The sequence below is a fragment of the Pseudorasbora parva genome, chromosome 19, assembly GCF_024679245.1.
Source record: "Pseudorasbora parva isolate DD20220531a chromosome 19, ASM2467924v1, whole genome shotgun sequence".
NCBI classification, from domain to species: domain Eukaryota; kingdom Metazoa; phylum Chordata; class Actinopteri; order Cypriniformes; family Gobionidae; genus Pseudorasbora; species Pseudorasbora parva.
The window spans coordinates 35,584,068-35,842,101 of NC_090190.1; the positions used below are offsets into that span (position 1 = coordinate 35,584,068).

The following is a 258,034-nucleotide window of genomic DNA, read 5'->3' on the forward strand; positions in this document are numbered from 1 at the left end:
AAACTAAAAACTGTTTTATGACTCCTATCTTATCCGTGATTTATGGAATTGGTAGTGTTACAACTATACATGGTCTCCCCTATCAAATATGAGACCTATTCAAATTGTTGTAAAGCAGCTCTACAAAGACAACGGACCCTTTTCACAGACTGTGATGATGAGTTTTAAAGGGATAGTTCACCCAAAAAGGAAAATAACCCCATATTTTACTCACCCTCAAGCCATTCCAGATGTATATAACATTCTTCTTTTAGTCCAAACAAATCTGAGATATATATATATCTCTTTTAAAATGTCCTGGCTCTTCCAAGCTTTATAATGGCAGTGAATGGGATTTGAGATTTTGAAGCCCAAAAAAGTACATCCATCCATTATAAAAGTAATCCATACGACTCCAGGGGGTTAATAAAGGCCTTCTGAAACGAAGAGATGTTTGTGTAAAAAAAAAAAAATCCATATTTAAAACTTTATAATCTAAAATATCTAGCTTCCGACACAGATTGGATTTTTTTAAATTATCGCTTTACACCCAATTTTAACCAAAAAAATTTAATTTTGGATAGAAAAGTGTGTTGAGATCGTATTATATTTTTCTTTAAGGGGTGCCTTTAACCCTGTTGAATTTTACATATTTAACTGAGACTATTTATAAGGCTTGGAAACATTTCCTTTTGGCACTGAATCCCAGTTCAAGGCTAATGCATGACTTTTCCTCCCACTTAAAATATTCTGAGCCATTTGAAAGAGAAAGTCAGGTGTCTGGGAGAAAAATCTTACATCTTAGCTTTGATGGAATTAAACATTCACGATAAAATCCCAATCCTTTGTACGACATGCATGATGAAATTCTGTAATACTGCATTTGTGCAATGGAAGTTTAGTTAGTCAGCCTAACTAAGTCAAGGTGCACGAGGAGCCATTTGTTGAAAGTGGAGGTGGAAAGTGTTTTGTGAGAGCATTCTTTCATAATAAAGGGGATCCTTTGTATTTGTTATTCGGAGAAGTAAGAAAATGACTTTTGCGAGCCGTGTGGGAGTGAGCCATTAATTAACTTTCAGCAGTCTAATGAAAGACCTCTAAGGAAAGAAACACACTAATGAGATTAACAGCGGTGTAAATAAATTAACTTCAGTACAGGCCTATCAGTCACCATTGCGGCTGACACCAATTGCTGTTGTTTAGCAAAAGCACTTCATGTCAGTCTGGTTCTCTATGGTCTGTTATCATTGCCCTTCTATTGACCTTTTCTGTCTTTTAATAGAGATTTCAAATATGAGCAAAAGCACTCTCTTGTAAGGTTTATGAGTGCACAGCTGTTCACTGAATAGATCTTAAAATGACTTGTGTACCATCTCTGTCATATCACTATACCTGTTTGTACTTACAAAGCTGTCAAATAATGGCCAAATATAAGATTGAAAGGTGCACTATGTAATATTTTTGCAGTAAAATATCCAAAAACCACTAGGCCAGTGTTATATTTTTGTTCAGTTCTTACAATACCCCAAATTTTTCCAACTATTTGTAAATTGTAAGAAAATCGATATTTTAACCAAGGAGCCTGTCTGCGGGAGTCGCCTGTCAAGTGCGTCATATCTGCGTTACCCTCGGTTTCCGCTTTTATTCTGCAGAAGCGCTTTACTCTTAGCAGTGTACAACAAGTGTCACAGCAACTGCTGAGCGAACGCACAGAGTAACGTCATAACATCATTTTAAACACGCTTAAATGTAACTAAAATGATAAATAATATGATATGATGAACAGTGCTGCGGTGCCCAGAAAAGCGAATGGTGCCGGTGACCCTTTCCCTTCATAATAAAATAATAAAAGTCCCGCTGCTACAATCGCTCCTGCGGCCTTGCTCAGCTCCTCAACACTCTGCCGTGCTCTGCTTCACACTACAATAACCTTAATAATCACATTCATGAACCAGATTTCTGCCCGAGTCCTATCCCGATTCTTTTCTACTGGTTATGAGGTGAAAACCACATGTCCCAAGATTCTGCGCTCAAACTCATCAAACTACGCCTTCATTTTAAATTGGCGCCCTCTAGCGGACGGAAAAGTTACATAGCGTAGCTTTAAATTAGGCCAAATGAACACAGAGGCTTTGTGTTGATTGTTGAAATGAAGGAAAGGCTAAAAAGCAGAAAACTAGACTGCAATTACATCTTTAAATTGTTCTCCTTGTCAACAGCGACCACAATTTCATCTTCATTCCCACACCTTTTACCCCATAAATAATATTATGGAAATGATAGGACAGAAAAAGTAAATAAACAATACAGTTTGTAACAATTTGTAAAACTTGCACATCAGACCTCAAGAAAACAGATATTCAGGTGAGCTCATCAACCAATGCTTTGGTTTTAGTTTTTTTATTAGCTAATTTTTAAAGATGACTTGTAGTCACATACGAAAGGATAAAAAATACTTGCTGTTTGCCTTACAGGTAAACTGATTTACAGGTGTATAACACATTTGTCCCCAAATGTGGTAGGGTACAATGGGGCTAAAGGTGCACCAGGGTAAAAAGAGCATTCGCTTTATTCTCTTTTAAACCACTAGATGGCACACAAGCTCATATTTGGTCTAATATTTAACAATAATTTACATGATGATAAACAGCTGGCGGACTCTTCCATTTGTTGACATGATTAGATTCATTCATGATTAGATCCGAAAATAGGTTTAATTTTTCTTAAAGGTACAATATGTAAGATTTTAGGATTAAAATATCCAAAAACCACTACAACAGTTAGTTATTTAGTTGACTTGTGTACTTTATCATTATCCCAAGTTTTTCCAACTATGTTTAAATCCAGAGAAATAAGTAATTTTAACCAGGGCAGAGTCCCGCCCGTACCCGCAAGGCTTAGCACCAGATCCGACCCGTGAAAATATCCAAATTAAATCCGCACCCGCCCAGACCCGTTAATATTTGGCCCGTTACCCAACCGGTGCCCGCGATAAATCACACACGCTAAAACATTCCAATTAAAATGCTTTATTTTTTATCCTGCACCTCTCTCAACATAACAGCGTCATGAGTGGGCTAATGAAACAGGCAAAACTGCCTTTAAAGACTCGTCAACAATTTCATATAGCGACTCCACTCACCAACTTTACTTTTACGTCAGCCATTGCTACTCCTGCAACGCTCGCTCCTTCTGGGTTACGAGAGGCATCAACAAAAGTGGGTCAACTGGCATATCGTTGTTGCGTGTATGTGTAATGGTAATTTGGACATAGAAATTGTAATAGCCTACAATATGTTTGATGGGGGAAGAAGGAGGCGGGAACCGGCGAACATTTAAAGGACTTTACCAAACAAAACGAAAGTAACGTGGGCAGCCCCTCATGGACATCTGCCAAGCGCACACACATAACAAAACGCACACACATAATACAACTCTCTCTGGTTCACTTTTTTTTCATCCGCCAATTCGCGCTACTACCCGCCCGCACAGAGTTAATTATCCGCCCGCATCCCCGCCCGTGAATTTTATAAATGTCACAATCCACCCGTTTTAGCCACTTTTATACGGGTACCCGCGGATACCCGACCTGTTGCAGGGCACTGACCTTGTCCGTGCGTCTCCTATCAATGACATCATACCCACGTTACCCTCGATTTCTGGGTTTATTTTGTAGAAACCGTGGAAACACCAAATACGCTTTAATGTGTATAGTCTTATTGTTTAAATCTCATTCTTGATTTACCATGAGTACCATGTTTTACCATGACTAATATCAATCTAGCTTACTGCAGTGTGAACAAATGTATCATAGTCGCCGCTGAGCAAAAAAAACAAAAGTAGCATTATAACTTTCAACGCATTCAAATGTATCTAATATGATAAATCAGCGCTGCGTTACCACACATACGCATGTTTTGAACAAGCAAGCTCTTGTGGTGAAAATTGCATATTGTGAAAATGGCTTTAAGTGTGCCTTTAGCCTCATCGTACACAGTGTACCACTGTACATTTAAAAAGGTCAAAGGTGCTTGGATGGCATACCATATTCAGGTAGATTATACTGTACTTCCAAGCATACAAAATCTGCGCAGAATGTACTCTCCATACTTTGTAGAAGTATGCAAATTGGTCTGTTTGAGAAGACTGCAATACAGTCTTTGATTCATGAGTTCAGATTTGAATGAGTTAATCAGCACCTCTCTCAGTCATTAATGGTGTAATTCATGTGGACTCTTGGCTCTTCCTAATAAAAATGCCATGCGTGGTTGTATGTCGTTTTTAAACTCTGCACAATTTCATTCAGAGTAACATTCTGATCGTGACCCCAGATCGCACCTCGACAATCTGTTCTTGATGAATGAATTTATTGTAGCTGATGCAGCTCTCGCCCATCAGTATCTTATCCTCAAACCACTGAACTCCAGACAGAGAAATTGATATGCATTTGCTATCATAGCACGCTTCAGAGAATATCTTTCAAACATTTCTTTGAAAAAGAATAGCATGAATATATTTTGAAGATAATGTTGTTTATAACACTACATTATTTTAGAGCAAATCGGGTAAATTATAAAGACATTGCAGAGGAATGTCATTTTGATGGTTTTTGAGTGAACACAATTATAGGTTGTAAATGACAGATATATAATGGAGATGTATCAGAATGATTTTGAGTTATAAATTATGTTTTCTAGGATGAATGTTCATCTTATAAGTGTTGTAATTGCATCTTGCTTCACTCCGAGGACTGGGTTCTGGTGAAAACAGACTGTCTGCAGGATTTCAAGTAACACTCACTTAAAATGAAGTAAAGATGTGCCAGAAAAGAATGAAAGATCATGATTATTTGTTGTTCCTGTTGAATCATTTAATACAGTGGTGCTCAACCTTTTAAATTCATCATTTAAAACATCAAGCCCTGTGATTTTTGCAGTCGTTCATGAATTTCTGGATGAGAATGTTTTGCTCACAAGTATTTTACAAATAATTATAATATACAATAACAAACAGTTAGTTTGTCATAATTAAAATGTATAGTAAATTCATAAAATGTATTTAAAAAAAAGTCATGTAGATTTTATTAATCTACTTGACACTTAAAATTAGGCTATTTTTGTTGGAGTGAATATAAGCTCTTGATTTTTTAAAGTTATTTTTTATTTTAAAGCTTATTTTAAAGGGGTCCTCTAATGCTCCTTTGTACAAGATATAAAATAAGTCTCTGATGTCCCCGGAGTGTATGTGAAGTTTTAGCTGAAAATACCCCACTCTTATTTTTTTATAACGTTATAAAAAGTGTTGCAAATGAGCTGCTGCATCCTTTCAAGAACAGGGCGGAGCTTCAAGGGCTTGTGTTATCAGCTCCTATTACGTCACACAGACATGCGCTGAAAAGGTCTGAAACTGTTTGTTCAGCCTGTTTAAACCGGAGTTGGGACGATGGAGAGACTCGAGAAGAAGTGACATGTAGAATGCCACAGGACAATCTGAATGTGTAGTTAATAATAACAGTTAACTCTACATCAGCTACATAAATTCAAGTCATTGATTAGCATGTTCTGTCATGATAATCGATAAATCTCTCATGTTGGAACTGTTGTAAAATGCCTTCAGAGTCAGAGAATATATGCTGCATGAAGATAGAACGGGTATAGTTTCATCGTGCTTTTATGACATGCTGTTGAATTTGTGTTACGTACTGAATAGACTCCTAAATGTGCTCTACTACAACAACTCTTCCTCTTCTCAACATGGCATTGGTTGCTTGTTCCAGGGGCAGGGTTTATGTCAATTTTAGTGTTAGTGATGTGTTGTTGAATCACTGACAGGTCCAGATATTTAGCATGCCAAATATCTTGCGCGCGTCGGAGACTCTCTCTGATCGCGTCTTTGATCATTCACACTGCGTGATTGTCACTCACATGCACAGATTTGCCTATGATTTCAAGCATTTGTCTGCGATTTCGCAAAACCTGTTGGCGAGTCAAAATCGGGGCTAAAATCGGGCAGTGTGAACGCGGCCTTAGCCAACAATGGTGTCGTTAACAGGTTCTCAACATCGTTTCGATTTTTGTCTTTTCACAAAACCATAGTTCCAGCCAACATTAGCAAACAGCATCGTAAGCTTACGTGGTTAGACTTGGAACCAACATATTGATTAAACATACACCTCATTTTAAAAAACATCTTAAGACACATCTCTTCCAATTGCACCTGACCAATAAAGAAAAGCACTTAACTATCTATTAATTTTTGTTTGTTTTTTCAAAAATAAATAAAAATAAACTGTGTACTGTGCTAATTAACTGAGACTTCTTACAGCTCTTACAGGTTGTTGGCCTTGTTTGTTTCGTTGCTTCTATTGCTCTCCCCTTTTTTGTAAGTCGCTTTGGATAAAAGCGTCTGCTAAATGATTAAATGTAAATGTAAACCACAACTCACAAGATGAAGCATAGTTTCTTTTTAAATCGCCTGGAGTTAAATAGATTGGGCACAATAAGCAAGCCAAACTTCAGTATATTATATATCCTTCATTCTATTTAAATATATATACAATTTATCTATTCATAGTTTTCACATGTTGTCACACACACTAGGAACGGCCACCTGCAGGGCAAAACGAGGCTTTCCTCCATTTACGGCCAGTCATTTTTCCAGGTTTGTAGTCAGTAATGCAGTAAGAGAGTGATATTAAAATACCAAATTCAATATACACCTTATTGATGTGTCATACTTTGTACAGGAAAGCAGGTGAACACAGAATATTAGTGCAACACAAGGTTTCTCGTGAAGTTTTTTCACCCCAATATAAAGAAAACACGTTGCGTTCAAATTCTTGGCACAATCTACTCGCTTGTTCATAGTATGGGTTATCAAATAGGTGTAAACTGAATTTGATATTTTAATATCACTGTTATAATACATTAAGGCACTTTAAGGGTGGGTTGCACTAATGCAGATTCTTTAGCCTGTTGTCGGTTCACCCTCCGTCTGCTGCTTGATCAGCTCGATAACGGTTTTACTGTGTAATTAATCTGTGTTTAAAATGAAGTGGTACAACACCGTGATTTAAAATAAAACCCATATCAACATGTCCTAGATTTAGTTCAACTTTGTTTAATTTAATCCTTATTGGTGCAACTCAACATCTCACCCTATAGCGTTTTCATCTTTAAGCGTTTTAAAAACGTCCGACAGTTTTTTGTGATTGAAATGCTGCAGCAGGTGCTCTATATTGATCATAAGTGCCCAAAATGTGCATCTTGTCCACATATTTTTGTTTTAAGGTGGACATTTGATTGGCTTCTGCTGCAGTTCAATGGAGTTCTATGGCAGTTTTGCCCTCCAAGGCTCTGCGACTGAAAACTTTGATTGTTGACAAGCTAAAACACATATCCAGTGTTGTTCTTTTAAGCATGCACCACGTGTGTATATGTGCAAGAGAACTCTGGAGTATGATGCACTGCACTTGCATTACAAAAATGAAGACATTAATATCAACATTTAATATTGAATACACCAAACACTACTTATTCCAATGCTAAAGAAAGTAAATACGTTTTTAAATAAGACTTGATAGTGGCAATTGAAGGAGCTGTCCTCACATGGAGTGGGAGACTATTCCAGATTTTTGGATCTACCTCGGTAAAAGCAAGATGATCTCTCGATTTTAAAATTACAATAAGGGAACTTTAGAAGCCGTTGATCTAACTTAAGAACTCTAGAAGGAGAGTAGGGAATAGGAAGATCATTAATGTACTGGGGGCAAGGCAGTCTGGGGGAGACCAATATATAAAGAATTACAGTAGTCTAACTTAGATGAGATAAAGGAATGAACCACAATTTTCAAATTTGCTTTGAATTGATGTTTTAAATTGAGGTTAAAAAAGCTACCTTTAACAGTGGCACCAATCTGTTTCTTGAAGTTTAAAGATGAGTCCATAACTACCTCTAAATTCTTTACGTGATCTTTCAGCTTCAAGGACAGGGCACCTGACCAGCAAAGACCGCAGTTTTGCTCTTATTTATTTGGATAAAGTTGATAGAAAGTCAAAGTTCACCCAAACATGAAAATTCTTTCATTAGTTCCTCTCCCTTATGCCATTCGGCACCTGTAAGACCTCCGTTCATCTTCGGAACACAAATGAAGACATTTTTGTTGAAATCCGATGGCTCAGAAAGGCCTTAATTGACACCAATGTCATTTCCTTTCTCGATCCCCATAAAAGGCGCTAAAGACGTCGTTACAAAGCCAATCATACTACAGTGGCTCAACAATCATTTAATGAAGCGTAAGAATAGTTTTTGTGTGCAAACAAAACCTAAATAATGACTTATAGTGATGGGCTGATTTCAAAACACCGCTTTGTGAAGCTTCGGAGCTTCATTAATCAGTGTTTTGAATCTGCGGTTTGGATTGCCAGTGTCACATGATTTCAGCAGTTTCAATCGTGAATCCAATCCGACACCAATCCAACAGTCCAGTTGGTTGAGTCAACAATACAAGTCATTAGTGACCTTAAGCAAAGCAGATTCTGTGCAGTAACCGGTCCTGAAGCCTGACTGGAATGTGTCTAAAGTATTATAAGTATTCAAATTGAGCTGAGCTTTGAGTAGACTACTTTCTCTAAAATCTTGGAGATAAAAGGGAGTTTAGAAATAGGTCTATAGTTATTGTACAGTCTTGTTCAAAATAATAGCAGTACAATGTGACTAACCAGAATAATCAAGGTTTTTAGTATATTTTTTTATTGCTACGTGGCAAACAAGTTACCAGTAGGTTCAGTAGATTCTCAGAAAACAAACAAGACCCAGCATTCATGATATGCACGCTCTTAAGGCTGTGCAATTGGGCAATTAGTTGAAAGGGGTGTGTTCAAAAAAATAGCAGTGTCTACCTTTGACTGTACAAACTCAAAACTATTTTGTACAAACATTTTTTTTTCTGGGATTTAGCAATCCTGTGAATCACTAAACTAATATTTAGTTGTATGACCACAGTTTTTTAAAACTGCTTTACATCTGTGTGGCATGGAGTCAACCAACTTGTGGCACCTCTCAGCTGTTATTCCACTCCATGATTCTTTAACAACATCCCACAATTCATTCACATTTCTTGGTTTTGCTTCAGAAACAGCATTTTTGATATCACCCCACAAGTTCTCAATTGGATTAAGGTCTGGAGATTGGGCTGGCCACTCCATAACATTAATTTTGTTGGTTTGGAACCAAGACTTTGCCCGTTTACTAGTGTGTTTTGGGTCATTGTCTTGTTGAAACAACCGTTTCAAGGGCATGTCCTCTTCAGCATAGGGCAACATGACCTCTTCAAGTATTTTAACATATGCAAACTGATCCATGATCCCTGGTATGCAATAAATAGGCCCAACACCATAGTAGGAGAAACATGCCCATATCATGATGCTTGCACCTCCATGCTTCACTGTCTTCACTGTGTACTGTGGCTTGAATTCAGAGTTTGGGGGTCGTCTCACAAACTGCCTGTGGCCCTTGGACCCAAAAAGAACAATTTTACTCTCATCAGTCCACAAAATGTTCCTCCATTTCTCTTTAGGCCAGTTGATGTGTTCTTTGGCAAATTGTAACCTCTTCTGCACATGCCTTTTTTTTAACAGAGGGACTTTGCGGGGGATTCTTGAAAATAGATTAGCTTCACACAGACGTCTTCTAACTGTCACAGTACTTACAGGTAACTCCAGACTGTCTTTGATCATCCTGGAGGTGATCATTGCCTGAGCCTTTGCCATTCTGGTTATTCTTCTATCCATTTTGATGGTTGTCTTCCATTTTCTTCCACGTCTCTCTGGTTTTGCTCTCCATTTTAAGGCATTGGAGATCATTTTAGCTGAACAGCCTATCATTTGTTTTCCCCTCTCTAATCAACTTTTTAATCAAAGTACGCTGTTCTTCTGAACAATGTCTTGAACGACCCATTTTCCTCAGCTTTCAAATGCATGCTCAACAAGTGTTGGATACATCCTTAAATAGGGGCCACCTGATTCACACCTGTTTCTTCACAAAATTGATGACCTCAGTGATTGAATGCCACACTGCTATTTTTTTGAACACACCCCTTTCAATTAATTCAACTAATTGCCCAATTGCACAGCCTTAAGAGCGTGCATATCATGAATGCTGGGTCTCATTTGTTTTCTGAGAATCTACTGAACCTACTGGTAACTTGTTTGCCACGTAGCAATAAAAAAATATACGAAAAACCTTGATTATTCTGGTTAGTCACATTGTACTGCTATTATTTTGAACAAGACTGTATACTGTATGATCGTTTTTTTTAAATAGGGGATAAAGAATTGCATGTTTGAAACTGTTTGGTACTACTCCACTCATCTAGGAGCTGTTGATTATAGCTTTTAGGCTAGAACTCACAGAATGAAAAACATCTGTTAAAAAGATGATGAGAGAGAATATCCAGTCTACAGCTACCTCCATTCATTTTAGAGACCATGGCAACCAGCTGCGCTGATGAGACTGGGTCAAAGTTAGTCAAACGGTTAGACCGTGCCAGATTATTATGAAAGGGAATGTGAAGGTTCTGATCTCTGGAATTTTTTTTTTTTTTTTGGAGTGAAAAACATTTAACTCTTCCCAATTCTCATGTGTAGCATCTCTCATAACATTTCTTGATAGGGTTAAAACAGATTCTGTTGTATCATACATTTTTCACCAATTTGCATTATCAGAAATTAATTCTGAGCAGAATTACTTTTTAGCCTCATTTACTGCCTTATGAAAGTTAGACAGCAAGAGTACACAACTTATTAAAAGCTTCAACCAGCATTTCCGTGTCAAGCCCACTTGAGACATTGTCTGTAAAATGTGATAAATAAAATTCAGTAAATTAGTTAGCATGATATAAATATAAACTAGCATAATATAAAGGCTGAGAAGAGGTTGGAGGGACAGAAGAACAAAACCGCAGCGAATCCCACTGAATAATGGTCAGAGATGCCTACATCTGAAACCAACAAATTAGATACAGAAATATATGATAACCCAAGATCTAGTGTATGACCTTTCTTGTGAGTGGAACCAGTGACGTGTATGAAATTAAAAGTTTCAATAAGGTTAAAATTCAAGGTTAAAAACTGCATCATCTTCACATGCGCTATAGCCTATTTCCTGTGGAAAGCTACCAGTACCACTCAAATTATAATACATTATTACAAGCATATTGTTGTGATTTGGGCTAAGGTAGGAAGATCAATTTGAACACTTGCTGGTTATGTACTTGCTCAAATGGATTGTGGGTCATTTTTAACCAAATAGGTTATGGACTGCAGCTTTATTCAACAACGTACAATGTTTTAAGGAAATGCTCACCTGGCTGAGAACCACTGGCTCATGCTTACACAACGCTTAAAATATTTGATGTAGCTGGAGTACAGGCTTTTGTAAGCCTTCAGTGATATGTTTAATTGGTTGTCTTGTGTTTTTCTGTGATGATTTTGTTTACCAATCAACAACAAACCTTTGGGGTTTATCAAGCATTGCGACTAAAAGAAAAGTACCATGGTAACTACATTTCTGCCAAAATTCCATAGTTACTGCATTATTTTTTTATTATTAGAACAGCAGGGCTTAATTTTTTTTCATTTAAGTTTTACTAAGATAAATGATGGATGCTTTGTGGTATTTTTAATATATTCTGGTTGGTTTAGGTGGTTGTTTACTGGCCAAAGCCCTCCCTAAAGTCCGTAGATATAGATCAAGCTCATCTTTCAATACAAGCCCAGAAACATTTATTAACTTACTCCAAGATTCTCCTCAAGCTATTGTTTTTGACACATTCATTTGACCTGACAGTGAAAGCTTACCATTAAAGACAGGTTATTGAAATACCTACTAGAACACTGAGCCTGCACCATGCCCTTGAATTTGATTATGAAACACATTTAACCTGCACACATCGAGTCCCTGCATTCATGTACTTGAGTTTACTTGTACTTAAGTTTTTGGGCCACAGTGTTTTACTGTCACTAGGTGAAAATTCAAACACCTAACCCTGACTATGAGCAATAGTAGTGGAGATGCTTGCCTTAGCAAATGCCAATAAGACAGTAATATGCAATCTCAGTGTAAAAAAGATTATTAAAAGAATATTTCATTTAATTTAGTTTTAGGTGATAGTGCTGTGTATTACCAAGTTAATAATAACTAGTCACTGTGAAGGTAAAAAAAAAAAAATACTGGTAAAATGTCCCAATTGTTATGTTATGGCAACCTGAGAAAGGAGAAGATTAAATGTACTTTCTTTCTCATTCCCTAGAGATGACAGAGGCTGACAGCAGAACGAGAAGAAGGTGGGTTATCATAGGTTATCAGTCGATTTCTAAGAACATGCTCCGGTAGTTAAAAATCCATTGTTGTTGAAATCAACAAAGCAGCGTCTCAGATATATTTAACTGATATGAGATTCGAATGCGGAGCTGTGGATCACAGTGGAAGAGCGTTCACAAAAGAACTCATATCGAAGATCTCTCATATACCCTTCGGGATGTTTGTCTTTTGTACGTCGTTCATTAATTTCATTCGCATTGACTGCGGAAATTACACCTGTATCGGTGACCGTGAGGCCTTTCATTTTAAGCTGGTGTTTTCGGTGCGACGGTCGATACGGGGCGATATCATCGGCTTAACTTGATCTGTTCATTCAATACGAAAGGATTCACAAAGTGAGACTGACAGAAGAGCACACATATTTCTTTGTTTTTATTTTCATTTTGTGTCTCATTGTCTTCGCTGTACATATGCTAGCGGGGGTGGCTAGCGACGTCCAACGCCAGTGTGTTGCAAAAATGGCCATCTGTCTGAAATGGCTGTCAATACACACAATCCAATAAGAAAGGCAATATAATTCACAGGAGGCCGTTCACACCTCTAGACTCCAAAAGGAGCGCTGACACGCCGCAGGTTTGGATAGTGTCACTAAGCCGCCATTCATCCTCTCTGAACGTGTGCGCGGCATGATAGCGGGTATTTAACACTCATAAAGCCAATCCTATTATGTGGATGTGTGTTGTTCTGATTCATTCTCATTATCTCTCTCATGCATTACTTTCATGTTCACTGTACTTGGTTGATTGTTTGAGTGTGTGTGCTTTTCCAGGTCTGTTGGGACGGATGGTAATTCCACCCCGCTCATGTTCCTCACCCTTTCGTCAGCTGTTTGGATCCCTGGAGGAGGTTCACCTGTAACTCCTGTTATACAGCATCGAATAGTACTCTACAACATCTGCTCAGCCACTGAAACACTTCTGACAATAGTGATTTTAAAGTGATTTTTAGATTGAGATGCTGCATTAAAATTATTTTATAGTTATGAAGTATTGTTAAGCCTAAGTCGTGAAAAAATTGCTTATTGTGTTCACAAAATAGTGGTCACAGCAGCAGTATAATAAATAACATTACATATTTACATAATTATAGTCAACATTATTTTTATAGCATAGTAATTGATCGTTAGCTGAATGCATTTTTTACACATCAATAAAAAAAAATTAGGAATAATTTTTTTTTTCATTGACTAAAACTGCATGCCATTTTAGTAAAATGAATTTGACGACAAAATACTGACTTAATTTAAAGGACTTAAATCTATGCCTGAAAAATGTTTAAAAATAACTGGACAATGTTTAGCAACTTGGCACATTTAAGTCACCAGGAAATTAAGTTTTTTAGCTTTTAGTATGAATATGTTTGCCTCACTGTTATTAGTTGTCACTGTTATTTATATGCTGAAGCTGCAGTTTTCACACACGGTGAATGGCACTTTATGCACTATATAGGAGGCAGGGAACGATTCAGATAGCACAGAGCGGATCATATGCGAAAGTCGGCGCACACCACAAAATGTATCGGACCCCTTCGAATTCTGATTGCTCACAAAATGCTATATTTTAAAGCAATATGGAGATTAGGAGGAGAAACTAATTTAGGGGGTTTTCACACTTGGTTCGATTGCCCGGACCGAACCCGAGTTCGATTGCTCCCCCCTCCCCCTGCTGGACTATGTTCATATTATATTATGTGGGTCCTAACTGGGGTTTGTTTGCATCATCAAAGCAGCAGCTGTTTACTCGGTTGCTTAGTAAAGACAGTGAGCGTGAAGGCGGCGAAATGCATAGCGTTTCTCCCGTCACTTTTATAATTTTGTTTTTGAACTGTTGGTTTTGTTACTGAAGATTCAGTACGTAATGGCACTTCCGTCTATCTGTCGCAAATGTACTGCAAATGCTCTAAAGAACGCCAAAGACGAGCAGAAATGAGATCTACAGCTCTCTGCTCGCAGTATGTCAGTGACATACTGAGTGGAACACATTTCTATCAACTCGTATCTCATTAATAGTGGTTCATTTCCTCGATTTAGTACGATTGCGTTCACATCAGCAACAAACCATACCAGAGTTTACATTAACCGAACCCCAAACTACCTTTTAAAACGGACTCGGGTACGGTTCGCGGGTGCGCACCCGAGTTCGGAAGACCGTGTTCACATCATCCAAACGAACCGACCTCTGACGTCAATCGAACCCGGGTGCGCACCAAAAGAGCTAGTGTGAAAGCAACCTAAGTAGCCTAGAAATCTAGGCACACCCTAGCGACTCTCCGTTAGCTTGTGAAGCTTGAAAAATCAATCTCTAGTCAGGCCAATCACATTGTGTATAGAGTCAGTGGGCGGGCTTAACATTATGACGGCAGTGTTGCGAATGTTCCGTGTGAATTCCCTGTCCTGCCAGTGGTGTGTTCCCAGACCCAACATCTCGATGTGGCTAGAGATATAGGCCCTGTCCCAAATGGCACCCTAAACCCTCACGTTATTACGTATTACCCATCAGCGGCATTACGTTGTGAAAGTGCAGACTCAGAAGAACTGCTTTCACGACGTAATGCCGCTTTGACTGCCGGGTAGAAGTCCTCTGTGTAGCTTGTGAACTTGTGGGCTCAGCTGAAGTTTGCCTCGAGGGCGCACAGCAGCCGCAAAGGGGGCACTCACGAGCACCCTTCTTTAATCTTAAATGAGGAATGGGACATCCTACGATCTTGTGGACTTAACGCACATGCGCACGCCATTGTCAGTCTGCAAGACCGAAAGTGTACATGAAGTGTGCCATTTGGGACAGGGCCTAAGAGGAAACTGTGGCTTTACAGAGCTCAACTGCCCTGGCCGAGCTGTAATATAAAAACTATTGGCTATTTTTTTTAAAAGGGAGGACTGGTTCGATATGTCCCACCCTGTCTTCCTGTTTTAGTATAATTTACGCTAACACATTAACTAATAATTCTCATTTCATGGCACTTCAGTGGGGCTTTAATATTAAATTGAACTGTTAATTAAACAATCATATTTGGTGTATAGGTTGGTTAGTTGCACTCAGGTAATGCAAACGGCTAACAAACTTGGCTACTTTTAGTACTTTAAAATAAATGGGTATCAAGCATGCTAGGTCATTTGCCAGACTTGCTTTATATTCATAGCAAAGTGGTTTACTTCGTTTAGAAGTAATTGTGGGATTACTGGTAAGGTTCTCTGTTTCTCTCTTATGCCATGATCTGGGCAATAAGAGCATTTTTTCCTCACTTAAAGCAGCTGATTACTCGTCTCTTTACCCACTCGGGCTTTATGTGTGGGAGCATCTGGCTGTCATGTTGTCCTGTCACAATAACCTTCTGAATTTTCCTCTAATTAGGGGTTAGACTGCATGCTCATAATTTAGCATAAAGTGCAATTTCCAGTGTTTATTACTATGGGTATATATTTTTTAAATAGAGTGTCAAATGAAAGGTGTGGACACAAACGTCTACACTGTTAAAGCTGCTTTTACCAGCCATTTATATTAAACAGACAAAATCATGTCACTTTTCATATGTAGTGTTATAATAACGTGACCCCCAGCTAATGTGTTATGTCAAAGTGTTTTAACACAATGTTAATTTCTGTCTTTCATTTGTTGCAGGTATAGCTCTGACTGTAGTATAAAGATCCATTTCATCAGAAGTGGACAGCACGACCACTGAATCCACCACTGAAACCACATGAGGTAGCTGAAAACTGTACACACTGTACACTTGTCACAGGAGATGCATTTAAGATGCATGTTACCATCAGGTGTAAAGAGAAATCTGTCTCGCATGAACACATACGATCAGATCACCCGAGACGGATTTTAATCCCAGGTGCAAACAGCCGCACAGTTTATCTCTAACACATCCTCTCATCCGTTACCAGTGGCAGAATGTGCAGGACTCTGTTTGTCTCTTTCCAAGCCTGTTAGAGCAAGCATGCTGCAGTTCTTCACAAAAGCCATTGCAGGATGTAGGAGAGAGCTGAGAAAATGCTGTGACACAATCAGCCAATCGGAACATAATTGATGTTTAAGCCGCATTCGCGTCATGCCAGAATTACAGACATGAATAACAGCAGTTAGTCTCTGCTGGTAGATGCCAAAAGTGCCCTGTTGTACATGCATGTTTCATTAACGATGACCAAGTAGGTGTGTACTGACAAAATACAAAGGAATACATCTCTCATGCTCACCAAGGCTGCATTTATTTGATTAGAAATACAGTAATACTGTAGTATGTGAAATGTTATTATACATTTTAATCAGTGGTGTAAATTATTTGAGCAAATGTATTTATTTACTATCTTTTTGGCTACTTCAGTTGTTTTGAGTATCAAAGATACAGTATTAGCAGCTTTTGCTCTATATAAATGTAATTACTCAAGTAAATGTAGTGTTTACTCCAATATATTTGTGTTGAGTAATGCAATTACACATTACCTTTTGCATGGCAACTTTTTCTGCAGCAGTTTTCTTTCTTCTATAAAGAAGCGCTAACGCCATCTAAATGGCATTGAAGGTACTTTATCTTGTGCGTTTTGCCTTTCCTCACCCAAACATGTCAACGAGGCTGCTTTACATGAACACGAGTGCTTTAGCCGAGAGTTGATGAATCGCAGGTGTTTGATTTATGAGATGAGGACATGACTGCAGCCGGTGATGAGACTCAAACCAGAACATCCAGTGCCAGAAGGCTTTGGCTATTTCATTTTACTTAACATTATTTTATTTATCCGCTTTATTGACGAGACCTTTTTGAAGGATTTTGTCTTACTTATGGCCTTACAGTTTACATTTGTGCACTTGAGCTTAACTGAGACTGATGTTTAAGAGGCTGTTGTGTCAAACGTGATTTATTCCAATATTGAGATGTTCAGTTTTATTTTGTAAGATAAAACTTCTCATTTTACAAATCATTTTTATCTTATTTTCACTGGTGTGTCTCTCAGGTGTCGAGGACTAGTGCATCGTTGAGCCTATATTTAGAATGACTTAAGTACTGTTCTAATCAGATACTTTTTAAGACTTTCACTCAAGTTGTATTGGAAATGGTGACAAATTGTAATGGAGTCATTTTCACTTTAAAGAATCTGTACTTTTACAGGTACTTTACATCTCTGATTTTAATATTTAATTAATATAATTATGGGCTAAATTTTCAGTATCATTACTCTTCAAAGTCAATGATCCTTCAGAAATCATCTTGCTGCTCAAAAAACATTTACTATTATGTTGATGTTCAATATTTTTTTAATTTTAAATTCTTTGATAGATAGAACGTTTAAAAGAACATCATTTCAAATCATTGATTTAATGTGTCCTTGCTGAATAAAACTATACATTTGTCATAAAGAATTCAAATCTTACTGACCTCAAACTTTTAAATGATAAAATAATAGAAGCCTTATTTCTTTGGAGGGATTTAACCGTGTAAAACAGATTAGCATTTTTCACTGTCTGTAGCAAGGAGCCACATACAGAATGATATTTTACATGACATTTATGGCTTTGCAAGAGAAAAGGCAGCCAAAATAATTGTTTCTGGAACAGAGTGCAGCTTCCAGACCGTGCACTTTCATGGCCGACCAAGTAATTGCTATGAATGTGATGAATGGAAATGCTTAATGGATGTTACTTTCCAGGTATATTAGAGCTCCTCAGAAGAGAGGCTACCTGTCAGAAGTCCAAACAGAAGCCATGTTCGAGGGTCCCACAAAAAGACCACAGAAAAGGTCAGACCTCCATCTTTGTATTGCCTCAAGCTTCCTTACAGTATCTATTCCAGCCTACAGCCATCTCTTCATCAAGGTCAACATGCAGGCAGGTTTCCATGCAGCACTACGAGCTGTGCCACAGGTCATTTCCTGTAATTTGAGATACGGACTGTCACTTCCATACACAGCAAACACGCTTCACAGTCAGGCACCGACAGATACGGATGATGAGGATTGTGGAGAAAATACAGGAGTGGACTGAAGGAACAACACTGGCCCATAAGTAAGTGTCCACTCAACATTTAGTTGCCATGGCAGCAGTAATTAAACTAATCACTGGGAGTGTAATAAGAGGTTATGATTGAGGTCACTTCATAACAATATGACAGCAGCCTCATTTACAGGCCACAGTGAAATTGTTGGCAGAATTGCTTACAGAGAGTGATAGCATTGAATGTCATTACACATGTATGGGGTCAGTCAGTAATGTCAATGATAGTCTTGTGTCAGTCACATTATTAATTATACTAATGATAATGCCATTTCTAATGATTACAGTTGCTGTGACACAAGCATTGTGCAGTCAACTGAGCAGATTCTTGCAGTATACACAGTGGTGGACAAAATACACACATCATGTGGTTGATGTAAAGTTCAGATACCCTGATTTCAAAAACAGAGTATCTATTTACAATAAGTGCAAAATAGCTAGCCTTGTTGGCAAATGCTATTTGCATTAACTCCGCCCACTGATGTCTGAAGGGAGCAGAATCTCATTGAGCCTCATCCCTAGTGGCCAGTCGATCAATTGCAGTTTACATTACTTTCGTATTGGCTTCAAGAGAGATCGCGGGAGGTTGCCGCTTGGCGATGATGCGTTGCCTCGTCTTTACCAAGCGGCAACCTCCCACGATCTCTCTTGAAGCCAATACTGCAATTCCTCAACTGGCCGCTGGAGACAGGCTCAGAAGGGAGCAGAATCTCATTGAGCCCCATGTTAAATTCCCAACTTTACAGCAGAAAAAAAAACATGTTTACAGCCTGGTATAAATTGTGTTTTTGTTCTATATGGCTAATTAAAAAAAAATACTGCTATTTTTACTTAGTGTAAATAGCATCTATTGTGAATAGCGCTGCCTTTTAAAAAGAGCATTTAAAGTGCTTATTTCAAATTTCTACCTGTAAGCATACACAAGTTTGAGTGTACACTACCGTTCAAAAGTTCGGGGTCTGTATCTATTAAAATAAGTTTCTTAATGCTAACCAATGTTGCATTTATTTGATTAAAAAACAAGTGAAAATAGTAATATTGTGAAGTATTAATAACTGCATTCTATTTTAATATTTAAAATGTAATTTATTCTTGTGATGACAGCTGAATTTTCAGCGGTCCAATTATTCTAATATGCTGATTTGCTGTTATGAAATATTTATTATTAATGTTGAAAACCGTTGTGCTGCCTAATATTTTTGTGAAAACCATGATTTATTTCCCAGGATTCTTTGATGAATAGAACGTTCAAAAGAACAGCATTTATTTAAAATAGAGGTCTTTTGTAACATCTACCAAGTGTGCCACACGAGTCCTGGAAGTGAAGCTAAAGTGTCTCGGCCCCGGGTGACCACTGCAGGGGTATGTCATAAAGCCTGCCCTCTCCATGACATGTAATGGGACGAATGGGACATACCGATAGACAAACCATCACACTGATGTTAGTTCAAGTGTTCTTTCTTTACATAAGTTTGGTTTTAGTTGGTTATTTGATGCTATAAAACGGGGGTTGTGACGTTATGATTGGCCGTTTCTCTAAATGAAGTTATCACTCATATCACTCATGACATTTTCGGGAACTTCGGGGGGAGATTGGAGCTTTAACTTTAATTTCTACATTTCCATAACTGATTTTTTCACTCAAAAAAGTAGCTGGTTAGGTGGGAGTGTGGGTGGGACCATACCTGTCAACACGTATAGCTATCAACATTGAAAATAAGGAAGATTTCCCAGAATCCATCCTCAAAATAAGGGATTTTTTTTTTACACAATTCTTACCTACAAACTTTAAAAAAAATAAAAAGCACTAATCATAACAGTCTAAAGAGTTTATAACTACACAATATATATTATAGAAGGACAGACCAATGGATATGTTTAAAGTTCTTTATGAACAAAGTAAACATTCCTTTGTAATTTTGTAATCCGTTTAACATTTTAATCATCGGTACTGTTACCCAACGGTACCATTTTTCGGTACTTAAGAGATACATCAATAACTGTAAAGAAACTGTAAGTCATTTCTAGAAGTATTATTGACATGCAAGAGCTGCCTTGGTAAGCCATTGTCTGTGATGTTTGTTTACTGTAATATTTATCAGTAAAGAATAGGCTATAGCTACTTAGCTAATTAATTGAATTCATAAAAACAACCATATTATTTTTTTTCTTTTAAATTCAATTTCTATGAAAATATTTCCCACAAAAATATATGTTGCGTATTTTCTGGTAATTAAATGAAGACATACAATATTAATTTATATTTAATGAAACTTTTGAAACTGAGCTTTCTAATATTAAAATTAAAACATGGAATACAATTTGATAGGCTACTTAAAAAAACTTTTGATAGTTTATAATTATTACATTAGTGTAAGTATTATTATTATTATTACACTGAGACGTCTTTAACTCTACTGTAGCTACAACAGTGATATATATTCCTCAAGTAAAACCGAACTTTTCTTTTGACGGGTTGCCGTGAATAGGCCTACCTTTGAGTTTCTGTGTGAAACGTGATTGTCACGCGCGCAATTCTATGTAACGTTATGTGAGGTAAACTGCGGGTCAGCGCCATTCATTCACACACACGCAGGACACTCAGGATTCGTAGCCTAAATAGTCTTTTTTGCTGTTTAATTTTCACATACACTAGTCTATATCACCAGATGCATTGGTCTAGCAGCCCAAATGCAAGCCACTTCACAGACACAGATAGTTGTGTGTTGTGAGCATAGACCTTAAAAAAATAGAGTTATGAGTTAACACAATCAGAGCGTAAAAATACGGGATATTTCACGGGAAAATACTAAAACGGGAAGACAGCGGGAAAAGAGTGAGAACCCCGCCCCCTCCCGTTTTGTTATTAATTACCCAAATCTCCTTTTATAAATAATCAAATTAATATATTATTCCAAGATTGATTAGTTGCCATATCTTGTAAGAAACGCCTGCTCGACACATTTAATGGACTGTAAAAAAGTACACATTAAAAAAATTCAAACAATTTGTGACGTCGACCTGGCAACCTTCAACTAGTTGCTGTTGATCTGAGCAGGAAGTTGAATCAATCATCGCTGGTAGCAACGGAGAACACTCGGCTGGTAAATATCTAACGTATCATCTGTTTTTTCTGTCATCCTCTGGCTACAGTTACATTATATGATAACTTTTAAACCATTCAAGAGCGACAAGGCAAATAGAACTGCTGTCTGTGACACGACATGACGGATAGAAATAACGTTACTCACGGCAGTATCGCGCGCAGATTTAGCGCGCCAGATTCGAGTTATCTTGCACTTAAAATGGATTTATCCATATATAATTTGAAACTGAACATTTCAATTTCTTTATATTTACAGGTAGGAAGGGCACAGCCAGGTGGCCTACATATTAAAGCTACTGTCCGTAACTTTTTTGGGTTAAAAATGATATATATATATATATATATAATGTTTTTAATTCCAGTGGTAGGCTACTGGTGGATTTCTGCGGGAAATTCAAGTATTACGCCAAGTTTGCTAATAAAACATTTAATTTCTTTAAATAAAAACTTACAGACCCCAAACTTTTGAACAGTCATGAACTTAAATATCAAAAGTCACAAGTTCTCATTTATAAGGACATTGTTCTTTTGTCTATATCATGGTTTTCTGGATTTCTTCACTACTGCAATTTTTCTATTATGTTTTGAAATGTAGTAAAAATAAACATTTTATGAAATAAAAGTATGGAATATTTTAATTTATCTTTCTTAAAAATCTTTTTTGGGGTTTTTACAGTCATCACCTCCTTTGCGTCCCATGGAAGAAAGGAGCTGTACCATTTTGTTACAACAAGGGTGAGTAAACAATGACAATTATTGACATTTTTGTTTAAACGAACTATCCCTTTAAGAGTTTTGCTTAAGACCATGTTTGCAATAGCACGTAGCTTGCAGGGTTTGCCACCTTTTGGTTTCCAACTCAGTATAAAAATGCAGTTTATCACTCGACCAGCATGACTCAAAACTCCTTTGGCCTAGTTACACGGCACCAATAACCTGCAACAGATTTGAGGTCTAATCGAGTTTAAACTTGCTGCTCACCCCACAGTGCATCTCCTTCAGCCACCCACACAAACTTCCACTCATACACACTCAGTTGGCCACTGCAGATAAACATTGGCAGGGCTAGCTTAACCAGGCCAGCCATGCAGACAGGACTGCAACAGGCCAGGCAAGCACCCATAAATTAGGGCGTGCAAGCGGAAGTAATAGCGCAAGCAAAACGACTCATTAACTTTGATAGCAGGGGGTTTCTGATTGCACCAGTGCAGTTCTGCAGCCCGGCGCTGGGTGTGCACGTGCCACTGACACCGTGTCCTCTAGCGGACGTGTTTTGAAGGGCAATAAGAGAAGAAAAAAGATGAGTGCTGTAATAGAGCCTGCATCTATGAAATGATGGCAAGCTGGAGGATCGGTCAGGCTGCTCAATGAGAAATAATCCTAACTGGTTTATAGGCAATTTCTTAAGTCACATTAATTGAGAGAGCCGTAATGAACTTGTGATTAGCTATTAAAAAAGTCAGCCGCATTATTTTCCGAGTCAAAGCCGCTGAATTAGACTGTAAAAGTCCTTTTGCAGTTTTTCCCTAAGATGGCTGTGCCAGAATAATTGCTATGGCACAAACCACATCTTTGTTGTGCTGATGCAAGAGTTTGCAAAAAAGATTTGTTTAATTATTTACTTTCGCTTCAAGCATTATATATAGCGAGCTGAAAATGACTGCTGACACGCTGTGTACGGTGCAAATTTAAGCAATGTCCTCTCTGTTGGTATGTTTCTATGCTCGCTTTGCTCTCGTTCAGTCGGCCTTAAGGGATTTTAAGAGTTTCAAATGCAATTTTAACATTTCTACTAAAGATTCATTGGTTTGGTGAGTTGTACAGCATTGTTCATTCTGGTTCAGTCTGTTATAAATCCTTCCCTTGCTACAAGCATCTACTGCTTCACTCCCTCTTACGTCAAGGTCAGAAGGAGCATGTTAGTCTGAGGGAGAGATTGAAAGAGAGAATTAAAAAAAAAATAGTTTGGCCTGATGTCTTAGTAATGAGTCATATACCTTAAAGTGATCGTTCACCCACAAATGAAAATGGTGTTTGATTTGATTTCTGCAGTGGACCAAAAAAAAGTAAACCTTTTGAAGGCTTGTTTTCATGCAATTACAGTGAACAGAAATGATCACTCACATTTTAAAGCTACAGTCCATTTTTATGATCATTTTAATGTGCTTTTGAGATTTGAAAACTTCAGTGAACATTCATTGTAATTGCATGGAAAGCAGTCTTTAATACTGTATGTCTGCTTTTGTGTGCCGCAGAAGAATAATGACAACAACATTTAAAACATGTTTAGGGAGAAATATTCCTTTAGCTGTGGATTTAAAAAGCTTCACCTGGAGGCTGAGATGATTCACTTCCTATGAATGTATTTTTGTTTATTTTGTTTTTATTCATTTGGGATACAGCACACATGCTGTGGTATAAGTTTAAATCTGCTTTGTGTGTGTGTGTGTGCCGGTGAGCCAAACTGAATTAATTTGATACTGTTTATGCTACTGTTTCATCACGTGTGTGTGTTTTTTCTAAGCCCTTTCTTTCCACCTCCGTGCACATGTTCGTAAAGATTCCCTATCTTTTTTTTACCTGTCTTTGTGTATTTGTCACATCAACTTTACATTCACACTGAGCTGCTTTTGTCCACATTTGCACCTCAGCTGCTTTTGGCAGAATTGTGTTAATAAACTCCGATCTCCTCCTCCTCCTGCTCATCCAAAAACGATGAACACACAGCAGTAGTGGCAGAGAGAGAGATGAAGAAGAGATGTAGCGGAGCGTAACGCATCCAGTCGTCCTGTGGCCCGCAGCAACACTCGTCACACTACCCAATGCCAAAGCACACGATGGCTCATAAAAACAGCTCCACTGCCTCTCCCGCTCATCCTGTTAGCTGCTGCTGTACATCGTCTCTGTCCTGCTTTGTTAATGTTATTAAGAAACTTTGTGTAGGGTGCAGCGTTGTTGGGTGTCAAGGAAGTTACTGAGTGTTATGACATGATCCTGGAGTTAGTATTTTGTGGTTATCTTATGTAAGTAATTTGGAAAGTAATATATTATTATTAATAATAATATTTTATAGCCTCGGGAAGGCCAATCACTAAATTGATTGAGGTGGAACAACGACAAGCTGACAAAGTATATTAAAGTCCATGGACCCAGCATACTCGAAAAGTTAAAGTGACATGCAAAGGCCAATTTAATGGAGGTAATGGAGGGAACGCAAGGTTGCAACTCATTGCCTCTGAATTTACTAACCCCATTTAACCCGTCTAAGTTAGTGCACACACATTAGGAGTAGTGAGTAGTAAACACACACACCTGGCACAATGGTCAGCCCAGGGAGTGATTGGGGGTTAGGCGCCTTGCTCAAGGTAATGTACCCAAGTAATTTCCTGCCGGTATTGAGAATCGAACCTAAAACCTTCGGGTTACCAGTCTAACTCTCTGACCATTAGGCCATGACTGCCCTAAAAAAACTCAGCACTTCCAGGTAGGGATGGGCATTTGATCATTTTCTTAGTTGATTGTCAAGAGAATTAACTATCAATTAATGATTAATATTTTTATAATAAAATTATTTAACTTTTTTAATTAAAAAATGCGATGAATACAAAAATACAGCGTTTTTCCTCGATGAGACCTTTATTAAACCTGTCTCCAGCGCGACGACGATAATATTCATATTCTTGTGTAATCGACGCGCCACCCTCAATAAACCCGTCTCTTGCGTGATAAATTTAGAATATTCCAAACTAATATGATTTCTGACCTATAAGGTTGCCAGAATAATAATCATACACTGTGTGTGAATAGGCCAGAGGAGAACTGGCATCCCGACTAATTCTGGTCCCACGCCACACTTCGCCGTGGCCTCTTTATGAGTATTCTTTTGAAATCAAAACGGAAGATCACCGATAACAGCGCATGGTGTCAAATATTGCACCCTGATGGTAAAATGTTTAATTGCTGCCACACAGTCAAATTCTTTTAATTGCTTCAAGACTCACTACGCAACGCAACCTGCATTGGATAAAAAAATGCATTCGATTAATCAATAACAAGTGAATGTGATCGACAAAATTCTTATCGTCGATTAATCACGCCCAATCCCTACTTCCAGGCAGTCTGGGCTATGAACCTGGGACCTCCTGACAAGAAAGTAAAATAAACGCCTTTTAAACTGCTGCCATTGCCTGGCAGGATAAGATCCTCAATTGCACCATCCTTGAGGGAGCAGGGATCTCTTCTGTTTACCTTTCTCAAGCAGAGATGCATGCGATGGCTGGGTCATGCTGTCCGAATGGAAGATGGCCGCATTCCGAAGGATCCTCCCCTCCTGTATGGCGAGCCGTCATGAGGAATGCGCTCAATAGGCAGACCCCACCTGAGGTACAAAGATGTTTGCAAAAGAGATCTCAAGGCCCTTGGAATCGAATCAAACTCTTGAGAAGCTACCGCCTTAGACCTCAATGGAGACATGCTGTGCTGAAAGACCTCTCCAACTTCGAGGAGACCTTTAATCAGCAGTCTGAGGCAAAGCGGCTATGGAAGGAGGCCAAGAGCCAAACTATCCAACCTGCCTCAGAGTTCACCTACAGCTTCTGTTGCAGAAACTGCCACTCCCAATTTGTACTTTGGAATCACAACTAACACCTTACAAATGACATCTTATTCATAGTGTTTTTAAGGTTCTCAAAGACGCATATTATTTATTAGTGACGCTTACGATGCGATTTTAAACAACGTCTAATCCTGAAGCATTTGTGCTATGAACATAAATGATGCCTCAAATCATAACTAGATTAAACATAACTATAGTAGCATCCACACCAAATAGGCAATATCTTTCTGTTTATTAAGATCTACAGCTTTATTATTATTTTTTTAGGTCGGGTGGATTCTGATTGGCTGTTAATGTTTTTCTCAGTCATAAGCTGAAAGAATCATTCTGAGTGTGATTTTAACAATATTTCCTCTGATCCTCTGTGATATTTCCTCCATTCCTCTGTTTTCATTACGGTTGTGGTTTGGACTTCCCTATTTTCATAGAATTAAAACGTTATAGTTATCATTCTTGGTGTGAATGGCCATGGACAATTGTTAAGATATTATATAATTAAAACTATTTTCTAATTTTCACACCACAACTTTCATAGCCTCAGAATATTTTGTAAGGATATCTGAACGTGTAATATAGCAAAAGAAAGAACAGTCTCTGCTTTAAAAAACACAAAACACCTTTATTCATTCTTTTTATGTCAAAACTTGAATCTTGGTTAAGTTTTATAAAAAGAGCTATATTTTTAAAGGCAATCTGAGAAAATTGTGTATTTTCAAAGACTATTAAGTGCAAAACCAATGCTTCTGTCACTTGTTTCTGCTGCTTTTTCCCCTGTGTTTTGATCCGGAGATTCTGTTCTCTTTCAGAAGATGTGTAATAGTCCCCCCTAATGTTTAACAGTGTAAACACAAAAAGAAGTGTTGTCTCATAAATTATGGAAATTTCCCTCAATGGGAAAAGAGTTAAAACTCTTTATAGCTGTTATTTGAAACAGTCTTTTATTGAAAAGCCTTCATTTCTGATTTAAAAGTCTTTATTTCTGAGTATTCATGGAAGGACAGCTAGAAAAGGCAGGGCCAAAGCAGGATAAAAACTCAACCATCTTGGCAATGGGATGGAGGGTTGGTGGTATTTGCTGAATAGTAAGTTCGTGTTGTGACCTATGTGGTCATCGCTGTGTGACTCAAAAAGGAGCTTGACCTTCATTGGCGCTCTCACTCCAGGCTGAAACCTCTGTTCTCTGTGTTGCGTATGCCGTGCACATAATGCTTTGCTTCAAAATCTGCCCTTCAGCAGCACCTACTCACCAAGACCCATCATCCTCCACAACCATTGGCATAAACGAATGTGCAAAGCCACATCTAGACCACTGCCGTTACTGTACAATATTTCCTCACTCAATAGTGTTGAGGACTAATGTAACCGTGGTTAACAGATAAACCCAGGATTAGTTAAATTAAGACATTTAGCTTTAATAAACAGGCCTTAAAGGGGTGGTTGCATGCAATTTAACTTTTTTAACTTTAGTTAGTGTGTAATTTTGCTGCTTGAGCATAAACATTATCTGCAAAGTTACAACGCTGAAAGTTAAATGCAAACGGAGACATTGTTTTTTTAAAGTTATGGCAGTTTATTGCCTACAAAAACGTCCGGTTTGGAATACAACGATCTTCTTCCTGGGTTGGTGACATCATAAACCCTTGCTATTAACATAAACACTGCCCCAGATGTGACTTCTGCCCGTAATGGTAAGGGATGTGGCGTTTCCGGACAACCTGTGCTTGGCACTTCAGCCAATAAAAATACTGGAAACTACATTTGGTCATCTAACCAATCTAAGACCATTGCGTTTTTCAGAGGGATGGGCTTCACAGAAGCAGGAAGCAAACAAGCCGTTCAAAGGACAGTGAAGACAGCGTTGTGGAATAAAGGTAAAATATAAGAAAAATAAGGCATTTAAAAAAGAAGAAGTATTCAGGCATGTTAAACTGCGCCCAATAAACACAACCAAGCCTAAAAAAAACACGGAACCACCCCTTTAAAAAAAAAAAAAAACAATGCTGGTGTAGATCAATGGCACTAATATATGCCAGTGCAAGTTGCTTTCAGTTAAAACCGCTCAAACATGCATTTTTCTTCTAGGACTTGGTTTAAGCCTAATGTGACGATAGCAAATCTATTTTAAGTACCGCGGTAGCTTAAGAAAACGCTACATGATGGAAACTGACCAACATAAGTTGTTGCTATGCAAATTTCTACTTGCAATTCACTCTTACAGTAACCTACTGTATTTTGCGCTTGCTTTTCTTTCTTCATCTGTTTTAGTGGTTAGAGTGGGAAGCATTTCCAGCAGAACTTTTTCCTGTGGAAGTGCAAGCCTTCTGGCCTTCTGAATGTAACGTGCGCTCACAGGCTGAGTGAACATTCATGCCCACACAATGGAAGGAAAGCCCTCCAATGGCACCTGTGCTTTCTGGCTTTCCAGTCAGTGTCCATCCCTGGCAAACACAACACAACAGTTGCTGCTGCTTGTGTTGTGATGCCCACTATGCTGGAAAAGGAAGGTCTAGAGTGGTCATCCTGAAGCATTTGTGCTCTGAACATGAATGATACCTCAAATCATAACTATTTTATATTAAAGAGATAGTTCACCCAAAACCAACCAACCTAACCTACCCTACTTACCTACCGACCGCCTGCCCTACCTACCACGCCGGTATTTTGACCTTCTTCAGTGGAAGTAATGCCGTTGGGAATACTAGATGACATTTGTCTGCTATGAGGTAAAAAAATAACAAATACTGTTGGGGTTCTTGCAGAAACCGGTCGTTTCGTGTCTTAAGACATTAATGTGTCATCACCAGCCACAGGGTTTAATATGAATTCATATGTCTCTGTGTTTTTTTACTCATAGAAATACACCCCCTTGACATGCATTATATGAGCAACGATTGGAGTTAAAAATCTTCATTTGTGTTCTACTGAAGAAACAAACACATCTACATCTTGGATGCCCTGGGGGTAAGCAAATAAACAACGCATTTTCATTTTTTTGGTGAACTATCCCTTTAAAGATAACTATATTAGCATCCACACCAAATAGGCGTTAACGTTCTGTTAAGCTCTACAACTGCTTTAAAGCTGCAGTCTGTAATTTCATGCGCTCCAGCGGTTAATAAACAGAACTGTGTGTGTTTTGCGGAAGAACATTGCAGCCGGAGCTACTTTTCTCTATTTATGTATATGGCGAGTCATTTAACATAACTGTTCTGATATTTCTGACTAATTTAATTTTATACACTGAATTTTTAGCACCATCACTTCAGTCTTCAGTCACATAATCCTTCAGAAATATGCTGATTTGCTGCTCAAGAAAGATTTCTCGTCTAAGCGACGCACACACACCCATTCTTCCATTGCTTCGTGGCCCACCCCTTTATTTGCTGCTTGGTATTGACAATAATTAGTTTAACTTTGGTCAGAAAGTTCCCTGATATTTAACCAATAATTATGTTTTATTTCGGAGTTTATATCTCAACAAGGCCATTTACCAAAAACAAGTAATAGAACAAACATATAAGTAACATCCTGCTTAACCGTCTTAGCATATCAGTAGGACTATTGGGTGAACATTACATCACATAATTAATATTCAAGATCCAGTCTTAGAAGCTCTATAATTTGCCCCTCCCTCTTTGCAAACTGCTTATATGCCCCCATCTCTGAACCAATAGTGGAACCACTATAGATATGTGTGGTGGGATTAGTATTATGGGATGGCTTAGACAATGGATGTGGACAGTTGGCAGCTGCCCGGGAACGCCGGCCAAACTCTAATGGTGTCAGTCTTCCAGGATTGTCCTCTTCCTAATGCCCAGCTCACTGACCTCACAGTGTCGTGATACTGGCTCCGGCCTGCCTCCACCACTTAGGCTTGGGTCTGCAATGCAGGGGAAGAAAAGGTGGGAGGGCGAAAGGGACATAAAAAAAGAAGCATGCGAGTTTCCGTGCACACAAATGACACTATCATGATGCCCAAAGGGTCCTTCGACATTTATTGCTGCCTCCACTTTGCAGGCAAATAGTATTATCCTATCATTAAGGACAACCAGCCAAATTACACTTGCAAAATGACACTCTCGAAACTGATCTGAGATCTGTCCTCAGGGGGGAGAGGTAGGCAGTCACCCTTTGCTTCAATCAGCATTTATCAAGAGCAACATTATATTAGGTGCTAACTCCTCAGCAGCGCATGTTCTCACGGAAAGCTGATTCTAGCAAATCGCTGACTCGATGTGAGGGTGCGTTTTAATGCCCATTTCACCGTAATTCATCATTCCTTGAACCTCATGTGTCTGTTTGCAAATCTCTTAGGTGCCTGGGGCATTGTGATAACCTTTGGTTGGGTGGAGTGGGTGCAGGTTCAAAATTGATCTAACATGGGGAACATAGTTTTTTTTATTGCTGAAATAAAGAGTGTTGAACTTCTGTTCTTCTGCAATCCAGAATGGCAGCACAGCTGAAAGGTTTGTTTGAGTTGTGTCCTCTACTGTACAGTCATGAATTTGCCTGAGGCTTATTTATTTCACTTTTGGCCTGTTTGGTGATGTAATGCATCACTTTGCAGAAAAAGTAACTTGATTAGTTACCTTTTGGGGAGTAATGCAATATTTGAACGCATTGCTTTTAAAAGTAACTTAAACTAACACTGCTGTTAACTTATGCAGGACTTCATTTAGTCTACTTTAACCCAGCCTTTGCAAGCTCATCTGCCTTCATTCACCAACTGAAAAACATAGAAACGAGTCCTCAGCCAACATTTTCCTTTTGTTTCCTTTTACATTGTTCATGTCTTTACTTCCATTTCATCATTACCAGCCAAAAAATGGAAACGAAAGCAGAATACAGTATAATGGTCAGCAAAATGGTCTCTCTGCTTTGGAATAAACAAATAGCCTTCCAAAGTCATTTTGTGTGGGTACAAAATGAAATTTAAGGGCCAGATTTACTTACAGCTTGCGCCAGCACAAACCCTCTTTTGGGTTAACTCTTTCCCATGCAGCCCAACATTGAATTTGATGGGTTTCTGTGTTTGACACATCTTCTGAAAGATTACGGAATCTCCTGATCAAAGCACACGCGAAGAAGCAGCAGAAACATGCAATATCATATGTAATCATTGTAACATTAAACTGCAAATAAATCAAAACTGCTTAATGTTGCCGAGTGGAATGTTGACCCAGGACGAGCTGTAGGACTGTGAAGCTTTGGAGGTTGACAAACTTGATTTATTCCATCTGTTTTGATCATCGTTTTGAATCTTATCCATATGTGGTGTGACAAAAAATGGGATTTTTCTCAGCTTTTTGCCCAAAATGTCGCTTTTTTTAATGAAATTTACCCACATTTGTGTTGATAAAAAAAAACAAAAAAACATGAAGCTAGAATAAGACAAGTTTATTGTTTAAAAGCATATCTGTCATTTCTATCGATATTTTGCATGATATCATACAACAAAATACTTTTTTTGTAAAAATGATCGAAAACGCTTGCAGTGGCTGGCAACCTTTTTTTTTTTAAAAAAAGCTGGCACGGAAAGAGTAAAAAAAAGTAATAAAAATCTAATGTCAGGATTTACTGAAGACACTGAAAAAAAAGGCGTGGACAGTTATTTTTGCAGCTGGCTGACCTTTTTGCATATGTTTGTAAGAGTTTCCCTTTCAGATGCAGAGTGTTTAAATTAATCATGTGATTTAGTAGGGTTTGCTCTAGTCAGTTTACAGGTATTTATGCAATTATTTAACGCCCCAAAACACGTCTTAAACCAGACACTTGTTAGTTTGCGTTGGTCATTATGGGAATGATCCGGCTACATCTGTGTTCTTTAATGTATGTGTTGTCAGTAGCTCACGTGCAAAGCTTTCCATTCACATGAGTGCTTTTTTGGAATTGCTCTCTAGCGCTAATTTGCCCTGTTTAGTAAATCACTGATTACTGAAAGTTCTCCTAGATCTCCTCGTCAAATTCCTATGGAAGCCCTGAACGGCCATGGGTAAAATATTTTTTTCTGTTTTATCTCGTGATCTCGAGATAACAAAAGTTGTCCTCTCAAGATCACGACTTAATTTTCTCATGATGAACACAACTTTCATGCGCATCTAATCAACGGATAATAAACCGTGCGCTGGATCTTTCAGCAAAATCTTTGCTTCGCTTAATAAAGATTTTATTTGTGTATTTAACATGTTTAAATTATCAAAAGAGCAGGGGGAGAGCAGATTATTCTGTAACTATTCTAAAAATCGTTTAGTTTCAATTCAGCCCATGTAATTGTCCTCATTCGTTTGAAATAACATTACATCATTTGTTTGTTATTGTAGTATCCTGTAGGATAGGCTGTGACTTTTATCATGTGCGTTTCTTTTTAGCCATGCTATTCCATTAAAAAGAGGTGCAGTAGGCTACTCCATATTTCTAAAAATAAACAAACATTTTATCCAGTTGATTTAATACAACTTTGGGATGCTTTTTGAGAAGTTATGTGTATGTGTGTGGTTTGCTACAAAGAAATGTACAAAATACAATAGTTAATTACACAGTATCACTGAATTAAATTATACGCTGCTACACATCTTTACATAGGCTATACATCACATTTCTTATCAATAGGCTGTATACAGTACAGTGAGTGACACAATGTGGCAAACTAACAGTTATTTAGGCTGCTGATTCAAATGGCATCTTAAATATACACAATAAGGTGCAAACAGAATACAGTGACATCATTAAATTATGTCAAACTAATCCCATTAAACAATTTAACATTAGTTAAATTAATTACTTAATGCACACAGTACTGCACAAATTATAGCAATCACGAAAGATCTTCAACGCGTTCAAACTGTACCAATATAACACAGTAAGGTGGATAGGCTAAACCACACCCCATCAGTTAGTTTGTTCTATACTGCCACCTGTTAGCGCACTTGTGTAACTTAGAGAATATTAAAGGGTTAGTTCACCCAAAAATGAAATTTATGTAATTAATGACTCAACCTAATGTTGTTCCTCACCCGTAAGGCCTCCGTTCATCTTCGGAACACAGTTTAAGATATTTTGTATTTAGTCCAAGAGCATATCCAAGTGTATACACACTATACTGTCGACTGAATCAGTGTATTGATTCATGATTTGGAACGCGTGTCAAACTGCTGAAATCACGTGACGTGGTGATCCGAATCATGGATAAATTCGCTGATTCATAACCGTTTGAATCTTTATTTGAGGATTGAAAACAAACGCGGAAGAGAAGACAAGGCTGAATAAAGTCGCTATGTTGCAATTTTTGGACCAAAATGATGATGTTCCTGATGATGTTTTTATCCCCTTTCTGGACATGGACAGTATAGTGTGCCTACACTTAGATACGCTGTCGGACTAAATATAAAATATCTTAAACTGTGTCTTGAGGTCTTACGGGTGAGGAACGACATTAGGGTGAGTCATTAATGACATCAGTTTTATTTTTGGGTGAACTAACCCTTAATGTTGTTATCGCGACACAACTACTTTTGTTATCAAGAGAAAATTAACTCGTGATCATGACATAAGACAGAAAACAAATATTATCCATGGCCGTTCAGGGCTTCCATATATTCCTGAGAAAAGTAAAGAATAATTTATGGATTTATTTTTTATTTTTAGTCATGTAATTTCACTAATCTTTTGACCTAGTTCAAAAAAACGAGTCTAAATGATTTATTCATAAATTGAACCAATTCAAATCTTGAATGGCTTGGTGTGGTTGACAGTGAAAGGGGGATGTTTTTTCTCCATGCAAAGCTATCATTAAGCTATCAAATTAAGCCATCATTTAGAATAATGGTCTGTCATTTATAGGTAACTATGCAGGACTAATGAGAAAAATGAGCTCAAATAATCAGTAAGTAATATCGAATTTAGGACTAAGAGTTCCTTAAGTAATCAATAATTAATGAAGTAGATTGGCATCACTAAGAATAGGTAACTATAAAAAAATATTAAAAATAATTGCTAATTAATTACAAATCACAACATTAACATGTCTGAGATGTGAACAATTGTCTTTTTTTTATTCTCAATGCGGTCATAAAATGCATTACTAATTACTCAAGTGTTACCTATGCAGGAACTACTAGTGATCTGGACCATCACTAGTATTTTGAAGCTAAAAGTTAATTATTTTGCATAATTACTTATTAATGAGGACCATTTTTTAAAGTGCTACCGCCTTCAGAATACTTGGACTATAGCTCACAACTTGTACATATTTGTATTGTAATATATACATTTCTAATTAATTGTAACTGAAAACATATGAACATTTTCCTTTTTTTGTTCCATAGATGAAAAAAAAAAGTCTTGTGGGTTTGGAATGACATGAGAGGGTGAGTAAATGACAGGATTTTTTCTTTTGGGTGAACTACTACTTAGATAAAAAGGTTAATTTCTGACAGTGGTGTGGAGACGTTGAAGGTTAACAGGAGAGACAGGGCACTTAACCTCGTATAGCCCCAGAGGGCCCAGGTGTCTTGTGGTACATGGACTACAGTTCAAGTGTCAGGTTAGATGTAGTGACCTTCTGTGTCGACAGCGCGTGGGAGTCTTGAATGACAGGAGTGCAATTATTTCCAAGTCATTTTATTTTTTTTGTCTCAGAAATGGCTACTTTCTCTGTGCGGTACTGCTTCTGGTGGTCACTGTCATTTTTCAGCTACTTTCCCTAAAAGCAAAAACGGCTACCCACAAAAAAGCCTTTATATTCCATTGAAGGTTAACAGTTGTGGGCTATTCCACCACTGACAGTGAAAAGTGTTGCAGCATTAAAAATGTGATCACCGTAGACAAATACCAAGAAGCAAGAAGGAGAAGTGAGAAACAAACAAATGGCAAAGCTAATCAAGTCTCTGCCTGGGGCACAAGGCTAACAGACAAACTCATAAAGAGTCCTAAAAGCTCTCGAAAATGCACTTCTCCTTAATGGCTTCCATCTTAAATTTTGCCCTTCGCGCTGCTAAAACCTGCATTGAGCATTAGATTGCTTCTATCTGATGTATTATTCACATTATTCTGAGAGAAGGAATACTATACGAGTTATGTTGATGTGCACCCTTATTATTTGTGTTCAAACCTCAATTTCACACTGTGTGGGACAGGCATATTGTTGAACGGATGGATTTTAAATTGACTGGAGATTTTGTGACCGTATTTATTTGAAGACAAGGAAGATTTCAGTTAGAGTTTATAATACTGAAACACTGTGTGCTTTGAGCAACCCATGTTTTTACATTTTCTGCAATTCAACTTTGGAAATTGCCTATAGTAACCTTTGAGTGCTGCGTATTTCGTGATTTGGTTATGGTTTTAAAGACCTAGTTTGAAAAAGTTTAATTTTATTTTCATTATTTGTTATAATAACATGTATTATTGCTAATAAGAAGAATAATGTATAATTACCAAATACAGTACTGTGACAGTACCATGGAATAGTGACGTATCCAGATGCGTTTTGGCGATCGGATCACAAGGGAATGACGGTGTTAAACGTTTTAAGCTTGTCCACTTCCATCCGCTTCCAGAGAGTTGAAAACATTCGACCGAATTGCTTTCCTAGTGTAAACGCTTGTGGTCGAATATGTTCAAACAGTCACAAAAGACTGACCTAACATGTCAAATCTGGTTTGAAGACGTAAAACACCAAGCACAATATTCTCACCCCATTGGGGCTTTCGCAAAGGAGTAATGTTTTCATTGCTCCTAGAACTATTGGTGGAAGTACCCAGGTTTTGGCATGTTCGCACAGCAGGAACTAGGAATGATTTTAGCTCTTTTGGGGGAACTAAATTGCCTTCTACTTCTAGAGTAGGGTCTAACTACCAGTGAAGGAAGTGTTCACTGATTGGCTAAACGCACACGATACACCAGCACCCGCCATTTTTTACACATAGAACACATGGAAATTATACCCAATATAGTTACTCTACACACATGAAAAACAGTGATTAGATCTCAAACTTTACACTAAACAGAAAATCCAACGCAACAGAGTTCCTACTGGCGATGGGAGTACAACTAGGGGAACTTTAAGTTCACGGGGAACCATCCTGGTGGCTAGTTCCTAGGACTAAGTTCCTAGATTTACCTGGTGTGAAAGCCCCTCATTCCTGATTTCTACCGCACAATCACTGTGTTTAGTGTAGTCTTGCAGCAGAAAAAAAAAATCCATACATTTACCCACCCGTAGACCATCCCTTAAAGAAATCAGGACAGAAGTGATTGAAAGTGTTCTTGTCTGTGCAAACCGTTCTTGTCTGTGCCTCACATAATGCAGGTCTATGGTCACCACCTCAAAGAGCATACACAGAGAAGTCCAAATGAAACAATCCCCCATCGTAAGTACACACTGATGGCCTAAGACACAAAACGAGCTGTTTGTGTGAGAAAACGAACAGTATTTATATTGTTTTTACCTCTTGTACACCACTACGTCTGACTGATCCGAGGGTGCGCGCGTTTCCTGTTGTGACATTCGCGCGTTCTGGCTTAAGTCTGCGCAAGCGTGGAAAGCGGCGGAAGTGGATCTCTCGCGCGTGCCGTGTACGTCTCTCATTGTTTACACAGAAATTTGGGAAGTGTTACCTTTCATTGTGAAGATCTATTTATAGAAATGCAAGTAACGTCCCCTGAAAATTGGTTTTAATAACTTACATCAAAACTACATTTTATTGCTCATTCATGTAATGCCAGCTTTACAAATAGAAATAACACATACGACGTTGTTCACATACCTCCGTTGGATGTGAAAGCACCATAGGCACAGCGGATGATGTCAGTACTATGCGATCCACTCCTTGCTTTGTAAAATCATCAGGGGAAAAATGATCGCTGCAGACCCTCCACAACTTTAGTACGTTTATGGGTGTGTTGATATCCAGCCGAAGAGCAATAAACCATAACTCCAAGAGACCACGCTCATAAATTGGGAATTTGTGTAAACTCACCACTCCCGGATGAGTTTGCGTAAGCATATGTAATTGTTTACTTTTACGTCGGTTTAAACATCCAGGATAAGTGCAAATTAGTACCATTTCTATTAGCCGTTTCACCTATAATCTCTGTTTTGTGTAAACAATGAGAGACGTACACGTGCGAGAGATCCACTTCCGGCGCTTTCCGCGCTTGCGCAGACTAAAGCCAGAACGCGCGAATGTCACAACAGGAAACACGCACGCACGCCCTCGGATCAGTCAGACGTAGTGGTGTACAAGAGGTAAAAACAATATAAATACTCGTTTCGTGTCTTGGCCATCAGTGTGTACTTACGATGGGGGATTGTTTAATTTGGACTTCTCTGTGTATGCTCTTTGAGGTGGTGACCATAGACCTGCATTATGTGAGGCACAGACAAGAACGGTTTGACCTAAAATGATCAAAATTAAAACTACTGGGGAAACAAATACTCCTACATCTCGGATGCCCATGAGGTAAGCTAAAAGATTTATTTCAAAGTGAACTATCTCTTTAATGCCAGATGTAAACCTGGTCAGAGGGTAATACCACGATACATGACAAAAACAGTCAGTAGTACAGTCATTTTTGGTTTCATGGAATATCACTGTTTAATTAAGAATGACAAAGCTCTGGCGCTTAGCTGGATTTTGCTGGATAATGGGAACATGTGGCCGACCATATTGAAGGATGTTATCTCCCCTATGCTTGTTGCACAAATTCCATATGTCCAAAGTGGTATGGCATTGAATTATGTGCTGGAGACTCACCTTCCCCCACACCATCCCACAAATCACAGCGTGCTTTTGAAGTGAAAGACATTACATAATTGCAGATGGGTGTCCAGATGGTGATTATGCTCACCTTGAAGATGACCACATGTTTTGGCAAAGCTCACATTGGGCTGCTCTTGTCTCGGTTCACCCTTTCAAAAGTCATTGAGAAGATTTCGCACGCAAGCCCGTGTAGATTCTACCATTACATCGAGCCTGAACCGCACTGAACTTTTGTACCGTGTCGGGTTGAACAACGGAGCTGCACGCTTCATTAATCGCAGTGAGCCTCTGGTGCTGTTGGACTGCAGTGCTGCTTCAGTGCTGTGAGTTCAGTCTCCGCTCTGATCATTTTTCCTCCCTCTGATTCGTATCATCACATTGATCACTGCGTGTACCACATATACGGCAAATGATGGATCCCCACTGCACACGCCCTCTGTGAAAGATGATTCCCCTTCTCTCATCCCTCTCTTTCTTCCTCTGTCGATTCCTCCTTTTCATCTCATCCCTTTTTCGCCATCTTTTTCTCTCAGTTGTCTCGTCTTCATCTCATCCCTCTTTTTCTTCCATCTCTTCTTTTTCATGCCATCTCTTTTCTCTGTTGTTTTTGTCACCCTTATTCATCTCCTTGTTCAGCCCCATCTCTTTTCCTCCATTTTTGTTCTCTTTTGTCTTTCATCTCCTCCTTTTCATTATCTTTTCTGTGACCTTTATCTTCATCTCATCCCTTTATCATTCATATTTTTGTCATCTTGTCCTTCTCTTTCGGTCTCATCTGTTATCCAATCCCCATCTTTAGCTGTTTCATTCAACTTTTTTCTCTTTCTGTTGTCTCATTGTCATCTCATCTACATTTTTTTCTCTCATTCTCATTACATCTGACTCTCTCTTTTTCATCTCATCCTCCTTTCTCTGTTGTTTTATCTCAAATCTTTTACCATATTGCTTTTTCTCTGTTATACAGTATTTATCACCTCTTTCCTTTCTTTCATCTCTTCTCTTCTTCATTCCCATCTCTTTTCTTTATTTCATCCCCATTTTGCTTTAATTTCTGTTCTCTCTCTCTTTCATCTCATCTTTCATTCCATCCTCTTTCTCTGTGATCTCTTCTTCTCATCCCTCTTTATCATTCTTTTCTTTTTGCCATCTTGTTATTCTCTTTCTCAGGTCATGAAATCCCCATCTTTCACCATTTCATTCAACTTTTTTATTTCTCTGTTGTCTCATTTTCATCTCATCCAGCTTTCTTTCCCTGCTTACATTTTTTGTTCTTTCTTTTGTCTTTCATCTCATCCTTTTCATGATCTTTTCCATTACCTTTTTTCTTTCTGAGATCTCTTCATCTGTTGCCTCTTTATCAATCATCTTTTTGTCATTTCGTCATTCTCTTTTTCTTATATTTCATAGAATTTCTTCCTCATCTTTAAAACATTTTTCATTCAACTTTTCCTCTTTCTGGTCTCCTTTTCATGGTCTCCCTTTCTCTCTCATTCTTTCATATGACCATTTTCTCTCTCTCTCTCTTTTAACTCATCCTACTTTCTCTGTCATGTATTTATCTCAAATCTTTTTCACCATATTGCCCTTTTCTCTCTGTGCGTCAGATTTTTATCCCTCTTTTTGTCTTTAACCCCCCATAGGAAATAAAAATGAATCTCTTTAATACCTCCGGAGTTTCAACACACACTAGAGAGCAAATGGAGAAATGTTTGCTGCTTTTCAGATTTTTCCTCCTGAGAATAAGACCTCAGTAATCTCTTTATATCGTTTTCTTTTCTTTACCTTTCTCCTATGTGTTCCACCTCTAGCACACACACAGTCCTTCATATCCTAATATCTGTATCTCAGTGGCCTTGCTAAGGTGACTCTACCTGCAGTGACTCTGCCAGAGAGTGTATGAGAGAGGAAGTGACTGCACATTCATCCTGTGGCCACATCTGCACATGCGTGTGAACTTGTCGGTCCATGCCTTACTCGCCCTCCTGCCTTCTGTGAGTCTGTATGAGCCAACATGGTGAATGTTCATGCATTTACATGTGTGAAGCCTCACAGGCGTCCTGCAGTGTGTGGCATTATCTGTGATGGAGTGTGTGCGCGCATGTGCGCTCACCATACATCTTCATCAGTCATGCCTAATGCTTCATCTCCGGATTTGTCAGTACTTTGCATCAACATTCCCAAGCTTCCCTTCCACCCTCCTCCTCGCGCTCTTCCCTCCCACTCTCCATCGAACCTGCAGCCCACCCTTTTCCACCTTGTCTCTCTCTCTCTGCATGGCTCACTATCTCTCGCTCTGTCTCACTCACTCATTGATAGTGGAGCTCATGTGACCGGAATGCTGATTGGCTAATCACTATTCCATGGATGAGGTTGTGTTGTGGGATGGAATGGCAATCTGTCTCTCTTTCTATGAACAGAGGGACCACACAGTCAACTCTGGGAGAACAGAATGAGTGTCTCTCTGTCGTCTTCTCTTTCAATCCAGCTGACATATATAAGAGGCAGATAGTGGTGAGCTTGATTACGTTTAATTTAACCTGGATTACTTTTCTTCTTTGGCATGGAGGAGAGTGTAGTAAGCTGTGCCACTTTTCAAGTTCTCCTCGTCATGAAGAAATGGGACATTAACAAAAACTAACTCGAAATATATATGTTAAAAAGTTGGTTAAAAGTGGTCCATTGAGACAACTTGCCCCACATTAGGATTAAAGTGAACCCTTGGGCAATATGTCAATGATTTGCATTCCAAATAATTTTGTGAACAAAAGTAATTTGTTAATGCACAATCACATGCCAAAGTCTTTGCTCCACATTAATCACATTTACATTTACTATTGCTCAAGGCATATACAGACTATGGATACTCATCAAGATGGACATGTTGACATACTTTGTGTGGGTTTGTCCATTCAAGCGCAAGACTTGAAAGATAACTCAATATTTGCACACTGAGATGTTTGCGCGCTTTGAGATGAGTGCACAGAGAGACAAATCTTCTCACAGTGTGCACATTTACAAACCATCCAATTTAATGTGAGTAGGGTTGTGTTATCAGATCACTACACTATTGTTATGGCCAAAATAATTGACTTTAACAAATTTGCGATAGCTACTGAAATCATCTATGCTGCACAAATTCATTTTTAACTTGCTCAACTTTGTATTTAATCTTTTTTGATCAATAAATTACACGCGAAATACAAGTGTACGCAGGTGGATCGAGCGTTTGTAACCATAAGAAAAAAAACACTTCCTGGGGTGTCTAAAACCCCTTATTTTTATGAAAACCAAAAAACTCCCACATTGGCGAGCTAACTTTATTTCACTGCATTGTCGTCGGTGGCAAACAGCCTTAGAGGTCCACCCAAAAATGAAAATTCTGTCATTAATTACTCACCCTTAAGTCGTTCATCCGTATGTGAGGGTGAGTAATTAATGACAGAATTTACCATTTTTGGGTTAACCTACCCTTTAAGGTATAAATTCACCACATACGTATGTTGGAGCATCCATAGTTACTGGTGCTGAATTATTTAGGATAATATCATATAATAATAATACATTTTATTTATAATGCACTTTATATTAAACAAAATCTCAAAGTGCTACAGAATTAAAAAAAAAACAATCAACAACAATAAATAAATAAGTAAATAAAATAAATAAAACTGAAAAATTAAGAAGTAACAAATCAATTAAAAGCTCTGCTAAAAAGGTGGGTTTTAAGACCACACTTAAAAGCATTTACAGTCTGTGGGGTCCGCAGGTGGTCAGGGAGAGTATTCCACAGACTAGGGGATGCTGAGCAGAAGACCTGATCTCCCATAATACAGAGTCTTATCGAGGGAGTTCCAAGAAGATACAGAGAAACAGAGCAGAGGTTATGTGGGGAAGTTTGTGTGGTGAGGAGTTCCTTGAGATAGGAGGGTGCGTCACCATGGATTCACTGGTGGGTAAGGAAAGAGAGATCTTATACTCGATCCTGAACGACACAGGAAGCCAGTGGAATGATTTTAGAATGGGGGTGATGTGGTCGTATTTGTGCACCCTCATGAGGATCCTAGCAGCGCTGTTCTGAATACACTGCATCCTCTGGAGATTTTTGCTAGGGATGCCGATGATGAGCGCATTGCAGTAGTCCAGCCTGGAGGAGACAAAGGCGTAGACAAGCTTCTCCGTATCTGCCAATGCTAGAATGGGACGAAGTTTGGCAATGTTTCTGAGGTGGAAGAAGGAGGTCTTACACAGGTGTTTAATATGAGCTTTAAAAGTAAGCTGTGATTCCATTCTGACCCCCAGATTGGTGACTGAAGTGGAAAGTGGAATGACCTGATCAGAGAAAGCAATGCTGGTGATAACAGATTTCTGGACCTGAAGTGGAGTGCCGAGTCAGAGAGACCGATGGTGGAATGTAAACGGTGAAGGAGGATGTTATGATTAACAGTATCGAAAGCTGCAGTCTAAGTCCAGGAGAATGAGACGGAATGGGGAACCAGCATCTGTTGCCATCAATAGATCGTTTTTGACCCTGACCAAAGCTGTTTCTGTGCTGTGTCCCGAGCGGAAACCAGACTCATAAATATTGTTTTGCTCTAAATGGACCTGAAGTTGTGCAGCAACAACTTTTTCCAGCACCTTAGAGAGGTATGGGAGGTTGGAGATGGGCCTGTAGTTATCAATGACATCTGGGTCTAAAGTGTTTTTTTTTTTTAGAAGTGGTATGATAGTAGTTTTTAGAGATGAAGGAGCATGGCCAGCCTGGAGGGAATTATTAATAATCTTGGTTATAAAGGGACTTAAGAGACAGAAGTTAGATTTTACCAAAGCTGCAGGAAAAGGATCCAGTGCACAGGTGGATGGTTTCATTTCATTGAGCTGTGTAAAAAGGGATGTGGATCAACAGATGGGACAGGCAAGGCGGAGGTGCTAGATAGGAGCAAGTGGATGTTGTCTACTTGGTTCCTAAAAAAGGTCATGAACTTATTGCACCTCTCTTCTGTGGCTTCCGAAAAAGTGAGATTGCGGTTTGAGGATGTGATTAGTAGTGGAGAAAAGCTTCTGGGAGTTTCTAGGGTTGTTATTGATGATGCAAGAGTAGAACTGAGACTGAGCATCTCTCAAGGACCTTGCATAGGCCTTCTGATGATCTCTATAGGCTTGCCTATGAACAGTGAGTCCTGAGAGCTTGAGACGCCTCTCAAGTACACGCCCAACCGTCGTCATCTTCCGCAGTTCGCTGGTGTACCAGGGGGCTGAGCGCAAGAAGGTGACCATTCTAGTTTTGACAGGTGCGTGAAGATCTAGAAGTTGGCATTGATGAATTTTATAAATCTAGATTTCTAGATTAAAATGGCTCTTCTGAATTTTGCCGAAGGCTTTCAGAATGTGTGTTCTACCCTCTCACATACGTTACGCTAGGGGTGTAACGGTACCGATTGCTCACGGTTCGGTTTGTATCATGGTTTCGGTACGGTTCTGTATTTACTGTGTTCAGGGAAAAAAGGACAACTGTCAAATAAAAATAAAGAAAATAAGAACAAATAACTTAAATACAAGCAGCACACAAATAAATACTAGTGAGCAAGGATACTAATAAAATAAACAATGCTTTTCCATTTTTTCAGGTGGGTCTAACATTAGTTTTGAGGTAAAGAAATTGAATAAAGTAATCAAATGTAAATTAATTGCATATTTCACTGTTTAAATTAAAGAATAATCCTTATTAAACTTACACAAGCTATTCAATCAAGAGCAGTGAGTGATCTTTTGTTTGTCAGACAGCAGTAAAGCAGTAAAGGCTACTGCCCCTAATGCAGGAATGCGTCCTCTTTCTCGACCCTATTTTTTTTACAGTCTATGATCTCGACTCTATACAGTTCACTTAAGGCATATGTCTGCTTGGATACTCATCAAGATGGACATGTTGACATACTTTGTGTGGGTTTGTCCATTCAAGCGCAAGACTTGAAAGATAACTCAATATTTGCGCACTGAGACGTTTGCGCACTTTGAGACGAGTGCACAGAGAGACAAATCTTCTCATAGTGCGCGTTCTCATTCTCAAGTTCTCATTCGTGTCTTCTGGTGAATATACCCTGGTGATGACTGGTTATATTTGGACATACGGCAGCACTCGCATACATTGAACGGTTTACAAAGAGAGGCCGTTTTGCCCATGATTTTCTTTTATAATTGCTGTTGTAATGTATCACTGAGAAGCCAGCACGTGTATCCAGCAACAGAAACATACATAAAGGATTATTTTCAAGTTACAACCCATATTAAATATGCGTCATCAGATGTGAGATGAACCGCGGCACAAGTGCACCTTTTGCACGGCACCCCTGCTCTTGGCACCCCTGCTCTCGTCAGATGGCTGGGTTAATGGGACAAACAACTATGACATATTATCAACAGATTCAAGGCAGGATTATAGCAGCACGTACCTTGAACTGGTCATAAATAGAAACCTTCATTTTATAATTTTAGACAGGATTATTCATGTCTTTTGTGTTAATTTTCAGCTTTCATTTACAGTATTGGTAGAAATTGATACGGGAGAAATGAATCGGCACAACCCAGAAAAAGCATATTTACAATTTATTGAAAAATGTTAGCTAAATGGCAAAGGTCACACCCAATCTGTGAGCACTTAATTTTTTGGGCTTTTCATAGATCTCTAAGGCTCTTTGGAAATTGAATGATATTGTGAGGGGGCCATTAATGCGGACACACATGCATGTGACCAGGTGCTGCCCTTGTAGCCTATTTCTCAGGTCTGTCTTCAACTAGAAATAAAGCAAATACAAACACTGCAAGAAGAGACTTTAATGTGGATGGAGCTATAGGTATACACAGATATCAATCTTAATAAATGAATAATGGATCTGATTAAAATCACCCTGTTCAGTGTGGAAAAGTCACGCTCACAAACTTGATTTGCTTCTACTGTAGAACACTTGATGGTTATCTAATCAAAATATACTACAGTGATGTTAAAAACACGAATGAGTTTCTGATTTGTTTATATGTTTCTGTCAGCTGCGTGAGGATACAGTTCGATTCTAATATTGATTACAATATTCGATGTCACTAGCTTCAAATATTCCACTTCACTGCATAAAAGCGTGATGATGATGATATGAAACTGTAATTTTTTGTGAAGAATCAACAACAAGTGGGACACAATCATGAAGTGGACTTTTTTCAAACTTTTTTAACAAATCAAAAACTGAAAAATTGGACATGCAAAATTAATCGTCCCCCTTAAGTTAATACTTTGTAGCGCCACCTTTTGCTGTAAGTCTCTTGGGGTATGTCTCTATCAGTTTTGCACATTGAGAGACTGACATTTTTGCCCATTCCTCCTTGCAGAACAGCTCGAGCTCAGTGAGGTTGGATGGAGAGCGTTTGTGAACAGCAGTTTTCAGTTCTTTCCACAGATTCTCGATTGGATTCAGGTCTGGACTTTGACTTGGCCATTCTAACACCTGGATATGTTTATTTTTGAACCATTCCTTTGTAGATTTTGCTTTGTTTTGTATCATTGTCTTGTTGGAAGACAAATATCCGTCCCAGTCTCAGGTCTTTTGGCGACTCCAGCAGGTTTTCTTCCAGAATGGTCCTGTATTTGGCTCCATCCATCTTCCCAACAATTTTAACCATCTTCCCTGTCCCTGCTGAAGAAAAGCAGGCCCAAACCATGATGCTGCCACCACCATGTTTGACAGTGGGGATGGTGTGTTCAGGGTGATGAGCTGTGTTGCTTTTACGCCAAACATAACGTTTTGCATTGTTGCCAAAAAGTTCAATTTTGGTTTCATCTGACCAGAGCACCTTCTTCCACATGTTTGGTGTGTCTCCCAGGTGGCTTGTGGCAAACTTTAAACAACATTTTTTATGGATATATTTAAGCAATGGCTTTCTTCTTGCCACTCTTCCATAAAGGCCAGAATTGTGCAGTATACGACTGATTGTTGTCCTATGGACAGAGTCTCCCACCTCAGCTGTAGATCTCTGCAGTTCATCCAGAGTGATCATGGGCCTCTAGGCTGCATCTCTGATCAGTCTTCTCCTTGTATGAGCTGAAAGTTTAGAGGGACGGCCAGGTCTTGGTAGATTTGCAGTGGTCTGATACTCCTTCCATTTCAATATTATCGCTTGCACAGTGCTCCTTGGGATGTTTAAAGCTTGTGAAATCTTTTTGTATCCAAATCTGGCTTTAAACTTCTCCACAACAGTATCTCGGACCTGCCTGGTGTGTTCCTTGTTCTTCATGATGCTCTCTGCGCTTTAAACAGACCTCTGAGACTATCACAGTGGAGGTGCATTTATATGGAGACTTGATTACACACAGGTGGATTCTATTTATCATCATTAGTCCTTTAGGTCAACATTGGATCATTCAGAGATCCTCACTGAACTTCTGGAGAGAGTTTGCTGCACTGACAGTAAAGGGGCCGAATAATTTTGCACGGCCAATTTTTCAGTTTTTGATTTGTTAAAAAAGTTTGAAATATCCAATAAATTTCATTCCACTTCATGATCGTGTCTCACTTGTTGTTGATTCTTCACAAAAAATAACAGTTTTATATCTTTATGTTTGAAGCCTGAAATGTGGCAAAAGTTTGCAAAGTTCAAGGGGGCCGAATACTTTTGCAAGGCACTGTATATGTTCAGATACATACAACAAAATATTCTGGGGCCATTAACTTATTGCGAAAATGATCAAAAATACTGGCAACTTAAAAATGCTGGCGAGGAAAGAGTTAAAAAGAAATCATCAGATGATGTTACTAGATCATCTTGGGCATTTAAGAGCCACTAAGTTTTTTTTAAAAACAACTTTTAAAATAAAAACAAACCTAAATCAAGGCTCTTTCTGTAAGTGTTTGCTAAATGACATTTTATTTACTATTACTTCTTTGATGGTAATGTGCAGCCAATCTTGCTTTTATGTGTTAACAAACGCAGCTGATGATGGCCGACCTCACTGTCCACATTTATTTACTTTATTGTTGTTTTTGTTGTGATATTAAAATGAATGAAAATGACAGCACCAATCAAGCAGTCTATCAGAGGCTGGTTTGAGGGCATTACATTCATATCTCAGTGTGTATGACAGTATTGGCCTGTTGTTTTAAGGGGCTTTCGGTAGTTTGATTAGTCTCCTTGTTTCATCTTTCCTTTTCTTTGTATAACTATCAGGCCCCTAGATGTGCATAAGCCTATATGATATTTATGCAAAGCTTACTGTCAGCACATGACCTTATAAAAGACTTAATACTTGATTCTGATTCCTGCATTTCCCTGATCTGCACTTAAGAGACTGAGGTGTTCATGCAACAGGCAGTTGTGCGTGTCCATGAATTTTAAAATCCTTACTAAGTTTATGGTCTTGTTTTTTAGTCATGTGAATGAAATTGCATTTATTTGGAGAATCATAAATCCTACTTCAATTAAATTAATATCCATTTAAATGCTTCTAAAATCAGAGCTAACAAATGTAAGGACGGATGCTGTTTCATGCATACTGAGCTTTTTACACTGTTAAAGACTTGGATTCCCATCCTAAACATGGACAAAGTTTCAAAAACTAATGTTGGACGTTTGATGGAGTATTTCTGTGTCAAAAATACTCCTTCCGGTTTCTCACAAATTTCGGAGAGTTTTTCCGAGTATGGGACCGCTTGACGTCAACAGAGCGGAAGGTCCTTGTATGGGCCGTATGGGCTCTTCTCCCGGAGGGGTGCACACACGAGTGACTAGAGGCGAGAGAGCAAACGCACGGCGCCCATAAACACTGCTCTCAGCTGCAGATCCACTCGTGGGGCGGCAGTGGCTCAGTGGTTCATGTAGGTTGTCTACAAACCAGAAGGTTGGTGGTTCAATCCCCGGTTCCACCTGACCAAGTGTCGAAGTGTCCATGAGCAAGACACCTAACCCCAGCTGCTCCCGACGAGCTGATGGCGCCTTACATGGCTGACATCGCCGTCGGTGTATGAATGGGTGAATGTGAGGCAAAAATGTAAAGCGCTTTGGATAAAAGCGCTATATAAATGCAGTCCATTTCGTCCGTGAACACTTGTCACGCCGCGCTCCACTTTATTCCTATGGGTGACTTCAAACGACTTTAACGCGCCCGCACAGCATTCCGGGAAGGCAGCACTGCATTTGAACCGATTTGAACGCAGAAATGATGGGAAGCTTCACAACATCGCTTCAGTCGCGTCACAAAAGTGGATCTCCACGGTCACTGCTGTCAGGGCTTCACGAAATCAACAGTTACCGAAGAAGTGTGTTTTTGATGGAGCGGTGACGATAAAGGTTCGGTCCTGCTTTGGAAACAGGCGGTGAGTAAAACTGCTTCAAATGTCTGTGCTGTTGGCTATCGTCACGTAAGTAAACATCAGTAAACAACACGATCGTGTATAACGTTAGTTAATTTATCAATGGAGCATGTGATCTATGGTGTGTGTTTAAATACATTTGTTTAGCTGACCAATATAGGTGTCAGTTTGTTTATTGTAAAACCACCCAAACATAAACCTAGCATACTCACAAAGAGTGCTTCGTCATTCAAATGCGCTAACGGTTACTCCATTGTTGTTCTATGTATAACGTTACACTAGTCTGACGTGCAAAACCGTTTTGCTTGCTACTGCTAAGGTTTAGTCGCATACAATAGTCCATAAACCGAATCATGTCCTCATAAACTGTGAGAAAACACACACAAATGTTGACAGGCCACTAAATACAGTACATACCACAGAGACGGACGTCCTGCTGTAGCTGTTTCTCCTGTTCAATTTATTTCAGCCTCCGGATCTGATTCTGGATCATATCTGTATTAGTTGAGTCTGGGTAGCGTTTTCTTCTCCACGCTTGCGGACATCACCGCTTTGTGTGCACTCGTCATTCTTTAGCTCCGCCCATACAATACGCCTCCAGGCGCTCGGTTTTTTCTGGAAAGATAAATTCCGGTACAGCCTCTATTTCTTTTATAAATATAATAAAACTAAAGACTTTTCGGAGATATGAAGGATGCAATACTACTCTATAGGTACTCAGTGTTTCACCCCCCCTTTAAACTGTGTCTGAAGATGAACGGAGGTCTTACGTGTGTGGAACAACATTAGGGTGAGTCATTAATAACAAATTTCACTTTTGGGTGAACTAACCTTTTAACATAACATTTCATATTTGCGTATTGTCAGTAGATTATGTGCTGAACTTTTTGGAATTGCGCTCACAATAATTTTCCCTGTTTTGTATATCTAGCTCATAGGTTACATATCTATTTTACAAAATATTACTGTTTATTGTCATTGTTTTCTTCACTGACACTGTCAAATCTTAGCTTTAGATGAGGAAGAGACAGGGCAAGATTAGGAGACTCAGAGAAAAAGAAAGAGTGATGAAGATGAGGAGAGAGCATATATTGACAAATAATTCACTGCCCATTGACATGTTTTTTGAGGTATTTAATGGGTCACTCAGGGGCTCAGTGAATTCAAGCGTGGTACAGTGATGCAATAAGTCCATTTGTGAAATTTCCTCACTACTAAATAATCTACGCTCAACTGTTAGTGGTATTATAACAATTGGGAACAACAGCAGCTCAGCTATGAAGTGGTAGACAATGTAAAATCGAGCGGGGTCTGCACATACTGAGGCGCATCGCAGGCGGAAGTCACCAACTTTCAATAACTACAGACCTCCAAACTTTGTGTGGCCTTCAGATTAGCTCAAGAACAGTGCGTAGAGAGCTTCATGGAATGGGTTTCCATGGCCAAGCAGCTGCATCCAAGGAATACGTCACTACTGGACTACTCGACAGAGCAGTGAAGACTTGTTCTCTGGAGTGACAAATCATGTGTCTCTGTCAGGCAATCTGATGGACGAGTTTGGGTCTGGCTGTTGCCAGGAGAATGGTACTAGTCTGACTGCATTGTGTCAAGTGTAAAATTGGATGAAGGGGTTTGATTATGGTGTGGGGTTGTTTTTCAGGGGTTGGGCTTGGCCCCTTAGTTCCAGTGAAAGGAACTTTCAATGCTTCAACATATCAAGACATTTTTGATAATTTCATGCTCCCAACTTTGTAGGAACAGGAGATGATGGCCCATTCCGGTTCCAACATGACTGCGCACCAGTGCACAAAGCGTCGGTTCATAAAGACATGGATGAGTGAGTTTGGTATGGAGGAACTAGTCTCTGTGCTGGCCTGCACAGAGTCCTGACCTCAATCTGATAGAACACCTTTGAGATGAATTAAAGCAGAGACTGCGAACCAGGCCTTCTCGTTCAACATCAGTGACTGACCTCACAAATGCTCTTCTAGAAGAATGGTCAAAAATTCTCAAACACACTCTTAAACCTTGTGGAAAGCATTCACAGGAGAGCTGAAGCTGTAAAAGCTGCAAAGGGTGGCCTGACTCCATATTAAACCCTAAGGATTAAGAATGGGATGTCATTAAAGTTCATGTGCCTATAAAGGCAGACATCCCAAAACTTTTGTCAATATAGTTTATGTAGATTAGAGAAATAAAAAGTATCTCCAGGAAGCAAATTTCCCCGTACCCCCCTTACTAGCTCAAATTTGGGACCTTGGGATTGTGATTATAAAACCTTTCCTTACATTTTTTTCCCTATTCAAATTGATCTGAAATTGTTTCTCATTTTCTTAGTAGTAGTTTTCTATGTAAACTTTTATCTCGATAACAAAATGCATCACCGCTTTTCACTCTGCCTTGGTGGATTTAGTTTCCCATGCAGCTTATCACTGAACAAAATAGCCCATGTGATGCTGAACTGAGTTTGCTTGTCATGCAGATGCAAATGTCTTCAATATTTAAAAATATGTACAATTGAATAAATGCATATAAAGTTAATCTCTCGGCTATCAGTAGTGCGCCATGTTGTTAACTCCGGATTGTTTGAAGGTATTTCATTCCATGTTCTATGCCTGCTGTTCTCCCTGATTAATGGTAAGTCTAATGCTGGTTCATATGAGAGATTTTTCAAAAGAAAATGCTTGCTCACTTGATACAGGTAGTACAAATCACCAGAAGGGCACTCACACCTTTCTAATGTAATATTCTGGGGTCAATAATAGTTTGTGAAGGCAGTTAACCTTTCATCTCAATGGCCCTTTTGGCATTTTCGTTTTTCTGCACTTCTGTGCTCCATGGTTCCCCCCTCCTTTCTGCTGCTTTAATCTCAGGTGAAAACATGGCCATGCATTACATCAATAAGATCCTGCTGTGAGATCTCATTTCCTGCTGACAACCGTCCGGACCAATGTCCCTGCATTCCCACGGCGAGAGTTGACTCTACCACAACAGAATGGATAGCTCAAGCTAATGATTATAAATCAGGTACGTCGTCCAATCAAAAGACTGTTTTTCATCTTTTTTTGGTGCGTTTGGTATCTTTTCTGAATGCCGTCGAGAGTATGTTTCATTGTATGGATGTTTATTTTACAGAAAAGAGTGAAAATGAGACAGACAAGGGACTCACAATAACTAATTCCCCACAGGGCATTACTCTGAACTGAGAAAGAGCGAGAGAAAACTCTGTAAATGCATGTGATTGAATGAGACAGTACATAAGAGACTCCTGCAGTGATGAGTTTGAAGCCTCTACCTTATGTTCAAATATGAGAAGTTTTCTATTTTTAAATGAGGCAAAAATATTAATGGGGCAGCTCAACTAATGTTAAATGTTTTATTTTTTTTATTCTCTCTCCGTAATGTTATTTTAAACCTTACTGTTGTTTTCTTCTGTGTAGCACAAAAGAAGACATTTTGAAAAATGTTCACACTACTCAACGAAGGCATATTGTGATACACCGTCAAGCTCCAACCCCCCAAAAAAACACCATAAAGAAGTCTATATGTTTTCAAACCTATTTTCAAAATAAGCGGTTTTCAAAGTGCAGTCTGTGAAATAATTTGTATACAGTAAGTCACATTTTTTTAAGCATCTGAAACGTGTCAAGATTTATATTCAAAGTGCTTTATATAATGCATTTAAAAAATGCATTTGCTTATTCAAATAAGCAAAACATAGGCATTTAGAATTAGACACTTCAAGGTTTATATAGAAAAATAACGCGATGACGTCAAGGCACTTTTCCACCAAGAGTTTATTTTTTTATAACTTCAGTGTTTAGAGTTTGTTAACATTTCATTTTATTTTCTGGTATTTTATATAATTTCTGGATCTAAAAATAAAATGCTACTTGTCCACCAATGCTACCCGTGTTTTGACCTGAGCTATACCCTATTATTAAAAAGTAGCCTACATTTACAATGGGAACCATTTGCACCAATAAAACAAGTATATTATTCATTACTCTCACCCAGATTAACTTTGGGTTTAATCACTGTTATAATTATGAGACGTCATTTGAAACATATTCTGCCGCGTAAGGGGTCACTGACTCCAAAAATGTGTTCAATGAAATGCAGCACTTCAATTTTACCACATTTTATATTAAAGCCTTATTACAAAAATATTTTTTTATTAATTATTTTCCCCCTCAGTTGTACAGACAATTATCCATAATGACAATGTGAAAAGTTTGTTTGAAAAACACATGTACATAAGTATTCACATCCTTTGCACAATACTTTGTCGAAGCACCTTTGGCACCAATTACAGCCTCAAGTCTTTTTAGGTATGATGCTACAAGCTTGGCACACATATTTTATTAAAGTTTTTCCCATTCTTTGCAGGACCTCTCAAGCTCCATCCCATCAGGTTGACAGCCATTTTCAGATCTCTCCAGAGATGCTCAATTGGGTTCAAGTCTGGGCTCTGGCTGGGCCACTAAAGGACATTCACAGAGTTGTCCCTTAGCCAATCCTTTATCATCTCGGCTGTGTGCTTAGGGCCATTGTCCTGTTGGAAGATGAACATTCACCACAGTCTGAGGTCCAGAGCGCTCTGGAGCAGGTTTTCATCAATGCAATGTCTCTGTACATTGCTGAATTCATCTTTTCTTCGATCCTGACTAGTCTCCCAGTTCATGCTGCTGAAAGACTTCCCCACAGCATGATGCTGCCACTACCGTGCTTCACTGTAGGTACGGTATTGGCCAGGTGATGAGCGGTCCCTGGTTTTATGCAGACATGACACTTGCCATTCAGGCCAAAGAGTTCAATCTTTCATCATACCATAGAATTTTGTTTCTAATGATCTAGGAGTCCTTTAGGTGCCATTTGGCAAACTGCTGGCAGACTTGCCCTTCTCCTTTGATCGCTCAGTTTGGCTGAGCAACCAGCTCTAGGAAGAGTCCTGGTGGTTCCAAACATCTTCCATTTATAGATTTTGGAGGCCACTGTGATTTTTTTTTTCTGTACCCTTCCCCAGATCTCTCTCGATACAATCCTGTCTCGGAGGTCTATGGATAATTCCTTGGACTTCATGACTTGGTTTGTTCTCTGTTAAGTGTGGGACCTTATATAGACAGGTGTGTGCCTTTCCAAATCATGTGCAATCAACTGAATTTACCACAGGTGGACTCCAATCAAGTTGTAGAAACCTCAAGGATAATAAGTGGGAACAGGATGCATCTGAACTCATTTTTGAGTGTCATGGCAAAGGCTGTGTGATGTGATTTATATTTTTTAATAAATGTGCAAGGATTTCAAACACATTTTTCACAATGTCATTTATGAGGGATTGTTTGTAGAATTGAGGGGAAAAAATGTTTTTTTTTTTTTTTTTAAATAATGCTGTAACAATTTTTTTGGGAAAAATGTAAGTGCTGTGAATACTTTCCGCTTTCCAGCTGCTGTGTGTGTGTGTGTGTGTGTGTGTGTGTGTGTTATATACAGCTCTGAAAAAAATTAAAAGACCACTGGTCTCTTAATTTTTTTCAGAACTGTATACACACACGCGCGCACACACACACACATAGCCAAATTCAAAGCTTTGTTTAATAGCTGATATACATTCAAACTGAATGTTAATTAAATTCCATATAAATGTTGCTTTAAAACTACTAAACCACTAAAATTACATGCCCTGACCATAGTCATGACTGACATACTCGTCAGCCGTGGTAAATTCACTGTAACACAGTGTCTCATGGCTTATTGTTTTAGTATTTATGTATGTGCACGAGGTTGCGCATACATCCATGAAAAGCTGGCTGCACTGTGTGTGACTGATGTGATTTACTGGGTAAAGCCACGCTAACGCTAAACTTTGAGCTCCATTGACTTCCATTCATGCTGCATAAGGTTGTGTGAGTAAGTGGATGTTAGATTGTTGTATTATTATTATTATTATTATTATAAGTGATTTATTTTTTATTAAAAACAGAATCCCTAGAGCATGACATTATGTCTAGTTTGTTGTGGTGTGTGAAGTAATGTTGAAAAGGTCCTCGCTTAAGGCTAAAAATACATGAAGTTAATGATATGGGGAGATAATGGTCTTTATCACAAAAAATAAACAAGAGTGATTGAGAATATGTATCTGATAATATCTTTCATCATCCTGATATTTTGGAATAATGTCATGCTAAACAAATAAGTTTAGGATGGATTAAATGAATCAAAAGGCGAAGTAAAGACATTTATAATGATGTTACAAAAGATTTCTATCTTAATGGGATAGTTCATCCAAAAATGAAAATGTGATGTTTATCTGCTTACCCCTAGGGCATCCGAGATGTAGGTGTGTTTGTTTCTTCAGCAGAACACGAAGATTTTTAATTCCAAACCGTTGCAGTGTGCCAGTCATAAAATGCATGTCAATGGTAAGTCTATGAGTAAAAAAAAAACATGCACAAACAACTTCAAATTAAACCCTGCGGCTCACAGACACATTGATGTCTTAAGACACAAAACAATTGGTTTGTGTGAGAAACCTAAATGTATTTATATAATTTTTTACCTCAAATACAACACTGTACAACAGCCACGAGCGCACCTTCACTTCTGCTGGGTGAGGTATATGGCATATCTCAATGGGATACAAGCGGCAGAAGTGATGTCTTGTGCGTATCGTATGCCATATTATGTACATTTGACCTCACCCAGACCTTTTTAGGAAGGACGTTGTTTTCCTGGAACAAGAGTCAGTTATAGTGATAGATCACGGTTCATTTTGTGCTATTAATATTTAAAGGGAGTTTAACAAATTTTCTTGCTTCCTGAAATTAGTAGTTACTAGTTTCATAATTTTTAGCAAGACTTGTATAGTACTATATGTGGGAATTGTCCTCTTTATTAAGTGTGTGTGTGTTTTGATTGAGGACAAAGCCTAGGAGACCAGTGTGACTGTGATAAATGTACATTTGGATGTTTATTTTACAGTATTTGTGGGAGTGAGAGTTGAAATATATGAGTTAGAGAGACGGGGAGAGAGAGAAAGATGTGCTTCTGATTGGATTGGAGGCAGTGCTGAAGAGGCACAGAGAGAGAGAGAGAGAGAGAGAGAGAGAGAGAGAGAGAGAGAGAGAGAGAGAGAGAGAGAGAACGAGAGGGCACGAATGCAGTTTACACATTAGCCCAGCTGCCAGAAATTACAGGAAGCTCAATTCTGCCGGACTGGAACAGGAGGGCGTGAAACGGGAGGATGGCAAGGACACATCAAATGAAGAGAACCCACCATTGCATTCTCTTGGGAAATGATCTGTGGTGAATAAACAAAAACCGCAGAAGAGGCTGAGAAAGAGAGAGGCAGAACGGGGGAAAAGAGGAGGAGGGGAGAGCCTAGCGTCCTCTGAGGTAGCGCCTGTGGAGCCTGCTCATGCCGCTGCGTTCGTGTGTGTGTGTGTGTATGTGAATGCATGCATGCTGACATGTTGATTTATAGCTGCATGTGTAATTCTCTAAGACTCCGATTAGCAAGTCATTTTGCATTCATGCATATGACTGGGACTGATGCGGAGAGCCACTCGGATACTTGAGCTCATTTCACATATATTTTCGTCTGATCTTCGTTTTCTCTCCTTTTTTGCACACATTCATAATTTCAGTCCTTTTGGCATTCTTTTTAATTTTTTTCTGTCCTTCTCTCTCTGCCAGCGCAGTAGACTTTCACCGTCTCAACTGAGGGGAAAGAACCATGGGTGAGTGTGTCTTGCTTTTTTCATGTTCTTCATCCCTCCTTTTTTGCATGATGCACTGAGTTGACCGCAATCATTTTCCTCACCCCTCTTTTTTTCAAATCCCCCTATTCTGTTGTCCATCAGCCATTTTATCCCCTTTCATCATCTCCTTCTCTTTCTTTATCTCAGTCTTTCATTCTCTCCCTCATGTGTTATGGTCCCCCCTCTGTCCCCATCTGCCCATCCCTCAACAGCCATTAACAACTGTCTGTGTCACAGGAGCGCTCAACCTAAACCAATGCGCTCAGGTCAAACACATCCTTCACACATGCTTCTCACAAACACACACGCAGTACTCGTATATCGTCAGGGCCGTATATGTGTCTGCCGGTGAACTCTGCTTGTATTTCATGGGTGAGGCAGGGAGCGTGCAGATTGATGGTGATTGTGACAGCTTACCCACTATGCTGTGCTTTTGCTGGCTATGCTACCACTGCCTCTGTGTGTGTGTGTGTGTGAAGGTTATTTACCTTAAGCACCTGAGAGGAAGGGGAAGCATGCAACCACATAAAAGGCTAATTTTGAATAAAGCAGCTATTTTATGGTGTACACACTTGTAGCAAAGAAAAATCACGAGATCTCTTTAATATCTCAATCGATAGACAGTGAAGAGACTAAATAGACACCAAATGGAAAGACTTCTCAAGAGGTTCTCAGTTTTTCTATCTGAGGAAAAGACCCAAGTATCCTCATGTCTTATCTAGAGTTTCACAAGAGATGACATATTGGAAGAGTCAGAGATCTCAGTATCAAATTCTAGTAATGCTATCCACATTAATTAAATAGCGGTATATTCTCTGTACATCCCACTCAAAGTTATCTGAGATCGCCGTTAAAACTCCTGAGCAATGAAATGGCAACCACTGAAGAATAATATTTCCTGTCACTTACTAGTCTACAATACTATGAGGATCTCCCTCCCTTTGACAATGCAGATATAAGCTCAACCTTTCTTAAACAATTGTGAAAGTATGAAAGATAGCCCAAATATAAAGCAGTGATGATGAGAAGGGCGATATAACAGCTGCCTTATCGCTTGCGTGACGCGATTCATAAATTGCCGTGAAATAGACTTGTGTGAAATCAGAGTGAAATACGTTTTTGTGTCTCCACCTCTGTGTAACTGAGATGATGCAAAGCCATAGATTTATCAGGGAAATCTTCAGAGTTGTGAATCCTTTTCAGAGCCGCTATCTCAGACAGAGGGGCAGAAATACAGGATGACGAAGCAGCCCAAATTATGTTTCACAGTACCAAATGTGAGAAGTGCAAGAGAAAAACGAATCTCGTTTCCAACCTCTCACCTTCGCTTGGTTTCTTGGCACGATGCTCTGACTTGCTCGCGGAAGCATTAGATCACACAGAGAAAAGTACAGAATGTGATCTCGGTGCCTTTTGCTGAAGTCTTTGTTAATATGTGTGCCGAATGTACAGAGCTTGATGCCTGCTAGGGTTCAGACTTATTGATTTAACATGACAGCTTTAAAAATGGTGTAATAGGCTTTTGAGTAGGAAAAAATCGCATTGGTTTGACTCTATGCACGATGATCAGATACTAAAAAGTGCCTTTATTTACCTGTGACATGGTATGTTTTTCAAGGGCAGATGCTCTGGCATGAATTTGAAAGGGGAATGTTTTATTTCCCTAGAGAGTCAAACTTGAATAGTCGTGCTAATGTGCTTTACATAAGAAAACAGTCACACAGAAACCAGATTGAAAAAAAAAACTCTTTCAAAATAGAAATACTTTATATTAGCCAGTCAAACCAAAAATCATGGCTTTACCATACCAAACCCACCCAAATTATATTTGTTTAAATTAGTCAAAACATTTCAAATTTGACTAGAAAGCCAAAGCATAATGTATTTTAATGGCTTAATGTGTTTACAGCATTAAGCACTCGATTTTCATGCCATGATGTAAAAAGCATCAGCTTGTGAGTGTTCATGTTTAAAAGCACAGCAGATTGACAGATTTAGAAACATGGCAGCCACTTGACCAGCTTCCCCTCTCTCTTTATTCCAGCTATGGCTAACAGGCTTACATAACATTCAAGCACAAGGAGCCAATGTTTCACTAATATTTATCACAGAACATTTTACATACGGTCCCTCATAACACCACTTCACTCTGAAAATATAATCATAGCGATTGTTCTCTGCTCAAAGCAGTTGCATTGGCTTCTCACTTCACCTGAAGGACAATTGGCTGTAATTACTTTTTATATAGTAAAAACAGCTTGAAGCTTGTATATGTTGGATAAAAAGGCAAGATTGTGTTGACATGTTAGTTGAAATACAGAAGAACTCGAAAAATAGGTGAGAATGCTGGAAGGAAAGGGCTTGGGAAAGGTATAGGGAGGGAGAATGTCAGAGCAAGGACACCATAGAGTAAAAGGTGTGCGATTGCACTCATAAAATGAGCAAGTAATGGAAAAAGACCATTCCGCCCTACTCTACATCCCTGGCATTACATCATTATGTCTTTTTCTACTTTAATTATATGTTACTAATTGTCTGTTCCTCCGGCTCCAGGCTGTTTCCTGCTCCGTAAAGGCCAATTTCTCCACCCTTGACGCGTCTTACCGCTCCTGCCTGCTGACAGCAAGTTCTTCTTCCATACATCCCCAGACGCTCTCAGAATGCACCTACTTTCCTGCCAGCTAAAAAAGCACAGTGACAGGAGCGCAGAGACTTGAGGATATCTGGCGTTAAAAAGTCGGCTGAGGAAGTAGGACCAGAAAGAAAGAACAAACCCTTGATTAGGATTTTTTTTAATCACTTGACGTTTACTACTACAAAACCATCCAGCACTTCAAGTCGGAACGGAACCCTGAGGGGCCAAAGGAATAAGTGTCATCCAATCACACCAAGATCCTTTGATTTCATATCGCACAGAGAGGATCCTAAGCGATACCATTCAACGGGAGATAATTGAACTTCCTGCCTGGCAGGCAGCTGAAAATGGAGAACTAGAGGTTCAAGTGGTTTTTCTGGGGGACACGTTCAAGAACCACACCACTCAGGATCAGATTGGAGGCCGGCTCTAACGGCGACCTTCCACCCATCTGTGGTGTTTGCTTCCCCCCCTCATGTTTGTCCAGTTCTGAGAGGGAAACATTAATTTTGGGATTATTTTGTGCTAGACCTCAGTCAGATCTCAACTTTTAGACTGACATTCAACAGTTTTACTGTGTAGGTCTAGGAAAAGAAAGAAACGCCATAAGAAAAAACGATCAGAGGGTGTGCCTTGGATTGACAAGGCTGTTCACCTGCAGCCTGGGGCAAACCCAGAACATTTTATTACATGGCTTTTATTTCACTATTCAGATCCAGGTAAATTGAAAGACAGTAGGAGAACGAGACCAAAGAAAGCGAAAAGGGGAGGGAGGGGGCCAGATGCCACAGATCGTCATTAACTCCTACCTTTTGATAAGTTAAGCTGCTTTTTCCATTTTCGTCGTCTTTTCATCTTGAAAATTAGATTTTTTTTTGTTCTCTTCAGATGACCCTTAAGACTGTAAGGGAGATTGTAATAGATTGGTGTGACTGAGAAAGGGTGGGGAGAAAAGGAGGGAGAAGCTATTTTTCCCTAGCTGAAGCAGAATGTTCAGTTGCTTTCTCATTTTTGCAGTTTTGGGTATTTATCTTGTCACTCCATCTCCGTTTTCATCCCCCTCTCCATGCCTCTGGGAGAGCAAAGGAGGGAATTGAGTTATTTCATCTCCGCTGGAATTTTTTTGATTTGCGTTCCCGACTGATTTTTTGTCTGTACTCCGGTTTACCCCAGACAAAATGCTGTTGTATCTCAAGTCAGAATCAGGAACCTGATAGTGTTTGGCAAAATATTTCACAAGGAGAGCCAGACAACAAGAACAAGAGACGGAAATCTTCTGAAGCCTAACCTCCGATCTTAAAAAAGCGTGAGATCTGCTTTCCCTCTCCAACACCACCCCCACCCCTCTTTCCCGTCCAGTTTCAGAGGTGTCCTCGGATATTCCTTCCTTTTTTTCCCCGGAATCTGTCAGCATTCCCGACGGGACGCAGCCAGCTTGTATCCGTGCCAATCCTTTGATATTAGCTCCCGGTGTCGTCTGCTTCATTCTGTGAGTAGATTGCGCTCTCTCCTCCTGTCTGTGCGAGTGTGTGCAGTCATGTGTGCGTGTGTGTATTTGACTTTGGCTCCATATGGTGTTCAATCCCCTGTGTAGCTGTGCTTATCTATCATCTGTTTATGTGTGTATGTCTGGGTGGGTGTTTGACTTGAATGTGTACGCTACGCTAACGTAAAAATGAGTCAAGGTTAATGGCACAGGCTTCAGTGCTGGGCATAGTGCATTGCTTGTTTTCCATAATGGACAAATATATGTTCTGCTGCAGATACGTTGTGTTTGTGGAGGCTCGCATGTAGCAGGTGTCACAAGCGTAATGTTTTTTTGTGCATGTACCTTGTAGGCTATAGGGTGACACGAGACCATGATTAGTTTCCGGAGGTTGTGCGCTAATGAATGCAAATTGATGTAGACGCGCTCAATGGAAGATAAAAATCATTTTGTGTTGTCTCTTAAAAAAACAAGCAGAGTAGAGTGGCATATTTATTCCCTGCCAGTCAAAACTGCACTAATGCATGTGTCTTTGGCATGAAGTTTTTGCACAATGGAGAGGTTCATGAAGTAAGCTGTGACGATAGCTATTCATTCGTAATAAATGTGACTGACAATACTGTTGCGGTGAGATATGATTGTGTTTTTTTCCTGCTTTGCCCCCCAGATTGAACAGCTGTGGTCTCAGTCTCTTCTCTCAGCCTTTTTTCCATCACTTGCTCAATCAGTGTCTGGACCTCACTTGGGGCCGGCCAATAATTGAAAAGCTATATTGATATTCTGCTCGGGGGGAAATGGAAGGGAAAAAATACACTTTTATTTACAGTTAATTGCATGGAATGGGATACAAAAAAGTGCTTGTGAAACATTAGGTTGGAGCATCCTGTCCAGTTAATTGTTTCAAAGCTGTTAACTGGGCTTGAGAATGACTAGAAGGTTTTGTGGTTTACTGTGGGCTGACCGTGACTTGTTGTCTGGTTGGTAATAAGCTTTGGGGAGATGAAAAATGATGCTGACAGGAGAGCAATCTGGTCAAAAATGGGGGTTTTGTGTGGTAGGCAACCGTTGAAAGAGGATATACATCTCGGATGACAATAGAATTTAAAAACTGTGTTGAAAAGGAAACAATAGTGGAGGTGTTTTAGGCCAGGGCTTGAGTGATTCCTTTGCCAAAAACATTGTATTTAATCTTTTAAAAGGGCAGTTTTGTAAATGTCTTTATTCTCATATGCTTTCTGAGGAATGACACCTGTTGGCTGCCTCCTGTTGAAAGTGTGTGGTTGCTAAAGGTATTGCTAGTCTCAGTCAGATTGGGCCCTTTCCCAAAATGCCATGTGTTCCTATCTGTAGTCCTGGCACTGCACAGGTCAGCTGCTGCCATACCGGTCAACATCTGTTGCACTCTTGATCATAGCAGGTCCAGGTTATATTGCTTGCGAATGGCAGGTTCATATTTTGCTTAATCATTCTAGAGAATTCTTCCAGGGAACTAAGCAAAAATATGCTGCAAGTTGCAACACATATAGATCACAATATAGATCATAACATCTGCTCAGACAGATTTGGAATCTCTGCTGTTCTGCCTGTGTACTATAACTTTTATACCATGGTCTGTTTAAATACTTGATTCTGATTGGCTGGAAGGTGTGCGGTAAAACCGTTTAATGCACAGGTAGTTCTAGTCAGTTTGATTAAAGTTCTAAATTAATCCGCCACTAAACATTGGTAACCATAGTAACACAGTTACGCTTGCAACCAGCGTGACAGTGGCAGTATCAACTATAGATATTTATACGTATAACGTTACATATCTATGGTATTAACATTAAGTGAGTGACATGATGTGACAGAAGCCAATGGCACATGTCACTATGCACAGATATGTAGGCTATACATATACATATCTACGACTATGCGCGTATTGGCATATTCGCGTTGGCCGGTTCTTTGCCTCTACGTCATGCATTAAAATCCTTTAATGCATGGCGAGCCGTGGATTATCCCTTACTAATTCCATGATATCTAATTGGACTTTAGAAGCAATGCATTTTGGTACATGGTTGGTTGAAAGATACAGTGAAAGACTTAAAATAAGAAAGAATAACAATGATGTTGAATGCATTTTGTTTGTTCACATATGCTAATTATCTTAAACATTTGCTGGTATTTATATATAAGGGTTTCCATGTTAGAAAAATTTGTTTCCATGACATTACCAGTCACCTGTGATTTATTAGTTGTTTTATACAAATTACATCATCAAACAACAATTTAAAGCCACAGAAGTTTAAATAAGTACCTTTTCTTGTGACATTTCAAGTAATGTATTAGTCATAAATCAAGTAATCATAAGTAGAAAAAACTGGTTCATAACATCCATTTTTATAGTGATGAATCACACTCTTTTTGTGCTATCTTGTTTAACACATTCATTTAGTCATATTTGTTATATCCAGCAAAGAAAACTATGAGAATGAAGGGTGATTCTTACAAATCTCTATTTTCTGCAAGCTTTTTTCAAAGTATATTTAGGTGTCTTCCCAAAAAAGGACAATTGGAGACTCTAAAAGGACAACTAATAACTAAATAATGTATGTCCATAGAATTAATTAAAGGGGTCATGAATTGAGAAATCAACTTTCCCTTGAGCTTTTGATAATTAAAATGTCATGGTAATATAAGAATATCCTGTACGTTTCAGAGCTGAAAACTGCCTTTTTAGTCAAAGAAAAGATTTTATTGACACCAGGCCCAGCAAATTATCAATTTCAGAATGTGCCTCACCTTAACTACATCGTCTGGCAAAACACCACCTCAACAAAATAGTAAGCATGCCTAATTCAGTAGCCCTGCCCACAGACTCATGGAGCTGTTCGGATCAAACATACCTTTGCACGGTCACAGGCTGGAGAATCCTTTATTTGTTGGTTCGTTGCCCAGACAGGCTACCAAAACGTTAGCATGTCAGCAGGCCGGTAAATCTTAAATAGTCAAATAAAATTCCTTTCCTGATCTACGTTGTTTACTCTCGACTTGATATTTGAAGGGTGCACACGTGTGTGGTTCGCACTTATATCCACGGATTGGGTGGGCCAAGTAATAAAAAATATTACTTTCCAGTGAACCGTGGGTGAATAAGAGATAAATCATTGTGTTTGTTTGATAAATATGTTTTAAGATGCCCTGTCAGATAATTTTTCCGGTTGCCACTTTCAAAACAATTCCTCACGTGAACTGACAGGGGAGCTGAATCTTATATTTATGAACTTAATATGCAAATCTTAACCCATCCTAGCAGCTGGCGTTTACTTCCAAATCTACAGTTTGGCACGCCCATCAAAACAGAGCGTTCAAGAGAGTCTCAAAACCAGTGTAGAAAATAGCCTTTTACTTATTCATTATGATGTACCATCTGAATGTCTCAACAGAAATCGAGACTCATCAGACCAGGCCACATTTTTCCAGTCTTCAACTGTCCTATTCTGCTGAGCTTGTGCAAATTGTAGCCTCTTTTTCCTATTTGTAGTGGAGATGAGTGGTACCCGGTGGGGTCTTCTGTTGTTGTTGCCCATCCGTCACAAGGTTGTGTGTGTTGTGGCTTCACAAATGCTTTGCTGCATAGCTCGGTTGTAACGAGTGGTTATTTCAGTCAAAGTTGCTCTTCTTTCAGCTTGACTCAGTCGGCCCATTCTCCTCTGACCTTTAGCATCAACAAGGCATTTTTGCCCACAGGACTGCCGCATGCTGGATGTTTTTCCCTTTTCCACACCATTGCTTGTAAACCCTAGAAATGTTTGTGCATGAAAATCCCAGTAACTGAGCAAATTGTGAAAGTCAGTCCGGCTCGTCTGGCACCAACAACCATGCCACTCTCGAAATTGCTTAAATCACCTTTCTTTCCCATTCTGACATTCAGTTTGGAGTTCAGGAGATTGTCTTGACCAGGACCAGACCCCTAAATACATTGAAGCAACTGCCATGTGATTGGCTGATTAGATAATTGCATTAATGAGAAATTGAACAGGTGTTCCTAATAATCCTTTAGGTGAGTGTATGTACAGTGCAACAGCAAAGCTTGATTACATTTTAGACAAGTTGCAATATTGAACATGACCACATGAAGATGGCAAAAAAACATGGGTGCCCAATCCTGTTCCTGGATATCTACCTACCTGCAAAGTTCAGATCCAACACCTGTCTGTAATTATTAAGTGCTCCTGGGGATCTTAATTAGCTGGTATAGTATTGTTTGATCAGGGTTGTAGCTGAACTTTACAGGAAGGTAAATCTTCAGGAACTGGATTGGGCACCCCTGCCCTAAACCAACAACCTTGACCTTACTGAATATACCTACAGAGATCCATTCATAATTACTAAACACAGCAAAATACATGACAAACAAAACATTATCCGGAATGTGTGTGGACACAACGTGAAAGTACTGAAACCTGTCTGTGCATAAATACAATGTGCGATCAGTGCATCGAGAGTGCACATATGCTGTTAGTGTAGGCTACACAACATCTCCTACACAATTGTCTTTACCATGATTGCAATCCTCACCCATAAAAACTTTTATTTTTGCGTGGACATGCAGCAGTGAAATGTTTTGATGTTTCATGTTCATTCAGTTTCACACAGTGCAATTCCACTCTTGAGAAACAATCATAAAATACAAAAGAGCTTGTGTTTTAGAGTGCAATACACTGGAAAGAATAATTAACGGAAATGCAATGCGAGTATTCACATTGCATTATACTCTGTCATCTTTTCTGTAATCAGTTTCTCTGAGTAGAAACTCTCTGAGTAATCTGTTTTTTTTTTACACTAGCGAAGTTATGGACTGATTGTTTGAATAAATGTTCTTATCACTGGACTGAAAGCTTTCCAGGATTTTAGCAGCTTAAAATGATCTGAAGCAAATTCAGGTCAAAGTGTTAGAATAGATATTTCTGTCTACCAGGGTTACAGGTGCTTTCGCCACTGTAGATGCTCAATGTGATTAACTCCTGACTTCTAAGATATATATACACATCTCCAATACCATAATCCCCCCTCCCCTCCCCCCTGCCATGCTTAATATCATCACACATGAATTTGGTATTAAAATATTTGTAATAACAATTTTGCATGTATTTGAATGTGTAGAAGCACAATAAGATGAGAAAGAGAACGTAATTCAGCATACACAGATATGCTTTCTGTGAGCACGCTGTGAGTGTGCGCGCACAGAAACTCGTCTTAGACAGCTTTCAAATACTGAATTGATTGTATAGACTGGCAAGACTTAACAATTGCAAATGATTAATGAAGACTTTCGTAACAATGCAGTACTGACCCGATCGAGCCAGACGATTCCATCAACAAAGAGTCCGAGCCATATCCGATTAAAAATGCATCTGATTCCATGGTCAAGTCCTCTAAAATTTGTACTCAAGTACAACTCTACTTATTTTCTTTAACAAATTTTCTTTGGTGTGTTTTGTAGTACATACAATTAATTCATACATTTTTTACTGGTACTAAACCTCTCAATCTAGCCGCTTATAGCCGTTGGCTTAGAGTTCAAGTTTAATTTGGAAGTCTAATCCAGCTGTTTTGAGGTGATCACACATCAGAGAGTGAATGCTCTATATATGTGTGTGTGTTATATATATATAATATAATATAATGCCGTACCGAGCAGTTCAATATTATATATAGTATTGTGGCATCCCTAATATATATATATATTAATGTCATGGAAACCTTGACTGACGTCAAGCGGACCCATACTCGAAAAAACTCTCCGAAACTTGTGAGAAACCGGAAATACTATAATTTAAATTTACGTATAATTTTTGACACAGAAATACTCCATCAAGCGTCCAACTTATTTTTTGAAACTTTGTCCATGTTTAGGATGGGAATCCAAATCTTTAACAGTGTAAAAAGCTCAGTATGCATGAAACAGCATTTCACCCCCCCCCCTTTAAAAACCGAAGTATGTATTGAACCGTGGACTAACTGTATTGTTGCATATATTTTTTTAAGTCAGCCACCATGTTCTCCCATTTAAAAAGATGAAAGAAGCCTGTAATTTTCACCTTATGGCGACTTACAGAAAACCTTTGCCATGTGTCATTGCCAACAAAGGGTGTGTTATTGACCAAATACTTATTTTCATTCATAATTTGCAAATAAATTCTTTAAAAATTAGACTTGATTTTCTGGATATTTTTTTTTCTAATTCTGTCTCTCACAGCTGCAGTGTACCTATGATGAAAATTACAGGCCTCTCTCATCTTTTTAAGTGGGAGAACTTGCACAATTGGTGGCTGACTAAATACTTTTTTGCCCCACTGTGTGTGTGTATATACATCAATAATAGACAGCGCAGCGCCGTAAGCTACTCACGAGTCGTGGCCCGATCTCAATCACGCAACATCGTTACTACACAGTGCTGGGAGATTCAGTGCAGAAATCCATTGAATTCACCACAGAAATAATAACATCGCTGTGAGATCTGTTGAGAAACATTCAGATTCAGTGCAGTGTTCTCTGTTATAAACCATAGATATCAGATCAAACAGTGCTGATGTGGAAACCAGGAGAAATATTGTGCCATGAATGAACAGCTTATAAAAGGCTTAAAAGGGGTGATGAGTTGAGAAATCAACTTTACCTTGAGCCTTTGATATTTAAAAGTTTTTGGAGCTGAAAACTTCCTTGTTAGTCAAAGAAAAGCTTTTAGACACCATGCCCAGAAAACGAGAGCTCTCAAATCAATGATGTAATAGAAGGGGGAAACGCCGCCTTCTACAGATAAATGTGTACGCCTGCGAGCAATAAACAGGCAAGATAATGGCAAAGATGGCTAGATAATCATAAACAAGTCACAGATCGACACTGGATTTGCAGACATATTGAGATTAGGGATGCTCATTTTGGTTAATTTTCCCGACCGACAAACGATGCTCATTAATCAATTTTTACCCGTTAACTGATAAGATTATAATATTGAATTGGCATTAAATAAATAAAGAATTTACGAATGTCTGTAACCCATTAAAAATATTTTTTTCACGTGTTTATTTTACTGCGTAGCAAAATAAACAGCAGAACATACAGAACAACATCACATTTTCATGCAACTGCAGCGTTTCTGAGAGAGAAAAACAATAAAATCATTTAAATAAAAAGAATAAAATAAACAGGCCTATACTAGATATTTTCACTAAAATAATTACCAAATTGAGATGACAAAAAAATACACTGAATCCATTTGAAGATTTGAACAATAGGAATAGTTTTTTTCTCTGTCAAATAAAAATAGCAGGCCTACCTCAATCCACACCTTGACTGATTTTTAATTATTAAAAAGTAACATGTCTAAGTGATGTGGGTTAGTCTGGAGCACAGCCTGTTGACAGTTAAACCCACGGAAGAAAACCTTGTTTACTTTCGTCTGTCTCCGCAGCACGAGGCTCCGCGGATCCGCTGACTCCGCGCGTACCTAGTCTGTGGGGGAAGTGTTAATACTTGACGTGCTCGCAGTTGTGCTGTTCTTTTAAATTACAGAGGGCAACTGATTAATTGTTCTATAAACCAACTGCGGCTAAGAAAGAACATACGTGACAATGTTTACTTTAGTAAACGTGACCAAAACCACTACGAAAAGCATTAAAGGGGTCATATAATGGTACATGCACTTTTACAAGCTGCTTGGAAATGTATGTTCGCAGTGCCTGTACCCAACCATCCTATAATGATAAAAATCCATCCAGTGGTTTTTTAAAAATCTCCTTGTATGTTTTCACCTGTCTCAAATCGAGCCGTTCGACCGCGTGACGTCACACGGTTGGACGCCCCTCCCACGATTGTTGATTGACAAGCAGCGTTTCAACTCAGACCTGCTCTGTGCAAGCTCAAGCTATTGTCGTCATAGTCCGCCCTTGTATAAGTAGAGGCGCTGGAGCAGAATTGTGTGTGTGTGTGTGTGTGTGTGTGTGTGTGTGTGTGTGTGTGTCAAAGCGCCCCACAGAACAGAGGGGCGGGGTGACCAAAGCTCATCATCATTTAAAGCAGTTTTCCCTGAAATGGCTTGGTGAAAACGGGTAAAATTAGTGTTCTTACAATACTGATGTGAAATTTTAATTAAAGTATATTACAAAGTTTTAATTTAGACACTAAAGAATTAATTACTTGTACAAAAATGGCATTATATGACCCCTTTAAAGGCTTCAGATGGCACTGACGCCTGGGGAATACTGAGACCCCTCGCTAGAGCGGTCAGCCTTGGGAAGTGCCTTTCATTAGCTTTCCTCCACCAGTCAGGAGCTTGTACTACTGCTGTATTGTAATACCGCATAGTTTATTTTGCACGTAACTTCGTCACCCTTTCTGTCTAAATAGTCCCACACATAGGCTTCTTCTTTCCCATTGCTTCATTTTGCAAAATATGTCTGTGTCGGCCTGTGTGGTTGCATGTGTCGACGCGCCCGGTGCAGCCAACGTACACATTATGCCCGTGTCTAACAGAACAAACCATAGTACGCTGTCAAAGGCTGGAGAATCCTAGAATAGCATGGTTACAGTTAGTCAAATGCTTAAAAGTACTATTTACACTTTTCAGCACATTACAAAACTCTAATATTATCATATAAATGATTTGTCATGTAATGAACAAAACATTATTTTGCATTATTTAAAGAGTATCCCCCATTAATAAAACAAAGTTTCAAGATGTAGGAAAACACACTTATTAAAAAAAATAATAATACATGAAATAACCATTAGGTGGCTGCAGATGGGCTCTTATTAGCCACTTCCATTGCTGCTTCCCTCAAATGTTAGTCTGGAGCACTAAGAACTTACAATAAAACTAATTGTAATTTTCTGTACATTAAGTCTATTTATAACAAGGCATTTGTCAGTAATACAGTCAAAATGTGGGGTGAATGTGAATTATTGCGTTGCAGGTTGATTTAAGGTGTTCCCCTACATTTTCAGCTTGTGCTCCTAAAAAACTCAGTAAGGGGAGTCAGTGTTCCTAGTAAAACAAAGTTACTTTGTAATAATTTAATAATTATTTATTTATATACACACAATTTGTATTATTATTTCCATCAGGACTGACAATCAGAATTATTCTAACTATCTATTTTAAAGCCTGACTTATACAAACAGATACCAATAATGTATGTATTATGTATACGGGATGTATAAATCAGTCAATTGTATCTTTGTGGGGCTCTTTGGTCAGGTATTTTGGTATTGTTTGGAATAGCATAGTCAACAGTGTTCAATTGAACAAGCCTTTTTTTCTACTGCCTGTCCTCGCCTGTCTTCATGTGCCTTTGCAGCCACTATTCTTTTATAAGTTGTTTCTCCATCTGGCTTTTTCTTCCAATCCATGTAGAATTCAGGGGTCAGAAATACACACATTCTTGCTGTGGTCACACACTGTGCCACAGAGAGATGAGAGGGAGAGAAAGAAAAAGAGGGAGGACCAGTGCTTGAGAGCTAATCCATCACTGTAGTCAGGGCCGGGTCCCCTTGCGTTTATATGAATGAGAGGGAGAGCACACAGACACTGTATGAAACATGACACCGTATGAAACAATGCTGTCCAAATACTAAAGCCCTGCTTTAATACGCTTTGCCTGCACCTCCTGGATTTGCTACAATAGTGATTATAATATAACATTGAACAATTCCATCAGTACTAGTTTTTCCCCACTTACTATTTGTTTCCATCAGCCTTGAAGAGTTAATTCACCCAAAAATGGAAACTCTTTATTTTACTCAGCCTTGTGTCATTCAAAACACATTCATAGGACTTTCTTTTGCAGACACAAAGGAACTGCTCTTTAAATGTACAATGAAAGCATATAGTGACCACAAGATGTCAAGCTACAAAATAGTTTGCAAAATAGAATTATTCTTTAAAGCAATACAGTATTCATAATCAGACTACTTCATTTAGGAAATAACATAGCGTACATGTTATTTCCTAAATGAAGTAGTCTGAAAATTAAAGGATGTTTAAGTACAGTTTGCAAATTCAGTACGTGTATGCCCCACTGTTTTATTTGTTAGTTTTTGTGTTCTGTTACCTATATGTAAAAAGCAAATTTTATCTAGTGACAGCATATATGATTTATGATTTTATATATAAGTTGTCAAAACGTGTCAGTGAAACAATCTCTCTAAATACAGGTAAAAAGTGTTTCCGACATTACGCTCTCAAACAGCTGTATATATTGCTGCAGAAATAAATTACAAAACTTTTCCTGAAATTTGTAGCCATTTCACTTGATAAAGAGACATTTTTTTTTACTTTTCATTACTTTTGTTACCCAATAATGTAATCTCTACCAATGAGTTAAATTTTTGTATGTATGATATTACAAATCTAATACCAAAATCACATTGACTGTAGGAATACAACAGTGTTTTGCTAAATATCCAAGTACATTATTAATAATCAATCCTCCTCTGTTGGAATTACATAGTGTATAACAAATGTACGCTTCACTTCTCATCACCAGACTTTCAGTAATTATTCTAATTATCTTTTAACCAAAGAGGATGAGATGAATTCTGATTTATAGGTAGTTTACACTACACACAGTAATTTAAAATTATGCTATTTTGCCATATTAATGGCAATTAATTTTTTTGTCATGATAAACTGCACTATTCTTTTTACTTGCCTTGTTTGAGATGTTGCCTTGTTGATGCTGTTTATAGCATAAAGCAATAGTTTTCATATGCTGCCAAAGCCTTCTGTAGAATTTAAAGCAAGCATGAAGAACTTTTATGAAGTGATATGTTGATTCTTGTTTGGATGATTCAGGAGACCCTGATACAAATGGGTTTTTAATACATCTTGGTGTGAGCTGACCGTACACATTTCTCTGTGTATCCTCTTATTAGCACACATCTTTTATACCTTCCACCTAGTTCGCTTGCAGGTTGAGTTACCAGTTGTCCAAAGACAACAGGTCTAGTCTCAGTTGCTTACAACTGACAGATTAAAAACTGTTATTGATTAAAAAAGGCACTTCTATAGATTTTCTCCTGACCTTGTCAGGTCTTGGTCTTCATATCTATATTTAGGCCGTGCATGAATCTCTACCGCTATTCGAGCCTTCACTTTTCCTCAAATAGCTCAGAGCTAGCATGAATCTTGTTCTTGGCAGTTTTTGGTCCGGTGAATGTACATGTATTTTTCTCCAGGACAGGCACTAGGGGCCATCTCATTCGCTGTGAGGTGGGATGACTCCTGGCTTTAATTACAGCCGCAGATCCCAAGGCTAAGGACAGCCAATCACAGGTTCATCAAAACCGGCCTTGGAGCGCAATTCATCTCCATGTGTGGAAAGCAGATGGGGGAAGGAAAATAGAGGCCTTTTGGGATGAGCAGCACAAAAAAATCAATATGTGCTGTCTAATGTATACACGAGCAGGGAGACCATCCCCACCTACCCAGAGGCTTAAGTTTTAGATCAAAGAACTTAGAGACAAATCTTTGCTTCTGCTGGTTGAGGGTAAGATAGGGCGGAGAAAAACAAGAAGGAAGCGCGTTAAATATAATATGATATCAAAGAAAATTTAGCATATGGATTAACTTATTAAACTGCCATTATGGGAGCATCCCACTGCCAAGATAATTAGATATTTTTATGATGCAAAGATCACAAATTGGTGGAGGATCTATGTTGGGGATGTGCACTGTATTTTTAACAATCATATAGTTGTAGGTTGCCTGAATGACTAATGTGGCTAATTGGTATTATGGAAGCCTGTGTAATTAGGCTGGTTTTAGGATGAACACATAGGGGCATCTATATAAGGACTGCAACCAAACTGAAAAATATGCTAGGGTCTCTAGAGGCAATTTAAACATTCTTAGCTTGCCACACCATCTTAAAAATGCAATGCTTAAGGCAGGGTGCTCAACAAAAAAAAGATGCCAGTCTTACTACCTGTCTAAAGTTTTACTGTGCACAACTAAAAATCACAGTTAGCATGCTAATTAAAGCACTATTTCTGTCAAAACGAAGAAATATACGATTTAAATCAAGCCAAAGATTTATACTTTGCCTGCTTAAATCATGCTTACATCTTTTTTAATCCAATACATTAGATATTAAGAGCATCCTTCAGGTAAATGAGCTTCTGCATTGATGTTTGCCATGTGGTTGCACATACATGCTTAAAGGGATAGTTCACCCAAAAAAAGAATGTGATCTATCCCTTTATTGCCTGTGAAATGAAGTTTAGCATACAATCTAACCAACTGGCCAATAAACTAACCTAATGGAAATAATTTGCTGTTAAAACCTGCAGGGAATCTAATCCTATTATAAGACTGTTAGGGTATTAGTCTGCTATACGTATACAATTCCACCCGCCTAAGCATGTTGTGTGGACAATGTCATCATTGCTCCACCACAGAGTAAAGAACCTCATTATAAAACACCATGATGGGCCATTTCACATCTATCAGCAATTTTCTAGTGTAAATGAAGGCCTTCGATGTGAGACACACAATATTGATAGACTTTGATGATTATCAAGTAAACCATAAGTACTTTAATATTTGCATTTCCATATTATGTCTTTGTGAATTATACAAAACTTACATTATTCTAAATAACTACTTACATTACATAATGTAAAATCCCCATTATAAACCCATTTCTATAGGTGGCGTCCATTAGAAGGCCTTTTGCGCACAGATATATTGAAAGTGCCTGCTGTTATCCAGCACAGACATACTGTACAGATATAAAGGGATTGGCTTCTCCCTAGTGACACCAGAGCAATTTGGGACGCAGACCTGAAGGATGAGGGCTTCAGACCCGAGTCCTCCTGGATGGTAGTCCCTAGGGCCACATCTGTTCCTCCGTCTCAGCCACCTCAGGTTTCCCTTGTGTATTTGTACAATTTGAAAAATATAACTGGGATTGCTAGTTAATCTTTTGTTTCATATTTTCTCATCTGCAGCTTTAGACTCATAAAATAGAGTGTGCTCTGACAGCCCGAGGCACGCAGCTCTAATCTGGGGAGGTTATTCCAAGGATGCTCAGTACCAAGCAAATTTCCCAGTGGCCGCAGACCTCTTTAAGCCGGGGCCTGGCGGAGCCATGATGGCACCCAATCAAAACGCATCGATCCGCTGTCAGCTTGAGGTACGAGTTGGAAAATAAATAGAAGCACAGGCCTGGGCGCAGATTTAGCTCTGCTTCAGACTTAAAGAAGGCATGACTGAAAACCAGAGAGACTGTTCTAAGGTCAGGGAAAAGGGCAGCCTTCAGCAGGGGACTTTAAGTGCCTCCTCTCAACTTTATAGACTATCTTCTGTACAACAACAATGGTACTTTAGAAAGATACTATAGGAAGTATGATTACAGACCCCAAAAAACCCTCTTCTCCTATGTTAAATCAAAATGTCAGTGCACTGACAGTTCTTTCATGTAATCGTGCTCTTTAAGAGCTTTGACTAAAAAGGTCTGTCTGCAGTTGTAGAAACGGTACACCATTTCATGTCTTTGAATATGATCTCTTTGTTCAGCAATGTTTTTATAGCTTAAATCAATGTCATAATTGTACAACAGTCTTTTGTTATATTTTTACTTACAATGAATGCATTCACTGTTCAAAAGATTGGTGGTGTTAAGATTTTTAAATGTTTATCAAAGAAGTCTCTTTTGCTTACTATACAGAAGAAAGAAAAAAACTGTAGTATTGTGCAATATTACGATTTAATATACGGTTAAGATATTTAAGATACGGTTTTCTATTTTAATTCATTTTAAAATGTAATTTATTCCTGTGATGGCAAAGCTGAATTTTCAGCATCAGTCTTCAGTGTCACATGATCCTTCAGAAATCATTGTAATATGCTGATTCGGTGCTTAAGAAAGAAACAACTACAATCTTTTGCACGTATTATTGTAGCAGAGTTTGTGTACAGTGTAACCAACTTTAGCCATGAAAATGTCATATCTAAAAGGAAATGAGCACAAATGTCAGGGCATGTCAAAATACCTCCAGGGCCCAGAAAACATCGAAGACCCCAGAGGGTTAAAGGAATCACAATGGTTACAGCTCCAATCCCTAAATGTTAGAGATCTATATATATATGTAACTGTATCAGTACTATTTATAAAGGAACTAAATGACCAGGTCACTGACAGTTGTAATCAGGCTTTGGTTAACAAGCATAAAATTTGGTTGCCCAACACAGCAATCTGGTTAATATGCATAAACAGTTTAATACATTTACATTGCTGTGTAAAAATGTCTGCAAATGTTAATGAAGACAAAGTAATGCGACAGTTTAGTATGCGCAAACAAGCCCCTTACATTAATGTGCTACACAGGTCGCTTATTTGCCAAGATAATTGATTTGGTTAATGATGATGTCTACCTCTAATGAGCCACTGACATTTCATACTTGCTCAGAGTTAGTTTTATATTCCTCATATTCTCAATATCAATCATATTTCTCTGCATATCTGTTTTAGTCTAGCCTTGATGGTGTGATTCCTTACACAATGATATTAACCCATTTAAAATGACTACATTATGAGCCTGAAAAATAGATCTGGACGAAAACCTAGTGTTGCTTTGCATGGTGCTAAAAAGCTCATTTTTCTCTTAGTTATATCATTAATTTTGGATAAAAGTTAGTTTGAAGCAAATTTATAAACTGTTACATGACCGTGTATCTGGCCAGAGCATCTGTGATAATTTGGCAGGCATGGTACGGTTTGCTAAATATAGTCTAATGCAAAATTGGTTGTAAAAGTAGTGCACATTTTTAAGGATGTGTTCTGTGTGCTGATTTTTGGGTTGATTTAAAAAAAAAATCTATAGTACACAAGTATGAAATACCCAATGCATTTGAAGAGGCTGTGTAAACACACAAGAGTGAAATAGTAATGTATAATAGATAATGTAGTCATTGCCTATATCAGATGGTACAAAGGTCTCAACAGGCAGTTCAGGCTACACCACAAGAAATGTTATAGCTATGGTTGTTTTATTCTAGTATGGTACAGTATTTTACTTGTGTGCTGTTGTCTGCAACATTTTTAAAGTGTGTTTACTGGTGTGGGTGAAAGAGATTGTGTAAAGAGACATGGCCGGTTGGCTCAGTGGGTTTCATACTTGTTTGTACTTAACGGGCACATGGAGGACATCTTGAGAAATTTTTTTTTTTTTTTTTTTTTTTTTTTGTGGCGGGACTCTTCTCTGAAGTGCTCAATGTTGGGGTCTTGTACATAAACATGAGCCATGATTGCTTTTGGAGTAGAAGCAGCTCAAACCAGAAGCCTGTTGCATGAAGCTAGCTGAACAAACTCTGAGTTTCAGAGTAGGTTTAGAGTTGACAAATCCAGATAAATACAACCTGGTTTAGATCAAGTTCAACAGTCTCTCAAAGCTTGGTATTAATGTTCTCTGTCAACTCAGGTTTAATCCAGAGTTTGCCATTAACTCTGAAGTGCATGCACCTGAAAGTGTGACACGTGCGTCAAACAACCAATCACAGTGTCCGTTTGAATCCCTTCTAGCGAGAGACGGTGCAATTCACTTCTCTTCTGAAAATTGAGAGATCATTTTGAAAATGATCATGAAATTAAATGCTTTTACAAGGCAGGAATAGACACTGCTGCTGCAGCGACAGTTTGAGAAGGCAGCTGAAAGAATATCTGACTACATCAAAGCATGATGTGAGACAAAGAAATATACAGAATAATTATAGGTTCACAAAGAGCTCAAATGAATACATGTTGTTTAAAAGAATTATGAATGCATTTATTATATTTATAGTAATATTTGGCTACTTGTTAATTCATAAAATAATTATATGAATTAAAAGTAATTATAATTCATAATATAAATATAATAAATAATTATCACCAAAAGATGAGCAATTTTGTCTCAAGTTTTGTTCACTATAAACTGCTTTAATTTGGAACGAGAGGTAGAGAGGGTGTGGGTTTTACTTGCAGCTTATTGGTCCAAGTTGGCTTTGCAATCTCTAACCCAGATTAAAGGCGTCATGAACTGGCTTTTTTTCCTTTTTTTAATACTGTTTTCTGAGGTCAACTAATGATGTTTGTGTGGTTTTTACATTCAAAAACATAACCAATAAGTAATAGGCTATTTTCTACACTGGTTTTGATGCCGTAGGGGTTGCATCCACTGGTCAACTTTAATGCTGTGCCATGATGCTTTAAGCTTCACGTCAACTAGTCGCTGGCCTAGTGGCAGGATAAGCAATTTCCTGACACGCAGGCTCACTTTTCAACAGTTAAAAATTACAAATAAATGCATACTCCAAGAGCTCTCCACAAGACATGTTTGATTATACCATCTGAATGCTCAAAATTGACCGGGAGAATGCACGCTTATTGTACACTGTGGTGTGACAGGCAGCGGGGCGGGGCACACCGGTCTCGTCTCGCGGCCAGGTGACGGGAGCATAAAAGGAGGAGCAAGGGCTGCGGAAAGGGAGAGAGGACCAGGCCTGGAATTTATGTTATGTTTTGTTGTACGTGTTATTATGTGTTTGTGGGCAGTCGTCCGTGAGGGGCTGCCCACATTTTATTTTGTGGGTATTTGCGGGCAGTCGTCCGTGAGGGGCTGCCCGCGGTTTTACTTTCGTTTTGTTTATTTATTTGGAATTAAAGTTGTTGAACGTTCGCCAGTTCCCGCCTCCTTCCTTCCCATCTAAGATTCGTTACATACACGCAAGTTAATCCGCGCGCACACACACACAACCGATCGCACATCACGCGGAGATCGCGCGCGCCTCACACAAAACCATTCAGTAGCGCAGAAATGTATTGTCAACACTGTGATTTATCAATAAAATAGCTTCCACTCTAAAAAAATTCTGAGTAAAAAACAACCCAATGTTGGGTCAAATATGGAATAACCCCGCAGTTGGGTTGTCTTAAGCAAATATTTAACCCAACCGCAGGATTAAAACAAACCCAATCTCTGGGTTAGTCCATATTTGACCCAACATTGGGTTAAAACAACCCAGCATTTTTTAGAGTGTAGAAACTGAGAAGTTCTAGCATGTATTTCTTGATAACTAAAACTCCCAGCTTCACTAGAGAGACGCTGCAGGTAGAATTCATTCACTCACTCACTAATGCATTCATACACATGTAATCTTTATTGAGCTACTTTATCTGTATCTTATTCAGAACGAGCAGAAATCTGTGAGAAATATAACTACCATAAGACAAAAGAACTGATACAAAAGATGTTATGAAGGAGTCGGACCAATAACCTTATGGGCAGCGCTGTCATATGTCATAGCTGTCCTGTGAACAAGAAAATCAGAGTTTGCGTCTCAGCTCAAGGTTCAGGCTTATTTGTTCATTAATGATATATATAGCACGCGCGGTCGAAATAAGCTCACCACCCTTCAAATGTCATTTACATTCATGCATTTAGCAGACGCTTTTATCCAAAGCAACTTACAACTGAGGAGTACAGGAAGCGATCTGTCATGAAGAGGATAAGAAACTCAAAAAATGCCCTAAATACAAAGATTTGGATATTACTCAATGTAGCAAAAAACTAGAATAGGGAAGGAAAAGAGAAAAATAGAAGAGGAAGAGTTAAATAGTTTTGTTTGTTTTTTGGAGATTCATCAGCCTGCCGAGCTTTGCGAGCCCTAATGTGTCTGAGTCCAGCGTACTAAAGGTATGTTTCTGTTAGACACATACACATAAGCAAAACGATCTATAACAATGCAATACTATCACATATAAAAACACGTTTTATCACATAAGTGTGCTGCAGCATTCCTGTCAGATTCAAATCCAGCATCGACCTGAGATAAAAAGCTGGGTTAAAACCTAAACCGGCTTTGTGCAACAGGCCACAGGGACACAAACGGGGTTGGAGCTTTTGGCTGTTGTGTTTATACTTCAGATTTTGCTCTAAAATTGCGGTATTTTTTGATTTCATTATGAAAAAAAGTCTATGAAAAGACTCCAATTATTGTTCTGTTAAGCCTTGTCAAAGTCAGTTTCCAGTTAATTTTCAGTGAGTACTGATAGAGGCACCATTTTCCAAGCTTGTATTAAAAAATCTTAATTCTTTTTCATGCATGACTATTAGCAGCACACACTGCCCAAGATGAAATATTTTATTGGTTTGCATCTGCCACACATTATTGATCAATCATGGGTCATTTTATGGCAGTGTCTTGTTAGCAATGGCTATTGTAACAAAATCTGTTCAACATTTCTCTGATATTTTAAAGGTGTCATGAACTGGCTTTTTTATACTGTTGTCTGAGGTCAACTTATGACTTGTGTGGTTTTTACATTCAAAAACATCATTAATAAGTAATAGGCTATTTTCTACACTGGTTTTGAGGCTCTCTCCTGAATGCTCGGTTTTGATGGGCGTGCCGCACTGGAGATTGGAGAAGATTTGCATATTTAATGAGCTTCAACTCCCTTGTCAGTTCACGGGAGGGATTGTTTTGTAAGGGGCAACGTTAATAATTATCTGACAGGGCTCTTAAAACGTATTTATCAAACAAACACAATGATTTATCTCATCCATCCATGATTGTTTTTTTTTAATTACTTGGCCCGCCCGATCGGTGGATAAGCGCAAACTGCACACACACAAGTGGGCGGGCGTGCGCTCTTCAAATATCAAGTCAAGTGAGTGAACATTAAGAATACATATCAAGAAAATGTTATTTCACTATTTAAGATTCACCTGCCTGCCGACGCACTTACTATTTAGTCCTGAAAACACATAGCCCTGGGACGTTGGGCTTTGCAAGCCCCCTGGCCCATAACATATCCGATCTGATTTGTTCTAACCTGTTCTGAACCTGAATCGCAATGAACCAACAAATAAGGGGTTCTCCAGCCTGTGACAGCTTGCCAGGATATTTTCTGTTAGACACGTACACACAATCAATCTGTAACAATGCAAGACTATCAGATATTTAAAAAAAACACAAGTGTGTTGCGCCATTCCTGTTGTATCCAATATAGAAGGCACAGCATTGTGTTTTAATCTTAATATGTCTGCAAATCCAGTGCCAACCTGTGTCTTGTTTGCAAACGATTATGTTGCTATCTTCGGCATGTTTATTGCTCAGTAACGCGATCAGTTTACCTCCACGAGTCGGTGGGCGGGGCTACAGAAGCAGACATACACAGAGACGGCGATTCACCCTCCTAATATGTCATTGATTTGAGATCCTCGTTTTCTGGGCCTGGTGTTTATAAAAGTTTTTCTTTTACTAACAAGGAAGTTTTCAGCTCCAAAACTTACAGGATATTCTTATATTACCATGACCTTTTATATATCAAAGGCTTAGTTAATTTCTCAATTCCTCACCCTTTTGACTTTAATACAAATTGCATGCTACTTTTGTAAGTAAATGTTGTGTGAATAGCATCTACAGATATTTGCATTTAGCATAAACAAGATGCTATTTCTTTATCATTTATACATTGTGCCAACAACATTTGCCAGTAACCTTTAAAAAAAAAAAAAAAAGTGTTTTAATCACGAGATGTGTTTAAAGAATTGCTAACAAGACACTGCCATAAAATGACCCATGATTGATCAATAATGTGTGGCAGATGTAAACCAATAAAATATTTTATCTTGGGCAGTATGCGCTGCTAATAGTCATGCATGACAAAGAATTAAGATTTTTTAATACAAGCTTGGAAAATGGTTGAACTTTTATGCAACAATTTTGCAATACAGTTATAACGGCCATTACAGGAAATTAATTCTCTCTCACTGAATAGTCTGCTCATAATCAGTTGAAAATGTCATGATGCACAGTGTGTTGCGTATGAAGTTTCATCTTGTTTTTAACTCTTCTCCGCCATTGATGGAATTTTCCGAATGAAAGAGTACAGAATTACCAGATAAAAACAGAAGCAGAAAAAAAGCGATATCATATGTAAGCAGATGCATATGTAAAATATTGAGATCATCAAACATTAAAGAGCATAAAAACCGAAACTGCTTGATGTTACCGAATGAAATGTTAACACAGGACGTGTGAAGCTGTGTGGGTGTTGGACTTGATCTACTCAAACTGAGTAGTTTTGTTCATCTTTCTGAATCTGATCCACATGTAGTCTTGACAAATATCTATTTATTTTTTATTTTTTTCAATAAAAGGCCTTCAAAAGTGTTAAAATGTCTTAAAATCAGATTCGATGGGTTACATTTTTGGTCACATTACCACTAAAATGTCTCCAGTCTGACGGACCCAATGCCAGTTTACAATCATTGGACATACAGAATATTTTTCTCCCACGGTAGTCACTGTGTCATCAGAGAAAACTGAAGTAGCAGAATACAGGTCAAACTACTGTAAATCTAGCCTTCCTGACTAGTTTAAAATAGGTAAATGCAAGTTTACTGAAAAATGGCTCTCAAACATCGAGTTCTCGTGGTGGTTGAAGCTGGTGCCTAGGAATGCCTATGAAGCAAACTGTGCCTTGTGTCGAAGATGTTTTAAGCTCTGCAGTGCACAATGGGCATCAAGGCGGGGGAATCATACACGCAGAGTGCAGGGCTCTGCATTAACGCTTGTCCGGGACAAGTGGGTTTTTTTTTTTTTTTTTAAGGGGCGTGTGAAAATTTTACTTGCCAAACTGAACATAGCCTGATTAAAACTTCAGTGACAAAATATAACCAGCATCAAAACACAAACATGATCGTGATTTTAGTATATTCAGTGTAAACAGTGATTGATAACTGATGTACTCACATGTGATTTATCGTCGGAAGTCTCACAAGTAAACACAAAGAAACACTGAGGTAAAAATTAAAACATTGTTTTTACACATATAATAGGATAAAGTTAAGTAACATAACATGACAAGGAAGCTATTTTGCTTAATAGTCTCACAATTGCAAATGTTACATTTGATTTTAGTTCAATAAATAAGTAGTTACTTATATTTTAGACATTTCACCAATAAAATAGTTCCAAACAAAGATTACATCACCAATGTGTACCGAAAGATTCAGAATTTTGACCAAATCATTAAAGTTGCACTATGTAGTACTTTTGCAGTAAAATATCCAAAAACATGGATTATATATTTTGTTGAGTACCTACAATATCCCAAATGTTTCCAACTATTTTTAAATTGTGAGAAAATTGGTATTTTAACCAATGACCCGGGACGTTTCAGCATAGTGTCTGAGGAAGTCGCCTGTCAATTCCGTTGTCATATCTGCGCTACCCTCTGTTTCGGGTTTTATTTGGCAGGAGCATTTACTCTTAGCAGTGTGAACAAGTAACGTCATATTTTCAACACACTTAAATGTATCTAATATGATAAACAGAGTTGCATTACCTCAATCATGACCAGAAGAGCGGAAAGACAGCAGGCGCCCGGCGAATGTGTCCCGTCCCGTCATAATAAAAGCCCCAGTGTTCGCGAGGCGGGTGTTTGTGTAACAATCGCTCCACCGGATGTGCTCAGCTCCACAACACTCTGCCCTGGTCTGCTTCATACTACAGTAACGTTAATAACCGCATGCATGAACGTGATTTCTGCCCGAATCCTATTTTCCACCGGCTGTGAGGTGAAGACCACATATCCCAAGATGCTGCACTCAAACTTGGCGTCATCAAACTACGCCTTTGTTTTGAATAGGCGCCCTCTAGTGGACGGAAAGTTGCATAGTGCACCTTTAAATGAAGGACTCACTCTTGCCTGACTTACTGCCACCTACTGGTGATTAAGTTTCTTGTTTAAAATTATTTGTCTATTACTTTTTGTAAATATTTATAATTATAACAACATTTATTTCAGTTGTGATTTTGCAATGTACATTATTGAATTTAATTGTTAACAGCCCTATATTGCACACTGAATTAATTTGTTAAATGTAAGAATTTTACATGAAAGATGATGCATACATTTAATAAGGTTTAAAGAGTTGGCCTATATAAAGTTTAAGAATGTCAGATTTAAGTATGTAAAAGCTGATAGAAAACTGTAGCGAGTTAGCTCAAAGGGGAAATAATAATTATGCATAACGCATTATGATTATTCATTATGATTAATTATGAATATTTGAATCAGTTAATGAGATTAACTTGAGCTACATAAACAATCAATCAATCAATCAGTTCATCCTGTGAATGCTCAGTATTTATTATTAATTAATTCTAAGAGAAGGGTATTTTTCATGGCCACAAAAAAAGGATTCTTTCTTAGCATTAACAGTGCTTAGTCGTTTAACAAAACACGCAGAAAGTTGTGTTAGTTAACATTAGTTAACATGAACAAACCATGAACAACACCTCTGTTCAGTTAACAAAAATCCAGCTGTTCATGGTTTGTTCATGTTAGTTCACAATGCATTAACTAATGCTAACAAGATTTGAATAATGCATTAGTAAATGTTAAAATTAACATGAACAAAGATAAATAAATGTTTTTAAGTGCAGTTAATTATTAGTTCATGTTAACTAATGAACCTTAAAGTGTTACCATTTCAATAAGTTACAGCTATTTGGTTTGTTGCAAAACCAAGTGCTTGAGTATTGTTTTTTACTGCATATGATAATTCATTTTCAGAAAATAGAACTGAAATTATACACATTACATGTTGATTAGTTAAAACATTTCAAAATGCACCTGCAGACCATTTTTCTAGTCATGAATTTCATCCTTGAGGATTTCTTAAATACTATGTAAAAATCTTGGTGATGCTGTGCTTTTGCAGGGATTTTTTTTTTATGGGATATTTTCTGCTGATATGAAAAGTTCACTATATATCGTAATAATAAATCCAATGTATAATAGCGATGATTTTCTTTTTAGATTGAACACATTAAATATTACATATATGTATTTCTATCACCTTGAAATTCACACACGGTGGAATTAAAAATGTCTTAAATTGAATTAATTTATATCTGTAGACACCCTGTACATGTTCAGATAATCAAAAAATGCTGGAGATGGCAGGCTTTTTTTTAAACTGCAGAGGAAAGAGTTAAGAAATAAAGAATTAGAATTTAATCAATAATTTTCTGCAGGCTAGGCTGATGAGAGCTGATGAAGGCTAATCATCAGACTTCAGTCGATGGATATCAGATCTTTACAAGATCATCTCATCTGCCTCACATGAGCTCAACTCATCCATGAGATGTTCAGATCAATGAGCATGTGTAGTGGCATTTCTGCATTGATTCTATTCAGTGGAGGAGCTTTTAGTGGTCTTTACAAACTCTGATGAGTTTAGTGGTTCATTGCACAGGCAAGAGCAGAGTCAAGTCACATCCCCACCGTCACTATCATCTTCTATAATGAAATGCTGACCTCACCTCGAATCCTAGGGATCAAGAGTGTCGGGTTCAAGACGCTCTGTTAAAATCTTTTTTTATTCTTTTTATTAGTAAAGATCTGAAAGCGTAGTGTGTTACAATCTTCTGCTGCTGTTGTGGTTGATTGGATCAATATGAGGGGCAAAGCTGAGATATAGCCATTGGATACCCTTTATTTATTGCCATTAAAAGGGGAATTAGAAAAGCCCCAGTGTTGCGATCCTATACGAGTCTTAATCCAGACTTTGATCACATTCAAAGAGTGCCGATGTTCACTAACCTCTCATAACACCTGCAGAAATGGGCTGTGAGAATGAGAATACCACAGACCTGATCCATCACACATGCGCTCATGTTGCTTGACACATCTGTTATGCATGTATCACACGCACATTAATTTGACTACGAACTAGGTAGAGCTGAAATAATGTCGCGAGGCAACATTTTTCATCCAGGGCTTTAAAAAATGATTTTCAATCATAATTAAGCTCGACTTGAGGTTGTGCACGGCGATCAGCTCATAAGTCTGCTGTTAACATTATGGGGGCGTGAGATGTCTGTCATTGTTCTCCTCTCACTTGCATTCAGACTTTGCAGATTTCTTAGAGAAAATAAAAATGTAATTTGCAATGCCTTTAACTACATGTTATCAATTTTATTTTGGTAAAGTGCTCTGTTATTAATAAATGTAATTATTTCCCCCCACACACACAACTGTGATTACATTTTCAATTAAATTAGCTTTAGAGGTGGAGGAAACAAGTCGGTTCTCGGGCATTTTGAGTTATTCACAGATTCTGAAAGTGTAGTCTAAGCTTTCCAATGATGTGTAACACATGAACATCGGATCATATTTGGAGAAGTTGTGGCCATTTGAATGTAGGCATTTATCAAAGTTTAAACTGGAGAAAACAGTCTCTAAAGATTGTGCTGTTCTCACCTGTTGGGAGTGACAGTAGGGCTCATTTACATCTCATTTAGATAAGCCATACCCCCTGTAAAGATCCCCCCGTAAAGCTGCATGGTTGCTAGTAACAAAATATGCAATGGGAAAAAAACGGACCGCATACTATTAAAGGATATTTTAATTTATTTTTTATTACATATATTTTGTTTTACTTTACGCGGGTTGTGAGCGATCTATGTGAAATAAACTGTGGCCGCTGCGGATGAAGGGCTGCATTCTAATGAGCATCGTGTGCATTCTGATCGATCCTGATGTCAAGCCGGTTCAGTTTCTTTTGATGGTCTGGTTGGTTCGCGTTTTTGTTTGTTTAAGAGTATTTGTGCCAGTGAGTTGATTTAGATTTATTTCACCATTTGCCTAAACAGTGACACGTGAATGCAGTGCTATCAATAAATAGTTAAATTGCCTTTTTGTCTCACATGTCCTTTTATGTTGCTTGCCCTCTTCTCAACGAGCACATTGAAAGAGAGGTTCGTAACCTTGTGAGTGTGTGTGTGTGTGTGTGTGTGTGTGTGTGTGTGTGTTGTTCTTGCAGAGGTGTGGAGTGTTTTGATTGTTAGTGAAGGACCTGACTTAAACCCCACGGTACGCTACTGGTTCTACATGATGTTTGGAGAAAGTTTCTAGCTGCAGGACTGTTTCCCATGCAGAGTTTTCATTACTCCTCATGTAGTGAAAGTTACGGATCTTTATCCCCATCAAATGTTAATATTGACATAGCCTATGATATCTTACGGTGAAACTCGTCTGACGCCAGTCCGGTAAATTCTTCCTCTTCTACGCTCAGTTGTAGATTAGGGATATTATTCAGTCTTGTTATGCTGCTTTCATCATCGAATAAGTAAGTAGCCACGCTTCCCTTGGAGGGCGGGGCAATAACAAGCCGGCTTATCCAGTATGCAAATACACACAGACAATGACACGCCCCTACTGCAAGCTAAAATCTCAAAATATACGTTTTTAAATACCAATGATGCTTTCTCAAAAACTGAGAGGCTTCTTCATGATTTCAACAGATTCTGCAAAAAAGTGAAAATCATCCATTTTGAAAAAAACTCTTGGAAAAAAGTAGTGCTGCCGACTTGTGTCAGTGGTTTCCGTGCCGGGTCACATATTGTAAAGAAAGATTGTGGACATTTTCTTTGTGATAATAAACAAGTTGTATAACTTATTAAGATAAAGTATGGCTATGACCACTCTGAACTATCACTGCAGCAACATAATGTTTTAGCTATATTTTTATTCTTGTCGCATGCATGTATACAGTATGGGACAAAACTGAACTAGTTGCGGGAACCAACAGTGGAAAGAATTGTTTGGGATGATATAGCATTCACTATGGCAAGAATTCATTAACTGCACAATACTGTCTGTCACACAGTGTTTTTGAATTATTTCTTTACATGCTGTGCACAATATCCAATTTCTAATATAATCTGCTGTGGCCTGCAGACCAAAAAAAAAAGAAAAAAAAAAGCTTTTGTTTCAAAGCAAGGTTCAGATCTCACAATGTTCAAATGTTTCAAAATGCTGTCAAGATAAAAACCCTGAGAGTGAAGACACAGGATGTGACCAGTTGTCCGTAGATAGTTTTTCTCCTTTTGACTCTTTATTTGTGAGCTAGATTCCTCATGGCAGTTTTACCAGATTAATTGGTTGTGACATGACAAGCCACACTGAGACTCAATTTCAAGACAAGCTGAGCATTATGAATACTCTAAAGCCTGAGATCTGATCTGAGGATTTGCAGTTTTGAGAGGCTGTGATTCACCAGAGTGATGTGTCTTTCATCACCTTTGCGTTCTGTATTACAATGACAATATAAATAATATAAATTAAAAATGGATTTAAAAATTTTTCGGAACAAAAATGTGTTGCCGTGTGAATGGTAACCATGGAGTGTTACTGGGGTATTTTTATTTGGTTCTCATGATTTGCTTGGTGGTTTCTAGGCTGTTTTAGGAGATTGTTAGGGTGTTCTAGGTGGTTTCTAGGTTGTTTTTAGCTGGAGGTTTCTGTGGTGTTTTTAGAGACGTACTCGGGTGTTTTAGGTAGTTGCTGGTGTGTTTTAAGTGATGGTTAGGATGTTCTAGGTGGATGCTTGGTGGCTGTTTACTGATATGTTTAAAAAGTACACCCCAATACAAGATTTTGTTGCCTGTTTTATCACTACGCGGAAACTGTACACCTCTGGCATATCTCTTCTGTGAAAAAAGAAATAGGATTATTGATGCTTACACTAGTGTTAAAAAGAAATGTGTGTAATGGGTTTCTTAAGTTTAAAGACCGTATCTGGTCAATAAGTGGAAAGGGTGCAATACATTTTATTATTATTATTTTTTTTTACATCAAATAAAAAAAAAATAATTTTTGAACATTGTCCCAGTCTTTACCAGCAGGAACAGCTTGGGGTTTGTTCCACACAAATGACTGACAGACTCAATAGCCGTGAGCAGATCCTTTTTTTCAGAGATTTGTTGGCAGACTGGCATTGAGTGTTTTTGTGAATATGTGTATGTGCACAGGTCTAAAACGTGTTTGTTTTTGACAGAGAGCTGGAATGCAGCTTGTTGTCCTGGAGATATCTATTATAAGTGAGAGACGAGCTATATCTGTTATCTTAATGATCAACACTATATATGAGAGAGAGAGAGAGAGAGAGAGAGAGAGAGAGAGAGAGAGAGAGAGAGAGAGAGAGAGAGAGAGAGAGAGAGAGAGAGAGAGAGAGAGAGAAGCAATGAAATGAGATTTAGGGAGGACGAGAGAACAAGAGAGGGATTAACTCTGTCTGAAGCCTTTGGGGACAGAAATAAAAATAAAAGAGAAGCCACATAAACGGAAGTGAAAGAAGGAAATCAATGTGAGTAAACTATGATAAAGTAACCGAATGGAGTGATTCTGGAAGAGCAGATGGGGTATAAATCTGAACAAAAAAATGTACTTGAACAAGTTTTTGAAATAGGTCACATGCACTTTTGTGCTAGCCATGTCATCATTTTTTACTAAAAGACTATTTGAACAATATAGTGTTGCTGTTCTCCCACTAGCTTTTTCTTCTGACAGTGGATGCACAGGGCAAACCTCAGGTCTAATTTACAGTAATGAGCCAGCGTATTTGGATTCCCAAGAATTGTTTGCTTAGCTGTGTCGTTGCTAATGCTTGTTTGGTGTGCTTGTATCATGTAGATGTTGCTCATAACAGCCACATTTGACAGGAAATAAAACATGCGCACAGGGAGCAGACCAGGAACTTCAGCTTGGAAGGACATCTCAGTTGCACTAAACAACGCGGTTTCTTTTGATTAATGCGTGTAGCAACAGGCTGCTTCTCTTTTGCTGCAGACAAAGGAAAACATTGCAAATATTTGACCCCCAGTGGGAAGGAGAAGAAAAATAAAAGAGCGTCATGTACGATCGATAGTCCTTACAAAAATGTCACGCTTTGAAACACTGAATACTGATTGATGCGCTTAAGAAAGAGGGATGCTCCACCAGACTGAGGGTATTTTTAACAACATACACTCGTATAGAAACATTAGTGGAGGCTACTCAGAAACACACTGCTGTTGGCTATCCTTCACTCATTCAATGATTCATTGGCTTCATAATTCATTTACTTTCATTTTCTATACTGTTTTATTTACTAATTTTCACATTCATTCACTTTTCTGTTATTCAGTGACTTTTCAGTGAAATCATTTTCAGTAATCCACATGCATGCAATTTATACAATCACTCATTTGCCTTCATGCTACACTTAATCACTGTTTAATCACTGTCAATGTTTTTTCACTCAATTTTCCAAAAAATATTTTTTTACTTATTCACCCTTTATTTACTCATAATAATTCATATTTATTTACTTTTTTATTATTTCATTATTTACTCATATACATTTACATTTTTTCTACAGATATTAATGTCTATCCACTTTAGACATAACTGATATTCATTCACTCTTTAATTACTGTAGCATTCACTCATTCTTTTTCACTCGTTCACTTATTTACTTGCATCTTTACGGTCTTTTGTCCCTTTCATGGCATTCTGTTCTCTCTCTCTCTGTGACTGCTGCCGTGGCAACAGCAGACCAGAAGTTAGAGAGATGAGATTGGTGTCAAGGCTTGGCAGCTGTGTGTGTGCGCGCGCGTGTGTGTGTGTGTGTGAGTGTGTGAGAGTGAGAGAGAGAGAGAGAGAGAGAGAGAGAGAGAGAGAGGGAGAGAGGGAGAGAGGGAGAGAGGGAGAGGGAGGGAGGGAGGGAGAGAGAGAGAGAGAGAGACGGGTGCAGCTGGGTTGTGGCAAATGTGTTTTTTAGTGTATCTGTAACCAGCGTACTTTGATACATTTTTGACCTCTCTACTCTGTGTGTGTGATTGTGTGTTTTTAAGTGAGCATGTTGAATAATGTCCCTAACCCTAAAGACCAAAGCTATAAATGGCCATCTTCTACATCATTATAGTCTGAACTCACAGATGTGACTGGTGGAAACACGCACACAATGTAATGTACAAAAAAGGTATTGTTGTTATAAGTAGTGATGCTACCAAAATAAAAAAAAGTGTCATTTATTTATTGACATGTCCTTCAAAGTTTTTTGGGGAGATGTTAAGCAGAGTTCATATAGTGTTTTTTAGACTTAGACTTATATTCCGGACATATATTCCTAGACTTACAAGGCCATAAGATACCCGCTGAAAATAAATTTGACTAAAATTTGAATCTCTATTTACAGAAAATGTGCTGTAGCTCTCAAATCTTTTGTGTGCTTTTAAAATAGTCAATCAGCATACATTTTGCCAGGTTCACCAATGACAATCACAAATCACGTCACAATAATAGAGCCTGCACTGCGACAAGAAATCAAAATGAACAAACAAAAAAACTTCCAGATCTCCTGTATCAAGTCTCACACCTTCAACTGAGACCAACTGAGACTTGATACAGGAGAGATTTTCACAAAGCCTTCATGACTTTAGAAGACTTGGAATGTGTAGTATTTTAAGGTGTGTGGTTAGTTGGATCTCTGCTAAATATTTTCCTATCCTAACCATTTGAAAATCTGAATCTTAGGGTTCAAAAAAATCTAAATACTGAGGAAAAATGCCTTTAAAGTTGTCCAAATTCCTTAACAATGTATATTGCTACTAATATTTTTTGAATTTATATTTAAGGTAAGATATTTAAGGTAAGATTTTTAAAAAAATATCTTCACTTAATATCCTAATGATTTTTGGCATAAAAGAAAAATCTATAATTTTGACCTATACAATGTATTGTTGGCTATTGCCATTGCCACATATATACCAGTGTGATTTATGCCTGGTTTTGTGGTCCAGGGTCACAAATATGTGTAGCCTTTCTGTATTTGTTATCTATGCATTTGTGTCACATATAGGCTGTATCTGAAGCGAAACCTAGAAGGAATATCTGAACATTCAAACGTGCCCAAGATGCCCAAAATATTGTCTAGGGAGGCAGCACACTAGGTTTTGAAACACAGCCATATATTCTTGGAGAACAAGGCTTTGCTGCAACACTCAGATTAGCAGAGGTGTTGCGGTTTGGATCCATCTGTTGGAGTAAGATTCATGTTTGGGTGTCCTTATTTATTGATCAATTTGCTTTTTAAATGCACTGTTCTCTGGCTGCCTGTATCTAGGTAAGTAAATTAAAGAGAGTTAGGAAAAGAGAGACTGGGGTTGGTCATCAGCCAATGCAGGTCTGTACTACACAGAAGTGTCCTACTTTATGCCTGATTTGACAAAAGGTGTCATATGGGAGTATATTTTTGCAGCCATGTATTTGTGTATTTGTGTACGTGCGTTCAACAGAATCTCATTGAGCCGTCTGACGCCTCTGCTGTGTGTCTGTGATTCAGCAATTCTCACAAACCTTCGTCCACACACACGCATCCTGGCAAAGACCGTCCCTGGGGACGTCTCCCAAGGACCCCCTCCCTGTTTGTTCAGAGGTGCGTAATATCCTGCCAGAACAGTAGACGCAGCATGGAGGCCAGATCCCTCACATGAAAGTAAGATAATGAGCAGGGCCATGGGAGGTAGGGGGTGCTGCAGTTTTCACACGATTGTAAATGCAATGCAACACAAATTTTTGTCCATTTGCATTTATTCATTCCTAGCATTTAGGGTAACACTTCAGAATACTGTTCTGTCATTGATGAACAAATACACATGGATAACTGAGTAATGCACTATTTACATTCTAGTAACTATTTAACTAATAAGAAACTCAACAATATTCTAGTGTTACATTTAGTCATTTATTTGTAATAAACACATTCAATGTCAATTTTAAGTTAGCTATAAAATAAGACTCATTTTACATGTGATGTTTTATTTATCTCACAGAGATAATCTTACCCCTGAGAGCAAGTCCACCTTTGGTGATCTGGAAGTTTTTTTGTGTGTTCATTTTGATTTCTTGTCACAGTGTAGGCTCTTTTATAGTGTGAATGTAAACAAGAGCTCGGTAATCTTTTATTTAACCACTTCAGCTCTGTGACAACTTTTAGTGTTCAACTTTTACATGTCTGTGAGCAAGCATGGCCAAACGACACTGTAATATGTCACCGATGGCCAGATCAAAACATGTGATGCAGACAAATACGCTTATTATTGCTAGTTTTGATTGTAGATGTTAGCCACGTTTTTTGATGATGTCATCACATATTGCATCACACTACAGAAAAGCTGAGAATCTCAGCTCTTTATAGACATGTGGATCATGATTCTAGACCAATCAGAGCACGAGATCTCCCTTTACAAAGTTGAAGAGGCGGAGCCTTCTTTTCGATTTCCTAGTGGCCAGTTTATGTCAATGCAGATGAGTAGGAGTTGTTAGACACTTTGGTCAGATAAATCTCAATAACTTTTATTTGGAAGGAGATATCAAGAAAAATCTTTTTCCCCTGTTTAGTGCCAATTTATAGAATCAACAGAAACTTCCAAAAAGCTTGCATCCCAAAATGATAAAAATATATATAGATTTTTAATTAATTAATTAATTAATTAAAATAAATCAAAATATTTATTTTTTTATCTTTGTTTATCATAAGATTGTGAATAGATACAATATAATATATGCAATATTCCACCACTGTGTTAAAATTTAGAGTTTTTTCTGTAAAATGAGACCATTTTTATCAATTTACTCCAATGTATGTGGGTAGGGGCGCTCTTTTAAATTCAGATATTCCTAATTCTCAAAAAAATGCAAAGTGTCCTGCAGAGCTGAAGTGGTTAAAGAATCCATTGCATTACTACTGCAAGCAGTATCACTGATGTCACAAATGTGATGAGCAGTCAAATGTCCCGGTGGATATAGTGTTTTAAATTAGTGTTTCTCTCAATGATATGCTTGTTGTGCTTGTTTCTTAATCAAATGTGTTTGAGGCGTTTTCAAAAATTGCGTTGAATGAATTTGTAAAGTGACAGGATTGGGAAACATCCTTTTAATTCTGTCCTGATATTTGATATAGAATTTATTTAAAAGGACTAAAGTGACCTTTTGAAAAGGATTAAAGTGACCTGACATATGTCTGACTAACGGGACAGCAAAACTAATTACATCATGACAGTAAGTCTAATAATGGATGCTCAAGCACTGAACTTTCGAGACACCAGTCCATGATATATTTTACTGTTAGAGCTCTGAATGTAGGGATTACAGTTCTCCATCGGTACGTCAGATGTCTGTCAATTGAATTGCATAGAGGTAGGGCTGGACCACAATATCTGAATATTCATTCAATGGGTTGGTATTTGATTTTCGATTTGGGGATTCAAATATTTGAATATATTAAAAATGTTCCCGCACACCTGGCATCCCACCTGAAATGATTCTGATTCTCATTCACGTTTTTTATTTTTTTACAATTATTATATAGCCTAGCTGTTTTTAATAGTTGAATAGGGACCCAAACTCTTTATACTTTTTTAAATATATTTGCCTCTTCTTAGCCTAGATGGTCCTTGCAACTGGAGTATATTCCCTGTCTAGAGCGCACAACTGATGAGCTTGTGTTTTGTGTTACCCGTTAGGGATGTGACGGTCGGAGAGGGAACATTTTCTCACCATGTGCACTGTGCAGCCGTGAACAAATAATAGTGCGGTTGTGCGCATTTTACATACGGTTTGCATATTTGGGGGCGGGTTGCTTGATTGGTGGGTTCATTAGCCTATTATTCTTAATGAAAAACACAACAACAAAACAGTACAATGACAAACTCCCTTGAACAGGCCTTTTACATTTTGTGTTTAAACCAAATCTTCTGGGGTCATTCGGCTTATGCTGCACGCTCAGTTTTTATGTGTAGTTAATCTGCTCTCTAACCGAACTAAAAATGTTACTAAAATATCAAAAAGACGGTGCTGTGATGGGCAAGTAATGTAAACCATGTTATGTCTTAACACTGGTAACACCGACTATCACAGCAAGCCTAATATTACAGTTATTATCAAGCTTAATGAATCTGCAGTGAAATATAAGAGCTTGTTACTGGGTAACAGACCTGTACGTTTTCTATCACTAGTGAAGTCTTGCTTCTCGAAAATCCTGCCTTTATTAGAGAAGAATATGTTCAGCCCCCTCCCTCCGAAGTGTTGATTACTACCGAAGCTTCGAAGCTCAAAAAAATATATTCAGTCCAGCCCTACATAGAGGCCATGTTTGAGAGCAGTGCAGATCATGTAATAATTAATGGGCAAATCAGTTTTCAGTCAGAAGTTTTTTTTCCTTGTTTTAATCCCTGTCAATGCATCCACTTGCATAATCTTACATCAAAAGTCTGACCTTTGATCAGTCATGAATAACCCCTGAAGTAAAAAAACAAAAAAACTTGGTGCATTGAGGATGTTGAAGGCCACTGTCTGCATTCACTTACTATGTTCTACAATCTCATATAATGGGTCTTTATTGTGCACCAATGCTAAAATCTCCACAACAGCTACAGTACCAGCATTAAATTCAAGACACGGTTTTCATCTTTGCACTTGATAACCAGACACCACAAGACATGATCAAACTACACTGCCCATACATTCCCAGGGATTTAATCTTTCTTCTGTTCACGGAACATAACCTACCTAAACTGTAAAACAGTAGTTTAAGCTTACCATCCTCCCTCTTTTAGATATTTGGTGATTTTAGAAAAGGAAAAAATGGTTGTGGCTCATTTACAAATCGCAACGAGGCAATATACTCTCACTCAAGAGTAATAAAACAGCATATAGCTCTGATGTACTCATTCTGAGTAATGATCTTCATTATAACTTTGTAGTCAACAAAGGGCTTTACGTGATATAGTGGAAAGACAGAAGCATACGTTGCATTAATATTATTCAATACACAAAGGCTCAAAAGTTAAGACATTTAACACATAAATTAATAAAACTAAAAGGCATTTGATTTTTTTTTTTTTTACATTTTTAAGAAAAAAGTTTAATTTTAAATGATGAAACAAGTTATATTGTAACTATTGTATTATATAGGCTTTCACACTGGGAACATGTGCTACGGTCTGAATCTGAGTGCAAATGTTCCATCACAAACACGCACAATAGAAAACAGAATGCAGGTCGATACAGTGTGTTATTAATTTGGTGCTATTATGTGCAGCAGAGTGAATAACACTGTATGAAAGTGGTTTTCTGCTGCTTGCAAAGGGACCTTTTTGAGGAGGCCGCTGATTGCAAGCCCTTTATTTGCCACTCAGTTTGCACTCACAATGCACGATTACACTGCATGCTCAACTCTCGCTTGCATCCAAGGTAAATCACCACCTCTGTCATCTCCTACAAGTGTTTTGATGAACTTGTAACATAATCATCACAAGCACGTTACATTACTTCCTGCGCAAGTCCAGATCCCGAGTCTTTCACATTCAGGCAAATCATGCCACAGTTCCATTGCACCTGAGCGCCGACCACCTCCTCCGGTTCAGTACCATGATGCGCTTCGGGGTCCACATGACAGCTTTCACATTTTTCATGCTTGTGGTGCCCTGTTTTGAACTAAACTACTACTGTGAAAGCCCCCTAAGACCAAAGGTGTTTTTAAAAATATTTTACTGGATGTTAAAGTAGATATCATTTGGTTTGATTTAAATTGGGGGTGAAATGCTGTTTCATGCATACTGAGCTTTTTACACTGTTAAAGACCTGGATATCCATCCTAAACATAGACAAAGTTTCAAAAACTAAGTTGGACGTTTGATGGAGTATTACTGTGTCAAAAATAGTCCTTGCGCGTTCTCACAAGTTTCGGAGAGTTTGTTTTTAGGTTGTTGTTGGCTATCGTCGCGTTAGTAAACATCAGTATACAACACGATCATATATAGTTAATTTATCAATGGAGCATACGATCTATGATGTGTGTTTAAATACATTTGTTTAGCTGACCACTATATGTGTCTGTTTATTGAACCACCCCAAACATAAACCTAACGTAAAACATAAACGTAAACTTTGTTCACACAAAGTGTGCTGTGTCATTCAAATGCGCTACTCCATTGTTGTTCTATGTATGGCGGTCTGACGTGCAAAACCGTTTTGCTTGCTACTGCTAAGGTTTAGTTGCATACAATAGTCCATAAACCGAATCATGTCATCATAAACTGCGAGTAAACACACACAAATGTTGACAGGCCACTAAATACAGTACATACCACAGAGACGGACGTCCTCCTGTTGCTGTTTCTCCTGTTCAATTTATTTCAGCCTCCGGATCTGATTCTGGATCATATCTGTATTAGTTGAATCTGATTGATAGCCATGGTTTATTAGAGTAACGTTTTCTTCTACACGCTTGAGGATGTCAGCTTTCAGACGCTCATGCAACAGCTGCATGCGTTCGTCATTCTTTAGCTCCGCCCACACGATACGCCTCCATCCGTGGTTTTTTCCCGGAAAGACTCGGTACAGCCCATCTTTCTTTAATAAATATAATAAAACTAAAGACTTTTCGGAGATATGAAGGATGCAATACTACTCTATAGGTGACATGAGATTGACAGAAACTAAGTGTCCCCCCCCCCCCTCCTTAAATTGTCCTGAATGCTTTGAGCTACATTATGCAGCTAAATTGTTTGCATAAACATACATTTTAGTATGTACATTTTCCTACCAATCTCTATTGCAACCTAAATTTCAAGGATAAATAACAGATTTAAGGTATAAAATCCATATATAAAATGATTATAATCCAATTATTAAATCATTTAATCTTAAATGGATTCCATCATATACAGTTAAAGAGTAAGAAAAGCTGTGTTATAGCTTCAGCTTGAGTAATTTAGTGAAAGTACGTAAAGTGATCTTGTGCATCTCACTCAGTGATGGGAGGGTAGAGGTTAGGATCTCTATTATCTAACCTTCTCTAACTCAAAGAGACCTTTAGGTAGTCCACCCCATACTGGACTAGCGTACTCAAGAATTGGCCATATAAAAGTAAATATATTTGGTTTATTGTGAGAATGGTACACTTGGCATTGCTCAAGGACCGGGTGTGTCTGCAAACAGTGGTAAATTTGACGAGAGTGACGAAAGGCTGAAAGGAAATCGTGTGCAGAAAGCCCTTATGGAGATGGTTTGGGCATGTCTTATACACGAGGTCACTCTTTTAGAACACGACAAATTTACTAACATCACAATGCGTTGTGAATTAGGTGATTTTTGTGAGAAGTTCCTGTGCGTAAAATTACAAAATAATCCAGGCAATAATTAGTGAACAAGAACCATCGTCTTTAAGCTTTAGAAGAGATTCACATTCACATCAAAGACTTACTTGGGCAGTAAATCTGATGCATGTCTGTTGTAAAGGCTAAACCAGGTTGGTCATACGTCTGTATCACTTGTTCTGACTAAGCAGTGCACTGTATGAGTCATTTGCCTCCTTAGCTTAAGGCATTAGCTAATTAGTCAGATCAAATGTTGTGCAGCATGGGTGGAATGAATAATATGCAGAAACCTTTGCCCTTACAGGACTGAGTTTAGTACCCTGTTTTAAGACATAAAACATCTTGGGGTCATTTATGTCAGCCTGTAGGGTCAAATTAGCATAAATTATTTCCGTGAAAATGTATCTGGTAAGTGATAATATTATCCTTATAGTCAACATGCAGCTGTATTCGCAAACCGTTTTAATTGCATGCCAGTAACGCATATTAAGAAAGTCAATAAGGTTTTGATTTTATGTTGACTGTAATGATAATCCTGATCAAAACCCCATCTGGTAGAGTACAATGGGGCTAAGGCTCCTTGGGGTAAAATGCTCCATCGATTTTATTTTCCTCTAAACCACTAGATGGCACAAAAACTTGCCGCAACACTGATGATGGTGTGGAAATTTGTCTGATCCTTGACGAAATCGCGGGCAGCAGAGCAAAATTGATTGATCTAATTTTTTTGTGTAGATTAAAGTAGCAAATTAGAAATCGCAAACAATTACCAAATATACTTTAATGGGTTAGTTTACCTAAAAATGTAAATGATCCCATGATTTACTCATCCTAGGTGAATACAACATTCTTCTTTCAGATGAAAAAACAACTGAGTTATTTTAAAAAGGGTCCTGGCTCTTCCAAGCTTTATAATGACAGTGACTGTTGGGTCATTATTGAAGTCCAGAAAAGTTCATCTATCCAAGATAAAATGATGTGTTTGTGTAAGAAAAATATCCATATTTAAAACTAAAGTATGTTTGGGTTTATTCAAGGTAATTAAAGCAATAACGGAAGAATATGTAAAAGTATGGTATTTTGCGATAAGTCACCCGTTCTGTTGTGGGAAAGGCACAATAATAAACATGATGATAAACAGCTGTCTGTCTTTTCCAACTGTTGACATGACATGGTTAAATTCACATGGGAAATATCATATATAAGGTTGGGTATCCACCTTGGAGATAATCGGCATAATTATAATGAAACCATCGTATAAAAAAAAGACATTAATCATATAATATAATAAAATATGATTTAATGTTACTACTGTAAATCTATATTAAATTATGGGATCTCATTCAATGCTTTCAGAATCTTAACTTTTTTAAGTGATTTTGTTTCTGTATTTTTATATTATTTTTATATATCAACATTTTAATAACAGTATATTTATTGAACAATTTTTTTTCTTTTATTCTTTTCTTTTATTTATCCAAATAAACAGAATATAGTACAAACTTCGTAAAAGTGATTATTTTGAACAAGTATTAACTTTATTATTTTAACACTATTAAAAACATTATTTTAGCTAAAGTATTTGTATAAATAATATGTTCCTTTTGCCATGTATGAGGTAAAGGAACCATATGACACACCATTCATTTATACGTTTTATTTTATTTTTTACAAAAACAATTTTTGTTAATTATTTTTTACACAAAATCTGTTGAAGAAACTTTTTTTTTCTTCCTGAAATCATACACTATGTTGATAGAGAAACACTTTTTTTCTTCCTTAAAGGTGTGCCTTTAGCCCTGTTGTATACTATAGATAAAAACTGACCTCATCTTTGTGTGCAGACTGAGCATAGCACAACACAAAACAAAAAAACCTTTACTGAAATGTATTGCCAGCATCACAGGTTAAAATGAGCTCCTCCTGCAGCATTTCGAAACTTTCAGTATTTGTTTTTCCTGCCAAGCATTTTTAATGCAGGTTTTGCTTAGGATGTTGAAATATCTTCATAATCTTCATGCAATAAGTGTAGTTGAGATAAAATAATAATAAAAAAATCTTTCTGCCAGGTGTGTGTAAGTGCATGTTAGAAGAGATGTTTTATACCACATCTTTAGAGCTAGCGTCTGACATTTAGAGTAAAAGCCTCAGGGACACAAGCATTGATCAGTATATTAACCCTATTTAACCTTTTTGCCGAAGGCACGTGCAGGTGGGTGCTCAAAGCTGTCTCTTTCTTATTCCTCTAATGGTCAAACGTAACAGGCAATTAGGGACAGTGGTGTATATCAGGTGCGGCACCACTCACATTACTACTGGAGACAGGTTGACTGCGAGTTACAATGAAAAGTCAGTTATTTCCTCGGTTTAAAAATCTAATGAGCTACTGTTTTGTTGGTAAGCAGCATTTTAAAGAGCATAATACTGTGCCAAAAGAGATGGCAATAGATTGGCCATTTTCATTTTTGGTACTGAATACATTTATTTTCCATCCATCCATCCATCACGGATGACGACATATTTGACTTATATATGCTACCTTAGATGTCAACTTCCTGTGTTTTGGAGCAGAATCATTAAAGCAAACAACAAAAAATGCTTTACATCATGGTTAAAAGGATAGTTCACCCAAAAATTTAAATCTGGTGTATAACTCCTTACCCTCAGGGCATCCAAGATTTAGGTGTATTTGATTCTCCTGTAGAACAAAAATTAAGATTTTTAACTCTGTATAATGCATCTTGGACGCCCTGGGGGTATAAAAATCACATTTTAATTTTTGGGTGAACTATCCCTTTAAGAGTGTTAGGTATGATGCAACCTTAACTGTGCTGTTAGGCATGATGTGACGACGGCAGGATGCTGAAAGACAGATGTTCAGTGAGTAATTGAATGCATTATTAATGATAATCACAACAATAAACAATTGTTCCGCTAATATAGTTCATTATGCTAGCTGCAGAAAGTTGCCAAACAAACATCATTCTATGAAACTGATGTGTTCAGTTGATCGACTATATGACGGCTTCAAATGGGGCTCATCCAATCAGATTTTAGAACTGAAACTGTCCGTTTTATAATTTGCAATTAGCTATAAAGCCTTCATTACAGCAGAGAGTAATAGAGGCATAGTCAATTATAAAGCTTCGCCTCTGGAGTACACACAAAGCAATTTTCTGAAGAGCAAAAACATTTAGATAAGTATGGTATGATAGGGAGAAGGGTTTGACTCCAGGCGTATGTGAAGCTCGTCAGCGCCACTGTCAAAGTGACAAGTGAAAATAGCTGTGCAGGACAGAGCTAGATACAGTGCAGACAATTTTCAAAAGAACTGCACTGATTGCCTGGCAGTTTAGTGCTTATTGGCGCAGTGCTCAGAAAATCAGAGTAGACGCACAAAATGCTCCAATCTTCAATGCATTATTTATTTAGAACACCTACCGCTGATATGCACTTGAAAATGTTCGGTTTTTAAAAAGGCAGAATCTGAAGACTCAATCCAATGGCACAACAAGCAAATCTAAATCCTAACCAGAGGGTTTGTTTAGCATCGAGTAAAAACTTAAACTGTAGCCGGTTCAAGGAGGTGAGAGATGTAAGCCACATAGGCAGCTCACTAAGACAGAAGTTATCAGCAGGCAGCATCGGACCGCAACACCACCTGCTCCCAAGATGCAGCGGGAAACAGTATCGACAGCGTCTCGGCTGGCCTCTGTGACCTCCTCCTGTTACTGCCTCCCCCCTAGAGCAATCTTTTCACACCTTTAACACCATTCTAAGATACAAAGAGTGAGAGATATGAGACAACTGGGGAACAGCACAGGTGAGAGGATAGAGAGGCTGATGTTAATCAGTCTAGCGGCAGTTTTGGTCTGAAAGAGTCTGTACAGATGTAAATCACAACAGAGATGGATTTATCAAGATAATGATGGCAGTGTGGACGTTTTGAAGCCTAATTTAAGTGCAATGTTCCAGCCAAATACATCTGAAAGAAATGGGGTCACCTTATATTCAGGGTCTAGACTTTTACATCAATAATAGACCTGCAACAGTAGGGAGCGCCAAATATGTGTAAAATGAGTGTGCTCCCCAGGACTGAAAAACACAGCGGAGTCAAACAAATATCATTAAGCAGCCACGACATATAGTGTGTCAGAGTATAATGTTAGAAGATAGTGAGCACCCCAAAAAACAAAAACAGTCAAGGAAAGTACCAATCAAAAGTTTGGGGTTGGCAAGATGTTTAATTTAAAACAAAAGTCTAATCAAAAATACAATAAAATAATTAATTTTGTGAAATATTACTACAATTTATATTAATAATATATTTTACAATGTGATTTATTCCTGCGATGGCAAAGCTAAATTTTCAGCATCATTACTCCAGTCTTCAGTGTCACATGATTTCTTATTATTAGTAATACTAAAAAAAAAGTAGTGCTGCTGTTTTTTTTAAATCTGTGATGCATAAATCTGGATTCTTAGAGAAATAGATAATTAAAAAGGACAGCATTTCTTTGAAATAGATTTTTACTGTATTTACTGTCACTTTTGATCAATTTAATACAATTGCTTGCTTAATAAAAGTATTAATTTCATTTTAAAAAGCTAATATATTATACACACACACAAAGAAGAAACATCCTCACTTTCAACTGTGTTTTTTCCCCTAGCAAATTTCTTAACGTTAAAATTTGCATTCACTTTTTTTTTTTCTTCATTTGTACTTTTAAAACTTTGTTCAGAGGTCAGAAGAGAATTCACAGTTAGCGATGAGGATAACATGGTGAGGTTCTTAAAGCTACACTGTGTAACTTTTTTAATTTATTCTTAGCTAAAAACACTTAGTTCTTTCCGGTCGCCATTTTGCTCCTCCATCTTGAAAGTACATTAGCCAAAGAGGGACATACCCATAAATTCAAGCTTTGCCTTTCGCGTTTTAACACTCAATGGCACCGTGTCAAATGTGAAGAGGGGGATTGCCATGTTAATCTTGGACTAAATCAGTCACCGTAGGAGTTAAAACGAAATCAGAATTGAGAGGAACAGAAACGAATATTCACTGGATGGTCATATACCTTTACACCGCTAGATGGGGGAAAATATCACACAGTGTAGCTTTAATAATGACAGAAAACGAGAAGAACAATCTCTCAACAATGACTACGTTTACATGGACAACAATACTCCGATATTAATCTGATTAAGACAATACTCTGATTAAGAGGCTACCATGTAGACAGCGATTTCTAATTACCTTAATCTGATTAAAGTCATAATCTAACTAAACATAAATCGGATTAAGACATGTGGAGTATGCCTATTTTAGTCGCATTATCAGAGACATGTACACACCTTAATCTAACTATTAATGTCATGTCGGAGATTTCACCGCATTTTGTGACAGGACACGAAACGTTACGCACAACAGGGGAGTGCAGAGGGGAGGCTTTGTGGGTTGGAGCCTCTGCCCGTACCCTTTTAACAATCATCGATAATATTGTGGCCAATAAAACATAATTGGAATTATACTTAATATAACAATGTGTACAAAACAGTAACAAATGGTGGAAAAGTCGCGTTTATCTTTTACGATCTGTCAGTCTGAAAAGTCGTTGCCAAACGTCGTTGCTATGGGCGGTGTGTGTTTTACTTGACTGTTCATTGTGAACACTGCGTCCTCTCTCTATTTTTTTATTTTTGTTGTAATTATTATGCTCATTGTACAAGTAAAATACAATAAGTTTGTATCTGTAATCGCAAACCAGATGGGTCATTCAGTGAACGCCTGTGGCTCGACGGCAGGAAAAACAATCCAAAGAGTCATGATTTTTAAACCTTTTTCATCATTAATCAAAGCTATTATTCTAAATGTAGGCTGTCAATAAGGAGGAAAGAGGGGTAGCGTCTCTTCAAAAAAAAAAAAAAAAAAGAGAGGCAATACATAATATTAAAAAAATAAATCAACGTAAAAGTAGATATAAAACATTATAAAAACGCATGTTTTGTTATACTTCTTAATGTAAAGTAACACTGTCCAACAGCGACACCCGCAGGTGAAGTTAGCGGGTTTACTGAGCCCATAAAATTAACACACCTGCCAAAGTCACGCTATGATTGGATGTTGGAGAACATAGCGTGGCATGGGGACGTAATGACGTGCCATAATCGATCTATGTTCTATCACATGTAAAACGGGAACAAGAACGGAGTACTCTAAAAGCAACTCATGTAAACACCTTAATCAGAATATTGTCTTATTTAGAATAAGGTCAATAATTAGATTACTGCTGTCCATGTAAACGTAGTCAATCAGAGCAGGCGAGTTCCAGCCATGATTTGAATAAGAGCAGAGAAGAGATCATAAGAGGATATTTACAGCTTAACTCTGAATAATTACCAATATTTAGAAGGGAAAAAATACTCAAAGTAACCTAAAAAATAAAAACGATTCGCCATCTATTCCAGAGGTTTTACAGGCGAGTCACCCGAGCTCATCAGGTGCCCTACTGCCCTTTGGAGTTTTTGCTAAAAGGTCCAATAAGGATTATCCAACCATGTGACTAAAAATATTATGAATAGAAACCTCTCTTACTGACACAATTTTCTTGTCCTGAATGTAACCGTAACAGATCAACATTATTAGTCAATTCCACCGGCAGATACAACAGTATTATTTACTTGAAAATACAGCATCAGGATGAATTAGATCAAATTATAAATAACAAATCCATTGCTTTTCACCCCTAACAAAAATTATTAAAGTTTTAGGTAGATTGCATAGCACTTGCAATGAAACCACTTCTTGGAAATGTATTTATTTATTTCCCCTAGCTAGTAATCGGGCTTAATGTTGCCACCTCGGCTTTATGTTTTATAATCTGGCTTTACATTTGGAATCCGGCTTTGTTACCTGGGACCTGCTGATACATGTGTAATCCACAATCATGTCGCTTATCTACTGTAGGCGACGTAATCTCGAATCCTACACCTGCAGTCTTGGCAGTGTGACTGCTAAGAGCTAGTGCTTCTGTATCGCGCTATCATTACCATCTGCTTCTATTGACTTCAGGATGTTGATCCATCAGACGAGATCTGCTATGCTCAGGGTGGTATGACCGTAAGCCACAGAGGGAATGATTATAACATATCCTGCTGCAACATAAAACCCATTGAACACAAGCAACAATTTAAATAAACAAAATCTCCAGATCTGATAAGCAGACAATTCTAAAGTTCCTTATTACATTGTCTATACGTCAGGCAATTAATACAATCTAAAGTGGCAAGTGATGAAAGTCTGCAATGTTTCCCATACATTAACTAGACTGTGGCAGCTCTCCACAGTCTCAAAATGAAATGGAAATGAGGCTTGTCGCTATAATTAATAACAGTCTGATTATTTAATTATATATAAATAAAACTAAAGAAATAGACAAGCATCAATTTAGTTTTTGTGCATTATATTCAATGTCATCTGAAGCCATTCCATAGCTTAATGTGAGGGACAGAAGAACATTTACATCATAAAATGTAAGTTCACAAAAACTTGTTTTCACTCTGCTGTGGCTGTCAATCATTCTCCGCTCAGCATTAAAACAGCGTGCCGTGTTCGGTTATGACAGTCACTAGCATGGTAAAACTCTTCCCGATATGATAGATTCCAATTATAATTCTTGATATGTAGATAAATGGCTGTTGATTTACATAAAATGACTATCTTGCTGGAGTTAATTTCTGTTTCTGGCAATATTTCTGCTGTTTCTCTGTGTCTGTTAGATCAATTATTTTCAAACTGGGGTCCTCCAGATGGATCTAAGGGGTCCTCAGAAAAGTTTAGAGAATAAAAAGACAAAGCAAAAATAAAGTCTACTAAACAAAGTCTACTTCTAACTTTATTTTCTAAATGTTTATCTCCTTTCTTGCTGTATACATACCAGAATTGTATACGTTTGCTTTGTATTTTTCCAGTGATTTTTTCTCACTATAGTACCCTTTTTCTGGCTCACTGGGTTGTGAAAGATCCAACATTAAGTATTGCCAGATTAAGTTTGGAAACGATCTTTTGCCTTCGTAATGTAACACTATTTGTCTAAATGTTTGAATGTTTTTTTTTTTTCCATAAAAATATATAGATTAGGTTTCATAAAAGTTTCATCATATTTTGGGTTCTTGGCATCACAAAGTTTGAAAAACCCTGTGTTAGATCACACAACACACGGACTATGAATTGGCATCACACATCATAACTAATTTAAAACTGTTAAGAAATAAATGATCTAAAAAAACTGTTAGATGTAGATATAGACTGGGATTTGGGTGTTTAACATTTCTGACATCTCTCATTGCCATTCTGTTTTGAAGCTTTTCATATCATCATGGTTTTTCGCACCAGCACACCCTGTACAGGGTCCGGAATGACATCATCAAGTATATACTTTAAAATTAAAATGTCTGTGGAGAAGCTCTGACCGCACATGCGGTACCATTTGAAAGCTTAGAATGTCTACTTTCTGGAGGCATGTACTTTGGCTTTTTTTTTTTTTTTTTACACAAAATAACTTGTTCACACTTATTTACTCCGCCTTTTTCCCCATTTGGCCTACCCAAATTGAAAAGCTTCCCATACTCACATACACAAAATGCTGGTGTCATTTTACAGGAAACCATTTGAAGTTACACAAACCACTGCTAAAAGTGATAAACATTTAAGTATATGTTGTCTGATCTGTACATAAACCCCCGACCCATTTGAATAAATCTTGCATACAACATGACACAGACACCATTATACTTACATGTTTATGCAATTCTTCATTTACGTCTCTCACAGGGGATTAAGAGACGTAAATGAAGATTTGGGAAAATAAGAGATTCCAGTAGTAACCCTATTGTTAAATCGTGAAAAATCGGGTGACCAGATCGCAAAACGCAAAGCTTAAATTTGGCTCACCTCACTAAGTCTACCTCTCTCGTTCGGCCATGGCTGCGAGGTAACATTTAATTGCGAACCTATTATTTATTTTGTGCACAAAGCACTGTGCTTCACTCGTATCATAATATTCACGTGAAACAGAATTCACTTTAAAAAAATTATGTTTGGCTGACTTAGCCACCATTTAATAAAAAAAAAAAAACTGCCACCATCACAACCCTAGCGCAAGCCTCAGCAGCGCAACCTTGTTACCGCCAGTACATGCATTATACATTATCCACCATCAATGGCCACTTATACTCAATGAAATAAAATCACAATCATTCTCGCATTTTGGTGATTCCCTAGTTATTTTTTAGTATTGACGTTTTAATCAGGCTACTTGTTCGGTCAGGCAAGTGAAATTCTTTCACACAGCCCTTCCAAACATCTTTCTCTCTTCAGCGCTTTACATTTTGCGTGCTAGTTAGCACCGTCACGTGACAACGGAGTGCGACGAAAGGGAGTAATTGCCTTGTTTATACTTTCACCTTTCACCTCCGCACAACAAGCCTTCGCTGACTGTGCTGGTTTCTCTCCAAATGGATTGCCATTGTAGGTAGATTGCATAGCACTTGCAATGTTGCCACTATTCTTTAAAATGACAGTGAGCGACTGAGTAATTGTTCTAAAATCATCAAGAAGCAGAGGTGAGAAGTAAGGTACACATGTTAAAATGTTTGTTTTTATTACAATTCACCAAACCCACAGTAAAGAAGAACCAATGTACTATGTAAATCCAGTAAACCTTGAGATCATTACATGTTACATTAGAACAAAATATATGGATATGAGAACTTGCGTGCCTATTATGTTTTTTTTTTAAATGACCTTTCATGTAGTGTAACAGTTCTAAGTGAATGAAAAAATCCTGCAAAGTTTTAAATCTGAAAGTGCACAGTATATAAAGTTATTGTCTCTCAAAAGTAAGCGTTGAATCGGAGTCAATTCAACAAATAGTTTTCGTTGTGATGTCAAGACGAAACATTAGCATATTGCCCACCACTTACTGCATACACAGATACCAACTTGTACTACCTCAAACACTGCAGCTGATTCCTGTGGATACTGGATAGCATCATGTTGAGAAGATGATGTGCTCTACAATGTGTTTATTGTGTAGGTCTCACGTTATTACTGCCTTACTGAAATACTGTAAATCAATATACAGTATATAGTTCCTGCATGTGCAGTTTGTGCACTCCAATAAATTAGAAACAGTGCACACACACACGGGTTTGTTCATGGATGCATACTTATTAATGCTGATGGTGAGGAATTACAGTTGAAACATCTCAATGTACCTCAAACTAAGTAGCATCACAGAGAAATGTCCTGCTCAAGGTTTGGATTTATTAACTGGTTCTTCCAATGTTTCATCATCGAGTCGGACTCGCACTGAGAGTGATGTAAAATCAACGTCTTCGCTACCGTCTTTACAGGGTGTACAATAACTGAGCTTTAGGAAGTCTCCCTAATGGACCTGAGTTCAGTAATGGTAATGGGCATTTAGCTTCCGAAAAATGTGCTGCCATTTCAAACCAATCAAAACAGACCGGGCCATCTGACCAATCAGAGCAGAGTAGCTTGTGTAAAGGAGGGATTTAGAGAAGGATTCAGCCATTGAGTGGTTTGAAAATCATTGAACATTGTGATGTGCAGTGTATTTTATGAGAAAATTAAATTGTTCCTTTGATGCATGTAAACCTGTTATTAGAGACCTCCAAAAACTACATTTGTAAACTTTAAAATAGCATAATGAGGGTTGCCTAGCAACGAGGGGGAGAGGATGCTGGCGTTGTCTGTTCGCCGCTTCTCCACCCACAAATCATGTTAACTGTACAGTTAGATTTAGATTTTTTTTAAAAAACTCTGTGAATAGTCTAACAGTCAGAGCTGCAATTGGGACTGTTGCTGACTGCTGGCAGCCACTGAGAGGACGTTGTTCGCCGTTCGCCACCACTTCTCTGCTATTTTTCTTTTAATTCTTGCGGTTGCTTCTGGTTTGAAGGACATTTGATGTTGCTCGCTGCGGCTACTCTGCTCCTGTTGGCTGCTCACTAGTTGTCTCCCTTGGGTTTGAGCTGCATGGTGGCTGAGGTTGCCGGTTGATTGGCGGCGTTTGCACTGGGCTAGCGTCATCAGCGTCCGGCATGATGTTGAGATGTTCCGCTTCTCGGCTGCGTCACCATCTTGCATCGCGGCCGTGGAATGGCTAGGACTTCTGCCCCGACCCCAGTGTGTCCACAGAAGTGCTCAGAGGACTTTGTTTGCCCCTGCATGGTGCTGCAGTGATCCCCATCATCTGGTCTTCAGCTGTCATGGCTCAGTGACATCATCAGGACACTGCTGAATTGGGAATATGTGGCAACAGAGCCTCTAGTGCAGGGAGAAATGTAAAACATGGAGTGGACCGCAGTGTACTGTGGAGCTTACAGAGACTTCCACCATTTTTTCTGTTCAGGAAATCTTTTAACCGTTATGTTTTGGTTGATTGTTGATTGTTTGTATTATTCTATATTTTTACTTGTGAATCTTTTTTTTTTTTTTTTTTTTTGATGCACTTTGAGATTCTTCGGAATGAAAAGTGCGTTATAAATAAAATTTATATATCTATATCTATATATATATATATATATATATATATATATATATATATATATATATATATATATCTATCTATATATATATATATATATATATATATATATATATATATATATATATATATATATATTATAATCTAATAATTATTATTATTATAATAGGAGCACTATTACAAATATTTTCTAATTTCATTTAATATTTAATTTCACAAACTTTTTTTTTTTAAACATGGACCTTTATTTTCATTAAAAAGGCTTATTTTTGCTATTGTAGGCTCATTTTGTAAGTGTAAGAAATTTATTTGGACAAGAGCAAACTGGGTGTCTGTGAGAGACACATCTGCTCTGCCGGATTCGGCTCAAAGTCGTGCATATTTGGAAGTGGAGCCATGCGGAAAGTTACAAAAAATGCTGTGCACACCACCAAGCAAATGGGATCTTGCGCACGACCACACCACATTGACATCATTTTTGCTGCATGCACCTTCGCACTCGTACGGACGTGGTGAGTATAAACTAAGCTTAATATTAAGATAAGAGTGAAAAGATTAAGTTTAATTGGTCATGAGATAGAATGGTGGACCGGCCACTGTATTAGCTCACAGCAGGCACATACTGTGCACTAATTAGAGAACATTTTGTTGTGAAAAGAGAACAGGTCGCACCTCTCCAATTATTTGCACTCACACAAATGCTCCCAAATATATTTAGAGATTCCACAGATTCAATTTGGGGAGCATGTGACAAAAATGGATGCAATTTTGAGCCTTGTGTATGAACAGAAACCTATTGTGTTTCACAATAAGAAAATTTGACATGGGAGCAAGTAAACAAAGACAGACAATTTTTGCTTCTACCGTAATGTAGACATTACATGTGCTTATTTTACACAACATTTAACCCCCTCCCCTATTAAAATGTAATTAAAAAGAGGTTGCTTGTTGTCTATTAATACGATATATCTCACACAATGGAGAAGCTTATTTCTGTTATTTGGTCAGCTGTACAGTCACTGGTAATAACCTCATAATTGGTTTAATTCTAGTCTTATTTACGCCATTTTTTTCCCCAGTACTTTGTTCTGTTGCTCTCATCAGCAGGTTTGCCTCTGCAGGATTTGTGCGTTCCTTTCTAAAACAATAAAGCATGCTTCGAGTAACACCAATGCCATGGGTTTAATTCCAGAGGAACTGATAAAATGCATGGATTGAGTGCAGTCTAAGTCGATTTGGATAAAAGTGTCTGCCAAATGCATGAATGTAATTACATTTAATCTGTTTTCTCCCTCAATTAATGTACTGTATCAGTCTGATAATGGTCATATATTTGCCTAACTACAGGTTCAACAACCTTAATTGCAAGCAGTGTAGAGTCGATTGGCGTTGTAAAAATTTTCAATAACGGGAAGAGAAAGGGAAACCGTCTTTATCTATTTTGCATTTAACGGATGACTCGTGCACCAAAGCTTGACTTTAAAGAACATTTGTGTCATAATTGAGCAACAATAATTAAATGCGCAGCTGGCATTTTGCAGCAATATTTGGCTGTTTTGGCAAATCGAATCCTCACAGGAAGCAAAGGCAGGACATTATTGCTAGGTGGGAGGTTGAATGCTTTTCTTTCTTGCCTCCTCTGCTAAATTTAGTCTCATCAGCCTCCTCCTGACTTTGCTCAAATGAGGGAGGCCGCTCATTTAAAAACTTGAAACGGGGGCTCCCAGTTAGAATTTTTAATCATCCATCCACCTTAGGGATTATTAATTGTTTGGGTGGAGAAGCTAGCCGGAGGAGCACTTTCTAGAAATAAAGGAGCAAAATAACAAGTTGGACATGCTTTAATGCCATCCATAAATGCTTTCAGCGCTATCAGAGATGAGCTATATTGTCTAATCATGTCATCATTTATGATAGTGGGGTTGAAACATCCCATTATTTTCCTGAGGGAAAGTTAATTAAAAGAAAAGGATGTCCTTGGCACCCCGGTGGTTGTCGTTCCCAGAACCACTAATTGCCTCTGAATGTAAATATTTAATGTTGAACAGCTCATAAAATGGTATGACAACAACGTTGAACACAGCATCACGGCCTCAAGTGCTTCATGATGTCTGTTCTTTGTCTGCACAAATCCTTGAATACTCTTGTTCTGAATTGTTCATCTTGCCCTCCTGTTCACCCTATTCCTCCCCATTTTCTGTATTTTTTACTTAAAGGGGTCATATGATGCTTTTTAATGGTTAGCTTTTCCTTTAGTGTGTAATGTATATGTTTATGCGTGTATACAATTTGCAAAGTTACAAAGCTCAGTCTCCCATAAAGTGTTTTATTCTATCCAACAACTGATCCAGAACTACCTAAAATGCCTTGATCAAAGTCCAGATATTACTTCCTCAAACGCCCACATTAAAAAGAATTAGCATAATGCCACCCTAAAGACAAGGTTCTTATCCAAAGAAAGATGATAAGGTTTCAGTAAATTGAAGTGTTGTTGCCATACTGCAGGTATTAAGATCGCAAATTTAACATAAGACAGCTTTCTGAACCATGAGGAACAACTCAACAAATACTACTGTCCACTGTCAAATGTCATTCAAGGCGTGTTGCAAAGATGGTTCTGATCGAACGGCTAATGCTGGGTACACACCAAAAGATTTTTTACATCTTATAAGATTTTCAAAATGGATAGACCACAAACATGACAAATACTAAATAAGAAGACCATTTTTTACAATGTAGGAAAAGATTTTTAGATGTCATTTTGACAAATACATTAATAAATTACATTTTTATGTTTGAAAGTCTTTAGGTTGTGACATAAATGCAAAAAAAAACCTAATTTAAATAAATAATAATAATTATCAATTTTCAAATATTGCATGTCAATACAGAACGAAATATTCTGCAGCCTATTTTGCCATCAATTCCATAGATATGTACGGTTTTATACTGCCGAGTGCTGTATCAGTAGGCTATATATTTATGTTTAACATGAAGTATACATGAAGTATAGGCCTTCCCTGTACATATAGATTTCAATCAAGTAAAGACTGTAGGTGCTGAACCTAAATGACTAGAAATAGCCATTTTAAAAATATGACCACAGATACAATTGGCATTAATACAATAGTTGAAAAGGTTCTCTGATATCTACATAGAAGGTATTTGGCTTAGGTAAAAATTCTCCAGATGCTGTTTTACATGACCATTTACAATCCCAGGATTTGTCCCTAGAATGAAATGGGCTGTTATTACCGTATTTGGAAGGGTCATGAATTATAATGTTGAGCTCTGCTCTGATTGGCTTATTTTACAGCAAGGCTCATTTCAGTAGCTCACACAACTGACTAAACCGCACTGAACAAGCTTATAATTAATAATAGTACACAATTAAGCTGTCATTATAACGCAGCACATATGCACTCAGCAAACACCATCGCAAATAGTCAAGAGATCCATGTTTGAATTTATTACAGTTCATCACCGAGTGAGTCTTGAAAGAATACAGACCGACTGAATGACACTTTCATTTAAGCAGAAAATCTCAAATGGAGATTGCTGAAATGCAGCTTACTTGTTTATTGCCGTTTTCAGATCGTGTGCGAGAGAGTGAGTGCACATTATTGCCAGATTGCAAAGTTTAACCAAAAAAAAACGAATACAATGTAAAAACAGAAAACAAACTTTTAACAGAAAACTCTGACTGGGGGATGTAACTGACTGAAATCTGGCAAACTGCAAGCATGAATGCTTGAACGCTCATCCTTTTTCCCTTGACAAAACCAAAGAATGATTGGTCAAGTTTAAAAAATTTTAACTACACAGAAAAAATAAGCAGGCTGCACACCAGGATCGCTTCATTGTAAAATAAAATTGTAGTTAAACGAAAGGCATCTTCATTAATTGCTTTGTAAATCCAAAACGGGCTGGGAAGAGGACGGACTGTTTCCGTATGTTTCTCGGGGTGGTCATATTCAAATAACTAGTCACTGTATGACATTTTCAAACTCAGGCACTTCATAACAAACTGGCTGCATGTTTTCTTTTCAGCTTTTCTGAGCTGGCAGAAACCTAACTACATGCAAATGAAGCTACAAAAGGTTTAATTCTATGGCACCTTTAAAGGACTTTGATTACACGTCATGCATCACATAACATTCTTATGCATAATATTATATAAAGCTGTGTGTATACATATAAAGCTGTGTAAGATAATGTATGCTTTAGACAGTGCTCTTGTCAGCACACGTACGTTTTTACCCACTATATTTTATATATATATATATATATATAAAGACCATAGACCGAAATAAACGCACAAAGTGTCAAAAAAAGGACTCAGTAGTGAGTAGCCCCACCGTTCTTGTTGATCACTTCAAAAACTCGTTTCGGCATGCTTGCATGCGACTGTTTCCAGGAGGCCGGTGGGAACGTTGCTCCATGTGGTGAAGATGGCTTCACTAAGGGCATCCACGGTCTGGAACTGATTTTTGTAAACTTCCCTTGCCAACCATCCTCAAATGTTCTCAATGGGATTTAGATCAGGGGAACACACAGGATGGTCCAAAAGAGCAACGTTATTCTCCTGGAAGAAGTCCTTCGTCAGGCGGGCTTTGTGAATTGCAGCGTTGTCCTGTTGAAAGACCCAGTCATTACTGCACAGATGGGGGCCCTCCGTCAAGAGGGATGCCCGCTGCAACAGATCCACATAGCCAGTTGCGTTTGACCCCCCTGCACAACCTGAAGCTCCATTTTCCCATTTAAGGAAAAAGCACCCCAGATCATGATGGAGCCTCCTCCACTGTGCCGCGTAGAAAACATCAGGTGGGATCTCCTTGTCATGCCAGTAACGTTGGTAGCCATCAGGACCGTCCAGGTAAAAAAAATTCTCGTCAGAGAATAAAACTTTCTTCCACTTTTCAATGTCCCATATTATGTGCTCCCTTGCAAATTCTAAACTGGTAAGTTTGTGTCGTGGGAGGAGACGTGGCCCTTGAAGATGTTTTTTGTTCTTGAAGCCCTTCTCTAGCAGATGACATCTTATGGTTATTGGGCTGCAGTCAGCATCAGTAAGGGCCTTAATTTGGGTTGAGGATCGACCTGTGTCTTCACGGACAACCTATCGGATCCTGCGGCTCAGTGCAGGTGAAATTTTTTGGGGTCTACCACTTGACTTTTTTGTCCCATAACTCTCAGGATTTTTTAAGAAATGTAAAATGACTGTCTTACTGCGTCCAACCTCAGCAGCGATGGCGTGTTACGAAAGGCCTTGCTTGTGCAGCTCAACAATCCTGCCATGTTCAAAGAGAGAAAGCCTTTTTGCCTTTGCCATCAGGAGATCTTGACAGTACTGCTTGAAGGACAATTACATGAAAGCCATATTTATGGCTATGGTCTTAAACTTTTGATCAGCTTATAAACGGCCTGTTTCAGTTTAAATGCAGTTTTCAATAAATTGCCTACTCTCTATTTTTTGTCTCTTGCTCCTGTTTCTTCTTTCTTCTTCTTTGGCATTTTGAATCAGCACTTACAACCCGGTTATGATCCACAACTGCGAAATTTGTAAAACTTGAAATGAATCCCCTGGTCTTAAGATTTTGTTCAGGAGTGTATATATATATATATTAGGGCTGGGACTTTAACATGTTAATTAATACGCAAAAAAATAAATAATTTTAACCACACTTATTTTTGCACGGCAGAACATTTTTCAATGAATGAGTTTCGACAGACCGATTATACTGGAACACCAACTAGCGCTCACGAGTTACGACAACAACAAACCATAGTGAACATGAACGAAGCTGATGAGACCGCTTTGCTTGGCCCCGTGGATGGGAAATTTTGTTTTAAAAAACGAAAGGATGGAAGCGTCGACAAGAGAATGGTTGTGTGCAAGCTATACAACAAGGAATTTGCGTATCACCACAGCACATCGAGCTTTAAATATCACAAATATGCTTTTGCTAAACTTAATGGCAAACATTGCGCTGGTCTGCTGGACTGAAATAAATAAACAATATTTTGTTTGTTTAAGCTTATGTATTCAGTCATTATTCAATGGTATACTAAAAATCCAAGTGAAAAATTACTTCTCATTGTTCTCAGGTCAATTATTTATATGCAATTAAAATGCGATTAATTAATTACAAGCCTCTAATTAATTAAATAACTTTTTTTAATCGAGTCCCGGCCCTAATATATAAATAATATATAAATAGCATTGGCAGGTTTTTATATTGAACTGTTATCAGCTATTAATTGTACATGTAAATTCATTGATTGCTTTATTATGATCTCTGCTTCCTCCTCCATTTATGTAGGACATATATTTATCTAGAATACATTGAGGTGAAAATGCCTGTACTTATTAATGTGTTTTCTCTTGAAGAGGTTTTATTTTTGAAATACCATTCCATTTTTGTAAGTTGTCAGAGCTCTGGCGCAGTAGGTAAGGCGCAGCTTGGATGGAGTTTAGAAGCCACACACACCGTACCACGTCAGGCCAGAGCTCATCTGTAAAATTAAGATAATGCAAAATAATAATGGCCAGTTAATATAATAGAGCCTCTGCAACAGAGGACAGTTAGTTAGCTGCATGAGCCCTGTGCTTATTTTTAGCTTCTCATAATAAGCAAAGCATCTGGGGGGTTTGTTTGCAGGAAAGTCCATGACACGAGTAGCCTTGGGCCGACAATTTGTGAAGGTGACAAGGAAAAGGTCTGGAAAGAAACAGTGGTTGATAGTGAAGAAGTACGGGGAAGTCACTATCGTTTTGTGTTGGGACAGATGATGCTTCCTTTGCCAACCCGAGATGATGGTCACGAGCTCAAGCCTGAGGCACTGACTAAAGATGCACATTCTGTCTCTACACAGACTGCAGTCCTCTTTTTCAACATTGATAAAAATAAAATAATATATACAAATAATACAAAGAGTAATAATATATACATATAATATAAAGAGTAATAATGTATACATATAATACAAAGAGTAATAATATTTCTTGAGCACCAAATTAGCATGCTAGATTTCTGAAGGATAATGTGCACTGAAGATGAGTAAGGGCTGCTCAAAATTCAGTTTTGCCATTACAGGAATGAATTACATTTTAAAGGTGTCATGAACTGGCTTTTTTTCTTTTTTTATACTATTTTCTTGAGGTCAACTAATGACGTTTGTGTGTTTTTAACATTCAAAAACAACATAACTAATAACTAATAGGCTATTTTCTACACTGGTTTGGAGGCTCTCTTCTGAACGCTGGGTTTTGATGGGCGTGCCGCACTGGAGACATGGAAGTAAATGCCCATGGCTAGGATTGGAGAAGATTTGCATATTTAATGAGCTTCAGCTCCGCTGTCATATCTACATCTCTGTCAGTTCACGAGGGAGAGATTATTAAAGCAGCAACTGCAATGATTCTCTCGACCACAGGGCTCATAAATGTCTTTATCAAACAAACTGATTTATTTTGTCATCCACCCTCAATTGGTTGGAATATTATTTCAGTATTAGATGGCCCGCACAATCGGTCGATATAAGCAGGAACACACATGCACCCAGATCAAGAAAGAATTCTGCCGACTGGCGTACGTTTTGGTAGCTCGTCTAGAAAACACAGCCCCCGGACTACTATTAGACCTAAATATATAAAATGTTTTACTCACATAAGTTTGTTGCACTATTCCTGTCGGATCCAATATAGAAGGCACAACATTGTGTCTGCAAATCCAGCACTTGAGACTTGTTTACCAACGATTCCGCAGTGAAATAAAGCGAACACACAAACGTTCTTCCCCATGTGAGCTGGATCACACATTCCTAACATTAGGATCCGAAGGAAGCTTATGCAGTGACTGTGCTCTTCCATAATATCTTGCTATCTTCTTCCACATTGTTATTCCTGCTGGCTAGTGATCTGAACATCTCCATGTGTCGGTGGGCGGGGCTACTGAATTACACGTTCTGTAGGGGTGTTTTGTCCCTCGATGACGTAAGGATGAAACCCACAATGGTTTTCTGGGCCTGGTGTCTATAAAAAGCTTTTCTTTGACTAAAAAGGATGTTTTCAGCTCACGTACAGGATATTCTTATATTACCATGGCCTTTTATATATCAAAAGCTCAAGGGAAAGTTGATTTCTCAGGGTGCGTTCACACTTGTCATGTTTGGTTCGATTAAAACGAACCCTGGTGCGGTTGCTCGGTTAGTGCGGTTAATTTGAACATATGTGAACGCTGCCATCCGAACCCTGGTGCGCACCAAACAAGCGGACCGAGACCGCTAAAAAGATGGGTCTCGGTCCGCTTCCAAACGAACTCTGGTGCGGTTCGATTGATATATGAACGCAACACGGACCAAAGACATGTAAACGGACCAAAAAACGGATGTATAATGTCACAAGGTGCGACGCATAATGCAGCTGATTTGACGACGCGGAAAGATGGGTGTATCCAAAATGAGTAACTTTAACGTTAGAGAGCAAACGTGTAGCAACGAGGAAGTGCCTAATCAATAGGCTATTTGGTCAGACGAGCATGTTTCGAAAATGCTAGAAAAAACACACAAAAAGCATACCTGGCTCTTCTCATCAAAGTTCCTGTGTTGCCCATTATTAGCAGGTACAGACGACAGAACGGCCGTCTCTTTTGCACAACGGAGGAAATCCTGATGCTGTTTTGAATGTTTTGAACATTTTATGAGCTCTTCATGAGTTCTCAGCGGGTAAAAATAATGCCACATGTACACGCATAAAATGATCGCGTTTAATCCAGCACACAGCGTTGTTTTGAATGTTTTGAGCATTTCATGAGCTCTTCATGAGTTCTCTGGTAAAAAAAAAAATGCCATATGTACACGCATAAAATGATCGCGAGTGTAATCCGCACACAGCATTGTTTTGAATGTTCGGTAAACGAGCTCCTACGTCATATAAGCCGACCAATCCGGTTGTGAGCGTCTCCCTGTGCCTTTGGTTCGGTAACTTTAGGTTCGCTGTTAAAAATGCCCGTGTGAACGCTAAGCGGACCAGGACTATTATGTTTTTTTGTTTTTTTTTTGGTCCGGACCAAACTAACCAAACTAACCGAACTACAAGTAAGAACGCACCCTCAATTCATCACCCCTTTAAAATATTTTAAAATTGAAAGCAGTGATTTTAAATTGCAATAATAATTTCTTAATATTACTGTTTTTATTGTATATTCAATCTAATAATGTATTGGTATTTCTATGCTGCAAGTGCCACGTATTTTACTAACTCATACAGCCTCTGTATGTAAACTATTTATTTTATTTTATTTACAACTGATTTTATTTTTGTATTTTAGTTCTTGAATTAAACAGTTGGAGGTTTTTGATCAAAATATGGTTAATCTAAAATAAAAAATAAATAAAACTTTTTAAATCTTTCCCTGTCATTGACGAGTTAATTAGTCATTTATGAGAAAATGCTTCCCTGCGAATGAGTTTTGAATGATCAACAAAAAACAGCATATAAATAAAAAACGGCCTAATGTTACTGAGTGAAATGTTGACCCAGGAAGTGCTACAGGACTATGCAAACTTTGAGGGTGTTGATGGACTTGATCCATGTTTTGGTCATCGAACTGAATCTGATCCAGATGTATCTTTGACAAAAAAAATTGTTTTTCTCAGCTTTTTGCTCAACAGCGCTTAAGTGTTGATAATTAAAGAATGCATGAAGCGAGAATAGATTTTTGATTATTTCTTGTGATATATTTCATGCTCAAAATATTCTGGGGCCCAATGAAAATAATAAAAATTACAAAAAATGCTTTTTTAGCGTATTTTTGGTTGTTGGTGGGGAAAGAGTTAAATAAATCATGTAGAAATTCTCACAATTTATACATTTCATCTGTTCCTGGCACAGAGCTTCATATGGTTTCAGAAGGTTTGGCATAAAGTGCACAAGCTTTATGGACTGCTCTAATAGAGCATCCTTTTCGGAGCTTGAAAGCTTCAGATTTTTTTTTTTATAATCACCCCTTTTATTCATCCATCCACCCTCTGTCCAGATGACGCTGTGAGTTTCTCTCTTTTTCTGTCACACGTCCAAACATCCCAAGCTGTTATATCCCAGTTACCCCTTCATCCTGATAGTGTTTAATGTTTATTCTGCTGCTGTGTTATACACACACACACCTCACCCATCACAAAAACGGAGCAAAATATATTCCCTGTCTGTGGCTAAATGAGGATTATCCCTTCATTATAGTATCCGAGGTAGCAAAGATGCCATGCCACAGCTGCCTCTGAGGCTAACAAACCTTTTTATTTGCCTCAACCTCACAGGCTGATCTGCACTAATGTCCCAAACACAGAGATGCATTACAGTCAGAGTGACAGGCATATTAGGAACACTGTTATACCATTTTCGTCTTCTAACAGCCTGTGGAGAAGGATCATAGCCAGTTGGCATAGAGTGGCTGTTCCAAAGTAAATCTGAATGAAACCGCAGGACAGCGTTTGCAGTGTAACGTGAGAATTAGGATATTGGATTTGACAGCATGGGAGTAGTGTCTGACTGGAAAATTTTCTGTGGTTTAGTCAAAAACTGTCGTCTTCAATACCTGACAATTTAGTTTGAGTCTCTTGGTACTCCCCAAAGCCTTAAAAGCATGGTCTTAAGAGCTATCTTTGCCTTCGATCAAAAGCTCAGCAAGGTCAGAGCCTTTCATTCTTCTTAATTTTCAAAAAAGCATCTAGACTTCTAGAGGCACCACTAAAATGACTTTCCATAAGGTCAAGAATAGTCCTTTATCGCTGGCCTGATGCTTAGCATTTGTCACAGCCGTTTAACAATGGGATTTGTTTCTACTCGTACACAAAATATTAGATGGGTTTCTGAAGTAAAAATGAAATGTATGACACTACAACGATTTAATATGAGCTCTAAGGTTACAAAAAAAATTGTAAATGCTTTAATAGCAACCATTTTTAATGGCAGAATTGATGTCCACACTACAAGCAATGCTATAGCGAGATTCAGAAACGATGAATATAAATGGTAGGGTATAATGCAAGTCTAAATTAAGAGTTGTAAATATTGACATTTGTTTTTAAGTTCAACCAAATTAGTTTAAATTTCTTCTCAAAACTTGCATCCGTCGATTGATAATATTGCAGACGGAAGTTCCTTTTGACCATTATTTGGAACAGGATGTGATAACGCATACTGTGATAAGGGCCTATACATTAAAGAGGCAAAAAAACCTAAACAAATTAAATTCAAGCATTGAACCCTTTTTCATATTTATGCAGTCTTGCATGTCTTTTTAATCAGATTTGATTTAAATGTTTAAAAAGCCAATTAGATTAATAATTGTTTTTATATGCGCTTCTAAACAAGCTTCTATGTTTTAAGGTCTGCATCCACAGCCGTGCTGATATTCTGTACAACAGCCTTTGTGATACTGCATAATTAAAGGAAAATGACTTCTGGAACCCACGCTACTGAAAGAGATCTGTTAAGGTTAACAGGTTGTGAATGCTCATGCATCAGTCTTACGATGTGTTAAAAGCATTATATATTGTTATTAGAGAGCAAAAGCAGAAGTCCATTGATTAAGCAAGCCTGCGGGCAGTAACATTGACTGTTAAATTCAATGCTGGCGTGCAGGAAAGCTAACAGTTAAACTACTGAAACAGCCAAGCTTGAATTTCTGCCCATTCAGCATGCTGTCGCCTTATGTGGTGTTTACTTGTGTGTGTTAATACTTTCTTTTTCTTTCTACTTTCTCCCCTCACCATCTCTCTCGGTTTACTTTCATCTTTCTCTCCACGCTATTTCTGCTTTCTCTCACACGCCATCTCATCCCAGCTGTCTTTCTTCTGTCCTCTCCTCCCTTTCTGGTTCGCTCACTTCATTTTGGTTCCATTCAGACTTCAATTTGAATACATTCAAAGGGCCTTATTGGCAGGAAAGATAAACATTTACTTCACGGAGCTGGGGAAGGCCAATACAAATCAAGCTGTTGACAAACTCAAACACAGGCAGCAGGATTGACGGCGGCCTTAGGGATGAGGCTCTTGATCTTTAGCTTGACTTGTGTCTCTGTTTTGTGCGGCCCATGCACACACACACACACAACAGACCGGAGTCTTTTCAACTCTATTATGCTGCATTCGTCAAGCGTTCAATCTTTCTCGCTCTCCTCTTTGTCTCCCAAAGCCATTTCTGAGTCTGTTTCTTCTGGCTGCATTCAATTCTCTCTGCTTCTCTGTATTATGTTGTGGGTTTTCTTGTGGTGAACTGTTTTATATTGCCGCATGTCTCGAGGTTGCGCTACAAATAATCATTATACGTCATTTTGACAGACAGGGTTGTAAAATTTCTGTCATGGTCTATTTTTGTACATTTTTGATTTCCCTGGTAATTCATTTATTGTTCCATTTGTGTATGTGCCCATTTTTTGACACGCACCTCATCTGAGATTGCTTTATCTGCGAGTTGCATATGTGAAGTAACCCATCACACATGGAATGAAATGGAATTATTGTACTATAGCGGAAATAATTCAGGCTTATATCAGTCCTGTTCAGGCCTAAACACATTTGATTCGAAAACGTTTGTTCATCTTCATACTTGCATAAGTCTAAAAAGTTTTAGAAAACCACCCATTGTAAGCTCATGTTATTGTTTAGTAAACTATATAGCATCCCAGAATCACTATGCGAATCAATGTCTCTAGTGCAGAAACACAATAGATCAGATACCTTAATATTTTATCTGTCAAAATTAGCATTCTGGATCATCCATCATGGTTTTAAAAATGTGGTTTTCGGTTACCAGTTAACAACACAACCTTATTAAGTCACTGCAATTGCTGCGAATATGTTTTCAGGTGCCAATAAACAGCAACATACACTTTTTCAATGGTCCTGAATATTTTATCACATCATATCATAGCCAAAGCATCTTGTGTATGGCTCATAGGATACCACTGGGACAAAAACAGACATCCCATGTGTATATCTTCTTTCTCAGTGTGTGGATGGGAATATATGCCCGCTTTTATATGCGTGTTAGTGAAGAGCATTGGGAAAAAAACATGCATATTATATTTAAAAGTAGCAAGTTTGTGCTGCTTGCGAACCAAAATGGTCAACGAGAAACCCTTTAATAGCTTAAGTGGGTGATGCAACACATGGACAGAGTGGTGTGGACAACAGCCAAGTTGAACTAAATCAAGGGCTATGCTTGGAAAGGAATAATAGCATGCCGTTTACTGCACACTGCATTATATACTGTATACTAAATACAATGGTTTTCAAAAAAAAAAAATAGTTTGCATTATTTAAAGGAACTGTATGTAAGAAATGTATTCCAATTAACCATAAAATGGCCCTGATATGTCACTAGACATTAAGAAACCATGTTCAGAATCAGAGGGAATACACCGCTCTACAGTACTTCGCAATTAATTGCAGTACCAGTTTTGGCCACAATCTTACATACACTTCCTTTAATGATAAACTTGTCAAAAACAGCACCTTGAATCATTGTTTTCACGTTATCTCATTATATTGCATTTTTACAATGAACAATGTTGCATGTTTAATTCTTGGTTGTTTTTTAATCCACTATTGTGTAAAAATGTTTACTGCACATTTTGGATAATATAGTAGCTAGGTCATCCGAGTATTTAAAGCTGCACTTGGTAACTTTTGCTCTCGGGGTCCCCCTACAGTTGGGAAAAAATAATGTCCTCAACTACTGTCGTAAGCTGTCATCCTACAACAGGGGATGCCATCGCGCGTGCATTTGTTGACATGACAGCCCTGATAGCGCTGAACTACTGATGCGCGGGTCGTCTCATAACCCGCGAACCCCGTATGTCTATTTAATGGTCGCGGGTGCGGGGCGGGTTGTTAAAATATATACAGTGGTGCGGGGCGGGCCAAATAACTTCATAAAAGCGGCCCCGCGGGTTGGTGCAGCACTAACAGTTACCCTGAACACTGCAGGAGGAGTTCACATGGCGTCGCGTGTGAAATGTCTTCATCCCAGGTACAGTCAGTGGCAAATGTTTCAGCATGTCATATGAATATAATTTCATGGGTTTTATTTTTTTAAAACGCCAAATAATCGCGATGCTCACGTTTACAAGCCTGCGTCATTATAGTAGTCTATTGGTTACCGTTTTACAGAATCTATATGATGCTTCAGTTCAATGTTTGAGTGGTAGGTAATCACCATAACAAGCATGACAGCATCGGTCGGGCACGCCTCCTTCAACTCACGCCTGCGAGCAAACGCTGGTCACATGTTGATCCTCGTCCTGCCTTTAATCCCATCACTTTTTCGTTTCCTCTTATTGCTTTCCTCCAACAAAACCTTTTCTTTCTTATTTGTCTTGTGCTGCTTCGGACATGACTATATTATCCAACGAACAAAGTTGGGCTTGCATGTACAAATTTAAGGAAGTGTGGGTGTTGGTGGAAGTGACGTATATGCCGTAAAGCAGTCGAATTTTGTAGTTCTTTTTTTTCTCGGGTTACTACCCGAAACCCAAGTTTAAAAGTATGATTAAAAACGATACAGACCCCATCAAGCTATGGCAGACGTGTCATTCAACCTTTTGTAAGTCAATGTATCATCACAAGAGTCTTGAAAATATATTATGAAGGTTGAAAAGTTACCTGGTGCTGCTTTAACGAATACATTAAAAAAAATAGACATACTGTACACAGTATACATACAGTACTACAAAAACAAAGTAGAATGGTGCCATTCTCAACATACTATATGTGTCTATATATCTATATATATTTTAATCTGGATCAGATTGTTGATTACTATTAATCAATATGTCAGTGGAAGATTTCTCATGTTTTTTTCCCGTACCTGTCCTCTAGGTGGCGGTGCAGGCAGCCAGACGACCTTTCTCCATGAGGAGCAGTGGAAGATGCCGGCTCTGCCAGCGCTGCTGCTGTCGATTCACCTCCTCTTCCTCCTCCTGCTGCTGCTGACCATGGCCCCATCCTCCAACAGCCAGGCACCCGCTCTCGCAGCTGTCAGGATGGGTGAGAGGCCACAAACCACTTCCTGTCAAAACACACAAAAGTGCAACTTCACATTATCTTCTAGTTACTAGTTTTTCTAGATGACTTATGGTCCAAGTTGTGAGCCCACCCCGCTATGGGCTCACCTAGCCCCATTTTGTATCATGCATCAAGTCAGTAAAAAAAAAGTACATTGCTGAGGAAATCTCCTCAAAAAGCCACACGATTGGAGGTATCATTCATGTCTGTAGCACAAACAGTGTGAGGAAAGCTTAGTACATAATGTCAATAATAATAGTGCTGCTGGCCTACGGGACTAACCTAGTCCACTTTCTACCAATCAAGAGGTCTAATTCTGCCTCAGTTCTTCCAGCTTTATCTACAGAGGCTATGTGAAAAAAATGAACACATTTTTATAATTGGAATGAGCAAATCAGCTTCGTTGCTAGTCTCCAGATAACCCAACTGCTTTACTTGTAATGGAGAGAGCAGCAAGCATCAACATGAAGCCCACATTTATAATGACTACAAATCTTGTTAAATAAGTCTTCTGAAGTACTGACCTCCTACTAGGCTTAATCTTTTTCAACTAAACACCTGTTACTTAGAAGAGAGTGTGTGAAGCGATAATCTCAGATATGATGGGATCATTTTATATCTTTCTCTTTTTTGGTCGATTTGTAAGAACTAAAATTAAACCACTGACTTTAGAGCAGAGTTCAGGCGAAATTAAGCAATTTTATCAGATTCAAGCAGGAGCCTTTTTCAAAGTCACTTGTGCTTGGTTGTTACTTCACAGCATGAATTTGCTTCAAGCATCAGCATGCTCATCTTGATTATTGCGAACAATAAAGCATCAATTAATCTCTGGCAAGCCTCCAAATGAATGCGCTCAATAGCACAATCTAATCAGTTAACATCACAACATGCGACATTCATTGTAAAATTGTTTCTGTTCAATCTAGATGAGTAACTCCATCTTCTTGCAATAACAAACAAAACTTCAATCATCAACATCAAAAACTCAATTAAATTCCAGAGCAGAAAACAAAACACAGAGGGTTTTTTTTGTTCCTCTTCAGCTGCTATTTTAGATGATCAGTCAGCATGTGGACGTGGAGAGCGGTTGGCATTGGCTCTGGCCCGAGAGAACATCAACAGTGTGATGGAGGGCCCGTCACGAGCCCGCGTGGAGGTCGACATCTTTGAGCTGCAGAGAGACTCTCAATACGAGACTACAGACACAAGTGAGTCTAACAAAATGACTACACACACACACAAACACGCACCGTCGCATGAAACCTAATTCACAATTTTATTTCTGTAATGTGAAGTATTTTGACTAAACCTGAATGAAATTTCAACAAGAACAAATTACAGGGTCGGACATATTTTTACTTTAAATTTGATTGGATTAAGTGGCCGTTTTAAATGGAAAGTCACAGCTGAAAGTCAAGGTGAGATAATATATTTTTCAAATGTATTGACATTTGCTATATCATATTGGATATTATATTTAGTGCTATCAAACGATTAAAAAGAAAATGATTAAATCACACTAATTTTTCCGTAATTAATCGTGATCTTTTTACTAAGCACTATGACTAAAGGCCAGTATCACTGATACCAATACTGATGTCTCTATTACATAGATTTTCTCCTCTCAATTCCTCGCCATTAATTATAGCTTTAACATTACAATACAATTGAAAGCACTGATTTCAACATGTATTTAAAAAAATACAATAACATTTAATGAATTTAAAGCAATCTTCACATAAACCCATTGTAATACTTGCCACATTTAGCTGTGCCTTTAATATATCAAGGTTCAACACTGTTTTTGTTTTCAGGCAGGATGGTTCAAGGGCTGTATTCACAAAACATCTTAAGGCTAAAAGTAGCTCCTAACTTGCTGATTTAGGAGAACGTCTTAAAAATAAATGGGCGTGTCAGTCCTAATTTAAGGACACCTAAATATTAGCTCTAAGAGTATTTCACAAAGCATTGTAGCACTAAAACTAGCTCCTAAATCCATGAAAAGCTAGGAGTAGTCAAGAGGACTCCTAAGTCACTAAGACTAAATCACAAACAATCCTAATGATTGTTGCTGCAATCCGCCCAAAGACACTGAAGACCATTGACCCAATAGTAAAAATTAATGTATCTTTAATAAAAAAAAAATGATAATGTCAGATTGCCTGTGGTAGTTGTTTTTACAAGTTCACACTTACAAATGATTGAATAAAGTAAAACAAGCATATTTGTTGTGGTAACCCAAGCAGTTGAGGGCTCCGAGCTCTGAATTTAGCCCAAACCCAAAGTTCGCCACATAATCGCCGACTGAGAGTGAGGAACGGGCGGCGGAGGGATGCAGAAAACTGTGGAGGTAACTAGGCGAGTCAGCTCTCGGCTTTGTATATATAACTCATGATTAGATAGACAGATTAGACAGACAGTTTGAACGTACTCCACAAACTTTGTTAATAAAACAATTTTCGCTTGAATTCTGCAATCTCTTGAAATGCAGGCATGTAAGAGGCTGACAATTAGCTGAACATATGCTAGTTTAATTAGTGACACTTAGCCTACTTAAAATCTTTATTTGAATATGGCAACATTCTTATTTTTAAACATTTCATTTGAATATAGCAACATGTAACCTTAGCCAACAAAATTGTCTATAATTAAATCACTGACAGAGATCCCTCCCCTATCAGCCAATCACTGTGGTCATAGTTAGTAAGCGTGATGACATCATTCATAGCACCGAGGCCAACCCCGCCCTTACTCTTAGCTTAAGACTTCTCTCTATTTCTTAAAAAAAGTTGCTCTCAGCAGCTTTGTGAATAGGTTTTAAAAGAAAACTCTTAGCTAAGAACTTTTATTGCCATTTAGGAGAACTCTTAGTGGTAAGATAAAATATTTTGTGAATATGGCTTCAGATTTTTTACCTGCCCCACTAAAATGCATAAAAATAAAGAACATTATTGTGTGTCTGAGACGTAATCAATCATCTTTTTTTATTTTTATAAATGCATCACTGATTACTCAAGTGTTACTTAGTCATTCTTCAAGGACTACAGTGATCTGGACCATTATATTAAAGTGGAATTATTTGTAAATTATGGTGTGACAATGTGATTTTCTGGATTTTTCCCCCTCATTCTCTTTCATAATGTACCTATGATGAAAATTACAGGCCTCTCATCTTTTTAAGTGGGAGAACTTGCACAATTTGTGGCTGACTAAATACTTTTTTGCCCCACTGTATTAATGTTGCTAATCCAGTTATTATTGATTACTTAACAAGGAACTCTCTCCTAAATTCGACATTACTTACTGACTAGTAAAGTTTGTTTCTATATTAGTTAATACTATTAGCTGAAGTGTAATGTAGTACTACTCATTAGTCCTGCATTACTTCCTGCATAGTTACTTTTTAATGATGGACCATTATTCTAGTGTTGCCAAAATTGAAACACTAAATAGTTTTGTGGCTCTTTAATGTGTTCTGTCGGCACGTTTTAGATCGCTGTAGCGCTGTAGCGCCTCAGTTAAAGCTGCTTGTGAACCGATTATCTCTTCAATCTGTTAATTTATAGCATCAAATTAATGTGAATGAACAGAATTAATGTTGTTTCAACTGCAAAAAGACATCAGTACACACTTTTTTTTAAAGTTCAGGTCCACCAACGTAACTACTAATCTTCTAAACTGCTTTGTGGGACAAAATGCCGGATTTGGTGGATAACATTTAATAACACATTATACCATCTGTCATCAGATAGAGCTGCATAATTCTGGATAAATTGAGAATCACGGTTCTTCCACAATTTAAAATGGGCAACTAAACAAAACATGTAATTTACAAGAGGTTCTGACAAAATGTTAATTGCTGCAGTCTTTTTAGAAACATATATATTTAATTGATATAACTTTTTGTAAATTAGTCTGCATGAATAATTAAATGATTCACTCATAAAGACTTCGCTTATTTCATTACTGGATGAATCAGTGCTTTTGAAGGAATCTCTCGAGTCTCAAATGAATGATTCAGTGACAAATACGTGTTTTAACATCTACTACCGTCATTAGCATAGTAGTCAAGAAGACCAAGACTAATGTGTTGAGACCGAGACAAGACCGATACCAAGGTAGGGCAAGACCCATTCAAGGCCTGTTCTTCGTACGTGGCTAACTCAGTTAGCTGGATTTGACTGTTGACGATTTGGCTTGATCTCGGATTGTTTGGTTCTTCGAAGCTCATCCTGGACTTGCTGTCATAGCAACAGGTCCGTTAGCTTAAACCTGCTCAGGAGCTTATTTCATATAAACAGGATTAGATCGCATCTTGAGGTGATAATCTGTCCCAGCCACTGCTACTTTATTACAAGACTTCATTAATGAACCAGGGGCAATAATACTTTAAAATAATAATAAATATAAAAGTTTATTTGAAAATAATATTTATATGTTATATAAAATTTGCATATAATAATATAGACACAGTCACTTGATTGAGAGATGTATTTGTGAATTGTGAGGGTTTACTTTATAGTTGTATTGGAGGTTTACACACATTGTGCAGTTAATCGTCAATTTGAGTGATGACGGATAATATGGGAGTGGCTTTATGCAGATAATTTGATCTTGACTGTTAAGAAACCTTAATTAATACTGTCACATAAATCTGCTTCAAATTGAATTAAAAATGAAATTACAACATTAAAATACAAATGTAAAGTGTGTACAAATATTATAAAATCGTGTTCATCAAAACACATTGCATATTTAATTTATCTAACTTTTATGTTGGTTTGGTCGTTTGTCTGTTTCCTTATAAAGGTCCAGAAAATTGTGTTTTTTCTTTTTATATGATGTCATTATGTTGTCTTAACGCCAGCCAATCACTGCCTTGGTGATCGTGGTTTCAAGTATCGATGCATCTGCCCTCTTCAGGGAACACAGGCACGAGCAGTGATCTCAGATAACTTAATCCAGATATTATAATCCAATCCGCAATTCGTTTGAAGAACCAAATTAGCCAGAGATCAGTTATCACGATTAAAAGATCTGGGATCTGTCAAATTGTCTCAGATGTATTAAGTATTAATGTATAAAGCGAGGTACAAAGAACGGGCCCCAGACCAGCACTACTTAAATTCATAAAGATCCACATTACCACCTGAGAAATGACTTACTTATAACTTATAATAAATTACTTAATAAATATAATTAGAATAAGACACTATATACAGCCATTACCAATCAAATGAAATTATTAACAGCAAAAATTTTCTTAGTGCTACAGAGGTGGTACAGAAGATGCATTTGAACTGGTAAATTATAAATGCATTAAAAATGTTGAGGATAATGTTTTAAAAAGAATGTTTGTTAAAGCAATATTATGTTTGCAGTCATGCTCCAATTTGTGAAAACAGCTCTCTTGCTCGTGATATTGGTTAATTATATCACATTATAAATCTAGATATCATAAAAGAACATTTTGCAACAATATCTTGAATTTTTTTTGACATTTTTGCAAATCCTTTATTCATTTCTGAATCGGCACAATAAATAAATCAAATAAGAAATAAGTTATTGATTGCATCTGAAGCAGTAAGTTCAAGTACATCCAAACACTTTGGTAGAAATGTGGTAGAGACCAAGTGAGACACAATTAAGAAATGGTCAAAAAATGGTCTTAAGACTGGTCTCTAATACTACAACACTAACAATAAATAACAATGACACTGCCGTATACTGGTGTAATTGATGCAATCTTTATTTGAAGAGTCAAAAATGTGCTTTTAAAAAGTGATACTCTATTTGGATTGCTAACGTAGACATCAGTGTTTATATCCAAACTATAAACATTAACCCCAGTACTTCTAACTACAAAGTAACACTTTGTGGTTGAAAAGACATGTAAAGCTGTTTCATACCTATACATAACGGCTCTTTCTGGGTCAGCGACAGCACAGACACAGATTTGAATGTTCCCTGTGACTGTATTTGTCAAAGATTTAATAGACATAGTAAAATCATTGCTGTTTAGGAAAAAGATTTCATGGGTGTTTGAATTGATTGCGGTCTTAATCGTGCAGCTTTATTATCAGAATTAAATTAACCATTGGCAAGGTTTAATGCTGAATTACAAAAAGTAGGAGTCTAAAATAGTTCTTTCTTTAATCTTTTTTTCTTTTTTAATCTTCATTAGAAATTGATTGGATTCCGTAACAGAACAGAGTTTACAGGATGTTTTTTAAATGGAAAGCCAAAGTTGAAGGTTAAGTTTGAGTGATTTCTTTTTTAATATATTATATTATAGCATTATTGTTAACCAGAATTTAAATAAGTAAATGGCAAGATTTAATGCTGGACCTATAAATGTTTTCTTTAATATTTTTTAACGTCATTTGACTGTTGAGTTAACAATATTTTCAGTGGAGAAAGTTATTACATTTTGATGAAAGACATGCTTTTTTCTCTAGAAGAATATGCTTTGCTGAATTGTGCACAATAAGACCAAGAATGGTTTAGAAAAAGAAAATGAAAAGAAAAAGAGTTGACTTTAACCACTGGACTGAAATGGCCCTGATAACACACGCTCACAGCATGTGAATTTAACAGGAGAATAAAAGATTTTCATTTGTTGCAAGATGATTTACATACCCTTGTCACACATGCACAGTGCCCTGAACATTTCATTGCAAAAGTTCAAAAGCAAGCAAGAAAAAAATCTTTTCATCTAAATATACACCCTTTGCTCTCTCTCTCCTCCTCGTTCTTCTGTAGAATTAGAGCAGCAATCTCCTGTAGGCAGAGCATAAATCTGTGTTGTGCTTATTGATGTAATTAATCAAAAAGAGCTTTGCATTGACTCCTAATTTGATATATCATCTAGAAACAGGACACAAAACTGGACGGCATCCAAGATGTTGGCTTTTTCTCTGCCCACTGCAATGTCTGTCTCTCTCTCTCCCTACCCTGTCTCTTTCTCATTCAGTCACTGTCTTGCTCTATCACCCTGCTCTCTATCTCTCTCTCATGGTAGCTCTATTTATCTGTCTCTTTCTAATAATATATCTTTACCCTCCAAGTGTGTCAGATCTTGCCAAAGGGAGTGGTCTCTGTCATTGGTCCTGCCTCTAGTCCTGCTTCTGGATCCACTGTCAGTCATATATGTGGGGAAAAAGAGGTGAGAATGAAAGGAAGTGCGTTTGCGTATGTGTCTGTGAGAGCATTTCCTGAGATGATAAATTTACACTGCTCCTCAGCCACAGGCCATTATTTCCTGTGTGCCTTTGCTTTGCTGCTTGAAAAGCATCTCTCCCTCTGACCTAATTTCCCATATTTTCTCTCTCTTCTTCCTTCCTTACGGTTAGAGAGAATGATATATCAGTCAGGATGATTAATTGGCCGATATCTGGCCGTTTTAGTGCCCACTCAGACAATTAACAATTTAATATTGCGCGAAATGTAAAATTTCAGCCATTTTGTGTACACCACACCTAATTTACTATCATTAAATTGTATTATATTTATACACAGTGCGGTCAGCATTTTTAATCCTACATTTTCAATAGTACTTAGAATAGAAATAATCATTTATAACATTATAATTGTTTTTTTTGGTAACACTTTACAATATGGGTGCACTAATATGCATTATTCATGCTTAACTAATGAATGAATTAACAACGAATTTACATTATTAGTTAATTTAATATGTTATTAGGGAATTTATACATGATGTCATATTTAATTAATAGCAATTCATATATTACTTAATCTATTAATCATATAGACTGTTCATTAGTTGCTGATGTAGTAATCATTAATAAATGGTTAATACATTCATACGTGGTCATACATTAACTCATGATTATCTGTGCATTAGTTAAGCATGAATTAATGTATATTAGTGCATCTATTGTAAAGTTTTACCGATTTATTTTGTAGCATTTTTTTATAGACAAAATGCATCCATGGTAAATAGTGCTAACTTTTAAAAACAATCATAGATTACATTTCATTGTGAAAATATACATTTTTAGTTGTATATATGCACACCCATCTCACCATTAATGGTCAAAAGTTTTTTTTAAATGTTTTTGAAGTCTCTTATGCTCAACAAAGCTTCATTCATTTGTTAAAAAAACACAGTAGAAACCATAAAAAGGAAAAATATGACAATTCAGTGTCACATGATCCTTAGAAATAATTATAATATGCTGATTCAGTGCTCAAGAAACATGTATTATTATTATTAATCTTGGGGGGGGGGGGGCATATTTTTTATGTCTCTCTTATCTGACATGATCAGTTAATGCGGTATTCACGGCATGTCATAATTACCGTAATTAAAAACCTGTCACGTTTAGAGCCACTCTCGTCCTTGAAATTATGCGTTTATATAACAACACTACCAACGGCAGCACAACTCTACTGCGGTCAGGTAATACAACTCTGGGCTCTCAGAAAAGTTGTAATTAGAAGTTATACGAGGACGTGAACACTTTTTACAAGTCGGAATCTTGTAATTACGGTAATTCTGACATGGCATAAATGCACCTTTACCTCACAGAACGCCTTTCTAACAAGCTGATGATTTCAATCAGGTGTGTCAAATAAGAGAGACATACAAAATGTGCATGTGATTGCTCAGGAGCAAGACTGAAAAATCGCTGCTTTGGATACTGGCATTAGCCATTAAAAAACCTGTGTGGGTCAATCACACAATCTATTCATCTAAATCTTCCTTTATTTCTGTCTGTTCCTCCCAGATCCCTCACATCAAGATTGGTCCAGAGGAGACTCCACGCTTGCCATATCTGCGCTTTGCCTCAGTGACGCTGTATCCTAGCAACGAGGACTTAAGCTTGGCCATCGGTGCCATTCTGCACTCTTTCAGTTACCCAACGGCCAGCCTGATCTGTGCCAAAGCAGAGTGTAAGTCTGCAGGGAAAGCACTGGCACCATCAACTATTAACTGCCCGTTCTAACATTCAGCTGTTGTAGATCAAGCTGAATTGTCCATTGTTCACAGCACCTTTTCTAATTCATTTCACAGTAGCTGATTCACAATGCAATTCATTTTATTTTATTTTTTTACATAAGTGCCTTATCCTTAGGCTTGGTGCCTATTATATGGTGTTATTAACGCTGATGCGACTGCTTCAGCAAATTACATATTTTTATAAGATTAAACCTATATTAGCTTTATTCTTGTGGTGTATTTCCTGCATGGTGGTGATAATGACATTATATTCAGTAAAAATGCCCTAGCAGTTAGCACACATGCATTTGTTCTTATAGTGGTGCAAGTTCAAACCTGGATTTAACATTTTAAAAATAACAATTTACATTTCCTGATCACCCATTTCATTCTATAGCCCACTGTCACTACAAATAAGAGTAACATTAAATTAAGACCAAGTATGTGATTTTACATAATTAAATTTTTAACTGTTAATATAGGCACGATTGGAGGAACTTTTTTCTTAATTTAAAGGTGCCTTAGAATGAAAAATTGAATTAACCTTGCCATAGTGAAGTAATAAGAGTTCAGTACATGGACATCACATTCTGTGAGTCTCAAACACTATTTCCTCCTCATTCATATTTAAATCTTGTGCATGAAAAACAACGAGGACAAATAGGCGAATCTCAACATAACACCAACTGTGACGCAATCGCTTGGATAATGAATTTGTCCGCCCCCCATCATTTGCATAAGTCAGCACATGTGTCACGTGACGATAGCAAAAATGGCAGATCATGGACACAAATGTCATGTTCTAGGCTGTGCAGGGAACATGAGGACTTTTCATACTCTTCCCACAGATAAAAAACGTCAACAGTCATGGTTGATGTTAGGGCTGGGCGATACGGCCTAAAAAAAAAAAAGAAATTCACAAAAAATCTGATTTACGATTTAAATTCGATTAAAAATAAAAAAAAATCTATCTGTAGATGTCAAAGAAGTTGTTCAAAACAACTATTTTGTTTGGGTAAAATATTTGCGGCTTGGTAGCGCCTACATGGGATCCAAAACTTTCAGAATGTGAATAAACCCAGACTATTTCACAGTATAAATGGGCATCATATCGTTTGAATATAGAGTACACATCAAAGGCTTATGAATTGATATGCAGATAAATTAACTTTTATTAACGGTAATGTGCAAAAAAGTATAAGGAAAATATAAATATTATACCCTTATTAAATTAAATAGATTAGCATTGTTCTTCAATAGTCTCACACTGAACTGACCGACAGCTGCAGTGATTATTAAAGGAGCTCTTTATTAGATTTTATTATTATTATTAGATTTTGTATTTTATGTGGAACTTTGATTGTGGCTTTCTTGGCCAGGGCTCCTTCGCAAAAGAGACTTGTTCTCAAAGGATTTCCCTGGTTAAATAAAGGTTAAATAAAAATAAAGAAAAAAATTACTTGTTTTTTGTGTAATTTGGTCACAATTTGAAGAAAAGTTTAGTTTTTCATGAGACTTTGACTTCCTACTTTTCTCCATATATTTTCTCCATATATTAGGGAGTGGAAATGACTAATAAATCAATAAGTGCTCTTCTGCTGGTTATAGTGGGCATTTCATATCTTTTTTAAATAAAAGTTCTTGTTTGCCACAAAATGGTCTAACCATAAAACAAAAATAAATAAAACATATTTGACTATTTCTTCCACAAGACCCCTTTAAACTTTTAGTTTTACAAACTATCACATTAAAAATAACATTAAAAAGTGGATATTTAGAGCTTTGACGTGTTGGAAATAAGTGTGAAGCTCTTAAAAACCATTGGAAAGTGCTTGAATTTCAATCTCAAAAGGTTGTACGAATCTTATGATAAATAATGACAACAACATTAAATCCGTGTTACTAGAGTAAATCATGGTGAATGTTGGTGATTTGTGGCTAAAACCCCTGACCTTCGCTCATGTTGTCTCAATGTTTGGTCTCCACGCCAGCTGTATGATCTGATATCTGTGGTTCATAACAGAGAATTTTGCACCAAAAGCTTCCACTTGATCTTGCAGTAGCGACGTTATTAATTTTGTGGTGAATTTAAACGCTTTCTCACTGGATCTCCAGTGTTTGTCACGAGATCGACCTTGCACCGACTAGTCGACTAATCGACTAGCCGACTTTAAAGCTTGGAACATACTCTGCAAGAACAAAGAAATTTGTTCGTTTTCTCGGGGTGGCAAGAACAAGAACAAAGTTCGTTTTGGCCAATCACACAATAGTTCTCGGACACCCACAAGAAAAAAATTCTGCTCATGCGATGTTTCGAGAACAAGCTGCGAGAACTCCCAAACCCGGGCTGCGAGAACAAAATGACGTCATTTAGTTCTCACAGCCCTGGGAGCGAGAACTTTTTTCTGTTCTTGCAGAGTATGTTGCAGCCTTAATGCTGTGCCATGACGCTTTAAGCTTGATGGTAACTAGTCGCTGGCCTATAGAGGGCGCAACAGGAAAAGCAATTTCCTGACACGCAGGCTCTGTTTTAAACAATTAAAAATGACATACTCCTAGAGCTCTGCACAAGACATGTTTGATTATACCCTCTGAATGCTCAAAATGTATCAGGAGAATGCACACTTACTGTACACCTAAGTTAAACATCGCGCTAAACTAATGCGTGCTGCATTGCACACATTGCCGATCTCAGAGACCGGGCGCGCCTCACACAAAACCATTCAGTAGCGCAGAAATGTATTGTCAAACCTGTTCTGTCATTTATCAATAAAATAGCTTAGAAACTGAGAAGTTCTAGCATATATTTCTTGATAACAAACTCCCAGCTTCACTAGAGAGACGCTGCAGGTAGAATTCATTCACTCACTCACTAATGCATTCATACACATGTAATCTTTATTGTGCTACTTTATCTGTATCTTATCATGCGGTTCCGTCCAGACTTCAAACATGCTTTGCAGCGGGGTATTGTTAATTATTCTGTGAAAAACTGAACCAATTATGAAAGACACTATGTTGTAAGACACTGTCCTTTTTGTTGTTTGTTCATCTCTCTATGGCAAATGCACAGGGGCAGGGCTGAGCCATTACGGGAGCATCAGCGGATGTTAAAGAGAACCAATTTTCATTCACAAAAATCAAAGTAAACTACACACTCGAGTTAATCGATAAAATAGTTTTATCGGCCAGCCCTAGTTGATGTTTATTATAATCGGATACCGCAACAATTTAATTCAAAATCATTTGCTTGCTCGGCCTATTTCACCGCAGATAGTTTTTCTAACTTGGGACAATATCAAGCAAGCTTCGCTCAGAGTCTAAATCTGAAGAAAGAGGCAATTCTAACTATATTCCTGCAAGCAGTAAGTAGTGATTTTATCCAGTCATTGACTGTCTTAACAATTTCTGATTAAACTGAAAGTTTCTTAGAGAGACAGCATTGTCTAGATGACGCAAGATGCTAGTACAGTAACAATAGGGAACTAAGTACAAAAAAAAAAAATAGTGTGTCTAATGACAAAGTGTAATAATATTTTGTATTACAAAATATGACCGTAGATACACGTCATACTAAGTTAGTTTAGTTGTTTACAGATCACTCGCTCGATCCTTCTAGCTAACGTCACCTTCGCCACTATATAAGTTAAAACGAAAGTTATTTAACAAGGCTTCTATTCATTTTGTAAAAATATATATATTTATATTTTTGAGAACTGAAGTATATAATGTCTTCGCATGCTTATATTTGATTTCAGAGTATTATCAAAGTCACTGCGTAGCCTACATTGAGACTAACGTTATATGAACATGCAATATTGTTGACGAAAAAGACGAGTCTAAAACATAATTTAATAAAAAATAAAAACTTGAACAAAAAAAGCACTGGTTTTGGTTTTGTCGGGAGAAAAAGAGGAGCGTTCGAGTGTTTGTGCTTGTGGTTGCCAGATTTCAGCCATTTAAATCCCCCAATCAGTACTTTCCTGTGAAAAGAACACATATACTAACCTGTGTTTTACCTAAACATGCAATCTGGCAACCATTTGCATGCAAGCTCTCTCTCGCACGCCGGTAGTGATCTGAAAAAAACAATAAACAAGTAAGCTGCATTTTAGCAATCTCCATTTGAGATGTTCTGCTTAAAGTGTCATTCAGTCGGTCTGTGTTCTGTCACAACAATTGAACTTGTGTGAGCTGCTGAAATAAGCCAATCAGAGCAGAGCTAAAAATTAATATTCATGACCCTTACAAATAAGGCAAAAACAGCATAACATCCTAGGAACAATTTCTAGGGTTGTAAATGGACCTGTAAAACTGTATCTGGACAATTTTTGCCCTTAAATAAGCCACATACACACTATGCAGATATCAGAGAACAATTTAATATTGTTTCAACTCATTCTAGGGCACCTTTAAAAAAGCACACCTGGCTTTCAGGTGATGTCTGATGATTATCGCTTGTATGTATGTATGTGTATATATATATATATATATATATATATATATATATATATATATATATATATATATATATATATATATATATATATACACAAAAATACTGCCCTGTTTTTCAGACAATTAGCGCTATCCATATTCAATCTGAGTCATGGGACAACACATTGAGGATTGTGTCATCATGCAGACAAACAAGAAGCAATATTAATTGTATTTGTTATACTTTGTTGACTAAGCTTAATGAGAAGTATTTAGCGCACTAGAGTGAAGCGTATGTTAGCCGTTACGATGCTGACTGCAAGTTGATCTCTCGTGACTTGCTGATGCGAGCAGCTCTCGCTGGATTGGTATGGTCTGGGTAATGGTGCTACGGTTTCATGCACCGCTGTTTACGCCTGTTTGCATATCTGTGCTTATCCCATGCTTTTTCATATAATTATTCCAGCCTGTGCTCATGTTCAAGCGTAAGAGAGAGTTTGTCTGTTTAAGATGCAGGCAGTCATGTTTGTGCAGGTATATTTGAGTTCTCTGTGCACATTAGCATGCATGGATGTTTTCATCTACACATTGGTTCCTTGCTAATGTGGATGTGTGTGAGAGCATGGATACCACCACACAGTGATGGGGTATTCTTCGTTTGTTTTTGTGAGAAAGCACTCTTTCATCACTTCACTCTGCTGTTATCGTTAGCTGTGCATCTTGTTGACGGCAGTCCAAAATCAATGAATTCACCATATGGATTTTGTGGTGGCTTAGAGCACAAATTTATGTACATACAGAATTAACTTTATTGGCTCTCAAAGTCACTTAATTCGATAGTCACTGACTTTAATACGGAGGAGCAGGGTGGAAAGTAAGGTAAGGTTTACTGCAACTGACAGTTTATGAAAGTTGTTAAAGGTTTTAGATGGTTACATGACATTCATTCATGTCAGCGTGACATTTATGCTGTAACGGCCATTCTGTTATACAATCATTGTAAAAGAATTTTGAAAGTTTTACAGTGTTTTCACGAATGCCCTAGAAAATATATTGAGAATGTTATAAAGAAGCTTGCGAAAGAGTAGTATAAAGATTTGGGGTTTTATGCTGCACCCACAGGCCTGCTGCGATTGGAGGAGCTTGTGCGTCACTTCCTCATATCACGGGAAACACTCTCTGTCAGAATGCTGGATGAAAACTTGGACCCCACCCCCCTGCTGAAAGAAATCCGTGATGACAAAGTTGCGACTATTATCATTGATGCTAATGCATCAGTGTCAATACTGATATTAAAGAAGGTATGTGTGCTTATATAGGACTCAAAGTCAGAGGCCCCTAATGAAAATGACTGCATTTAACTTTTTTCAAAGTAAAGAAATCAGAATATAAAAAAAAAACATCCTGTTGTTTTTTTTAAATAAAATTTGACGATTTGATGAATTTGAATAAATAAATATTAATTGTACTGTATAATATATATATAATTTTATGTCATAGTTTTTATCTTTGTTTTACATTTTTCAAAGTACTTTATAGCTGTTTAAATAGGATTTTATTTAGATTTTTTGCAGACTGAAGCTAGAACTGACTAACTCACATAACTCGCCTGTGCAAATGTAGTATGAAATATGATTATAATTACATCTCTTGCTGTTTCTCCCTTTCTCTAGGCCTCAGAATTAGGCATGACATCAGCCTTTTACAAGTATATTCTCACCACAATGGTAAACAAACCCCTTTTTTCACTGTTTGAACAATGACACACTACCCTTTCTCCCTTTAACCCACTTTCATCCAGTAACAGCGATGGCAGGCCTGGCCATTGACCAGCTCATCACAGATGCACAGCGCATCAATGCCGTTTATCATTATCATCGTGGGTGAGGTGGATTATGTCCTTGTTTTGAGGTCGCATATGCTTCTGTTGTGAGCTTACAAGTTAAAGTGAGGTAGGCTAAAGCATTTGACCTTGAGGCAAATTGAATCATGGAAGATTAAATTTGAGACTGTCTAAATATATTTTGTATTGCCTCTGTAAATGGCAAATATTTTATATTTAAAACGTTTAGAGATTAAATTTGTTTAACATGCATTTTTTATGAAATTGTACTTATTTTTGTATTTGGGAGGAAGCCAGAGCTCACTCTGCAGTAAGGCAGCAATTTTGCAAAGAGCGTGCCAAATGAAGAAAAAAAACGTCTAAAGATACATGTTAAGTTAAATTACATTTTTGTGTGATTTTCTAATTTAGTAATGCACCATTTTTAAGTGTCGCCATGGCATCATAAAGTGAAATAAAATAAAATTAAATCTCTTTTCCTCATCTCCTTATAAAACAGCTAATTTAAATGTTCAAATTCAAGCTTCAACCACAAGGCAGTTGTATACTAGATTCATTGGTGGCTGTTGAGTGATAGCGAAATGAAGTCTAAAATGAAGTCTGCGTCTTGAATAAGGTCATGGTCTTGTCAGATTCACATTGTCAGCAATCTAATTTAGAGCAGACTAAAGCTGGAAAATACTTGCCACTATCAAGCCCCTCAAAACAGTCATACTGTCATACAGTATCCATCATTCTTCCATTTATAAAATGCATGACAAGCATCCTCTGGAGGAATCAAAAGAATGTAATGCTGCTGAAGTGGTCAATGACATAAGCTTAGGCTTAACCTGAAATGTACCTGGACTTCAGAAGGTTTTAGTGTCAATATATGCAGACATATGGGAAGCTTTTTATGAAAAACTGAATTGGTCTCTTCATGGGTGGAGTTGGATCCTCCTTCAGCTGCCATATAGAAAGCAAAGGTTTGTGATAAATAATCTAAAACCAACTGATAGATCCACTAAGAGTTCCTACTGCATGTTTGTTGACTTTAGCATTTGCAAACTCACTTCCTAATCATACTGTACCTCTTGGGATTATACACTTGCCCGTCTGTGAGAAAGCACAAGGGCTGATTTGGCAAACAAGGTGAAAGCCATGATACTCAAGGACAGCTTGATTTAAAAAAGCCTTTTCTAAAACAATTTGAACCCCTTTTAATGTTTTCCTGAACATTCCCAATGGGCACCACTTTATGTTGAGTGGAATTCTAGCTGGGTTGAATATTGCCTTTAGTAAATTACTATTTATTTATGGATGAGGGTTTACCAAACCCGTAGGGAGCAGTGGTTATTTGAAGAAAAACTGGCAAAGCAAATATAGCTATATATTTTTTTTTTTTAGACCTTTTCTGAATATGTAAATACTGCAGATGAGTTAAGCACACATTTACCAAATCACTATAAAATGTGTGATGCTTTGGTGCCTAATATAGTTTATTAGTGTAAAAAATGGTTTCATTATGTTGAATGTCACTCTTACCTCCCTTTCTGTCATTTCTAGAAGAATTTCAAAACTTTCAAATGAGTTATTCAGTGATTAAATTACTGTGAGTTAAAGTGGTTTTAAAGTGGTTTGATTTTATTTTAAATGTATTAAACTTATCTTTAAGTGGACACTACATTATTAGACAAGATTAGTCAAAACCCTGGGAAAATGCAGTGATGATATTATAAATAAGTCAAACATCTATTTACATTTTACTTTTATGACCGCATGTGTTGCAGTTTTAATAGTCTCAATCCATAAATGGTTACTATTCAAATATTTAATTTTCACCAGTAGGCCTTCTGTAGCCTAGGCCTATATGACTGAATTAAATAAAAAATAAACTAACGTTATATTTTTACCAATAACTTACAACACCTTTAATATATTTATATTAGGCTACTTTAAAATAATAAAAACACCCCGTTTTTTTATTCGTACAATGGTCCATTTAAAATATTCATACCGTTAAAGTAGTGCTGACAAGGTGCTAGAAAATTCTGTCATACTCACCCTTAGCTCACGGTGCAGGGACGGTAAAAAACAGCGACCAAACTGCCCTGCCTTGCTGTACTTTTTAACTGTTCGACAGAAAATATAGTTTATAATAATTTATGTGTAGGAAAAACTAAGTATTTTGTATGTTTTAACTGTTAAACACTCACTTGTTTAGCGGCACCGTTGTAAGCGTGAATTACTGAACATCGCACCTGTTTGCTGGCTGCAGCAGTCTGCGGATCGGGGCGGGGCTGCGCGTGTTGCCCCACCCCATGAATAGGTCCATCGCATTTCTTTCATAGGCATTATGATTGAAAAAAGAGGTGTTCGTATGTGTAATATGAAGGAGTGTTATTTAAAAAAAGAAAAGGAAAGGAAAAGCTGTGCAGTTTTACAGATGGGAAAAAATTAGCCTGTAACTCGCAATGTCCCTGAAATTATTGTTTTGCTAAATTAACCTGGTCTTTTGGCTAACGCACACGGACGACCCCAAAACAGTTAGAGGAATGCATTATGAATTAAACAATTTTTGACATTTTGATTATTTCATATCACCATGTAGTGTAGTATGAGAGAAGAAATCCAAAGTTTTTCCATCATTATCAGACACATACAGAAGATGTAATGGCAGTTTGATAACTAAATGACACTGCAATGTGTCTGCCATGTTATTATTATAGCTATTTATGCGTGTATGAAGCTTTCGTTTTCTTAACTGTAAAGCATATCAGACTTTTTGCTACACTTATTTCAGATAAATAATCCGTTCTTTTAAAGTGACGAAATCAAGAACTTTATATATAGCCTATAGGCTTCTTGCCATGAGTCTCTAAAGAACGAAATCGCATCTGACTGGCAGACAATAAATGCATGGCCTTGAATGAGCGATGTTTTAGTTCATTTCAGGTGCGACCAAAAATCGATTGGAAAACATCACATTTTGACTATTTATTTGTTGTATCCGAAAATCTCACAGCCCCCCGCGGTCAAATATTGTGATTCGTTTCGTGACCGAATTTTTTGAAAAGATTCTTTTAATTCAACTGTTTCACAATAAACTAAATCTGAACTTGTAATAAGTCTAGTAGACAACACGGACATAACGAGTTAAAAACACCTGCATTTACCTCAGATTAAGTCTGCTCTAGATTGAGCTCAACCTTATTTGTGTGGACATAGACACCTCTCTTTTACAGTTTTGTTTGTCTGTAACTGTAACATGTCATGCACGGGTCAAGCACTATATATATATACACTGTAAACATTTTTTGTTGGTTTTTCGTTGGTTTAAAAGTAAGCAACGTTGCCTTAAAATTTTGAGTTTATTGAAATTAAAAATGTGTTGATACAATGAAGGAAATTAGTTTAATAAATAGAATCTCAAAATATTATTGTATCTGAACCACATAAAAATTTTGATAAATCATGAAAATAGCACAATTTGGCATGTTTTACTGCATCATCAGAAATAAAAACACACACAAAAACTATATTTTAATATATTGTCGAATCTCAAAAAATGTTCATTGTATTAACTCAAAATTTTAATTTCAATGAACTCAAAATTTTAAGGCAACCAGGTAACTTTTTTTCTAAATATTTTTTTACAGTGTATACACCTATGAATGGCAAATGAGCCAATCAGAGTAAGCGGGGGGCGGGACGATACGTATAGGCCCAGGCCCAGGCCTTTGCCTGTTAGTGTAACACACTCATTGGCACTGGTGTTCATTTAAGTAATTACCAAGAATTTAAAAGTTAAAGTTAGTTAGGTGAGTGGTTAAAGTATTTCTCACTGCCAAAACCACAATATTGTGTGTCCACAGTACTAGTTAAGTCTCGCTCTCTCTTTCAGGATTTCCCTCTGTTGAGGTTGGATGATGTGGTAGATGATCAGTCAAATATAGTTGGCTTCTCCATGTTGAACAGCAGTCATCCCTTTTACCTGGAGTTCATCAGAAGTCTAAACCTGTCATGGAGGGAAGGTTGTGACCTTAGCCCCTACCCTGGTCCAGCGGTGAGACATGACATTATAACTCACAAATATGTTACTCTGGGAGGCAATTCAGTCTATCCAGGTATACTTGCTGTGTTACTTTACGATTGAGAGGTTATTATATTGTTAACATTTTTTAAATCAAACAATTAAAACCACATCTGTCAGGAGATGTATATCATTTAGTTGAGTTAGCATTTAAAAATGCTTTTTAGATTCCAAGGGCCTCCATAATTTGATTGACATTTCACTTCATTATTTAAACCAGATTTTGCTGAGATTTGCAAACTTTAAACCGTACAAACTCAATGGAATAATGAGTCGTTATTTCTGCCAGAAGGTTTTTTAAAATGTGTCCAAATAGGATGCGCGCCACACAATGTAATTTAGGAATCTCTGTTAGACGTTCAGGAGGAAGACAGTTGCTGTAGGGCCCTAAGAGACGTGAAGTCTCCTTGTCCCCCTAATGACCTCATTTGCTGTCTTTCTCAATTCTACATTCCTTTATTCTAGTTTTCTTCTTCTTTCTCCACCGTCTTTCTGTCTTCTCTTTGGTGTCTCTCTCGTCTCGTTTCATTTATGCTCTCTCTCCACCCATAGTTGTCATCTGCGCTGATGTTCGATGCAGTGCATGTGGTGGTTGGAGCAGTGCGAGAGCTGAACCGCAGTCAGGAGATCGGAGTGAAGCCTCTGAGTTGCACCTCCTCACTCATCTGGCAGCACGGCACCAGTCTCATGAACTACCTGCGCATGGTACTTGTCACCATGGCTACCCCGGTGTCAGCCATTTTCTGATGCATTTTTTGGCTTTAATGTTTAGGCTGCATCCGGAATCACATACTTCCTTACTATATTTTAGGTGAAAAATGTCACAAGGGTAATAAATTCACAGTATTCACAAAAGAGTAGGCAAAAAGTACCCGGATGACCTACTTCTTCCGGCGAGATTCTGAAGTGCGTATACGATGGACACTTTACTATCATGAGGCCACGGGAGAGGATTTGTGAATGGCAGTGAAGTGATGTAACTGATGCATGTAGGTCACATGATAATGACAACATGGTGAATGTAGTACGACCAGATTATATTCACTACACACATTCATACTAAAGAGAACATATTTTTTTAAAGGGGTGGTAAAGCACATTCTTTTGAAGGCTTGATTGTGTTGGTGGGGTGCACTGTAACATGTGTTCATGCTTCAATTCTAGTCAGAATATGAGTCTGAAACTGCTCCATTGGGCTGTGATTATGGGGCGTGTTTCAACCGAACCAGGAAAGATCTCGATTGGATAGACCTACAACCAATCAGAGCAACGAAGCAACGCATTGTCAAATGTCAACAGAGTTCAACTGCACTGTGTTGCCAAGTCCGCTTTTTTCCCCCGTGGGTTGTTTTCTATGTCTACGGGTTGAAGCAACTATTATGTGATATATAGACCCATGAGTACGAATTTTAGCAGGCAACCTTGCCAAAATAACACACATTTTACCCCCCAAATGCTATTTTTCCCCCGGAGAACCCCCCGAGAAGCTATTGTTTAGGCCTAGTAGTCGGCGGGTTTTGTTGTAAAAACTTGGCAACCCTGTCTGCATGCGCGCTGAAATCAGGCTGGAATAAACGATCTTTGCCGGTGTTGTAAAAAAATTAAATAATTTAATGATACACAGAGTACTTACCCAACATGATCATCATTTCTGAGAGAAATTGTGAAGGTGAATGCATATATAAACAAGCTCTCCGTTTAGGATTCGAAAAAATATAATCCAAGCCCCTTTGATGACGTGCATGATTACGTTACTGTTGATCATCTGTCCATCATCGTCTAAAGCCCGCCCTGATGATTTCATTGGTCCGAACAGTTTCTGTTCGGGGATAATTACTCCTCTATGGAGCAAGGCCAGAGCGAACTGCCCGTCCTAAAAAAATTGTGGGCGGGGCTAAGTTCGGCTGGCATACAGGCTACCTTTATTCTACACTGCTTCCGGGTTCTATGAAGCCAGTCCGTCAAAAATACACGATGGGCTCAGATTGGTTAGTGGCCTAGTGGACGTTTTACCTTTACCGGTAGTCTGTAAAGACTGTGGATCTATAGTGATCGCTACCGAATGGCACCTTTTGTATTTTTAGAACGATTATAGCCAAATATCTGTCGCAATAACTATTAACCTAAAACGAACACTAAACATTGACTTTACTATAGTAGCCAAATCAAACACAGAACAGAATGTTTAGCATTCCTGCAGATAAATAAACATGTAGATAAACAATACATAAAAGCTCTAATCAAAGAATAATTTACACTAATTCCAAGCAAGTTCCTGTTGAGATTTAGGTGTTTACATTAGGTGTTTGTTGGATAACGTTAAGTAAGAATAAGCATTTAACAAACTGGTTTGCAGAGCCAAACACCGTTGTCATTTGTTTACTTCCTTGCTATAACGTACAATTAATAATACAAAATATTACAGGAAAACACACAGACGAAAAATAAATCATACTTACAGGTTGTGGCCTTTTAAAGTTGGAACTGCTCCTTCTTTCAGGACAAGCCGTTGTGCGAATCTTGCGTTGAACTCGCAACGATTGTGGAAGCATTCTTTCGTAAAATGTGCAGCACAGAGAGTGAGATTTGAGTAATGATTATGAGGGGCAGAGTTAAAAATAAATTTGAACCATCAATCCCTAACTCCCCCGTCCCTCATTGAACAAAGTGCACCTGCAATCCAGATTAAAATTACAGCGTTTCGTCAGCATTGCGGCAACAACACTCCAGCCTACTAACTATACCACAACAACTCTTCTCCACAGCAATACCCCCCCCCCCCCCCCCCAAACATTAACATTACACACTTGCTAAAGTTACTAATATGAAATCGTGTTTTAACGGTTGTGATTACTTAATCAAAATAAGTAGCTACTCCAGAGAGTATTCGATTTCAGACTCAGCGCAGTGTTTAGTCTTTATGGCTGTTGTTACTGTATGTCACTTTGAAGTGTGTGTCGTCTCTGAGCTGTGGAAGCCCATTTTAATCTGGTTTTTATGTTGTTGGGATTCTGCCTTCAACTGCTTATTGGCTTTTATAAGCTCTGTTAAAGTCAACATGAAATTTAAATTGACCTTATCTACTTTCACAGCACACGTTTCTGGTCTCATTGCCCACAATTCATCAGTGCATGTTATTCCATAGAAAAATGTCTTTGTTATCTTTCCCCTTGGCATCGATATACAAGAGTTTATGATGGTTGCTTTTCAATTTACTCCGCAATAAATATAAACCTTGACTAATGCGTTATTGTACATTGAGTAAGTATTGTTGTGCATCATTTAACACCATCAAGAAACATTTAACACAGTTCAGCACTGTGAATCTATGCAGAAAACAGCAATGACAACAGTAAATGAACCAAATGAATTGTAAAAATAAAAATTCTAAATAATACATAATTAAAATAGTAGTTAATAAATTACTAAAGAAAGAAATAAAATACAATTATTATAATTAATTGTTTCAATTTACCAGTACCAGTCAATTTACAGCACCAGTCAATTCACAGCACCATTTATAGCACAAATAAATGTCATTTTTCAAATAAATGCATTTGTTTTTCTCAAGTAGCTTGGGCCGCCCTTTTCACAGAGACCGGGACAACCGTCTCCATTGACTCCATTGACGGCACTGATGGTGACCAATGCAAATGACTTTTACGTCCTCTGTAATGATTATGCTCAGCCACAGTAATTTTACAACTGGCATTAGTTTCAGAGCAATTATAACCGTGTCCTTAACACCAGATGTCCATTGTTTATCGCAACCTGTCTGAAGTTCTGCTCGTATTTTATCATTTTAATGCAGCTATTATAAACCGTGACATTATAGACTATGTTTGTTTTCTCTAGACACAAGTGTGGTCTTTCATTCATTGTGTCCCTCCTTCTGTTTTGCAGTTTGCCCATCACTCCATCATCTCACCATTCCATTTGGCACCATCTCCACACCTCCTCTCGTCCTCCATTTTCGGTTTGTCTCCATAACTCCTAGTGTTTACCTCACTTGCCAATAATAATGAAAACGGTCATTATTTTTGCAATTGCAATTGGGGATGCCGGTGGAGCAGAAATGACACTTCACCTTAACTTTCTTAATCATCTCAAAGTTTTCCTCTCAATTGTCCTCTGGCTGTCTCTGTTTTTCTCCGCCTGTGCTATAATTTCTGCCATAATATTGTAGGTCAAAATTAACACCATTCGTCATTCTTGTTTGTTACCCTTGGTTTAAATTCTCCCTCTCTCTCTCTTTCATTTTAGGTAGAGTATGATGGCCTAACAGGCCGCGTAGAGTTTAACAGCAAAGGCCAGAGGACCAATTACACGCTGCGTATTCTTGAGAAATTCAAGGGGGGTCACAAAGAGGTAACGCACGCATGCACACACACACACACACAAACGCACTCTCATGAACACCAACTCCGGATTTTATCCGGAATCACAAGAAAGGTTGTGAGGTCTAATGAATGGGTGGTAGCTGGAGTAATCACCACTTCACTCCTCTCATATTGATCATAGTATTGATCCCTCGCTTCATGCTCTTTTATCTCTCCTTCATCCTCTCGTCTTATTCACTGAACTCGTTTATTCCTGCCGGTTTCCCCTTTGCTAGATCAAACATGTTTTCAAATGGGTCACAAATAATTTTATATTATTTTGTTCATGTAACGCAGATTTGTTCATGTTAGTTGTTCAAACTGTGCTTAATCTTTGTAGTGAAGCATCTTCTCTATATTTTTTTTACTTGACATGTGCAGATTGGTGTCTGGTACTCCAATAACACGTTGGCTATGAACTCCACGTCTTTAGACATCAACACATCTGTGACGTTAGCCAATAAGACACTCACCGTCACCACAATTCTGGTAAGAACTTCTCCAGATATGGCTCTATGATGCTCATGGCTTTGTGGATTTGGCAGCACTTGAATAAAGAACTTTTGAGCATTTCAGACCAGTATGTAAGAGATAATTGTGAATTATAGGGCTTTAACAGATTTGGCACTCACTGGTACAAGCTCTGCAGATTCAAATATTGCACATGACTAAGTAAAGTCTTTTTAAAACAGCTCTTCTTCAAACCCAATTTGACATTAATGTTTCTTAAATGTTATTGTGGACACTACAAATATTAGTAAGATTTAAAGCAGAGAGAATATAAGGAAGTCTGAAGCCTTGCTTGCTTACACAGTGTAATAATGTTGTTTCTTGAGTTTGTAATTGTATGAAGGGCTTTGAAGATTCCAATTTGACAATCTCAAACTAGACTCACTTTTGCCATCATAAATTGTCCTTACAGTTTGAGCAAACCAACATTCCTCTATTGAATGCAATTATGAATGTAATGTTAAAGTCAACATCCAATCAAAACAAATTATTTCATTTTCTTTAATGCCTTTTCCCAGTCTTACTGTGATAAAAACATCAGTGCACATTGTTCTAGCTCACGCTTTTGAATGCTTTTAAACAAGTTGATGTTAACAATCTTTGCTTTTAGCAACAATTTCTAAGCCAGCTTTCAGTCTGCTTCCATTCGGCTATAGAATGCCTACTTCTCAACATTCAGTCAATTTTAGATGGATTTTTTTCCATTGAATGTCCTGTTTCGTTCTGTCCCATTATGAAAGTAGAGTGAATAGGCAAATTAAATGAAAAATATATACTAGTTGCAATATTTTAATAGTACCTTCATTAGCTGTGTCTCGTTTCGGTAAATTTCGAAGGCTGCATCCTCCGGAGGACACGTCCTGTGTAGGATGCAGTATACGGAGTGTCCTCAGTCAGAATTAAGCGAGACGTCCTTTGTAGGACACACAGGCAGGAAGTATCACGTTGCTAGGCCAACATGTTCAGCCTTGTTGCGCACTCACGCCAGTTTATATGAATGAAAATTATTTATAACTTGAAAATGACTATGAAATGTTTCTTGTCTTGACAGCAATGTACTGTTCTAAACGTTTAAAAAGCACTAAAGCGTTGTAATCCTGTTAACCACAACTATCTGTTTGAGGTAATAGAGCTTAAAAAACGAAAACAAGCTTGAACTTACATTTTAAACACCACACCTACTCTCGCATGTATATCTGGCAGTGGTGCAGTTTTTTTCATGTAATATAAAAAAATATTTATGACGGTTGTTAACGCCGATGCAAAGAATTGTGGGTTATCTCCAGCCACGAAGGCTACTACACCTCATGCACACTCCGAAATCCTGTAAAAGAAGGACTCATTCGGAGGTCGCATTTGGAGTGTCCTGCTCACTTTTTTGAGATGAGACGGCCTTATGACGTATGCAGCCTTCAGATGCGACCTCCGGAGGACGAAGCCTTCTGAAATGAGACACAGCTATTGATTGCATCAATATTCACTGCACTGTTATTCATTCCACTGTCATATAATTTTGCTTCCAGGCAACAAACACATTTAAGCAATTCCTTATAACATAAAAATGTATCTTACTAATTGCTTTAAAATAGCTTACTGCATTTAAAAAAACAACAACCACAAGTCATCCTTTCATTATTAACAATCTTATTTGCATCATGTGCTTGCAAAAAAAAGAAAAGAGGTACGTTATCCACAGGCAACATCACACTGATATAATAGATTTAAAAGATATAATACCTTCAATCCAAGAAGCTGCAGCCAAAAAAAGTACTTTCACATGTCAAGGCCAAGAAAGCACCATTTCACTGGATTTTACTGCCATTTCATGGCTTAACAGCAATCAAAATGCCACTTCCACTGTATGGCTATTGACTTTAAGGTTTATGGTGCTTCACTGTATGGAAATTTAGAGTGGAATATTACAACTTTAAATGTTACCTTCATCCTGTTTTATAGGAGAATCCATACGTGATGCGCAAGGCAAACTACCAGGACCTTCATGGTAACGATCAGTACGAGGGATTCTGTGTGGATATGCTGCGGGAGCTGGCAGACATACTGAAGTTTTCGTTCCGGATCAAGCTGGTGGATGACGGCCTGTATGGAGCTCCAGAACCTAATGGGTCATGGACTGGCATGGTGGGGGAATTAATCAACAGGGTATGCATGCCTGCACACATGTCCATAATTAAGCTCTGTGGACACATTGTGTAAAATCAGAGACGCTTTCCAGTCACATTCAGCTTCAGTGAAGCAATTGGGCTTTTACAATGCAGGCTTTACTTCTTTTATCTCCATTGAAACGGCACATGCCTTAAGTGGCTTATTGTCTTAATAAAACTGCAGCAATAGCAATATGATCAAATGCACCAATATGTTCAAATAATCTATATGAACAATGATTTATATTTGGCAAAAGCAAGGCTTCAAATACACTTAATTCAGTTAAATGTAATTGTATGTTCATTCATTAAAACATTAATGTTCTAATCATGTTTAATAATTTTGTACTCCTGATAAAGCCACAACACAACTCTGAAAATGAGCTTTTTATTCAGATTTGCAAGAGCCTTTTATATGTCCGCATGTTTGAGTGCAGCTAGCAGGATTTCAACACTGGACTGTTGCCAGCTGATGTTTCCATTAGAGCAATGATTACAGATATTAGCGCTATTCGCACGAATGCTAAAAATAATGACGGCAGTAATAAGAACGGTAGTGCCATTCAATTAACCCCAGTGTGGGCAGGTCTCGGCAAAATCCTTTTGAAATATGCCACCACACACACACACACACACACACACACACACACACACACACACACACACACACACACACACACACACACACACACACACACACACACACACACACACACACACACACACACACACACACACACACACACACACACACACACACACACACACACACACACACACACACACACACACATACACACACACACATACACTAATCAGTTCCTTCTGTGTCTACTTATTCCATGACACTATACCATTACAGCTGCTGCAGCTAGTATACACAGTGGTCACATGTTGGCATGTTGTGTATGTAAACTGTTTGCACACACATCTTTCTCTCCATGGACCCACACTTGAGCTCTTCCTTGACACTAGCATTTGATGACACCCTTTGAATGCGGTTTACAAAGCTATCTCTCAGTAATCAATTAGGCAGTAATTAAGCAGATTGAGAGATATCTGGGGTACACTTGAGGTTTTTTGAACTGCAGAATGAACTGCTATTTATCACCTCTAGTGTTAGGAAAAGTACTTTGCTTGACAAGCTACAAGCTACTCATGATTTTAAAGACTTCATATTATTTTAATATGTTCCTTGAGGTTCACTTATAATATTAATAAAAATTTTTGCATGTAAAACAAATATGTATGCAGAAAAATGATTATTTTTAACCTTCATTCTGTTCTGCTGTCTAATATGATCAGTTTTCACGGGGCGGCTCCTTTAAAGGTCCCGTTCTTCGCGTGTTTTCGAAGCTTTGATTATGTTTACAGTGTGCAATATAACATGAGTTCATGTTTCGCGTGTAATAAAACACAGTATTTTTCACACAATTTACTTATCTGTACAGCGCTGTTCCCTCTGTCCTAAAAACGGCCTGATGATTTCTTGTTTTATGAAGTCCCTCCTTCAGAAACACGTAACGAGTTCTGATTGGGCCAGCGCTTCCCGTGTTGTGATTGGACAGCAACTTAGCGCATTTTGCCCGGAAAGGTCCCGCCTCTTACCATAACGGGGAGATGCAAGCGCTGAATGCGCGCTCTTCTCCATGTGGGAGAGCAACAAGACCACGCCCCCTATTTTGCGTGTTCTTGTGGGCGGAGGGTTAGTCAACAAACGGTTCTAGTGACGTCATTACATCCCTGCACTTCCTGCTGTAGTCCAAACCGGCCGTTCGCTGTAGGCTTTGAAAGGGAACTTCTGTTAAATAAAATATCTCGCTTGGCATTGAACTTTGAGCTTTATAATTTTACAGGTATTATTTATGCTCTAACAGCAACATTACACACTAACTAAAGTTTGAAAGATGGAATCGCGAAGAACAGGACCTTTAAAACTTGTCATAAGAACAAGTATCAATGCCCACATGCTTTTGCACAATTTAATAAGCATTATCTGTATAAAACCATCATTTACATACGATTCATTCTGAAATCATTTACTTGTGATGTAATACGGTAGGCTGCTTCTTCTTTCAACAAAAGTCTCTTTGCAAACTCTCCATTACACTGTGCCTTGATTACAACACTGTAAAAAAAAATGTTGGTTTAGCTTAAAGTAAGTAATCTGGTTGCCTTAAAAATTTGAGTTTATTGCAATTAAAAACTTGAGTTGATACAATGAAGGAAATTGGTTTAATAAATAAAAACTAAAAATATTATTGTATCTGAACCAAATAAAAATGATAAATCATGTAAACAATTCATGGCACAATTTGATACATTTCACTGTCATCACAAATAAAATACACAAAATTACCACATATGCTTAACTCTTTTAAAAATATTTGAATAAAGATTGTCGATTCTCAAAAATGATCATTGTATTAACTCAAATTTTTTATTTCAATTACCTAAAAACTTTAAGGCAACCAGGTAACTTATTTTTTTAATAATAATTTTTTATAGTGAAAACAAAATTAAGCACATATTTTGACTCATTCCTGCAGATTTTGTGATCACAACCAACGTGCACACACATAAAGCTGCCACTCAGTACTAAACTGAGTTCTTTTTCACTACTTATTGCACTTAAACAGTAAAAAGACACACTTGGCGAGTAGTCACTTAAACAAAGTTATGTTTTGTGTGAACATAAACAGTTGCTCATGTGTAACAGTATAATGGATCTGTGGGCCAGGTCTTAAAGTGACAGCAGTATAATATATCTGCTGCTAAATTATGAGAAGGGGTGGCGGATTATTAACTGTTTTAACTTTAGTTAGTGTGGAATGTTGCTGTTTTTACAACAATTGCAAAGTTACAGCACTCAAAGTTCAAAGCAAAGGGAGATATTTTCTTTTAAAGAAATCGCTTAAAGGCTCACTGAAGTGCCTTGAAATGCACAGCATTATTCTATGTGTTGACATAATTTGCTCTTAAATGGCTCCAACTCTTAGCAGCTCCTCCACTTTTTTGAAACAGCCAATAGCATTTTGTTAAAGGGTTACTTGAGTGGTTTAGCATTAAGCTTTGTATATAAACTGGGTCATTAATGTTGTAGAAATGTGAAATAATTTTTGAATTTGGTGTCTTCTAGACTGAGAAAAGGCAGAAAATGTATTTTTGTCTCATGGGGATGTAAGGCAACAACTTCCAGAATGCGCTTGATTTGGTGCCCACTTCCAAAGCCGCCGCTACTGGATTACTGGATTACTTCCACACCGCGTTCATTTTCATAAAATTAGTTCAGTCTGAGAACAGACACTACAATTAAAAACTGAACACTGTTCAATATAATGTGAGAGAGCCGTTTGAGTGTCACAGCACAAATGCAGCAGGAGTCAGATTACGATCGCGTCCGCGGCATTCGTGCATTCGAAAATTCTCCTAGGTTTCTACTGATAAAAAATGGCATATGCTAAATTGCTGAAGTAACCATTTAATATTACAGTTTGGCTAAAGCCTTTCTGTTTGGTGAAGCCATGGTTTCCCCCTAATCTCTAACTGTTTCTCATTATAATCTCCTCCATATCTCTTTGAAATACAGCATTCTGTGCAGAATTTAAATGAGTCCGATATGATTTGTTCTCTGCGCCGGCTCGCGCATATGATCTGCTCTGTGCTCTCGTGTCTCTAGTCTAACTAGATCAGTGCCGTTGGTGTGTGTATGTACCTATGTGAAACCACACTTGCCTCAACTGAAAACCTTACATGTCTGAATCGTTTCCTATCGCATGTGTAGTGTGCCATTGACCATGTAGAAAATACTAAATGTGTGAACAGGTGACCGATTTCAGCCGCAGCTTCAGCATGTATTTATAGTGTAGGGGGTGGTACGCTTCAGATTCTAGAGAGCATTTGATTGGACAGAAGATAAAGTCTGCAATAGTGTCATCAAAATCTGTGATTCATTTTAACAGAAGTGAGAAACTGTACGTTTTGAATGCTTATTTCTCCTAAATGTGTTACCTAAATGTTTGTTTTCTTTGTTTCGGAACACACCAGCTTATTCCTAACCTTAAGTCTAACATTGTCATGCTAAAACATTAAGGACTACAACAAACTGCTGGTAGTGACTACAACAAGCTTATTTACTGGTTAGTGACATCATTAACCTAGCCTGACAAGCCAGACCCACATCAAGATGTTTGGTCTGGAAACTCGCCATAGACAGGGCTCAATCCGAGGGGCGGGATAAACGGTTGTCTTTCAAACTCCCTCTGCACGCGATAGGATAGCGCTACAACCAACCAGAGCAACGAAGGTGAAGCAGAGCTCGCTGACTGATTAAACATTCGCCGTATCCGGTCGGCTAAACTCCGAATACATCTTCCCTTTTTAAGAATGACTTCAGTGCCGTTCTTTGTTCTTTTCTCAGAGAAAAGCTTAACTCCAAGTCTTCCAGAGTCGCGGTCAAAGCTGATTCGAAAGACCGCCGCCGTTCGCCAGTTTCTGTGTTTTCTAGAAGCACGCAAACGGAACTCGGCCGTTGTCATTATGGCCCCGCCCACCGACTCTATACATGATGTGATTGGGCCGTCCAGATTCTGAGGAATACAGCTCAGAATGGTATTGAGAGTTCCTAGACGACACTTGCGGGCAAATTAAATTTGCTGCCGCTAGGGTGCGTCTAGATTTCTAGGCTATCATTAACCCTAAAATTGACATAAACCCTGCCCCTGGAACAAGCAACAAATTCCATGTTGAGAAGAGGAAGAGTTGTTGTAGTAGAGCACATTTAGGAGTCTATTCAGTACGTAACACAAATTCAACAGCATGTCATAAAAGCAAGATGAAACTATACCCGTTCTATCTTCATGCAGCATATATTCTCTGACTCTGAAGGCATTTTACAACAGTTCCAACATGAGAGATTTATCGATTATCATGACAGAACATGCTAATCAATTGCTTGAAGGGGGGACGGGAGCAGCAGCTCATTTGCATTTAAAGAGACATACACAAAACGTTGCGTTTTTGCTCACCCTCAGAAACCGACAATTTGAACATGCTGTAAAAATTATCTGAGGACAATTTTAGCAAAAACTTCACATACACTCTGGGGACATACAGATACAGCTTGTAAAAAGAGGCACCCCTTTAAAATATCAATATGGCAGTTTTTGCCCATGGTATCAATGTCAAAATTGTTCCTAGTATTTTTAGAACTAGCCACTGTGGTTGGTGAGCAAAAAAGTTAATGTCAAGCCCTGATTATATTGTACTATTTTATGAACTGATCAATTAAACAAATGTTGTGAGTCTCCTGAGGCTCCATGTGAAGCACAGTGTGAATTTTAATGTATTTATTTTTTTGCATTTTGTCTTATATATATATATATATATATATATATATATATATATATATATATATATATATATATATATATATATATATATATATATATATATATATATATATATATATATATATATATATTATTACAGGACTTAAAGGATAAAATTATGTTAATAAAAACAACTGACAAAGAGAAAATCACTCACTGCTCTTGAATAAAGTAATAATACAGTAGCTTTTAATCAATGTATATTGTATATTGAAGACTATGTAGTTTTAAAGGGGTGATGAATTGAGAAATCAACTTTCACTTGAGCTTTTGATATATAAAAGTTAATGGTAATATAAGATTAACCTTTAAGTTTCAGAGCTGAAAACGTCCTTGTTAGTCAAAGAAAAGCTTTTATAGACACCAGGCCCAGAAAAAGATTGTGTTCTTCTTCCTGACGTCATCTGCATACCGCAGATGCAAATTAGCTATTTTAGCTAACTCTGGCACCACATTTGGGTTGTGTATGGGCCCTGTTAAATAAATAAAAATCTAGTGGCGAAACACCGCCTCTACAGAATAATAAACACGTGTAATTCAGTAGCCCCGCCCACCGACTCATCGGATCACCCTAGCCAGCAGCAATAAACACATTGAAGAAGATAGCAAGATATCGTGGAAGAACACAGTCGCTGCTTAAACTTCCTTTGGATCCTAATATTAGGAATGTGTGATACTTCATTTATTTTTAATGAAGTTCCAGCTCAAGTGGGGAAGAACATTTGTGTGCTCGCTTCATTTCACTGTGGAATCGCTTGTAAACAAGCCTCAAGTGCTGGATTTGCAGACACAATGTTGTGCCTTCTATATTGGATCCGACAGGAATGGTGCAATAATTTTGATTTGATTGTGCAATAATTTTAAAATTTTGAGTTTATTGAAATTAAAAATTTGAGTTGATACAATGAAGGAAATTTGTTTAATAAATAGAAACTCAAAATATTATTGTATCTGAACCACATAAAAAATTGATAAATCATGAAAATAGCGCAATTTGGCATGTTTCACTGTGTCATCAGAAATAAAACACACACAATTACCCAATATGATTACAAAAACTTTTAATAATATTTTAATAAAGGTTGTCGAATCTCAAAAAATGTTCATTGTATTAACTCAAAATTTTAATTTCAATGAACTCAAAATTTTAAGGCAACCAGGTAACTTTTTTTCTAAATAATTTTTTACAGTGCACAGATTGTGCGGATCATGTAATAGAGAAATAATAGTCCAATCAATCGTGGGTGGATGAGAAATAAATCATTGTGTTTGTTTACGAGCCGTTTACGAGCCCTGTGAGAGATTCATCCCGGTTGACGCTTTCAAATCAACCCCTCCCTCATGTGAACTGAACTGAACAGTGGAGCAAAAGCTCATTAAATATGCAAATCTATATCCAATCCTTGCCGTGGGCGTTTACTTTCAAGTCTCCAGTGGGGCACGCCCATCAAAACCCAGCGTTTTGGAGAGATGTTTTTGAATGTAAAAACCACACAAACGTCATTGGTTGAACAGTTTTTTTATCCAGTTCATGACACCTTTAATTTTAGCCTACATTTATTCATTCAGTTTCATATTTAAATACTATACTGTACAGCTCTGAGTTGCCACTGTAAATCTTTATATATATTTATTTTATATCATACAATACACTAGGAATGTGTACAAGGTTTTTAAGTAAAGTTAAGTTTAAGTAAGGTTTTTCAAGTCTTTTAAGTAAAAAAAAAGAGTATTACTAATAACTTTATGTTCCTGTCACCTAAGAACATAAAAGAAGCAAAACAAAAACACAGTGACTAACTGTATTGTTGCATCCCTAGTAGTCACTACTGTTACAATAGTTACTCCCTAGCACTGTCGCCCCCTTCTCCCTCGAGGAGGATGGAAAGAAAAAGGCCAAAATAATGCCACACCAAGGTTTTTTATTCATTATTGCGCATTTCCTTCCTCAGGAACTTTCCCTCTTGTGCTTTTATAATTTCTCCCCTTTCATTTTTCATTCCATAACCCCCGTTCTCTTCGTCTCTCAAGGGCACAATATTCCCTGTGTCCTTGCTGGAAGCCTTCTTTTTACCAACTCTCTGTTCTTAACCATCCCTCATCACCTCTTCTCATACAAGCATCTTTTTCTTCTCTCAAGGACCACCACTTTATTTCTCCCCCTCTCTCTTTCTTTTTTCCACTCTTTAGCCCTGTTTTTCTCTCTCTCCTTCCCCGTAATAAATAAATCTCTTTCCTTTTACCCAAGGACTCTCATATCAAATTCTTCCATCAACCCAGGCTTCTTCCAGTGCACTTACATCCCTTTATTATCTGTCCATTCATCCATCTAGCTGTCCAGCCTTGACTTTCCCTTTTTCAATTCTTTGCTCATTCTCCTTCTGCTAAATATCCTTTTTCTTTCCACTGCCACTCTGTGTCTTTATCAATGAACTTCAGATAATGTCAACCGCTTTTCTTCTCGAGTGCTTCTTGAAACCAAGGTCAATGTTTAGCATGTGAACACACCCGGAGCACAAACAACATGCAACGAAATTACATGCCTGGTGCGCGTCATGCATTGTACAACTGACACAGCGGTATGCTAATGAGTGCTTAGCAACATCACTGAATTATCACCAGAGTGAGGGGGTTTGGTAGTTAGTATCTGTCAGTAAAACTCCTCCAAGAAACAGTTTGTAATAGAAATCCTGAAGCTATACCAGAAATCTATCAGGACGATTATAGAGGTTGTGTTTTTTAAAAATGTTTTACTGTGCATTAGGTCTTTAAGAATGCTTGATTTTTCTCAGCAAGTTGACAGCCATATCTTTAAAGGTTTTCTGTATAAGATAATTCGCAAGTAGAGCACTACAAACTTATTTTTGTGTTAAAAAAATCTAAATAGACTTTTGTGGCTTTTGCTGTGTTTCATGTCTGTTTGAGATCATCTACACTGTATTTACTTTTGTACTTTATCTAAAAAAACTCCCTATTATCGGAAATCATGGGTGACAAATACCTCTTGAATGTAATTTTGGTTACTGAATATGCTGTATGAGTCAGCAAAATGACTGAGAGAACTATATCAAACAAGTATTTCTAATTCTGTCTCTTTCTCTCCATTTGTTGCAGAAAGCAGATCTGGCAGTGGCTGGATTTACAATCACATCAGAGAGGGAAAAGGTCATAGATTTCTCCAAACCTTTCATGAACCTTGGAATCAGTATCCTGTACCGCGTCCACATAGTAAGTGTTTTCGTAATTATTTAATTCTTGTATATTGTAATTATCCACAATAATGCACTGAATTGTGATTGTATACTACATTGGTATTTATATATAAAAATTATTTTGTTATTATCATTGACTATGTAATATTGTAAGCCACTACAAAACAAAGCTGCATGCATTTTGAGGAAGTGCGGATGAATGTTATCCTGCTGCTCATAAAACGTTCACTACTAGGTTTAAGAGGTGTAACCAATTTAGATGGAAAAGATCTCAAGCTGACTAGCTAAAGACGTTTTTGTAGCTTTACATAGAGGGTAAACAGTTGGCTTTCAAACTCCCTCTGCACCCAATAGGATAGCGCTACAACCAACCAGAGGAACAGACAAGGTGAAGAGGAGCTAGTTGATAAATTCACTTTTGCTGTATCCAGTCGGCAAAACGCAGGACACATCTTCCTTTTTTAAGAATGAATTCAGTGCCATTCTTTGTTCTTTTCTCAAAGAAAAGCTTAACTCCAAGTCTTCCAGAGTAGCAGCCAAAGCCGATTTGAAAGACCGCCGTTTGCCAAGTTCTTTGTTTTCAAGTAGCACGCGGAACCGTCACAACTCTGCCGTCATTATGTTAAGCCCGCCCACCGACTCTATACACGGTGTGATTGGCCTGATAAGAAGTTTTTTTTCAGCTCGTAAGCTAACGGAGTGTTGCTTTCTAGGCTATCTTTAACAGACAAAGTACTTCCTTGAAAATAAAGTCCATCACAGGGATATAACAATCATTATGAAATGACCCTTCACAATAGATAATGCATTGCAATTTACAATACACTACATGGCAATGTATCTGGTTAATAAAATACCTTTCTTATCTGTAGAGTAATAAAAACACCATCCCCGCATCAATTTTACAAATTTAAAATCCCTCAGTTCTCGCATATCCGAAAAGCCAAGCCAATGTTAATTCTCGTTTTTTTACAAGCTTTGTCGCTTTATCTTTTTTCCAGCAGACTATCCTCTTTTCATAGTTTTTTTTTAAAGGGTGAATCCCAGAGGTTGGACATTTAGCCAGAGTAACTTTTCTCTATTTACGGATATGACAAGACATGCACGGGCGAGTGACGCATGTGCAATTTCCCGCAAAATCTTGTCAGGTCTAAAATATAAACACTTATTATAGGTTTAACATGGTGAATCAGGGTAAGACATTCAAATGCGACATTATGCACTGCTTGTCTGAGTTGGCAACAGGCGGCCCTTTTTGTTTGGTTGGATAGTCACATTTAACAATCTTGCATGAAAATCTTGCATTATTGTAGCTTAAACATCAAAGCATGGTACAAAAGTTTAAGGGCATTGGTTCGCTTAGAAGACATGAATTTATCAAATGCATACCTTTAATGCATTGTAAGTCGCTTTGGATGAAAGCACCTGCCTGATGCATAATGCATAAATGAAAAATTGTGTATAATGTTTTGTCCATATCAATAACAAACTTTTACCAAATCTCTGCATATGAAAAGCTGCACTAAACGAAACAATAACAAACAGCAGTTGTGTCAGTGAAAGCTTTCAGCTGTTTTGAGATTCTGTAGGAGTGGTGAAAGCATTGTTTGTATTGTTTATGTGCTTTCTACAGGGCAGGAAGCCAGGCTATTTCTCCTTTTTGGATCCCTTTTCGCCTGCTGTCTGGCTCTTTATGCTTTTAGCCTATCTGGCCGTTAGCTGTGTACTCTTCCTGGCTGCCAGGTACCACACTGTCACTCAATACACACAAATCTATTTTGAATATCATTATATTCACAGTCCAGCGTTCTTCCTGAGATAACAGTAGTCTTCATTGTTTTGTTTTTTTCTCTCCCTCCATCAGGCTGAGTCCATATGAGTGGTACAACCCCTTCCCGTGTTGGCGGGAACGCAAGGACCTCCTGGAGAATCAGTACACACTAGGGAACAGCCTGTGGTTTCCGATCGGTGGTTTCATGCAGCAGGGCTCCGAGATCATGCCCCGGGCCCTGTCCACACGCTGTGTCAGTGGTGTTTGGTGAGTGTGGGGATGGTTCACACTTCCCTTGAGGTGTAAGATACCATGCAGCAGGTGTTCATGTGCATTAAAGACACTTTAAGACAGCATCTCCACAAGCTGGTTCTGGACACATGACCCAAAAGCTTATTGAATATGAGTGACAATATTGTTTTTGTTGTTATCTAAACTAATACTATATTATTAGTTTATATATTTGATCATCTACAAAACTGCAGCTCTTATGGGAAGTTGCCGGTCTGCAGTGGTCAGTATCTATCAAAAGTGGTCCCAGGAATGAACAGTGGTGAACCGGCGACAGAGTCATGGATGGCCAAGGCTCAATGATGCACGTGGGGAGCGAAGGCTGGCCTGTGTGGTCCGTTCAGACATATGAGCTTCTGTAGCTCAAATTGCTCGAAGTTAATGCTGGTTCTGATAGAAAGGTGTCAGAATACACAGTGCATCGCAGTTTGTTACATATGGGGCTGCATAGCCGCAGACCAGTCAGGGTGCATCAGAACTGAACGGCGGAGCAATTGAAGAAAGTGGCCTGGTCTCGCTTATCTGGGGAACACGTCGCCAGGATGCACTATGGGAAGAAGGCAAACCGGCAGAGGCAGTGTGATTCTTTGGGCAATGTTCTGCTGGCAAACCTTGGGTCTTGCCATCCATGTGGAAGTTACTTTGACACTTACCAACTACCTAAGCATTGTTGCAGACCATGTACACCCTTTCATGTAAACGGTATTCCCTGGTGGCTGTGGCCTCTTTCAGCAGAATAATGCGCCCAGCCACAGAGCAACAATGCTTCAGGAATGGTTTGAGGAGCACAAGTTTAAGGTGTTGACTTGTCCTCCAAATTAATCCAATAGAGCGTCTGTAGGATGTGCAAACAAGCCAGATCCATGGGGTCACCACCTAGCGAATTATAGGACTTAAAGGATCTGCTGCTAACATAGCACACCTTCAGGGTTCTAGTGTAGTCCATGCCTTGATGGGTCATAGCAGATAACAAATTGGCTAAAACAAACTAAAATTTAAATGAAAACTGAAAATAAAAAAGACTTTTTCTAGTGTTAGAATATGATTGTTAAATGGTGAGATTTTCCAGAATTTCTCTATTTTGTGCTTTTGTACCAACCCAGAATTTGTAACTTCTCTTTTATAATACATTAAGAAAACAAGCTAATGTCATGAAAATGATTCTTAATTATAATGCACTTTTGCCATTTAACCAGTTCATCGTATGTGTAAATAATTACTGTCATAACCATTGCACCAAATGTTTTTGAGAACCGTTTTTCCCCCTAAAAGCCATTTCATTATAAAAATGAGAAGAGGGAGACTTTTCATATTTAAATGTAAATGACATTTAATTTATATAAATGCTTATATATTTAATTGTCTGCTGTCTAACTTGGTGGTACAAAGTACAAAAATTAGCATATTACCAAAATCTGCTTGAAGATTGATCAACACCAAGATCAGCTTTTTATTCCAGGGAAACATGAATTGTGAAGTGCCTCTTGCCAAAATAATCATTCATATCTTATTTGTTTGCATGTCTTGTGTTTTTTTGGCCCAGGCAAACAAAACAAATGACCTACTTGCTGTAAACATTTTCTGTGAGGCAGATTTTCACACATGGAGATGCGTTATTTCAATTGAACATGCACTGTTCTCTGTGTAAAGAGACCATTAAGAGTGTGTCTTTTCTCACTTATTGAAAGTGTAAAGTGTATTGAAGTTTGTATGGGGATGTTTGTTTTGTGCGCAGACAGACATATTTTGCGCTTCACTCTTTTGTAGTGTATTTCCAGATTAGTCTCCCACCTCTCAGTTAATTTTGCTCTTTCTGCTATTTCAAGTCTGTCTTGTGTTCCATCTCTTCAATTTCAGCATTGCGCTTTGCTGTTGAGGTCATTTAAGTTGAACAACCACTTTCAGGAAGAGTAACAATGGAGTTGAAATGATTTGATCTGTGCATGCAGTGGAAGCCGAATGTTTAATCATCTGTGGTGTGAATAAACACAAAAGATGCCACTTTAATCCCACACAGGGGTGACCCAGAAACCAGAGAGCTCCCGTCTGTCTCCACTGTGTCCCTCAGCACAGCACTAAACTCTGTGATGCTCTTGGGAGACGTGAGACTGCAATTGGTGTACTTTCATTTTTGATAAAGAGCTTTTACTCAAAGTAACTAATCTGCCTATTTGTGCATTTTTGGTGGCCAGTCTCTTTGGAAAGTTTTAAATGCTTCACCAGTTTCGTGAAAGCTCTTTCTCTGAGGACTTGAGAAGTTTCCTTTCACATGGGCATGATTTACTGTGACGAAGAGCACACCATGCCTGTTTTGGGAAGGGCTCGCAAACTCCCTACTGAAAATTGCTTTGTCAACATGAACCAGCTTTCATAATCGCAAAGAAACTACCGTTCAAAAGTTTGGGGTCAATAAAAAAAATTCTCTAAAGAAATCAATACTTTTATTCAGCTAGAATATTCAATTGATTTAAAAAAAAAAAAAATGACAGTAAAGACATATAATCTTACAGAAGATGTTTATTTGAAATAAATGCTGTTCTTTTGAATTATCAAAGTATCCTAAAAAATATACTGTGGTTTCCACAAAAATATTAAACAATACCACTGTTTTCAACATTAATTTAATAATAAATCAGCATGTTAGAATGATTTCTGAAGGATCATGTGACACTGAAGACTAGTGTAATGATGCTGAAAATTCAGCTTTGCCATCATAGAAATGAATTACATTTTTAAATATATTAAATTATAAAGCTATTTTAAACAGTAATTTTGCAGAATTGTGCTGTTTTTACTGTATTTTTGATCAAATAAATGCAGTATAATAACAATAAAAAAAGAGCGTGAAGACATTTTCTATGAAATATTAGATTCCAAGATATAGATTATCTATGCACACAACCAAGAACATGGCTTGGTTTTGGTTGTTTGTTTTTTTACCTGGTTAACACTAGTTAGGTGTCTGACCAACTGGACTGTCATTTTTTGGTGCTAAGGTGGCAGTCCATCCTGATTAGAGCTAGTAGAGCACATTGGCTGTGGTGGGGAACTGGTTGAGCTGGTGAACAGTAATATAGAACATAGTTTGAACTAGTTTACCAGCTTAAACTTTGTATGGCCTTTTTTTTCTAGAACATCTGGCATGAATTAGAGTTTTTTTAATCTGTCTTAATTCATTCACAATACATATAATTCCACAAAGTTTGCAAACACTATTCATTGATATTTGTATAGCCTGCTCATTTGCATTTGATCAAACCAGGTTCATCTGGTTGACATTGCAGCTGTAGGTTTTTCATTGAGTGATGTTTGTATATCATTTGTGAAAACACCTGTGTCTAATGTTAACATCTGTCTCTGATATATGTGCATATATATATATATATTTCTGATGGGGGAAAAAACGCTGTGTTCCTGTGTGTATGCAACAGGTGGGCATTCACGCTGATCATCATTTCCTCCTACACGGCAAACCTTGCAGCTTTTCTGACGGTCCAGAGGATGGAGGTGCCAATCGAATCAGCTGATGACTTGGCAGATCAGACGAACATCCAGTATGGGACTATTCAAGGAGGAAGTACTATGACCTTCTTCATGGTATGTAGGTCCTTGTTTATGCAAGCATTTGTTTGTGTGAAATTGTGTGTGATTTTGTTAAACTGGCCTTCCATGTGTGCACGTGTGATGTCATAATGCATCACGTCCTGTTTATGGCTATTACTGGACTAGTGACTCATATACAGGCCTACGTGGAATCTGTGCTGGCAGAACTTCACAGAAAGCTTCAGATTTCCACAAATTGAAACGTCCTTCATTCACAAAGTTCTATACAAGCAAACGGTCATGGTAATATAAGAACATCCTGTACGTTTCAAAGCTGAAAACTTCCTTGTTAGTCAAAGAAAAGCTTTTATTGACACCAGGCACAGGAAAAGATCTATCTCAGAATATGCCACACCTTGACATCATTGTGCCTCAACAGAAAAAGGACAATGTCTGATTCTGTAACCCCGCCCACTGACTCGTGCCTGACATGACATAGACCTACATAGAGCTAAACCGGATCAAACTTCTAAGCAATTAACCCTTTCCCAGCCAGCGTTTTTTAAAAAGGTTGCCAGCCACCGCCAGGGTTTTTGACAATTTTCACAAAAATGTAATAGCCCATAGAATATTTAGTTTAATGAATATCTAAGCACATGTAATATATCAAAATAAAGAGCTCTTCTTAAAAAAAATGAATGTGGGTAAGTTTAATTTTAAAAAAGCAACATTTTTAACAAAAAGCTGAGAAATGTTTTTTTATCAAAGACAATGTTTTTTGTTTCCAGATCAGATTCAGAGCAATGATCAAACACAGATGGAGTAGATCGAGTCCATCAACACTCCTAATGCTTCACAGTCATGTAGCTCGTCCTGGGTCCACATTACATTCAGTAACATTAGATAGTTTTGATTCATATATGCTGTTTAATGATGATGAGCACGTTATTTTACATATCATATGATTACATGCTGTCACTTGTTTTACTGTGTCTTCCTCATGTGTTTTGATCAGGAGATTCTGTACTCATTCCGAAGATGCACAATAGCGCCCCCTAGTGTCTGACAGTGAAAACGCGGAAACCCTGAAAATTCAGTTTTTGACCTGGAAGCGTTTTCTCACAAATAACAGAAAATTCCGTGTTTGGCAGGGAAAGAGTTAATATACCGCATAAGCTTCATTTGGATTCCAATATTATGAATGCATGGATGAACTTTATTTTTTAATGAACATCCAGCTTATGTGAGGGAGAAATTGCGAGTTGTTCCTTCATTTCACCACGGATGTGTTTGTAAATGAGACTTTGCAGACAGGATAAGATTATATGAATGAATGAAGCAACACACTTATGAGTAAAACAATGTTTTATATTGCATTGTTACAGATCGTTATATATCTATATTGATTGTGTCCGTGTCTAACTGAACATACCTTAGCACACTGTCAAAGCTGTAGAATCCTTTATTATATATAGCCTCAAAACCAGTATAGAAAATAGCCTATTAGTTATTCATTGTGATGTTTTTGAATGTTAAAACAACACAGACGTCATAAGCTGACCTCAGAAAACAGTATACATTTTTTTTAAAAAGCCATATGCTTTTAAAAGAAGCACAATCATTTGAATATACTCCAGGGTTTCTACTGATACAAGGCCATATGCTAATCGCTGAAGTAACCCTTTAAATTCTTCCCCTAAAAAAGTCTCATTGACCCAAAACTGTTAATTGGTAGTGTGTGTATATAAATAGTGAAATAACATTTCACCAGTGTTGTGCAAGTTACTTCCAAACTGTAATATATTATAGATTACTTACTACTGCTATTTAAAAGTAATTCATTACACTACAATATTACTGTCTCAGAATTGTAATGCGTTACATTACTCCTGTATTACTTTTGAGTTACTTTCACCAAAATAACTACAGAAGTAGATCTAAACATTCTCAAATGTAGACAGAGAGCATTTTACATCCAGTAGAAGGCGATATGATGAAGACTAATGACATTGGCCATCCAGGCTAACAATAGAGAATTGGCAAAAAAGTGAATGCTCAAGACAATGCAAGAAATCATGAAGATCCAACTCTGTTATAAGTATTATTTTAGAGGTAAAGTGATTATCTGGCATATCTGGGGATAGCTTAGGTCTGTTCATAGACACAACAGAACTGTGTAAACTCTAAGTTATGACAATATGCGCATTTGTTATTTTCTTATTGTTGCGACATAGTTGCGAGATAGCCTAGTTATTTCGGTTTTAGAAAAAGGTTGTATTTGACTGCATTTGCATTTGACCAGCCTACGTTCTTGTCCTCATCTCTGATAAACTAAGCAATGCGCATCCATCTCGCGAATGTACAGTAGGGATGAGACGGTGGGGACATTTTCCCACCGGTTAATCAAAGTGTGATGACATCACCGGTATCTGGGCTTTTAAATCACTAGTCTAGCTAACCGAAAGGAACATGCGCACCGCCGCTTGGGCATTAATAACAGGAGCAGATGCAAAGCGAGTGCTTTCAATGAATTCCTATCAAATTAAGCTTTCATATGAACTGAAAACGCGCCAGTAGGCTACGCGCACACCGTGAATGACAGCTCGTTAGTAAATGTGCGCTCTGTGCGGCCAAGCAGATTTTTAGTTTCGGTTTAAAATATTAGCCTATTATTCTTAATGAAATACACAACACAATGACAAACCCCCTTTATTAGGCGCTTTTACATTTTACTTTGAAACCAAATCTTCCGCGATCATCTGTCAGCTCAAGATCACATTTTCGGTTAATGCTTCCGTTTTTATTTGACCGGTCTGTTCTCTAACTGAACTAAATGACTGTATTACTATAAAAAATCTAAACGACGGTGTCACGGTGTGCAGTAGTCTTATTCTGTCATCTTCACACAAGTGTTGTTTAGGCATTAGGCCTTGGCTCAGCAGCGCGCGCCTCGTCTCCGTTCTTCGACGCGCTCGCCGTTGTGCTATTCTTTGAAACGACAGAGCCTTTAAACTGTCTTTAGCCACTTTTCCACCGGCCAGCGCGAGCACAGAGGCTGAAATCATGCCTGCGGCACTTCTGTAAAATCCGCAATAAACACGTACGCCTTCACTGGACTATGTCACACAATATCCAAATGTACACCAGCAAGAGGGAGATGAATTGAAGTATTGAATTGAAGGAAAATGAAGTAAATCGCTATACAAAAATATATCAGACGCTGTCATTTAGTATTTAATTACTAACCTGGACACCACACGCGGCTATTGAATGACCACGAACAGGTAATAACTTGCATTTTTCATGCGTTAATGTATCGCGTCTTTTTTTCCTTTTCCTTTTTCGTTTTATTGTATTTCTTTCTTCTTTTTTTTGGGGGGGGGGGGGGGGGGTAACGCACGCGTTACTGGAAATGTACCGAGTAAAATATTACTGAAAATTGATTAGTAATGCCTTACACTACTGCGTTACAGCAAAAAGTAATAAGATACTGTAATGTATTACTTTTGTAATGCGTTACTCCCAACACTGCATTTCACTATAACAGTACATATATAGTACACCTGTTCAATTTCTCATTAATGCAATTATCTAATCAACCAATCACGTGGCAGTTGCTTCAATGCATTTAGGGGTGTGGGCCTGGTCAAGACAATCTCCTGAACTCCAAACTGAATGTCAGAATGGGAAAGAAAGGTGATTTAAGCAATTTTGAGCGTGGCATGGTTGTTGGTGCCAGACGGGCCGGCCTGAGTATTTCACAATCTGCTCAGTTACTGGGATTTTCACACACAACCATTTCTAGGGTTTAAAAAGAATGGTGTGAAAAGGGAAAAACATCCAGTACGCAGCAGTCCTGTGGGCGAAAATGCCTTGTTGATGCTAGAGGTCAGAGGAGACTAGGCCGACTGATTCAAGCTGATAGAAGAGCAACTTTGACTGAAATAACCACTCGTTACAACCGAGGTATGCAGCAAAGTATTTGTGAAGCTACAACACACACAACCTTGAGGCGGATGGGCTACAACAGCAGAAGACCCCACCGGGTACCACTCATCTGCGTGATGCTATCATGCTATGGACCAAAATATCTCAGGAATGTTTCCAGCACAGTGTTGAATCAATGCCACAAAGAATTAAGGCAGTCCTGAAGGCAAAATAGATCCTTTAACAATATGGCTTTCTCAACAACTCAATTTGACTAATTTTTAATTTTTGGCTAAGAAAAATAGTCGACTAATCTGCGGGTCAGTTTAACTTACGTAAATAATTAAAAAAATACAGAATAAAAAAATAAAAATAAAAAACAAGTGGAGCTGTAATCATGTGATACATGAAATGATCGACTGCTTTAATTAGAAGTAGAGCTAATCGACTAGTTTATGCATGTGGTTTAAATTATGTTATAATGCATCATGTCCTGTTTATGGCAGCAAGCAGTTGGCTTAGTGACTCACAGCCACATCTATATTCACACTGGAGGCCAAGTTCACTTCCCCTATTACATTAATAATGTATTATCCATCTTTCTTTCTTTTACATTTTCACTTTCTTTCAATATGTTACCTTAATCCAGTTCACTCTCAATGTCTGCCAATAAAATGTCTCTTTATTCATTCACCTGTCCTCATGTCACCGTAAATATAATTTCATCTTTGATTTTTCTCCGCCTTCCAATATGATGTCTGTTTCACCTCTCTTTTCTCTCTCTGTCTTTTCCGATGACATTCATCTGCGATGACGAACCCACTCTGCGCTCTCAGAACTCGCGCTACCAGACGTACCAGCGCATGTGGAATTACATGTACTCGAAGCAGCCCAGTGTGTTCGTGAAGAGCACGGAGGAGGGCATAGCACGGGTTTTAAACTCCAAATACGCCTTTCTTCTGGAGAGCACCATGAACGAGTACCACCGACTCCTCAACTGCAACCTCACACAGATAGGAGGCCTGTTGGACACCAAGGGCTATGGCATCGGCATGCCTCTAGGTGAGTAGGGCAGAAGTGGGATAGAGAGAGAGAGAGAGAGAGAGAGAGAGAGAGAGAGAGAGAGAGAGAGAGAGAGAGAGAGAGAGAGAGAGAGAGAGAGAGAGAGAGAGAGAGAGAGAGAGAGAGAGAGAAAGCTTCAGGTGCGATATAAAGGTTTGAGAAACCTTTGAGTCTTTGAACCTTGTCTGATTTGAACCTTGTTATACTAGTTGTAATACAATGTATGTAGAAAGCCAGCCAATAGGATTAAGTGGTCCAAGTTGAATCATTTTGACTTTTAAATCTAACACTCTGACTTTATTTCTTATTTTGAACTGCATCTCACAAACAATTGCTTGTTTTATTTTTATCATTCTGAGGTAGCAACAGGCTTCCACAAAGGCTGTGCTTCAGTTAAATATGCGCTGCATGCTCCGTTCACAGTAAATGCTGCTCCACACAACCTCAGTCTCTGCATGTGCTGTTTGTTTGGGGTTTCCAATAACGTGCATTTACCTGCGTGGAGTGCGTTTCAGCAACTCGGTTACCAAACTCAATCTCTGCATGCTGTGAGTTTGTGTTGCTTATAACCTTCATCTAGGTACTCAACATGTGCCATTTCACCAAATGTGTAACGTAAATGATTTATAAACCTAAGCCAACATGGGAAAATGCATCAATATGTTTCTAAATCTGTTTTTCAATATAAAAGTTTAAACCCTTGCTGAGTTTGCATGTCCACAGGTTCTTATTCTAGAGATTACACTGGCTGTAGCATTTCTATCAAAAAGAAGTGGTTAAATATTAAATATTAAGTGGATGTTTGTATTAAATGTTGTTTGGCCAATATTAATTTACGCTGTTAAAGAGTTGGATTTGACTGAGTTGATATGCCAAATATATTTCTTCAGGTTTCGGAAAGTTTTTTTTCAGGTATGGCCCTGTATGACTTCATAAAGGGCGAAATTGCTTGTATGGGCACTTCTCCCGGATGATGTGCACTAAGGCTGTATTGTTAGGAATTTCACAATTTGATTCGATTTTGATTCTTGAGGATTCGTTTCGTTTCGATATTGATTTATTAGCTTCGATATTGGTTCATTAATAAGTAAATGCACAAGTAATTAAGTACCTGAGTATATTTTTAAATAATGTGTGCAGTATTACTAATGTTTAAGAACAAATTGACCCCAGCATGTTTCCTGTCATGGTTTATTTAGCAGAACAAACTACAATATTGTACATGTGTTGAAAACAAACCACAACTGCAACAAACAGGCACTTATTAACACCTCTAAAGTGCCTGTTACTGTAAGTAGTAGAAAATATATTTCTTTCTTCCTATACATTCAAGTTATTAAAAGAAAGGCAAACAAAAGCATAAAATGTGCATACTCATACAAAAAAGTGCAACCATTGAAATTATAACATTACAAAGTGCTATTTTGTCAACACAATACAGTGTTTCCCACAGATTCGAAAGCAATGACTGTATAGTGTTGTGAAGCTGTTGCCTTTCCGCCATTCAAATGTATTGAGAGCGCTGGTTTGTTTACAACTATTGAGAGCTCCATGCTCTGTGTGACTGCACGCGCTACCGCGAGATGAACACATGTCGCAAAAACGATTGAATGCAATCGTCACACCGAGTGTGTGTGTATGTGTGTGTGTGTGTGTGTGTGTTTGTGTGTGTGTGTGTGTGTGAGAGAACGAGAGAGAGAGAGAGAGAGAGAGAGAGAGAGAGAGAGAGAGAGAGAGAGAGAGAGAGAGAGAGAGAGAGAGAGAGAGAGAGAGAGAGAGAGAGAGAGAGAGACGGGGCGAGAGCAGGGAAAGGAAATGCAGCTGAACGCGTAAATGTTTTAAATGGCGTTAAAAAAAATATACAGCGGCCATGTTGATTCTCGCCACAAATTAGTCTATGTGTGGGAAACACTGCAATAAATAACACTGAACAGCTGATCAGAGAACCTTCAGCTTTCCAAAATGAGCCCAAACGTCGGCTTTTAACATTGGTGTTGCAGTCTTGTACAGCTGTGAGCAGCTTTTTGCGCACTCACTAGAGGGTTGCCCAAAGCGCTGCCACTGGCCGGTGAGCTGAATCGATTCATAGGATTTGATGAATCGATATTGAATTGAGAAACAAATAATTGCAATGCATTGATGAATCAATATTTTTACCCAGCCCTAGTGTGCACCCGTCAGTCCGAGTAAGAGCAAGACTACGTCCATTAGTTTTTAGAACATGAATGTCACTAAAGAAGTGTGTTTTTGGTTGTGAGAGAAAAATAACCTTGTTTAGCTTCCCAAATAACCCATTGTTAAGGGAACAGTGGATGCAGTTTGTTTTTCCAGAGCAGCAACAGAGTTCTGCAAGTGTGTTTGTTTGTTCCCGGTCACAGGTCGAATGTATAGTGAATCGAAAGTTATCAAGGGATAATGACATTGATTATGTATTGTGTGTGTGTGTGTGTGTGTGTGTGTGTGTGTGTGTGTGTGTGTGTGTGTGTGTGTGTGTGTGTGTGTTCTCATTACACTTTAGCTCCGCCCACTGCACATCTGTACAAGCTTGGGTGTTTTCGGGAAAAATTGTTACAGCATATGTCTTTTATAAATATGATAAAACTAAAGACTCTTCGGTAGGGTGACCACCTGCTAATAAGCTCAAGGGGGGACAAAGGGTATGTTTTTGAGGGACAATGTGGGACACTGCCACCCCACGAGCAGACGGGCAGATAGTGCTTTACCCATTTCTAGCACATAGCACCTTACATGGTATATTAATAATGCCCTATTCCCCTAAACATGTGTAGGCTAATTGCTGATGTATGCTCATGAATAGGCCAACCAATGTATATTTTTGACATAATATTTTGAACATTCAATGAATTGACAGATGCACTTCCACTTACGATTTACTTTAGCTATTTTACTTTACTTATTTTTCATTACAATTTATTCACTTTAAATAAATTATAATATCAAATTATAGGATTAGCACAATTTGTAGTTGCTCAACACCACAGGAACAGAAAAATAAATAAATAGTTAAGTTAAAGTTAAACTAAAAGTAAAGTGAACTCTAGAGGTTCACGGAATGAGAAGGAGGGGAAGGATGGTGAACTTCCATGTTAGTATAAAGTCTGCACTGCAAAAAACAACAACAACAACAACAACAACAACAAAAATTCTTACTTAGTATTTTTGTCTTGTTTTAAGTCTAAATATCTAACAATTCTTAAATTAAGAAACATTTACTAGACATGTAAAAAATATTGTCTTGTTTTGGGGGGAAAAATCACTCAAAATTAAGCAAAATAATATGCCAATGGTGAGAAAAATAATCTTGTTTTCTGCTTGAATTAAGATTATTTTTCTTACCCCATTGGCAGATTATTTGTCTTATTTTAAGCAAAAACTCTTTAAATAGAGGTATTTGTTCCCAAAACAAGACAATTACTTTTGTTTGATATTTTTTATTTATATTTTGGCTAGAAACAAGCGTAATACGAAAATACTAAGAAAAGCATTTTTTGCAGTTTGAGTCTGTGTCGTTTGACATCATATTTGATCCATGTCCGATTGAGAGAGACGTTTTGCAAAGGTCAAAAAAAGCTCTCTCGGTCAACAGCTTTCAGTCACAAATATTTTTTTTTTCCCAGTCTTTCTTGTACCCACTCCTTCTCTTTTTAGTTGATGATTGCGGTGCCTCAGACTCCATTTTTCGAATAGGAAAGTGAATCTAAAAAGTTCCAAGTGTGACTGGTATGCACGTGCGTACGCTGTCATGACAACAACGAAAAAGTTGACAACAGCGGTTCAACTGTGTGTGTGGCAACAGTAGTGTGCTGAACTGTCAAGTAATGTTGGTTTGGCTACCTGAGGCACGAGGATATAGAGCGACCAACTTTTTGAGCAAGCATGCGTGACACGGTCTCAATTTGCGGGACGCGTGAATTTGGCTTCAAACGCTGTGCGCGCACGCGCTACGCGGGACGGGTGGTCACCCTACTCTTCGGAGATATGAAAGGTGCAGTACTACTTTATAGGTACTCAAGATTAACATAAACTGTGCGTTATGTGCCCTTTCAACAAAAGGGTACATAAACTGGCACCCTCTGCAGGCATTTGTTATTTACAATTACATTAAATCATTTAGCAGACACTTTTATCCAAAGCGAATACAAGTGAGGAGAGCAATAGAAGCAATCAAACCAACCAACCAACAGTAGAGCCACAATATGTAAGTGCTCTGAATAGTGTCAGTATGTCTATCACAGTACACAATAGCAAGGATAGTATTATAATACTATAGAATAGTAAGTGTCAATGGGTCAAGTGTTGACAAAAAAGATTTCTTGAAAATAGCTGAAGTTACAGCAGAGTTTGGCAGGTCATTCCACCAGAATGGAACAGTCAAGATAAAGCTCAGTGAAAGTGATTGTGTGCCTCTTTGGGATGGCACCACAAGGTGCCATTCACTTGCATAATGCTAGATTCCAGAAGGCACGTAAGTCTGAAGTAGTGAGTTAAGGTATAGGGCTGCAGAGCCAGTGGTTGCTCTGTAGGCAAACATCAGTGCCTTGAATTTGATGCGAGAGGCAATTGACAACCAGTGCAAGTTTATGTAGAGAGGTGTGACGCGCACTCGCTTCGTCTCGTTAAAAACCACTCTTGGTGCTGCATTCTGAATCAGAGGTTTGACAGTGCGAGCTGGATGGGCTGCCAAGAGGGCATTAAAATAGTCCAGTCTGGATAAACAAGAGTTTGGACAAGTTGTGTAGCATGCGCCGATAGGAAATGCCTGATCTTCCTAATATTGTATAAAGCCTCATTTTCACTTCAGGAACTATAGGGACTTTGAGGTACTTAGTGTGTTTTGACCGCAGGGATCAGGGTCTAAATGAAGTTCTGTGTAAAAATGTTCTCCTAAAAAAAAGTAACCTCCAGCATTTTAAAAGTCTGTTGCAGTATGTGCAGTAAGATTTGTTTTTTTAATTGAATCAATCGTGAAGTTTAAAAAATACGAGCAACGGACCGAGGTTCAGGCTTTATTAAACTAATATGCTGAGAAGTCCTACGTCACAGGACTAATTTGCCTAATCCTCGTAGTACTTAATAAGACCGCGATGGAAAAAGCAACAGGTTTTGGGGGGGAAAGTTCCTGGGACAATTTATTCCAGGTAATTTCAGTGGAAATGCGGCTTAAGGCAAATCTGCAGGACTGGGCAGATATAGCAATGTGGTCTGGGATGTTTAACTGATCATCAACCACAACTCCAAGATTCCTAGCTGTTCTAGATGGAGTAGTATAGTTGTGATGAAGCGTTGAGTCGGCTGAGACCAAAGCAGTTCTGTCTTTGCAACGTTCAGTTGAAACGGGTGGTCTTTCATCCAGCAAGAAATGTCTATCAGACAGGTTGAGATGCAAGCAGCTGCCTTTGAATCATCTGGCTGAGCGGTGGTGTTGTGTATCATCAGCATATAGCATGATACAAAAAAACATGTTTCTGAATGACAAATCCAAGTGATGATCAATGGAGAAAAGAAGTGGTCCAAGCACTTAGCCCTGAGGCACCCCCAGTAGCTAAGATGGACACCTCACCCCTCAAAGACATCCTGAAGGACCTACCTGAGAAGTAAGACTTGAACCAGTGCAGTTTTTGAATTACCCTTCATCTTGAGGGTTGACAAGAGGATTTGGTGGTTAACTGTGTCAGAAGCAGCAGATCCAGCAATATGAGTACTGAGGATTCGGAAGCTGCTCTTGCCAGCTTCAGTAACTGAGGGCAGGGCCTTCTCAGTTGAGTGGCCTCTTTTGAAACCAAATGTACAATAATGTACATAAGCTGATTATGTTTATAATATGTATTGCATTATGTATTTTAAGTGTTGTTCAATATGATTATTTGCTTTTGATACTTTATTTGAAACAATTATTATTGCCTCATTGTTATCATGGCCATGTATTTAAATTCCTTTTATTGGTTATTGTTCACTTAATTCTATTTTTATTACCACAGAAAAAACGGTTACTCAATTACCAAAACAATCGTTAGTGACAGCCATCCCAGTTTAATGAGAAAAGACAATTAAAATACATATTTTTGGGTTTCTTCACAAGAGTATATTCATTTTAATCAATCTCTGTAGAAACATTACAACTAGTGGTACAGAAATTACACATTTAATATACCACAAACAGTATTTATTTGGCGATAAATATGCCTAGTGTGTGTATATATACAAGTAATATGTATTATAAGTCATTTGTTTATTCATTAGACAAAATTTCTGTTTTAGTTTTGTTTAAGGTGTGATTTTGACCACCCAAACTCTGACGTGTTATGCCATGGTGCTCAAGTGGATGCCACAACTTTGAGTGTGAACATGTTTTGTTCTCTCTCGATTATCCCTCCTGAATAATAATAATTTAAAAAAATCTAAACTCTAAAAGTAAAATAAAAAAAGATTGTTTTAGGTTTGCCGGAAATAAACCTAATGATGGCCCAGAGAATATCAGACAGACAAGAAAGCCGATGTCACAATGATAGCATCTCTCCACGCTCTGATATTGCACATTTCTGTCTTATTTGTTTCTTCTGGATAGATGGATAGATAGCACTTTCCACACAGCTTGATAAATAGCATTTCTGACTTTGTCTTTGACATTTAGTATTTCCTGCAATTATTCATTCGACAGAGAGATATGAAGGAGGGAAAGGAACAATTTATGACATGTGTTTTGAATTAAGGGCTTTAATAATCACTATTGGGTGATACAATAAGGAAGGCAGGAAAAGAGAAAACATGGGGTCTTAATTGTGGCTAAAGGATTGGGCTAGGTGAGATAATGGCCGCCACTATATTCACTGGAATAATGTAGAAGGGTTTTCTGGACTTGAGTGCAAAGTGGCTTGTCAAGTCAAAATTTAAGAAGCTTACGTCCAGCTGTGAAAGTGAAATAGGCCGTAAAAGTGTTATTGGCGTCATGTGGTGATTTCGCACAGTAGGCCTACTGCTCCAATTCCCAAAGACTTCTAAGCAAGCTAATAGTTCTGTTATACGTTTCAAAATTCTTTTGAAGCTTATCAGCAGATGTCTGAAATTCAAAATGTCTTTAATTCAGCTCCAGTGTTGTTCACTGTACAATTCATCAAAAGGCAGCGTATATTTAGCAATTGTATTGCTTTTTGTCCTGGAATTGTAATCCCTACTTTTGGGGACTAGAGTACTTATATAAAGTGCGTGTGTTCTGGACTCTAATAAAATCTATCATTAGTAGATTATGAAAACATATTCTATCATTTGTAGAATGTCCAGTCTGTCAACTATTTATATAGCCTGACAAGCCAGACCCACATCAAGATGCTTGGTCTGGAAACTCACCATTGACAGGGCTCAATCTGAGGGGCGGGATAAACGGTTGTCTTTCAAACTCCCTCTGCACGCGATAGGATAGCGCTACACCAACCGGAGCAACAAAGGTGAAACAGAGCTTGCTGACTGATTAAACATTCACCGTATCCGGTCGGCTAAACTCCGAACACATCTTCCCTTTTTAAGAATGACTTCAGCGCCGTTCTTTGTTCTTTTCTCAGAGAAAAGCTTAACTCCAAGTCTTCCGGAGTCGCAGTCAGAGCTGATTCGAAAGACCGCCGCCGCTCGCCAGTTTCTGTGTTTACTAGAAGCACACAAACGCAACTCGGCCGTCGTCATTATGGCCCCGCCCGCCGACTCTATAGCCTACACGATGTAATTGGGCCGTCCAGATTGTGAGGAATACAGCTCAGAAGGGTATTGAGAGTTCCTAGACGACACTTGCGGGCAAATTAAATTTGCTGCCGCTAGGGTGTGTCTAGATTTCTAGGCTACTATTTATACACAAGTCATATCAATATAAAGATTTTTTTTTTTTTTGTCTAAAAACAGCCTCACCTAGTGTGTGGCATCTTATTTCATTATAGGATGTTTAGCGTTGGTTATATTTATGAAGAAAACAGAATGGAAAAAAGATAAAATCTGTAAAAACATGGTATTAAATAAAACTAAAAATATATATTTTTATGTAGTCTTTACTGTGTGGAACTGTCACCACATGCTCTTGACAAAAATACATAGCTTCATGTCAATATCTAAAAAAATTGCAAATATGACCTTACTTCCTGTTTAGTGTCTTTGTGTTACACTTGAACATTGTAGTATAACAGAAACCTTTTAATAGCTCTTTAATGACATGGTCTGTGAGATTTCTGATGAAGTTTGGGTAAAACCTGAAGAAAGATTAAACACTGTGGAAATAGTGGGACAGAAATTGAAAACACTAGGAGCAATAAAATACATGAGAATAGCATGTCCTATTATTTTTAGTAATATTAGTATTAGTAGTAATATTTAGTATTGTTTATATTACAGTTTAATTCTTTAATTCTTCAGTTAGTTTTAGTAATTTTGTTATGAGCTTTATAACATATGAGGATGTGTTATTATGAGCATCATTTTAGTGTAATATTTCATTTAGCTTAAATTTATTTTTATTTCAGTTTTTAATTTATATTTTTATTAATTATGTTTATATTCTAATATTTATATTTAATTTTTTAAAATATTTTATTAAAGAATTAAAATGTTGATAGTTTTAGTTAACATCAACACTGATGTCCAAATCATTTAGTCAAGTTATTAGCTAAACCAAAACTGGTGCAGTGGTGTTCTGAAATGAGGAGATGACTGGGTTCTCAACGAGAGGCAGGATTATCACACAAACCAATCATATCCAATCATAGAGTGAAGGAGGCATTGTCTCCTCCCATGTGACTTTCCCAATTCATTCTCAGTTACCCCCCACCAAACCCGCCCCATGCTTTAGGGGGTCTGTTAAAAATCAATGGGCTCAGGGGAGGCAAGAGAGACGCACTAAGACTCCCACTGTTACTTTATCTGCTGGTGTTCTGTGTGAAAAATTTGTGAGTTATACACCTTTTACTGTCACTTTTTGTTATATTTTTGTAATATGGACTATATTCTCATCTAATTTTGGAGGAGGCACTGCACCCCTTGCCTCCTCGAAAGAAACGACCCTGCTAAAAACTCTTGCTCGAGGTTTTGAAAGGCAGATTATATATATATATATATATATATATATATATATATATATATATATATATATATATATATATATATATATATATATATATATATATATATATATATAAAGAACCTGCCAAATCTGTGTGCAAATACGTGCTCCTGTAGACTCCGATGATGCATGATGAATAATTAAAAACCTTTCGTTTTTCACCCCCCAAAAAAGATGGCAAAAATTAAAGAAGTAAAGTGAAAATAAGAGAGAACATATGAAAGAGGGATGCTTACGAATAATCACAAACATAGGTGGGGAACTTGTAGCTACAGTAGGTGAATAGATGCGATGAGGAAATTACCAGTGCTTCATGCGGTTTTTGATCTTCTGTCCTCCAGGAAGATCAGTCCAACATCCTCATGACCACTAGGCTTAACTGTCCTCCAAAATATCACCATATGCTCATAATCGCATGAACCCGTAACTAGATTTGAAATGAGAACCCAGGAGCAGCATCCGTCTTCAAAGTCTATCTCCAGGTCATAGAATGTCTTCCAGGAGCTCAAACATTCATTCCCTCCTCCCAACACATCTCTTCAGGTCGCCTTCCAAAGTTCTGGTGCCAAGTGATAAAATCCTCTCATTCACGAAGAGGTTGGTCACCATGGACACCCCCGTCTGGTTCCATCGCTATCTGGAGCACAGCGTGCTTTGACTGGGTTAAAGCACCAAAAACCAATGCCAAAGAACTAGTGTAACGATGATGTAGGCTCACATCGACTTTGTCTGGACAAAAAAGTTGCCATTACACTGCAAAAAATACAGTCTATGGCCAAGCATGTATGTTCTGCGCCTGCATGAGAGATAATGCGCCCTATTTTAACAATCAGTAGTATTTTTGCTAGTTTAATGACGAAAAAAAAAACGGTTGGCGTAATGAGTTGGTTCAAATGGGTGGTGGTCTCTTAATGAGTCATGGATGAGTTTTAAGCGTAACATGCAATAAACTAATCAGTCTCATCTCACATTCCCTTTGAAAAGCCAGTTGCGCTTGCACCATGGCGGATTCACTATTTGCGAGGGGAAAGGCTGAACACCTCTCCAGAGAGGAATCCTTTCATTTTTAATATTTGAAAAATGTTTTGTGTGCTGCTGTGCATCTCTGTGTGTGTAATAAGCAGTGTACATGTGTTGTGCATTCGCCTATAGGCGCATATTATTAATGCACCTTTTAAATAACACAAAAAATACTGCACTTTAGACCAGGTTTTTGTTGGTCAATGGTGCAGTTATTTTCAGTTGCCTCAAAATCGTGGCACGCCAATAAAGCGCCTGAACACACCTCGTATTCAGAACAGATGGCAAACATTGGCAAACAGATGGGCAAGAGTACATTTGCTATTTTAACAACTGGACGTGAAAATGATAACTGCATCAGGCTGAAACTAGCAAAAAACACTTTTGTAAAACAAAAACATACTTAAAGTTCACTGTGGTTGGTTCAGCAAATGCTTTTTGCTATTGATAGGTGTAGGGGTTTAGTGTAGGTGGTACATCCGTTTTAAAATGTGATTAATGCAGCGTGCCACTCATAGACTATTCAATTTCCAATTTGCTGCATGCAGTACGTATAACAACCCACATAATAAAATGTTGGCAAATTCACATTTATCAGTTACTGATAAAACTGAATGCGCATTTAGCCCCATTTATTTGACATTTCACTTTGAAAAAATGATTGTGAAACGTGCAAGAAGCAATGTATTATCATTTTGCACATATGTTGCCACAGGCACACTTCCCTTGGTTGGTTTTAAAAAGGTTGCATATTTCTTAGTCTACATGAGAAAATGAAAATATATGGCAGCTTTAAATACAAGGCTTGATATAAGTGATATTGACACATGACATAATTGTTTTGTGCTTATACTGAGGTTCAAAAACAAAAGCACCTTTATGATAATGCACTTTCAAAGCCTTTGAATGAATAATAAAGTAGCATTCAGTGACAGCTTATCCATTTCAGTGCATATCTGCAGTGTCTAATTTAAATGTATTTAAATTAGACACTGCAGACATTAACATCTATTAATTTGATGAACATTTCCTTTCACGTCACATTATTATTGGCGGGACATGATTAGATGTGATACAGTACTGTCTAATGAAGGATGATGATATTATAACAAGTCAGATAATTTGGAATTAACCTATCACAATAACATTTATTTCCATTCTGACACTAGATAATGTAACTCATTTGCACAACATCCGTTGAATTATGACTTTCAGAGTGATATCTTAGAAGTTAGCTTGTGTGTTTTGGCAAGTTAAACCATAGTGCAAATGAGGGTAACCCTAGTTTAGGTAGTTTCTAAAAGGCCAAAAACTGGTTCCTGTGTAACATTGCTAGTATTAAAGGTAACGTTGCTTCTATTACTCTCCCCTTTTTTGTAGGTCGCTTTGGATAAAAGCGTCTGCTAAATGATTAAATGTAAGTGTAAAGGGATACTTCACCGCTTTTTCATATTAAACTATGTTATTCCCTTAACTAAAAACGGGTTGATACAAACCTTCTCTCGTCTCAGTGTGTGCACTTAATCGCTATGACCCGCAGTGACATTCTGATAGCATTTAGCTTACCCCACTAGGCCGAGTTCATTCACTATATGGTACCAAATAGAGATCAAGTTAGAAGCGAGTAAAAAGTCCCTCTCTCATTTCTGTCAATAGGGGGGAGGGGGAGATGTGAGGGTGGATTTTTCAGCCGGGACGTTTTACTGTGCCGAGTCGAAGTACTCCCAGAAGTGCTATTCCGCCATACATTATAGTTCTCGTTTTTAATCCGTTTAGAAAAGCGCCACGTTTTATTTTATGTCACCATACTAGGTCGTTTAACTATTAGTGTAACTGTATTTAAATAAGGAAACCGTGGAGGTGTTTGGTCGCTTCTAACTTGATCTCTGTTTGGTACCATAGTGAATGAACTGGGCTTAGTGGGCTAAGCTAAATGCTATCAGATCGTCACCACGCGTCAGAGCGATTAAGAGCACGCACTCAGATGAGAGAGGTATGTATCAACTCATTTTAGCTAAGGGAATAACATAGTTTAATATGAAAAAGCTGTGAAGTATCCCTTTAACATAGATGTAGCATTGCTAGCCTTAGCCTGTCTTTACTTCTGTAACTATTGTCTTAAGGTCGTTATCTAGTTTCTCAGCCTTGCCAAGGTTTTGCAGTAGATGGCTTTGGACACTTGTCAGCTGGTATCTATGGGAGTCTAGTCAGCTAAACTAGATCATTTCATTCTCTCTCTTGCAGGTTCACCATTTAGAGATGAGATTACATTAGGTGTGCTGCAGCTGCAAGAGAACAACAGATTAGAAATCCTAAAGCGTCGATGGTGGGAGGGGGGGAAGTGTCCTAAAGAAGAAGACCATCGAGCCAAAGGTGAGTAAAAAACAGTTATTGTACATTAGCATCTCACCATAATGTTCTGTTCTGTTACTGTAACGGTACTGGAACTTAAATTTATGGGCTCTGGTACGACCCTCAATGTTTATAATCTTAAGTATGTGTTAGCACCAACAGTGGACATGTGAGCATCAGAACTGGACCACGGAGCAATGGAAGAAGGTAGCCTGGTCTGATGAATCACGTTTTCTTTTATATCACATGGATGGCCTGGTGCGTCGCTTACCTGGGGAACACATGGCACCAGGATGCACTATGGGAAGAAGGCAAGCCGGCGGAGGCAGTGTGATGCTTTGGTCAATGTTCCACTGGGAAACCTTGGGTCCTCCATCCATGTGGATGTTACTTTGACATCTACCTAAGCATTGTTGCAGACCATGTACACCCTTGCATGGAAATGGTATTCCCTGGTGTCTGTGGCCTCTTTCAGCAGGATAATGCGCCTGCCACAAAGCAAAATGGTTCAGAAATAGTTTGAGGAGCACAACGAGTTTGAGGTGTTGACTTGGTCTCCAAATTCCCATCTGTGGGATGTGCTGAACAAACGAGTCCTATCCATGGAGGCTCCACCTCGCAACTTACAGGACTGAAAGGATCTGCTTCTAACATCTTGGTGCCAGATACCACAGCACACCTTCAGGGGTCTAGTTGAGTCCATGCCTCGATGGGGCCAGCAAAAGGGGGATCAATACAATATTAGAAAGGTGGTCATTATGTTATGCCTGATCGGTGTGTGTGTGTATATATATATATATATATATATATATATATATATATATATATATATATATATATATATTAGGCATGTGCCGATATCAATTTTTCATGCTGCGATTAATTGATGAAGTTTTATCACGATATACGATATTATCACGATATTTAAATAAGTTGCAAAAAAAAAGTGTTGCCATAGCATAACAGCTTTAAGAACTATTTTTGTAAGAACAAAAATAACTGAATGTTTAAATACGATAATGCACCAAAAATATATACAGCTCTGGAAAAAAATTAAGAGACCTCATTGAGAAATCAATGTTAAGTGGTCTCTTGATTTTTTTTCAGAGCTGTAAAAGTACAATTTTCAAACAGATTAAAGTGCAAAAGAATTAGGCTATAAAGAACAACAGGTAGGCTTACAAATTACAATAAGGGCTCATTATTTAATGCATTAACTAAGATTGAGCAATAGCTACATTTGGTACAGAAAGTATAATGTTTTTGTTAATGTTAGTTAAGAAATACTGATCATTATTAGTTTTATCTTAGGTCCATTAAAAGTTATTTTGATTTTGATTTTAATGTTATTAAAAAGTAACTAAGAAATTAACATAGAATGATTAATTCTTTATAAGTATTTTTCATTGTCAGTTTGGTAATAATGAATTAACATGTTAACTAATGAAGTCGTATCTCAAAGTTATACTGAACAATAACAAATAATCAGAACAGTTCTAATTATTAGGGTTGTAGTCCAGATTAAAACATAAAAATGTTTAAATTTGAAAATAAATAGTCTATTAAGTCTTTAAGTATTAAGTATTTTGTGCTGTGATGAACAACATTGAGATTACAAAAACGAATGGCTGTTTTAAAAACTACACGCGTTTTTTTTGTTTGTTTGCTGGTTTCCGGGGTAACCGGCTTCATTCTGCAGTTCATCAGCGCCCTCTGCTATCAGTGAGCGGCACTTCAGCAGCGCGTCTCCTTCACCGGTTCAGTCATGTGCAAACGCACGTTGGGCTTGTTTATATCTGAGCGCGTGTCCCTTTGACGCAGAATACAGCGGTGTTGAGCATTTTTACGGTTGATGGGCAAAGTATTCTTGAGTGCATTATAAAAAAATTATAAATTGTTAATAAATTATTATTTACGATATTTTAAAGTGCCCACGATAACAATATCGTGCATATTCATTATCGTGATAAATTGTATTATCGAAAATCGGCACATGTCTAATATATATATATATATATATATATATATATATATATATATATATATATATATATATATATATATATATATATATATATATTCTCAGGTGTGTATTTGTGTGAGCAAGTAAAGCCATTCTCACAAAGATGTATCGGTAACACTTTATTTTAAGGTTCAATTATAAAGGCTATGTGGCTTATTTAAGGGCAAAAATTGTCCAGATTCAGTTTTACAGGTCCATTTACAACCCTAAAAAATAGTCCCTCGAATGTAATGCTTTGTTTTTGCCTTATTTGGAAGAGTCATGAATATTAATGTTGAGCTCTGCTCTGATTGGCCTATTTCAGCCGCTCACAGCACACAGCAGTTCAGTTGTTCAGCAAAGCGGCTCTTGAGTCCTGACCGTCCTGACAGAACAAAGACCGACTGAATGATTTTTTACATTGACATTTTTTATCTGTGGGAAGGGTATGAAAAGTCCTCACGTCCCCTGCACAGCCTCGAACATGACATTTATTTCCACAATCTGCCGTTTTTGCTATCCTCGAGTGTCTTGTTTACCTGCAGTCCCGATGATTTGGCTACGCCTGACAATGAACATGTTTGGACAGATGCAAATGTTGGGGGCGTACATATTTATGATCCCAGCGGTTGCGACACTGGTGGCGTTATGTTGAGATTCGCCTATTTTTCCGTGGTGTTTTTCATGCACGAGATTTACATAAGAAGTAGGAGGCAATAGTGTTTTTTTCATTTTAGGGCACCTTTAATAGTGAATATGTGTTCCCCAAACTAAAGTGTGACCGATGTATCCTGTTTGTTTTATCCTTTTAACCTACAATTTTAGAAGAATTCTAAAACTTGATGTATGTGAGAAAAAGATATTTAAAAGAGATGGAATACCAATAGATGTATTTTTGGATTAGGGATAGATATATAATATGAATACAGCGTGCAATTTCCAGGCGTGAGAGTCATGGTAATTAAAATCTTAAAAGGTCATGGATATCTTTATATATAAAGTCAATGTTTTTTCTAAAGTATTTATTTGTCTATAAATTACTTTTTGTGAGTGCAGTGTCAATAAAAAAAAGTTTTATAAACACAAACATTGATGTATAAATCATGCAAATTCAATGGTCATGTAGGAATGCTGAATGTAGATGTAGGTCTTACCTAGATGGGGTAAACCCAGCCTGATCTGCCAGTGATTTAATTTCGACCCTGCAACTCAGTCTGGAAACCTGTACATCCATCTCTACTGCTGCTGTTACACTTTTGCGGGAATCAATTTTTGGCTTATCCACGTGGCGCTCTATTGACGGGTATAAGCGATGGGTCGTTGCCCATTGGTGACGCCTTTTGTGCTCTGATTGGTTGAAGGACTTTACAATTGCATACAGAGTTATTTGAATAATGCTTATTGATCATGCCACTTGTGCAGTAGAAAATACAGAGCAGACTCCCCAGACCAATGTTCAGTCTTAAATTGAGCTTGGTCTGGTGATAGCCAGACAAGGTCTTATCTAGCTACACAAATATATATTTTGCTCTTCAACAAACATCTATTTGTGTTCAATCTAAAAAAATACTTATTCAAATCACACAAACATTGGCAGTGTGAAAATATTGTGGTAATATTGCATATTGGATGTACTACATCCGTCTGTTTCAAATTACAGATGCTTCAAGGTCCTACCAACACTCTGAGTGTTTATTTATGTGGTCTGGTGATATTTGCATTCTGTGTGTTGTAGACTTCACAATGGCCCTGGGGGAATGGGGGGGAAATGGTTGCTATTTGGTGGGCAGGCATGTACACACGTATGAGTGTAATTTCTCGAGCCTGGTTTGCAAAGCTTGTATTTTTACCAGATAGTGACATTTACAGTCTCTCGTGGTTATTTACAGGTCTACAAGAAAATGTCAAATAATATGAGCTTCAAAATAACACGTGTGTTCGGTATTCGGTACTTCTAAACCGAGAATTATTCTGGCTTTCCTCTTATTCTTGCGCACACAAAATGTGTTAGTTGGTGTTTCTCTGTAAGTGAATTAATGCTCTGTATCTAAACAACCTGAACAGAGAATATGCACGAGACGTCTCTATCTGTCCAGACTGACTGCAGTTATGCCCACTGAGTAGCAGCAGTGCACAGTTTTTCAGTGTAAATGCTGCGGAAAAACACACAAAATGCATCTAAAATGGCAAAAAGCTTAAAGTTGACTGTACAAATAAATAGATCTGACAATAAATCTGAGGTATCTTTTTACAGACTGCAGAGAGATGGAGAAAAGATAAGCAAATGGATTGCGTGTTCTGGCGGGAAAGTTACATCAATGCATTGTATACCCTCTATTCTGGCTGAGAAATGGCCTGAAGTTCCTGTCTGTTCTCAACTGTTTTTGAGAACTTATTTATATATATATATACACCGATCAGGCATAACATAATGACCACCTTTCTAATATTGTGTTGATCCCCCTTTTGCTGGCCCCATCGAGGCATGGACTCAACTAGACCCCTGAAGGTGTGCTGTGGTATCTGGCACCAAGATGTTAGAAGCAGATCCTTTCAGTCCTGTAAGTTGCGAGGTGGAGCCTCCAAGGATCGGACTTGTTTGTTCAGCACATCCCACAGATGGGAATTTGGAGACCAAGTCAACACCTCAAACTCGTTGTGCTCCTCAAACCATTTCGGAACCATTTTTGCTTTGTGTCAGGTGCATTATCCTGCTGAAAGAGGCCACAGACACCAGGGAATACCATTTCCATGAAAGGGTGTACGTGGTCTGCGACAATGCTTAGGTAGATGTCAAAGTAACATCCACATGGATGGAGGACCTAAGGTTTCACAGCAGAACATTGACCAAAGCATCACACTGCCTCCGCCAGCTTACCTTCTTCCCGTAGTGCATCTGGTGCCATGTGTTCCCCAGGTAAGAGACGCACATGCACCCAGCCATCCAGGTGATATAAAAGAAAACCTGATTCATCAGACCAGGCCACCTTCTTCCATTGCTCCGTTGTCCAGTTCTGATGCTCACATGCCCACTGTTGGTGCTTTTGGCAGTGGAGCCTCATACGCAACGAAGTGTGATGCAATGTTCATTCTGACACCTTTCTATCAGAACCAACATTCTTGAGCAATTTGAGCTACAGTAGCTCAATATCTTTTCCAGCCTTCGCAGCAAGCCTTGGCCGCACATGACCCTGTCACCGGTTCACCACTATTCCTTCCTTGGACCAATTTGATAGATGCTGACCCCAATAACACTCCAGAAGAGCTGCAGTTTTAGAGATGCTCTGACGCAGTCATCTAGCCATCACAATTTGGCCCTTGTCAAACCCGCTTACCTGCTTCTGACATATCAATTTTGAGGATTTTTTTTTCACTTGCTGCCTAATATATCCCACCCACTAAAAGGTGCCGTGATGAAGACATAATCAGTGTTATTCACTTCAGCCCAATGTTATGCCTGATCGGTGTGTGTGTGTGTGTGTGTATATATATATATATATATATATATATATATATATATATATATATATATATATATATATACATAATAGAATTAAGAAGTTATTTCTCCTGCCATTTTTACTCCCAATTGCTCCTGATGCATTTTAGGCTCCGTTCCCAGATTTGTAAATCTCAAAATACAGATCTTACTTCTGTTACTTAAATGGTGCGTGGCGTAAAAGCACCATTGTTCCGACTGTTTTTAATCAGTTATTCCTTCTTTTTTTAATTTACAATTAGTTATCAAACTCACAAACTTCATTCTTTCCTCTGATAACTCTTATGAATACCACCCACACTGCACCCACCTACATCTCAGAAATGTAGTTTAATAGGATCCCTCTGGAATTTTGCGGGAATGCGGATCTCTAATCTGATCCACATTGTGTTTGTATAAGGACGGTTTTCTGTGTTACTCATATTGACATGTTTTTCCTTCAGGTCTAGGTATGGAGAATATCGGCGGGATATTCGTGGTGCTGATATGTGGGCTCATAATAGCTGTTTTTGTAGCCATTATGGAGTTTGTGTGGTCCACGCGCCGGTCAGCCGAGACAGATGAGGTACGCCCTCACGCCCGTACTGGGTACTGCCCCGCCCGAAACCACAGACATGCACGAGTAGGTCACAACGCCAACCAGCCACGCCGTCTGTGTTCATGATGTAACTGTTTTATAGCTTTCTATTTATCGTACATATTTCTTTAGCTCAAACAGTGAGCATAATGCAAGCAAAAACAAGGTCATTAGTTTGATTTCCAGAAATTGCATCTGATAAAATCTGTCCCTTGAATCCAGTGTGTGCTTTAGACACACTGTTGAAGTTGAAATTAAATTAAATTGATTAAAGTTGCTTTAAATAATAGCATCTGCCAGATTCATATATGTAAATTTAGGGGAAAGTGTCTTAAAGTATGAATGAATGCTACTTCCACAATTATTAAAGCCAAATGGGAAAGTATTACTTTGAACACATTATTCAATGCAGCATATTTCTGTAGGTCAAGGTTAGGTTTCCCTATGAGCACATTTACTGATATCACATACACATAAAATCATCTTCTAAATGTTTATATTTAAATGTATATATTTTTACACCTGTTTATTAGAAACCCCTTACTCAGTGGTTTTCAACCAGGGAGGCGGAGCCCTCTAAAAGGCCTCAGCACATTTTCAAAGAACATTACTTTTTTTTTTTTTTAAATAAGATAAAACAGCCATTAAACTAATGGGGCCTTCAAATAATGTTGTGCACAATGCAGAGCCAAAATAGTTGTGAACCACTGCCCTAACTCAACGATGTAGTAATAGTGATGCCCTCTTTAGGGCATCACTATTATGAGAAAATTGAAATCTGCTCTTGTTTTTATTTTATTTTATGTATTTCCTTCCTAACTCTCTTTCTTCTCTTCCTCCTCACTAAGGTATCAGTGTGTCAGGAAATGATGACTGAATTCAGGAACGTTATCTCCTGTAAAAAGAACTCTCGTTTGCGGCGGCGCCGACCCCTCTCCTCCCAGGGCGTCCTTAGGCACCCGGCCCGTCTCCCTTTAGGAGCTCCCCGGCCCATACGGCTCGTGCGGGAGATGCGTCTCAGCAACGGCAAACTCTACAGTGGGACGGGGCAGTTAACCGGTTCCGCAGCAGGACCGGGACCCGGTGGGGGCGCTACTGAAATGGGCCTAGGCCCTCAGCGACTGCTGGAGGACCCTCTCAGCGCCAGTGTCCCGAGTAGCGCACCCGCTCTGGTCCCCACAGCGGTGCCCCGCGGCTGCACGCACGTGCGGGTGTGCCAGGAGTGCCGGCGGATCCAGAGCCTTCGCTCCACGTCCTCTTGTTCGCGCATCTCACCGCTGGCCTCCGCCACGTCATCTCTCCCGCGTTTGCCGCCGCCTCCCTCCTCCGCCTCCAATACAAACACCGACAGTGAGGGTGGGGGCTCAGGCAGCCCACGCAGGCCCAAACCCACGCCCCCTCCGAGACCAATGCCACCCTCTAAAACTCCCTCAACTGATCTCCTCTGCAAGCAGGACTGAGACCGTCTTTCATCTGGAGAATAAATTAATGTAAATGAGTGCTGGAGGACAGATGGAATGACTCGCACCTCCAGTCAAAGTGACCTCTGGGAAACTGCACATAAAGGCCATTTCTGGAGGCAAAATTACATTAATGGACACTGAGTGAAAGAAAGATGATTCAGCCAACCGCTTCCTGTCCAAGTGTCTGGTTTAACACCACATCATTTAGTGGTACTCAGAGAGCCAGTGAGGTTTGCATACTGTTGAGACTATGTAATGCATATCCTGTGTAAGTATGCTATGCAACATGTCATTAAGGGAAGCAGAGGGAAATTATGAGGACGACTATCATTTTTGCATAGAAGTACGACTCTTCTCCATGATTTGTGATGGGGGACTACACTCCTGTGAGAGGACGACGGAGTCTGTACCTAAAATGTGTGCACGTTGAACTGAAAGGACTATGGTGCAAATTGTTTCTTTCGTTAAACAAGGGGAAGGGTTACAATTCATTTTTACTCCTGAATGTCACTTTCTTGTTTTTCTTTCTAGCTTTTCTTTTGGGTTCATTCTTTTAATCCTTTTTTTAAAATACCAGATTTTCCCTCTTGTTAATTTCTCTGAGGACAAAGTATAAAGATTTTTTGTGAGTTTTGAGGGGAGGATTTTGTGGGCGGGAATTGCATTTTCTGTTCTTCAACCTCTAAGATTACTCACCTGGTTTCAACCTCTCATCTTCTGTCTTGTTTAATTAAACCGCCAACTGTTAAAAGTTCAAATCAACATGGAGCAGCATTTAAAAAAAAAACTTGACTTCCAAAATGTAATGCATTTCCAGGTGAAACAGGATATTCGACAATGAAAATGTAGGGCAGGGCTTGATTTTATCCATCAGGAACTGACTGGTTCACACAACGTGAGAGTTCCAGACCTGAATGTCAGTGGAATGTGGAGGTCAAGTTCACCCCCGAGACCATCTCAGCAAATCCCAGTGGTAACATTGCCTTTTCAAGTCTATTGTTATTTACTATTTTTGCCATAACTTTTCTTGAATTAACAAACCACCATTAAATTAAATGAAAATATTAGAAAGGCTGCATTATTGTACCTAATACAGTAAGGTACATAATGTAAATGTGGCTGTTGGTTAACATTAACTACCGGTTACAGCCTGCACAGATGCAGTCAGCCAAACACAAAAGTCATTTCAGAAGTGAGAAAGTTACATTTTTATGAAACATTTTCCTTTGGAATAATGTGCATTGGTAAACCATTCACAATAAGACCAAGAATGTGTGTTAGGAAAGGGTTTTGATTTCATGTTGATTTTAACAAGCTGTCCATCAATATTTGCAACTCATAAGTACACAGAGAACTACTTCTCATCCCCAAACAAGGACAACAACAACAAGACGAGACAGAAAACCCTTTGTGAACCTGAAGGAGCATTTATCTTATTATTTGAGAGAGGACAGTTAATGATGTTTTCATTACAGAACTAAATGAGCCTCTCTCATGAATGATTTGTTAAAGTGCACTAGAAGTTGCTGTCTGGGTGCTTGTGAGATGCCAATACCCATTTATATCCAAAGTGTAACCATAGCAGCCCTGTTTAGAATCGGCAGCGTTATAGCATCCATATGTTGGTGCTTTATGACTGTGTGTGTGCGTGTGCGTGTGCGCGTGTCAAACGAGAGAGACGGAAATGTGATCGTCATTTTTTAATTCAAAGCTGATTTTTTATTTCTCATTAATTTTCAAAGATTTCTATACCAGTGCTTGAAGATTCACACCCACAATTAAGGAACTGAGTCAAATGATTGAGATTATATTGTTATTAATATTCCAATAAAACTGTGGGGTTATGTAGGAGGGCTGTGTTACCCTCTTTCGTTAAATATATAGACACATGTTTGGAATAAAACGTGACTCAAACTGTGACTTTTGCCCTTGATGGATTTTTCTATTAGTTTAAACATGTAGCTTCATCTTTTAGATAAGACTCACTATATTTGTTATCACACATAATCGGTTTGGAATACTTTAAATCTTTACCGAGTGTGAGGCGATAAATTAATTCATGGATAAGTGCTTGAATTGGTTGGTTTGTGTCGTACTAACCTGCAATCACGGTAAGCGATACACGAGATGACATTTTGTCGACCACACTTGGTTTTTGGCTGTGTTAAAATGAATAGTTGATATTTGTTGTTAGATATTGATTTATAAAAACAACCACTTTCTCCCTTCGGACAATCTCTTTACACCAACGGTCGTACCTTCAGACACAGCCTATCCCTGTGGAGTCCTGGCATGTGGCCCCACCCATAGTTAAATCTCATTGGTCCCCCTCATTTAACTATTTTGTCCCGCATCCGCCAATATAGTAGATGTATTTATTGTAATATTACCTGAATGCTTTTTTTTGTAGGGCTCTCATAGGGCTTATTTGGTTTATCGGTAACACTTTTCAATATAGGTGTACTAATATGCATTTATTCATGCACAGATAATCATGAGTTAGTGTATTCCAATGGTTAACTAACCCATTTATTAATGATTACGATTAATAGATTAAGTAATCATTAAATTAAATTCGTATTAGTTAAATGTGTCATAATGTATTAATTCCTTAATATTATATTAACTAATAATGTAAATTAATGTGTTAATTACCACAGGGGGTTAAAGCCATGCATTTCAGCTTCCAGTTGTCTGCTTTAATTAATCATTAGCTAATGATTTACAAAGGTGTCATTATGGTTACATGTTGTGGCACATGACTGTCAACTAAATGATTAAGTAGGCTACTATGTAATTGTGGTTATGGGTTTTAATTCATTTTGAATTTTTCTAATAGTCATGTGCTCCAACAAGTAAAGTCTTCACATAAAGATACCTTTGTAAATCATTAGCTAATGATTAATTAAAGCAGACAACTGGAAATTGAAATGCATGGCTTTGCCCCGTTGTGGTAATTAACACATTCATTTACATTATTAGTTAATATGTAAGGGATAATGTACACCCAGCCGGTTGTTTACGCAAAGCTTCCGCGAAGAAAAACAGTTCCAACCTGCTTTAAGCCTTTATCTATTGCTGCTTAATGTTGAAAATGAATGCTGAAAGGGTTAGTTCACCCAAAAATGAAACAAAGTCTATGATTTACTCACCCTCAAGTCATTATAGGCGTATATGACATTCTTCTTTCAGACAAATACAATCGGAGTTATATTTAAAAAGTCCAGGCTAACGTTAATCCAAGCAGTAGCCTAGTTGTAGTTGTGTTTGAAGTCCATAAAAATGCAGCTGTCCGTCAAATAACGTGCTCCACACGGCTCCTATGGGTTAATAGACCCTTCTGATTCGAAACGAGACGTTTGTGAAAGAAAAATATATATATTAAAAACATTATAAAGGAAACCTGCCTTGAAGTCTTCCATTGTAACCGGCTGTTTAAGCCACAAGATGGCGCCAGCGTTAAGCATAGAAGTAGTACCGGTCAAGTAACTCGTAGTACCCGTATGAGCGGGTGTTATCTGGAAATAACGTACCGCTGGAATGCGCGATTGACCAATCAGAATCAAGTATTTCAAAGAGCCGTGTAATAAAATATGTTATTAAGGAATTGAAACATTTAACTAATAACAATTTAATGATTACTTAATCTATTAATCATGTAGAATGTTCATTAGTTGCTGATGCAGTAATCATTAATAAATGGTTTAGTTTTTCATGAGTCATACCTTAACTCAATGATTATCTCTGCATTAGCTAAGCATGAATTAATGCATATTAGTGCACCCGTATTGCAAAGTGTTTTTATCTTTTACGGATTTATCTTTTACAGTCTATGGTAGTCCCTGTGGTAGTTTTTTTTTTGCAGCTTAAACGTCAGACATGTTCTGATTGCCCATGTTTGTGCCATGGCGTGCAGCATTCTCATTTTCATTGTGAAATGACTTGCGTCACGCCTGGTTAGGGCACTATTGTTGTTGCATCTCTGTGCATGTTGTACATAATCGAATGTATTCATTATGTTTAACAAATGTTTATGCATGCTTAGAAGGACAAGCGTGAGTCAAGGTGAGTCACACTACACTTCACACGTTATTTAACCAAATATATGCACTAGCCATATGTCATCGACCCGTTAAACACATTATCAATGTACACAGGAAATATGATATTAAAGCATTTCCACATATTTTTAAGGATACTTGACATTTGCTTATGAATTACATAAGGCCAGCCAAGGGGATATGATAAGATGACTAAACAGAGCAGATGTCCTGATTTGTGTGCTTATATTCAACGGAGAGGAAAAGGTTGAAATAACTGTTCAAAACTGCCTTCCAGTGGTAGACCGAAGCATTACCCCACTGATAAAGTTTTATTGAGACCTTCATTGAGATGTTCTCAGGTTAATGCAATGTGTTCCTACGTGATGTTTGGGGTGTCTGAGGTAAAAATGAGGGCAGCAAAATGAGAGAACATGCGAGCAGCACAGACTGTGAGTTCAAGTGAAATGAGCAATGCTGCCTTAGAGGAAAATACAGAAAACAAAATGAGATTCTATTTTTGAAAATGTCTTCTAGTCTTAGTGGAAGGGACAGAACAGTATAGAGATAGATGCTGCTGTAAGCATGCTTTTAAAAATACTTAAACAGATGCGTCATGCCCCTAATGTGAACCCTTTACATTTTAGTCAAGTGGATTTGAAAGCAACAATGTTCTTCTTCTCCTATAATTTGTAAGGTTGTATATGTTTCCAGCTCTCCAATTCTCCAACTATAATCCATATTTTATTATTTCTCAAACCATCCTCCTTGGTGTGTGGGGCCAGAATAGACACACATCCTCTTCCAGGTTGTTACCATTTCCAATTTTAAACTACTCAAATATTGCAAATATTGGAAATGAGAATTCCAACAATTAAAAAATATTTTATAGCCACTTCATGATTTGTGCAGCTCAACATTTGTCACATATCATAACTTCTCAGGTCTTTCTCATATAGTGATGGATGACTCTGGGAATATTGGTCTTTGTCACTTGATATTTAGAGCCCATTAAAACAGGAAGTCATGACTTGTCACTTAAAGGGTTAGTTCACCCAAAAATGTAATTGATGTCATTAATGACTCACCCTAATGTCGTTCCTCAACCGTAAGACCTCCGTTCATCTTCAGAACACAGTTTATATTTAGTCCAAGAGTGTATCCAAGTCTATGCACACTATACTGCCCATGTCCAGAAAGGGAATAAAAACATCATCAAAGTAGTCCATATGTGACATCAGTTAGTTAATTAGAATCTCTTGAAGCATCGAAAATACATTTTGGTCCCAAAATAACAAAAACTACGACTTTATTCAGCATTGTCTTCTCTTCCGGGTTTGTGTTCAATCCTCAAATAAAGATTCAAACGGTTATGAATAAGCGAATTGATCAATGATTCGGATCGCCAATGTCACGTGATTTCAGCAGTTTGGCACGCGATCCAAATCATGAATCAGTACACTGATTCATAACCTTTTGAATTTTTAAAAATTATACTGTTGTCTGAGGTCAACTTATGACTTTGCATGATTTTTACATTCAAAAACATGATAACTAATGAGTAGGCTATTGTCTACACTGGCTCTCTCCTGAACGCTGGGTTTTGATGGCCGTGTCGCACCGGAGACTTGGAAGTAAACGCCCACGACTAGAATTGGAGAAGATTTGCATATTTAATGAGCTTCAACTCCCCTGTCCGTTCAGTTCAATTATCTGACAGGGCTCTCAAAATGTATTTATCAAACAAACACAATGATTTATCTCTCATCCATCCACGATTGACTTATTTTTTTATTACATAGTCTGTAAATGGTTTCTCAATTCATCGCCCCTTTAATTTCGAAGGCTGCATTAACCAGAATTAAACGAGACATCCGTACACAGGCAGGAAATATCACGTTTTTTATGCCAACGCGTTCACAGTCCCTCTCTCGCACCCGTTATATGAATGACAATTATTTATAACTTGAAAATGACTATAAAATATGCCGTGACAGCAAAGTACTATTCTGAACGTTTAAAAATCAGTAATCCTGTTTACCACAACTATCTGTTTGAGGTAATACAGCTTAAAAAAAACACAAAAAAAACAAGTTTGAAACTTTAAATGTAAAACGCCATATATTTGCTTGCATGTATATCTGCCAGGATTGCCATCTTTTTCAAATAATATTTTAAAAACATGGCAGTCGTTAATGGTGACGCAAAGAATTGTGGGTAACCTGCAGCAGCGAAGGATACATACACCTCATGCACACATTCGGAGTGTCCTACTTATTTTTCTGAAATGAGACCGGCTTGATGACGCATGGAGCCTTCTATTGCGACCTCTGGAGGACACAGCCTTCGAAATGAGACAGCTATAATCTTGCTTTAAGAATCTTTTTCTTTATTTGACTTGAATTAAAGGTAAGATTTTTTTGTAAATATTTTGAATGAAAGACTAAGAGGAGAAATTGCAAAAAACAATTGTTCACAGTTTTGCTTATATTTATATATAAGGGTGGCAATGCGTCTCAATCAGCTCTAGTTCAGCAGTCAGAGCGCCGATCAGGGAATCAGTCAGTGGGCTAGTACTGAAAAAGGGAGCTGATTGAGACGCACTCTATTTGTGGAGCCCAATGTAAATGTTGGTCCATTTTCCCATGGGACAGAAACATTTATTGGCGGCCAATTTCAACTTCATTTTTTAATTATAAAATTAAAATATGCAACTTTCAGCTGGACAAGAATTTTTCACTAGACAAAATGATCCACTATAGACAGCTTTCAACAGTAACACATTTCAAAATGTGTATTAACTTGATTTTTTTCCCCCTGAAGAGTAAAAATGTCTAATTTGGGGCCCTGTTCTAGATAAGAAAACATGTGACGGCAAGTCAATTTGCTCGGTCCCATATGCAACACCCTTGGGCTGCTATTAACTGGGGGTAGACATGAATCAGACAGTAGTAGAAAAATGTGTTATCTTAAGGTAATTGTTTTTAGTGAAGCTTACTCTTGAGCAGACCAACTGCCGGCAGTGTTGTTCCACTGTCATTCAGCTCTCCAGGGGATCATTTTAAGAAGTATGAACACCTGTAAACCTTCATAGATGGTCATTTATTTCACAGGAATCTGTCTCTGTAAGGTATTCTTGCAAAACTACACAAGCACAGCTGCCGTGTCCAGAAATTTACAGATGAACCCTCAAATGTTCCTACAAGACAAAGAAAAAAAACTGCTGATAAGGATGGTTCTCACAAAAAAGGAAAAATTGTCATCATTTTCTCACCCTCATGTTGTTTCAAACCTGATTAGATTTCTTTCTTCTGCTGAACACAAAATAAGATATTTTGAAGAATGACAGTTACCAAACGTAATGGGCTCCATTGTTTGATGAATTAATGAAATTACCCATATTCTTCAAAATATCTTCTTTTGTGTTCAGCAGAAGAAATAAATGTATACAGGTTTGGAAGAACTTGAAGGTGAGAAAATGATGACATAATTTTCATTTTGGGGTGAACTATCCCTTTAAGCCCCAAAGTACATTTATTAATATCTTGGAGTGAGAGCATGCTTTAAAGCTACACTGTGTGATATTTTCCCCCATCTAGCGGTGTAAAGGTATATGACCATCCAGTGAATATTCGTTTTTGTTCCTCTCAACTCTGATTTCATTTTAACTCCTACGGTGGCCGATTTAGTCCAAGATTAACACGGCAACCCCATCTTCACATTCGACACGGTGCCATCGAGTGTTAAAACGTGAAAGGCAAAGCTTGAGTTTACGGGTATGTCCCTCTTTGGCTACTGTACTTTCAAGATGGAGGGACAACATGGCGACCAGCATTCGAACCCCTCACCCGTATGTATTTTCAATGGCATATTATAAACTTACGAGAATACTTTATTACGTGAAAGAAGTAAATATGCATTAATGAGCATGTATATTTTTGAAAGAACTAAGTGTTTTTAGCTAAGAATAAACTAAAAAAGTTACACAGTGTAGCTTTAAAGAGACAAGTAGAGCAGCAGGTAAATGTAAAACACTTTCTCTCATGAAGTGGTAAAGTAAGAGACTATAAATACACTGATCTCACTGATTACAGAAACAACAATCTTTGTTAAAATCCTTTAAAGGGATACTTCACCCAAAAATGAAAATTACCCCATATTTTAGACAAATACAATCTGAGTTATATTAAAAAATGTCATGGCTAATCCAGACTTTATAATGGCAGTGAATGGCAGCCCAAAATTTTAGCCCAAAAAGTTCATCCATCCATTATAGAAGTACTAAAATAATAAAGGCCTTCTGAATCGATGGTTTTGTGTAAGAAAATTAGTCCCCAAAACACGTTATAAAGTAAAACATCTAGCTTCCAGTGGACTGCCTTCTGTATAAACATCTCAAAAAGAAAGTTGAATTTGTCAGAATCAGGGGGGTATTCCAGAAAGCAAGGTTAACTTACCGTCATATACCTTGAACTCTCGGTTGATTAACCCAAACCTTGCTTACTTGAGGTATGCTGGTTTCGTCCGTTAATAAATTCAGACAACTCTCAGAGTAGGCCTATGTTCCCAGTTAAAGGGTTAGTTCACTCAAAAATGAAATGATGTTATTAATGACTTAAAATAGTTTAAGATATTTTATATTTGTGACCCCGTCTGCGAAACCCCGGCTGAAGTCGCAAAATGTAATTATGTGATAATGATCGTCAAAGTGCCATAGCCATAAAAATGACAAAAATAGGTCATGTGTGTTTATTGCTGTAAATGATAAATTATACCAAGGGATTTGAGATACAATACTCAATTTTTAATTCATAACATTACAAGTAGGCTACTAAAATTAGTGATTTTATTGACACTAGCTTCCAGTTTCTGTTCACAGTAAATGCTTCTCTGCAAGTGCTGTAGTTTGAGTCGAGTTTGCAAATTCGTTCTTCCCAAAAAGTCGTCCCAAATTCGTAATGAGAATCATTTATAAATATGTTGCTGTCAACAAATAGAAGTAGGCTACTAATGTCTTTCTGCGCGAATTTCTGCCAAAATAAAAGCTCTGCTTAATGTTTGAAAGAAATCCACCAACATTTCTTGTTTTAAAGCTACACTGTGTAACTTTTTTAGTTTATTCTTAGCTAAAACACTTAGTTTTTTCAAAAATATACAGTCTTGTTCAAAATAATAGCAGTACAATGTGACTAACCAGAATAATCAAGGTTTTTAGTATATTTTTTATTGCTACGTGGCAAACAAGTTACCAGTAGGTTCAGTAGATTCTCAGAAAACAAATGAGACCCAGCATTCATGATATGCACGCTCTTAAGGCTGTGCAATTGGGCAATTAGTTGAAAGGGGTGTGTTCAAAAAAATAGCAGTGTCTACCTTTGACTGTACAAACTCAAAACTATTTTGTACAAACATTTTTTTTTCTGGGATTTAGCAATCCTGTGAATCACTAAACTAATATTTAGTTGTATGACCACAGTTTTTTAAAACTGCTTGACATCTGTGTGGCATGGAGTCAACCAACTTGTGGCACCTCTCAGCTGTTATTCCACTCCATGATTCTTTAACAACATTCCACAATTCATTCACATTTCTTGTTTTTGCTTCAGAAACAGCATTTTTGATATCACCCCACAAGTTCTCAATTGGATTAAGGTCTGGAGATTGGGCTGGCCACTCCATAACATTAATTTTGTTGGTTTGGAACCAAGACTTTGCCCGTTTACTAGTGTGTTTTGGGTCATTGTCTTGTTGAAACAACCGTTTCAAGGGCATGTCCTCTTCAGCATAGGGCAACATGACCTCTTCAAGTATTTTAACATATGCAAACTGATCCATGATCCCTGGTATGCGATAAATAGGCCCAACACCATAGTAGGAGAAACATGCCCATATCATGATGCTTGCACCTCCATGCTTCACTGTCTTCACTGTGTACTGTGGCTTGAATTCAGAGTTTGGGGGTCGTCTCACAAACTGCCTGTGGCCCTTGGACCCAAAAAGAACAATTTTACTCTCATCAGTCCACAAAATGTTCCTCCATTTCTCTTTAGGCCAGTTGATGTGTTCTTTGGCAAATTGTAACCTCTTCTGCACATGCCTTTTTTTTAACAGAGGGACTTTGCGGGGGATTCTTGAAAATAGATTAGCTTCACACAGACGTCTTCTAACTGTCACAGTACTTACAGGTAACTCCAGACTGTCTTTGATCATCCTGGAGGTGATCATTGGCTGAGCCTTTGCCATTCTGGTTATTCTTCTATCCATTTTGATGGTTGTCTTCCGTTTTCTTCCACGTCTCTCTGGTTTTGCTCTCCATTTTAAGGCATTGGAGATCATTTTAGCTGAACAGCCTATCATTTTTTGCACCTCTTTATAGGTTTTCCCCTCTCTAATCAACTTTTTAATCAAAGTACGCTGTTCTTCTGAACAATGTCTTGAACGACCCATTTTCCTCAGCTTTCAAATGCATGTTCAACAAGTGTTGGCTTCATCTTTAAATAGGGGCCACCTGATTCACACCTGTTTCTTCACAAAATTGATGACCTCAGTGATTGAATGCCACACTGCTATTTTTTTGAACACACCCCTTTCAACTAATTCAACTAAATGCCCAATTGCACAGCCTTAAGAGCGTGCATATCATGAATGCTGGGTCTCATTTGTTTTCTGAGAATCTACTGAACCTACTGGTAACTTGTTTGCCACGTAGCAATAAAAATATATACGAAAAACCTTGATTATTCTGGTTAGTCACATTGTACTGCTATTATTTTGAACAAGACTGTATATATATATATATATATATATATATATATATATATATATATATATATATATATATATATATATATATATATATATATATATATATATATGATATTTATATGTGATATGAATATTAAGTAAAGTGTAATGTGTTCCTGTGATCAAAGCTGAATTTTCAGCATTATTACACCAGTCTTCACTGTCACATGATCCTTCACAGATTATTCTCATGATGATTTGCTGCTCGAGAAACATTTATTTTTTTATTATCATGTTGAAAACAGTTGTGTAAACATCTTTTTTATGATTCTTTGAAAGCTTTCTATTTTAGATAAATGCCGTTTGAACTTTCTATTCATCAAAGAATCCTGGGGTAAAGAACTGTGAGCCTCGTACATATCCCAGTCTGAACCGTACTGTAAGACTTTGAATATTAAAGTGCAAATGAACACCTGAGCACTCTTGTGGTTTTGTTACTTTTACAATTAAAAATCATATAAGGGTAAAAACATGACAGACAGACATGTAATGCAACACAGCTACAACTAATAAAATTGATAATGTGTGCGATTATTATCAAGAATTGACAATAGTCAGTCGGTACAGAGGGGCCCCCAAATAGCCTAAGGCTTGGGCCGGCTCTGAGGGTGAGTAAATCATGGGGTAATTTTCATTTTTGAAAACTACCCATTTTCATAACATTTTCAACTATCCTTTACTGATGTTAAGGTCAGTTCCATATTACCAATTCAATGACTTTTCCGAATGTAGACTGCTCCTTTCCTCATACGCCCATGCGCAAGCATGAAATGCCTGATGTTGACACTAGGCGGCAGCAGAAGCCAGAAGTACATTCTCATCTCTACATTCGATACATTTTTTATTCTTATTTAATTTTCTAACTGCAGGGTTAATATAACAGCCAAAATGCAGACATACATTTGTATTGGATAAGTAACAGTGATAATTAGGCTATTTGTACAGGCATTTTATTTAGGCGACATTAATTGTTTTTATCCATATGACTTATTTTAAGCAAATAGGCAACATTCTGTGTGATTTATATATTAAGAAATACAAATAAAAATGAAAAATTAAGAGAGTAATGTTGTAGACAGTACAGTTATTTTGTTATGGCATAACACAAATAGGCTACATATAAGATCAGGGAAATGAAGTAAGGTTGTATTTGCAGACAGTACAGTAAGTTTCTGCCGCCCGTAGGTATGACATCAGAAGAGAGTCAGTACAGGTTGAGCGCAGGGCGGGTTTTCAGATAAACTGGCTGGGTGTGTCTGCGTGAATTTTCTCAAGATCTTTCTTACAGAGAGAAGTCACACCGTCTCACATTCTTGCCTGTCGCTCCAGGGACTCACATCTTTCCATAATGGATTTCTTCAACTTTAGGGTTACTTTGCTCATTCTGGCCGCTCTCGGTAAGTTATTTTAAAAGAAAAAAACATGTCAAGCGTGTTACATTTTACATTTAGACTTAAAAAAGTTTGCATTTAAATTGTGGATCTAAATCTCATGTTAAGTCTCGCTAAAAACATTGCCAACACCCGGATATAATGTGTAGGTTTACACTACCTGTGTCCTGACTTAAACAACAAAATCGTTCTCTTATAGGATGCTGTTCCCAGGCTCTGCTTCTGGGAGACAAAATTAATGGCGTTGTAGGTGAGTGTGTGTCGGTGTGTTTGTGTGTGGATCTAATAAGATATTATACGTTTTTTCTATAATTACTAATGTCTATGTTTTCATTTTCAAAATTTAACATCATTTTGGTTTGAAGTTAAACATGGTGGTGGTGTAACTGTCTGGAGAGCTTTTGTTATCAGTAAATTTGTTAGTTTCCCCCCCCCCAAATTTTTTTTTAAATATTTATTTTCTTAAAAAAAAAAAAAAAGGGGACAGTGTTATTATTATTTAAGAATCTGCCAAATCAAAGTCAGTGTGGCATAACCAAGACATTTTGTTATCATGTGACAATAGTTTTTGAGTACTTTAAATACCATCTATTCATTAAATCAAATGTCTTTAAAATCTAAATATTTGTTATGTTGGTATGAAACAATGAATTAAATGCTTTGATGCGTTTCTAAAAACAGAACTTGTCAACTTAATTTCTTCTCATCTCATTGAACCAGGGAAAAATGTAACCTTCAAAACAACAATCTCCACGACAGTGGGTCTTTCGACCGTATTATGGTCTTTCAACAATGGCCAAAGCATTGCATCAGTATTCACACACGTACCAGTAACGAACATCCTAAGAACCAATCCGTTATACACCGGCAGAGTCAGCTATAATACGACGACGTGCGAGCTTCAGCTTGGACCGCTGAAGAAGGAGGATGCAGGGAAATATATTCTCAATATAGTCAATGCTGAGGGAGACGCACAGTCAGGAGAGATTGAGCTTACCGTTCTTGGTAAGTATTGAATATCAACTGAAATCTTTTCAGGTATTTAAAAAAACATTAGAGAAACTGGGGTAGTGAAGACTAGTGGTTGAAGGTCTTACTAGAGGGATGAATAGTTGTGGTTAAGTCCTACATACGTTTGTTAAAAGCATTACTGAATACTTATAAACTTTAGCCGTTCTTAAAGAATCATGCCAAATATATATATATATGTGTGTGTGTGTGTGTGTGTGTGTGTGTTCACAAACAGTGATTAATAGGGTGGATAATATGGAGTTTGCATTGGGTTTTATGGAACGATGAATGATGGTATTGAATCAACCCTAGTGGATAGTGATAATGAGTCACTTGATTTAAACTTGTGATTGCAAAATGACTAACTATAATGACATTCACCCAGTGGCTGGAAATCAAGCTTCTACAGAGGTCTTTCTTTGGTCTTGGAGATCTAGATGTAAAATATATGCTGTCAAATCTCAGGGTTGGTTATCCAAAAGTTGTTGGTTAGATCTCCCAAGAAACAAGTCATGACCTGTCACTATTATGTCTTGAGCAAGCTTAACCCTAAGTTTCTCTAAGGTTTTATTATTTGGGAAACTCTAAGCAAGAGAAAAAAAATATGTTTCTGAATAAACACTATCCATGGTTTTCTTTTCTTCCTTCCAGAGCCAGTAACTGATGTCAAGATTTCATCCAGTCTCCTTGAAGCTATAGAGTTCAACAGCACTGTGGTTCTGACCTGCACTGCCAAAGGCTCCTTTTCTTACAAGTGGATCAATGGTTCAGACGCTTTGACGGTGGATGGCACGCACATGAAGCTGAACCCAATCGGCAATGAGCTAACTATTACTGAAGTTCGCCGTACAGATCTAAGAGGACCCATCTTTTGCAGAGCAGAGAATGCACTTGAGTCAGGGATGAGCGCCCCCTTCAATCTCAACGTGAGCTGTACGTACCTGATCACACCCACACATTCATAGTCTGACACATAAATACACAAGCACTGTTTGCCTTAAAGGGACAGTTCACCCAAAAATGTTATTTACTCAACCTCATGTCGTTCCAAACCCATATAATGTATTTTAAAACCCATTTGCGCAGTACTTTCCATGCAAGCTCAGCTATGACTCAGCTGCTGTATACATTCAGAAGTTTTTTAATGCGTTTTTCATGTTATTGTTCAGAAGGGAAAAAAAACAGTTTAAAGATTTAAATAATAATTTAAATAATGACACTACATTTTTCTGAACAGTATGATGGAATTGTGTTTTTACACATAAATTCACACATTTCTGCACATAAAAATATCAAAATGACCAATTAACAGCTGTACTGGACCTTCTTTCGTTTTTACTGCCTGCAGTCTTGTCTCTGCAGATGGTGTGCACTAGAAAGCACACATGAGATCTGAAGAGACTTTCTAGTTCAAACAGGTTCTGGTGCAGGTGCAGGAAAAAATGCAGACTGAGATTAGATAAAAAATACGGTTGTTAATGAATGAGCCTGTGAACAGCAGAAAAATAGTGTTTGTGTGTTCATGTGTGCATTTACATTCCAAGCAGATCAAACCTTTTTTTTTTAAGCATTTGCAAGTGCATGGTTTGGTTATAAAGCAAATGCACTCAGGGCTTGACATTAACACACGCTAACCCGCCAAATGTGGGTGGATTTCAGCACTTCTACTAGCCACCCTGGCTATTGGATTGAATTTTTATATATGATATATATGTGTTTCATTTGTAGTCTTTAAAAAGGCATCTGAAATAATAACAAAGTGTAATGTAATGCGGTCACAAACCCGCCTCCCCTCACTCGTTTCATTTTCTCCGGATAAAATTTGTTGGTGTTACAGGGCTTGAATTTCAGCGTGGGATTGCACGTATTGCTCAATTTAATTAATTCCCACACATATCGGGCTCATACCCAAAGTGCCCACACATTAAGCTCCCTCTCAGGACTAAATGTAGTTATTTTTCGCTGCTTATTGCGCATAACCCTTTGGTGCTCTTTGTGTGTCAGTCTAAAATAATTATTCAAATTAAACAAATGTACTATATTTAAGTTCAATAATATTTATTAATATTTTGTATTTTTTGTATTTTTTATATATATGCTGTAGTTATAATCACTTATTTATTCACTTTTTGAGCATAAACCGAAAATGAAATAAATGAACTTAAATCGTAACTCTCGAATGCTTTAGAGCACAGACTTAAATTTGATTACTTGGTAGAATATTGCTGAAGAAAAAAATGTTTAAAAAGTGAACTTAAAAAATTACAGAAATTTATTGTTATGAAAAATCCACTGGTTTCAATTTTTATGTGAAATATATATTTTCAAAAACACGTTTTATTCGTAAACTGCAACAACAAAAAATTTGAGCTTGATATCTCAAAAAATGAGGATTCAGTAAGATTGAAAGAAGTTTGGGCGCAATACCAAAAGTTTCCTCTAGATTCATCTACAATTAATTTCCAATGTTCCACCGCGAGTCCAAGTGTGAAAATGTTTCACTCTTGAATAACTAGCAATGGGCAATGAGGCGGGACTTTGTGGCGCTGAGGTGCCTGGTTGCTTGAACCATGCCAGAGTAGCTTGAAAAAAAGTACTTTTTGTATCAGGCTATAAACATATTTTATTCTGCTGTAAAGTTAGGCACTTTAACATGGAGGGTCAATGGGATTGAGTCCCTTTTGGACCCTATCTCTAGCGACCAGTCGATGAATTGCTGTTTAAGTCACTTCCATAATTGCTTCAAGAGAGATTTGCTGCTTGGCGAGTATTCACATAAACGCTGTCAGTTAAGTTTTAAATGAACGTAAACATTTAAGAAAGAAAGCGCATAGCAGATTAATGAATCTGTGTGTCAGGTTTTAAAGTGACAGCAGCAAAATATACCTGCTGCCAAATTATGAGATAATATAAAAAAGATCTACATATCCTATTGTTTAAAATATACCCTCCTCTTTTATAGAGAATATTTGCAGCATCTTAATAAAAAGGGAGGATGTCAAATGCTAACATGGCACATCATTTGATGTTTTTCTTCTAGTGAAAACTAAATTTTCAGTTATTTCATTTTGTGCCTTTTATGTCAAAAACTAGAATAGCACTTCTTTTAAAAAAATAGAATGGGAGGTTTTAAGACTTTAATCTTAAAAGGTCAAGAATCCTGGAAACAGCTGCTTGCAAGCACTTTAATAAACCTTTACTTAACCTTCTTTTCATCATCTCCTTTTTTCCTTGTGTGTCTAGATGGCCCAGAGAAAATCGTCATGACGCAGAATCCAACCAATTCATTCCTTAAGAAAGGCTCTAACTTAACACTCACATGCTCAGCCGATTCTGACCCTCCCGCTCAGCTCCGGTGGATGTTTAACGGTGCAGAACTGCATCAGATGGCCAACATCACCCTCAGCAATTTGGAGGAAAAAAACAGCGGCAATTATAGCTGTGTGGCCTACAACGTGAAGACCAACCGCAACGTTGCCTCACCGGTTGCTTTGGTGACTGTTCTGGGTAAGTCAAAAACCTAAAGTCATGAACCGTAAAGTCATGTACCGATGCTTTGAATACAAACGGAAGTTCCATTGTTTCTCTAGTGCTAGTATTACATCAGTTTTAATATATTCAAATACATTCCGTACACTCTTATAAAAACACTCCCATTGAAAAGTTGGATTATTTTATTCAGCAAAGATGCCTTAAATTGATCAAAAAAGACATTTATAATGTTACACGGTTATTAACTCCGAATGAAAATGTGTTGTTTTTTTAATACCTATGACTCTGCATAGGACCATAATAAAGTAAAGTAAGTTGAGACATCCGTTAAAATCTTTTGATTAGCAGTGGAGCAGGACAGAGATAGACATGCTTTGCCATGGTGTCTTCATAGCCAAGAAGAGCGATAAGGATTTAAAAAAGAGTCGTAGCTCTCCCAGAAGAGGAAAAAATAGCTTTGCCTACAAGGACAATAGAAGCAAACCTGAAATGAGTCCTAAATGTGTTAAATGTTGAAGAATTAGTTAACCCAGAAATAACAATTCTCTGACAACTCATTATTTACCTCGCCCTCATGTTATCCCAATCTCGGTTGACTATCTCGTTTGCTGCTGGTTGCAATTTTCCAAAGCCGTTACAATGAGTGGGAACTAAGGCTTTCATTCTTCAGAAAGGGCACAAAAGTATCATAAATGTAGTCAATAAGACTATATTCAAAGTCTTCTGAAAAGCGAGAAACAGCCGTTATTTAAGCCGTTATCTCCCCTTGCTCTCCTTAGTGTGTTCAGTAGACCTTTTTAATGATTCAATTGATCTGCTGCACAAAACTAACTTGAATGTTTTTGTGAGCTAAATCAGTAAATGATATTTAAATTTCAGTCTTCAATCATATGGCTTCAAAAGACTTTCATTATTCCCACTTCAAAAGTCGTGATTATGAGCGTGTTGCATTCAAATACTATATGTTGTCGGAATGAACAGGAATAATGGCAGAAACCAGGTTTATTCTTGCCTATTTATTGGGAATATTTGATTAAAACCAACATTATATGTAGTGTCACATGCACTGAGAACCATAAGCCTATAAACATTTATGATGCTATCCAGATGCTAACCGCTTTCTGCCGAGTCTGTAATTTCGGTCAAATGCAGGCTATTTTCACTGTATATAAAACATACAATATGCTTCAAATGATTACTAATATGCACTGCATTAATGACAAGACAAGATCTAGCTGTTTTGGGGAAAACACTAATAGATCAAACTACTGTCACAGCAGTAGTTATCCCCGCCAGCATGTTTAAAGTTTATGACATGCCCATCTTGGGAATTTGGGTATCAAAATGATTTCAGAACTACCCAATGGTGAACACGACATCAGAGGGCATGTGCAGTTTCTACTTTGGAAACTCGTATGTATGGTACTTCCGATAGCACGTGAAGGCAGTGTTTATGCACGTGTCATATGAACTGGTTTTATAATTTGATGTAGTTTGAAGCTGCATTTTTCATAATTTGTAATGCTCGGAAGCTTTAGTCTCCATTAATTGGAATTGCATGGTAAAGAGTATCTGCTACAAAATTTCTTCTTGTATTTTTCACTGAAAAAGGTGTGTACGGTGCATTAAAGGTGTCCATTTAATTTCACATAGCAACTGCTGTTTGTCTTTATTCAAAATGGCTTCCTGACTAACAAGTGCTTTTAAAAGATGAACCTGTTCCTCTGCTTTACTCTCGAGGTCTGTCTCGGCCAACGTTAGCGGGAAGAAGTTTCAGGCATGTTCTGCTTTCTTTGACAGAGGGCAGATTGATTTAACACGGCTTACATATCTTCCCCTGAGGTGTTTCCGTGTGTGTGAAACCAGCAAGCTAAAGAAAGCAGAATACAAACTGTCTGATGTCACAGGTTTTGGGCAGGTACCTCTTGGCTCAGGTTTCAGTTCAGCTCAGGAGTCATCTGGCAGTGCAGGGTTCATCTTAAAGGTGTAACTGTAAAGCATTTTTGTGTCGTTGATTTTGTATAAAATTTTAATTCTAAACCGTTCATGCAAAAAAGCTCAAACAGCTTCAATGAGATCTATTACAGTTCTCTCGGGTTACAGATACATTTCTCAAACGTTACTCGAGATGAATTGAAAAGAGTTTATTTGCAGCTGTTACGAATGTCTTACCCGAAACTAAAAACACAGGCAGTGAGGAGGAAAACAAAGTGTGCTGAACGATAGTTACAGGTATTTGGTGAATGCAATGAGTCTGATTCAGACCGGTGCATTCCACAGTAATGATTGTCTGTACAAACAAGAGAATAATAGCACAAGAGAAGAAGAGGTGGTCAAAAAGTGCTGCGGTGAATGAAGTTGCAGTGAAAGATTATCTTATGTGGTTAGATCGACTTGACTTTGACAATAATATATGGTCAACTTTACTAACAGCGCTACACCAACCTGAGCAACGAAGGTGAAACAGAGCTAGTTGACAGATTAAACATTCGCCGTATCCGGTCGGCAAAACTCAGAACACATCTTCCCTTTTTAAGAATGACTTCAGTGCCGTTCTTTGTTCTTTTCTCAGAGAAAAGCTCAACTCTAAGTCTTCCAGAGTCGCGGTCAGAGCTGATTCGAAAGACCGCCGTTCGTCAACTTTACCGCTTAGACAGTAAACTATTGTCTGAATGAATAGAATTCAAATGTTTTAAAGACATTTATATTTGTATTCATTAAGGATGCATTAAATTGATCAAAAGTTACAAAATAAACAAAAAAAGTGATTATGTACTGCTGTTATATTGTTTTCAGCATTGATAACATTGTCTATTAGAATGATTTCTTAAGAATCATGTGACTGAAGACTGGAGTAATGATGCTGAAAACTCAGCTTTGGCATTACACAAATAAATTACATTTTAAAATATTTTTTTATATATATGCATATTCATTAGAAATAGTTATTTTCTTGGTGAGCATTAGAGACTTTTTAAACTGTATTCTCACCTTATAATTGACATTATGTGTGGCATTGAGGGTCCATATTCTGAAAGCATTGCTTATTAGTTGTCTTCTCTTTTGCTGTGTTCTCATAGAGGCCTTATCTGGAACAAATATCTCCAGCTCCACATCACTTCTCATCGCTGGCAACAGCACGGTCAACCTCACTTGCTCTGCAGCCGCTGGTGTAGCTGAAAGCGTGGAATGGCTGAAGGACGGCAAACCTCTGGTTTCTAATGACCACGCCGTTCTTTCAGCCAACAAGAAAACTCTGACAATTGTTCAAGTTGAAAAAGTGGACGCGGGCGAGTACAAGTGCATACTGAAGAACAAAGTGAACACAGATCAAGCCAGCTATAAGATGGTGATCAACTGTAAGTATACAAGAGAGGATATGTGTCATGTGTCAGTAAATATATATCGTTGCAGGAATTAACACATACATTATTTTTAATATATGTGTTATTGTTATCGATGGGTCCATGAAGAACCTTTAACATTCATGGAAACTTTAAAATGCACAAACTATTCTTTAGATTATAAAATGTTCTTCACACTAAGAAAAAATGGCTCTTTTGAGAACTTTTTGCTTAAATGTTCTTTGGGGAATCACAAATGGTTCTTCTGTGGTATCGCTGTGAAAACCCCCTTTTGGAAGCTTTATTTTTAACCCTAGAGTGCTTGAACCAAAAAACATACACTAATGCATAAAGTGGGTCAAAAGGACCCATATTGGAATTAATGGTTTTCATTTTAAAATGCAGTTGTACTTTTTCTAAACAATCTCCAAACTATTTTAGATCTACTGCAGAGTATATTCAAGTCTGAACCTTCGCTCTCCACAGACAATGTGAAAATTAAACTTTCAGAGAGAGACAAAACATTTCACATAATATTTGCACCTTTACACGCATAACTTTTGGGCAGAGTTTGCTCCTCTTCCTCAGTTTGGGCCTTTAGCTGTCCTACTGCATCTGAAATCACATAGTCTGAATAGGTTCAACATTTGATGAAGATCTTCATGACTGTTACAAAAATACTGTGTTGAGTCAATATCCATCTGAAATGAAAACCGGTCAATTTGAATCCCTTTATGCATTCCAGGGTTAAGAGACAGGCTATTACATAATCTTGATCTACACCAGTTCTTTAAAACCAGACTTGGTACAACTTATCAGACTAAAATGAGCTGTAACTGAAAGCAACTTGCACTGACATATCTAAAATATTAAAATATAGTTTTTTTCTAAGGCACATTTATAAAAGTTACTTAAATGTCCTAATTGAACTAATGAAACCAGGCAAGTTTTTATTCAATACTATATTCATTAATATTTTTTTATATTCTTTTTCCGTTACTTCATCTCATTAATAAAAAAGACCCACCTGTTATAACCATTGTTAAAAATGAAGCACGTTCAATATTTCACTTGTCGTGTCTGCTTAGGACACGTGATTTGTGTATCACTTCTCTGTTGTTGTCTTGTCTAAACATTCACCTATCTTGTTTGCAAATGGTGGTGGTTTCCTTTCTTCTTTTATTGTTACTGACAGTTTGTTTGCTTTACTCTAATGTAAATGTGACCTCCCTAACTGAGTCTATCTCTGATATCTCTCAGACGGTCCAGAGAACGTGCAGGTTAAGGCGAAGAATGCGGTGAAGTTTGAAGAGAGAATAGAGCTTGCCTGCTCTTCAGAGTCTGTTCCCCCCAGTATGTACAGATGGAAACTCAACGAAACTGTGATGAACTTCACTCAAGCCGTCTATGTTATTGAAAAGGCCAAAATCACGGACAGTGGCACTTACACCTGCGAGGCTATGAACCCAATCACGCGAAATGTGGACAAAAAAATACACAAACTCGCAGTGACAGGTAAATGTGACTCAACATTTTTCATTCAAGATTTTGATACTGTTTACAGCTCACAAATAGGCCGCTATGCCAATTACTATGTCAAGTTAATATTCAAATTTGTTTATATTATAATATATATATATATATATATATATATATATATATATATATATATATATAATCATATTTATCCAATCTTTTACAATTTTGACATAACTGCCATACTGTAGGCCATAATGTGTTACTTAATATCTAGAACTATCTAGAATATTTAGACAGATATACCAGCCAGGCTTATTATTTGGCTGATATTTGTCCATTTTGAGACTTATAATGTGCTAGATTAACATATATATTAACACAATTATATTAATCTATGATTATTTCAGTGGCAAAATCTATGAAATATTTTATTTGTACTGAATATTGAGTCAGATTTCAAATTCGAGAACAGGTATTACAAGGAGAGGGTGAAATATGAGGATATTACCCATGTCCCCATTTTTCAAAATGCTTATAAATCGTTTTTTTTGTTTTCGTTTTTTTGAGAAAGTAAAAATGCTGAATGTTTCCTGTGATGGGTTTAGGGGCAGGGGCAGTGTAAGGGGATAGAAAATACAGGTTGTACAGTATAAAAACCAATACACCTATGGAATGTCCCCATATGTCATAAAAACAAACATGCATGTGTGTGTGTGTATGTATGTGTGTGCATGGCATTATGTATAGCAATATCGTTTTCATTTGTTGTATGTAGTGTATGTATGTTTTTTTTCTATAATAAGCTAAACGCGCCGTCATGTTTTGCAGAGGTTGGTGCGGTAGACGAGGGCCTGTCTGGAGGAGCCATTGCTGGAATTGTAATTGCTGTGCTTGTGGCTGTGATCATCATCGCTTGTATTATAAAGCGCAAGAAAAAATCAGGCTCAGAGTGAGTCTAAAATTCATTTCTTTCCCCTCTCATCGCATTCAGGCATATGAGTATCCAAAACATGCTTGGATAATGTGTTTGTTAGCTGCAGAGGTTTCAAGCGAATGTTTTTGTCTTGTGTTTATATGGGTGTGATCTGGCCACCTTTTAAAGGAATGTTGAGCTTTATACAGCATTTGTGGACTAAAAGGAAAGTTTATCCAGAAATGAGACTTCAGAAAACATTTACTCACCCTGAAGTTGCTCCAAACCTATGTGAATGTCTTAGATATTATAAAGAATATGGTTCGAAGTCAATGGGGAGCATCAGCGGTTTGGTTACCTATATTCTTCAAAAAAAACCTCATACAGGTTTGGAGCAACTGGAGGTTGAGTTAATGACGACAGAAGTTTCATTTTTGGGTGAACTATCCCTTTAATATTGATAATCAAAACATTTACCACTTGTGCTTTTGTTTAAAGTGAACGTCACATGTAAAGGAGTAAGTTTACAGTGGAAGTAAACTGGATTATAGTTTGGAGTTAGCATGTTGCTAAGCTAATGATGCAATAATCTACCATGAAACCAAACAGCAAATAAACCGTCTCGGTTACGTATGTAACCCTCGTTCCCTGAGGAGGGAACGGAGACGTAACGTCAGTGACTGACGAATGGGGGTTTCGCCTAGAAGCCAATCATCTTCGAGATCTTAGAAAGCGCCCAATGGCAGTGCCAATGCCATGGGCATGCGAATTTGCATGCGTAACTCCGCCTACCCACCTGGGTATATAAGGAAGTAGCTGGCATGAATCGCATTATGTTACCTGCTGAGGAGCCAAGACTGAACTCTCGGCCGTTCCAGCGGTACAGCGGAAGTGGCAACGGGACGTTACGTCTCCGTTCCCTCCTCAGGGAACGAGGGTTACATACGTAACCGAGACGTTCCCTTTCGTTCAGTCACTCCGACGTAACGTCAGTGACTGACGAATGGGGGTCCCAATGCAATAACGCCACTCGGCTGTCTTCCAGTGCCCTGCGCAAGCGTGAGAACCCTGATGCAAGTAGGACGGTCAAGGCCTCTACTTAACGCAGGAATACCAAGGTACACTGGGAGGCATATTCCAGGAGGAGATATGCGCCAAGATGCCTACCCGTAGGGAGGACTTAGGGATACACGTATGACCCCGGGGGGCTGCATACGGAAGATCACTGGGGTACCAGCCGAAGGTGGATTTTTAACCCCAGGAGGTGGCAAGGTTGCCAAGGGAATACACCCGCTCAGGGAGGCTTACGGTGGAAATACACATGTGGGGGTCGCCGGAGGGGAACCATGCACATGGGGCACCTGGCCGGACACGAGTGTCTGGGCTAAGGGCAGACTTACTGGCGTCGGCGTCATCAGTGCTGGAGGAGCTCAGGGCTCTCGGGGAACTCACCTGAGAAGAATATCGCACGTATCCAGTCCGTGGGGTGGAATGGCGAGCAAGCGAAGACACCTGAGCCAATCCATTACCGGCCACTTGTAGAGGCGAGTACATAGTCGGATACAGGCTCCACTCGGAGGTTATAAAACCTGGCGAATGTGTTTGGTGTCGCCCAGCCTGCAGCTCTGCAGATGTCTGTCAGCGGAGCGCCATGTGCTAAAGCCCAAGAGGAGGCCACACTCCGGGTGGAATGGGCCCTGACCCCAAGGGGACATGGGCGTCCCTGCTGCTGGTAAGCCAAAACAATGGTGTCCACTATCCAGTGAGACAGCCTTTGCTTTGAGAGAGCCTTCCCTTCAGCTTCCCACCATAACAGACAAAGAGCTGGTCTGAGGTCCTGAACACTGCGTCCTGTCTACGTAAGCGCGAAGGGCGCGTACTGGACAGGGCAGTGCCAAGGCTGGGTCTGCCTCCTCCAAAGGCAGCGCTTGCAGGTTCACCACCTGGTCTCTGAACGGAGTGGTGGGAACCTTGGGCACATATCCAGGCCGGGGTCTCAGGATCACGTGAGAGTCGGCCGGCCCGAATTCCAGGCACGCTTCGTCAACCGAAAATGCCTGCAGGTCCCCTACCCTCTTGATGGAGGCCGGTGCGGTCAGGAGCGCTGTCTTCATAGACAAGAACTTAACATCTACTGACCGCAAAGGCTCAAATGGGCCCTCTGCAGAGCACTTAGAACTACTGAGAGGTCCCAAGAGGGTACGAGAGGAGCACGAGGAGGATGTAGTCTCCTCGCACCCCTCAGGAACCTGATGACCAGGTCGTGCTTACTTACCGATTTCCCGTCCAGGAGGTCATGGTAGGCGGCGATAGCGGCCACATAAACCTTCAGGGTGGATGGAGACAGCCTTCGATCCAACCCATCCTGGAGGAAAGAGAGCACAGACCCGATCGGGCATTTCCAGGGGTCTTCTTGGCGAGAAGAGCACCAATTGACGAAGAGGTTCCACTTCAACGCATAGGCCTGTCTCGTGGACTCGGCCCGAGCGGAAGTGATGGTAGCCACCACCGGAGGTGGTAGGGTACTCAAACCTGCCGCGTCCCGTCCAGGAGCCACACGTGGAGGTTCCAAAGATCGGGACGCGGGTGCCACAGGGTGCCCCGTCTCTGAGAGAGTAGGTCTTGTCTCAGAGGAATTGGCCAGGGAGGGGCTGTCGCAAGGAGCACTAGTTCTGGGAACCAGGTCCGGCCGTGCCAGAACGGGGCGACCAAAATGACCTGCTCCTTGTCCTCCCTGACCTTGCACAGAACACGTGCAAGAAGGCTCACTGGGGGAAACGCATACTCGCGTAGGCCCCGCGGCCAGCTGTGCGCCAGTGCATCCGTGCCGAGCGTGCCCTCGGTCAGGGAAGTACAGGCTGCAGTGGGACGAGTCGTGGGAGGCAAACAGATCTACCTGTGCGTCCCCGAACTGATCCCAGTCAGCTGGACCGACTGGGGATGGAGTCTCCACTCCCCAGGGATTGGCTGAACCCGTGAGCTCGTCGGCTGCACGGTTCAGGATCCCCGGGATATGGACAGCACGAAGGGACCTCAGGCGCTTCTGACTCCATAAAACGAGATGGCGGGCGAGTTGAGACATGCGGCGGGAGCGTAGACCACCCTGGTGGTTGATGTACGCTACTACGGCCGTGTTGTCCGATCTGACTAGTACGTGTTGACCCTTCAGCAACGCTCGGAAGCGGTGCAGGGCGAACCGTACTGCCAGCAACTCGAGGCAATTGATATGCAGGCGGCTCTGGCTCTCTGACCAAGAACCGGCGGCTGCATGTCCATTGCACATGGCACCCCAACCCGTGGTGGACGCATCTGTTGACACAACAACATGCCGGGAAACTCGTTCTAAGGGCACTCCTGCCCGTAGAAAGCTGAGGTTCGACCACTGGGTGAGTGTCTGTCTGCAGGCCTGAGTCACTGGGACCCGGAGCGTGCCAGACTGCCATGCCCATCTCGGGACTCGATCGCGAAGCCAGTGCTGAAGCGGTCTCATATGAAGCAAATCCGAGCGGAGCGGCGCTCACCGCGGCTGCAGATGCCATATGCCCCAGGAGCCTCTGAAATAGTTTCAGTGGGACCCGCACTCTTGCTCTCTATCTGCCTGAGGCAGTCAGCAGCGACGCTGCGCGTGCAAGCCGGTAAGCTGCGCGCACATGGCAACCGAGTCGATCTCCATACCGAGAAAAGAGATCCTCTGCACGTGGCAGAGTTAGAGCTCTCTTCTCCCAGTTAGACCCCCCGAGGCCCAAACGAGCTAAGTGGTTGGAGAACCTGGTCTCTGTGTTCGCCCACCCGGTCCCGAGAGTGGCCCAGTATGAGCCAGTCGTCGAGATAGTCCAGGATGCGAACCCCTTGTTGCCTGAGTGGCGCAAGGGCTGCCTCGACAATCTTCGTGAAGACGCGAGGGGACAGAGCTAGCCCGAATGGTAGTACGGCATACTGATATGCCCACCCTTCGAACGCAAACCGCAGGAACGGTCTGTGTCGCGGGAAGGATGGACACATGGAAGTACGCGACCTTCAGGTCCGATCGCTGCAAACCAATCGCATGGACGAACGCATTCGAAAAGGCGTTTCGCCAGTCAACGTCCTGAACGGAAGTCTGAACAGGGATCCGGTTCAGGACGCGAAGGTCCAGGATCGGTCGTAACCCCACCGGATTTCTTCGGTACAATGAAGTAAGGGCTGTAGAAGCCGGACTTCATCTCGGCTGGAGGGACGAGCTCGACCGCAACCTTCGCCAGTAGGGTCGCGATTGGCGCCCCGCATGACTGGGGCATTGGACCCCACCACGGTGTACCGGACACCCCGGAAGCGGGGAGGAGCTCGCGCGAACTGGAATCGCGTAGCCGAGCCGGACGGTCCGTGCGACCCAGCGGGACAGACCCGGCAGCTGTAGCCACGCTCCCAGGGAGTGTACCAACGGGGTCATGCGGAGCACCGGCGTACCCTCGGTGGGCAGCGAGGCCAGACTCGGGTGGCGTAGCGGCCCGGTGTCGGGGGCGGCGGTAACGGCTGCGCCCTGACAGAGGAGACCAGGGAAGGACTCGCGTTCCACTGGGGTCTGCTCTGAGAGGGGGCTGGCGACAGAGAGGGACGAGAGCGGCGTGGCCCGGGGGCGGCGCACACTGCCGTCACCGGTCTCTGGGTGCTCAGGGATGGGTTAATCAGTTCTTTCTACAAAGGTTGCTGCTGACCCGTGGGCCAGCAGCTGGACAAAGGATTCTCCCCCGGCCCTCCACCGGGGGAAGGGGGCGGACCTGCCACCGTCCCATGAAAGAACTGCCCATCCCAGAGCTGTCCGCGTCCGGAGTGCCGCTGGCCTTATTTTCAGCAGGCTGCGGGGCTGGCGCGGACTGGGACGGCTTCCTGCAGCGCGCCCTGTGGCGTGGCCAGGGTGAAGGCTGCTGCTGTGGCCACGCGGGAGGGGGTCGCAGGAAGTCGCCCAGGCGGCGAGGAGGCTGAGGCAACTGTGCCGGCGGCGCTTAGGTGCAGCAGCGGGCCGCCGGGGCAGATGGCCTCAGTCTGCCTCTGGGGACAGCCAAGAACTGTTGGGCGCAGTCCCTGACTGTGCCGCCGATAAGGCCGGCCTGGGATATGGGCGAGCTGAGGAGGCGGGCTCACTCAGCCGTCCCACATCGACCAAGTAAGGCCAGTTTGTCTTTCCCGGACCACAGCTGTGGACATCTCCTGACCCAGGGGGCGTGTGGTCACCCATGCCGCGCTGGGCGGGATCGGTGGCGGCACGCCTTCCTTGAGGCAGTGTTACCGGCCCGGACTCGGGGTGGCATAGCGGCCCGGTGTCGAGGCACTGGTAACGACTGCGCCCTGACAGAGGGAGACCAGGGAAGGACTCGCGTTCCACTGGGGTCTGCTCTGCGAGGGGGCTCGTAAGCCCTGGATCAGCTCTGTCCTCGTGCATACGCATCGGGGCGGCAGCTTACCCCATAGCACTGCTGGACTACGCCACCGAAGTAGACGAGCCAGCAGGCTTGGGAGGGCGCTTAGGATAGCCTCACCGCGTCAAGTCAAAGCACTCAGTGGACACCGAAGTGCGCAACAGAGCACCTGACTGAGGGGGAGGGACCCCAGTGTACCCTTAGGCCGCGACCCCTCGAGGGCAGAGAAGGCGGAGGAGGCCACCAAACGGTCGCGGGAAGACCCGGAGATCTCCCGGACCGCGTGCACTCCTCATGCATCTCGGGAGCGAAATGGCATTGGGGGCGGGGCCCGCAGCTGTCGGGTGCCACCTCCAAAAACCAATCGCCCAACCGCGAGCACTCGTGACAGGGCGGAGATTCACACCCGCCCGAGGCTCGCGGCTGCCCGAGATAACATGGCTGTCAACTCTAGGTCAGATTCTACAGTGCTACCACACCCGGGAGGCGGAGCATAGCCGAATCGTCATCCCCAAAGGACTCTAGCCCACCTTGAGATGCGGCAATCGACCTCTCGCCGCTATCTGGAGTATGAACGAAACGAACGGGGCGTCAGCAGACGGTCCCGCTGTTTCAGTCCAACACTCACTGGAAGCGATGTGCAAGAGGGCGGGAGTGGCCCGAGGAATGATCGTCGGGGTTCTTAATACCACAGCACCGCCCTCAGGTCACCCTGGCCACCAGCCAAAGTACCACCTCTCTCGGAGATGGTAGATCGGGGTGTGGCAGAGGGGACTCTCTCTCTTTACAGAGATCATTGAGTCTCGACCACAACATCGCGATGGTCATGTTCCCACAGAGGGAACACAGCACATCCACAAACACTGTCCGAACGTGCTGGGCCCAAACACGTCGAGCAGTGAATGCGTCCCAAAGACAGCAACAGATATCGACCGCACCCGGAAGTGCGCGGGCAACCCGTCTTGAAAAAGACGTGCCACACGCAAGCTCTTTTTGTGAGAGGAAGCTCTGCAGAGTGCCGAAGCGCCCAGGGAAAACACACACAGCTGTTGCAGATCACTGCACAGATCAGCAGGCAGGCAATGCGAGATCGCTGGAACGCGCCGTTACACCAACACCCTGGAGAACCGCTCGTCTCGAAGACTGAAGAGAGGACTTCAGAATTCAGGCTTGCCGGAGTGAAGAGATGCTCTTGGCTCCGAAGCAGAAACATAATGCGATTCATGCCAGCTACTTCCTTATATACCCAGGTGGGTAGGCGGAGTTACGCATGCAAATTCGCATGCCCATGGCATTGGCACTGCCATTGGGCGCTTTCTAAGATCTCGAAGATGATTGGCTTCTAGGCGAAACCCCCATTCGTCAGTCACTGACGTTACGTCGGAGTGACTGAACGAAAGGGAACTAATAATACCAGTGTATTGGTGTATATAAACATAGCTTTGATTGGAAATTATTATGTATGGTAATCAACATTGTGCCACAAAAGCTGTCATCACTCCTTTCTTTCTCTTCACATTCAACATTCATAACTTCTTTACTTACTGTCTGGTTCTTGTCATTTTTCTGCATCATCAGACGTGTTAACCTAATCATTAGGCAATGACAGTTGTTAATTGCACAGTGCATTTAACATTTTGACCTCACAGGAAACGGAGGTGTTTTAATCACATGAAACATGACGTGTCAATGTCAATCAGTGGTATTTCAGACAACCCATATGTGTTGTAAGACATGACTGTCAGAGAGGATATGATGCGCCCTGTCTCTTCCTGATTCCTTTCATTCACTGTTATTTGCCGAAGTGGCGCTTTTACACGGAATTAAGATATTTGTTTCTGTTTACCCAAGATCCACCTGGCTGATTCTTCTTTTGTAACTTCAGTCTTTTATAGCAATGCTAGTGTGATGAGACAGCGCTAAAAATGTGGCAGTATTGTTCAGTCTTGTCCATGGTGTGTAACTCAAAACTTACTTTAGCACTTGTGTTTGATAATGTAATCACAAGTTTATACACACCTTTTCAAGTTTTTTTTTTTTAATAGTAGTTCTCTTCTGTTTACCAAGACTGCATTTATCAGATTAAAAATATGTCATACAGCATATGTTTTGTAACATTATAAATGTGTTCACAGTCACATTTAATTAATTTTATACTTACTGAAAAGTGAATATAAAAGTATACTTTTAAATTGTGGTGTATGTGCTGTTAAAGGAATAGTTCTGGTGAAAATGAAAAATCAGTTATTTACTCTCATGTTGTTCCAAAACCTGCTCCAAACCCAAAAGAGGAACACGAAGTAGTCAACTTGTATGACTGAAAGTTCTGATAACTTTTGATTAAAAAAATTAACATTGGTCTAAATAATGAAATTATTTTTATTTTTTGGGTTAACTATTCCTCTATGTACCATTTCTAAGGACATTTTTATTTATCTCTTCTCTTCTTCTTCTCTTCTCTTCTCTTCTCTTCTCTTCTCTTCTCTTCTCCTCTTCTCTCTCTTCTCTTCTCTTCTCTTCTCTCTCTCTCTCTTCTCTTCTCTCTTCTCTTCTCTTCTCTTCTCTTCTCTTCTCTTCTTTCTCTTCTCTTCTCTTCTCTTCTCTTCTCTTCTCTTCTCTTCTCTTCTCTCTCTTCTCTTCTCTTCTCTTCTCTTCTCTTCTCTTCTCTTCTCTTCTCTTCTCTTCTCTTCTCTTCTCTTCTCTTCTCTTCTCTTCTCTTCTCTTCTCTTCTCTTCTCTTCTCTTCTCTTCTCTTCTCTTCTCTTCTCTTCTCTTCAACCATTTTACCGCCAAATCCTCAAAGGGGGAGGTCTGTTTGCTATCTTTCTACGCTTGACACTCAAAGCAGACTACCTCATGAAGAGAGATAAAGAAACCAGATGACAGTGTTTTTAATTTAGTTTGGAAAAAGTTTGACATTGATTTAATCAGACAGATGATAGTGCACAGAAAAGCCTATCTTGTTTAGACAAAAATCTGCTAATCGTAGTATCAAAAAAGGCTATCAGCTTCAATGCTGATAATTTCATAGAAGGCTTCCTAAATGTTCCTACCTAAATGGATATTGATGGCGCATGTAGCAAATGGACAGAACAAGAAAAACTGGAAATGCAAAGTTTTGAGGGATATCATATGCAAATGCCCTGATTAGTGTAACAAAGAGATGTCTTTTTGATAACAAGCACACACTGTCTACAAACACACACACACACACACACACACACACACACACATGTTGGTCTATGTGGTTTACAGGGACTCTCCATAGGCGTAATGGTTTTTATACCGTACAAACCGTATTTTCTATTCCCTTACACTGCCCCTGCCCCTAAACCTACCCATCACAGGAAACATTCAGCATTTTTACTTTCTCAAAAAACATCATTTAGTATGTTTTTAAGGCCATTTGAATTATGAGGACATTTGATATGTCCTCATAAACCACATTTATAGAGTAATACCAGTGTAATACCCATGTAGTTATACAAATTTGTGTCCTCATAAACCACATAAACAGGCTCACACACACACACACACACACACACACACACACACACACACACACACACACACACACACACACACACACACACACACACACACACACACACACAAACACACACACACACACACACACACACACACACACACACACACACACACACACACACACACACACACACACACACACACACACACACATCACATGCAAAACTGTGTGTCACATCAATGATTTCAGTTATCCTCCATACATTGCATTTTTTTCTGTCAACGGTTGTGTAAAAATCTAAAGAGTCTTTCTAGCGAAACAGATCAGATCTTAGACTGAAAGTAACTCAAATTTTCCACCTGTGAAAAATGCATCCTGGGAGGGAGTGAAGCTTGACTCCGCTTCATTTGTTTTCTGATGTCTGTCATAGATAACGTTCAACCTTAGTCCATTTCCTCGTAGACCACCTGCAAATGTTTAATATATTTTGTGCGCCTTACATGTTTTTCCACAATAGATACATTTCAATAAAACACATTTATGAAGAACATCACATTTTTCATTCACTCTCTGTCATTGATGAAATGACATAATTACCTACATTTATCCAGTATATAATTATCTTTTAATCCCAATCGCTCTCGTAGCTCGATGAAAGAATCAGAAAGAGAATTAAAAGGAGATAATTCGGAAATAGTTGGAATGTTAGTCGTGTCCACACATGTCTGTCTCCGTCTCACTTCTTACCCTGAACATTTCTGCTGCAGTTTCAGCCTGTCTGTTTTTTCTCTGCTTATTTTGCTCAGTTATCTGTCGTGCATGTCAATGAAGTCCCATAAATGCTGTGAGCGTTTGACCTATTTGTCATAGCTTAAATTGTTCACTTTTTTTTTGTCACTGGAACAGAAATGTACTGTTGCTGGACTATATAGTTGCCTATGTGATTACGTTACCAGAGAAGTGCATGATACGTGTAATTTATTAGTAACTTACAGGTCTTTAATGTTTGTGCAGCAACCTATGTAAGCGAATAACATTGGCTGTGTTCCAAAAACTTGTGAGCCGCCTACCACAACACTACCTAGGCATCGTGTGTGTGCTCCAGACTGTGATATATCTTTATGCTTCTTGGCGAGTAAAGTGACTTAAGAGGTTTTATTTTAGTTATGCAAAGTCATTGTTCCCATGTTTACCTATGCAGACTACACCCCATTCTTTCCTCATATCGTGATGTAATTAATTCCTTCTATCAATGATTCATTTTTTTCCTTTTTGTTTTAGTATCCCATCTCCATATTAAAGCAAGACCTGGCAGTCAGGTGACCCGGTAAGTCTTCCTCTAATGATGCATGCATCTTTTGTTTTGGTACAACAGGCTAACATTATTTATTTAGCTTTTCCTCAGTGTTGTCCATGCATTGACTTCAGGCTATTGACACTAGCTTTTCTGTAACCTTGCATGATACGTCCAGGCTGACTTTCAAAAGGCTTCCTCGTCACATATCAGTGTCGGTTTTGGCAGCATGCATTGATTAAGTGTCTGACTTCACTCTGTACACTCTCGCAAAGATATGCTTGACTTTTTCTTGAAAAGAAAGGAGGGATATGCTACGATCTGACTAACAAAGGAGTGGCTGTTGCAAGAAAACTTGTTTTCATGTCTGTTCGATGGGTGTGGGTAGATTTCTGCAACGGGAGCCTGTTTTACTCTTAGCGAAATGTTATTTTTATGGTAAATGGTGAATATTAAGTGTTCGAATGGGTGTGGCTTTGCCATCGGTGTGCTCTCAGTCTGTCTGCATTTTTTTCCCCACTCACAAATCCATTACGCTGATATCATGTACATTTCTTCCACAGAGCATATCTTCAAGACCAACCCTTCAGCCATTTATCAGTCTTTTTTATCTGCAAAAGCACACTATCAAGGCAACTGGAAAAACTGCCCTCACAACTGACATACACCTGCAGGTTTGGCCCTTTCAGGAGCTCAACGTGTTTTTAAATGTCCATTGTTTTTTTTATATCCTTTTATCCCGTGCAAACGTACCCCAGTCTTAAGGACACGACAGAGGACGAGTGAGACCTGTTTACCTTTTATCTTCATCTCTTCCTTCCCTTGGCTGAAGTGGACAGCTTCCTTTGTTCCTCGAGAAACATGATACAGCCTCCATCACCCTCTCAATCCTTCACCTGACCCTAAACCGACAGGTCGGTCGTCCTGGCTTGACGTCTCAGGGGTCATTTTGAAAGAGCTCTGTTTTGGGTAACGAAATCCACCCTGAAATGCACTGAGGGGTGACGAGACCGTCACGTGTTTGAGATCTCAACGCACCCACAAGGCACTGAAACTTCGAGATTTTAAGACCTGTTCAGCACGCTTAGAAGTCCCAAGGCAATGGAGATATGTGAGGCCGACTTAACTGGAAGCCGAAGGCGCCGTTGAGTAGTTGTCGATGGGAGGTCATTCGTGGCAAAGCATGCCTTGGAGATCAGATGTATGCTTTAAGCTTCTTAACACCTTTTGCTATAGTTTTTTTTTTTAAACCCTCATCTCTTTCTGTGTCTCTTAGTGAGCCATACACATTGTATTTTAAAAGTAAGGCAGGCTGCAACATGCTTGAACCGAGAAGCAGGAAGAAAAAAACTGCATTTCTGCGGACAGCGACATACCACAGTTTTGCAGGGAAATTGCTACTCTGTCCTTGGGCGTCCCCACAAAGATTCGTCCTGCTGTAATCAGGATTCCAATGGATTCATGCTCTAAAACCGGCCCATTTTAAAAATCACCTTGCCTTGACACACAGAAACGTCTCAAGTTTAAAACTTAAAAGTTGCTTATTGTGTTCCAGTAAGTGAGAATTGTTTTTCTTCATATCAACAGATATCTGATCATAATTCTTTCAGTGTGTGTTGCTCTTCGACCAAAGCAGCGATCTTGATGATCTTGTAGCGATCCTTTTGATGTTGATCAGGTCTCTTAAGATATAGATGCATGTCCCATTCATTTTTAGACATTTCTAAGTTTATCCCCTCACTTTATTTTAGGAATTATGGCCTCACAAAACTTGCAAAAAGCCTCTGCTTTGACACTAGGTTTTCTGTTTGTTTTTTAAATATATGTTCAAATATATTTAAAAAATATTTCAAAATGTACAAAAAATGGCTAAATTACATAAAATGCTAATACAGTAAATATATTTTTGATAAGTTATAGTTTATTTTAGTGCTTTTTTGTATATTGTCAGTCAAAATAGAATGTATATATATATATATATATATATATATATATATATATATATATATATATATATACACACACTGTAAAAAATTTGGTTGGTTTAACTTAAAAAAGTAAGTAACCTGGTTGCCTTAAAATTGTGAGTTTATTGAAATTAAAACTTTGAGTTGATACAATGAAGGAAATTTGTTTAATAAATAGAAACTCAAAATATTATTGTATCTGAACCACATAAAAAATTTGATAAGTTTCACTGCATCATCAGAAATAAAATACACATAATTACCCAATATGGTTACAAAATCTTTTAACAATATTTTAATAAAGGTTGTCGAATCTCAAAAAATGTTCATTGTATTAACTCAAAATTTTAATTTCAGTGAACTAAAAATTTTAAGGCAACCAGGTAACTTTTTTTCTAAATAATTTTTTACAGTGATATATATATATATATATATATATATATATATATATGTATACACATACATTTTTTTTGTATTTAAATGGAATATATTTTCAGCTTGAAAAATATATCTCATGAAGCCGCATTAGTAACAACATATTTTTGAATAAATATTGGCCAGAAAAAACAAGTAAACATCACACTTCAGCAAGGAAATACTGGGTGAACAATCTCCCCTACTTAATATTCATGAGCTAAGCTGACAAGTTTTTAAGCTACAGTACGTCCCCGCCCACACTTTTCACATTTTTCCAACTCTATATGTATGTTAGCGCCAGCCAAAACAATCTCAATGTATATGTATGTGCAAATCGACAACCAATACACACTAACACACATTTATTAAATACATGTGTACATTTAGCATTTAAACACAAATATCATAAAATGCTGAGCTTTATAACTCCTTGCAAAACCTGTAAACAGTTTTATCTCCGGCAGCCTGCGAGTGTTTTTAGTGGTTTGGGCTGTTTTGCATGGAGAGACCCGTAATCATAAGAGTCTGACCACAGATACACTGAATTAACGGTTAGTTTGTTCTGTGCCACAGTGTGGAGACAGACGTCCTTGACTCATCATTTGATGGAGACGTTTTGTCCTCGCATGCTTTATAAAAGATTATATTAGTTGTTTTATCAAATGTGAAATGTGTTCATATAGGCTAGATAGAATTTGAAATTTAATTGGATAATGTAAATTAAAGGGATTCTTCTTGCTGTTATTTTTTTTTCAGTGCTTTAAAGTTATTTGAAGTTAATTTGGGCCCGTAGTCAGTTTTCATTTTAATTTTTTTTGAGGCAACGCACTGGATATTTGTAAGTAAAATAGAACATATGCGGTGCACATGCAGTGGTGCGTTCCAATCAACATGTTCTCAGGTTTTGTTTACAAGGTGTTTATATTCTCTCGAAATGACCAGTGCAGGCATGTTTTATTTTTCATTGTTGCTTTTAATATAATTTATTTTCAAATGTTTTACTTTGATGTAATTGTTATATTTTATGTGTTTTAAAAAAGAATGTTTGAACTGCCCCACTTTTTTGTGTCATTTACTGAATAAGAAGAACAATTATTATTGTAAAACTTGTAATTAAATTTGATCTGTTTTCTACACCCATTTTAGTACGATTTCTTTGAGGCCTCCATAAATAAATGATACCTGAACGTGAAAGTGTTTTGTGTACATAAATGTGCACATTTTATTGTGTTTACGTTTTATATTACAGTCAAACTAAAAATTATTCAGACCTCAGATATCATTTTACTAGTGTGTGCAGAACACTATACACTGTAAAAAATTATTAATAAGTTATGAAAACATATGTTTTTACATTGTTTTAACTCATCAAAATAAGTTAAGCAATGTTAAACTTGTTTTTATTAGTTATACAAGATGTAACTCATTTTTTAAGTCAGTTTAACATAATTTAAGTTGAAATAACTTAAACATCCAAGTCGATTGTACTGCAAAAGTTCAAAATTTGCCTTTTTTTTGTAGTGTAGTTCATTTATGTAAGCGAGGATAGCAAACTAAAGTAAACTGTGACATATTATACCCCAAACATTCTTCATACACTGACTACCAGTAAAGCTGATACAAATGTTGGACCAAAATGATTCAGACACTTTGACCTGAGCATGTTTTGCTTCAGTGTTTTTTCTTTAATTGCGAATGTGACCTTTGACACCACAGACTGAACTAAATGAAGCATTGTTTAAATTGTGTATTTAAATTGGACAGCTGATTGGTTGATTCTAATCCATTACATGCCTTTCTATCAAAGTTATCTGACATTATCAAGATGAATTTAACTGATGAGTTCTTGTCATGTTTTCTAAACTATAGCGAATAAACTGATAGTCAGAAAATGTTGTGAATTGCCACATGGTAGTCATATAACTGGACAAAACTACTAGTTTATGGTGAGTCATCAATATTTTTGGTCCATTTTAATGTACAACCAATATTGCTTCCACGGGGTTTATAGTGTTTAAAGTGTTTTGTGCAGTTTTTTTTCCTATTGAAGACCGCGCTTCACTGCTTTGTGGATGCTGATACCACTTTTCTTGGGTAGGTGTGAAGGAACTGTGTTGAATTGTACAGGTCTCCTTTCATATGTGACCAGTTGAGCTGGTTCATTGGCCTTAAGTCAACAGAAAGATCCTTAAAGCTAAGAGCTGCTTGGTGCACTTAATACCTTCACTGTGGAAGACTGTGCACTCATTCAATAAGTGTAAATGTCACAAAAAAAAGAAAAGAAACAAATGTATGTTTAGTCACTGTCACAACGCCCGGTTCGAGGGCCACGCCTGACATGCTGTGGAGGCTTTTGGTGTTTCTTCAACTCCTCCTCAGATACATTGAACATGTGGTGTACCCTAAAGTATGCATGACTGGTTTCACACCGGCCATGAAGCGCTATTTGTCATCTCCTGAGAAATATAATCCAAAGTGACAGGCCTGAATGGGTTTGTTTGTACAGCATATTACTTGAATAGACTTCTTTTTCTTTCTGACTAGTGAAAAGAATTACCATGGTAACAATAGTTTATGCCAAAATACCATAGATATTTTACTATGAAAACCGCCGTTTGCCATAAAGAATATCATCTTTGAAGAATGTCTTAGTAGTTAAATTTTTTTGTGATGGTATTTTGGTGTATGTTACCATGGTAAGGGTGTTGCCTGCACTTGAAGTGTATCTGCATGTCTACGAATGAGTTTAGACACATTCACTGATCCAATAAAAGGAAAACGCAAGTCCCATTCCATGTTTGTCAGGAAGGTGACAACCAGGAATGACGAGATGGTCTCACTTAGGTCCTTTATGGTGTAGTCCGCTCATGTGGCCCAGACTCATGGGTCCATCCCAGGTGTCCCACATGTTCATGGAACAATATTCCAATCAACCAATCAGATTTAAGGGAAGTTTACATTAGGGATAACTTATGGTATAGGGTTAGGGATATTAGGACTACATTTTGATGTTGACCTAGTAACGTGTCTATGCAAAATCAGGACGTGGCTACACCTCAGGGTTTGGTCCACATGCATGGTCTGGCTGTGTTTGTGGTCACCTTATTTTAACATCCCGGCTCATGTAAACAGCCTGGGGCTTCAGAATGAAGTTTTTCGGGTTTTTAATCTTCTGGCCCCTCTCTTGTACTCGGCTCCTTACAATAGCTCCCCTCCCCTGACACGCTCTCATTGTGTCTCCTTGGTATCAGTCTCTGCCGTCTCTTGAGTCAAGCTTTTAGGGGCGGAGCCTACAAACCTGTTTGTCTGCAGTGTTCTGTGTGAATGTGCAAACCAGTCATTTACCTGGAGTGGTTCCTTCGCATGCATGTGTGAGAAACAGAAAGGAGGAGGTGCATGACAGTGTTGTTGAGTGTTTTTTGAATTCCGCTGTCGAAACATTTCGCCAACTTGCTTGTGCAAGCCCCAAAGGCTGTCATTACCTTTGGGGAATGCCAAAGAATAGTTGTCTTAGTACATAACCGCATTATTTGTTTTATTCTGATTTAGCCAATTTATTATTTTTTTACGCACTTAATAATGGCAGAATTAGAAAACCTCTAACTAAGCCACTTAATAATGTAGGCTATATAACAGATGTTTTGAACTGTTAGAGATTACTGATCGAAAATGTTAAAAAGATGTACCAAAATATAGAGATCTGTAATTGTTTACTCAACCTCATGTCCTTCCTGTAGGCTATGACTTCAGTGGAACACAAAAAAAGCTATTTATTTTTTTGTCCATAGGCTAAAAAAATCAATGGGGTCCAATATTGTACTTTCATTGAACACACACACACTCACTCATAAAGATAAATTATTAGATGTAGCGTCTCGTTCATTTTAGGTATGCTCGCGTTTAACTGTGGGGACGACATATTTCTTTTTGAAACCTTAGGCGGTTTGTACGAGTATTGCTCTCCTTATATGTCTTTGTTCTGTTTATGATGTACGGCGGGACAATTTGTTTGAACATGAATTGACATCCTGTCTCGTTCTGGAGAGTTACTGAACGAGACATGGCAGAGTGAGTTGTAGCTCCTCAGAAACAGAGACACACACGCATGTTCACTTTCACAACAGTCTTTCAGTAAGCAGGTCGGACAGGAACAAAAAATAGGCATGACAACTGTGTTGAAATGACCTCCTTTTTGCATACGGTGTGTACACCACAGGTTTGTTTGTGTGCATGTGTAATTTAAAAACAGATAGCCCCGCCCCTAGACACACTATTGATTTGCACTGTAAAAAAATAAAATAATAATAATTGCTGCCTTAGATTTTTAAGTACAACTTGAATGTTTAAGTCATTTCGACTTAAATTAGGCCTACATTAATCTAACTTTAAAAAAAATAGCTGAATCTTGTAAATAGTTATCTTATTTTGATAAAAAATGCAAAAACAGGCCATTTTTACAGTGTTAGGTTGGTTGAGATGTTCAGTTAAAGAACAATGTTTACTAATGTATGGTTTAATTACAGCTGGGACAAGAGAAGTATTATAAAATACATATTGTACAGGTATTGAAAAGATTTTAATAAAGCTGTTCAGTTCAGAGACCTTTATTCAGAGAGCGTTTTCCGTACATGAATTCCCTCAGGAATGTCTAATGGGTTTGTAGATTAGGGACTTTAGATTTACGAGTAAAATAAGATCTGTGGTTTAAATTACTTGGGAACGTTCTCATTTTGTTCTACAACATAAATTACACAGTAGAATCCTCAAATACACATTTTTTAAATAGCTGTGTGCTTTAAAAAACACTGCTAAAGTTAAGAACTACAGTGATTGTCTAATTTGTTAATGTAAATTTATGTCATCCTTGTTGTAGGTGTAGTTCTTATTTAACAATCTAATAGCAGTTTGCTTTTAATATTTAAAACAGATCTTATTTTACTAACAAATCCAAACTGCTCTTCTAAAAACACTTTTGTGAGGGAACCAATGGCCATTCAGGTTTCACCAAATTGATGTCATAACTGAACAACTCTGTCAATTTACTGCCGAGAGGAAGTGACTCATATATTTGTCACATTAATGTTGTAATGTGCCTGAAGATCACCGGATTGTGGAGAACAGCAGATTTACTGGAAATGATGTATCCATGCTCTATTCCTTAAAACATATTAGTAAGAAGCCTTAGTTTGATTACCAGCAAAAATGTGTTGTTGTTTTTTGTAAACCAAGTCAAACTCAACTGATGGAACTACAAAGAGACACTTATAACAGTCACTACGCTTTGTACAAGCAGTATGTCTTATTTTGGGTATTTAATTTTAGGATTTGCAGTCCTCTATTTAATTGTTCAGAATAAATGCCATATTGTGAATTATGCAAAAGAAAGCAATAACATAAAAACAAAACTCCTCTGGAGCCATTTTTTTGTAAATAGTTTTCCCCTACAGCTTTCACATTTTGCATCAGAAATGCGAATGCTTTAAATGCCATATACACAATGTACCTCCATTAGAAACATCCAAGAGTTTTACATCCAAGCTTAATGGATTAAGGCAAATAATCATCTCCAACAAAATATCTGTAAGCCTAGTGATTATGTGCCTCTTGTGTTGCAGTGCTCTGAAGCCACTATCCAAACACTTATACTGTGTTGAACTCAGTTGAATAAAAAACAACACGGATTTAAAGAGAGACTATTACCTGCTTACTTGAGCGCAGTTGATTCGCAGAACGAACATTCATCCCATGAATATCCAGTTTATTATTGTTATCAACCAAAATCACCTCCCTTTGTCCCTTTATGAAGTAGAAACCTCAACTACACCGCAGACAACTTGGAATGACTCTCACAAATAACCTCTCCAGAATAATCTAGGTCATATTTAAAACTTCCAAACTTTATGTAATACAAAAAGTATATATACTTTATATATTTATATATATATATATATATAGGTGCTGGTCAGATAATTACAATATCATCAAAAAGTTATTTCACTCATTCCATTCAAAAAGTGAAACGTGTATATTATATTCATTAATTACACACAGACTGATATATTTCAAATGTTTATTTCTTTTAATTTTGATGATTATAACTGACAACTAAGGAAAATCTTAAATTCAGTATCTCAGAAAATTAGAATATTACTTAAGACCAATACAAAGAAAGGATTTTTAGAAATCTCTGCCAACTGAAAAGTATGAACATTAAAAGTATGAGTATGTACAACACTCAATACTTAGTTGGAGCTCCTTTTCCTGAATTACTGCAGCAATGCGGCGTGGCATGGAGTCGATCAGTCTGTGGCACTGCTCAAGAGTTATGAGTGTGATGATAGTGGCCTTTAGCTCTTCTGCATTGTTAGGTCTGGCATATCGAATCTTCCTCTTCACAATACTCCAGATTTTCTATGGGGTTAAGGTCAGGCGAGTTTGCTGGCCAATTAAGAACAGGGATACCATGGTCCTTAAGCCAGGTGCTGGTTGCTTTAGAACTGTGTGCAGGTGCCAAGTCCTGTTGGAAAATGAAATCTGCATCTCCATAAAGTTGGTCAGCAGCCGGAAGCATGAAGTGCTCTAAAACTTCCTAGTATATGGCTGCGTTGACCTTGGACCTCAGAAAACACAGTGGACCCACACTAGCAGATGACATGGCAGCCCAAACCATCACTGACTGTGGGAACTTTACACTGAACCTCAAGCAACGTGGATTGTGTGCCTCTCTTCTCTTCCTCCAGACTGTGGGACCCAGATTTCCAACGGAAATGCAAAATTTACTTTCATCAGAGGACATAACTTTGGACTACTCAACAACAGTCCAGTCCTTTTTGTCTTTAGCCAAGGCAACACGCTTCTGGCGCTGTCTGTTGTTCAAGAGTGTCTTGACACAGGAAATGCGACAGCTGAAACCCATGTCTTGCATACATCTGTGCGTAGTGGTTCTTGAAGCACTGACTCCAGCTGCAGTCCACTCTTTGTGAATCTCCCCCACATTTGTGAATGGGTTTTGTTTCACAATCCTCTCCAGGGTGCGGTTATCCCTATTGCTTGTACACTTTTCTACCACATCTTTTCCTTCTTTTGCATTCAAGAGTCTTTTGCAAAGACCTTTTGTGTCTTGTCCTCCTCATTGTGCAAGGTGTCAATGGTCGTCTTTTGGACAACTGTCAAGTCAGCAGTCTTCCCCATGATGGTGTAACCTACAGAACTAGACTGAGAGACCATTTAAAGGCCTTTGTAGGTGTTTTGAGTTAATTAGCTGATTAGGGTGTGGCACCAGGTGTCTCAATATTGAACCTTTTCACAATATTCTAATTTTCTGAGATACTGAATTTGGGATTTTCCTTAGTTGTCAGTTATAATCATCAAAATTAAAAAGAAATAAACATTTGAAATATATCTGTCTGGTTGTAATGAATGAATATAATATATGTTTCGCTTTTTGAATGGAATTAGTGAAATAAATCAACTTTTGGATGATATTCTATAATTAAATGACCAGCACCTGCATGTGTGTGTATGTGTATATGTATATGTATATGTATATATATATATATATGTGTGTGTGTGTGTGTGTGTGTGTGTGTGTGTGTGTGTGTGTGTGTGTGTGTGTGTGTGTGTGTGTGTGTGTGTATATATATATATACACACACACACACACACATTGATGTCATGACTGAACAACTTTTACAGCCGAGAGGAAATGACTCTTATGTGATAAATATATCACATTAATGTTGTAATGCCCCTAAAGTTCACATGATTGTTTACAACAGCAGATTTACTGGAAATTATGCATAATTCCATAATACATATTAGTAAGAAGCTTTATTTAAAGTCTGATTACTAGCAAAAAAGGAGTTGTACAGTGGGGCAAAAAAGTATTTAGTCAGCCACCAATTGTGCAAAATCAGACAATGTGATGTGATGAAACAGATGACCTCATTCTGTCTCTCATAGTTGAAGTGTACCTAAAATGAAAATATCTGGCCTCTCTCATCGTTTTAAATGGGAGAACTCGCACTATTGGTGGCGGACTAAATACCTTTTTGCCCCACTGTTCAGAGCTGCCTTAATAACCATGTGTGATTAGCATCTTTGAGCTTGGCTCAAAACAATCTAAAATTGTCACTATCAAAATGTGGTGTTATTTGATAAAAAAAATGTTGTGTGTGTGTGTACAACTATTCAGAACTGTGCTAGCTAACCATGCAAAAGTATCTAAAGTTGTCACTACCAAAACTACCACAACAGAAACTTGGTGAGGTTTCGGTTGTGACATCCTTGTTTTGGTAGGGACTAAAGGGAGCACATAATCCTTTATTTGAGGGAAATAAACAGTTTTAGCACAGTTATGCAAATCATTTTAGTATGGTTTGGTTTTTTAGTATGATTTAGAAGTGTCTTTAGTATCTGAGTTAAAATATGTGTATGTAATACACATATGTAATATGTAATGTGATGTGGTCATTACTGTCACTACTGAAAAACTGCATCAAAACTGAAACACGAGATGTTTTGTCAAAAAATAAATAAATAAATAAATAATAATAATAAATAACTATCAATTAAGATGTTTGGTTCAGTGTATATTAAAACTAATGAATCCTTAACTTTGAAACCAGTATGATTAACGTTATGCCTTTTACAATGAAGATTGGATTCAAAATAAAGCAAATATCATAAATTACTATTTTAATTTGATCATTATTGTGTTTGGGTAGTAACAAATTTGGGGAGACTTTCTGAAAATACAATATGAGAATTAACTGAACAATTACTACAGATGTGTACCTTGAATATTATACAATTTGCCTATATACAAACATTTTTCAAGATGTTTCCAAGAATGGCTCATAGACGCATATTGCCAAAAGTTTTGGGACGTCTGCCTTTACATGCACAATTGCACATCCTATTTTTAAACCGTAGGGTTTAATATGGGGTAGACCCACCCTTTGCAGCTATAAAGAGATTAGGAGTGTGTTTATGGGGATTTCTGATGTTTTCACTGATGTTGGACGAGAAGGTCTGGTTTGCAGTCTCCGCTCTAATTCATCTCAAAGGTGTTCTATCGGGTTGAGGTCAGGACTCTGTGCAGGCCAGTCAAGTTCCTCCACACCAAACTCGCTCATCCATGTCTTTATGGCCAACCCCAAACTGTACCCACAAAGTTGGGAGAATGAAATTGTATGAAATGGATTGGTATTCTGAAGCATTAACATTTCCTTTCACTGGAACTAAGGAGCCAAGCCCAATCCTTGAAACACAACAACCCCACACCCTAATCCCCCCTCCATCAAACTTAAAATTTGGCACAATGCAGTCCGGCAAGTACTGTTCTCCTGACAATCCCAAGCCCAGACTCATCCATCGGATGGCCAGACAGAGAAGCGTGATTGATCACTCCAGAGAATACGTCTTGGCTATTCTAGAGTCCAGTGGCGGTGTGCTTTACACCACTGCATCCATCACTTTGTATTGCACTTGGTGATGTAAAGCTTTGATGCAGATGGTCAGCCATGGAAACCCATTCCATGAAGCTCTCTACTCACTGTTCTTGAGCTAATCTGAAGGCCACATAATGTTTGGAGTTCTGTAGCTATTGACTCTGCAGAAGGTTGCGACTTCTGCGTACTGTGCACCTCAGCATGCGCTGACCCCGCTCTGTGATTTTATGTGGCCTACCGATTCATGGTTTAGTTGCTGTTTTCCCAATTGCTTCCACTTTGTTATAATACCACTAACAGTTGACTGTGTAATATTTAGTAGTGAGGACATTTCATGAATGGACTTATTGCACAGATGGCAACCTATCACGGTACGGCGCTTGAATTCTCTGAGCTCCTGAGAGCGACCCATTTTTTCACAAATATTTGCAGACGCGTCTGCATGCCTAGGTGCTTGATTTTATACCTGTGACCATGGAAGTGATTGGAACACCTCAATTCAATGATTTGGAGGGATCTCCCACTTTTGGAAATAATCACAATATCATTATTATATTATATATTATTAATATATTATTACTATCACAATAATAGTAATAAACCTTGTGTCTGTCGATAGTGATCAGTGAGTATTTAACATGAAAAGCATATATTTGGCATTAAAAATGTCAAAATGCGAAAGATCTCAACAATGTGGCAACCTTTATGCAAATAAGTTCTTTTTTTAGGGTAGGCGTTTACGAATTTTTGGCATTCGTTTGAGTATTGTTGGTGTATGTGACCATTGTCTGCTTTTAAGGCCAATTTAATAAATCTCACTCTGATCTCAGACCTGTAATAGTAGATGCAGCCTAAAAGCCTAATGCGAATAGAGCATCTTTTCCATAAGATGATTGGTGTGTCATAGAGGCGGCAGCAGGACGGGACATGCAGTAGGTAATTACTGAGGAATGCAACAGTAGAGCACAAGCAGCTCTTTTACACTTGCAATAAACACAATGAGATATACCCTTCAGCAGAGAGGTGGGGCTTCTTTGTGGATGTGTATACTATGTGCTCAAACACATCATGTATTACATGTATGCACAACGTACTGGAGTTTCCGGTAGTCTGAATGACGAGTTTAAGGGAAGAAATACTGATTTATTTTAAATGGACAGAAAAGCACACCTCTCTTTCTCAGAACGGAAAGCATACTCCCAATTATCAATCACTCCTTTACTCTTTAAGCCATTAGCTCAGTGAACAAGACAGTGTGATTCACAGACTCCCTGTGGGCCGGTTGTGTTCTTTCCTTCCTGCACGTAGTAGTTTTAAGTGCTCTTTCAGAGGAAGCTACTTTGGCTTTTACATTCAGGTTAAAGCACCACCGTGTGATACATGCGTCAACTATGCAAGCAGGCACTGAAGAAATGCATGCTTTCTTTGAAAAAGAATGATTGTGATTTATGGAATTATGAAAGTCTCTTGATCATGATCAGAAGTAGATGATCTTGAGTTGTGTCATAATTCCAGTAGGTAGTGTCTGACAGGCGCTACAATGTGAAGGATTCGAAAGAAATAATAAATACTGTTTAGCAGAGCACTCGTGATCATATAACATACAACAAGTGCACAGTCATGTAAATGGCAGGTATAATCCAGTCATTTGAAAGGTAAATGCCATCAACGGTTCTCAGGATCATTACGTAATGTGTCGTATAGCTGCAGCCGTGACTCACACCCTAATGACAGCACACTTGTGTTTTGTCTTTGCTGTATTTTAACTGGTATGTGTTATTGTGCTGTAAGACTCCAAACTGACACCAGTATTTTTTCAGCTGAAACTCAACATCACCGCAGTCACCTGTGACCCATTTGTAAGATGAATAATACTGAAAGGTTGTATTGGGGTGCACTATAGGTCATGTACTGATGTTTCTCAGCCACAAATATGGATAGAGCTAATACAGAGAAGTTAAACACTCACTATAGCCACTTTATTAGGTACACCTCGCTAGTACCGCGTTGGACCACCCTTAGCCCTCAGAACTGCCTTAATTCTTTATTAGCCTGACAAGCCAGACCCACATCAAGATGTTTGGTCTGGAAACTCAACATTGACAGGGCGTCAGACGAGTCAAGATGGGTACACTGTGGTCATGAAGGGATGAACATGGTCAGCAACATTACTAGTGTACGCCAGTTTTGGTAAGCCTGTGTGAAATGTAACCTCAATTTCCTGTTCTTAGATTACTGAAGTGTGTTGCGAGAAGCTCTTCTGCAGATCTTGGTTAGTTGAGTTACTAGTTTTTGCCATATTTTCTCTGTAAACCCTAGAGATGCTGACCGTATTTTTGGCCGTTCATTTACTCGACAACATAATATGTTGTTTTCCAAATAATACCCTTATCATCTCCATCTAAACTATAAAAACACAAGGTGTTCAGTCTATTGGCGCATAGGATTTCTTTACAAAGTGATTGCAAATTTACATTACTTTCCTGACATAATCTACCACTTACCATATAGAAGATTCATCCACTAAATCTAACATGATTCCACAATTGGTTAAAGTCTCTGTGAAATAAATTGTTTAAAAAAGTTTTTAGTATGTTAGCCTTACACTTATCTATTAACTAGTTAGCCTAGAAATCTAGACGCACCCTAGCGGCAGCAAATCTAATCTGCCGCGAGTGTCGTCTAGCAACTCTCAATACACGTCTGAGCTGTAAACGCCAAACTCTGGTCGGGCCAATCACATCGTGTATAGAGTCGGTGGGTGGGGCTTAACATAATGACGGCCGAGTTGCGTTTGCATGCTTCTAGTAAACACAGAAACTGGCGAACGGCGGTCTTTCAAATCAGCTTTGACCGCGACTCTGGAAGACTTGGAGTTAAGCTTTTCTCTGAGAAAAGAACAAAGAACGGCACTGAAGTCATTCTTAAAAAGGGAAGATGTGTTTGGAGTTTTGTTGACCAGATACGGTGAAAGTTTAATCTTTCAACGAGCTCTGCTTCACCTTTGTTGCTCTGGTTGGTTGTAGCGCTATCCTATCGCGTGCAGAGTGAGTTTGAAAGACAACTGTTTATCCCGTCCCTCGGATTGAGCCCTGTCAATGGCGAGTTTCCAGACCAAACATAAGCTAGTGTGCTAAATAAAAATTACAAAATTCCCATTTAGAAGACATAAGCGTTCAAAACTTAGTCTCTCACTTCCGCCATTATGGATCAACGATTTTGACGACATCACTGCACTTCAGCTTCTCATCAGATTTTCTGTCCAATCAAAAGCTCTCTAGAATCTGAAGCGTCCCACCCCCTACATTGTAAACAGACGATGAAGCTGCATCTGAAACTGGTCACTTGTTCACTCATTTACTATTTCTACATGGTGAATGGCACATAGTGCATATAGGAGATAGGGAACAGTTCAGATATGCTTTCCATTGGGGCGAGTTACGTTAATGTGATCTGGACTGCTCCGGTCCAGAGACAAGATAGCATAAAGCAGATCTTATGTGCAAGCCAGCAGAGACCACAAAAGCATCTGATACTATATTTTTAAGTGATATGGTAGCGTTGGAAAGCATTACAACCAACCAGAGCAATGAAGAAGGTGAAGCGGTGCTTGTTGATAGATTAAACTTTCGCCGTATTCGGTTGGCAAATCTCCGAACACATCTTCCCTTTTTAAGAATGACTTCAGTGCCGTTCTTTGTTCTTTTCTCAGAAAAAAGCTCCAAGTCTTCCAGAGTCGCGGCCAAAGCTGATTAGAAAGACCGCCGTTCACCAGCTTCTGTGTTTACTAGTAGCACTCAAGCGTAACTGCTGTCATTATGTTAAGCCCCGCCCACCGTCTCTATACACGATGTGATTGGCCCGACCAGAGTTTGGTTTTTACAGCTCAGAAGGTATTGAGTGTTGCTGGACGACACTCATGGAAGATTAGATTTGCTGCCGCTAGGTTTCCTCTAGATTTCTAGGCTAGTGATATGTAGGAACTATTTGACTATAACTATTTGTCTCTGCTTGATATGTCCCGCCCTGCGTCTTCCTATTTTTAGTGGAAATTAAATCAACACATTGAATAATGCTGCGTGTTTAAAGACACTTCAGTGGGGCTTTAATCTCACACTGCTGTTTGGTGGCTAGTGTATATCAATCTTGTGAGCAAAAGAACTTCCTCCACTGGCAGCCCACAATGCCATTTCACACGCCTCGGTCTAACATCACTGCCATACGCACAGCCTTGACTCTGCAGACACATTGTGGGTTATTGGTGAGAAAGCAAAACACTTAATGTAGAAATGAAACTTTGGTTTGGCACAGTTTTATGTTTTAGGTCACTGCAATCGAGTCTCTATGCAAGTAACAATAATTTCCATTCAGATGTAGGACACCGAGTGATCAAAGGGAAAATTCCATTTTCTGACATTTAATAAGTCGAGAAACAAGACTACACTGCCCACACCAAACAGCTTTCAATTTGTTTTGCCATGGCTGAGATTAAATCAATGTTTTATGAGGGACTAATGTTAGCCTCCATTAGAATAAGACAGCTTGATTTATTTTCAAGGCGAGCGTGGTCGTAGATTGTGTTAGCGTCCATTATAGTTTGAAGCTTTCCATTAAGGACAAAGGTTATGCACTTAGCACTCATTTATTTGACGGTTGAGGTTTGTTGTTGTCAGATGGGTAAAATGTGTGGTGTTTCTGTAACTGTTCATTATATTTATTAATGGGGCACAAAAGCTAGTCTCATATGCTAAGTGGCTTTGTCGTCATTCAGAAGCTTCCACTTAAATGTATAGCATGTGTTCGGATAGTGGAATGAATGGCAACCTAAAAATCACAGAGGCTACAGCCCCCCCTGCAGGATTTTAGTGGCGTTTGATAAGGTAAATACACTTTTATTATTGCTCACTTTTATTATTATTCATACCATATTTAATGGTATGAATTTGGCATGCTCACCCTGCACCATTTGTACATGAATGATACCTCAAATTATTAAAACAGTTGATTAATCCTTAAATATGGATTTTCTTATGTATATTTGTTGTATAGTGTGTGTTGGGTGCCAGTACCTTATAAGAACATTTTGGTGCCTCCTCATCTTCCCATAATGAAAACAGACACAGAAACATCAGCACAATGACGGTAACCATTGTATTTTTTATTATTATTATTATTTTTACCTCGATCTGCCCTTCAGATGGAACAGCTCTGATATGAAGACTGAAAGCAATATGAGTGTTTATAAATTCCGGAGATATCACCTCCTCTCATTCTTCATTTTTTTGCAAAACAACCAGGGTAAAACGCAACAGAATGTCATCTGCTACATGAGTTGGATAAAATAGGATAAAATATAAATTATATTTTCAACCACAAACTTGTTGGGCCTTATTTTGAATCCAAACCAGTCTTGTAGATCGAAATACAGTGTAAGAATATAAAACTGTCTTTTTTATTAACATTTTTTTTTTAACAGGACACTGGAATGACAATGTCAAGCTCCAAAAAGGACAAAGAACATTACAAAAGCACCTCAAATCTTATATGTAATACCCAAAAACCACTAGAAAAATTTTATATCTTTAGTTGACTTGTGTACAAATCATCCCAAATGTTTCCAAGAATGTTTAAATCCAGAGAAATCAGCAATTTTAACCAGGGCACTGACCGTGTCCGTGCGTCGCCGATCATTGACATCATATCCGCGTTACCCACGATTTCTGGGTTTATTTTGTAGAAACCTTGGAAACACCAAAGATGCTTTATTGTGTGTTTTATTAGACAGGTGAACAACTGTTTAGATACATTCATAGACAGAAAACAAATCATTGTTGTATAGCTCAACACAGTTAGTCTTATTGTTTAAATCTTGTTTTACCATGCCTAATATCGATCTAGCTTACTGCAGTGCAACAAGTCTCATAATCGTGGCAGAGTGAAAACATAAAGTAGCATGATAAATGTATCTAATAAAATAAAAAAGCATTGCGTTAGCCTGCCCTACTTCATACTACAGTAACATTAATAAATATTTAATACATTACATAATATGATTTCTGCCTGAGTCCCGTCGGAATCTTTTCCACCAGCTGTAGAAGTGAAGACAACAACTCACATGTATCCATGAATCAAGATATATGCTATGCCTTTGTTGTGAATAATTACATATTGTGCCTTTAAAACTAATCCAGGTCCATCGCAGGTGTGATACCATGGCGTTTGATGGAGGTATTTTTGACGGTATTAACATCACATTATCTGTATTAACATATATTATCTGCAATAATAATTAAGAATAAGTTCATTAAGAATAAGTTCAAACTAAAATAAATAAAGCTGTCACGTGACTTCAGAACATGCTACAGGATTAATTTTATGAGGCTTTTATTTGTTGCCCTTTTTGAATAAGACTAGCTGTAGCCTATGCAAAGATGTGGAAATAAAAAAAAAAAATTAAATACATCAACAAATTAGCTTAATAACATAATAACTTTAAATTCTAAACTTTGCACTTATATGTTTCCTGACTGTCCAGGATCATGTATATGCCACCATCTAGTGGTTGAAGGTGTATAATAATGATATATCAGTCTTGTTCTGTTCCTATGGTTTGGCATGAATTTTAAAACTCCTCAAACCTGTATGCTGAGACTATTAAAGGGATAGTTAATATAAAAAAATGAAAATAAACTCCGTAATTTAGTCAACCTTGTGTCGTTCCAAACTGTAGGCTATGATTTACTTATTATTAGCCTATAATTAAATAATAGGCTACGTTATTTTTAATAACGTGATGTCAAAACAAAATTGGATTAGGCTAAGACTTTATTGTTTGGACATGAGAAACTACACAGACATTTCTTTAAGTTTTTGAATTTCACAAAAATATACAAATTTGTAATAACATGAGGGTAGATGAATATTATTTTTGAGAGAATTTTAATCTATTTTGCTATTTAAAAAAAGAATAGTTATTCGGTTTATCAAGCGAATGTGTTATTTGAGCTTCTGTTGACACCGGCGGTTAATTCTCACAGTAATGTTATTTATAGCACCCAACATGTTAAACCACAACATTATATGACTATAAGCAGGGATGGGCTATTTCAGAAAGGCAAAATACTATTTTGTAGCTTTTAAAGTCGTCAAAAATGACTTTTCCCCTTCAGAGTACTACATTACGTTTTTGTGTATTTTCAAAATAGATTAATGCCTAGTTGTTTCATTCAAACTCCTTGTTAAGCCTCTCCTATCAACTAGTTGAGGCATGCCAACTTTAACAAAAACGAGCTGTAAATGTCAGAGAGAACGGCAACATCATGGCTGTACGAATTTTCGGCGATTCTGCAAGAAAATGTGGAGTAAGGTATGGTAAGGATGTAATGATCGATTATAAATACATTGCTAAGAACGTATCAGAATTGCTGGAATATTTTATTTAAATAATCATAAGCTATAGGCGTCAAACCAGCTAATGCAAAGTGTATTCATGTCCCTAACAGCCATGCAATTGTGGCAATCGTGGTCTAATGGTACTTGGGAGTCAGATTAACAGCAAGAAAATGTTATTTTTCTTATTTTTGTAATTTCAACTGAGTATTACATTTGCGAGATTTAGTCAGATTAAACAGATTTGAGGTTCATTACTCTAATGTTGTGTCTGGAAATATGTGATCTGTGCATTGTAATATTCAAAGTCAGTGTCGGATTGACGTGTTTTCAACATTAAATGAGGGGTGGTGGTGGTGGTGGGGTGGTGATCGATGTCTAGGGGATTGGCGATATTGAGCCCCATGTTCCCAACTTTACAGCAGAAAAAACATGTTTACAGCCTGGTAAAAATTGTGGTTTTGGCCTATACGGATAATTTTGCCCTTCATGACAACTGTGAGGGGAGTGATTTTTTTTTTTATAACTCATTCATTTACATTATATAAAGCCTTAAAGTTCTGCATAATTAAGGGTGTGGTTACTTTGAGTGACAGGTGGATAGCCATTTATGCTCCGCCCACATGCTGCCCTTTTGCCCATTTTTTCTGTTATCCGGGAGTGACACGCGATAACTCGCTCGCCACTACTTTACGCTTCAGAACGGCTAACCGTGCGTTCACACCGCCGCCGGCGAGAGCGTCAAAATTCGCTCTTGCTGCCCTGCCAACGACGCTGTAGAATGTTTTTTCTTTTTTTAAACTGTATTTAAAGAGGCCGCAAATCAAACAAGCATGTTGATGGATAGACTGACCACAAGTAGGGTATAAATTAACCTCATGAAATCGTTTAAATGTGAAAGGAAGAACAAATTACACATCACTGTGAATGATGTCATAAATGATAGGGAAACCCGCACAGCAATAATCAACTACTCTTACCCTGCGTCCCAATTCGCATACTATCCATCCTAAATAGTTTTCGAAAATAGAATTAGTATGTCCCAAATCGTAGTATGTTGAAAAGAGTATTCCAAAGATTCCCGGATGGTTTACTATTTCCGGTCCGAATTCACAGTATGGATCGATGGGCACTCTAACGGCTGATATTGCCCACAACCCATTGCGAGTTGGACGAGGATTCGATTAGAACTACAAACGCGGATAAAAAGCATTAAAAAAACTACAAACATGACGGATGTGCGAGTTCGACGGTTAAGCATGCGGTTAAGTAGAGAAGTTTAGATAAAGGGGTTTGAGTAACCCTATCAATATTTAACCTGACAAAAATATATTTATTCATTGTTGTCCACATTATATTTCACATGCAGCAGCATTATGAACTTTTGTAATGACACGTTTGGCCATTAACTTTTTAATGCATCATTATATTTAAACTGCAAACACATGAGGAGAGTCTCTGCATTAAAGACCCACAAATGGCAGATCAACGAGCGGCTACATTTCTCTCCGATACGGTAGGAGATTAAACTGAATGTGGAGGATTTGAACTGTGACGAATCTGACGATGATTGACAGAGCAGATAAACGGTGACGGGATGCACGTAACTAAGCGACAGAGTCCGTTAAAGATGGCGAAGTAGTATGTCCCGAAGCTTGCATACTTTTCTGCTACACACTCAAAAGTATATACTTTTTCTTCACAAAAAGAGTACATACTTTTAGGACGTAGTATAAGTAGGCGAATTGGGACGCAGCATTACATTTTGCTTGGGAACTAATGTGGTCGGAACCAAAGTTTGCAGGCCTGCGTTCTCTGGATTTCTCTCAAGCGGAGCACTTCTACATTCTGACTTGTTGCCGCCGAACCGCGTCATAGCTCATTACCATAAAGTTGAGCTGATTTCAACTCTCCTCCAGTAGAGATTTTTTACTTTTGTCTCTATCGCAGTTACGCGCATGTGAGTTCACATACTCGTTAGTTATTCTACTTTGAAAGGTGCGTTCAGCATCGAAATGTTTTTGTTTTGGTCTGTGCAATAACATAAGTTGCCAATTTACTCAGTTGTATTTCGACACCACAGTGGCGGTTGGTGGACAACCCTGCCATGGTATGTAAGGTCAAAGCTGCCAATATTAAAAATAAATAAATACATAAAGAGACAAAGAAATGTAAAAAAGGAAAAATAAATAAATAAATAGAAAAGCAACAAAAAAAATCATTATTTATAAATTTATGTCCATATTTATGTATTTATTTCCATTAGGGCTGGGACAACGATGTCATCGATGACGTCGACGCAAAAAATACGTTGACGCAAAATATGCGTGTCGATTCGTGAGACCCAAAACAAAGATGGCGGCACCGGAGAGTAGTAGCAACCATAGATATACATACTAAAGTATATTTTGTAATTAATATATAAGTATATTATTTATTGTGTATATCTATGGTAGCAACACGAGTCCTCAGACTTTCAGAAGTGCAAGACTTCGCGCGCGGCGCACACGGAGCAACTAGCGCTCTTAACACTGGCGCGCATGCTCTTGTTTGTTGTCACGGCTACATAAACAAATTTCTGCACACAGGAAGACAGATGTTTTGGTAATATTTTATGTATTTTAATCACTAAAAACAAATACGTTTGCATCAAGTGAAAGCATCGGGCACATTGGCTACCAACATAATAAGCTGTTTTAAATGTAAAATGTTCACTGTCTCATCGCACTGATGTGACCAGTGAGCACAGTTTCATCCCAGCACTATTCCGGTTGTAAACGGAATATTAGCGCCCGTAATGCACTCCACATGTAACTGTTTTCACTGGCATGCCGCGGATGTGCGTGGCATTTCTGTTGCGTGTCAGCCACGGGGCTGCGTGGCGTTTTCTCTGCCTTTGCACAAACGTGTCTGACACGGCGCTGCTGCTGCTATTGATGCGGAGGGAAGCCCTATACTTAATGTTAAACATAAATAGCCTACAGCAAAGACAACATCGGCAGTAGCCTATTGATCACATATCTGTGGTATTGCCGGCAAAATATGCTACAGAATATTTTGTTCTGTAGACAATTGCAATATTTCAAACTCTGTAATCGTCGTATTTTATTATTGGTACAATTAGGCCTATTTCTGCATTTATGTTAACCTAGAGACTTTCAAACATGAAAATGTCATTTATTAATATGTATTCGTGTCAAAATGATATATAACATCTTTTCCTTCTATTTTGCCTGGAGACACTTCCAACACGCTCGCGTGTCACGTGGAAAATAGGCGCTCTTCTATGGCAAGCCGAATGGGTCAGAATTACGCTTTAGATTGAATCGCGTTTACAGTCAAACGCCGTAAAACACGGCGTTTTAAACAGTATTTGCGCCGCAAAATACGCCGTTGTGATTACAAACGCCGTAAAAAAACGCGCGAAATACATCAAGGACGCCGTATTTTGTGGCGTTTTAGTGTGCCTGAAAAGCGCCGCTTTTTAAGCCGTACAGCTTGCCATATGACGGCGAAAAACACGCCGCTTTGGTTGCACAAAGCGCGCGTTATTTACGGCGTTAATTCATGAACTGAAAACATGCCAGACTGAACATGCGCTGTGAATCTATGCCGTGGACGTGTTTACCTCAGCTCTCCTCATGAGCTCATCCACGACTGTCAATATATCTGACTCCTGCAGCGTTTTGGGCTGTGAGACTCCCTCAGCGGCTAAATCACAATATATTGAACAGACAAGTTCAGTTTTTAATTGTAGTGTCTGTTCGCTAACTGAACTGATTTTATGAAGATGAATGCAGTGGTGGGAAAGTGAAAGTAGAGGGAGTGGCCTCGTAGAGCAGCGAAGCATTCTGGGAATTGTTGTCTTTCATCCCCATGAGACTTTTTTCAGTCTAGAAAGCACCAAATTAAAAAATAATTTTACATTTCTACTACATTAATGACCCAGTTTAAATACAGATTCATCTTCCCAGTGCTGAAGTACTCCTTTAAGGACTTGGATAGGTATATGGCCAAAATCTTAAATCACGGGTTAAGTCATATCACCCTAACTGTAGCCTACTATGTTTTAAAATGTCCTGGGCTAACAAACATGAACAGCATATTCAACAGATCTGATAACAGGGACTTGGAAGCGCTTGATATTTTCCATTACCGGTCAGAACTCACGGAAAGGAAGCAGCACACTACAGTGAAGTCCACGCAAGCATATTGATCAATGCATTTGAAACGAGACCATGTTTTTCTTTTAAGCGGTGGTAGTCTTTAGCCTACTTTCATAAACTCATGTCCAGGGACAGCATTTATTTTGTTGCTTTTTTACATTTCTTTGTATATTTATTTATGTATTTATTTATTTTTAATATTGGTAGCTTTGAATTTCATACCATGGAAGCCAGCAAACAAACTGGGTCAGAGAGCGCAGATTCTACCTGACCTAAAAACCTTCGCCATCCATCTGAAAATCTCAATGAACCTAAGTAACTACATTAAAACAGATAAATCAACTTGCAGTGTGTAAGTCAACTCGCCTTCCAGTTGCATGTGGATTGTGTAGTCTGCAGGGTTGCCAGGTTTTCACAACAAAACCCGCCCAATTGCAACTCAAAACTAGCCCAAAACAAGCCCAATCGCGTTTTTAGGGGGTAGGGTCCGGGGGTTAACATATATGTTCTTTGCCAGGTTCCCTGCTAAAATGAGTATTTCTGGGGCTAAATATAACATAATTATAACATAACACCCATCCAAATGCACAAACACACACACACACACACACACACACACACACACACACACACACACACACACTCACACACACACACAGAGAGAGAGCGAGAACGTGAACATGAACACACAGTGAAGGAGTAAAAAAGACCGGAAAAGTAAGAAAAATTCAAAAATCAATATGTGAATGGCTATTCAATCATTAAAACAAATACAATTTTGTAATGATCCCAGTCAGGTTGAGTCATAAGCTATTTGTTTCTAGAAAACAGCACTGTCTGCTGAATTTTGGGAATTGCTCGTGACATTCTAGCAAACATCTAAATCTGTCGTGAAACAGAGAACAATGTCAACCAATCCACATCTCGCAGCACACGGACACGGTCCCGTTTTAAACCACCCCCGCAGTTGAGCAACCCAGAGTCCAAACTATTTAATGTGTGTGTAAGTGTACAAACGTGAACAATGTCTCTAAACAGAGAGGAAGGGCACAACAATCTGATCGACGAGCCTGACGATGACTGCAACAGTCCAGGTGTGCGGTATTCAGGTATGAAAATGGAAACATGTGCTGTGTCTTTAATTTTATATTTACATTTAAGTTATGTGCAATGAGGCCTGAGTTCTTCTAGAAAGTTTGTAAAAAAATAAAAATAATTCTGTTCTTTTAATATTTTAGAATCAGTTTTAAATTAATCGTCATATAAATGGTAAAATTGTTGACTTCATTTTTTTTTACTTTCTAAAACAACCCCCTAAAATTACTAAAAAGTTTTGCTGCATACTAACTTTAATCAGATAAATCATTTTTAGCTAGACTGATATGCTTCGAACAGGATGTCAACCCCAAATGTCCAGTTGTTTTAAATGTTTAGGATTCTAAAATCTTAACAAACATCCAACGTTATTCAATAAAGTACTGATTAATACTCCCAGGGTTTGAGTTAACCTCGCAAAACACTGTAAATCATTTACTGTAATGGGGGATGTTTCTGACGTAATCCACCACGTTTTCAGAAGTTTAGATTTCTTGTTAGATGTTAAGTAAACTCGATTCATTTGTTTAACGCTGTGTCAAAAAACCTGCATTGTTAGACTTTGCTATTTTTATACAATTTTTATATTGTAAATTGTTTTGTTTGTTTGTTCTCAGTATTTCAGAACCCTTCAGGAAAAAGTGGAAAGCGATTTTGCCAAGAACCCTTCAAGGTGGCAACAGCATGCCTGACTGCCTTCTGCCTCCTCTTACTCATGATCCTGGTGGTCACAAGTGTTCACAGTGGTACTTCTCCTTTCTCACATATACAACTTGCGCAATTTAATGTGATTGTTTATTAGCAAGCAGTGTTGGGGAAAGTTACTTTGAAAAGTAATGCATTACAATATTGTGTTACTCCGTTAAAAAGTAACTAATAGTTACTTAGTTACTTTTTAAGAAAAGTAATGTGTTACATTGTTCTTGTTTTTCAAAGGTCAGCAGCAAACATTGTATGCATTTAATCTTACTACATTGCCCGAATATTTTTTATCTAACACATTTATTTAGGAGGTTTGCATAGTAGTCTGATTTTGCATTTCACAGATTTTATCCATTTTGAGGAATACTGAATGTTTTTTTTGTGCAAGTGAGATTAGTAAATGCAATCTCACAGTTAGTCTAGAACTACAGTTATCATTATGAAGCACAATGCCTCTGCACTTATGAATTGTCTCAACATATGGACAGGAGAGCTGTCAGTCAATAAATTGGAAACAAAGTAACTTGCGTTACTTATTTGAAAAAGTAACTCCGATATTTTGTTGTAAATTTTAAAAGTAATGCGGTACTTTACTTGAAAAGTCTGATTACGTAACTCAATTTACTTGTAAACCCAGACACTGTTAACAAGTAGGGCTGAGCATTGAGACCTACAGTAGACTATATGGAAAAAAGTAATGGGACACCTGACCTTTACACCTACAATGACGTTAATGACATTGCATTCTAAATTTCATGACTCACCCTAATGTCGGAATGTCATCTTCGGAACACAGTTTAAGATATTTTATATTTAGTCCGACAGCGTATCCAAGTGTAAGCACACACTATACTGTCCATGTCCAGAAAGGGAATAAAAACATCATCAAAGTAGTCCATATGTGACATCAGTTAGTTAATTAGAATCTCTTGAAGCATCGAAAATACATTTTGGTCCAAAAATAACAAAAAACTACGACTTTATTCAGCATTGTCTGCTCTTCCGCGTTTGGTTTCAATCCTCAAATAAAGAGTCAAACGGTAATGAATCAGCAGATTCATGATTCGGATCGCGTGTCAAACTGTCAAACTGCTGAAATCACGTGACATTGGCGATCCAAATCATGAATCAATACACTGATTCATAACCGTTTGAATCTTTATTTGAGGATAGAAAACAAACAGAGAAGAGCAGACAATGCTGAATAAAGTCGTCGTTTTTGTTATTTTTTGACCAAAATGTATTTCCGATGCTTCAAGAGATTCTCATTAACCAACTGATGTCACATATGGACTACTTTGATGATGTTTTTATTCCCTTTCTGGACATGGACAGTATAGTGTGCATAGACTTGGATACGCTGTCGGACTAAATATAAAATATCTTAAACTGTGTTCTGAAGATGAACGGAGGTCTTACGGGTGTGGAACGACATTAGGGTGAGTCATTAATGACATCAATTTCATTTTTGGGTGAACTAACCCTTTAATTCTAGTTTCAGTTGCGATTTGACTCATTTTGTTATATTCTTTCGTCTTAGGTAAGGGCCGTTCATCTGATCAGGATTCCCTCTCCAGCACTGCTGAAAAACAAATGCAGATGGACTGCGCTAATGTAACGGCTCTGACTGAAGAACTGCTGACTCTGAAGAAAGAGAAGAGTGATCTTGAGAAGGAGCAGTCGCAGTTGAAGGACAAAATCGCTAGGCTTGGTTAGTGTGGCGCATTTGTGTTATTAACAAACTATATCTGCTGCATTGCATAACGTCTGGTCTTTTTAGAGGCAACCTCTGCAACCCGAACCCCTCCAGCACCAACGAAGAGTCCCTGTCCTGAATACTGGAAGCTCTTTAACGGCAGCTGTTACTACATCTCGGTCTATAGCAGGAGCTGGTCAGACAGTCAGACGTACTGCAAGCGGAATGGAGGACACCTGGCCATCATCCTCACACCCGAGGAACAGGTGAGGACAGACGAGAGCTGTGCATCTTACTGCGCTTTAAATATGCCGATATATTTGCAGAACATCTAATGACCTCAAGTAACACTGACGGTCTACTTCAATATGTGTGTAAGAAGAACAGAAACTATTATTGAATATGCAAAAGAAGAAAGGATCTTAGCTGAAATATATGAGCCATTAAAATTGATTACTGAGGGTTTTTAATGTGTGACCAACTGATTTTAATGATATTTGACTTATTGACCCGATAAAGACGTTCATATGGGACCTGCTCCCCCGTGGACACTGGAACGCTTACTGGTTCGGCATAAGTGATGAAAAAGTAGAAGACGACTGGTACTGGGTGGACGGAACCAAGCTGGTCGGAGGGTAAGAATGTCAAATATGACAACTTAACAAGTTAAAACTCTTGCAAGTCCAAGCTTCAGTACTAGATGACATCTCATGTGAAGTAAAAAATACTGAATCTTATTCTTTCCTTTCCTCTTTTGGAGAAATAGTCTCGTGGGTAATACACAGAATTAACTTATCCTTCCCGTCTTCTCTTCTTCCTCTTTGTAAAATACTGAAAAAAAGAGATCTTGGATACACTATTTTTTTCATATATCCTTAGTGTTTAATGATAAACTGACTTTTATTAATGTTAGTGTCTGCTTCACACACACACAATCTATCCCCTTACACTGCCCCTGCCCCTAAACCTACCCATCACAGGAAACATTCTGCGTTTTTACTTCCTAAAAACTCATCCTGTATGATTGATAAGCCTTTTGAAAAGTGGGGACCGCTAGCTGGTCAAGTTTACTGTATATGTTTATATGACTTTAGGACCCAGCGAACAGCTCATTTGCTCCATATTGAGCTCTAAGGCTAGCCTGACAAGCCAGACCCACATCAAGATGTTTGGTCTGGAAACTCACCATAGACAGGGCTCAATCCGAGGGGCGATAAACGGTTGTCTTTCAAACTCACTCTGCACGCGATAGGATAGCGCCACAACCAACCAGAGCAACGAAGGTGAAACAGAGCTTGTTGACAAATTAAACTCCGAACACATCTTCCCTTTTTAAGAATGACTTCAGTGCCGTTCTTTGTTCTTTTCTCAGAAAAAAGCTTAACTCCAAGTCTTCCAGAGTCGCGGTCAAAGCTGATTCGAAAGACCGCCGTTCGCCAGCCTCTGTGTTTACTAGAAGCACGCGAACGCAACTCGGTCATCATTATGTTAAGCCCCGCCCACCAACTCTATACACAATGTGATTGGCCCGACCAGAGTTTGGCGTTTAAAGCTCAGATGTGTATTGAGAGTTGCTAAACGACACTCGCGGCAGATTAGATTTGCTGCCGCTAGGGTGCGTCTAGATTTGTAGGCTACTCTAAGGCCATCTAGTGGCATGAGTCCTGAAATATCATGTTATATTATTTGTTTCCACAAGAGGTCGGCAAAGACACCCAATGTTATAATATATTTGGACTGAATTAAAAGGGTATGCATGAAATCCAGTTATTTTGAATTTAAGATAAAAGAATGTGAAGAATGTCTAGTAATTTAAAGGTAAATAAAAAATATGCATACATTTTTTTTTTTTAAATAAGGCATTCTGGACAAAAAAAAATAAGTATAGTTTTAGGGAATGATAAGGGCTGCATATTTAATTATTTAAGTGAAAATATTAGTTTTCTTTTAGTTACTGCACTTATTATATTTCATTCATGCAAAGAGGTTATCTAGACATTAAAGTATAATTATAAAATATAATTATAATTATAAAATAAAAATATAATTATAGCTTAATTATAAAAAAAATATTATAAAATTAATAAGGGTAAAAAAAGAAATAACATAGTTATTAGTTTTGGATGCTATATAAACATTAACATTACATGTGGACTTGCACAGAAGATAAAAATAAATGCCAAATGCAATTGACCTTTTACATCCCTAAACCTAACCTTAACCCAGTTACCTTATACTTTCTTACACTGTAAAAAATTATTTAGAAATAAAGTTACCTGGTTGCCTTAAAATTTTGAGTTCATTGAAATTAAAATTTTGAGTTAATACAATGAAAATTTTTTGAGATTCGACAACCTTTTTAAAAAATATTATTAAAAGATTTTGTAAGCATATTGGGTAATATGAAACTTGTTGGTTTAAGGCAACTTAAACTTGTTGGTTTAAGGCAACCAGGTTACCTTAAACCAACAAAAACCAACACTTTTTTTTTTTTTTTTTTACAGTGTAGGCAAGTACACGCACATACTGTAAAATAAAGTGAAACCCATGTATTTACTATAGAGTTACAGTTAGGGTTTGGTTTAGGGTTAGTTACTTGTAATAGTGCATAATTTACTGTTACATGTGTAAAGTGTACTTAAAATAAAGTGCCTTTTATATTATTATGTTGTCTCCACATGTTAAAAGCCAACCGACGTAATGAAACCAAGGTGTCTGACTGGGACTAACCCATTCTTTTTCCTTATAGCTTCTGGGAAGATGGCGAGCCCAACAACCATATTAATGAAGACTGTGGCTACATGATTAAAACAGATGTTTTGACCCGCGTGGCTGTAAAGAGCTGGTATGATGCGCCGTGCTACATGTCCTTGCCCTGGATCTGTGAGAAGACGGCTGGGTCCACTTGATCAATGCTTCCGCCAACATCAACAGACATTCACTGAGTAAAAACAGATTGTGGGGTCTCAGGGTTTTAAATGTTTAACATTTTAACAAGACTAAACTGCAGTAGTCAAAGTAGTCAGTTAACTGTTTTTTATTAATATCTAACATCATGTGCATTTATCTTTGTCTAAATTTTTACCAATGGTCGATTTTTGTAAAGTTATTAACTTTCATAAAACAGGATGACCAATTGATTTTATCTGTTTTCAATATAAAAAAATAAAAATAAAAATATTGTCTGTCTTTTCCTATACAACCAAATGTCTTTGAATGGCTTATGTTGTGTTTGCAATTCTGGGGTAACTATAATAATAGCACTTTTATGTAAAACCTGTTTACATCTTTACTCCAGTCTTTAGAGTCACTTGATCCTTCAGAAAGAAATTAATAAATGTATTCAGCAAGGATGCATTAAATTGATTAAGTGATAGTATAGACATTTATAATGTTGCAAAAGCAGTGCTGTTCTTTTGAACTTTCTATTCATTTAATAATCCTGAAGAAAAAAAACTGTTTTCAACATTGATAATAATAATGAATGTTTTATTGAGCAGCAAACCATCATATTAGAATGATTTCTGAAGGATCATGTGACACTGAAGACTGGCGTAATGATGCCGAAATCAGCTTTGCATCACAGGAATAAATTATAAATAAATAGAAAAATATATTCAAATAGAAAAAGAAAAATATTTCACAATACTACTGTTTTTGCTGGTTTTTGGATCAAATAAATGCAGCTTTGGTGAGCAGAAGAGACTTCTTTAAAAAAATTAAAAAAAGTCCACTGTTCTCAAACTTTGGACTGTAGTAGTAGCCTATATCGGTATAGCCTAAGTATATAATGTCCAGCAGTTCCACTTCCACTCAGTAGGGCGCAGCATAATGTCAAAGTTTTGAGCATAAAGAAATTGAATCCTTCAACACCTGGTGCTTATATCAAGAAGCCGGTTTAGGTGGATATTAGCCAGCTATGTTTCACTTTAGTTTGTGCCAACCCTGGGTTTTAAGGCAGGAGGAAGCTGGCTCTGCTTTTAGCGGTGTTCATTGCAACAGTAATTTCCACTCCACAGCTAACCTGCTCTCTGGGCAAGTTATGTTCTTGATGGATAAGAACTCAAACTGGCTACGTCCGAAAACCTAGGCAGCTGACTCGTTGCAGAGACAGTGACTTGTAAGGCAGCGTTTTGTGAATGAAGGCACCTCACGAAACGATTTCGGACTTCTGAGGCGATAGCGTTTAATGATCTACAGCGAAATAGAGAGAGCTTTGGTGAGAACTAAACACATATTTAATTATTACATCTAGCTAGAAATTACATCAGAAGTGAAAAATATTCATAAAAAACATACGTTTACACACAAACTGACCAGCAAACACAACTTTAGGACGCTCTTTTTTTTCAGTCACTGAATGGAAAGCACAGGGATGTGGGATACCAAAGCCAGTGAAGGATTCATGTATGCTGCCTTCAAAAACCCATCAGATGAAGGTATCTCAGGAGACATGAAGTGAAGCAAACATTAGATTCGGACATTGCTTGATTCCTTCCTGCCTTCAAATGTGTCCTCCGAAGGCTGCATTTTCCAGGGTTTGGACACAGCCACTGAAATAAGACAATTCGGCTCTGAGCATAGTGACACCTGACACAATAAAAGTTGCTCTCACTCCCCGTCTCCAAATTAAAGGTCACTACATAGCAAATGTGTTTTGAGACAAAATCTTCTGGCTTTTAGCGATGATTATTTATTATTATAATTTTGTATGATTTATATATTGTTTACGTAATTATTATAGACCTTCCCTTACACATACAATTTTAGTTGATCAGTTATGATGAAACACTTATTTTAAATGAATATAAATGTATAAAGATATCTATAGATAAAGCTTTAAAGCTGTTAAAACATTTAGTACTATATGTTAAAGTTCCTGCATGTTTTACCTACTGTATGGGCCTACACTGCCCGGACAAAAAAAAGGTGTCTCTGTTTGGATTTAAACAGGCAAATGCTTTGAGTCAATGATTGAATCATTTATGCAGTGATTATTATGCTTCTAGCATGTTGTTTGTATATGTTGTTGTGTTTTTCATTTCATAAAAAAAAACATGTCGGTACATCATGGACATATTCGAGGAAGACAAAGCTAAGATTCTCCAGGCTCAAACTGTGTAAAAACGGTTGTGAGGGAGCATGAAGAATTCCACCTTCCACCACCAGACTCTAGACCTGAAATTCGTGGAAAGTCTTTGGGATGTGCTGGAGGAGACTTTACACAGTGCCGGACTCTTGAACTGTTAATACAAGATCTTGACCAAACAATGTATGCACCTCTTAATGGAAATGAATGCTGTGATGTTATTTCCATCAAGAGGTGCATCAATTTTTAGCATTAAGCGTTTACCTATACAAATCCAAACAGCAACTTTTTTTTTTGCCGGGCAGTATATATTATCAAGTATATAAACTAACTTCACAACTTTTACTTGGATCAATATAGCAAAATGTATTCTTTTGTTGTGCTCTTATACAACAGTTTTCTTCTTGATGTGTAAAAGAATTACAATCTCACAATATTTTACAGAAAAGAGAAGTGAATCGCAGTTCCACAGCGTGTGATTAGCTGTTCGTTTCTGATGTCAAACTTTCTTGTGCATATAGTTATTCCTAAACTCTGGGTTTGGTGTTGTCAAATCAAATAATCCTAATCCTGGAGTTTGTTAAACTTCCATCATGGTTGTTTCGGTTTCCTTTTCCCTTCGTGTTTGATTTGTGGATTTTGCAACATAAATGTTGACAGACTAATCTCTATCCTTTAGCATCACTCATGATTTATTTAGAGAACCCATTTAAAGAATGTGATAAACTAAACCCAACTCAAAAGCCAAAGTCTTTACGCAATGCAAATAATCTTTCTATCTTCTTTTTCTCTCTCGCTCTCTCTTTTTTTGCATACAAAACAAGTCCTCAGTTGCCTTGTCTAGTTCTGTATGCTGGATTTAAGAGTTTGTGTAAGGTGTACATGCATGGATGCATTTTGGGTCGTGTCTTTTCACGTCCCATCCGACTGTTTTTATGACACATGCGTAACTGATTGCCACAGTTAAGTATCACATAACTGCCTAATCAAAGTAGGCTACTATATTTTACATTGGCTATATCAGCTTAATCTTAATCATAGTCCACAACAGGTCAGGTCAGACTGAAAGAAAACAGCACGTACACATTCATTGTGGTGTCAGCTCATTATTTAAGCCCTGTTCTCAGCAAATAACCTTTATTAACTCTGATCGGACTTCTGTAACCGAAATGGATTGGCTAAGCAACTTTAACGCCATGATACCCTGTGTGAATTTTTAAACTTTAATATCAAATTGATCTATTATGCTCATAAACCTTTTTCCACCAGGACAATTGTAAGACCAAACCTCACTCTTTACACACGGAAATGTGAAAATAAATAAATGTAGGCTATATTAATATATATGGAAATAAGTAAATATAAATCAATCTAAAAATACATGAAAAACTGAAAGAATGAAAAAATAAAAGTAAAAAATAGTAAATGGATGAAAAAAAATGAATCATGTTTTAGCAAGTCATTTATTTACATGTGTGTGTGTGGAATAACACTGTGCAGTAAATGTTAAAACGATTTAAGCTACAAGGCTTCCTGTTGGTGTGTTTCAAAGAACAGGGTTAGGAAACACTGATGCAGCATCAGCGTGTTTTTAGTTTTTTTTACTTTAAGTACATTGTGTACATCATGTTCTCGATTACATAACCATATATGCACATATTTCACAAACCACACCTTCATTTGCGTCAACTGTTAAGCAGATGATACTCAACTCTATATTTCTTCATGCCCTGACAAAACTTACCAATTCACAAGATTAATGGAAAGCATAGCTGATATAAAAAATTGGATGAAAAAAATAATTTTTAAGTATTGGACAAAAAAACTCAACAAGTAATTTAAAATACTGTCTCAAACTCGATTGCTGCTCTGTCAAGTCCTTGTCATCAGTGAGGAACCTGGGTGTGCTCTTTGATACCAATCTTTCATTTAAAAGCCACATTTCTAGAAACTATAAAACTGCATTCTACCATCTTAAAAATATATCTAAAGTACGGCACATGCTTTCAATGCAAAATGCTGAACAGTTAGTACATGCGTTCATGAGCTCAAGGCTAGATTACTGTAATGCTCTACTGGGTGCTTGCCCTGCTTGCTTAATAAACAAACTCCAACTGGTCCAAAACGCAGCAGCTCGAGATATTACTAGAACCAGGAAGTACGATCATATTAGCCCAGTTCTGTCAACACTACAAGGCTTCCTGTTGGTGTGTTTCAAAGAACAGGGTTGGGAAACACTGGTGCAGCATCAGCGTGTTTTCTTTCTTTCTTTATTTATTTTTGTCACGGTTCATGGATTCCCTGTCTCACTCTTGGGTGCGTGTTGAATGTAGGTGAGGGCGGAGCCTGGGATTGGCTCATCACGCACCTGTGGCTGATCACCTGCACCAGCTGCAACTCATCACCTTCACCCTATTTAGTCTCTCTGTTTCTCTCTTGTCTTTGTCAGAGCGTTGTTGGATGTTTCCCCTTGTGTCTCCGTGTTGGTTGTCGTTTCCCCGTTCCGTGAAACGCTGGATCCCTTCCCGGATTACCTGTACCGACCTCCCGAGTCACAGCTGCTCACAGCCTGCCCGTGTTGCCAACAGAGCCACTCTCACTGCTCCGTCTTATCCGGACTTCTTCAGTGTTCTGAGTTTTGACTTCTGTGACACTTCTGTCAAAATAAACTGAGTTACTTGCAATTGAATCCTGCCTCTGTGAATCCGTTACAGAACGCTCTGACCAACCATGGATTCAGCGAGTATCAACGCCCTACTGACCAGCAGCAACAAGAGACTGGACCAGCAAGAGGCGAACTTAACTGCCACAGGACAGGCAGTACACACCTTGGTGGCACGGGTGGCCGAGCTGACCCAACAGATGCAACAACTCGTCGGTCCCACTGTGCCCGACCCACCGCCGATTCCCCACACACCATCTGCATCGCGGCAACCGGAACCACGTCTGCCTACCCCCGAGAGTTATGCCGGTGAGAGCAATTATTGCAGAGCCTTCCTTACCAAGTGTTCCTTGTTTTTCGCTCTTCAACCGCAGACTTTCAACACGGAAAGATCCAAGGTGGCATTCGTCCTCACCCTGCTCTCCGGACGAGCCGCACTTTGGGGAACGGCGGTCTGGGAGAATCAACATCCTTGCTGCTCCTCGTTCCAGACGCTGGCGGCAGAGATGAGAAGGGTGTTTGACCGAGCGGTGACCGGAAGAGAAGCGGCACGTCAACTCGCAGAGCTCCGCCAAGGTAACCGCTCGGTCTCGGATTATTCCATCGAGTTCCGCACCCTGGCCGCCGAGTGCAAGTGGAACGAGGAGGCACAGTGGGACATGTTCCTGCATGGGCTGGCTGACCGCATCCAGAAGGAGATATTCACCATCGACCTTCCGGAAAAGATTGACGGTCTCATTGATCTTGCGTTGAGGGTGGACACTCGTCTGAGTCGGCTGAGGTCCAGGATGGAGCCTCAGCATGGGAGTGTCGAATGCCCTCAGGCCAGCGCTACGGATGCGGTCAGCTACACCTTCGACCCGGAGCCCATGCAGGTGGGTCGAGCTCGGCTCTCCCGGGAGGAGAAGGCGAGACGGAGATCCCGTGGTCTTTGCCTGTACTGCGGCGGGAACGGACACCTGCTAGACTCCTGCCTGGTAAAAGACCACGCCCGGCGGTAAAAGGAAGGCTACTGTCGGGCGGGATCTCCGTGGAAAAGACCTCATCCTCCACTCTCCTCCCGGTGAGATTGCTGTGGGCAGCTCAGGATTATTCCAGCCTCGCCCTCCTCGACTCGGGAGCGGAAGGTAACTTCATTGACTCTGCCCTTGCTCACAAACTCAACATACCCACCATTGCACTCAAGAACACCATTTCTGTCAACGCACTCAACGGACAAGTTCTCCCTGACATTTCATTCACCACTGAACCACTTACACTGATCACTTCCGGCAACCACACTGAACGCATTTCATTTTTCATCCTGGACTCCCCTTTGGCTCCCGTTGTCCTTGGTCACCCTTGGCTGGAGTTACACAATCCAAGGGTTGACTGGGGACAAAACTCTGTGTCTGCGTGGAGTGATAAATGTTATGAGTCTTGTTTGGTGTCTGCTTGTTCGTCTGTTTCTCGTTCTGTTTTTCAGAGTGAGACGGTGAATCTGTCTAACGTGCCTCTGGAGTACCTCGACCTGAAGGAAGTGTTCAGTAAGTCCCGAGCTGCTTCTCTTCCTCCGCATCGTCCCTATGACTGTGCTATAGATTTACTCCCAGGTAAGTCTCCGCCTAAGGGCAAACTATACTCTCTTTCTATTCCAGAGAGGGAGGCCATGGAGAAATATATTTCTGATTCTCTAGCCTCCAAATTCATCCGCCCTTCCTCTTCTCCAGCGGGGGCGGGGTTCTTCTTCGTGGGGAAGAAGGATGGTTCTCTGCGACCTTGCATTGATTACCGAGGGCTGAATAACATCACGGTAAAGAATACCTATCCTTTGCCGTTGATGTCTTCAGCTTTCGAGAGGTTACAGGGAGCATCCGTCTTCACGAAGTTGGACTTACGTAACGCTTATCATTTGGTTCGCATCAGGGAGGGGGATGAATGGAAAACCGCATTTAACACCCCCAGGGGGCATTTTGAATATTTGGTCATGCCTTTCGGCCTTTCCAACTCCCCAGCGGTTTTCCAGGCACTCGTCAATGATGTGTTGAGAGACATGGTCGACCAATTCATATATGTCTACCTGGATGACATTTTGATTTTTTCTTCGTCTCTCCAGGAACATGTTCGACACGTCAGACGAGTGCTTCAGAGGTTGCTAGAGAATGGGCTTTTTGTCAAGGCGGAGAAATGCGCTTTTCATGCACAGTCTGTTCCTTTTTTAGGGTACATCGTGTCATCGGAGGGAATGCGCATGGATCCCGACAAGGTTAAGGCTGTGATGGATTGGCCAAGTCCAGATTCCCGTAAGGCCCTACAGAGGTTTCTGGGGTTCGCCAATTTCTATCGGCGTTTTATTCGCAATTTCAGCCAACTAGCCGCACCTCTGACTGCCTTGACCTCTCCCCGAACGACGTTCAGGTGGTCCGATACAGCCGAGGC

The 258,034-nt window shown here is 38.4% G+C and overlaps 3 protein-coding genes and 1 long non-coding RNA gene across 7 annotated transcripts; 3 read left to right on the top strand and 1 right to left on the bottom strand.

The window, feature by feature from the left end:
• The first annotated feature begins 55,329 nt into the window (after positions 1 to 55,329).
• On the top strand, positions 55,330 to 190,248 carry LOC137047450 (glutamate receptor ionotropic, kainate 5). 4 transcript variants are annotated; one of them, XM_067425093.1, is made up of 22 exons: positions 55,330 to 55,577; positions 55,878 to 55,921; positions 58,496 to 60,066; positions 122,551 to 122,718; positions 123,780 to 123,944; positions 129,804 to 129,901; positions 131,490 to 131,655; positions 137,261 to 137,439; positions 137,812 to 137,865; positions 141,865 to 142,026; positions 142,606 to 142,758; positions 146,317 to 146,421; positions 146,814 to 146,921; positions 148,899 to 149,102; positions 157,609 to 157,722; positions 159,340 to 159,449; positions 159,571 to 159,744; positions 163,200 to 163,365; positions 168,075 to 168,300; positions 180,680 to 180,808; positions 186,732 to 186,910; positions 187,714 to 190,248. In XM_067425093.1, exons 4-22 carry the CDS (start codon positions 122,601 to 122,603, stop codon positions 188,323 to 188,325), a joined length of 3,222 nt encoding a protein of 1,073 aa, XP_067281194.1. In that variant the 5' UTR covers positions 55,330 to 55,577; positions 55,878 to 55,921; positions 58,496 to 60,066; positions 122,551 to 122,600; the 3' UTR covers positions 188,326 to 190,248. The 4 variants fall into 4 exon arrangements, with proteins under 4 accessions (XP_067281194.1, XP_067281196.1, XP_067281195.1 ...); XM_067425095.1 differs by having other exon boundaries at positions 186,732 to 186,853; XM_067425094.1 differs by having other exon boundaries at positions 55,883 to 55,921.
• LOC137047451 (uncharacterized) lies at positions 122,609 to 140,273 on the bottom strand. The gene is made up of 4 exons (XR_010899202.1): positions 140,177 to 140,273; positions 140,025 to 140,092; positions 135,710 to 135,780; positions 122,609 to 122,740 (listed from the first exon to the last, which is right to left on the bottom strand). It is a non-coding gene; the product is annotated as an uncharacterized lncRNA (long non-coding RNA).
• Positions 190,249 to 200,438: 10,190 nt separating the features above from the next.
• On the top strand, positions 200,439 to 222,955 carry si:ch211-264f5.6 (carcinoembryonic antigen-related cell adhesion molecule 5). Its single transcript, XM_067425447.1, has 10 exons — positions 200,439 to 200,569; positions 200,763 to 200,813; positions 201,284 to 201,568; positions 202,226 to 202,507; positions 204,818 to 205,081; positions 208,147 to 208,425; positions 209,671 to 209,925; positions 210,718 to 210,838; positions 220,969 to 221,014; positions 221,545 to 222,955. The coding sequence occupies exons 1-9, from the start codon at positions 200,521 to 200,523 to the stop codon at positions 220,985 to 220,987; spliced, it is 1,605 nt and encodes a 534-aa protein (XP_067281548.1). The 5' UTR covers positions 200,439 to 200,520; the 3' UTR covers positions 220,988 to 221,014; positions 221,545 to 222,955.
• Positions 222,956 to 245,322: 22,367 nt separating this feature from the next.
• zgc:174904 (uncharacterized protein LOC564690 homolog) lies at positions 245,323 to 250,883 on the top strand. Its single transcript, XM_067425324.1, has 6 exons — positions 245,323 to 245,481; positions 246,085 to 246,213; positions 247,710 to 247,880; positions 247,950 to 248,131; positions 248,385 to 248,500; positions 250,615 to 250,883. Exons 1-6 carry the CDS (start codon positions 245,397 to 245,399, stop codon positions 250,772 to 250,774), a joined length of 843 nt encoding a protein of 280 aa, XP_067281425.1. The 5' UTR covers positions 245,323 to 245,396; the 3' UTR covers positions 250,775 to 250,883.
• The last annotated feature ends 7,151 nt before the right edge of the window (positions 250,884 to 258,034 follow it).

Coding starts and splice junctions, on each gene's coding strand:
- LOC137047450 (XM_067425093.1), top strand. CDS start 122,601: ATGCCGGCTCTGCCAGCGCTGCTGCTGTCGATTCACCTCCTCTTCCTC. Junction 146,422..146,813: donor TCAAGGGGGGTCACAAAGAG/GTAACGCACGCA, acceptor TGACATGTGCAG/ATTGGTGTCTGGTACTCCAA. Junction 149,103..157,608: donor TGGGGGAATTAATCAACAGG/GTATGCATGCCT, acceptor CATTTGTTGCAG/AAAGCAGATCTGGCAGTGGC.
- si:ch211-264f5.6 (XM_067425447.1), top strand. CDS start 200,521: ATGGATTTCTTCAACTTTAGGGTTACTTTGCTCATTCTGGCCGCTCTC. Junction 200,570..200,762: donor GCTCATTCTGGCCGCTCTCG/GTAAGTTATTTT, acceptor GTTCTCTTATAG/GATGCTGTTCCCAGGCTCTG. Junction 205,082..208,146: donor TGCTTTGGTGACTGTTCTGG/GTAAGTCAAAAA, acceptor GTGTTCTCATAG/AGGCCTTATCTGGAACAAAT.
- zgc:174904 (XM_067425324.1), top strand. CDS start 245,397: ATGTCTCTAAACAGAGAGGAAGGGCACAACAATCTGATCGACGAGCCT. Junction 247,881..247,949: donor GGACAAAATCGCTAGGCTTG/GTTAGTGTGGCG, acceptor TGGTCTTTTTAG/AGGCAACCTCTGCAACCCGA. Junction 248,132..248,384: donor TCCTCACACCCGAGGAACAG/GTGAGGACAGAC, acceptor GACCCGATAAAG/ACGTTCATATGGGACCTGCT.